The sequence below is a fragment of the Spea bombifrons genome, chromosome 6 (assembly GCF_027358695.1).
Source record: "Spea bombifrons isolate aSpeBom1 chromosome 6, aSpeBom1.2.pri, whole genome shotgun sequence".
Taxonomy (NCBI): domain Eukaryota; kingdom Metazoa; phylum Chordata; class Amphibia; order Anura; family Pelobatidae; genus Spea; species Spea bombifrons.
The window spans coordinates 9,168,442-9,398,427 of NC_071092.1; the positions used below are offsets into that span (position 1 = coordinate 9,168,442).

General features: G+C 43.6%; 7 protein-coding genes across 7 annotated transcripts; 1 reads left to right on the forward strand and 6 right to left on the reverse strand.

Annotated features, from left to right (window-relative positions):
• Positions 1-5,477: 5,477 nt before the first annotated feature.
• EDEM1 (ER degradation enhancing alpha-mannosidase like protein 1) lies at positions 5,478-14,072 on the reverse strand. Its single transcript, XM_053469798.1, has 12 exons — positions 13,729-14,072; positions 10,554-10,626; positions 9,340-9,443; positions 8,959-9,130; positions 8,628-8,811; positions 8,365-8,539; positions 7,962-8,082; positions 7,664-7,834; positions 7,381-7,454; positions 7,201-7,297; positions 6,842-7,036; positions 5,478-6,737 (listed from the first exon to the last, which is right to left on the reverse strand). The coding sequence occupies exons 1-12, from the start codon at positions 14,055-14,057 to the stop codon at positions 6,648-6,650; spliced, it is 1,785 nt and encodes a 594-aa protein (XP_053325773.1). The 5' UTR covers positions 14,058-14,072; the 3' UTR covers positions 5,478-6,647.
• A 3,573-nt stretch (positions 14,073-17,645) lies between these two features.
• ARL8B (ADP ribosylation factor like GTPase 8B) lies at positions 17,646-23,180 on the reverse strand. The gene is made up of 7 exons (XM_053468989.1): positions 22,910-23,180; positions 20,813-20,893; positions 20,163-20,236; positions 18,944-19,037; positions 18,591-18,658; positions 18,238-18,308; positions 17,646-18,156 (listed from the first exon to the last, which is right to left on the reverse strand). The coding sequence occupies exons 1-7, from the start codon at positions 23,030-23,032 to the stop codon at positions 18,107-18,109; spliced, it is 561 nt and encodes a 186-aa protein (XP_053324964.1). The 5' UTR covers positions 23,033-23,180; the 3' UTR covers positions 17,646-18,106.
• A 13,666-nt stretch (positions 23,181-36,846) lies between these two features.
• Positions 36,847-41,440, reverse strand: BHLHE40 (basic helix-loop-helix family member e40). The gene is made up of 5 exons (XM_053469603.1): positions 41,133-41,440; positions 40,851-40,920; positions 39,842-39,949; positions 38,769-38,880; positions 36,847-38,203 (listed from the first exon to the last, which is right to left on the reverse strand). The coding sequence occupies exons 1-5, from the start codon at positions 41,195-41,197 to the stop codon at positions 37,467-37,469; spliced, it is 1,092 nt and encodes a 363-aa protein (XP_053325578.1). The 5' UTR covers positions 41,198-41,440; the 3' UTR covers positions 36,847-37,466.
• A 3,000-nt stretch (positions 41,441-44,440) lies between these two features.
• ITPR1 (inositol 1,4,5-trisphosphate receptor type 1) lies at positions 44,441-101,937 on the reverse strand. The gene is made up of 58 exons (XM_053468844.1): positions 101,752-101,937; positions 80,110-80,140; positions 79,687-79,789; positions 79,430-79,500; positions 75,324-75,439; positions 74,765-74,851; positions 73,828-73,986; positions 73,033-73,131; positions 72,825-72,908; positions 72,206-72,352; positions 71,561-71,656; positions 70,315-70,469; positions 70,060-70,159; positions 69,758-69,918; positions 69,540-69,681; positions 69,236-69,394; positions 68,574-68,746; positions 68,342-68,461; positions 68,056-68,250; positions 67,718-67,969; positions 67,462-67,603; positions 67,138-67,288; positions 66,813-67,003; positions 66,611-66,737; positions 66,428-66,486; positions 66,088-66,249; positions 65,837-66,001; positions 65,443-65,508; positions 65,226-65,363; positions 64,937-65,062; positions 64,599-64,799; positions 64,154-64,405; positions 63,899-64,024; positions 63,678-63,806; positions 63,000-63,120; positions 62,569-62,756; positions 61,638-61,786; positions 61,442-61,553; positions 55,667-55,790; positions 55,393-55,580; positions 53,899-54,082; positions 53,413-53,666; positions 52,973-53,173; positions 52,381-52,491; positions 51,347-51,442; positions 51,113-51,235; positions 50,394-50,501; positions 50,066-50,258; positions 49,735-49,857; positions 49,457-49,632; positions 49,063-49,227; positions 48,757-48,952; positions 48,601-48,678; positions 48,337-48,491; positions 48,017-48,182; positions 47,491-47,651; positions 45,571-45,732; positions 44,441-45,322 (listed from the first exon to the last, which is right to left on the reverse strand). The coding sequence occupies exons 3-58, from the start codon at positions 79,776-79,778 to the stop codon at positions 45,236-45,238; spliced, it is 8,064 nt and encodes a 2,687-aa protein (XP_053324819.1). The 5' UTR covers positions 79,779-79,789; positions 80,110-80,140; positions 101,752-101,937; the 3' UTR covers positions 44,441-45,235.
• Positions 101,938-105,254: 3,317 nt separating this feature from the next.
• Positions 105,255-118,023, forward strand: SUMF1 (sulfatase modifying factor 1). The gene is made up of 9 exons (XM_053469812.1): positions 105,255-105,478; positions 106,223-106,396; positions 106,855-106,929; positions 110,441-110,523; positions 111,194-111,316; positions 113,550-113,664; positions 114,266-114,379; positions 114,952-115,011; positions 117,507-118,023. Exons 1-9 carry the CDS (start codon positions 105,257-105,259, stop codon positions 117,603-117,605), a joined length of 1,065 nt encoding a protein of 354 aa, XP_053325787.1. The 5' UTR covers positions 105,255-105,256; the 3' UTR covers positions 117,606-118,023.
• On the reverse strand, positions 117,579-121,758 carry LOC128500484 (histone-lysine N-methyltransferase SETMAR). The gene is made up of 3 exons (XM_053469644.1): positions 121,675-121,758; positions 118,982-119,392; positions 117,579-117,686 (listed from the first exon to the last, which is right to left on the reverse strand). Exons 1-3 carry the CDS (start codon positions 121,756-121,758, stop codon positions 117,678-117,680), a joined length of 504 nt encoding a protein of 167 aa, XP_053325619.1. The 3' UTR covers positions 117,579-117,677.
• An 85,473-nt stretch (positions 121,759-207,231) lies between these two features.
• On the reverse strand, positions 207,232-216,292 carry LRRN1 (leucine rich repeat neuronal 1). The gene is made up of 2 exons (XM_053469676.1): positions 216,266-216,292; positions 207,232-209,988 (listed from the first exon to the last, which is right to left on the reverse strand). Exon 2 carries the CDS (start codon positions 209,868-209,870, stop codon positions 207,714-207,716), a length of 2,157 nt encoding a protein of 718 aa, XP_053325651.1. The 5' UTR covers positions 209,871-209,988; positions 216,266-216,292; the 3' UTR covers positions 207,232-207,713.
• Between the last annotated feature and the right edge of the window lie 13,694 nt (positions 216,293-229,986).

Below are 229,986 nucleotides of genomic sequence, written 5' to 3' on the forward strand. Positions count from 1 at the left end.
CTGTTATATTTATCTATATTTATTTAGGGCCTCTTGCTCTAACATTATCTATCTTTGGGATTTTTACTAAACTTTTGCATTCAGATTTGTATAAATTGCAAGTTTACCAAATTTTTTAAATTCTGTAATTCATACGAAGCCCCAAAAAGAGTCCAGACCCCCAGAATTTTCATTTGACATTCATGGATCCACATTCACTCATACTCTCTCACACACTCTAAATGTTTCCCTACCTTCTCTGCTGACCGCTTCTGCCGACCACTTCTACTTCTGCATCCCAGCAGTTCACCTGAGAACAATGTGGAGGTGCTTACAGTGACGTCCTCTCCCCCGATTGGAGAATCGTAGCTCCACCATTTTGGAGGAAGTTGCCGGGTTATGGCGAAGATGCAGATGGAGAAAGAAGGTTAAGGATTGAAGAGAGAAGAGAAGGTAGAAGATGAAGAAGAAGATGCAGAAGAATATATGGAAGAAGATAAAGCAGAGAAGGTAGGGAAACCTTTAGAGAGCATGAGAGTAAACGAGAATGGAAGTGTCAGAGAGTGAATGAGAGTGAATGTGGGCACCAACAAATTTCGTTAATGAATTAAAAATTCCTCCAAATTTTCAGGCAAACCGAATGAGCAAGGGAAAAAATGTTGCCTGAAAATGAATGGGCCAAAAAGAAACCAAACAATTTGTCCAAATCGTTTCTGGCCGACATTTGCTCATGTCCTAAATTCACTTAAGGCATTTGCCATTTGACTTCAATGCTATTAAGATGTGCGGATCCCAATACTGGTCCCTGAGGTACCCCAGTCCTTCCTCTGATCATTCAAACCATTTACACCACTAATTTCCCAACTACTGATGTAAGACTTACTGGACTGTAGTTGGCTGAATCTTCCCTGCTATCCGTCTTGTGGAATGATACGACAATTGTCAACTTCTAGTCTTCTGGAGCTGCTCTTGTAAATAGTGACCGGTTAACTAAGTCTCCTACCGGTTTTGCCAGGACACTCCGGAGCTCTTTTAATAACATTCCCAGTTATCTGCATTATTCATATTAGAGGTATTGTTCATGAAGAATCTTTCAGGCCATTCCAGTGATAGAGATTTAGCCTCGTCAATTTCTTTGTTACACCGCCATTAATTCATCTATGGAGCCGGTCCATCCCACCTCATAGGGGCAGGTGACAGGGTAGTGACCTATTAGCCAGACATGATCTTATTTCAGCATGTGCCTCCCACTCTGTATGAATCATTGTGTCCCCGTTTCTCACGATTAAGGCACATGATTATAGTTCTTTTACAGGCTGTGTAAGCAGCAACTGTGAAACCAAAAAGAAAATCTTTCTAATGAGACTCACAAATCCAGATAACCCACAGATTTAACGCTACAGTGTTGGCTTTAAACGTGTAACATTAACAAGCTTTATATATTCTTAGAACTTTTAATGCATGTGTTTAATTATTCAGCTGGGTCCCCAGGCTCTGCGACTCATTTTGAGGTTTTCATCTACAGATTCTGATCCCATGAAAGCTTCCTAACAAACGCTCTAATATCAGCACTAATGACCCGTGCTCAATTAAAGGAGCCGCCTGTTTAGCAGGAAGAGAAGTCTCTGCTGTCTCTGTGTTGTTATTAAAAACATATACCAATATGGGAAAGGGAGACTCGTTGGCCTGCCTTTACAAACAGTATTGACTTGATGTCACCGCGAACACTGTACAGATGATGAAGTCTCATTATACCGCAGGAGAGGAGCCTTGACGTTGTTAGATCGTAGCTCACACCTGCCTCTTAGATCATCATGGCTTCAAATCCCTTCCTTCCTACCTCTTGCGTTCTTAATCTCCTGCATCGACTCCTTACATCCTTCTCCGGTTTCTTTTTTTTTAACTCAACACTTGACTATTCTTCTCCGTTTCCTCCTACATTTTACTTGTCTTTATGTCCTTTCCTTATGTTTTATGCACAATGCTAAATCTAAGCACTACTTTTATGTGTAGGGTGAGCTTCAGGAAATAATTTCCACCATAACTGGATCCATAGGGTGGCTCTTATGTGGATGTCCTATTCTGCAAGAAGGGCTGAGCTGGCCTCTCAATTCATGGTTAATGTGGAGTGAATTCTTATTATCTCACAGATTTATCTATGTATTATGCAGTCAGTTTAAAAGGTCGCTGTTATGAACCTCCGTAATGCACTCCTGTTGAGTTGAAATGTACTGATTGCAATTATGATGCCCTCTTTCTAAAGTAGTTACGTCAATTAAAATTTCAGTTTTGTCACGCCCTGCCCAACTTATTTCGTATCCAGCAGGACAGAATGTATCCTTCAGGAGAATAACACAAGGCATAATAAGACCTTTGACGATGATGTTCCTGTGCTTGGATACCCTGAACTATTCTTTGTCTTGATCCTTTCTGTGGGACCTCCTGCTTATTGCTGTTTGTAACTTTTTTTTCCTTTTTTATTATTTAATATTTTCATTATTAAGGGTCTGGAATGTTGGGAAGTGCGGAAACACCTTTGGTGGGGAACGATTCCTTCTATGTCATGCTGGCTTCCATCAGCCAATACTCTACTGCCCTCTAATGTCAACTCAAGGCAAAATCTTCAGGTTATACGGCTTGATTTTGTTAGTATTGTGAACCGGGGGATCTTGGCACACAAAAACCACCGAGCCATTTCCAGCAATGTCCATAGCCATACTACCACCAATGAAGATACAAACATATGTATGTGTAGAACGCGATCGAATAGGGATCATGGGCTGGTTAGAGAGATCAGCATGGTCTGAGCTTTTCCAACACAGACCTCAATCACAGCTCCCTCGTTGCCTCCTCGTGGGGCATCAGGATATGATGCCATATCTCAGCATTCTGCCTGAATGTGATGCAAGTTACAAAAAGATAAATCCATAGTCATGGCCACCAATAACAGTGTCTAGATTTGGGCATATTTTTTCAGATACTTTTTCCCTATTACTCATACATGGTGAATGCCAAAAAAATACAATATTGGAGGACCAGCAATAACGTCACCCCTTATTACCAGCAGAACCTTTAACTTCATACATGGGGCATCTGACATCAGCTGGAGCGGAGCCTGGAGGTCAGTCTGCACGAAGGGCTTTATGAACCACTGAACAACAATCAACTTAACTTAATTACAGGAGCGATATAATGGGGAGGAATAATCATGCCAATCATGAGAGTTAAGAGGCCCCTTTGGCCACAGATTAAGATCACTGCTCCCATGGAATACATACTGATGGGGGATTTGAATACTTCTATATGGCTTCTTTTCATTTTTAGTACTCGTTTCAAGTTTTTTTTTCAATGAATACAACTGGAAAATGCAAGCTTTGGGAAACATGAGAGATTTTGTTTTTAACTCAAGTAATGATGTAATATAGCAGGTTACGACAGTTTAGCCTATGGTATTAATACCGTATTAAAAGAAGATATTTTTTTTATATCAAAATATCACAAAGTCGATAAAAGACACAAAACAGCCAAGTAAGGTGAAGAATCCATACCGATGTCAAATATATTTCTTCACAGGAAGGGCTGCGAGGGAATTCACTAAGAAATCAGGACGTACTGGCATATTCTGCCATTACTGCCTTATAATTTTTGGGTTGCCTTTCAGTAAAAGCAGGTAGATAGGGTTAAATTTATCCTGACGCTGCTGATCCAGGGAACTATTTCATCACATAGCTGCAGTTAATGCCATGTCTGATCCCCATAAAAGTTCATGACTTAATATATGAAAATACCGGCTTTTGGTTTCCAAAAAAAAAAGGCTTTTCTCTAAACGAGTCCCCGGCTCTGAATGCCGCGCATAAACACAGTAGAACCTGACGCTTTTATGTTCCTTACTAATACAGTTCTGTTCTTCCACAGATATCTCTATCAGAAAAAGCATATTTTCACTGCGCTTTGCACATTTCTGCCGAACATGCTTTTTAGTTTTGCGTTTTTGTCGTATAAATTACCTGACATTTTCATTAACATAATAGTCCGTGGATAGGGCTGGCCATCGGCCCAACTCAATGTCGTGTTAAACCGGCTATTGAATACGTATTAATAATGGCTTTTTTTTTGGAGGAACATGTGTAAGCCACACCACATTTACAGTGATTCGCTTTCCGAAATTATAGTGTTTTGCCCTAAATAAGCCTATGTAATGTGATTGTGACACTTATGTCTATGCGTGTTATATCTATCTATCGGTATATAATAAATACACTATAGATAGATCGATGTAATTCTGCTTGTGCAAATGTTTTCTCTCGATTCTCCCCAGGCAGGGACAGATAGGGATAGTTACTGTAATGAGGTCATTGATCTCTTTTCTCTTTCTTTTTGTTCACTTGCTAATTTATAGGATTAATTATTTCTTTAGTATCTCACTTCCTTAAACAACATGAAAATTTAAAGCACCACTAACCAAAGTGAGTTACGGCCGCTGCCAATAGAACAGAATAACTCCCAGGAGATACTCGATTCATTCAGAGCCCACAAAAGGAGAATACCGAGATTCGGAGGTATACAGGACTATGCCTATCGCAAACACATGAATAAAAATAGCACCACTCAATATAATCAATATTTGCTATATAGGCTGCTTTACAATCGATTGCAGCAGAATGAGGTTTTCATGGACGGGTTCATGAACGATTCTGGCCGGCTCTACTGTTAAAGCCACAGTATTGTAATCATTTAATAAATATGCTGCCCGTTCCTCTAGGGACACTCAGAATCTGGACATTTAGGAAATGCTGCCCTATTTTAATAGGGAGATACAAAAAAAAACATGGTGGACTGGTGTGCCCAGATTGGGATGCACTGGGATAGACTACGAACATCTACTCTCCCTATACCACTCATCACCATCACTCCAGCAGTGGACGCATATACACTACCATTCAAAGGTTTGGGGTCACTTACAAACTTCTAGTTTTTGAAAGAAAAGCAAATTGTGCCCATTAAAATAACATGAAAAGGATCAGAAATCCAGCAAAGATAACGATGTAAATGACTATTTTTGCCAGAAACATTTGGTTTTTAATAGAATATCTTTATAGGCGTACAGAGGTCCTTTATCACTCCCATCACTCCCGTGTTCCAATGGCCCTTTATCACTCCTATCACTCCTGGGTTCCAATGGCCCTTTATCACTCCCATCACTCCCGTGTTCCAATGGCCCTTTATCACTCCCATCACTCCTGTGTTCCAATGGCCCTTTATCACTCCCATCACTCCTGTGTTCCAATGGCACGTTGTTTGCTAATTCAAATTTAAAAGGTTAACTGAAAACGAAAACCTTTTGTTACAACTAGAAATGTCCTTGTTTTCCATGAAAACAGCTAAGTGACCCCAAACCATTAAGCAGTTGTGTACAGACTGTAAGCTTTACCTTCCATAGTCACCCCTTTACCATGGCTGTTACATATAGCTATTACAAGTGTAAAAAAGAGTCAACATTTTTATTTTTGCCTGTTTATTTTTAATATAAGACTTGGATTTTGTAATGAAAAAAATAAAAATATTAGTTCTTCAGCATATTTATAAAAAAAAAAAAAAGAATCCCTGAATACTTTTTTTGTAATGATTAGACAATTAGGTCAGTGTGGGAAGGCACACAGTCTGTGAGGTCGGGCAGGTGCTGCGGAGAGACCTCCAAATATAGCTTCCAAACCTTAAAAACCCATCGCTGTCCCGGAAACACAGAATACAACATAAAAAAAGGGGCACATTTTGTGCAAACTCCGCCTACAGTTCAGGATTTTTTTTGTTCTTTAAAACATGATTTAAAAAAAAAAATCTGAAATTTAGACACATTGTCAGGATTTTTTTTTGTTCTTTAAAACGTAAAAAGATGCGATTACAGATTTTGTCTTTATAAAAAAAATAAAAACATAAAAAAAATCCACAAATCTGAAATTTAGACACATTGTCACCAGCCTAAACTGCATGGAAAAAATGTCTATTAAAATTAAAAAAGGTATTTTTTTAAGGCACTGACCCCACGTGTAGGAGGGGAGACTATAGAGACTTAAAGATCGTATTTTTGTATTAGAAATGGTTGTATGGCCTATGCACCTGTAAGCAATAGTAGGTTTTGATAATATAGGGGGAAAAACATGGCTTATGCACATTTAAAGGTTTTGGCAAGTTATTTTTGTTCTCTGGAGAAGACTAAATCCCAAGGGTGGAAAAAAACCAAGATCGGTCTGCAGCAATAAAGGAAAACACATGATACGGCAGTGATGGGGATTTTAAAATCCACTCTCGAGTAATATGTTGCGAGGATTAATGAGCACAGAAGTGTCCGGCATTTTCCTTTCTACTTCTGCACTGGACCTGAAGAAAGCAAACCTTAAAGGAAGGCGCAGCAGCCTTTGGAAGACACGTGGTGTGTACGTTTGCACAGTCCCTGAGGGTTTCATTTATTTACACAGCAAGTTCCAAAATCTGATGCCATCGTGTGCAAGAGAGGGAGCAGCTGTTCCTCAGTAAACAGAGGAGAATTCTCCCATCTAGGCAGGTTGTATATGGCCTCAGACGAAGGTGCAGTTTCGTAACGCGGGAAGGGCCAGAGTTCCATCGGATTCTGGGGTACGCATGCTGGGACGGCTCCCAGCTCGCTGAGGTCATAGGAGTCCCACCATCTTATCTATCTGACGCATGTAGACGCTCTTCAAGGGGAGAGAAAACCTTCGCTCTTCAGGGACTCTGTGACACTAAACACGTAAGGGAGTGAGGTACAAAGTATTAGAGTAAATCAACCGCTTTTGTCTGGACAATTTCCCCCATTCCACCCCCTTGGAACCCGGTCTGCACTCACATTGGTGCTGGAGTTTGCTGTGCGAAGCTTGGTCTGAGATAGTTTTTCCAAACTTTTCTCTCCTTTCCCTTCTTCATAAAAGAAGTCATGCCAGGGTGTCTTTCTGAAACGAGGGTCCAGAGGAACCAAATGGCCCTCGGTTGTGAAGAGATACTTGTTTCCAGTTCTGTGCACAGGGTTATCCTCATCAAACAGCTTCATGGAGAGACAAATTGCACAGAATGTAACACAGGGGTAAGAAGGACGAAATTTCCGTAGGTTAAAGACAATCGTTAGGGAAGAGCCGACAGTTAAAGACAAAAGTGTATGCAGAAGAATCATCTTAGATATAGTGACAAACAAATCTTGTCATAACTTACCAAATAAAGATATTTACATGTCTCACTCAAGAAGAAGCTCTCCATTCTATCTTCATGGGACTTCTCAACTACATGGTGTAAAGTAGCATATCCACACCTGAGGTGAGAGGACAATGTTAAAAACCAACAGAGGTAGAGCAGGAACATTACAGGGAAACCTTTCTTTCACCCACTACTTACTTTGCTTTTGCATGTTTCTCCAGGCTCAGGAGGATGTCCATCCCAACATGGAGGTAGAATGGGTTTTTGGTGGCCTACAGAATATCAGAAGATTGCTTAGAAGAGCACTGGGGCAACAATAGAGACAGGGAACCAAAGAGGGAAAGAAAATGAGGGTAGCGACAGCCAGGCAAACCGGTGGGGATCATGAACAAACCTTGACAGGGGAGATGTAAAACCAGACACATAAAAAGATCAGTAGAGGGACACTGTCACATTACAGAAAAGAATAGACAAATCTAACCTGGTACAAGAGGTACGTGGACTCCACCAACTCTGGTCTGAGGGGATAAAACGAGACATCAGGAGCTTGTAGCTGCCAGTTGTATCTTTCAGGAAGCGCTCCATATCTTTTCCAGATTGCATAGTAAAAAGCATGAAGGCAGATAGCATCCTCTATGTCCCCTTTCAATACCTGAGAGAGAGAAGAAGATCATGAAAATGGCAACTTTTCTTTCACATTGGAAATCAGATGATTTGTAATTAAACTAAACATGGCTTCCTGCCACTCAAATTAAAGTGAGAAAACTCAAGCGATGTACCTGAAGCCCAGGAAAGAAAGCTTGCAGAGAGTCAATCCACGTATTCATCAGTTGCCCGTTTAACATGTTCACATTGACATACAGAGGTGGATCCCCCTCGCCCTCGTTACATGATTCTCGTCTGAGAACATACATAATCAGCATGTTAAGCAAACAAACATTAGAAGATCTGACATTTTATTTATTCCTCTGAAGGTTTAATCATATAGATAGTTTTACGTTTTAACACCAACAATCTACCAGGCACATGACAAGCATATCCTGAACGATTATGAGGGTTACACTCAGCAATCATATGCATTAAAGTTCCTATGAGGGCATGAATGTACCGTTAAATTAAGTATAGGTGAAACGGCACATCCAAGCCAGTACTCCTTCTCCAATCCCAACATTTTCTACATACCCTCGTCTGAGGTGGCTCTGGATACTTTTGTAGGCTTCGTTAAACATGCCTAGGTCTTCTTCCTCCCCAAACAAAATGTAGGACTTGAGAAGGTATTCAAAGAAGGAGTCCAGCCCAGCTCCTAATCCACTCTGCTTCCCAACCCAATGCCCAGTCTGTATGTTTACGACATTACCTATAACCAGAGAGAAAAAGTAAGAAACTGCGTACTATAGAACTAGCAAAACAGAAGACAAGACCACCCATGTGGGAAGAGGTCTCACCCAGCAGCCCCGTATCGTTGCTCCTTAAACTCCACAGGGCTCGGACTGCGCGGCGGGCAACCCATTCAAACGTAGAATCCCCCAAAAGCCTGCTTAGAATGCCGAATTCTACCAGCAGTGAACCAGCACCGGCAGTGCAGGTCTCGTTGAGGCTATCTGGTGGGACTCCTTTCTGCAGGTTGACCTGGAATCATGGAGAAGGTAAGGAGACAGAAGACAATGCCGACCTGCAATGTCCATAAATCAGGCCAATCAAGACGACCATGACACCAGAGACTAAACATCGTATTGTGAAGACATGCAGTGGATTCTCCTACCATGAGTCACTTACCCTTGGATAGGGCATGCCTGTCCCGGTATTCTCAAAGGCAGGAAGAAGCCTAACAGCGAGGTCATGCGCCATGTGCAAAAGTTCATCGTTATAATCACTTATTGTCATGTTGCCGAAGGGCTGACTGGAGTCGGTTAGGATGATGTGAGCAGACAGCAGACTACCGAGGATCCTGAGGTAAAGAGTAAAGTTAAGATTGTATACAGGAAACCTATTACTAGGAATGCTTTGCCACCTTCACCCACAGACCTCAGCTTCCGTTAGGTGAAGCAGTCGCTGCTTTTTGGAACAAATACCTCAAACATATTTACACGGCACACGCTATAACTACACTAACGGCTACGAGCTGTGAAGGTGTCAGTCCCCTACTGGGCTTCATACCTGATGGTTGCTTCAAACACCTGAACCGTGGAATCTTTGTCAAAAGAGACCGTGTCTATCACCAAGCGTACGGCTTTCTGGAACTCCGTGGCGTTCCCCATGACCTGCAGAGAAAGGATTATTCACATACACAAAATAGATCTTACCAATAACATAACGAATCTGCACCCTGCGCGTCCCACTTTAATACGCTGCTACATACCTACCGATCTACTAACAGAATAACCTGAAGCAGATCTCATACGTCTCCTTATCAACCGTATAGTTAATGAGGAATGCTGCACTCCAAGCTAATAGGAGTGAAGGGGCTGATTTGAGTGGTGGTAACAAGCAAAAGAGATTAAGGAACAGATAAGGAGAGGAGGAAAAACAGCTTTGGCTTTCCTGATCTCACTAGCCCGTATCGCTGTATTTATTATTAAATGGTTCTTGTCTTCAGTAGGGAAGAGTTGCAGATCTATCTGACGGGGAGACAGGTGTCGATTCTCCACGCAGGCGGACGTTATGGTTGAAACCAACCTCAGGAAGTGGCTACAGCTGTGATACCGACGGCAAAGGATAGAAACCGCGGCGTGAACCAGTCTGAGCTCAACACCGAGGATTATCACAGCGGCCTGATCCATATGCACCGCTGTATACAAAGCAAGACGTCGCTCTCCTCTTGGGCTCACCAAGGGTTAAGCTTGCTTGTTTGTTTGTTTACAAAACACTATGTTCAAGTCAAACTGTTTAGAGTGTGACATCATCATTAAAGATAACGTGTAATAAGAAGCCCCCTTTTGGCTTTAAGAGGACCCTGGAAGGTAACCTGGTATTGGGACCGGCTTATGTGTTCATATATTAATTCTCAGTAAAAACTCAACATATATGAACATCTAACATTAGGAATGTGCTAATAATCTGTATTTTAACGTGTTCTGGTAACACGGGTATAGAGATGGGTTCTTCACAGAGCCTACAGATTGAGGACACATACAGGGCGAGGGTCCAGATCCGATATGGACGTTAGAATGAATCTGTGCGTCTGTCTCAGATCCTACGGAAAACGAGTTCCTTCAACTCACTAGAGGGTCCTCCAAGTGCTCGGAATGGTTCACAGAGGTCATCAAGGGCCGTAGTGCCTTATTGCTACCGTGTTAGGGGCCTTGGAGTAGCGATTCATGGGCTCAAGCCTCTATAGGGTTAATGTTATAGGTATATAGCAGGTAACTCACCGCTAACGTATCCAGAGCATCAATCAGGGTAAGAGAATAGTTTCCAAGGACATCATTGATGTTAAGATTTGAACTGAAACAACACAGTCGAGAGGTGTTAACATACCCCGCATACAGAGCCTGACCCAAGCGGACTCAGTCAGACCGGATACGGATCGATTACATTATAGACATCAGGCTCTCCTCATTTATAACGAGAGGAGAAAGGTGGAACATTGGATGCAACTGCTGACAGAGGCATCATTTGGTAATGCAGCCCCCCCTCCAGTATAAGACCCCCTGTATTTGCTCGCTTGCAGCCACTGATATCACAGAACCAAAAGACCGTTTCAAATTATCCCGGGATCACGAGGAGAAGAGAACGACCACAACTTAACCGGCTGAAGAACACGGACTTCCATATACGCTATTTGATTGTCTTTATGTACCAAGACATATCTTTATTATTAATCAATAATAAATAAATAATATTTAAGTGTTATCTTTATATTTCCAGGGGCCGTTCCCTTAATGTATAGGGGTTTCTTATGGAGTGTCATATAGAATCTCTTACTCCGGGGAGAGGTTTATTGCTTGGGAAGCCACGCAGGTGTTTGTGGTTTAAACCAATCATGACACTATATAACGCATCGGGGGTTATAAAGAAAGAGTATTTCTGGGGCTTTGTTTGAAATACAGTCATATCGCCATAGCAACTAGCAACATATCGCACGTTACACTCATCACTCCATGTTCCAAACTTTGCACCAGTATGACTTTGTATACGTTACTAGCAAGGGTCACAGGGCTGAACAAATCACCCCCAACATTACCAAAGAATTGCTTTATAAGGTGTTTTTAAATGGAGACAATAATTCGCATACAAGACAATCCCTTTATTTTGCTTTCTTACTTTACTGAGAGGGTGGTAGATAGGTGGAACGGCCTTTAAGCGGAAGTGGTAGAGGCTAATAAAGCAAGCTAACTTAAGCACGCATGAGCTAGGCATGTGGGACGAGACCAACGACTTGACGGGCCAAACGGGTCTTATCTGCGGGGATGCCGGTACGATCCGCTCCCAATTTACATAATTCCAATATAAACAGAACGGCCGAGGAAGGCCACTCCAGTCGCACGCGCAGCCGGTGTTATTTCTACAAACAATGGATTAACTCTTTACACAATTATTACCAAAACAAAGATGTTTTGGAGGTTTTTTTGGGCTCAATTATCTTCAGCAAAATATATAACATTTTCCAGGTCACAGACGGCTTTGATTCATTGGCTGACGATCATGAATTCATTTTATGCATATTTTTTACAATGATGATTTTTATGATTATTGTAACTTATGAATTTCAGCAAATTACATAATATCAGCATCATTTGAATGATTTCACTTTTTATGGACTATTCCTACCAATGAATTTGCCTTAAATTAAACCTCAGTAAACAAATAGATTTTCAGTTCCTAAAAATAAAGTATTTTTAGTAAAGAAGACGATGCGCATACAGACTGATATTTAGAACATAAACATCACGCATATAGAAATCACGAAAAATTTATACTTTTTTTTTTCCTTTTTCCATGTTGGGATCTCACTTTACCATTTTTTTTTTTCAAAATATATTCCTATTTATAATTTCTTTTATGATCTGTATATGAGAAAATATATATATATATATATATATATATATATATATATATATTTTATTTTTTATTTTTTATTTTAAACTCTTTATATGGCAATCCAGGAGACAACTACTAAACTACCCTACTAATTAACTCCTACATGTGATAGAAACTTCTTACCTTTGGCCGTGGCTTACAAAATTAACTCTTTATATTCCAATATATAATAGGGTCCAATAGGTTAGAAGGTTAGTTGCCATTGTATGCGACGGACAGTCTATAGACACACTATGCGCATCCAAAACACACAACGCAGACAATAGGCACAAAACACACATTACATGACAAACAGAGCCAAACAGTGCGTGATAAATCACACCCAGCCGGGACAAATAAACCAGGATTGTTTCACAAGCCAATTACTCTAATCCTGCGTTTGAAGGTAGGTTATTCTCTTAAGGACGGAAGAGTTTTAGCAGTTTTGCTAGAACTTATACTTTACTGAGGTGTAGTGGGTAAGTGGAACGGCCTCCCGGCAGAAGTGGTAGGTATTTATACATGGATGGGACAGGCATATGGTTATACTGAATCTAAGACAAGGCGGTTCTAACTACTATAAGGGTCAGGGAGATGGTTATCTATTAAAGATACAGCATTCCGGCAACATTGTTACACTCCTGTGTTGACAAAACAAGGCGAGCAGCCGGCTAACGGGTGTTTGTGTAAAAGTATCCAAGAAGACGGCCGTCTGTTATCGTTTTACGTAACTAACTTTCAAGGTGAAGCTGGATGATTGGCTACAAGCCGCACACAACGGACACAAACACTACAGTCTTTATCTTTTACACATAAATCACACGCAAAGGGATTTATTTTATTTTTTTTTGATAATGTCGTAATCTGTTATTTTAAGGTCTCGGTCGCCGTCTACGAGCTACAGGAGACTTCAAGACATTTTAAAGGGAAAATACATTGTTTTAAAGAGTCGAGTATGGTGTCTGCTCCACGTTCCAGCCCTCTGAATACATTTTTAGATTATAAATATATACACACACACACAGATACAATGCTGATCAGTATCTTACTTAGGAGACTGCACCCTAACACACAATTTGATGTCAGATAAGACCCAATCAGTCCATTTTCCTGATTGTAAAGACTCAAAACTTTATCAGTCCTTGATCTTGTTTTAGATTCAGGAGCCATTTGCCTATCCCATGCATGTTTTAATTCCCTGTACTGGCCTCTACTACTTCTGCTGGGAGGCTGTTCCACTTATCTACCACCCTCTCAGTAACGTAAAACTTCCTTGCATCACATCTAAGCCTCTGACCCTCTAGTTTTGGATTATGACCTCTTGTTCTTGCATTTCTCCTCCTTTGGAACGAGCTCCCCTCCTGTCCGGGTCACTTGGTCACCCAGTCCCACATACAGCGCCAGTTTACTAAAATGACCATCATCCTCAAGACCATGATGAGGCTGCGTGATGGGAATTGTAGTTAACAGCAGCTAGAGAGGACGATATGCAGTATAAAAGTAGGTTATCCCAAACAAGGTACTAACGGGTTTCCGGTGTCCGGGCCGCGTCCTCGGCACCAGATGGGGTTGAGCTCGTCCTCGGGGAAAGCGTATTTCATGTAGTTATCATAGCCGAACGAGAACATGTTCCGGGCCATCTCCCGCATCTCCATGCGGAGTCCGGTGGGGAAGGAGCTGTACCGGCGTCCATAGTCATCTCCGGGGCCCACAAAGAAGCGTCCGTACGTAGCTTTGCACACGGCGGAGACCCCCTGTGCCGCTGCCCGCACCGTATCGGGTGGGATCAGGCCCCGCAGAGCATGCAGCCCAAGACGGAGCAAAAGCAGCCCAAGCAGCACCGAGCACCACCGCATCCCGGGGTAAACACTTCCTGGTATGGCCGCGCCCACCAACTTCCATAGGCGCTTACTCTGCTCTGACACCACCCATCAACGCAGTGCCAACTGATTGGATGGAGGCTGGACCCACGGACTGAGCTCAACCAATAGCTACCCAGCACGTCCCGCACGCCCACAGAACAGCTGAAAGTGTCCATAGAGACGCTTCCGGGTCCTGAGCGCTAAGATGTGTCAGATGCGTACCAGCTGCTTTAGGACTACCACTCCTATCACGATCTGACCTCCTTTCAATGTTTCTGCCCATAGATACAATCTGCCATATATTATTCTTACAGAAGGAACATTTAGGTAATTAACCTTTAAACGTCTGTTTCTGAGTCAGATACTCTAAATCTCATCCCTTTCTGCCTGGTGGCCCCTGGTCCCCGGGGGGGGGGGGCATGCCATGGAGAGTACAGGTGAAGGGCATGGGTAATCTGGGACAGGCCATTATTGAGTTGGCTAGTGCAGGTCCTGTGTGATTGGCCCCCAGGTCCTTTGGCTTAAAGGGGTCCATATGATGCTGGCGCAATCATTCATACACAAAATCGTAACCGCGATCATACCTGTATACCAAACCTGTCAGAAGAGAAAGTGGTTAAGGCGACACCATTATGATCCGACTGGACCTTGTCAAAATGGGGAGCCACCAAAATTCTAGGTCAGTTGCACACAGTTCTAGCTGTTGGTACTATCCTAGCAGAATCAGGACAGTTGGTAATGAACTGGTTGCCCATGCATTCCTCCATATTAGATAGCCTTTAACAAACACACTGACACAGGCATATTCTTTGAACCGGTTTATTTTAATTGTTTCATCTACAACTCACCACGGTGCAGAGTTCTGGCTGGAAATGAATTCAACATCATCTTTGCCATAAATAAAATACATTAAGCTTTGATTTAGAAACAAATTCTGTACAATTAAAATAGCCTATAAAACCCTCAGCTTCAGCGCACTCTAAGGAGGGGGGTGTCAGAGACCAGACCAAAAGAAATTCAAGTATATTTACAAAAAACATGGACATTTACATGCACTTACTGAAGTGTCAGGATAGCTGGGGGGGGACGCGGGACTATGAAGTCTTCACACACACAATCTCCCTTATACCACTAAGGAGACCAGTCAATGCGTTACCCAACATGTCTAGAATGCAACACACAACTGGTGCTAAGAACGTAAGGCACCATGAGAGGTATGGGGGAATTAAAGCAGATGTTACATGGGTCTAAAACAGGTTCATGTTTGAACATTACAACTCTCATGATCCACAGCATACACCAAGTGCATTTACAGGCTCAGGATCATGGGGATTTTGTTCGATGGCTGATTGAAGAGCTGGCTGTTGACTATCCTGTTGATTAAAAGCTCAATTATGTGCATATGACCGACATAGATAAGAATCGCCAATAAGCGTCAAGAGGTTTGATACTGAACAATCACATGAGCGTAACTACAGGCATCACAGAAGTTGATGGCCACTTTCAGACTGAGACCTTAATCAGCCCTTGGTGTGATCTTAGATTCCGGATAGCTCTATGCCCACCCCATACATATTTAATAAATCAGTATAATAAAACTGAATTAAATGTATTAAATGTTTCTATCACATTTCATCTCTCTCTTCTTTCCTCCAAGCCATACATACAGAGGTTATTCATTCCTGATCATTTTTATCCTGTAAGCCACAGTAGAAAACATAAATCTATTTGTTCAAGGCTGCTGCATGCTCCGGGGTCTTTAGGAATATATTTTTGCACCGTTATTATGTTCATGTGAGAATCCAGTATGTCACCAAAAATGATATGTTATATATATGTATATCTACATATATACAGATCGGTACATAGCAGTAAGTGCGTATACTGAAGACATAAAAGCAACAAACATTTTTGGGGAAGTGATAATAGATCCGGGTCGTACCGTTCATTTCTTTTATTTAAGTCCCAAGTCCTTCTCCTGAAATTAAAGCTTTTTACGTAACAGGCACCATAGTAGCCAATGCATACTGTCATAGCGTCATTTTTGGAAGAAGGCTTGTAACAAACCGGTTGATGAGTTGATTCTGCTTAGTGGAGGAAAAAATAAACTGGTTTTGGGGAGAGAGGAACAAATTCTCACAATTTAGTTCAAATTCTGTACAATTTAGGCACAAGCGAACGTAGAGGGGGAAAAACTACTTGTAAATAGCAGCAGTGAATGGTTAGCTATACAGAGGCTCTGTGTGATCACCAAAACAGCTAAAGTATCACAAAAACTATGACTATGCTGGAGGGAAGAGGTGCTCAAAAGGCTTTTGTACGGTGCTTGTTCTAGCGGCAAGAAAGGAAGACAGCTCCGTGTAGGTGCTACGACGTCATGTAAAGCTAAACATACCGGGCAGAAGAAATCCTACAGTACACTCGCATTCTCCTAGCGTTAATCGCTCTGCGTACTAAAAGGGTTGTATATTGTCATATGTGCCACACACTGCTCTGCACACAGTACCGACAGTAGCAACATCCGACAGTGTACCGTATATATATATTTATATATATATATGAATTTAAAAAAATTGAAGGCATCTCAGTGGAGGAAAGGCCACCCTGAGCAGTAACACCGGTGCCCGACCTCTGCAGTGGCAGAATTACAAAGCTAGGTTTCAAAATATACTTCCAACACATATACATATATATATATATATACATATATATATATATATATATATATATATACCTATCATGCAAACAGCTGGCTACATTCAGTGTGTGCCCCTTCACATTATGCCAGCTCCGACAGATCCACCTCTCACTTACCCAACGACCATCGACAACATGATCGCAGAAAGCAATAATCAGTGACCCTAATATTTCCACGTACTTTTAGAAGCGCATTACACTTAGAGTTAGTAGTTTAGGTTTCAGTAGTAAAAGTCTAACCTGTATACCACACTCATGCGGTTGTCTTATGAGAAGACGACTTTGGGAGCCACCAAAACAACACTAAAGAATGTTCATTCTTCTATACCGGTTGTCTTCCACCCCAAGGGATGTATACATTTAAAGTAAAAGGACTGCGTCTGTCATGATGCTGGGACTGTCCAAATCATGATCCTGGTAGTATATCCAGAATCCCAAGAAACAAGGGACACAGGATCCTTGGATGTAAAGGAGTCGCAGCGTAGGTTAATTCCAAAGTGAAGAATAAAATGATGGGTACAAAGCATCCGACTCCATAAACTAGTCTGTCAATCATATTATATATTGTCTGCCTTGCATCAGACCTAAAAATCTTAACGGGGCTTCAATTTATTTGCTTAAATTCTCTAGCACTAACAACCAGCACTGCTATAAGGCTGTCGTAAATATATATTCACTATCTGCTCAGTGAAGCTGATCTTAGGTTATGACCTCCTATTCCAGCACCCCTCATACGCTGTTCTTCCTGTCATATTTCTAAATATACACCAGTTATTCACGTAAATCATTTTCTCATTGTCCTCGAGGTCTACAGCCTACCTGAACTACATATGAGAATCAAGACCATACTTCATTCTACGTTATCCTCAAAAAGCACAAAAACAATCAACGTGAATGAAGCTTGACGGAAATGGTTATTTCAATATGAAGAGGGTAGGAAGTGGACAGACATGCCCTGGTGTGAACAGCAAGAAGGATGATGCCACTTGTTGGAATGAAAGGCATAGTATTGATTCTTCCCATGGACGAATAAAAACATTTGGGGGGTTACCTTACAAGTGGACAATTAAGGGTCAGTCCCTTCCTATGACGGACAGCAGAAAGGGAACAGGTCTTTTCCTTGAGATCAAGAGGCAGAAGGGAAAATAGTCTCTTATTAGATGGCCACAGACAGCTAGGTGGAAGAGCCACAGACGATAAACCTTAAAGTCTGGAACCAAGCACATCCTCGATGGGCATTAAGGAGAGCTTTCAGGGATGCGCGTTTTAGGGGTGGGGCGAGTCTCTGGGTGCAGAGCAGTTACGCTTGTCCAAGAACGCAGAGCAGCAAAGACACAAAGTCGATTTTAGCTGCGACGTGACTTGGAATGCTGGATGAGCCACTGCAGAGTGATATCTGAAAGGAAAAAATATTAAAATGTGACTGCACATAAAGTCACCGGCACAGCACTCGCACATAAACTTCTCTGCCTCTCACCTATGTTATCCTTTTCTTTACACGAAATGGAATAGCAGCAGATTTCCCTGTCCTGTATCGATGAAAGGTTCCTAGGCAGGGTGAAAAGGCACATATTAATATTTGTTATGATCTTAAGCAGCCCACATCTGGAACAGATCCGGGAAAGATACTGAAAAATAGAGATTATACATATTAATGGGAAAATTAACCTTATGTAGCACAGTGGCACACTGTATGAAAACCTGGCACACAAAGAGATAGCAACATGCACTGTACTATTACAGAATCATTAACAGTGGGATCTGGGACATTATGAAGCTACCACTATATTTATAACCCCCCAGTCACACCCTCCCCCAACCATCAAATACATTTTTTCAATCAGCTGCTTCTCATCCAGAGCGCTGGCAAGATCTCTCTTATTCCCAAGCACCAAGACCTGAAAATAAACACAAATATTTATTTCAAACACATGCCTTATTGGATAGGTTAGCAGTGTTTCTACCTAACGTTATATACATCATAATATAGGATGTAGCTATTATAGTCCCTTCTATAATGGTCTGCTTTATTATATTTGATATCAATTTTACTAGCGCAGTTCTCTGCCATTTAAATTCCATTTATCGTCTCTGGATGACGGGGGCACTTTTGTCTGTTGTCCTTGTAGCCCATTTCTTTTCATTTACAAAACGGTGTGGATCTGGAGGGGGTAATAACTCACCGGAATACCCTGTAACTGGGGTTTGTCCAGGAGATTATGCAGTTCATTCCGAGACGCTTCAATCTTCTCTCTGTCTGCAGCGTCAATCATGTACCTGCCAAGGGAAACCAATGTCGGTATAAGTGAATCCGAACCAATAAGCGAACACAGCATGCTAATGTGAACCATCAATGAATGAGGTAACAGGGTTTACTCTGTGATGAATGAATGAATGAATGAATACCACATCAGCTACTTTCAGGCATCAGTAATGTCATCTCAGAGCATCCTAGATGAATCTACCTATAGAACAAGCAAGCCAAAGCTTAAAAAAATACATCTCAAAATTGGTGATGGTGAAATTGACTAATTTGAAACAAGTAATGTATTATATTTTGCTAGATCTAAAGGAAAAAAAATTGGAATGTATGAGCCTCAATACCAAGGAGTTTTTTTACTGATTTTTTTTGTGATATTTGGGTTCCATATTAAAGGTTTTCATTGCGTGGAGTAAAAAATAAATGCTTTATGCCACAGGTTAAAGAATAATATTGTGCAAGTCTTTTCATGGCATATAAGGAAAACACAGTCTCCAATGGAATTTTTTAACCGAGGACATAACATGAGCTTTTAAGAGCTTTAAAGGAATGAAAAGAAGGTTCTTGACAGGTTTACATAAAGAGTTCAAGAGACACAACGAGTTTGCAAAAGAGCCTGATACACCAGCCAACGCCAGAAAAGCAAAAAGTACAAATATTGGACGGACGGTAAAAACTCTACGAGCAGATTTCAGATTTAATAAAAGTAAAACTGAATTTCTATGCGCATTGGGTCGGTAAAACTGGAAAATATAACGCTCATAGAACACACTTGATTAAAAGGGTTTTAGGGGTTAAGCACTAGAATATAACATGCATTCTTAATGTATTGTAGATGCAGTTTTTTTTCTCCCCCTATTTAACTTAGAATAAAATATCCTCCCCTGCTCGCAAGTTTATTTAAGCTCTAAAAATATGTTTGATGCCCAATACAGCCATCATACACTTAGATCAGGGGTGTCCAACCTGCAGCCCTCCAGCTGCTGCAGGACTACATCTCCCATAATGCTCTTTCAGCTAAGGGGTTGGCTGAGGAGTATGGGAGATGTAGTCCTGCAGCAGTTGGAGGGCCGCAGGTTGTACACCCCTGACTTAGATTTTCCCTTGACTTATCCCGAAGGACAGAACAAATGATAACTTACACTATTGCATTGACCCCACGACAATAACGCTCCCACATGCTGCGGAAACGCGGCTGGCCGCCAATATCCCATATCTGAAAAAAAAAGAAAGCGCCGGTTATATTAAATAAACGGCTGTGTTTATCCATGTACAAGAACAGCAGTATAAATAAATATAAGTATAACGCAGTATAAGATCATAGAAACCTGGAGTAAAGACCTACATAGCGTTAAATCGCGCTGTGCATGTATAGGCAAAGAACCGAGTAGAGCTGACCAGGCAGCTGCACACACCCAGAGCTGGAAGCCATGCAGAGTATCTTACAGCCATTAAATCCGAGTGCTACAGCAGTGGTAGTCAACAGGTGGTGCTTCATGACATCCATTAGTATAAGAATAATAATAAAAAAAAGTCTGACTGGCAAAGGATTGTGGGAGCTGTAGTTCCACAGCAGCTAGACGCTTGTTACCCCTGTTATTGTGCACAATGGACAGATTAAGACAAGTACTTTTGAAGGAGTAAAGGATTGCTTTGTGATATAAAGATGCTGCGAATGGGTCATGTTAAAATAATATATTTACAGAAGAAGAGTACACAGTGTGAACACGCTGGAACCAATCAATGCCATTTCCAGTGTATGCAGTACAGAGCTGATAGAAATCCGGCTGACCTTTATTGTAACGTTGCCTTTGGTGACTTTGCGCATGTTGAATCCTACGGTGGGAATCATATCCTCGCTGAATTGACCTGACTGAGGAGAAAAGACAAACCATGAGACGTAAGAATCAGCATAATCACAAATTACATCATAGCCCTGTTTACTACAGTCACCTACTCAAGAAATGAATCGCGATGCTTACAACAAATGCGATTAAATATGAGCTTTGATGTCGTTTTTAAGTGAAGAAGCGCATTACTCATCATGAGGTCATTCAGACTAAATAACTAATTCCTTCAGAGGCGGAGGTCACTGCAATGTTCTCCTGGGTGGTTTGGAAACGTTGAATGAGCAGAATAAGGCAGGAACTTTTGATGAGGTCGGGGAAGATCTCCTTATAGTTAAGTTTTGAAGAGATCACTGAACGATGTGTTTCTTCCATGTCAGCTCCAGTTATTCTTCACTTTCTGGCTCGGAGGCAAACGTTTAGAGGCTCCACCAATGTGCAGGTAGACAACGCAACTAGATTTTTGAATGTAATTTTCAGGAATGATTGGGTGTGGTGGCGTCCTTAAGATGTCAGAGACTCTTTTATTGCCAATAATCTGGTGCATTAATGAGAAGGGCAGAGTCACACTGTCTTAAGGTGATACTCGGAGTGTTATTTACTGATACGCCAGGTTAATCAGAGAAACCCAGCATACATTGCATGGCCAGCAAGGATTGATGCGGACATTCCTCCCACCACGTATCAGGGTCTATTCACTAAGAGGAGAGCTGCCTGGAGAGTTTTCAGGAGAGTTCCTTGACTTTACCATACATTAAAAAGGCTAGCAAGATTCAGCTTCTGCAAGAGCTAGGCTGGCCCTGTATAATGCATAATTAAATCAACAAGATGTCTTCAAGAAGTCTACTCACACACTGAATTATATCAAAGAAAATAAGCGAGCACAGGGGCAGTTCAGCCCTTCTTACTGGAGAGACCTGCTGGCGTTGGCCCTTCATGACGACTAGTGAATTGAGAATTAAAAAATCAACTCTGTCTTTCCCGAATAAACCTCACTGAGGGTACAAGTCCAAGAATCACAGCTGATATAGAAATCTCCGCCAAACTGAACCTGCTATCTGCACGAGGGGACAGCTTTGTTTAGAAGATGAAAAAGATGCATCGTGCAAAGAAATTTCCAGCCAACCATATAACCATATAACTATATAACTATATAGAAGCACAAACTGTGGTGTCTTTTGCACGCTTGCTTATTTTCTTTGATGGTATTCCTGAATTAAAATGACCAATAAACTCTGACAGCATTCATAACGGTACTCATGTGTTGTATGACGTAATTGAACTTCTGAAAGAATAAGGCAAAGGTATAACGTTTTACACGTTTTTGCACACATATACACACACACATACTTATCTCTCTATTACTTGCATGTGGTCCCTTGTGTATGTGCTTACACGTTGCAGACATGTTTCATACAGATACATGCATGAGCTGCGCTCTGCATTACATCTGTACATACACAAGGGACCACGTGAAAGATGAACTAAGGGAGACGACAGGTAACATATAGAAACGTGAAAAGATCTTCACCTAAATGTAGGCTGCGTTACTGGCCAGGAGAAGACACAACACGTTTGAATTGTTTAAAACCTGTTTATCCGGCGCTGGGATTTATCAGAGTCGTTACTAAGTATCAAGGTGATTAAGATATTATGGTGTTAATGTAAAAGAAAAAGGAAACAACAGTCGCAGCTTTCAAATACTTCTGCTAAACATTTTAACACCATGTGCTGGAAATGCTATACATAAGAGCAACATACATATATATATCTATTGTGCCATGAACTATAGTGAGCGATCGCAAATAAATTAAGCTAGCTTTACATTATCTTCATGTGCATTGAGCGATGACCATCTCCAATTTAAAGGGTGGGACTCACTAACTCCCATCATACACAGGCAGAGGTGGTCCGCCCCGGCATGATGGGAGTTATGGTACAAGGCAGCTGTAAAGACACGTTCCCATTCCCTGAGGCTGCCAGCTATGATATTTCAGCTTCCAGTCCTCCCACCCGACCCCGGTAGCCAGACCCTCTCTCACCGCTATGACATTGACAAACGTGGTCTTGCCCGAGTGCTGCAGCCCGACCAGGGTGAGCTCCATCTCCTCCTTCCAGAAGAGAGAGCGGAACCAGTCCAGGAGTCGAGACAGGAGGGACAGCATCGCGGAGGCTTGGCAGGGGCACCTGGGGTGAGGAGACTGGGCGGCGGCAGGGAGTCCGGAGATGGGAGATTGTGAGGAGTGTCTAGGAAGTGACCAGCGGAATCAGGGGCATCAGTGCTGTCACACACCGGAACTGTCAGCTGGAGGCTTCACGATCCGGAAGCGGAAGTGTCTCTACTCACAGAGCACGCGAGTGCTCCCCCTGCTGGCGGGAAGCAGTACATATAGACTGATTGTACGGAGTGAGGCTTTTGGAGCTGAGCGCCGGCCTCTGATACATATAACGAGAGATTTATTGTCCGAACTAATTTGTAACCTTTTACTGGCCTAAAGCTCGAAGAGCAACATAACCCATCAAGGCCACAGAAGTCTGTTGTTTATATAAAGAAGGCCTTTTAGAGCTCTTCTGTACACAATACCTTTGAATCCATGTGTGTCCGAAAGATGAAGTTAGGCTCCTCGTTAGGCTCCTTGCAATGTTTCAAGAGAGCCTTTACATCAGACACCAAACATGGGAGGCCATGGGAGGTAAAGGTACCTCTCAGCTATCATACGGATTATAGTGCAGATCATGACAAGAGTGTGCCTTTAAATATATAATAAAAATATACACCGATCAGCTATTACGCTAGGACCACCTGCATGATATTGTGTAGGTCCTGACCCACCGAGGACTTCACTAGACCTCTGACGGTGTGCTGTGGTATCTGCACCAAGACGTTAACAGCAGATCCTGTAAATTGTGAGGTGAGGTCTCCATGGATCGGACTTGTCTGTCCAGCACATGCCACAGATGCTCAACTGGATTGAGATCGAGGGAATTTGGAGGCCAAGTCAACACCATGAACTCGTTGTTGTGTTCCTCAAAGGTTCCAGAACCATGTGGGCTTTGTGGCAGGGCGCATTACCCTGCTGAAAGATGCCAATGCCGTCAGGGAGTACCGTGTCCATGAAAGAGTGTACATGGTCTGCAGCAATGCTTAGGCGATATGTTTAACATCCACATAAATGGCAGGACCCAAGGTTTCCCAGCAGAACATTACCCAAAGTATCACACTGCCTCCGCCAAAGTGCATCCTTGTGCCATGTGTTCTCCAGGTCAACAACAAACCTCACCATCTACGTGATGGAAAAGAAAACGCGATTCATCAGACCAGGCCATCTTCCTTCATTGCTCCACGGTCCAGTTCTTATCCTCACGTGCTCATTTTGGCAGTGAACAGGGGTTAGCCTGGCACCCTGACTGTTCTGCGGCTACACAGCCTCATACGCAACCAACTGCGATTCACTGTGTGTTCCGACACCTTTCTATAAGATCCAGCACTAACTTTTTCAGCAATTTGAGCCTTCGCCCCCCCCCCACGTGCATCAATGAGCCTTGGCCGCCCATGACCCTCTGGCTTGGTTCACTGCTTTTCCTTCCTTGGACCACTTTTGATAGGTACTGACTGCTGTAGACCGGGAACACCGCACAGGAGCTGTAGTTTTGGAGATGCTCTGACCACTGGTCAGTATAGGAGTGAACAGTCTCAATTTGGTAGGTATGTTTGCAGTAGGCGACTTAAGTCCTGCAGGTCAGTTTTCTCTAGCAATGTCACAATTTCATGCAAAAGGGTCATGTGTAGGAAGTAGCATGATGGGGGATGGACGTTAAATCATATTATGCCAAGACTTGTATACTATAATGCACATGGTAGGTGTCTGGATCTGTCATTTTTGTTAGCTGCTCCAATTTTGTCAGGAAAGCTGCCCAACAGAGTGGCCTTTTGGTGGCCGGACTAAATTTCTTTTAAGACTCATAAAGGAAATGGGCACGACTACCTCTTCAATAGTTTTCATTGACACTAGGTGTCAGCAAACTCAAATATTCCCTGAGCTCTCTGTACAAATGCGATGATTCGTGCATTGATTATTTTTTTTTCAGATACTTTTTATTGCTTTTATATTGAATTGACAGCTTTAGTATGCAGGTTCTCGCAGGAAATCAGACTTCCCAATTCCCCTGCCCCTTCTTACCTTTTAACGTGCATTGATTCTTAGAAACAGCTGTTGCTTTTCAAAAGATATTTTCTCGTTTTTCACGAGATACCCCATTTCTTCTTGGATTTTGTATCTGGTGATATATAGCACTTTTTGAGCAGCAAAGTCTAATTTTTTCAAAACACTGATTGTATGAGGGTTCTAAGGAAGCTTCATCTGTTCGCAGATGACCCAAACTTTGTAGCAAGGTTGACACTCCAGTAGGGTTACATTAAAGGTCGACACTCCAGCCACCATATTCACTTTAAATGCTGGCATCTTCTTGCATATCGGAGGAAGATAAATAGAAGTGACCACCTCCATGTCGTAAGTAACACGCATACGTGCACACATATTTACAGACATACTCTCCCACTAACACACACTTATTCATCCTAACACACACACTCACTCAAACATACATGCATACAGCTTTTTTAATAGCCAGTTGTATACTCTGCAAGCAGCCTTGTTTTTACAGCGATGTTTTGTGACCCCATGCATTCCCGCCTCCGACTTCCAGCCATGTTTGAAGAGTTTTGGACCCCTCCCAGAGTCCAAAAACCCACCCCTGGCATAGTAGGACACTACTACAGTAAGAATCCCCATATGTGCTTTGCCCGTCCCCCAGCTAGCTGATTGAAGCAGACAATCGGTCCGTCGGACCACGGAGAGGAGGACAGCTTCAGCTACAGACCTGCACCTTTATTATTCTCTTAATTTGTGAAGAATGCATATTAAAGTACCCCACTGTCCTTTAAAACAGCAAAATGACCTGGGGCCTTTTTGGGACCTACCGTTTATTTTAGCAAAAGTACAAAACACTGCGTTTAGGACACAAAAACCCAAAAGAGAAAATGCGGCCTTGAAGTTCATTTTCTGAAAACTGCATCAGAATAAAGGGGTGAAATGCTATTTTCCTTCGTTTGGATGCCTAAACCCCCCACGCCATTAATATCGCGTGAAGCTACTCACAAAGATTTAGACGTCTCCCTTCCCTAACGCATGGACTTCAGATCGCCTCTAGGCATGTGCATGAGAACACGTCACTGCATGTACCTTTTTACGGGATGTTGACACAAAGAAAATATTTTCCATTTTTTTTCTTCATTCTGAGAAAGCCATTAGTAGACCGAGCCGGCCTTTTCCATTTTTATTTTTATCTCGCCTCAAGTGATCTACGATATCCTCTCGGCCAAGTTTCCCAGAACGACTTCAATGAAACTGGAAATATCTAGCGGTGCTCAGCGGGGATGCCCCCTTTACCCCTCTGCTGTTTGAGATGGGGCAGGAATTCCTACCGCGTGCTGTCAAAGGCCAAACATGTACATAGCATCCCCCTTTATAAATCTCAATACATTTATACAGGCCGACAATATTATCGATGAGCCACCTCTATCTCATTCATTTTATCAACAAGTACACATTCTTACTGGGTTTAAAATCAAACCATTGGGAATGGTTCTTATTGATGCCTATGTGTATATATATATATTTATACTGTATGTATATTGATATATATACATACTGTACACTACCATTTAAATGTCTGGAGTCACTTAGTTGTAACATAATTGCAAAAGGCTTTTCTAACAATCAATTAGCCTTTTAAAATTAAGCTTGGATTAGTGAACACAACGTGCCATTGGAATACGGGAGTGATGGGAGTGATAAAGGGCCATTGGAACACAGGAGTGATGGGAGTGATAAAGGGCCATTGGAACACAGGAGTGATAAAGGGCCGTTGGCACACAGGAGTGATGGGAGTGATAAAGGGCCGTTGGAACACAGGAGTGACGGGAGTGATAAAGGGCCACTGGAACACGGGAGTGATGGGAGTGATAAAGGGCCAGTGGAACACAGGAGTGATGGGAGTGATACAGGGCCATTGGAACACAGGATTGATGGGAGTGGTAAAGGGCCATTGGAACACGGGAGTAATGGGAGTGATAAAGAGCCTCTGTATACCTATGAAGATATTCCATTAAAAATCAGCCGTTTCCTGCTACAATAGTCATTTGCAACATTAATCCAGTCTGCACTGGATTTCTGATCCATTTCATGTAATTTTAATGGACAAAATGTGCTTTTCTTTGAAAAACAAGGACATTTCTTAGTGGCCCCAAGCTTTTGAATAGTAGTGTATATATATAACGAGCACACAAAGGAATCCTGGTGCTAAGTTTTTACAGAGTCCTTATCACTATTGCAGCCAATCAGATGGACCATTCAAATTGTTGCTATAGTGACCCCATCACATTTCAAACTTTGCTCACCTTTTATACATGTCCCTCATTGACTGAAACTGTAATTTAACCTTTTCTATCCAGGAATGGTCCTAACTCCACATTTTACTCAACTGTATACCAATAATTACAGGATATCCTAATTTTTCGTTTGTTAGACAGGTGGCCACCCCAGCGAGAGATGGACAGTATTCTCTGTGCTGTTCTTGTATTGTTTTTCCTGTTAGCAGAAGGCATGTTTGCTGCCCCCCAATCTAATCGGTCGTTTACCATGGAAAAAAAGGCAATATCTATCTAAATGAGAAAGGGAAAAAAATACGGTTGAAACAATAAAAATGCTAAAAAAAAAACCTCTTATCCTCATTTACCTTTAATGAGTTAAAAGAAAAAAAATTACACAAAATAGTGTATATCGGTGTAATAAAGCCTGTGAATAATCTGGAATGTGGCAGTCCCCCTTTAATAACCTTTAAAAATGTTAATGCGATAACTTGTCTGGACTGCTAATTCTCCCTCTTCTTAGTAACAAGGTTGGGAAACCTAATGAATTGGCCACACGTGTACAGCCCGTGTGCATGCGCATATCATGTACAAGCAGCAGAGGGAGCAGAAGTCCCGAGCCCCTCCGTTCTCTGAGACTCTGACCGCTCGCCGGCCCGTGACGCAGATCGCTGTATCTTGTTATCCACCCACAGAGTGAGTCACTGCCCTGAATTCCTATCTCTGCCCCCTTCCCCAGAATAAACAGCCTGCAGACAGCCCTGAGCTGCCAGCCCAGCTCACAGATCACTCCGTCACGTGCAAAGTGTGGCACTGACCTGCTACACACCTCCTCCGAGTGCAGAACGTGGCCATGAAACCCCCAGCTCACCCGTATCGCATCAGCCAATAACACAAAACACGAGCACGGCATTACCTGTGTTTGCCTTCCAGAGCGCTCCTCAACACGCAGCAGATGTGATTCCGACCCCCCCCCCCCATTTATTATAGCAGCGGAAACTGAACTCTAATTTAAGCATTATGAAGAATACTTCTTAAGAGTCACTTTTTTGACAGAGCGCTCTAACTATGCAAATGTGCTTTTTGTATTTCAAGGTGCAGGACCGCTACTCTGGTGTACAGACAGCGCTGGGCTTTTAGCAATTGGATTTATTGGGGCGTCATCTTAAACACAAGTAATAAAAAGCATAATTATGCATAAACGTGATGTAATATTTATGTATTTATATTGTAGTCATAACTATGAAGTGTGTCACAGGCTTCTCCCCGCATTTTCCACGAGGCCCTTAAGACAAATAGGAGCGGCTTTTTTTTATTATTATTTGGTAGCGCTACCTCTCAGGGCTGGACTGGGAATGAAAATTGGCCCTGGCACTTTAAGGCCACCAGTTGGATACATGCGGCCGCATGATACGTTCTTACACCGTCATGTGCCTAACTAGGAACTCTCCGGGGTTTTGCCTGGAGACCCTGGAAGCACTACTTCTTAGTTCTCCAGATTGATAGATCCTCCAGGTCCTGACATGCCCCACTCCCCGCCGTTTTCCCCCTTTAATGGAAGTGTGTCCCACGATATCAGCAGGAATGCCCACCGATGTCAGCAGGTAGTCATGACTTTATCCTGCAAGGGGGGGCTCTGGGTATCAGGAGCCTAAAACTTGACATGTGACTCAGTGGATTGTGGCTTGACATGACAATGAATCATATGAATGATGCCGACAGTACAGGCACATGGATTTTGGGGTCTCCTTCAGTTTCATTGGCCAGTGATGGTATGGTTGGCTGGATTACCCACTATAACGCCACGGTCCGCCACAGCTCAAGGGCCCATTGGTCATGTGCCACATGGAAAATCCAGCACTAGATACAACATTTGTACAAACCCTTATAGACGTTATCAGGCTCATTAACTTATTTATTAGTTATTAATTCTCCCCCTGCTTTTCGCCATGGTGGCTTTAGTTCCCCCTAGAGTGAATGAAACACATACCTCCGGCTGTGGGGTGTAGCTACTTCTGTTAGTTTAATTGCCCTGATTTCACATTGTGTACAAACCCCATTCTTTATCAGGCTGCTTGAGCCGCACCCGATGGGAACTGATAGGAAAGTGAGACGGACCCGTTACCTGCTGTTCAGCCAGGAGTTCACCTAAGTGCACGCGAGATGCATGCGGGGGCGGAAAAGGGGACATCATAAACTAACACGGTAATCACAGCGTGTCACGATTCTGTTACCGTGCTTCTTCCTGTGCTTACCCTTCACGCATGTACTTGATGGGTATTAGTGTTATAAATCACCCATCTGAGCTTGAATATTAAACTCGCCTTCTGATTATTGTTTTTGAAAACCATAGAATTCTTAGGAAACCGGAATTTCAGTTTCAGACCAAAGTGCTAGAATGATATAAGCGAAATGTCACACAGCTGCGTGCAGAAGGCATGCGTCACACGGCCGCACACAAGTCAGACGGAGAGAGAAAATCGATTTTCACAATCTTTGATCACGTAGCTGCAGCGGTCACACAGTTTTTTTTCAGCTGTCTTAAGAAACGTCTTCCCCCGGATTCCGTCTTTCTGGTTTAAGGTTCTAGATATGGCAATATCTCCATAGATCTATCGAAATCTAATTTTCTCACTTGTCCACTCACCATTACACTTTCAATTACCACATGCCTTCTGAGCTTACTCGAGAATATAAAGATTGACTCATGTTACTTATTATGAACCGGGCTGGATTTACTTGTCTTCTGTCCCTTGGGGCAATTTTGTGGTTGACTGAGTGAAAACTTGGTGATCATAGATGAGAAGGGAAGAATTGTGCCCTAACTTCCACAAAAGGTTGGACTGATTGATCTTTGGGGTCAGACTCAAATGTTGTTAAAGAATAATGACGAGAAGTAATTACTTCACTCCATGAGGAACATGAGCCTGAGACCCTGAGTACATAGTACTATATCATAATTATATATAACTGAGCAACCAACCTACATCAACTTATTTTAGCACCAAAGCAAGCATTACTTCTTGGGTCTCAAGGAGACCATGAAAGGTGACTATGGCTACTTGGCCATAGTCATCTTCCATTCTGTCTTTCTACTTGCCAGTTCTTCACACCGCATATAACACCATAACTTCATAACTACTCTATCCAGTGATGGCATTTTGTTTACCCAAGTTCCAGGAACCATTTATTCAACCTTTGCCTTTTGATTTTATCCAGTAGCCACTAATGCTGCTTTCTGAAGCCATTATTTTCCATGCCACCCATCCCATTTCTCAGAAAAATACAAACATCAAAACACAGCACAGTTTGAGAATCATATTCAACATTTGTGTCAATTACAGCATTTCTAAAGAAAAAAAAGATTTATAAAAACATTAGTTATGGAGAAAACCACTTACGTTGTGCTTACAAATAGAAGGTGGCATGATCCATATGCTACAAAAAGCTTTTAATTTGCTGAACGAAGGAGTTCATCCAAAAATGTAAAATCAGATAACAAACTTTAAGGATGTTGGCTGGCAGATCCCTACGTTCACCGAGCTTACCGATTGGGTGCTGGAGTGATGCTGATCGCATATGTCCAGCCGCATGCTCATACCTGGGAACTCTCTGGGTTGTGCCTGGAGACTCTGGGTGAAGCGTCGCTTCTCCACGTCAGTGCGGGACCTCCTACCCATGTCCCAAATGGGGGGCTCTGGGTATGCTCATGCTGCAAAACTATAAAAATGGGGTGTGTGGCTTCATGTATCCAGCCAGTTGGATTACTTCTGCTATTTTGGAGCCACTGGCCTTAAAGTGCCAGGGCTGCCTAGTCATCCCCCATTGGGCCTTGTTCTAAAAAGTAAGTAAAACTCAATATTTTTATCTCTTTTTGACCAGCAGTTTAGAGACATGTAAATGGGAATCTTGAGCAGGGCCATCTTTACCTAATGTATCAGGTTGTCTTAGTTTTGTTGGACCCTTTGAACGTATGGACTAGAAGAAGAGATGCGGACATCACTGGTTCTATATAAGGAAACGGTAATGATAATATATTTAGTAAGACATAAAGAAATTATGCACAACTTCTAAAAGTTCAGAAATTTACTTTCAGAATAATTTTCACTGTAAACCAAATCTAGACCAGATCATAGAAGCCAAAAGTGACATATCTCAGTTTGCATGTCCCCACCCAGACTCTCATTATAGTGGAAACATTTATGTGTTCATGCAAAGACAGGTTTTATAATTACCGAGACAGTCTTCAAAATGTTTGGCGATACTTTATACGGCAGGGGAATGCAGTTCCCATTTACCTCCCGACAACTACCCGCTTGGTTGGCGTATCTTGGATGGTTATGCGATATTGGAATGCGAGTTATTGCAATATTAAAGACTAAGTGTGATGCACCAAGGAGTGGAAGTTTTATAGCTGTGAGGCTGTGTGGGTACAGGGTGTGAATCTGTGACGTGAATTTTGGGGAGCGGGTCTATAATTTGGTGTGCAAGGTGCATTGCAACAGATTGCATTTGGCCATCCATAAGATTGAGGTGTTATGAATGAGTAATTCAGGAGCATGATGCGGGTAAGGTACCAGTATGACAGACGTCGTCTAGTGTTATGTATTTATTAGAATGAGATCGGGATATGATGCAGCAATTATACATGAGTTATTTGCTAAATCAGGAGATCCAGGAATGCTGAGAATTTACAGTTTCTCACAAAAGTGAGTACACCCCTCACATTTTTGTAAATATTTTATAATATCTTTTCATATGACCACACTGAAGAAATGACACTCTGCTTCAATGTAAAGTACTGAGTGTACAGCCTGTATAACCCCTCAAAATAACTCAACACACTGAAATTAATGTCTAAACCTTGGCAACAAAAGTGAGTACACCCCTAAGTGGTGGGGAGCAGGTGTGTTAAATTTGGTGTTATCGCTCTCACACTATCCCATACCAGTCACTGGAAGTTCAACATGGCACCTCATGGCAAAGAGCACTCTGAGGATCTAAAAAAAAGGATTGTTGCTCTGCATAAAGATGGCCGAGGCTAAAAAAAGATTGCCAAGACCCTGAAACTGAGCTGCAGCACGGTGGGCAAGACCATACAGCGGTTTCACAGGACAGGTTCCACTCAGAACAGGCCTCGCCATGGTCGACCAAAGAAGTTGAGTGCACATGCTCAGCGTCATATCCAGAGGTTGTCTTTGGGAAATAGACGTATGAGGTTGAAGGGGTGGGGGGTCAGCCTATCAGTGCTCAGACCATATGCCGCACACTGCATCAAAGATGATGCACAAGAAAGCCAGCAGACAGTTTGCTGAAGACAAGCATACTAAGGGCATGGATTACTGGAACCATGTCCTGTGGTCCGATGAGACCAAGCTAAACTTATTTGGGTTAGATGGTGTCAAGCGTGTGTGGCGGAAACCAGGTAAGTACAAAGACAAGTGTGTCTTGCCTACAGTCAAGCATGGTGGTGGGGGTGTCATGGTCTGGGCTTGCATGAGTGCTGTCGGCATTGGGGAGCTACAGTTCATTGAGGGAACCATGAATGCTAACATGTACTGTGACATACTGAAGCAGAGCATGATCCCCTCCCTTCGGAGACCGCAGGGTAGTATTCCAACATGATAACGACCCCAAACACACCTCCAACGACCACTGCCTTGCTAAAGAAGCTGAGGGTAAAAGTGCACTGGCCAAGCATGTCTCCAGACCTTAACACTATTGAGCATCTGTGGGGCATCCCCAAACGTAAGTTGGGAGAGATCAAGGTCTCTAACATCCACCAGCTCCGTGATGTGGTCATGGAGGAGCGGAAGAGGATGCCAGTGGCAACCTGTAAAGCTCTGATGAACTCCATGCCCAAGAGAGTTAAGGCAGTGATGGAAAATAATGGTAGCCACAGGTTGTTGCCAAGGTTTAGACATTAATGGCTGTGTGTTGAGTTATTTTGAGGGGTTATACAGGCTGTACACTCACTACTTTACATTGTAGCAGAGTGTCATTTCCTCAGTGTTGTGACATGAAAAGATATAATAACATATTTACAAAAATGTGAGGGGTGTACTCACCTTTGTGAGATACTGTATGTGAAGAATTAGGGGTGTGAGGGACCAAGTTGGGGTGAGGGACAGTATTAAGACACATTTAGACCACATTAGAAGACTTGGTAGGATATCTAACTGCACTCGTGTTTGCCTAAAAGGGCTCAGAATCATGAATAATGCGGACTACATCATAACCTATGACATGGCAACTAACAGAATTTAGAAATCAGTGGTGTCCTCCACAGCTGACGTTCAGAACAAGGACAAAAGTTGTAATATTATTACAACTCTTATTATTGAGGGTAATATTAGTAAATTTGGACCTTGCGAGTATCCGTAAACAGGGATAAGAGGGGACATTTTGCCTCTGGATTTATGCCTGGGTAATTGTAATGATGGAAATGTAAAAATCATAGAAAGATAGAATTTGACTGCAGATAAGAACCATTTGGCCCGCTTAGTCTGCCCGTTTGTCCTGATGTAAAGACCTCAATCAGTCGTTGGTCTCGTCAGGATAGTTTTATGGCAGTCCCATACGTGTCTAAATTTCTTCACTTATTGACTGTACTGTATATTACTTAGATTCGGACATTGTCCAATAATAGAACATTTTCTGTGGACACCCAAAGCTCACAGAGATACCACCTCGTTTAGTCCCCTTAGTCACATAGAGACAGCGTTACTAATGTAAGGCATCCTCCTGTCTCTTTAATCGTGATGTTCCAGAATTATACGGCTTGCATCATTAGGGAAAAAAGCGCCTATGGGAGCCTTAACTTGCGCTTGGAGATCATTTCCAAACTCCACGTACTTATGGGAGACTGGATTCCCACACGGTGATGCCTCTCCTCTGCTGATTCATAGCAAAGACAAACCTAATACTGCATTCCCAGGCAGGAAGTGTCTCAGCCAGAAGAAGGGGGAGGGCGGGAGGTCACAGGAACCCTCTCACCCTAACGGGCGAGCTGCCAAAGCTGTGTCCCAACCACAGCAGGTCTGTGCCCATAAAGGGTTGGAACACGCCACGGGGAGCTGCACACACTCACGTTTCATGAATGGGAGGGAAGGGTGAGGGGAGAGGAGAACATGATGTTACAAGAACAAGAACTGGGAGCCGTTTATTGAAAGCGACAGTAAATTCGTACCCAAACACCTGCTTTGTACGTAATACCCCACACGGTACACTGCGGGGGGGGTCGCTGCAGGGTACAGGGGTCACTACGGTATGGAGGTCTTCTCGTTAGTCACGTACACACACAAGCCAGCAGCTTTAAATATTTGTGTTCTCTAGTAAGTTAAGCAAATAACCTTAACAGGTCTGTCATTCTTTGCCCAGGAGGATTAGTCACATACCGGTAAAAACACAGAAGTGTTTTGAGTTTCTATGGCAACATCCTATCAGTGCCTGATTTTTTTTTTTGTCACGTGACGATTAAGTATTTCCAGGACAAAAAAAATGTTAATGAGGCAAATGTGACAGTAAATTGTTTCTAGTATGATTTTTACACACTTCTACACTTGTTTTAATACTGCGTCCTGCCCCCATGTCTAATATTTTGGAGGTCGGATACATACGTTTCTGCTGCTAGAAGGGAGCAGCAACTTACTGGGTATATTCACAAACTATGAGAAGAGGAAGGTAACATGGCTGCTAGCAAGAGGTACACAAAAGGTGGGTTTCCGATATATACATATTGGATATGTGTTCATGTGCAAACATTATTCCATTTGGAGCACAAGGACTTGACGCCATCAAGGTGCCACCATCCTTCTGAGTGCTATTTGAAGCTGTTCCCCTTTTAAAGGATGCGCTGCCGGAGTCCTCCATAGTGTTAATGGGCCAGTTGGGGGGTCTGCCTTTTCACCGGCCCGCAGTGCAGTGGCGCTACAGGGAGCCCTGATTGCCCAATAGGATTGGCTCGCTGTTATGCAGCAAATGGGCTGCCGCTCCCCAAGACCTCGGTCAGAATACCATTTGGAATGGTCAAAGAGGGGCACTTGATTTAGAGGGTGAGGTTAGGAGGGGAGAACATTATAGGGGCTTTGTGACCGAGTAACATACCCGGGAACTCTCTGGCTACCCGGAGCCACCCCTTGCGGGATGCAGGTAGGAAGTCCCGCTGAAGGTGGGCGGTCCCGACGACATCGCGGGACATACGCCATTTTTGGAGGGGTAGTGGGTGGGGTGTGAGGCGTGCCGCAACGCCAATCCTGTGACCCCGAAGTTTCCTGTGGTGACCCAGAGAAGTGGTGCTTCACCTGCAAGTCTCTGTGCATGACCCGGAGAGTTCCCAGGTATGCCTATTAATGACCATTAACGTAACTAAGAGATCTAAAAAAAAAAAAAGCAATAATCTTTACATAACATACGGGACATCAGGGGAAGAAGAAGGGACAAAGAGATTGAGGTCCCAAAGGAAGACCGATTCTCCTAAACAGGGACATTTGGGAGGTATGCTAATATATTGTTAATTCATTGATTTAGTGTTCCTGATCTCATCCACCCTCCTGTTTAAACTGCAATAAAACCTTACGGTACTTAAAGGAGTGGCAGTGAAGGGATAAATCTCAGGTGGAATCCCAACTCCAGGGAGAGACTCGGTGGGGTCAGAATGACCATGGAAACAGATTTCAAAAGGAAGCAAAAAGTAGTGGAATTTAAAGTATTGTACAACTCTGCGGAATATGATGGCGGCATAAAACCCAAAAAACAACAGTAATCAGAAGTTTGTTGAGGCTTCAGGGGAATGGAAGATAAGGGTGAAGCTGAGACGCGCCAAGGAGCATTATGGGAAGAGGAGGAGGTAGGGTGAATCAGTGGAGGGGGCCGGTGGCGTTGGAGCAGAGAGCACAGTGTCAGCAGGCTGCTTTTGAACTGCTGCCAGTCACGTCTCATTCCAGGAAGCAGGGGATACATTTAGCTCCAGGCTGCACATGAAAGCAGCAGTCGGAAGCCTGACTGTGTCAACATGCGCAGGGTGATGGGGAGGTGACACTGTCAAAACAAGTGAAGGGGAACTGATCTGTCTGCTTGACATCAAAGGGCCACAGCTCCTATATCTACCCCCCCCACCCTTACCATGAACCTAACCCCTCCCTTACAGGGGGTTCCTGAGAAAGGGCTCATTGTTTACACACACCTGGAGCTAGTGAGTCACACTATGGAGGAGGTGACCCTGAAAACGAGGGTGGAGGTAGACTAGACTGATAAGCCGCAGGGCTGACGAGAGGCAAAAGCAGAAGAAATCTGTGAAATAACCGGATTCGGCTTTATTACAGCCAACCGCGTGTTCTGAAGAAGGGACCTCCGAGGTCTGCTTATACAATGGACTGCACGCTTGCAAGAGCAGGACCCTCTTCTTCTCCGCGTTAACGTTATTGTCAGTTTTAATGTCATTGCTAAATACGTGCACTTCCCCTATTGTAAATATATTGAATATAACAATACCAAAAAAAACATAAATATAATACAAATCATAAAATGAATTATAGAGAACAACATTCATGAAATAAAGATTTTTGTTTTATTTCTCATAAAAATACAATATTTATAACATTTCAGGGACATACCCTCCTAGTACCCTCAGGGTACACCAACGGACAGGTATGAACAGGTGTATTTAAATAAAGTGCTTTGTCGTGTAGTCTCTGTACCCACTATTAGGGGTGGGCAGAGGATCGGGGCTAGTTTGCGAGGGGGTGTCTTGATGTGTCTGGTTAAGCCCCTCCAGAAGTGTTTCATTCCTTGAGACACTTTGAAACACAGGGTCAAGTTCAAGTCGGTTACCTCCCTTCATAACTGTCTACATAGTTTAGAAGCCTCCGACCCACTCCCAAAAACCGCCGGCCACCTGTTTCAATGCTGAGAATGTTTCTTCACATCTCTAAAGATGAAGGCTCACATTTGCAGCCTGTGGTGTCTGGCAAGATGGGACCAGGGCTGGTACATGGCACGTCTCTTCTCCTGACATCTGGGACCTGGCGAACCAGCGGACTACTGCACATTGTCCATGGTCCGCAGATAGCTGGCGCCCACACCATTTTATTCTCACCAAGGTGGGCTCATTTTTTCTTCTGATGAATAATCTACTGGTAGCGCTGCCTTACCGACATCCCTCCTGGGGATCATTCCTTAGAATCTGTACCTAGTTTGGGCATCTGTTTCAGCGCATGTAGCAATGCAGAAGAGTCCAGCGATGACATGGCAGGAGAGTGAATTTGCTGAGCCCTGTCCTGACTCAGTAAACCGGAGTGCGACAGTGTAGGGTACAGCATGGGCATAGATCCTGGATACCAGCACTTCTCCAGCATGGGGAGATAGGCAGAGGCTGAAGGTGGGATGAGATAAAAGGGCAGGCAGAGAGGATGAGTAGGGTAGGATTCTGTTGATTGTAGGTCATTGCTACAGAAGCGGTCCTCCCCAACGTTGGTGTCCAACCTAGGTCTCTTCTTGGGAACCTCATCTTCCTCTTGTTTGATGATGCGGTCCAAGCTTGGGGAACTGCTCTTTTCTTCCTTCCAGGTACCACTCTGTTCATGCGAAGACTCCACTTTATCTGCTTCCCCTCCATAACCACTATCCGTGTCTGTGTCCGTCCCGCTCTGTTCCCCTGATTGAAGAGGGGCTGCGCGCCGAATGACCGGGACACAGTTGGTAGCTTGTCCCTTGAGGACTGGTTTGTCAGAGAGTTTTGGTGTCCTAGATGGGCTCCGGCTGAGATCGGAAGCCACGCGGTGCAGGTGAGCAACCAGTTCACGTCTCTCGCCACCCTCGAGGAAGCGAAGAGCCTCCTCAGCGCAGAGCTGGAAACCAGAGAGGAACATCTCCTCGCCAGACATTCTGCTTCCATCAGAAGGTGAACCTGAGAAGATGCATGAGAAGAAGCAAAGCCATTAGGATATGAGGAAAGTAATAAATGGGGCTTGGTTCTGAATTCTCCAGAAAAGGTATTGATAAAGAGCCGGCAGGTGACGAAGGGCTGCTGCTGACTCATTTTGCAGACATTTTTAGGTGCAGGGTACACTGACCTACCTCATTCCCCTAATACTAGTATTAGAACACACAACATCACTAATATGCAGCACTTTATAACAAAAATAAGTGTATTTTATAAAATATTTAAATATCAACACTTAAGAACGTATAAGGGTTAAATGAAGAACAGACGGTAAATCTGTTTCAGCATAGGAGAAATGTTCCAACAAGAGGTCATAGTCTAAAATTAGAGGGTGAGAGGCTTAGGTGTAATATAAGAAAGTATTCCTTCACTGAGCTGGGGGTGTATAAGTTGCACAGCCATCCAGGAGAAGTGGTAGGGAAAAGGTTAACCTGGTTATGTTGGGGGAAAGATGGCAGACTACATGCACCTTTTTATATAATCTACAGTCTCAAGATGTTGGCTGATTTAAAAAGGGGAAGTTACTTACCACGTTGGAGGGTAACAATCTGCTTTTGCTGCTGCTCAATCAGACTGGATAAAGACTGGACATGTTTCAGGGTTAGCTCCAATACAACAGCTTTCTCCAGGTGCCCCAAAGTCTGCATGAATAAATTAAGAGGTTAGTGAAGTCTCACAATGCCCCGGCCATCAATTCACGAATTAGTAACCCATACTTCTGGAACAGGGGGGCAATAACCCTAAAATACCACTGTTATTGATATATGGACACTGCTGGAAGGTCCTCCAGTAGATGCTTAGGCTACCCCAGGAAGACACCTTCCCAGTGACACCTTGAGAGGCTTCAACATCTCAGTGCGAGTTCTGGAATAGAACGTCTAATACATGAGTGATATATTCCAGGCATCGGGGGCCACAAACAGACCAGGACTCCGGCAAAGCCTTTGCTTTAATCAGTTCCAACCAGTTTGGTTGAGATGCCGGAGCTCATGTGGGGATATCCAGAAGATCCGGCCTGGTTGTGACCCTCGAGACGCGGCATTTGATACCCCTCAGTATTTTAAGTGCTGAGAAATTCCAGCGGACGGGTGGGACGCAGTGCGTGTTCTCCTTGGCAGTATCATTTGGCGGTCCTGGAATAAGCTTTGGCGGTCCTGGATAAGCTTGGATCTGGAAGGTGTGAAAGCCCATAAGCAGTTCTGAAGCTCGTGCGTTTTCCCCGTGCCTGTAGAATGGGCGTCTTTGTCCTGTGATGATCACATGTTCGGTGTGGTGTCCTGCGCCAGTCACATGGATCTGTGTTGCTTCCCATGGCTGTCACATGCATCTGCCGTAGCTTTTATTTACTTCCATACGCTCGCCTATTACTTATTAACCCGTGAAGCCCTATTCTATGTGCTTAAGAAGTCAGAAGAGATTTCTGAAGCTTTACTGATAATCTCCATTAATTGATAGCATCTTAAAGTGTAAGCTCTGCGGTATAGAACCATTATACAGTATTTAAAGCATACATTTCAATCTCAGATCAGTTTCTATGTCAGGCAGAGCAATCTCATCTACGACCCCGGACCCCCCAGAAAGAGCCATTAAGGTCTGACTCACCGTCAGTTTGAGATGCTCGGGTAATAAGTCCTTGAGCTGAGAAATACATTCATTAATCCTATCGCGGCGCTTCTTCTCAATCAACCGGTGCGGCAATTTATACGTGTCCTGGAGAAAGAACGGGATAAAGCAAGCTTAGACATAGATTTTACACGGCAACATTTCTGTTATTGTGTCTAACCCCCCCCCCCTTGTAACATGTCTTCTACCCGGCAAGTGAAAGGATCTTAACTACATGTGACAGTACATGTGACATATCACACTGCACAAAGTACACACAAACCCGCACATTTACACACAACAAAGTCAGCACACCGTGTAATAATCACCCACACGGATAACAAAAGTGTGCAAATACAATAACACAACATCCACACAGATCCGATACAGAATTTGACTGCAGGTAAGACCCATACAGCCCTTAATCAGTCCGAAGCCATATTCCTATCCCATGCATGTTTAAATTCCCCCATTGCCACATCTGCTGGGAGGCTGTTCCGCTTATCTACTACCCACCTCACAGATCAATAGCTACAGGTAGTGAAAAGATCCTGGCCAACATCCGATATAGTAGAATACATTATATTAGGCTAGTTTATTAGCAGAGTTAGTTACTGCGTGTTTACCGTCCATGACTACGGAATCCAGCAACCGCAGATCAAGACTTGGGCACTCGTTGGAATCATAACCTGACAGCCTGCGTCAATTTGCCTTTTTTTATTTTGTAACCACTTATGACATCTGTTGACCCTTCCGTAAAAAAAAATAATACGACTGTTCCTGTATTAAAGGTTTTCACTCAATAAACCCAATATTGATTTTATTTTAACATTCCGTGGTTTAGGGCAAAAAAATGGTAATTCTGTTATCAGACTTAAATTACTTTATTACGCAAAATCTAACCCCCCCCCCCGGATGTTCCTAATTCATTGCAGATTCCTCCCCAATGGGTTCATTATACAAACTAATTCTTTTTGTTTTTTGGTCAGAGCTGCTCGCTTAGACTCACCTTGCTGTCTTCGCATCTCTTTAGACCTTTTCTCGGTTTGAACACTTGATACATGTGCGAGAAATCCACCCTGCAATATAAAGAGACAACTCAGTACCCACGAGAGTCGCAACGGCTTAAACAACCAAACAAAAACTTTGCAACACAAGATATATTATATATACAATATACAATTTATACAATATAGCATGTATAGCTTTTATATGATACATTGTATAATGATTTGATATATTATTATTCAATTATTGGCGGACCGTCATACGTCCACGGCGGAAAACTTACCCAGACAAGGAAGGGGACCTTTCCAGACAGGCAGGAGGAGGCTGAGCGCTGGGAATTCTCTCCATGTCTGTGAGATACAGCTGTCGGATCCGTCCACGTAAGTCCCAGGTAGTGCAGTGTCTTACACGTCCAGCCCAAGTTCACCAGACAGAGTCTCAGACAGCTAGTGTTCCTCCCAGAGAGACGGCGCAAGCAAGTGAGTGCTACTCCACTGGGCGATGGTGTTATGAGCTGTAGCTTCTGGCTAGATGGGGGGGAGTGGACGCTTGCTCTGGTAGGAGGGAGGTTGGTGGCGTGTCCCTCCCTGTGACAGCAGCACGCCTTGTGCCAAGTGAGCCAGCTGCTGCTTCTGTCATATGAAGCTCACGTGCTGCTCAATGCTGCATCTCGTACAGGGAGGGAGAGGAGCGTGAGCGAAGGGAGGGAACAACGAGACCTGTGTTTGAGGAGCTCTGATCATGCGAGGAGAGTGAGGGAGTGGGGGAAAAGGGTGTAGAGGAGAGGGAGAGCTGGCGGAGTCTTAGGAAGCAAACTTATAGATAGGTAATAAATATATATATAATATATATATATATATATATATATATATATATATATATATACAGACACACGTATATACATATATGTTCTGTGAGCATTACATGCCCCTGTTCTGCATATCATGTATATGAAACAGAAAAAAAATGTCTTAAACAGAAGGGATCCCCGCATTCATCATCGTGTTTTCATCATTTAGTATGAAGGATTATATCCACCCTTTATAAAAAGAAATCATCATCATTGCAAGATTTTATTGGACCGTGTCGGGGGATAAATTCATAGAGGGGTTTATTCACTAAAGCGGGATTTGCCAGGAGTTTCAAGTCGCTCACTTTACTTATGAAGGTTCATCCTCAGTGAGTTGAAGCTCCAGGAATGATACCTGATTGAGCTTCCGCAGGGTCAGCTCGGTCCCTTCCGCCGGATATATTTACCAGGGATTGACCTTTAGAATGCAAATTCAGGGAATCAAAGGCACAACGCTCCTGCAAAACTCGCGATTTAGTGAATAAGCCCCACGCAGTGTTTGGTGACCCATTCACAGAAGGGACAGGGGTAGGTAGAGGTACACTGAATATTAATTCTTTCAACCAGCAGACCAAAACCCCAGAAAACCGAGATGATTTGGTGCAAAGTTGCTCAAGTAAACAATGTGGCTGGGAAACAGCAAACACCCGTCCTCCAGGACTCCGGTCCGATCCCAGCATGCTTAATCCTTTATTCCATCAATGAAACGCTGTGAGTTAAGCCGGATTGTGTATCCGCAGAGAGCCGGTTATATAATGTGAGCTCTCACGAACAAGCACATGCCGAGCCTTGCTTCAAGCAAGAAGCGCTGACGTTTTTAGCGATTAACCAGTTTATTTCACAGCTGTCTGCTTGAAACCGGACGGCTCCTCTGAAACCCTGCGAGACGCGTTCCGCTTGGCATGCGTTCAGCAGTACAGTTTAGCGTAAGCCGTTAGACCTTGGGGGTTTTTTTTACTCATCCCAGCTGCGAGCCTCACGTGCATTTACAGAACCCCCAGGCCGGCCCTGTGTAGCAGAGATCTGCCCAACGTATTTTACTAGGAGACTAGCCCAGATGCTGAAGCTTTTGGGGCAACCAAGCGACCTAGCCCGGTCCATCTCTTTATAAATAATTTATAGCCCATTTTAGTTTTAATACCTTCCATCAGACGTTCTGCAGGAGGTAAACGTTCCAGAACTCGGAGAGCCCTTCTATAGATTATACTTTACATCTGAAGTCTTAAAAGAAGACCCAATGTTCTTATCTTATATCACAAGCTTCCTTGGATCATCTCCTGCGGGGCCAATATATAGCTAGATTTATTGGTTTATATAGCGCCATCATATTCCACAGTGCTACACAATATCCAATTTACAGGCAACTTTACATACACAATATTTCGATTAAATATAAGATATTCTGGTTTAATTCATAGCCAGAGGCTTGCAGGGATCTTACAATATACTAAAATGCCCCCCCCCTTCCATTCAACATTCTGCACTGAAATATTCTCCAGACACATGAAATAAAATCAATCCCACGTCCCTCCGCAGCACCGCAGCGTTCCTTCGCACGGCCCAGACACCTCCACACGGAGATCAGCGATGACGCAACTCACACGCCGGGAGGTTTTTGGTACGAGACGGGACAGAGGAGGCGTTGGGAGGGGAGGAGGGGAATTCCAGGACTTCGAGCATCAAACACCCAACAGAATGACCAAGAATCACAAGTCTGCGCATGGATCTCAACAACTTACATTGTTAAGTAGCCCCCCACAAAAAAATATGAAACACGCATGAATTCTACATCTGTATTCCAGCACAGATGTTTAGAGACACTGCTTGCCATCTATAAAGTGATTCTGATGCAGTCATCACCATAGCGACCAACAAAGTGCCCTGCTGATTGGGCCATTCTGTTGGTTGCTATGGTTATAAGATCACTTTTTCGAAGTTTGATTCAAAATGTAGGTTTGACTCCTGATTCATTGTTTTATCATAATGTCTTGTGATAATTGCTTGTGAAGTCTTGTCCACTAACGAGCTCCATTTACACGTCGCTGCTTTGATGACGAAAGTTACATTTGGAGAAAAGGAACCCTGGAGATGCACTTCAACCGATGATCCCTGAAACCTAAACGTGGCATCGAAGATGTGATATTTCAATGACAATTCAGGCCGGTCGTCCTCGATGATCCTCCTAATTCACTGGTTTAGTTGAATTATAGAAATGGGTTGCTTGTACAGACCCCCCCACACACATTGATACTTAATATTACCAGACTGTATATTCAACAAAACGATGGAAGATGAGCCATTCCGCCCATTTTTCCTGACGTAGGTAGTGTGTATAGTGTTTTCACCGGCATTGTACTTAAAACCGATAATCATTTTGGGACCACGGTGTTGTCAGGTAAGGGTCTTACCCTTATCTAGGGTATAATAGAATTTGATGGCAGATAAAACCCATTTGGCCCATCTAGTCTGCCCAAAGAATTGAACCAGTCCTTGGTCTTGGTTCCAAATAACTGTCTATACCATGCATGTTTAAATCCCCTCACTGTTTTGGCCTAGCTACCACTTCTCCTGAGGGGCAGTGCTATCTACCACCATCTCAGTAAAGTAAAACGTCCTTATAGTAGATCTAAACCTCTGACCCTCTAGTTTCAGAGTATGACCTCAAGATGGCTACAGAATTTGAACAAATACCATGATGATCTATTTCATTCAAGGCCACAAAAAAAAGTCAGGCACAGATCAGACTGCTTCATTTTTATTTTAACCTCAAACTCGCACATTTACAAATTCAAGGAGACCCATCCCTGCACCAGAAAACAGAGTGTGTACAAATAAGAGCCACGGGGATGGGGAGAAATGGCTATAAATAGTGGCTGCCCCCCTCTGAAGAAGCAGGAATCCGTCACAGCTGTGGATCTGCAGGGAATGCTGGATTATCGAGTCCAAAACCCCGCGCCGAGTCTGACTGCTCCTCAAACCCACCCAAATATACAGCATTTCACATAGTAGTTTTCTGGGAAATCGGCGTGGGAAGCACAGACGTTATCACCGCCGGAGCCTGGTGAGGTCATCCTGGGCAAGGAGCCACTTTCGGGGGGACAATCTACATGCTTCGAGGTGGATGCCTTCCAGTAATCCTGCTTGGGGGGCGGACGGAGAAGTCTCAGGAAAACGGGCCGAGGTTGGAAGCTGTTCTGCACAGGGTACCATATAATTATATAGTGATCCGTACACTCAGATGTCATGATTTACAAAAAAAGTTTCATAAATAGAATCCTTTAGATTTGAAATATATAAAACAAACGCCTTCTATCAGTTCAATATATATATTTTTTTAATCCTCGAGTGCAAAGTCTGATTTCTTCTGGCATTCTGACGGCATTTGGCACACGATTCACATTTTGTTGCCATCAGATCCTTGAATGAAGTATAGTGGTGGGACAAGGTGTGGGGGTCCAGGACAAAGTGGGTGTGGGGTGGGGGGGGTGTTAGAGGCTGCCGTCAGATACACAGCCATCACGATGCAAGGCGAGACTCTACGCTGGCTGCTGGGGATTGATGTTAAGATGAGCGGGCTGTCCCAAGAGACCGATCCTCTGTTTCTGTTTCCGCTGTTCTGTCATCTGGAGAGGAACAAAATAACATACGTGACTACCTTTTTTCTTAAGCACACCATTACACCCACGAGCATGCAAATAAGGTGGGGAAGTAGGCATGGAGTCACTCAAGTCAAGGACTTTCTTCTGGAGAGACCATCCCCAGAAGTTTACCTAGCAGTAGATATATATGCAACTACTCAAGCAACTTGGTCTCCCCTACATACATAACTCAGGCCCCCCGGGGGATCCATGCATTTATCGCATCTCCTCACCTGATCTTTCAGCTCACTCAGCTGGCTGGACAGGTTTGTTACGAGACGCATGGTAGACTCCAGCTTTTCTTGCAGATTTCTAAGTTCGTTCTGCTCGCCCTCAGAGTCGCTGCTTACCAAGGACATGGCTCGCATGCGCGGGAACCAGTCTAGATTCCGGTCCTAGGGAAGGAGGTGGGAAGAGTGGAAAAAAAAATTGAATAGCGTCTTATGTATAACATATCTTTATGGGGCTGTGGAATCTGTTGGCGCTATAAAGCATTATCGGCCAAGCATTGCTTATCTTGGACCAGTCTGTCTGACTAAAGCTTCCAGTTCAAAGGTCTGATAACCCTACAACAGAACATCTCATAGCCATGCTGCATCTTCTATTGTTGTGACTCAAGAGGTGTCCAGCGGCCGTTACATTTAACCAGAGCAGTAGATCCACGCAAGATCACAATGTTTAATGTATAGAAAAAAGTAATCCATTAGCTTCATTTGCAGCTATTGTTCTTGCAGATGGAATGCTGAGAATCGCGTGTTATTATCGTTGCTCTACACAATCATACCTTTCAGCTCTTTAGGAAGAACCATTTAGAGTAGGATTCCTGAGCCATGGCTCAACCTTTTCTACCTGAAGGCAACATTACAACACCGTTCTCTGGTATTCGTTACACAAGAGAACGTCAGAAAAACCCAGCATACCGGGACAGCAGACGCTAAAATATTTTGTGCATCACAAAAGGGGGCTACGTTGCCCTGTGTATGCGTGTCTATACGCGTGTTTATGTAAAGTCTGCAGTGATGTCGCTTGATCTTCTGCCATGGAGACGGTAGGAAAAGTCCATGTGTCTGGCCATCTCCGTCTGCTTTCCCTGAGAAACCAAACCCCGCCAGTACTCGTCAGCCGCTCTTTAACCTCCGCAGCGTGTACTTATCATCCGGGGCTCAGTTTTCCTCCGCAACAAGTAAGCAGCTCTCACCCATTATCCACTCCCCCCCACCATAAACACAGAGCCTCCCCTCCCTTCTTCCCACAACTTCCTCCAAGCAGATGTGCTTAAACCACATAACAATTCAATTCTAAGTAAAGTCACTGGAAAAGTCCCTTGGACACAAGCCTCTCACCCAGACACGGGGGAGGAAAGCTCCGGAAACCTGGAGGGGGGGGGCTCGGTGCTATAGCGTTAGTTCCTGGGGTGACGAGGGCAAAAGCTGTTTTTGGAGACTTCCCTAGATCTTACTTCTTTCATAGACCCGCTTCCTCCATGTCAACTTTGGCATTTGAATCTGCAGTTTCAATTTCTCTTTGGCAATAGCGGGGTTAAACGTTCACAGTTCTAGCAAAGTGTGGTAAAAAAAACCCGACGCTTATAGCAGCCACCTATATGACCCCATCTGGCTCCTTTAAACCGCACATTATAAAGCGCAGCATCCAGCCGAGACGGAACTCGGAACACGTAAACGGCACAAAATAAATGCAGTGACCTCAACGCAACGTAAAGAGGTGTTCAGCGCCCCGGCACACCAAGGGTTAACCATTTATTTATAGAGCGCCAGATTCCTTGGGCTATTACAACCAACACATACATCGCATGATGTTCTCTTTACGTAACTGTAGCAGACCTTGATAGTCAGGGTGATATTTTAAGACTGTCTGCCTATACACCCTTTGTGTTAGAGGTCTAGTCCCGCAGCAGTCTTATGTGGTCCATGTTAACACACCCACGGAAGAAACACGCAGCCCGCCTCTCAGACCAAAACCTACCCAAAATTGGCAAAATAAACAACAAGTTTGATTTACACAAAGGATTCTCATGAAAAGCGTATCTAGCAAACATTTTGGATCACTGAACGAAGGTTGGGACCGCGTCGGTCTTGCAAACTATCCAGCTTTTTTTCCAATACAGTTTGTTGAATGTATGAAGAAGTCCCCACCTTTATCATCTCCGCCACGTAACTCTCTGGTCCCGTGTACTCTGTGGAATCTTTCACCTTCACTAGCACTATAAAGAATAGATAATGCCACATGTTGTGTTCCTCCTTAATATGTTCTTCAAATGTCACGGTCTTATTGTCAAACTTGTCCCGTTCCAGCCCTGGATCAGGAAAAAAATGGCATTAATAACTATGTATCTACGAAAAAAAACAAAAAAGTATTCATTACCTGCCATATACATACACAGTCCGAATGACCCTGCCACCCAAATAGCTAATGTAAGAAAACCCATGGAAGGGGGATTATTAGAATGTTTTTGAGCAAATGCACTACAATCCAAGCATGTGATTACAGAAAGTTACCGGAAACCACAACACATCGTCTCCAGTACTCAACTCCAAGCTCCCTCCACAAGAACAAAGTGGTTCAAACAATGGTAACATCCACAAACCACGGAAAAATGGTTTGACACCAGAAGACAAGAGTAGGAAGAAGATTCCTAAATGTAAAGGCAAAACCTCTTACCACAAATAAAGCAAGTCGTCTTTATAACTTCCTCTTTCTTCTGTTTTTCACTTCTCAAGTCGGCAAACGTGTCAATGATCACGCCAAAAATCAAGTTCAGAACGATAATGATCACCATGAAGAAGAACAGCAGATCATAGATCACCCGAGCAGCAAAAAGAGGCTCCTGTTAAAAAGTGACATTGATCATTGATCCCTGGTTTAGCTATTTTAGTGTATCTATCCAGACATGGGAGATTTCCAGTGTGCCCCCCCCCCAATAACAAATAAAAGCACACATGCATCAAATTCTCAATTCTGGAATAAAAACGCTGCATTACCTCTTTGGAAGGTTTCCGGAGAACATCGCCAACACCACCACCACTCCGCAATCCGTGGCTCAGCACGGTCACAATGCACATTAGGAGGGTCTCACAGGTGTGCTCCTTTTCTTCTTCTTCCTCCTGCTCCTCCTCCAGACTTTGGGATAGCTCCTCTACTGGACAAGAGTACTGTTAGATACAAGCCTGGAACTCCTGTTATATAATTACTCTAAAATAACTCACAGGCTCTTTAATCACAGAGCAGACGGTTCATGTATTTACCCTGCGTGCAATTTCGTCCCGAATCCAGCCGGCAGACTTCTGGATACAATAACTCTCCAGTCATGGTGCCTCCAGTTTCTGCAAAGTAGACAAAAGCAGGGTGAACGCGTGAACTGCCAAGTCCAAGCCTTCCCAAAACAGGACATTCGCACTCACCTGGAAAGTTTGTCTCATTGGGCAGCCTATCCACTTCCAGTATAAAGTCATCCTTAAAGAAGAGATACCCAACAATTGAAAAGAGGTAGACCAGGATCAATGCCAACACGGCGGTGAGGATGATCGAGCGTCCATTCCTGGTCACACTCTTGATCACATTGAGAAGCGTCTCCTCTCGGTACACAAGATCAAAGAGCTAAAATGACAAAGTCCCATTAATCATTCAACTTTATCTTCATAAAAGGTTTGTTTCTCAAAGACCATTCACATCAAGTCAGCTGGGACTTAAATCAAGGCGTAACTTACCAACAGGCTGTAAAAGAATTCATGTACAAAGACACCCATCGCACAAATCAGCAGATAGAGCAGGTGATACAGAAACTCCACATCCATGATCATTGCGCCATAACCCCGTGTAAAAGTGCCTCTGTTCCCCACAAAGCTGGTAAGGAATATTATCTTATTGCAGACCTGGTATGGAGAAAGCAAACTCAAACATCAACACCAAGACTTTTACATCAATTCACTTTGAGGCTTCAAAATTCACAGGCTAAAAAAGGTTTGTCACACACAGCGCAGCTGTTTTAGACAAAAGGCAGTAAGGTGACCAACAAGAGACAAACAGTATTGCTGAAATTAAAGGGACTGTTTAGAAATACAGGAGTAAATGGTAGATCATTGAGAAAAGAGGAAAACTCACATTGAAAGCTCCCAACAGGAAAAGCGTGGGCTGCAGGCCAATTGAGAAGATAAGACGTAGGATGGTGGAAGCTATTAATGCACGAATTCCATGTGGCTTAGGTAAGACAATGACTATGGCTAAAGACACAAACATGGCTGTCCAAAGTAGGCCAGAGAGACGGGAGTCCAGGGTCCCTAAAATAAAATGCAATAAAAGGGAAGCCAGGGGTGATGTTTCACATGTCACAGAGCAGTAACTAAATAACACACGCCACTACAGCCAACGTAGACATTTACCTCCTTTGACACCAATGAAAGGGTAGAAGAATGCTACGAGGAGGTTCATTAGCACGGCCAGGTTGAAGGAAATGCTGCTCCAGAAGGTCATGTTGCGTGAGCACCAGTACAGGACATGCTGCGCTGCAGAACATCAGGGAAAGAGAGGTCACAGATGACTACCTTTTGATTGTTAACCCATACACTTAGTGACATTTTTGGACAGGTGGGCGAGACGTGCATTAGTGCCACGTAGGCCATTTTTTATTTTTGCTTTAGACCAAAGTACATAAGTGGTCATTGCCAAATCCGAGTAAAAATCCTCTTAAGAATACACCAGAAGCCTCCTCACCTCTCAGCTTCTTCTGCCAGTTCATTTCATTGAAGAGATCCTCTGAGCGTTGGAAAAAGTCGTGAATCTTGCTGCCCTGTTCATCTCTTTCTGTCGTGTAATAAACGCGTAGCTTTGATTCTTTGGTGAGGAACTCGCAGATACTTGGAACGGGAAACACTATCTGCTCCATGGTGCGGTCCAGACGGACAATCTAGGAGGCAGAGTGGATTCTGTTAGGCTTTCCCTGCAATAAGCTGCCCCGATCCATTCTTACACATTTACAGCGGGGTACATGCACTGACCACAAACAGCCCACAATGCCCACCCATTCAGCACATTCCCTCACCTCTATCTGAGCTGTATGTTTGGCATAGAACTCCAGTGCCTCATCTCCCTCCCCGGTTTGTCCTCCTGGCTTTAACATATGCTGTAGCTCCTTGTTATGCCGCGCAAGCTGTGTACAAGGTTAAAATGCAATGGTTAAGTATGGCGTTTTCGTCTTAAACAGCACAAAAACTTGTAGATCCCACCCAAGCAAGACAGTCCCCACTTTTGTAGTGTATTTGAATATGGTAAGACACGGTGATGTTACACTGGAGCCATGAATGGAAAACGTTGGAAGAATGATGCATCTAGATAGTGAGGACAAAGGGTCGCTTTGCTCTGCCTTGAAACCCTTCATTTATAGACTTGCTTATTCCATAATGAATGTTTGGGCAAGTAATGGACCATAGACACCAAGATAACATATAAAGCAAAGACATTACGGCTCAGTCTGCCAGGAATATGTCAACATTCTCTGTTTGTACTACGGAGTGAAACCACAGCTCTGGGTAGAGTCGTGTTTTGAGTAGCACTATTGTTACACAAACACTGGATCGCAGCCCAGCTTGGGTACAGTTTACTTTTGGGTGCCCAGGCATGCTGCGTGCCACATGCGCTCAGCCCTGGTACACACCCAGAGCCGACGGATTCTAGGACAAATTGTTCATGGGAAGATACTTCACACCGCGTTCGGGAATTATGTAATTAATGACACCTCGTGTCAGTACATATGAAGCCTACCTGATGTGCCAAGATATAAATATTGTGTCCCACATTGCGAGGAGATGCAGCATGATCCTCGGAGCCTTCCTCATCCTCAAACTCGACCTCCCCTTGTAAATAAGCTTTTTTTATCACCTCCACCTAAAAAGGAAAAATTAGCAGGGGAATTAAATGAATGCCGTGGGGAAGGTGCATAACGACTACATAAAACGGAGGGAGAACCATTGTATAGTCTCACCCATGGAAACTCACCAGTTCCTTAGGTCGCATGTTGTAGAGAATACGTTCCGCGTTCTCGCTGTCGTGGCGAGACTCCATGATGGCTAGGAGAAGCTTTGAGGCATTGTTCTGCAACAAGTCCAGCAATTTTACGTACTTTCTACAATTCTCCATGATAAAGTAATAGGTTTACCATTTAATTCGGCATTTATGCCCAATTTTGATACTCCCAACAAAAGATCTGCATTCCAGAGATAATTCTACAATCTTCACACTCAACGCAAAACTTCGGCGATTAGAATTCCTTGAATTACGCATGGTCTTTTAGCCATCAGGCTTACGCACAAGTGGCTGAACCCTCAAATTCAGTTTTAATACATGGCACGGTTTGGCAGGCTATTGGTCATCCATAAACTCTCAACTCTCTAATTTGGTATGCAGGTAACATGCTTAAAAATTATGTCATTCCACTACTATCGTATGTTTATTAAGACATTACGTTCACAAGTACGGGCATTGATCGTTTTACTTAAAGTGCATTCAACTCCGTGTCTGCCAGAATAGGGAAGCAGAGTTAATAAGGTTAGAGTAAATGTTAGGGCTGCTGTGACTGTCAGACGGCAATAAGGCATTAATTCAGTGCCAGGTTTCACCATGGACTAACACAGCTTCACTAATGGGTGTGAACTGGAGAAAGGATGACTCAAGCCAAGGCATATATGTAGTAGCTATATATTTTATGTCTACATTTAGGCTACGGCCATGTGACTAACAGGGCTAACAAGTTAAAATTGTGAAATCTGACCGTGTAGCACCCGGATCAATTTGCAAACATTCTTATATAAGTATCACTTTCCAGTGTTCCACAGCAACCATTAGTTTGTTCAGAAGGCGCTGTGATGAACAAACCCTTCGTGTACCAAACATGTGCTACAGCTTCTCATTGGTCCTAGAACCAGAAGTAGGGCTTACCCCTAAATATGACCTTAAGGTTTTAGCCATTTACCGAAAAGGCCAACAAGGCTATAATGGCTTGGACGTGACGCTAAGGACCGTCACATACCCACCTTTAGTTCTAGCACTAAGTCCATTCTCTTCCGTCCCAGGGGGTTGATGTCATTCAGAATCAAGGCTGTGATTATGTCTATGCCGTTTGACTCATGGGTAGCAATGCAGTTCTGCGGAATAAAATGCACATTCGCCACTTCAGCTGAGAAAGTGAAGACTATGTACATATCGGCGATGCCTTTGCCGTTACCCCAACACAGTTACACTTTATTTCATGTACAACACATCACTACGTTGGCTCTCGGCTCATCGTCTCCGTACCGCCCCTGTATTAACGCGTGTATTTAGTGTATGCCCGTCCCACACGCATGCACATGTCGTGACCCAGCTTTCTATGCACAGAGTGGCTGCTCATCTGCTGGGACACGCCTCAGGGCTTCCAGAGTAGCATCTTATGTAATAAAGCAAATTACTGAGCGTTCCAGGAACTATCCTACACGTGCCGTGTCCCGCTGTCAGCCCCGTTACGCAATAGACTGGAACGGAGTAGAGATTTGCAGGTACAAACAGCCAAGGAAGTCTAACCTACATCCAACCCACATTTACATGTGCTTTTATCTAAACACGCAGCACAGCACGCATCTTGCAGACCTGGTTTTCATGGCAGGGCCCCTGGCAGTATTCAGTCAAGCTCTCCAGAGTTTGGTTGATGAGGGCCACGTTCTTTTCGTTGATGTAGAGCCCCAGAAGGCCAAGGCCACCGGTGGTGCTACCGCAGATGCAGTCCAGAAACTGCAGGGTCTCACACACCAGGTTGTAATTTGTTTTATTGTTTTGACACCGCAGGAAATTCTAGGGGATAAAAAAAATAAATAAAAAAGCTTCAGTGTCTGCAAGATATTTCTTTCATATGAAGAAAAGCTTCACTACCTCCAGCCCTCATCTCCCGGGCACGAAGCTGACAGCTTTAGCTCGGGGTTAAGGTCCCCAATGATGACTTTCATTGCACAGATACTTCTTAGGCTCTTCAAACAACCCAGACCACAACAATAACTCTAGAAGCTACTCTGATGCAAAGTATCAGTAATCACCTGCAGATCTCTGTTGTGGTTTTCACACAGGAGCTGCAGAAATCGCAGTATAGGCTGCATGATTGTGATCACTGCACTCATTTCAAGCTCATCTCGGCTCTTTTCAGAGTTCCCAAGACTTCCATCACCGGACGCAAAGTGGTCATCGGGGTCAGCTTCCCGGCGGAAAGAATTAAAGGCCTTTTTCGTGGCAACAGATGCCTCCAAGAGCTGCTCTTTGGCTTCTTCTGTAATCTGGGTACTGGGCTCACGGCCTGGAAAAGTAAAATTTAACACATGATACAACTCACTTTTTTTTCCCCTCACAATTTTTGTTTGTCAGCGATAAAAGGAACCACAACTCTACATTCAAAGAATGCTGTAGAGCAGGTGACCACAAATGTGTTAACGCACACGGCAAAAATCAAATTCCAGGGACATTGTTAGGCCTCTTAAGCAACATTTAACAGCTAGGGGTGAAACCTTCTTAGATGTAACCAGTCTAACCTCTCTTGCGGTGCGGAGTCTCCCTCTCAGATTGCTCCTCGTCACGTTTCTTGCTCCCGAGGTCGCTTGTGTTTACAGTCACTGTGGCTTTAATCTCCTGTTGGGCCACTTTTATCCGGTCGAAGAAGACCTTGAAGAATTTCTCAGATTTCTTGTCCTCTGTTAGCCGGCAGAAGAAGGAATGCTACAGGAGAAAGCGAGGCAAAACATGGGCATTAGCAACGCGCAAGGGGGTCAACCTAGACTTCACCTATGGCAGCCGTCAGTAATAACCTTTATACAAGCTAGGTATAAGAAGTTAAATATGACCTAAGCATCAGACCCTTTTCATGCCGTGTTTGCAACCGTACCCCAATCAAGGAAAAAGTAATGAATTTCTCAAGCCACGTTTACAAAAACACAAAAGCTTCTATGTCAATATCTATTATTGAACACGTTTCAGACTGAAGATCGTTAAAGCACTCAGTTGACCCATCAAGAGATCCAAAGGGTATCACTTTTTCCTTTAAGGCAAGGTGAACTATCGAGTGCTCCAAATGAAGTCTGTAAAACATATGTTTATGTCAAATATACCATTTTATACTGGTATGAATGTAGGTATACCGTCAATGAGCAACTACCTCTCTCCATTAACAGAGATATCTGCGTGAGGTCAAATTTGAAATATCAAAGATTTCAGGGATTTATGTGCAAAACGGTTAACAGTACACGCTTTCACACACTGGCTCCTTCCTGCTAGTTAAAATCTTGGACAGGTTTATAGCAAATACATCCAGTGAAGATCTGATGCTTTGGATTACAGCAGCAAAAAGCATCTCTAAAGCACATTCATGCTGAATTATATAATACAATCCTTAATACCCGAACGAGTTTCTGGTGACAGACAGACCTCCGTCTTGCGTGGGAACGGTTTATAGCTTAAAGCAGATCTTTGCCATCAGATAAAAAAAGGAAAATATCCTGTATCTAAACAATGTGAAACGGAGGAAAGCGAAAATCTCTAGGGAAATTGTTACTACGGCAACTGCCTCGACTATTGACTGCGCCATTCTGACGCACTAAGATCAGCGTGGCGAGGTGGGGGAATGAGGCCAGCAGCTCATTAAATCTCCTGCCTGCAGCCAGACGATATAAATAGACCTTACATAACCTCTGCCTGCGCAGGCACCGTGTACACTCCAGTCCTCACAAATGAGGCTTTTGTGGGCCCAGCGGTGCCAAGCAACGGGGGTTGTTGCCACCTAAGGACGCAAAGGTTTATCTTATGCTTGGCCGACGCCAGGAGGAAAAAAGAATTTAGGTAGAAACGTTAACTTCTGAAATGCCAAAAACTTCACATCCTATCGCTATCAGAAACGGCGCCGTACACAATACGGTATAAGCAGCGGGATATTTAAACATTTAAAGGCTGCATGAAGACACTTAATTTGTATTGTATACTTATTTGATCCCCCTTAACACAAAATACACACTTGATAACATGCCCAGACTTGCCTGAATAGTAGTGTTGCCCCCTTCCAGCAGCGCAATGGCCAGTAGGATGCTCTCATGAAACACACGGTCGCTTGTGGCATTCATAATCAAATCTATTACTAAATCGGATGCCCCCTCTTTATCAAGGTGGCATTGAACATCAGACAAACTCATCTCCCCTCGACTGAGGATCGCTGAACTGGTGCCACCTACATATTAAGAGGAAAGGAGCTCGTGATTATTGATGGCACATGAAGAAAGTGCAAAAGCAATGAAGGGAAGAGGCTGTACTCACCTCCAGACTTCCCAGAACCTACAGACACAGGACCATTCCCAAAGCTGGTCAAACTCTCTCGCCTCGTCGGCGAACGGATGTTCCCATAGTAACGATTTACCAAAATGATCCTTAATGCTTCCCCCTGTAATAAACGAAAAATGCGAGGAGGTGAACGCACATCAATCGATTTGCTCATAGGAGCAAAGTCATCATGAGTCTATATCCATGAGGAACCTCTTCAGAAGGAACATATCTAGCACAACCAGTGCAAAAACAGGAAGGTCCATGGGTCTCAACCATTGTTGAACTCTATGATATAAAAAGGGAAGGGTACAGGAGACACTGATGAAATCTAGATACTAAGGGGGACAACAGACCTAACAAAATGGAAACACTGAACATGGCGTGTACAGACCTAACATAAATAGGGCAAGCATGTTGAAATACGCCAATGGGATGGTGACACTTTTACATACCCTCCTGACATCTTCCAGCTGCCTCAAAGGCTGGGTCTGGCCAAGCTCCTGTCATTACGCAAAGACCATATTTAAAATCAAACACACCAGTTAGTCTTACAGAAGATGAATAAATAGGGAGCAGTAGGAGGAGGACATCACAATGGCGGCCTCCTGAGGTCTAGCACACGTGTCCATCGGTTCCAATTACAATTCTCCTGAAACAAGCTTGGAACTATGTACAGATATCCCAAAGTTATTGGAAATGAGCACCAAGATCTGCACTTCTTGTCTTTTATAGCCTTTAACACCTTTGATGTGACTTTTATGACCGTGCAGAAGTTAGATTAGAGCTTTAGAAGAATTTTCAAGCAAGTTGAGGTTTTTTTTTTCCCCACAAAACTAGTATTTAGTTTGTTAATACTTCAGCCGAATACGTAGGGCATTTTTTTTAAATCTGTTCGATTATCCAAGCCAACTAGTCCTTAATGGAACAAAAGCTTGTGTGCGTTCGAACACAGGAGGTGGACAGACTACTGTCCAAACTAAGAAGGACTAATGTGAAGGGTGGGAGGAGAGGAATGCTTATTACTTTAAGTAGGGTGAATGCAGCAATATCACACAAACCATACGCAGAATGTAAGAACACAGAGTGGACACTGGGTGGGAAGTGGACCCAGGAAGTGTTTTTCCATCTACAGCTCCTCTAGAGTAGGGAGGGAAAAGGGTTGCAGGGGCTGGGGTCTGTGCACAACAAATTAAGTTACACACCTCTCCCGACCCCTGCGTATCCGGCGTCTGAAGCCAGGTGGAGTAGAGAAGTAAAAAAAAAAAAAAAAAGTTAGTAGCAGGAGAGCAAAGTAAGGGTCACTAGGACAGAAACACGTAGGTGGCACATACAGTACAGGGGAGTTCTGTACGGGACGGTGCAGCACGGAACTGGAGACAGTCAGACTTAGAAAGGGTTAAGTCATGCTGCTTCCCACACAAGATCGGTGATTCAGAAGGATATTCCCTTTAGAGGAAGCTTGGAGACCGACTACGCAACAACTTGATATCCCTAAACTCAGTAGTGGGCGGAACGGCAGGCAAATCACGTTCCATGAAATTCAGACGTATATAGTATGGCTCTATTGAAATACAATGAATAATATAGGTGCAGGGAGCTCTATCCTGTGGAGCGGCAGCACTACATCATCAGATGTCTGGGGCTACTTGAGGGACACAGAATCCCCTCGGCAGATTACGCTAGACAAGAGGCAAGCCCTGGTCTGTTACGAGATGTTGGAGGGGCTCCAGAGACACATACGTCTTGTCGAATGTCTGTTGTAATTGCTCGGCACAGAAAGTCTGAGGAAGAGCCCTGATCAACATGATGCCAAGCTAGATAAGAATGAAGTAAATGTCCATCTCCTCTGCGCTCTTAACAGTGATGGGTGTATTGGCAATTAGCGTGCGGTGAAGGTCAGAGCCGCGCAGCTCCAGTTCCAGGAAAAGGGGGGGGGTATGTAATTTGCCTCCGTGGCTGGCATCACACCAGGCCGGGGGCAGCTAAACTGCTCAATCCCTGATGGCCAATGACCATATTAACACCTAGAGGATATACAGGGCTTTAAATCTATTTAACAATGCAGCATAAGAAGGGTCTGGACAACAACCCATGCGGATGACTGATTTCTATAGTCAAACTTAATAACCCTTTCTGACTTCCAGGCACTAGAAAAACCCAACTAAATATTTCAGAACCAAAAATCAAATGCCCGCCATTCTGATCAGGGAATTTAAAAGGATAGGACATACATGAACGTAAATAAAGCTCCAGATACACCCTCCGAAACATAACAGCCCTAACTCTTGTAGGGTCTTTTTATCTTGTATGTAGCATGTTTATATGATAAGGAACTAGCAACGTGTGCAAGGTAGGTTTTCGTCACTTGAAGCTGAAGAGCGCCATGGATGTGCCTTTGTTCCCGTTCTGCCAGCATGATCTACATAGAGAATTTTGTTTCGTCATTCGGAGCCAGACACTGAAGGCTGGTACTAGTCTGAGCGGATGTTGGAAGCAACGTATATGAAGCTAGGGTACGCTCGCGATTACAGAATATTCCCCGTTTCTGTGGCATTACATGGCTTGCGTAAGGACGCCATTTGCGGCTTACATATTAATACAATTCTGCGATGCAATCAGTGCCTTCTTCTGATCTCCAAAGTCACAAAAACTAGCTTCTCAAACACCAGAAGAGTACTGGCATGAAACATTGGAATTATGCATACATGTTCCTTACAACCATAGCACAATAACAGTATGGTGGTGGGGGGGTCTCATTTAACTTCAAATTTGTTTTATAACATAGGATGGAAGGTATTATCAATGGCAACATTTTACCTATTTTATGGTCTCCGGGAGGATGAATCGTAGTTTAAATGTCATTATGGAGTGGGATATAGCTTTCATGGCACCCTTCCCATCACAGGTCGTACTGCGCTACATGATCTAATGGATTCTGATCGCCCAGGTTATGGTTTTTTTTTGTGCTGGAGAACACTATTATATTAGGGGGACAACAGATTATGTTTTGAATATCTCACTGTTATTAGAGGAAAATAGTCAAATACACATGTTTCAGATAAATGTTCGTATTCGGGCACTTTCCAATTAGACAAAGCAGTGTTTCTGCTACAAATGTATGTACCGAAAGTACCCAAAGACCAAACGCTTCTCTGTGGTCATCCGAAAAGATGGGTTGTGAAGATTTACCCCATCCGAGGGCCCAACTATAATAAGATGCCTCCCACACCACTCTCTTCTCCCGCTCCCCTGTGCCATTTAATATCCCACCGTCAAAATGGGAAAAGGTTCCGTCCTATATTTATTCCCACCTGTCCTGACACTCTAATCCCCGGCAGGTCTAAAAACAGACAGGAGAGATCGAGCCGGCATCATCCAGCGCTCGGGCCGGCCGGATCACGCACACACGTAACGCAGGATTCAGATTCCTCCCGAGAGATGCCGGCCAGGAACGCGTCCTGAAATGTGCCAGCTGACTTCCAGCGTCACCCGATCTCCCCTGCGGCTGCACGCAAGGACCAGATACTTCAGGCGGTGGGAGGACATAGACCGTCTCCCACGCAACGTTACCGATTTATACATGAAAACAAGTTCGGAACGGGACGCAGCACCGGGATACTTTTTAACCCCCTTAAGGACAACGGGCAGTCCCTAAACCCATTGAAAACAATGCATTTTGAGCCCGTACATGTACATGCTTTGTCATTAAGGGGTTAAACAAATGGATGCTGCAGTTTATAAAACAAACAATAATAATAATAATATATAATCCTCCTTCAATAAAGCTTTGCTACAGCGGACACAAAACTTTCCCATATGAAATACACAGTAAATATACATTATATATACATATATATGAGTATATGTCATCTGTTTAAGGAAAAGCCCTAAATATAGATCTATATCGAGGGGAAACAAATAATTGACAGAGGATTGTGACGGGTGCACGGCCCCAAGGGCCATAAACAGGCCACACATTGTGGATATCCCAGCTTGAGCACAAGCACCTCATTTAAAAACTCATTAAAGGACTCATTTTCAGATATGGACACAGATTTCCTGGCCTGTATGTGGCCCTCAAGGACTGGAGGTCTACAGCCATGGATTATAGGAACATAAGAGTATTCTGATCCAAAGTTTTAGAAGTAGAGAAATTGCCTTAGACTGTATTTGTTGAGAGAATACTGCTACAGTTTACCTTGGGGCTTTTGTAAGAGGTCAACAGTGAATCATTTTTTATTTTTTAAATTAAATGCTTTGCTATAAAGCAATAAACAGCAGTCGGTGATAATGTATAATGAAGGGGGCTTCAGGTCATCAGAAAAAGAAACACACATTGGATACATATTGGGACCACGCAGAAGCCGTGTTTCCCGGGGCGCATAAAGGATCCTCTCCCTAAACGCCCTCTCTCTTCACAATTCATTACGAAGGACCAACAACGGCAGGTTTCTCCAGCAGGTGGGTCTCAGAAGGCACTGCATGCTGTATAGTTTAATGGGTGAAGAGGCCGTCAATCTCACTCCGTTAACGCCGCATGGTTATTCTACACTCTGACGGCCACAAGAGGAACCGCGGTTAAAACATTTGAGTAGAGGAACATCTCTAGAAATCAGCAGCTTAAGAGGCCATTGGACACACACTTTACAATATCACCGTCTTGAAAACAGCCTATAGCTTGCATAGTAATGGGGTCTCATACGCCCCTCTTAACACAAAGCGACATACAACAGCAGCTAAAAGCACACAGGACAACAGCACGGAAACCAATGTGTACAACGGCAGATACTGGACAAAACACCCTTCCACGTGAAACACCACACAGTAAGGGTCAAAATAACAAGAACCACACGTAACGAGGGGGGTTGTAATTATAATGTGACAAACAGGTCAAAACCTCTGAGCTTTCCTGAGTATTCAGAGCTACCAGCTGCAAGAGAGCAAAAAGCAGGTATTAAAACACTTATTACACCAGCCTGGGGGTAAACGGCGTCCGTTAGCAGAGACAGAAGATGCAACCCTGTAAGATTCCTGCTACTATCAGGGAAATGCACTATGGAGGGATACACACAGATTTAATAACAGCGGGCTTGGCCACTTGCAAAACTTTTGACTGCAAAGAAGGGGTTGTAGGTTTAGGATTGGCCAAGGGCCTGGTGAAAACATGCGCTGATAGCAAAACTCTTCCTTGGAATTGTGACCAGTTAGATCGGGAAGATACACTGCAGCCTATTCAGAGCTATAGCCATATGTCTTGTACAGCGGGCAATTGCTTTCAAGGGTTCCATGAATAAAGTGGATATGGAGGCAAAAGCTGATCATTGTTGACCTTATTTGCATGCGCCTACCCAGAATCCCTTGTGGTTGTGGCAGCCCCATGAGATTTCTGAGGGAAAAAACAAGCCTTCTAGCTTGCTTGGAGTCTGCAGATGAGTGTTTAGCAATGCTTCTACTACCCCCTTAATTTTAAGCGGAAGGGTTTTCCATCACCTTTACCCACTATAACTTTTGTAATGGTATAACCATATGTAGCAGACAAAATATTACGTGACAATGCTTTGCCACCTAGTGGCAAACTGTGGCACTACAAAGACAAATGGACCTGGAGTACCAAACATTGGACTTGGTTCCCTTGTGATAACTTCTTTAGAGATGCTGGAAACAAAACGCAGAAAGAAGTCCCTGTGTCTGTACAGTTTCTTTTTATTTAACTTAATGGAAGGGACTATGCTTCCTTGGCCAGTGAGTGGAGGAGGGCATGCTACATACCTTCTCTCCAAAACCTCTGTCCTTTGCCATCATCTCTCTCAGAGTCTGCAAAACCTTAATGCAAAGCTTTTCTTCATTCTCCTCCAGAAGTTGCTTAGTGTGTCGTATAAGCCTAAAAGACAGCATCGTACGAAAACAAGACTATTATAAGTGCTGATTTTGTGCTACCTCTCACTAACTGGAACAGCGCACCTACTTGCAAATGAACTGGCCGCTTTCACACTTCCGACGCGCATCAGTGTTCTCTGGAAACAGAAGTTCTGGACGGTGCAAGACATCAACCAGTACAGAGAGCTCTGCCTGAACCAGAGGACGCAGACGATCTTCCAGAGATGACACTATGTCCTGAGGGGTGGGGAGAAAACGGTCAGAGATAAATCTTCCAACATGTACCAGATCTGAGCGTTATTACTGTGTCCTCATACCATACTAAAACATCTCACATTAAACCCATACAGAAGACATGGCATGCTGCATTTATTGCGATATAGTTATCGAATCTAACAGGACAGTGGCTTAACAGGGGTCGCAGCTTGTGTGTGCATGGATGTGTAAGTATGTGTTAGCATGAGTGGTGTGAGAGGGAATGCGAGGGTTATTGAGTAGGCAAAGAAGGCACAGACAAGATGCTTGAGGGCAATTATGGCAGACAAGATGCTTGAGGGCAAAGATTAGTATTTGTTTTATAAAGCGCCAGATTCCGCAGACAGGACAATTAGTAAATAAAATAATATGACATACAGAAACAGGTAAGGAGGGCACTGCTCAAATGAGCTCACAATCTACAGATCTGGGATTGGCACAGATAAGCTGTTTGGGGCCAGTGAAAAGCAGGGGACAAAGGCAGCGCACACAAGCTGTTTAGAGCAAGGGTGGCACTGTGGGACATGTTGCTGGGTGAAGCTGGGGGCCCCGGGGCAATAGGCCTAGTCCAGGATATCACTGCCAAAAGCTGCACCATTCAACTTCTAACCCCCTTGCCATATACTCAAAGTTGCTCATATTGATCAGTGTATGGGGCATACTTAGAAGGTACAAGTAAGTCTGGTATCATGGCATATGAGACCCGAGTAGTTCAGATTGATGGAAGTTGTGTCAGTATGGGAACGACATACTGCGCTCATTACCTGCAGCCTCTCGATGATATTGCGATAGTCTCGAGATGCTGTTAACACACTTGAGTCACGTCGAGCCGCGTTACGGGCAGACATGCGCCAGCTCATCGCAGTTTTCTGTACAATATTGTGGCTTTTCAGGAATAAGTTGTTCACCTGACTGTCCAGATCCACTGGGATGGCGATAGCACGGCTCTTTGCTGCAACAGAAAAGGAGACATTTAAATTAAAACACTCAATCCATCCATTTTGCACACAACGTGCAGTCTCCACCCTCCCAACAGCACCCATCACATCCATTTGCCAACCCGCAACCAACTACATTCATTCACATCCTCCCCATACGCCGCACACAACTGCATGCACAACGCTCACTCACACATGAAAGTTAACCGGTTTCCCAGTTAACATTCATTACCTCTTCCTTGCCCTGCCCTTCTTACCAACATCTGACAGCACCCGGATACAGCTCTCAACTGATGCCTTCTGGACAGGCAGGAGCCAGCTGCAGTGATAGACCCTGAACACTGCTTGTAAGAGCTGCACAAACACCGGCTGCCGAGTCTGCGGAGACAAATCAATATGTCCTTTAAGCCATCAACGCAAGGAAACCAAGTAGAACCAAGAACCAGAGAAACGTGAACCTCTTATCCCCAAACTGCAGACAAGAGCTGGCTGTGTTTTCATTACACCAGGTGGAGTTGTATACTTGGATAAAGAGTGATGAACCCTGCAGGACCCATCACCTCTGCTAACAGGGGGAAGAGTAGAACACAAAAAACCTACACCTTGTGCCCCTAGGCTCACAGTTTTACCTCTTTCAGTCTTTTAAGCATGGATCCCTGTGGCAAGAACAGTTTTGTTAGGATTAGATAAATAAAATTAGTTCAATAAACTGACCATACAGGGTTTTAAAATGATAGGTTTAAGGTGACATCTACGAATTACTAAATTGGTCCAACTAAATGGTCATAAGACCATAATCATGGTAACTGGCTTACTCTAACGGATGCTCCCTTAAGACCCCAATGTAAGAAATGTCCGATTGCAAAAACAAAGCCTTTAATTTGTCTTTTCAGACAACCTTCATGGCATTCATACAATTTGTTCCTTAGACAAACCTGCAGCGTCGTGCTCTGGTCAGAGAATGGAGAACTAAAGAACGTGTTGACGATGCTCATCACAGTCTCTGTAACGTAACGTTCCAGTACCAGATCTGCATGTTTTCGATCACTCGTACTGTTACATACCTGTGGAGGAAAGATTTAAAGTATATGGGGTCCACTAAGCTCACAAGAGATATCTTACTCATTTTCTATCTGACCCACAACCCATTACTAACCCTGCAGATATCCACAAGAAAGTTCTCAAATAATTTCCACATGTGGTTACTGGTGTAAATCTCCTTCATCTCCACCTCGGTGTCCACGTAGCAGTGGTTAAGGAAGTTAATATAGGCAATCTTCACCTGAAAGAACAAGTGTTACATCTAAACAGTATCACACCAAGAGGTAATTGACATGGCGGTCGGAACAATCACCCTTTAAGACTCAGGAATGCCTTCCATTCCCCCTTCAGCACCAGAGCTAGTTCTAACCTCGGGGATGCAGTCCTCGTGTGTAACAACACGGACAATGTCATCCAGCGGGAGCAGAGAGTTGCACTTTATCTCCGTGTAAACATTCTTTCCTTCCGTGCAGACAGCCAGGAGCTCCACCAGGTGAATGTGATACATCAGCGGGCTGTTCTCATCCATCCGCTCCCTCTCCGAGCGCATCATCTGTACCAGAGTCTGGAACGACGCGCGGTCATTGTAGAAAACCAGAACGTCCTCGCCAGAGTTCACCAGCTGTAAAAACCAAAAGCGGTCATTTTAATCAAGAATATTATGAAAACTGATAATATTTAATAATAATAAATACTAAATCAACCCTCAATTATATATAATCCACACTACTAACCAAAAGTTTGTTTTGCAGTCAAAAAGACCATGTTATAAACCATCTAGAGCTGCCCAGCCCTCTGTTTGCGTCTGGTTATACCTCTGCCATCACTATGTCCTGGCACTTTTTGATGAAGCGTGCTTCTGCCTTCACAATGGTTTGCAGAAACTTTATATACTGCACGCTACGACCGTGGGTCTCAATGCAGTGGGCAAAGTGTTGGACCACTCTCTCATTAATCTCGCTGCACAGCTGGAAGTTGTCCATGAAGATATGTTGCATCGTGACAGCCTCCAGGATCTAAAAAAAAAAAAAAAAAAAAGTGTAGCCTGAAATAGAGGTTTGTGAGCCAATGCAGCGTAACAGATTTTTTTTCTTTATTACAGTTTGTCTTTCTTGGGTTCTCAACACATTCACGGCTGTCCTTCAATTCTCACCCCAGGAGTCAGGAACAGGTTGATGTGCTTATGAAGCAATGCTTGGTTTGGCTGGTTTCCTGCACAAAAGTTCTGCAGGAATTCATGCGCGATCCTCATTATCTCCTGCATTCGTGTGTCCTCCATCTTTAAGAAGGAAAGAAAAAGACCATTTCTGGGTAAAAACAGACGTTTCCAGTATATAGTAAAAAGACTATGTAATAGAGAGCAGAAAAGCAGCATCTGCAGCAATTCTAACCCTTTCTAAGCTTACAAGAGCCTAGAGATTTCACCCACCATGCCATCTTACCTTCTCATATGGAATTTGCAACAACTCCAGCACCACACTGTGGGCACTCATGTTCCGAAGTAGTCTTTGCTGTTGCTTACGGTTCCGCCGCCCGGACGTGTTCTCCTGCACACACAGTTTGCTAAGTCGCAGGAGTATCTGCATGGAGATAAAACAGCAGTGTTGTAAAACATCCCTAACATTTGCCAAATATATTGTGAATTGTTGTATGGCTTACCTCTTTTACTACTCGGTAGTTATAGCTGCTTGTGCTCTCTGGCTTCGTTGGCTTCCCAGATCCTTCCTATGATCAGTTAATACGGTTAGAAGTGAAATATTTTTGTAGCTTAACGTCTACATTTCATACAAGCCACCAAGGAACCCCAGATCCCAACGCTGTCAGGGAGCAGCACAGATCACACCCAGCAGAAGGCATCGCAGCCAGACAGGAGAAGTATGATCATGTCTAATGGCTCCAGGAAGGAGGCAGTCCAACCAGAGAGGAATAAGTTGGACCATCTCTACCTGTACTGCTGGTTAAGCAGCTGCCGCGGAGGCCATTGAGGACCCTGCATACTACATGAACAATGAAAAATAAATAGTATTATTTTGTATATGAACATTTAATATACCTCCTTGTGACCGGCAGCGCCTGCTTGCACCTCTGGGGCATCCTCTGGTCCAGATCCCTTGTAGACCCAGAGCTCGGACTTCTCCACAATAGATCTTAACTGGTCCAGATCTTGCTTTATTTGTTTGTAGCTCTCTACGTCCTGGCTGGTGACCAGAAGCTGAACCTGCAGGTGGGATTGTGGGTTAGAGAATTTCCCTCCAAGATATCTTTGCGGAATAGAGGGATCTTTAACTTTTATGAAATGCTCACCTGTTTGAAGGCTTGCAATACTTCCTGCCTTTGGCTGAAGTGTCGGAAGAGCAATTGCAAAGCCCCAGAAACCAGAGGAGGGTAATCGTGCATGGTGAGATGGAGGAGGACACGGAGAAAGGTGCGTCCGCCATCATCATCGAGATCCAGTGGCGTGTTCTCCTCACTGTAAGGAAAACCTTAAGTCAGTAGCAACATCATGTACAGGTTACAAATGAGGAGATACTAAAATATAATGTTGTACTTTGCTTGCAAACAAATATACACCGAGCAAAACCATGATGAAAGCTGTAGGTTCTACTGCATCGTTAACATGCAAATTTTCATAACAGAGCAATACTTTCCTTCCACCGAAGATTCCTTCTGCTTGTTCCTCAATGTGCTCAAAATCCAAAGTCCCTGTAAAACCAAATAAGTTACAATTAAACATTTTACACACCACACCTGGGGTAAAAGGAATACACTGCACTCCATCCTAGTCATGTTAACCACTCATTCCTCACTTTTGCCTCTACCAACTCACCAGGTACCACAGTGGCAGAATCCAAGCCGATTCCATCTCCGGTTTGTGTATTGCTCTCATCAAATTCATTCTTGAAGATACAAAGGAGGCAGGAGATCCGGTAATCCAAACGCACATTCAAAATGAACTGAACAAAAAAAAATTGTGATGAGATGTAGTTCACAGCCTGGTACATCATAGGGTACAAACTACACATGTATACCTGCAGAATCTCTATGATCTTCAGCTTGGTGTCCATCACAAGCACATCCTCCTTCTCGGGCTCTCTGTGGGGCTTGATGACTCCTTCAGGAGCTGCAAGAGGGGTCAGTGGAAGAAATCCCCCTCCGCGCAACACCACTTGAGTCATAAGCTCCCCTACACCATGTATTGATCGCATCACATTACTGCCTCCTGCGCAAGAAAGGAACAGTTGCTAGAGAACTCCAGGATGGACTGGTTAATGAAATTATAGTATAGTGAATGTGTTTTAAAGTAGGACGATTTTAAAACTACTTTTCCGTTGAAAATTGCTCTTTTGCACTGACCCTTCTCGTCTCCTTTGCCCATCTTGCCGGTTGGGAAACTGGTAGTCAGATGTACGCAATCCAGAATAGCCAGCAAGATCTTTGTTAAACGCAAGAGGTCACTGAAGTTGTAGAAACCAAAGTAAATGAGATTTCTAGCCAGGTTCACCACCTAAAGGGGAGTAAGAATGAGACAAAAGGGAGCAAAGACTGCAAGGTGTTCCATAGAGACAGGTTTGTTAAACAGGCTCCATTTTCAACTATTCATCAATTAAGCATACCCAGCAAAAGCTCAAAAACCATTAAATGACAGCTAAGCAGTTTGTTTCTACCATACCACATTACCTCAAATGTCAACTTGTTCTTCTCCTTGTCTGAAAACGGGAACCTCTGACCCACAACGTCTCGCAAATATTCCTCCACAAACTCCATCGTCTGAGCAAACCGTTCTTTAATATCCTCTCTTGATGTCCCACTGCTGTCATAGCTGGAATCGACAATGCAGACCAAGTAAAAACACAGTTGGTACTTTATAGCGGATGGAATACATGTTAAACTTAAGTGATTTTGAAAGTTGAACACTGAGTTTGCTTAAACTTACTCCTCAATAGCAATCTCTGATGGTATTTCTGACCACAACCTGGCATATTTCACCGGTGTTACTTGCTCCTGAGGGTCACGATCCACATGCATATGAAGCATTAGGCGACAGAAGGAGGCACGCAAGTCAAAAGGCAGGTTCTCATCAGACATACAACGCAGGATGAGGTCTACATCCAACTGGCCAGAGACTTCATTAATGGCCAGATACTGTCGGTCCAGGCACATGCGCGCAAAAAGGTTCAGCTGATACCTGCAACAATAGGCATTGTGATTTATTCAGGTTTTATACAGCATAATAGTCACCTAGCTGCATGATCCAGTAAATATCAACCTCACCTGTAGTAGCTCAGCACATCCTGGTCTTCTTTCTGACCTTCTTTAGCATCTTGTGCCAGCTCCCTGATGCTCTTACTTCGTGTTTCTTTATTGCTGTCTCTCCAAAAGAGCCATACCTCTTCCTCATCTTCTCCAGCTTCTAGGGGACTCTCCCCGCTAGTAACGCCTTCAAACTCGAAACGGGACAGGACAAGCCTGGGTGGAGATCAGATTCAGCAGTCAAACACGCGTACGCCTGGCTATGATGCCCATGAGACCCATTCCACTAAACTAAAGAAAGTCTTACTTTGTTTCAATTAGGATGTCTGCGTTAGCCGGATACAACACAGCTTTGCAGATTAACTCCTGTGTTACTGGGATGGATTTATTCATTGACACACAGAGGTCAGACAGATAATCCAGGAACCTGAATAAAAGATCTGAAGTCATTCCATGCTTCCCCTGCATTATAGCACATTCAGGTTTTTGCTCGTTTTAAAAACATTTTAACCACATTTACGTTGTGTCCATTGCCTCACCTTGGTTCCCTGTTTTTCCTCACCAAGCTCACAAAGGTGTCTATCTCTGCTGCCGTGATGTGTTTCTCTAGGAGTTTTCGGTTATTGTGCAACAGAGCTGTAATAGTGTCTTCTGCCAAAACATCATAACCGATCTGCTTCTGCATGAAACCAAACTGCTTTGCGATGTACTCCTGTGAACCAAGAAGGTCAAAGCTTGGATAAGTGGTGGCCAATTCGGTAACATTCATCCTGATATCATGCCTATCTCTGCCGCAGACCACAGGCTCAAACTATGCTAAGAAGCCATTCCAACAGACAAAGGAACTTGGATCTAGCTTTTAAGGTTACAGCAGTCATGTTTACTCATTGTACAGCGCTATGGAATATGATGGTGCGATAATGTAAGCAGAGCCGTTTTCTGACCATAGTTGGAATATATCTAGCGTTAGGGACAACTGTGGATTAAAAGTTCATTGACTAATGGAAGGATGTTCCCCCTGCAAAGATGTATGATATGGACCTGTATAACAAATAAGGTGAGGAGACCTTGAAGTCTTGTTTATATAAACTATGCATTATACAGGGCCACACAAGATCTGCCTGTAGCTGACCCCCATAGTCATCTGAATAAACCCTCAAACATCCATTAGTCAGGTGCTACCATTTGAAGCTCCAATTACCTGGTTTTTGCGATAGTCTTGCTGGGAATGTCTTAGGACACGGTAACACAGTCTACATATATGTCTGAATGGCGCATGTCTCTGGTCTCCAAGTTCCTCTAGTCTAAGCATTGGACCGTCTCCGCAGTCTGTGAATGGAGCTTGCAGCAGCTTGAAGATCTATTAAAAAAAGTCAAAGATGTAGACTTAGGCTTGGCACCAACCTCAAACCAACTACCTATCTCAAAAAAAATTGATAGTCCACAGATAAAGTCCTAAATTGCAGCCATCTACAGGTTGATTTTAAGGGGCGTTTGAAAGCTACCTGTTTGAGTATGTTCTGCTCCCGCATCAGTTTCTGACGCTCCCTGTTGGGTTTGTTCACAAGCACCTCTAGAACATCCTGCCCCGAATTTACCCCAGCAGTCACAAAATACACCAACTCCTCCAGAAGTTTGGTCACAGCTCTGAGAACATAACGACAAGAATCAAAACAGCAGCATAGTATGCGATCTAGAAGCATAGTCATTAATTATTTCTCACCTCCTCTCATTTTGTGTGATTGTGCCTTTTTCTAGTTTGCCTGCAATGGAAGACAGGACTTTACTGGCATCGTTTGCAAAATCCAGATCACGAACTTCAGCTGGGGACACCGGGACGATGGCAAATGCTTCCTTGTCCTCCTTCACAGGGGATGTGCCAATCTATGGAATACAAGGGAATTGAGATATTCAACAGAAGCAGACAACCAACTGGTGAGCTAACTTACAAAAGCTTCTATGAGCTCCCTAAAAGTCAACGGTTCATTACTCTTTAACAACTAGACAGCAGCCTCATGCACTTACCCTCAACATAACCGGTTTCTCTTCATCTTTATCTATGGGGCTGTTCGTGCTGTGGACCCAGGTATTGGTGCAGAGATGCCGGAGCCGAACATACGAGTTTCTGGGACAGGACAGGAGGGTGATATAGGAGGTTAAACATAGGCTTCCTCCCTACAATAAGGAGAAGTGAGAGAGCAAAGGGCAAGAAAGACTTTCCATGCAGAACACTCGGCACACAGATCGTGGAACCGAAAGGTCTACCTAGCAGGCTCTCACCTGGGTACAAGACTGTCTCCTCCACGGAGTGTAGTTGGGTCCAATTCAAAAATAGATGAAATATCATTTCCTTCAGGGACAGATACCAAAGTGCACATCATCTTCTCTGGCACAACACGCATGCGTGCCCGAGCCGGATCCTGCTCTGCATCCATCTGTGAATGAAAAGTACAGAGTCCTGACTGGTACGAAAAGGTCAGAAGTAGCTTCCAGGAGGATATCTACATGAAATCCAACATGCCACATGTCGCTCTCCTGCCAGCTTCAGATAAAATGTTCCTCTCGAGTGAGACATTCAAGCCCTGAACAATTACACTTAGATTATTCTACTGAAGATCTGACAATATGCCGGGCTGCCTCAACCAAAGAAAAAAAAAAAAAAAACACACAGCTGGACCAACAAACCCAGGAACGAAAAAAGCTCCGACAAGGCAATATAAATGCATTTGCTGTGGATCAGTTCTCATTCCATACAGTGATGAAATATAAATAAGTTTAGTATTACATAGTTTGAGCATTTGCAACCTTTAAATGAGTGGCTTTTAAACTCTAATCATGGTGCAGCAGTTTTAGTTGGATTTAATTGGGGATCACACAACACAATGAAGCCGAGTTTATTATGAAATTTCACACTGACTTGAATCCAAGTCTGATCTTTTTGTAACCAAAACGTTCCCAATTTTTTAGATCACCTGCAGTTGGGAAATCATGAGATGGTCAGGCAGCAGGAGAAGCGAGCCAAGACCAAGCAGAGCAAACGCCAGGAAACAATGGAGAAGGCCATGACTGGGGATGGACTAATTAAGCAGGTTAAAGTGCAGATATATGGGATGACGGGAAGCAAGGGTCTGGTTGTTTCAGGGATTCTAGCTGCCCTTCCTATACTTACACAGACCTCAGACTCCAGGCAACCTGCCTCATAGTCAGGATTTACCTGGTGGAAAAGAATTGTAATGTGAGACTGGTCGGCTGCAGGGGAAAAAAAGAAACTAGGTGGGGGGGGCAGACCCAAATCGCCTACAAGAGAAGACAAATCACAAGCAGGCGAACCTTTTTTCACTATAGTACATTTAAAATGCGTTGGGTCAGCTTGCAAATACCAATTAAGGAATATTTCTGGTTTTAGTGTAAGTGGATATGATTTGGCATCATTAGTACAGACAAATACCACTCGGTCTGGATTGTTGCAGCTCCTGGCCTAATTGATGATGGATCTTCTGACCACAGACTTACAGCTGGCACTCACCTCAGCTGCCAGGTAGTGCCCCGTTGCCAAATGCTTGAATCGGAAAAGGCTGTTCCAGTAGCCGGCACCCCCTCTACAAGGGTCATGCTGCACGACCTGGTGGAAAGAGAATGCCCGTTAATGTTTACTTCCCTGCGATAGTGGCAGGTCTCACAAAAGTGATCACGGTGCTCTGTGGCTTTAACCAGGTGATGTTGGATACTAGCATTCTATTTTTCCTTTTATGTGGGAGACATTGTACATCTCAGTGTATAAATAGCTACTTAACACTCATCAAGAAAAGGCAAAATATCCATGTGTGAACGTTTTAGAACACTGCTCTCCAATTTTCACCTTATTTTCATTACTTTACATTAAACATGCATTTTTATATACATATATTGTTTTGAACGAGAACATTTCCAGATTCCTTTATCCTGAAACGGCTAAAAACTGGATTCTCAAAAGAACTCCTAGAACTTCTAGTCCTATACAGTCAAACTTCCATTTATGTTTCTATGTATTCGTATTGTGCCTTTAGACTGCTTCCGAACAGTCCGCTTTCCTCAACATTAAGGGACCTACCGGCTGGAGGGGAATATGATCCGAGTTTTGGTTCATTGTACATTGCATTTGTGACAGATGTTTTTAGCACCCTTAACCCACCTCGACTTCCCATAATGCCTTGGAACTGGTAGCAGAAGTGGCAGACTGGCGGCCGGTGGTCCGGAGGAACACATACTGCTTCTTCCGGTGCTCGTCACATGTCAAGAACTTTTCCTGCTCTGCATGAAAGAGCCGCACAACATCTCCCTGACATGCAGAACAAGTGGGTTATGAACAACAACAATAAAGAGCCTATAAGATTCATGCGCATATCAACGGAATGAAGATTCCTTATTGTCCTCCTCATCGAAGTCTTTACCCCACCAGCCCATGTCTCTTTCTAATCTCACTTCTCCGTCTCATTGAACCTCCAGTTTTATATGCTTGCCTCCATGTAGTCTACCTCTACCCCACTCATCCTCTGTCTTCTCAACGACTCTCCCCATTATGTTCCTCCTCATCTACATCCTTGCCCCCAGCCTGCCTCATCTGCTTACTGTCCTCTTCACCCCTGCCTCCATCTTTATGGCAGTGACCTCCCCTGCAACTACCGCTGCTTTTAACCAAGATTTTCGTTATGCTCTCATCATTCTTCGACAGTAGTAGATGCCTTTCGAAGTGTTACAGCATGCGCATTTTTCCATAGTATATGTCACAAACGGCATGCAGTGGCACTCACTCCTTTCAGAATATCATCCTTGTTGTCACTCCATTTCATGAACAGAACGATCTTCCAACTGGTGTTACAATTGACCGAGTTCACCTAAGACCAAACAGACACTTTGTAACAAATGACTACACTATGATGGCTTGTGAATGAACGGAACATACGGCAGGAGGAAAGCGACAGCACTGCAATACAGGCAGCGTACCCCGCACAGTCTCACCTCATTGCATCCAGGGTTATCAGCCAGTTGGTGGCTGCTGGCATGTAATGGCTGGCCAGCATTTACTGGGTTAAGAACAACTTTATCACCAATCACAACCTGCAACACAAGATACATACTTTTGAAAACAAAAGGAGCATGGGTCATTCTTTGATATACATCTGCCAGGGATTGACCTTAATAATGTACGAGGAATAAGCATGAACCATCAGGACGCACCCAACAGCTAAGCAATCAAATCGCAGCAGTCTGAGGTTTGGACGGTAATATAGTCTTGCTTTATGGATGAGAAAATAAAAATATACAGCTAGAAATTGTTGATGGCAGGAGTTAAATAACTGTACTGGAGCTCAGCATTAAAGGTTGCACATCTCCTTAGGGGCTTCACCTTCGTAAATAATTACCGCAAATTAGCAGCGATTTTAGGCAGAGCCCCAAGCCAGCCGAGAATGCCCTACTAGGCTGCTGATTTGGGTCATGCCGAGCGCGGATTTATGTACATTAGCTTTTATTCCCTCCGGTCTTTGTGGCTACGGGATAACAAGATGCGAGAGGGTCCATCATCCATTTGTCTGTAATGCGACTAAATTACACCCCATTACTTTGAGGCAGTGATGTTGACAAATGCATTTATCTGATGCTATTTGAAGACCACATACAACAAAAGTGGTGATGACCATGAAAAAGGCTTGGCCCCAAAAAGTACCACCACAATGCCATAACACTGGTTTTAATGAAAGAAAAGAGATGTACAGAAACAGTAGCGGGTGATTGAGGTCACATTCACAGACTTACACTGTCACCGATGGAGCGCAGCTTATAGAAAGGCTGGATATAAAACCAGGAGCCTTCATTTCCAGCTTCATCCAATGTCACGCGCATCGCATTTTTCTCCAGGAGGGCCGGGAGTCGCTTGTTCACAGTAAGGTACTTGTTACTTTTCAGATGCAGCATCTGCGGGCAAATTTGTTTTAACAAGGCAGTAACCAGTCCCCATATTCATACACAGAGTGATTCCAATCCCACCCAACTGCATTCTGATCCAATCGTGTAATGGTTGATTACAAAAAGTGTTCCAGCCTTATTCCATTTACCACCATCCCAACAATACCCCAACCCACTGTCCTGTGCTTCTAAATTTAGATATCATGAGAATCATCTTACTGCCTCCCAACACCCAAATTCCATAAAGACACTTCATTACAAAAGATATCTTGATTTTTAGGTGGGTTAAGTGCTTTGTCACATGGTCCCTACCATCAAATTAAAAATCCACAATGAACTAAGGACATAGATATCACGAGGTGGACCAATACAACCGTTTGCAGGCTCATGACAACCAGCCGAATTTAACTTTGTTCCATTTTCCTAGAAATAATCATTCAATAGGCTTCCTGCTTTGAGAAGAAACTGGGCAGGTTGTATTGATGTTACCTTGTTTATCCAGACTCTGGAGGAATAGGTCCTTTAGGGAAAAGGTTGGGGGATCCTACCAGAATGGAATACAATAAGTACCAGCTCCTCTAATTAGTTTCCACAGCGAGCCTGACAGAAGCAACATCAGATGACCTCCTTCCCCATTCCACTACTGATCTCACGATGGCAACTGGACACCAAGCAGCTCTGCACTTTACGTTTGGTGTTTAAAGTGTATAAGTGCGCAGCCACTGTTTGTGCTTTGACAAAGATCACTTCCATTATATACAGAGGCCTCTCCTGATCTGAATGGTACCTGTATAACATTCCCGTACTGAATAACGGTCCCCAAGAGCTTGCGATTTTCAGTTTCATTTTGTTTTTTCTCTAGATCCGCTGCATGCTGTGAAAAGACAAAACAAAAAGTGTCATAAACGATTAGCTGGCAAAGGCAAAAACCTCAACGATCAGTCAAGTAGCGCTGTAAAGTTAATCATGAGCCGTCGCATTTTAGAACTAACTTACACACACACACACATATATTATATATATATATATATATATATATATATATACGTCTTAAAATGGAAAGATCTTGAGGGCACATAGGATTAGCTGTAAATAAGTAAAAATCTGAGAATCTATAAAAGGAGGACTATGCATAAGAACCTAGAGAAATCACGCTGCAGTTGTGAATGGATGCAGTGATCATGATGCGCCACAAGGGGTCCTCAGCTCTAAAAATGTAGCATCGCAAATTGACACAACGTAATCTGAATACTTACCGTATTAAAATTTACTATTTGTTTCTCTTAACAAAGACTAACAAATATAATCCCAGGCAACAGGTCAAGTGACTGATCAAGAGGACTCACGTGCAGTTTGTTGAGAAGAACGGTATCTGTCGTGTTGCTGGCCCCGGGCTTTGCCGCTTTCCAGAACTGCTTTTGGGCAGAATATCTGTTCATGGGGCAAAGTCTAAACAGACAGTCTGTAAAAATAACATAAGGTTTAAAAGCTACATGTGATAACAAAGGAAACTGACAACTGTAATGTTTACCGCTTTTTTTTTTTTTTAAATATATATATTTTGAGCCACATTTACACATTTCAATTGACGTCTCACTCATTGATAACGCTCCTCTAGAGCTGGAGTTTCATGCGCTATCCAGTAAGAGAGCAGCAGCTTCCTACATGGACCGACAGTAAGATTTCAATGGAACTTTTACTGGGCATTGATGGGAAAACAGAAATATTTGCACGAATTGCCCTTTTTTGGCTTTAATAGAGGAAGAAGTAATCTACGGTTTTCAGTCCTTGATTCCATTATAGTTCTTCTTTAAGAGTTAAAAACGTGTAGTATGCAGCAGACACCTATATTAATCCCAAAATGGAAGCACTTCACAAGCCACAGAGCAACGAGCAGCGCAAGAAATCCTGCCCAGGGCAGAGCACATTCGGAAAGCCTGGCAGAGGGATTAGCGGAGGGGCCCCGGAGGATAATACGCAGACAGCTGGCGCGCACGGCGGCTTACGGGCCAGATGAAAAAATAGAAAAATGAAGTGGATTGCGCAGATTAAGACATCTGCACGGAGAATACACAGCAGAAAGATGCACAAGAATGGGGGGGAGGGCAGATCTGCACTGGGGGGGCATAGGGTTTTCATCATAAAACCTTCAGAATGTCATCTAACTTATACAGGTTTCAAATTTAAAGCTGTAATAAAAAGCAAATATGTCTACTTTCATGTATCTAGAGGCACAACCTCGTCAGTTCCACAGGGCAACTAATACCAAGATGTTTTGGAGATGCCCTTAGCGCCCAACAGCCGGCCAAAACCATCCTACCAATACCTGGTTAAATAACTTCCGATTGGTTTGATGGGGGGTTGACTTCTCTTTGTATGCTTGTCGAAAAATCCCCTGTTTCAGGACCGAGTATGAGTAGGTGGGATGTTCTGCTGCCATCACATGCACTGGACACCCTTTAAATTATGCAGACCCCCCATATTGATTTGCCCCATTCCACGTCTGGCCGAAACATACATACTTAGGTGAATTGTGTGTGTGTTTCGTCAGAACCACGTGTGCATGCGTAGCAAGCGGCCCCACTGATTTCAATGGCGGAGAGTTTTAAATATTTTTTTGGCTTGAAAGAAGGCCCGTTGAAGTACACCGAGTACTTTAATAGGGGTGTGAGTGACATTAAACTGTCCCTCTAAATCACACAAAGAAGTTACATTTGTTAGGGACAGCAAGAACTGGCCCTTATTATCACTACTGACAACAGAAAGGAAGGGGTTAACCCTTTCCAAGCCTGGGAATCTGGAGCAATCCTGCCGAGGAAGGCCGTCTGGGAACAGAGCAGCCGGCTCCGGGACAGAGGCAGCTATCTTACCAAATAAGGGCAGCGCGGCTGCACAGGCGAGGGGGGGGGTACGCGGCTGCACAGGCGAGGGGGGGGGGTACGCGGCTGCGGGTGTTTAATAGGAAAGGATGCAGGGTGAAGACCCAGCACAGAGCGAAACTGATTACAGTAACAGAATCCGTGTACACAAGTTACATAGAAGGACACCACACAAGGCGAAGCTGGAAGAGATGCCAGGAACAGGATAATTAGACCTAATGTTTTAAACCAAGACTTGGATGTTCTTAATTAAATAAAAAAAAGCCAAACTGCCTCTCTAAATCATTCTGGGGGGTGTGAGTGACCTGGAAGGGAGAAGAAGAAGAGTCCTAGAGAGCTCCACGCCTTGGAGCGTTGTGGTCTGATGTAGGACTCCATTCCATGCTCGCTGTGGTGCATTTACATCCGACCTGACCACGACCCATCATGAAGGGTCAAGTCCAATGATCTTCTCCTGCTAGAGGGGCTTAGGTGGTCCAGCACAATGCATGCACAAAAAGGTACACTACATACTTTGTGTCATGCGGATGCATTTTGCTTGCCCCATCACCTACCCTAGCTGTTTGAATCACAGGGGATGGAAAGCACCTCCTCAATCAGCGTTGTTCGCGCGCAACATGCTCATCCTTGGCCAGCACCAGCTTGCGAGTGTTTTAAGGGGGTCTAGCGAGACCATCCGAGGGCATGCGCAGGAAGTGCTCTCACTAGACCCCCTAGAACTCTGACTTCAATGGGAACGTTTTACTGTAAGCGATCAGCAGCTAAAACTGGCACCAACTGTGAAGCGGGCTGTGGCCTGAAGCTCTGGACACAGCCTTCATAAGGGGACATTTTTTTGACCCCCGCCCTAAGTCATAGATGCGTATTAATTCACATACCAAGTACTTTAATGTTTGGTGACATAGTTTGGGCCTGCCCCTTTAATATGGGAATTTCACCCATTTAACAATGCATTAGGCAGGGCCCACTCAGCTACTAAATGGTACTCTTTAGACAATGATATCAACAATTGTATCTGGGGGCGGAAAAGGTCAACTCCCAGTGTGGTAAATCCACTCCTGTGTAAATGCCCCAGAGGGCTGTAGGTGATAAGTCCAGAACACAAGTCTATGGCCAGGGTTATTTTCTAAATGCACAAAACTAAGCATGGCGGATTTACAGCCACACTCAACACCTACTACAGATTATATATAAGAGGTAAAGTAATAAGTCTTTAGAGTAAGGTAAAGCTGCAGGAATTTCAAGGGTTAATTGGATGCAGCGCAACTTGGAGCAGCTCAAGCCTTGGGCACGGTGCTGCCGGGAATTAGTAGAATTGAGGTTAATACATCACACCGAGAAAAACCCCAATTCAGCATTCTGCGTGCAGACATCCCCAATATCTACTCCAGCAACGGAGGGGGTGTTAACTCTTCACATGCTATGGCCAATTCAGTTCAGGGACCCACAGACTGCACACAAGCAAAAGTAATCTTGAAACCTTTATCAACAAATCATCACCTTCCATGAGAAGCAGCTACTAGCGACTTGTCTCTGAAATTAACCCCTTCCGTGACACCCTGGAGAGGAAGAGCAGCCACAGCCCCACAGGGAGAAAGTCATTTAATGAGTCTTAAGCAGATGACCCAATACCACAAACCCCCACTTTGCATTTTCTAGACACATTTTCACAATTACTACATTTTGGAGCAACAAAACTAAACCGCTGGTAGGAGATTTACTTCCTTCTCCTGCGCACGACAGTGTAAACCACCTTTAACATGATAAAAATAGAGCGAGCGCGACCCAAACCCTGCAGCCATGTCAAACACCGCCGAATACATCCTTTTGACACATGATGTGTATTCATGTATGTATGGATATATGTGTATTTGGATCCACTGGGAACACCTTTCATTCGATACAGTCACTCACCAAATATTTCCCCTTGAGGGTTAGCGGGTGCCCAAGGCGTTTGTTGTGAGCGTGCACTCAAGTACACTTCGAACAAAAGGTTTAACTGCAGCTTGAGGAGAATCCCAGAAAGGCAATCAGAGGCCCTTCCAGAACACAGAGCAGGTCTGCTTACATTAGAAGGAAATGTCTGCAGGGAAACCCAGACCAGAGGTACTGGCAGGAGCCCAAACGAGACAAGAGGAGGGGGATAGGTGAGGACCTAAACGGGGATGTCACAGGGAAGGAGGACGCACAGGGTTATGGTCTTAAAGGTCCCGCTCTGCACAACGGTGCTTTTTTTCCCTCTGTAGCGATCAGCTTCAAGCAGGTGAACTGACGTTCAGAACTGTTAAGGGCAACAGAGTGAAGCTATAGGAAGAATGAATTTTGAAGGGTGCAAGAACTTTTTGAAGCCATGAGCCCAAGTAGAAGAAAGGGATGTGCAACTGCAGATATCCCTCTGAGCAAGACCTCGCTGATACAGTATACGTGTAAAATAAAATTAATAGCACATAAAATACCTAAAAGTCCCTTTATAGATATCTTAAAAGAAACAATATAAACTCAGATAGCCAAATTCCTCTGCATAACCAATTGTTTTCGTTCCTTTGCCCTCAGCCGAGCGATACGGGACTTACCTCTGAACTTCTTGGGTGGGTTATTAAGGTCCCCTGCCTCGGGCTGCACCACACACCGGTCATCCACCAATCTGCACAAAGTAGAGTTTAGACGATCACATTTATGCGATTAAACTGAAATGCAAGATTCAGTGGTGAAAGTGTTATGTAGAAGACATTCTATCACAGTAGTGTGGGAGAATGGTAGAGCCATAGCTATAATTAGTTTGATAATTAATACTTCAGTAGAAGAAGCAGAAGAATAGCAAAAATCTTACCCCAGTGTGCTGATGAAGCCATTTACCGATCCCTCTGCGTACAGGGATACAATGTCCCCTACATGGAGAAAACTTGACATCTTATCAGACATCTTTGTAGATCCTGCAAGAAAAGAAGTAATCAGTAATGGCACATATACAGACGGTAACAGTGTAACACCTGCCTTAGAACGCAGCGTCTCGCTTAGCGCCATGACACAAAACGAGCAACACCATGACTCATATTTAAAGTCACCCCTCAAACCATGTGTCCCTGAACAAGATACATATCCGCATTCTGTCAATGTAACGGTTTAACAAGTACTGGTAGGCTTTGTACAAAATGTACAAATTAAAGAATTAAACTAAAAAAAAAAAAAACAAAAAAAAAAAAAAACCTTTGCTATTCCATATTTAAACACTATTCCATATTTCAACACTTACTTTGCTTTTTGTGTTAAACTCGGAAAACTCCCTGCAAGTGAAAAAAAAAAAAAAGAAAAATATTCAACATACTTTTTGAGGATTAGAACAGAGGGGTGCCATAGTAGTCATAATTTACACATTAGAATGATCTAAAAATGAAATTACTGTACGGTGTCAGAGGCTCCATCTTAATGTTCTCCTTAAAATATAACCTATGCCATTGGCTTAATTGATCAATGGTCAATGTGTGAAGAGCAATCATGGAAGCATGGTAGAGATATATGTACTCATCGGGGGGGATACTACTTGATGGAGCTCCCATATTAACCGACTGAAGTTGCCGGAGAACACAAATATTTAAAACTTAATTTACAAGTTTCATGAAACCCGGGAGGACTGAGAGATTAAAGGGATTAGCAGCACCCAGTCGCTTATTGCAAACTTCAGAGAAGGAGTTAAAGATTCAGTTTGCCAATTTGTGCTTAATCCAAAATGACAGCCGGATTCTGACAAAGTGCATACACAAAAAGGAGGGGGGGGGGTTGAATCTAGAGAGCTATCCAAAGGGAAAAAATAAATATATGAATTAGGCTATGGGACCGAGCTGGAAATAACTTCTTTTCAGCCAAGCCCTGCAGCACCTTAAAACAAAACATGACCTCCCACGCTAAGCCGTCAGCTCGAACAATATGGGGAGGAAGTGGCAAGAACGTTGGTTGAGAGTCTACCAAGCGTTGTTTTAAAGATCCTTGGAGACGAGACCCTTAGCAGAGCTGTAGGATAAGTTGGAAACATTAAATAAAGAGCTAATTATATTCCATAAAACCATCAGTCAAGAAACTGCACAACACAAGACGCTTCCAAGTTCTACATTTTCTCCTGGACTTGCCAACACACGAGTCTCCTGAGTGCCAAGAAAGAAGCATGCATTCTTTGGACCGGGACCTTAACAGCACCCACGTCAGGGGTTAAGGACAATGCTCCTTATGAAAAGACAAAGCAAAACTGGTCATCAGATACAATTGTGACCCGAATATCAGCTTCCACGCTTCAAAGCGCCATGGGTACGATTGATGCCGATGTCCTCACCAAGAGAATCCCATCGGAAGGGAAGCAGAGCACCGCCGGCGCTGACTAACCAGCGGCAATGAGGCATAAGGACTTTAATGACTGGGAAATGTATCTGCAGCTCGTTACGGAGAGGGCATAATGATGGTTTATTTAAACGGATGTGACACCTCACTGCCAAGCTGATGGGGAAATTGTGAAGCCTTTCCACGGTTTCATTAGTAATCTGGCTGCCATGTAAACTCACTGTCAGGATCTGGAGATTAGACAGGAAAGATGTAATGTAAACATGGGCTTCCATCACAGGGCAAACATAACTGCTCATCATCTATCTACATGCCCCTTCTTCCTTAATAGCGATGGCCTTGCTCAGAGATTTATCGCCGTGGAAATTTGGCCAGGGCATCCTTGCCTGTCTGACACCGCAGGATTAAGAGCGGACTGGCTACTGCCCAACACGGCTCTACATCACTCATCTTATATTGCGTTTTGTCTTTCAGGAGCTGGAAACATTTTTCAGCCCTAGCCAGAACATTAATGAGATATTAAAGGGCGAAATAAAATGTAGCCGGGAAAGGGGGGGGCTCAGAGGGATTTGTACAAATTTTCTATTTTAAAGCCATCATATTGTGACTTTTTAAATAGATATAGTTCAAAGTCATGTGTAAAACGGCATTCAAACACTTGAGCCTGGTGTCAGCCCCAAACATCTGTATAAAAAATTGCTTGCTTTCCTCTACCGGAAACAAATGATGGTGCACATCATCTTGTCTGCATCGTAATATAGATGAAAAAGAAACCCAGTTCTCATATTCCCAAACACCCCGTTTCATCATTATTACAATCTAGTGCCAGCTCCAAGGTCACCTCCACACCACGGTCTAGAATGCAATCTCAAAATCAATGTTTAGGATCGCTTCCTACTCCTCTACTCTCACAAATGTTCATATATTTCTTTGGTGGAAGAAGCAATAAAAGACTGTCAGGGAGCCAGGGAACTAAAGATTAAGCGGAGAAGCCAAGGAGGAAAGGTTCCAGCTCGTGTTGGTGGAATGCAGACGCGTTATTTAAGAGCATTCCGCGCGGCCCTCTCCTTTCTGTCTCCAATCACCGGAGTATCCAGAGCCACCGAGCAGGAAGAAGCGATGAGGACTTCACGCCAGCGTTTACACAGACGATCCCGCGCATGCCGGAGTAAAGTACTGAATGGACGCTTCCAATGATATATTACATTTACTTTTAGTGATAACACCGTGGGCTTTCGCAGAGGTATCCTTTCTGGTGTGGAAAACCACACTAAACGGGCAACTCACCTTACTATGAATATATATATAAAAAAATATATGTGATGCATCACAATAGTGGGTTATTAACCCCTTAATGACAAAGCCTGTACATGCACGGGCTTAAAATGCATTGTTTTCAATGGGTTTAGGGGTTAATAATCCAAATTGTGGATTACGTTGCTTTGTTTATTATCAAAATGTGACATTTGAGAATGTTTGTAACAGTTTTTAACCCTTTATAGCAGCTTGCATGTTTCCACTACTAGATCATCGTTTTATATAGCGCCATCATCTTCTACAGCGTTGCAGATAAACTTAAAAAAAAAAAAAAAAAAAACTGAATTTTGTAGAATAAGGCACTAAAGTGGACAGTTATTTTATAATTTCATATACCAGGAAAAAAGTTCTGCCAGCCTGTTGTACTTAAAATATTTAAAGATGCTGTCCCCAAATTTTCCATTTTTCATAACATATCAGTTTTAATTTCAAGTCACATGACAAGGGTTTCCAGTAAAGATTACGGACAAGGTCATTTTTTTCTTGATTAGATTGATTCTGGAAGGGATGGAATTCTGTATTATAAAAAAAAGTGTTATATTCAATCCAGTAGGTGGAATAGCAACTTTGAAATTAAAATTGGACATTTTTAACACGCTGGGTTGAAGGTAATATTGTGTAACAGCTTGATTACATTTGTGTCTTTTTTATATATAAATAAACACCAGTGTAAGTTAAACGTAAACTATCATTAAAAATATACTTTGTTAATCAAAGTCACTGCCTACATTGTTATATTTAATACATACACAAAAATGCCAGCATCATAATGTTTTCTTGCAAATTGCTGATATTTAGATATTTTATACTTCAAGGGGAAAAAAATCATTCCTGATTAAATAAATGTGGCAAAATATGCCATGATTAATGAATACTTGGACCAGACTGATAAGGAACGTAATAATAAAAAAAATAATTAAAAACTCTTTGTATATATTTAAAACAGACTGAAGACGGATGGTGCGTACGTTCCACTAATTTATTCGATCGCAGTAGAAGACTTGACCACTGATTATTATATCAGGTTATAAACCATTTATAGCAAACTATAATGACTTAGCAGGAGAAACGCCAAATTCATTAACTCACCTTTGCACATTAACCTAGATCTACCTAGAAACCAAATCTTATTAAGTTTGGTGTGCAGGTTACCAGCGCTTATATATCAACAACGTGTTTATCACTAAATCAGAGTTAAAATCCGTAAAAACACCCTCTAAGAATCCAAATAGGATTTTTTTTGCAAACCGGCATGGTTTGAGGAAGAGTTATTTGTGCAATGCTGCAGCTTGGCACCGCGAAGGTCACATTACGTTTCGGGCGAATGTATCCAGATATAATTCTACATTGAGATGAGCAGATGGGACGTTCCGATCGCTGCTTCCAGGTGACAGAGCTGCAGTCTGTCCCTAGGACAATATCCACAATCTGTCGCCATGATAAACGCAAAGATATACGCCTGATAGAGCCGCAGCCATTACAGGCGAGTCCGCGTGACGCTCCATGCTGGAGGCTTGGCCAAACACGTATTAGCTACACTAATACAAGATATGGTCTTCAACTAAAGCATTGTGAAAATGGTCCAAATAAGTCCATGCTTTCTGTATGCTTAAAAAGGCAATGATTTGTTTACTAAATTTAACAGACTTCGTAGCCAACTTAGTGCTAATGACTATACAAAAAATTGTGACCAAAAACATGCAATAGTGCGCCAGTCACGGGCCCCGCCGTAACATCTACAACATTACCTGCTCGCGTTCCCTAATTTAACCCTTGTGTGTTAACTGCTTCCCTTCCCCAGTCCCAAATCTCTCACCCATTTAACCCATCTCCCTCTCCCAGTTTACTGTACTGATTATTTTCGGAACGTTCATCATGAGAGCCCCGTTTTGTATACGTAAAGCCTTTTTACCGCGAAAAAGTAATTGCCGGATCATGAAGTTTCCCTGCAGAGAATATTGTCCTAGTTTTTATTTTTTCTGGAACATATACTTCTGCTCATTGATCTATCGTCCCCACGGCAGGCCAGTCTTATGCAGTGGAAGGATACAATAGACTTTCAAGTGGGATTTCTGCATTTGGGAGCATTAAACAAAAAACCAGAGAACATTCAGATTCTTCCGCATTGAAAGACGTCTTAAAGCGGTCATGGAAGACAATCCTGTAATTCGCCGGTTTTGCACCCCTTTTAGACACCTATATTCACCATCGGTCTCGAACCAAGACTTATCAATAGCCTGGATCTATCCGCTCTCTCACCAGAAAGATTTGAAAGACTCTCCTGCATCGTTTAGTCATCAGCACATAATAAATGTTCTAGAAAACTTTGATCTTAAGCCCTGCCACAAGAGCCAATTACATCCCGACTTCTTGACCAAGACTGCCCTTGGCATATATTAACTTGGTTTACTTAGATGATTCCTCTTTCTGATTTATCAGTTATTGGAAGATTCTGTCCAATTAGACCTGGACTTTTACAGACCTCAGCGAGTTGGCAAGACAGCTGTGGTAACCAACTCACGCTTTTATGAATAACCTCAATCCTACAACTTATTAATAAGTCCACTGCTCCAGTCCCAAACGCAAACAGTAGACGTTATCAAGATACCTTCAAAGATGTATTATCTTTAATGACTACGTTCTGTTTCAAGAACGTCCAACTGGGTAGGAAACTCTAATATCTACTTTACATGCCGTAGGGTAAACATCGATTTTTGCAACATGTCCAGTCCACTCCGTCTCAGACAGAAAGGCTCCTAACGTTAACTCCCTTCGTGGTAGAATTTTCCTCTCCTGTAGATAAAACGGTACAATCCTAATAGAGTCCAAAAAGGAAGAGGCTTCTTGTAAATCTTTGCAAGCTGTGAAACCTCCAGCTTCTGACAAATACATTCACTGAAGGAGGATGAAAGCCATTAACGTATTTACGGCAAGAAGGAGAAACGGCCGTAAGGCACAGAGAATCCCCCCCCCCCCCCCGGGTAAGCAAACAGCTGAAATGCACAATTATTGAAATTGCCCACATCGGACTAGGCTTTTATTAAATTACATGATGCGGAAAGATAAAAGCCGGCATTCTGATTCTCGGCATTATGCAATCCTAGCATGAAAACAACGCTGACTTTTTCCAGTTTGGTTCCCATCAGCCACATCACGTTTCTGACAATGGGTCAGTGCATTGTGGAAGAATATATGGCACACAAGTGCAACACGGATGGAGCGGTATTTCCATGTTAAGGCAATAAAAGCAAAAAGATGAGAAAAGGGACACAAGAATGAATGAGTACGGATTTATATGACGTATCCCAAAGTTGTTAAATGAAATGTCGTAGTTTTGATTATAATTTGCATATACATTCTCTGTCCGTTAAGTCACTGATCTCTCACGCTGTATCGGTTAATATGTTTACAGCAGAATATTCCGATCCAATATTAGAAGACCGAGTGATGGTCTGGGCATTCTGTGGCCCTTAATTACCACATCCACAGGGCACGCTAGAAGAGTACAATATAATGATGTGTGAGTGTGTTACACTGTGTGCGTGCAAGCATGTTACGTGTGTGTGTGTGTGCGCGCGTAAGCATGTTACAACGTGTGTGTGCGTGCGTGTGTGTGTGTGTTAATTCGGAAAATAACCAGCCTCTGTTTATATAGATAGCCTCTCTACTGGGCTATCTAGACACTGGACTGAACTGAACTGGAATGACAGAGTGTCATATCAGGGGGTACAAGGCATATCAGGGGCATATAGGGGGTTATACGGCATATTAGGGGAGCAGAGTAGCATATCTGGGGGGTAAAAGGCATGTCAGAGGGCACTATGGCATATCTGGGAGGTAGCTTGGGCTCACATGTGCATAACTAGGGGGGGCAGGTTGGGAAATAAAACAAGAAATGCATTTTTCTCAAAGTTTTTTTATTCTTCTGTTTGTATTTAACATCAAGTTTGTTCATTAAATTATTTAAAATAAACGAAAAATGTACATTATTTTTTGTATCCTTTTAATCGAAAACAAATAAATCGGCCAACTAATCTATTATGAAAATAATAGTTAGTTGCAGCCCTACCATTACCTTACAAGTCTGACTTAAGACATTGTGCCAGTCATGCACTTTGCATATAACCCTCGCTGCCCGTTTAGTTTCACCCACCTTGATGGCAATAACCAGTTTCCTAACATTTTAAAACACACTGGAGTGAAGCAAGTGAGTTTGTGAGTTTTGTTTTGACGTGGTCGTTCCTTTTTGCATATAAAAAAAAAAACCCTACTGCATGCGTGAGCGATACTACTCAGAACTGCTCGCTAGCCGTCCCTCTGTCTCCCATAGCCGGGCACACGGGTCACAGTCAGGTTTAATCCTAAAGCCAGCCTGTAGGCGTTAAGTTTCCAATGGCTTTTTTTTATGAGCATGTCCCTTTAATCATTGGATACGTTGCATAGCCATGAAGCCGTCCAGCTGGATGACTGAGCAAAGAAACAGAACACTACCTAATTAGCAAGTCATTAGCACATTATTTCTCAGCTGAAACTGGCAGCCACCTAAGGTGGTAATTTTATTGAAACATTAACCTAAATTGTACAGAGGTCAGAACACAATTTGCTTTGCATCCCAGTGCCCGGTGGTAGAAGCAACAGCATTCCCTACTCCAAGAGACTTTTAAAGAGATACAATTCATTAAATGACTACAATAACCCTATGTAACTTTTTTGTAGCAAATAGAAGTTTATGAATTTTTTTCCAGAAAACCTTATGCCATATTTCTTATCCTCAACGGATGGGCTAAGATATGAATATTTTACTACTGCTACAAAGGGACACTTCAGCCATCATTTGCCTTTTAAACATATAACCCTATGGGCCCTTTAGATGTTCGTGTGATCAGTTTTGCAAATGCATGGGGAGGTTCCGTAGAATCCCACAAGTGCATTTGCCCCTTTTCCCCTTACGCCTCAAGCTAAATGCATTGCCGAAAACGAAAATTACTCCCTTCCCACCTTTAAAAAAAATATATATATTTTTATTTTCCACACTGCTTTGTCGTTGACCCTTCCCTTTGGTGTTTTTGCCAGGCTGACCCTCACTTTAGTATTGGATTTATGTAATTGCCCCAGCTAGCTGCCCCCCTTGTATATTGATGCTGCCAGCACATATAATATATTGCCCTGCAGGAAGGGGTCTGCACATCACTTAGCATCCTGTGCCATGCTTACACATCCATTCATTAATTTACCCATTCGCTTATCCATATACTTATTCACAGATATTCATTCCCTCAATCACGCATACTCGTTCATAACACTCCCCCCACCCACTTACCTCAGGGGCCGCTGCTTCCCTCTGCTTTGCTCACACTCTATGCGAACAACTTCTCTTGTCCTGCCCAGGGAAGTAGTAACGGAGCAGGGTCATGTGATGCGACGTAAATTCACGTGGCTCTGCTGGGATCCTGCTTCCCCTGGGCAGAACAAAAGACATTGCACAGGTAAGCAGCAGGGCCCCTGTGGATGCAGTTGCTGCAGGCTTTTGTCCCCCATTAAAGACAGCCCTGGCGGCTGATTATTTTCAGCGGTTTTTTTTCCCCCCTCTGCATTTTGCCTATAATGCCGATCTGTTTCAGCCACCGATATTTTTGTGCATCCCTACTAAATGGTAGGGTGAAGGTCTGTTCAGCCACTGATTGGCTGCTTGAAGTAGTCAGTTAGTGAAAAGACCAGTCAGACGGTGGGTGAGCAGGGCAGCCTCTTCTGTGACTAGTTCAATATGCGTCCTTCAGCTGTGGGGGTCCCAGGGATACTGAACTGCCCCTTTAACACAAGCACAAACAGTACCGAGCCACATAAAACCAACACTTTATCTAAAGCACGGTTTAGCCGACTATAAATACATCCCGCGTTATATTCATTTCTTTGAATTTATTGGATAGGTCATAATTGGGCTAGCAATCCCTTTCACTTGCTTAAATAAATGCCCCCCTCAGCACTCATCTCAATAGAATAGAAACTAACATCTGTTTTCTTTGTTAACCCTTTGTAGTCTTCATAAACCGTATATATTTTCATTATACTAAGCCCGTGATTATTTGTATGTTTTAGATTACTTTTCCCAGAATATTGGAATCTGTGTTCACTTTTCAGGGAAGTAATTCCCGGTTTAATTCTACTGGATTTGTAGGATTACCCAAGTATACTCCGACTTGGTGCGCTCGTGTAAACCGAGAAAATAAATGAAATGATACAAAATGATAGTGTAGACGAAAAACAAAAAATATTAATAGATGAATATGTTCTATGCACTCACAAGTGTACGTGGTGCTTCAAAGCTCTATGGGTCCGTTGGTCCACTCGTGTATGTAAATAGACCGAGAAGACAAAAAAAAAAACATAGGGTGATATCTTAAATGAAGGAACACCGCGAGGTGATGGATGCACTTACTCGTATGATGAGAGTATTCAGCGTGTCGTGATCCAAAAGAGCAGTCTCTTCTCTGTGTTCTTAATCCATATATCCAAGAATAGACATTCAACCCGATGGTTAATCGCAACGTGAATTTATTGAGGGACTAAGCCCTAAAAATAGCTAAAATTGACTACAGGTACATGATTTCAACAAATAAATAAATAAATATTGTCTTAATAGATAAATAAATATTTAAAAAATCTGTCCTCGTAGTTCAATTTATAATAATAAAAGATTAATCAATGAATAGATAAAAAACCAGTCCTCTAAAATCGCCAAAAAGACTGGAAGTACCAAAAAAAGTCCTGTAACTCTACGCGTTTCGCCTGCTGGGCTTCATCAGGAGTAGTGTTCTTTACTTGCATCGTGGTTTCTTTTATTCATGGCCGGCGCCATCTTTAGGTCCCTCCTCCTCCAGTGATGATCCTTCCTCCGTGCGTGATGACGTCAGCCGGATCTCGTCCGTGTCGATCATCCCGTGTATAATCTTTGTAACGCGGAACCTTTTGTTTCGTTCCTGATGTTTCTTTTCGTCCCCGATGTTTCTTTTCGGTGCGGTGCCGATCTCATTCAAACGGAAGAAGAAAAAAATAAATGTATTTGTAAACCACCTAAGGCGACTTTGTGTATATGTCCTGGATGGGTAAGGGACCGGGGTGATGGTATATGCATGTGTTATACGAGGATATGTGTTTTCCATAATAAAATATATATTTTGTATATAATACTAAACTGTATTGATGTTCTTATATATTTTTGTGTGTTTATATTCCTAAGTGAATCCGATATAAAAAGCCTGATATCTGATTAAAGGTATATGTACATATTGATAGAGGGAGCTAAAAAAGGATTGGTATGGGAGGAACATATAATATGTCCAAAATGAAAGTATATTAAACAAATATGTGGTAAGTATTCCCATGGAAACGAAATGAAGAGTAATGTAAAGATATAAACACGAGTGGACCAACGGACCCATAGAGCTTTGAAGCACCACGTACACTTGTGAGTGCATAGAACATATTCATCTATTAATATTTTTTGTTTTTCGTCTACACTATCATTTTGTATCATTTCATTTATTTTCTCGGTTTACACGAGCGCACCAAGTCGGAGTATACTTGTGAAATTACCACACTTGGAGGGTGTGTTACAAGGTCGCAGCTGTGTAACCAGTCTAAGAAGGGTAGTATCCACCTTTTTTTCAATTATTTTTACTTCTTAGTTCACACCTTTACATATACGTTTTAAGACTGGTTTTTCACAATCTTTTCACTTCTATAAACGTCTTTTTCTCCAATTGAAATCCAGCTTAACGTATATTCTTAGTGAATAACGAAAACTTTATCACACATACAATATGGCATACAAGTCCGACTCCCTCTTTACCTGGCGAGATGAAAGGACTAAGAGATTAGATAATATTTTCACACAGGAATTCACCAGTAAGGACACAGGTTTATTTATACAGTTAGAAAGACAGATGGAAAAAGAAATTAAGAGGTGGTGGGAAATAACCTTTATTGAACAGTATATCAAAACTAAAACTATACCAAGAGGTTTAAGGATTCAAAAAACCCCAGCCTTTGGTTCAGATGACCATACGTTTATGAAAAAATGGCACGACACATTAGATGAATGCTCTTATAAACTCATGGGACTAATAGTAGCACAACAAAAAGACCAACTCAAAAAGATAGAGAGGGATATACAAAATACGGAACAAGAGATAAACTCCCAAATAGACACCCAGACAATTTCTGTCCAAAAACATAATATGGAGAAAAAAAATTAATAAAATTGAAGAAGAGTTAATTATCAACAAAAAGAGAAAATTTTTTAGAGACAAGGAAGAAATGCAGAGGGGAATTCATCAAATCAAACCCAGTTCGGGCCCATATAGAAATAACTACAGGAACAATGGGGGGAAATCCAATTACAACTATCACTACAGACCCCCTACACAGAGACACATTAGGAATACATATAAGGATGATCGAGAGGTTAGTCCTGCCCGTAAACCCCACCCCCAATTAGGGAATTATGGGGACAGAACAACAGACCAAGAGCAGGAAGCTTTTTTAGACAGGGGGCTATCCCGAAAAGGAGGTACCAAAAGAAAGGAAACCCCCCCACGCAGGGAAGTAATGGAATTGAGAACACGGTCCATTCCATTGGACCAGAGTCCATGGAAAAGAAGAAGATTCCAAAGAGAGCTAGAGGTCAGAGAGGTGGAGGAACGAAGACAAAACAAATAGAAACACTAGAACCAGATGAAGAAGGAATAGTGAACATATCAGGAACCACATTACAGCAGGATGAAATTAAACTACTTAAAAAAGGCCTTAAATTTGCCCCAGCAATAGGATCCAACCAATTTGAATTGTTCATGGACACACAAAAATACCTTAGGAAATTAACAGTTAAAAGATTTTTTTGTAAAAAAGCTACAGAGGATACTAAAAAAGACCTCACTGAGGGGCGTTATGTACATACACATCTCAAACCAAAGTCCAAGTTCTATCCACATTATGAAAAAAGTGAACACCTAGAGGTTTTCACAGATTTAGTTCTTAAAGATATGGAAAAGTTAGAAACCAAACGTAAATCATTCAACTTGAATAAGAAGGAACAACAAGCATTACGAGCATTAAAAGAAAAACATAATCTAGTCATCAAACAAGCAGACAAGGGAGGGGCTACAGTCATTATGGATCACACTTACTATATTCAAGAAGCCAATAGGATATTGGGAGACACTGACACATACAAGAAATTGAGTAAAGATCCCACAAAAGATTTCAGTATTACTCTATATAATATATTAAAAAAAGGATTGGACGAAGGGATCCTAACCAATAAAGAGTTCAACTATCTAAGACAAGAACACCCAAAAATTCCTATCTTTTATTTCCTCCCTAAAATTCATAAGAACCTGCAAAGTCCCCCAGGTAGGCCCATTATCAGTGGGATAGATTCCTTGACGTGTAATACATCAGAGTATGTTGACTATTTCTTACAAAATTATGTCACACAAATCCCAGCATATTTAAAAGATACCTCCCATCTACTCAATATTTTAAAAGAGATACAATGGACTCAGGGTTGGCTTTGGACAACCATGGATGTATCATCTCTATACACGGTTATTAACCATGAACAAGGAGTTCAGGCCATAGATAGAACCCTCACTAGGGATACAAACATGGATCAGACACAAAAAATATTCATACTAGACTGTATAGATTTCATTTTAAAATATAATTATTTCTGGTTCGAGAAAGAATTCTACCTTCAACTTTGCGGTACAGCAATGGGCACCAGGTTTGCACCTAGCTATGCCAATCTCTTCGTAGCAGAATGGGAAAGAGAATACATATGGAATAACAATCCCTATGGTGCAAACCTGGTGCTGTGGAAGAGATATATTGATGATATTCTCATCATATGGAAAGGGACAAGAGAAGAATTACTCACATTTATACAGTATACCAACAACAACCCATATAATCTAAAATTTACCTCTAACATTCAGGAGGAAAGGATTGAATTTTTGGATGTAGAACTCTTTTTTGAAAACAATACCATCTGTTCCAGAAATTACACGAAACCGACAGATAAGAATGGCTATATAGAATTCACAAGTTGTCATCACCCACTCTGGCTAAATAACATTCCCAAAGGACAATTCATGAGAGTGAGAAGAAATTGCTCAAGAGATGAGGATTTCACACTTAAGGCCACAGAAATTAAAGATAAATTTTTAAAGAAAAATTACCCTATCGAGAGGTTACATAGCAGCCTTCGACAGGTAGAGGGAATAAATAGGGACCTCCTGTTAACTAAGAAAGAAAATACAACAAAAGGTCAGGGAGAAAGGGACTTTTCTTTTTCATTTTTAACGAAATATAACACACAAGCTTATGATATCAAACACATCTTAGAAAAACATTGGCATATTCTCAAAAATGATGAAATTCTAGGCACTATACTCCCTAGTAAACCACAAATCATCTTTAAGAAAGCGAAATCATTAAAGCAAATCCTTGCACCTAGTATTCTCCCTACCAAGGGCTCCATTCAATCCACACAAAGATTCCTTGGCAACAAACCAATGGGTTTCTTTACATGTGGACGATGCAAAATGTGTACCCATCTCCCCAAAAAAACAGATCAATTTATAGGCACAAAGACAGGTCACACATACAATATCAAACATTTCATTAACTGTACATCCAAAAATGTGGTATACTTACTGGAGTGTGGGTGTGGTCTCCAATATATTGGAAGAACCATTAGGCCTCTAAAAGAAAGAGTACTAGAGCACATTGGTAATATAAGAAATAAAAGTACTAAACACAGTGTCCCTAGACACTGCAATATCTGTCCCCAATTTAAATTAGACACTCTTAAAATACTAGGGATAGACCTGGTTCCTCCAAATTGGAGAGGTGGAAATTCCGTTGAAAATCTGTCAAAACGTGAAACGGAATGGATATTCAAACTGAAAACTTTCAAAAAAGGTGGTTTAAATACTGAATTGGATATACTGGCATTCGTTTGAGTACCCACATAAAAATTTTTTTTTTTTTTTTTTTTTTTTTTTTTTTCAACATTCAGACTCACCTTAAATAACCCAACAGGTTAACTCCACGAAGGATAGAACGACACTCACCTCTGCATCCACACAAAAAAATCACTCTACTTCTTAGATATTTTTTTTTTTTTTTTTTTTTTTTTTTTCTCTTTCAGTTATTTTATATCTTTACATTACTCTTCATTTCGTTTCCATGGGAATACTTACCACATATTTGTTTAATATACTTTCATTTTGGACATATTATATGTTCCTCCCATACCAATCCTTTTTTAGCTCCCTCTATCAATATGTACATATACCTTTAATCAGATATCAGGCTTTTTATATCGGATTCACTTAGGAATATAAACACACAAAAATATATAAGAACATCAATACAGTTTAGTATTATATACAAAATATATATTTTATTATGGAAAACACATATCCTCGTATAACACATGCATATACCATCACCCCGGTCCCTTACCCATCCAGGACATATACACAAAGTCGCCTTAGGTGGTTTACAAATACATTTATTTTTTTCTTCTTCCGTTTGAATGAGATCGGCACCGCACCGAAAAGAAACATCGGGGACGAAAAGAAACATCAGGAACGAAACAAAAGGTTCCGCGTTACAAAGATTATACACGGGATGATCGACACGGACGAGATCCGGCTGACGTCATCACGCACGGAGGAAGGATCATCACTGGAGGAGGAGGGACCTAAAGATGGCGCCGGCCATGAATAAAAGAAACCACGATGCAAGTAAAGAACACTACTCCTGATGAAGCCCAGCAGGCGAAACGCGTAGAGTTACAGGACTTTTTTTGGTACTTCCAGTCTTTTTGGCGATTTTAGAGGACTGGTTTTTTATCTATTCATTGATTAATCTTTTATTATTATAAATTGAACTACGAGGACAGATTTTTTAAATATTTATTTATCTATTAAGACAATATTTATTTATTTATTTGTTGAAATCATGTACCTGTAGTCAATTTTAGCTATTTTTAGGGCTTAGTCCCTCAATAAATTCACGTTGCGATTAACCATCGGGTTGAATGTCTATTCTTGGATATATGGATTAAGAACACAGAGAAGAGACTGCTCTTTTGGATCACGACACGCTGAATACTCTCATCATACGAGTAAGTGCATCCATCACCTCGCGGTGTTCCTTCATTTAAGATATCACCCTATGTTTTTTTTTTTTGTCTTCTCGGTCTATTTACATACACGAGTGGACCAACGGACCCATAGAGCTTTGAAGCACCACGTACACTTGTGAGTGCATAGAACATATTCATCTATTAATATTTTTTGTTTTTCGTCTACACTATCATTTTGTATCATTTCATTTATTTTCTCGGTTTACACGAGCGCACCAAGTCGGAGTATACTTGTGAAATTACCACACTTGGAGGGTGTGTTACAAGGTCGCAGCTGTGTAACCAGTCTAAGAAGGGTAGTATCCACCTTTTTTTCAATTATTTTTACTTCTTAGTTCACACCTTTACATATACGTTTTAAGACTGGTTTTTCACAATCTTTTCACTTTTGTAGGATTACCTCCTGGTCTGTGCAACATGATTTTACTGGAAAGAGTCTACCGGATTGCAACTAATTCCAATGAGTTAAAGGAACAGTCGAAAAAAGGCTCGGTGCAAAGGACAAAGGGCATCGGCCACACCATTCCATCATGAAGCCATCTGCTAGGCAAGAATGCACTGGGGTGAGTGAATGTGCACTTCTTAATTCCCAACGGGTGCATCTTGGTCCACGATGGCCCTTTAATCCAGCTTTTTTCCCATTAAATCAGGAAACATAAACTGTGGCGCCAAACAAATTAGATATTTTAACAGACGCTATGATTTGTTTGGAAATTATGTGATCCCAGTGCAGGTAATGGATAGTTACGGGCAGCTAACTAAGCCCCAGGTAAGAGGAATGCACCCCACCTGTCTGTCCCACCTATACTGTGTCATTTATTTTCTGGATTAATCCCTTGACGGTAATGCCCAATGTTTTCCCCAAACTATAGTCTACATCCTGATGTAATACGGTGTATTCTTAACTTTTCCGTAAGCATGATTTAGTATATAATGTACTTTTGGTTTAATGAAGTATGCAGTATTTTGGAGCCAGACCAAAGAAATCCAAGGAATGTTAGATTTCAATAAACTGCTTGTGGCCTGTGTCGAAGGTCACTACCTTATAAATGAACAGTGGCGTGGAGGCTTATTTAGAGTGTATTTATCACCGGCAGAACCGTTTAGCAGTACACCTTGGGAACAGCAGCTGCAAGATTCAGCTTCTGACCCCCGCAAGAAATCAATCACTAATACTTTGATGTCCAAGTCCTTCTCAAACACCTTCAGGAGAGGTCCACGGGAGAGGACTGCATGGGGATGCTGGTCCCGTCAAAAAAATTGCGGGCAGTTTTTCGGGTGTTGCCGACGGTCAGACAGTGTACCTGTGGGTCCCAGTAATCCCAGGAACACAGGGGAGTCACAGGAACAAAAGAAAAGACGCTGTAAGGGAGCAACGCAATGGCAGCCTTGCAGGAGTGTGTGGGAAATCTACAATTCAGGTAAAGGGGGTGGGCGGGAGCGGAACAAACACATGGCGGGATTGGACACATGTGGTGGGAGCAGAACATACACGTTGCGGGAGCGGGCGACAGCGGTCAGAAATTCAACAGGAGCAGGATTAAGAATTAACAGTCCCGCGCAGGGCTTTAGTCCACGGTAACTTCACAAACATGGTGGTGTCTGAGCATAGCGCTGGACCCAGACTTAAGGCACATAAGAAAAATAAAAAAAACATTGAGACATTCTCTTTAGTGGAAATGCCTTTTAGAGATTTCTAGAGATGTACTAATAGAAAGTACACCCAGCTCCTTGTGTCCTGTTCAGGGGAGTTGTGTGTTGGACGCTTATTCTAGGGCTACAGAGCATGTTAGCCTGGATCGTTGCTGTAACTCTTCTAACTTTTATAGCACACCTGCCACCCAATGTGGAGTTCATAGAAGCACGGACAGTGTGATGAAACGCGCAGCAAATTCAACAGTGTTGCCTGCCAGGGATTATCCTTAGCTCATGAAAGAAGTGTGCCATTTCAGAAATCCAGCTCTCGCCATTGAAGAGTTTGGTGACCAAGCTCCACTTGCTTTGGTAATTTTGCCTTCGGTAGCTAGCATGGTATCAGTAAAGAGACTTCTTCACCTGGTGACAATGTGATGACATCACATGCTCCAAAGCTTTCCCATTGGCAGCCGACCTCTGCGATGATCCCGGCAGGGCCCTCCTTTGCCACTGGCAGCCGTGCCAAGCAAGTTGGAGGCGCTACCAAGTGTTTCACTAACGAGAACCGTGCAGGCCAAATAGCTTGAGGTGCGACTTTAAAAAGACCAAATGCAACGGTTCTTTCAAAGGATGATATTCATAACCAGCAGTACAATGATGCTATACTGCGGAGGGTCTTGCTTTGTTCCTCCACATTTTAGCCAGGTCTTTTTTTGATCTACGCCACAATACCTGCAAAAGACTACAAGGCCAACAGCCTGGCAAGGAAACTAGAATAAACCTTTGCTAACCCATAGCCCAGCTTCAGACACACAATAGCCTCTAATCTTTATTGATTCACCTAACCTTGCTATAAATTTGTCACCATCATCTGCGCCGGAGACAAGTAACAGCGCAGGATACATAACTCAAACCCATTTAAAATGACTACTTAACAGGGAGAAATCGCCTTGGGAAAGACTGCAACCCAGGCAGCCAAATGCCATCCAGTAATTGTTAAAAAATGGGTTAAACTGCTAAAATACCAGGAGCTCAGAAGGGGAGCCCATGCCAGCCCATGGTTTTGGCATTATTTTGAGACCACCCAATAAGCCCGACTGCCCCTATAGCCGGCACAAAGTTAAAATAAAGCCACAATATGGAGACGCGGTTATCCAAGCCAACGAAGTGTGAGCAGCGTTCCAGATGGTGCAGCGTGCAGGGGAGGAAGGTGATTGAATAAAAATATACTTTCAACTTGGTTATAATAATGTCTTGTGTTTCTATAAATAGAAGAAGCAGAGGGAGTGCTGAGTGGGGGGACTATGCAGAATCTGTCCTCAAGCGCAGAACATGTGGAAAGGGAGTGGGGGCAGCTAAAGACTAATGCATACAGAGAACAGAAACCTAGTAAAACAAACCCAAAAATTTAGATGGTTAGCATTAGAGGGTCTCAAAGTGCGGTCACATTGGCACCGTTTGGCAGTACAGATGAGCAGAGCGCACACCAGCTCAATTCTGGAGTTGATATTTAGAATGAAGCAGCGGCAATCACCTTGGGGATAAACTTGGTTAAGGATGAAGGCATTCCAGGTGATAATGTTTAACACGATGTGGGAAAAAGCTGCAACATATTTTGGTACCCATACAGTCAGGAGAATCATCATATAAGGTGATTAAACTCCTGGCAGCTCCCCCCCCATGCCAGTCATTATATGCACTTTAACATATACGATCGCAGAATGGCCCCTTTAGAGTTTTGTTGTATAGTACCCTAGAAGTTTTGGGGGGTACACCAAAGTCTCCATTAGCAGAAACTGTTGACTTCTTCATCCATCATGTAGCAAATGGTTCATTTAGGTTATATTTTCTTATACGATGAACAAAACATGGAACCAAGCAGCTTGAGCCTTGGCCTTGCAACTTTAAGGTAGAGAATTCTAACAAGAAGGTCTTTCAATGACAGATACCTTTCTAGTATGATATCATACCTGAGGAGTGATAAAAGCACAAAAGCCTCAAGTGACCAGCCTACAAAACTCCTTGGGTGGCAGAACATCCATAAACTGATGCTACCGTCGGTGACAAAGCTTTTTGAAGTCCATAGCCCACGATGCATTTCGTCAAAAGCCTGTTAACCATCTCCAAGGGGACATTTATGAAATTCTCCACCAAATCTGCTGGTACGGTGCCTTTTTAATTTTAGGGGGAAGAGGGAACCTGGTGTAATATGAAAGAGTTTTGTCTTTTATAGGAGAGCATTTCACATTTGCGGCCAAGTCAATTTCATCTGACCATCACAAGGTGCGAACGATGGACCACAGTGTACCAGCTAACCATTAAAGGCTATCAGGACTAGCCTGAATATAACAGCAGCAATAAAATGTTATCTTAGAATGTGCAGTCAGCAACAATGCTGAAAGGGAATAAAGTGACACTACCATCAGTTCTGGTTGAGCAAGCCCAAGGAAAACAGGAACACTTTTGCATGAAGACAGATAAAAATACACCTCAACAGAAGATCAGTTCTCTTGAGACCAAAACAAAATGTGTGCACGCCTTACCAGGACCAAAAGGGTTTTTAAACAAGTTTCCAATTTATGACAAATGCACTTTGCCTTGTATCGTGTAACTATAACGACACTATTACAACCCAAACAGAGGTCAGATAAGGAAATTCTACCTTTTCGGATTAGAAGTAACGATCCTTCATCACTATGCATGTCTGAGATGCAGATCTAAGGGCAAGGATAGAACTCCAGAAAAAATGTTTAAGGCATCGTGGAGATGTAAGAGGTCATAACCACATGAGTAATATAGAGAAAAAAATGTGATGTCTGCTAGACTGACGGACACTGGCTCCGAGGAGGGTTTTCTTGCCACCGGCTGCCTGGAATAATAAGGATTATACCCCCCCACAGCAACACAAGTGATCCTCCCTGTTCTACTTTGTACTCCGTTTTGGTAGAGATGTTCTGGACAGGCCTGGATGGTACATATTAACCACTTTCTGCTGATCGGGTTTTGGGTCTCTGTAATATTGCGCGATTTTGATGGGCTTGGCCACCTCATATTCCGAAGATGAACTTTGTCAGCCGTCACTTGTGTTGGCACAGTAATCTCACACGCCACATCTCAATTCTGAGCCTCAGATGTAGAATAGTCTAAGGTCCTCCAGAAGAAGAAGAAGTGTAAGAAATAAAGAAATAACATAAAAACATAAAAAGCGGAGTGCCACACATGCACCTTTTTTTTGGTGGCGTTGGGGATGGCATCTGATTAATTCACTAAATTGTGAATTATGGCCTTTTAATGTATTGCTATAGCCTTCAAGAATTAAAACGCGCTTCAGCTTTTCACTTAAAGCATCAGAAGACGATGGGTACAGGACCAGTTGGTTAAGAACGCAAACTTGGAACCTTCTAGAGCAGTGGTTCTCAGCCTTCCTAATGCCGTGACCACTTAATACAGTTCCTCATGTTGTGGTGACCCCTCGCAACTAAAAAATGATGTAATTATACACTGTGAAGTATCTGTTTTCCGATGGTCTTAGGCAACCCGTTAAAGAGGAAACCCTATACAAGAACAAAGCATCATGGATGCCACAGCAGCAACACTATGATGGCAACTGGACACATTAAAGAAAAGGTAGACATAATGGTGGGTACTAGAAGGAGGAAATAAATCCACGGTGGTACCCATTATCCCCGGTACAGCGAATTAGGTCTACCTGGCTTCATGAACAGAAGCTTTTTCAAGCTTTGTGCGGGAAATGCCACATAAGTAAAATGGAAATGACACATAAGTAAGCTGGTCTGTACCCAGATATGATGATTTCATAATGTGGATGTGAAATACATGCCTTAAAATGAATGATCAATTGAGGTATCTGCACCTGCCCAGGCCTGATGACATCATCATAACTGGGAACTTGTGGGTGCCAGCTACCTGGAGCCTACTCTTGCAGGACATGGTCCAGTCAGGGATTTAGTTGTCGACCTGGAGAAGCAACGCTGATATGATCATCATATTTTGCATGACATCACAATAAGTATGGGAGGCTTCACAACACTGATTGTATATCCAGCCAGCTAGATATTTTAGTGGGGTTTTTTTTTCAATACAAAAAAGGGGACATGGCAGGGCTGATGGCGACAATACAGGGGCTGGTGTAATTATATACTGTGAAATATCTGTTTTCCGGTGGTTTTAGGCAACCCCTGTTGAAGAGGAAACCCTATACAAGAACAAAGCATCATGGATGCCACAGCAGCAACACTATGATGGCAACTGGACACATTAAAGAAAAGGGAGACATATATATATATCCTCTAAAATAGAAAATGCACATGTTAACGTTTTATAATCTTTTATTTCTTGTCAATAAAACTACATGGGGAAATCACTAACCAGCAGTAAGTGCTAAAACCAAAAATGATGGAAATCCGCCAACATCATCCGCGCTGGATGTATAAACGGCTGATCTTTTTACTTAATAATCACATAACGCACACACATACATAACATAAAATATACAAAGTGTACACAGAGTCCAGCAGGTGAGCTGTGCAAACATGCATTAGAGGCAGGATTCTTCCTAATCTGTATGAACGGATATAAACAGCTGCATTTTCAACAGCGGCAAAGTGCACTTACAGACAAGCGCTGACATCATAACAAAACACTACATCATCGCTACACGGCCAAGGACACAAATCCTACTAAACGATACATTCTCACAACCAACTCGAGTGCCTACAAAGCCTAGAAAGTCCCTAGAAGCGGAAAAAGCTACAACGCAGCAAAATAAACATCGATTAAATAAATAAACAGCGCCCGGCTATAGCATCTGTTTGTAAATACAGATATACATACATGAGAGATCAACAGGAGGCTGCTCGGGGCTTATACACACACATTAATATTCTATAGACTGGAAGCCGCAAGCTGTCCACCAGGGCCACAGGAGCCCCAATTACACTATCCTGTGGCATAGTGCTGCAGTACAGCATCCATATGTGTGTGTGTGTATATATATATATATATATATATATATATATATATATATATATCGATAGGGAATGAGCAGCCAACATCAATACACACAGAAGATATAGACATAGTGAGATACATATAATTTCAGTAGATATTCCATAATGGTGTATTAATAATAATACATGTACATTGATTTAAGGCTGCATATTGAGATCCACAGGCGTGTAATTAAAAAGCACACAATATTGTATTAATAATCAAAATTGATGGATATAAAAAAAAAATGTCGATTTGCGAAAAGGACCCGGAGTATGCTGGCATATTATAGAGATTTAGTGATGAAGAATGCAGAACGCCTGAGAGCGGATAACGGACCCTATAGAAATATAAAGCGCTACAGATCAGGCATGCACATACATTTACCTGCAAAAACAGCTGTGTTGCTATGGGACACATATGGATGCTCAGTACCTGCTTTACGGTCAGTATTTTACCACATTGTGGCCCCCGAGTGCCCCGGCTGCCGATAAATCCATGCTCTGAGAAGTTAGTCCCTGTAGACGGCCGCTCGTACTACAAAACCCTCTCTACCCACTTTCAACGAGACTCTGTCCCCCGCCTCCCGCCAGAGTCTTCTTATATTACTCGCTATGCCGCTGGGTCTTGTAGTTCCAACCGGAAGAAAGAGTGGCGGCAAGGAGGTGCTGAGAACTGCAAGTCCCAGAATTCGACGCGGCGCTCAGTCGGCACCAGGGCGCTGAGGAGAGACAGTAGAGTCCCGTTAGACGGAGGCTGCATCAACTTTTGGGATGTCTGATTGGGGTAGAAGACGGTGACGCTATTGGAGTAATCTCTGCATCAAGTTTGAAGTACAGACTGAGCAGCAGAGGAATAAGGGAGAAGACATGTCTAAAATAAACATAAGGCTATTATTAGCCGGGGGTCCAACATATTTAATGTATTTCATGTGTAAAGAGTGGTTTTGTGTGGTTGTTACCCAGGCCTGTTGAATATTCTGACACATTATGAAGAAATGATAATTTTCTGTAACTTAAAACACATTGAGATGTTCCTTCAACCCAACACAGGCGGAATTAATTTGCATTCCTGAAGAAGAAGACCTGTGAGGTCTCAGAAACTTACGTCTGTTTTTCAGTTGGACTGATAAAGGTCTTTGACTAAATCGTTCATGGAATTTACATCGAAAAAAGGCTATCCTGGAACAAGAAGCGAAAAGACAGATTTTAGTTGAGGTCTTCTTGGTTTGGCGACCAAGTTCCTTTTAGGCCGTCTCTTGGTTGAAACTGTCCAGATGCAAGTGGATGACGGATAAGCTGAAGAAAATCCCTATCTGTTATAATGTAACATTTAATAAGATACAAGTAAAATAGAAATTGATACATTTGCATAAGTGGCGAGCGTAGGAAGTGACATCATATCCTTGAATGTCCAAGCTTGTGGAATTGGAACAATGTAGAACCGCATCTTCTTCTCTTGCCTTCATCTAGATAAATGTAGTTATGGATATCATGGACCTATGTGTCTCTCCAACCTCAATAGGTAAAAAAAAATCTCTACATTAACCATGTCTTTTTTAATAAGCATGTGGTGCCCACAAGTTGTTACTTCAACCCTCAATTTGAATATAGCTATGTTTAGTTTCTACAAGCTTGTCCTCCCTCTTTTCTAATAAATATGGCTTCCAATAGTGGAGATTTATGGATTTAATCAGTTTTTGGTGCTAAGTCACTCTTCCAGGAGCAAAATACTACCAGGAGGGTACTAGAAGGAGGAAATAAATCCACAGTGGTACCCATTATCCCCGGTACAGCAAATTATGCCACATAAGTAAGCTGGTCTGTACCCAGATATGATGATGTCATAATGTGGATGTGAAATACATGCCTTAAAATGAATGATCAATTGAGGTATCTGCACCTGCCCAGGCCTGATGACATCATCATCATTCCTGGGAACTTTTGCCTGCAAGCTACCTGGAGCCTACTCTTGCGGGACGTGGTCCAGTCAGGACCCGCTCCCACGACCTGAGGGATTTGGTTGTCGACCCGGAGAAGCGACGCTGATATGATCATCATATTTTGCATGACATCACAATAAGTATGGGAGGTTTTACAACACTGATTGTATATCCAACCAGCTAGATGTTTTAGTGTTTTTTTTTCAATACAAAAAAGGGGACATGGCAGGGCTGATGGCGACAATACAGGGGCTGGTGTAGACAACTGAGGGGCTGAAGGAACATGGCATGGGCTGGGAGAAATCACAGTGATTGGTGGGGACATTGTAAGGGGTGGGGATATGGCAGGGGTTGGTGGAGACTTTCTAGGGACTGGGTGACACAGCAGAGGCTGGGGTAACAATGGCAGAGCTGTTAGGGGCAGTACATGTGCTGGTGGGGGCAATAAAGGGGCTAATGAGCATCTGGCAAAGACTGATAGAGAAAACTGAGGGGCTGGTGGGGACATGGCTTACGCTGATACTATTGTGTGATTTCTTCTGTTTAGGGCCTACGTAAGCAGGCACCCTTATAATGGAGGATCTCAGCTGGGTCACATAACGCAATGCTCTGTGACTCTGCATTACAGCTTGCACAGAAAGTAAAAAGAAACTGTCTGCAAGGTAACAGTGTCAGTGAGTGCATCATGTTAACAGTGCGTGGGAGTGAGTTAGCATTTGTTATTAGAGTATGTGTGTGTTAGCGTATGATAGTGTTAATATAAGGTGTCAGTTATGTCAGCTAATGTCGGTGTTTATGTGTAAATGTATTGTTTTATATTAGTATGTGAGTCAATGTGTGTAATAGCTGTTGTTTTAGGTATTAATCCTCAGCTGGGCCCTAGGCAGGATTTGAAGATATGTGTATGTATTAGTGTATGCGTGTTACTGCTAGCATACGTGTGTCTGTTATTATATGGTGTTAGAATGTGTAAGTGTATGGTGTTAGCATCAGTGTGTGTTAGTGTTTGGTGTTAGCATGTGTGTGTGTCAGCTTATGGTGTTGATGTATTTGGGGTTAGCCTAGGGTTAGTGGCACTAGGGGACATGAAGAGGCGGAGCAGGGGACCACTTGATGGATGTAAGCTGCATAGGGTCATGAAGGGTCACAAAGCGTTATATGATATGTACAAGCGTGAAGGATACAACACAGACCAGAAGTGACAGGCACAATTTAACTTCCAGGTAAATTAAGGTTGCTTCCTTTACGTTTAATAATGTACTTAATTTATTATCTTTATTTAATGAACGCAGATTTTTTTACATTTATTTAGCAATGCAATAGTTATGCACTCATTATGAATTCAATATGTTTGATGATGTAAACAAATACATTTGTAGACTTTTTTTTATCCCTAGATAAGGATTCACTATTAGATCCTATCAGAAAGGCGGCGTTTGGTAATTGGATTCAGAACCAGTGGTGGTGGTTGTTGTGCCTGATACAATCAGATCAAAAATGAATTTGTATGGCTTATAGACCTTATTTTGATGCTTGCAAGTTTGTTCTATACTAAACCCACCCTGAGGTGGGTGAATGGGTGGGCAATGGATCATGGTGTGAATGTGTGGATGCTTGGATGGTGTGAATGTGTGGATGCTTGGGGCTATGTCAGTACTAATACACTTATTTATATAGCCCTATCACCAATATGTTCTTCCATTTATCAGTATCCAAGGAATAACCCTAGAGTTGAAGTTATTTTTCCCTACCCTCAGAAAATATTAACTAAATCTAATGTTTTTATGGATAACAAAGAAACTTTATTAACTAATTACATATATATTAGAACACGCACTAATAAATGAGTTACAGTACGTTCGCTTGTACCAAACAGAACCCTGATCTGACAGCTGCCTGGTACCATAGCGTTCTATAGTGTCACATGACCTGTCACCTGACTTGGGAAACATGGCTGCGCCCATTGGGCACCGTTTCCATTCTCTACGGGTCCAATTGCTGTTGCTTTTACTGTTCGGATCGGGTTCCGCGCATGGAGATTGCGGCTGTAACGCAGCTAACAGAGACGGCGGCACCGGATCAAGCAGCCATGATCACGGCGCGGCGTTTAAATACTCCCGGGAGGCGAACGAGGCAGATTCTGTACCCAGAGAGATAAAAGAGAGGAGTGAGGTAACGGGAGTGCAAGCGAGGGGGTAGCAGAGGGCAACTAATTAATAGTGATGGAGAGACACAGCGCAAGGATCAAACTATAGCGGAGAACGGTCGTTATTTGTTTCTGGAAGTGCCCCCCGAATCTAATATAAAGATATACATCTTTTTGCACATACTGTAATCAGGGTCTGTAATTATATATTAATGTGTTAATCTGCTACATAAATGACCTCAAAACGCCAAAATTCACTTCAATCCCTAGTGATGTAAAAAAAATTCCACTTCCACCATTTTTATCGAACACCGTTCATACATGATAGAGGGGAGGTAAGTAATGTGCGAAAATGAGATATTTTACGCATGTCTCAGCACTTTATTTAAAAACTTTAGATTTTTTTTTTCATTGACTATGTAGTTTCTTGGATATAATTGTTCATTGTATGGCTTTGTATATGACTGTGTGGAACTTAAGTCTCAGGTACTCCCCATACCCTACGTTTCTTTCTAATTTAGCTGCACAAGGGTTACCTGTACTGACAAGTCCCAGAGAAGTATAGTATAGAGTACTATGTATAATGTGTGTGTATATATATATATATATATATATATATATATATATATATATATATAAATAATGTATGCTATAGTGTAAGTACTCAGTCTGGATTCTCTGCAGTTATAGGTTCTGATGGAGACAAAATGGATTTCTCTATAATGTGATATTAAGGCGTTCCGGAAGTAATGCCTTTTTTCACGCTGCAGATGGTTCTGCTTCCTCCGGGAATCTTCACCATGGGCACCGATAACCCTGGTATACCCCAGGATGGAGAGGGACCACCCCGCCAGGTACAGCTGGACTCTTTCTATATGGACACGTATGAAGTCAGCAACTTGGAGTTTGATACATTCGTGAGAGCGACGGGACACGTGACGGAGGTGAGCAGGTGGCCGTGACCTGGATTAAGGAAAAATAAGAAGGTGGGATGTATGCTTTAATGTGGATTCATCTTTAGAGGGGGTGTCAGGGCCATAAAACTATCATGTGCCCAAAAATATGGTAATGTTATATTTCCTTTCTTTCTAATGAACACAACTTCACATCACCAACCAAACCATTTCTTGCTCATATATATCTCCCTCTCCCTCTTCTCTCTCCTACATATGCGATGAGAACTGTTTTTTGCACCTCTTCATTTTACTTGGTAAACGTATTCGAACTATCGAGTGCTCGTTCACACTTACAGATTACAGATATAGCATTCTGCCTGGAAGTTCCACGTTAAATATTCAGAGAATCCCGTAATGTCAGAGTTTGAGCCGGCCGGTACATTGTTTATTGTATAGCATCACATAAACCGTTGCTTTACTTTAATGATCCCATTTTATATTTCTAGGCGGAGAAATTTGGAGATTCGTTTGTGTTTGAAGGTTTGATAAGTGAAGATGTGAAGAGTGGCATCGATAAGGCGGTAAGTTAAATTGATCATTTGAATATATTCGGGGTGTACTAAACCTTGATTTAATTTACTTTTATTGTCCGATTTTATCTGAAGTGCTTTATTGGGCGCCTATTACATGGTCATGTCAATCAAACAGTTTGTTTCATTGTCCCGGTCTCTGTGAACTCTGAGCAATGTTCATTATAGAAAGGTGTTTGGTTACTTACTTGGCACCTTTCTCCAGATATGATGAGCTTGTTTGCCAGTTTAGTGCACACTGATGCATGGATTGGCCCAGGTATACAGTTGATTATACCCAGCATAGCAGGACTTTTTAATCTAGCGGCAGGGTCCAGTAACCCAATGGTGCCCTCCCATGCCGCTGGCACGGACCTCCACGAAGCCGATGAGGGTAGCAGCATTTGTGACGGGGGACCCTAGACACAGTATGTGTGATAGTTACACTATATTTTTGGTACAGGTGTCATATTCAGTTGCACATGTTGGGTGTTGCACATGTTGGATGTTGCACATGTTGGATGTTGCACATGTTGGATGTTGCACATGTTGGATGTTGCACATGTTGGATGTTGCACATGTTGGATGTTGCACATGTTGGATGCGTATAAGTTTAATGTTGATTAAGGGTTCTGTCCCAGAATGAACGATGTTGAATCCTAAACCGCATGGCTGTGCAGGGCTTATCTGACTGCTCAATTATGGATGCCTGAGAGGTAAATATCATAATATATAACATGAGCTTCCACCAAAGCCTTGTTTGGGTGGCTGCGAGCTGCCAGGTGCTTGTGGGAGTTTGACAGCTATAACTGCATGTTATTTACATTAAAATCATATTATCCTATGTATTGTCTGCGTTATGGAGCATTACGCCTTGACAGCAGCGGGATGTGATTACGTGTCTTTTTATTTATTTATTTATTTGATAGAAAAGACGAGGTTATTTCCATTTGTAAAGACTACACGTAGGTGCTTTCAGCTTTATATTCAGCAGATCCATCTGCGGTACGGCTGACGGAGGCTGTATGGTTGTCGTCTGTAACGTAACAACTCGGTGGGGTCTTCTGTCTGTACTCACATCAGTAAATATACATTTTAGGCTTCGTTTCTTTTATTAACGCTCCAAAGCTGTCTCGAGCCGTGTATACATTTTCCTGAGAATCTCAAATAGCAACGCAAGCTGTTAGTTCAAACCTATGACACGTTCTTTGCAGTAACCATGGAAACTGTAATAACAAAAGAAATTGGAAAGGGATGTCAATGCCAGGGTTATATGCATATTCAGAGATTCACCATTTAACAATATAACGTAACGGCAAACTGAAGTGGGCCAAGAAACAATTCTGCAACCCAACCGCTGACGTTTTTTAATTTATTTTTAGTTAAAAGAAGATCTGTGTAATAGATTGGTGATATATATATTATGTAGTAGATGCTCGCTATTGATTTTGTTGCATAAGCTATAGTTTAATGTTATACGTCTCATGTTATATATACATATCATGTCTAAATGGGTCCTCATCTGTGCTACCGTTCAAATGTTTGGGGTCACTTAGCTGTTTAAATGTAAAACGAGGATATTTCTAGCTGTTTAACATAATTGCAAAAGGATTTTCTACCGATCAATTTGACGTTTAAACCTAAACTTGGATCAGCGAACACAACGTGCCCTTGGAACACAGGAGTGATGGGAGTGATAATGGACTTCTGTATGCTTGTGAAGATATGACATTAAAAATCAGCCGTTTCCAGCTACAATTTCCAACATTAACCGCGTCTGCGCTGGATTTCTGACCCATCTCATGTTGTTTTAACGGACGGCGTTTGCTTTTCTTTCAAAATCAGGGAAATTTCTCAGTGACCCCAAACCTTTGAGCGGCCCTGTATGTAGGTCACTAGTCCGCTTTAAAAGTCTCACAAAGGGATCGAGAATGTAACCGCTTCCTGCGTTCCCAGAAGAACAGCATCTCAAACATGCACAGAAATAACAACGCTAAGCCACTGGCATGAGAGGAGACGTATTAAAGCTTGCTGCTTTCCCGAAACCCTCCATGTTACGCTCTGTATACCAAATAAACCCATATAATGGCGTTTACAAAATAAACTGCCTTTGAAACATGATAATGTAGGGGGTAACCTTTGACCTATACAGTCTGCTAGCCAATTGGCTGGGAATGTACAAGAGAAAAGATATGCGCACGCACTGGCAATCCTTTCCAATATGTCGCAGAATGCTGCATGCCCCGTCACACATACAGCATTCTGCGATCGAGAAGATGATGCTGTCCTTTCCTGTCATCCACAAAGTTTTTTGGATATCAGTTCCACTTTAAGATAAGTAATATATATTATTGGGAAACTCATCCATCCCAACATTCTGATGTGCGTGATTATTTCATTCTTCATTCTTTCTTTTATTTCATTCTTCATTCTTTCTTTTATTTCATTCTTTCATAAGTTACCGATCCCTTTTTGGTGGCAACTATTTAGTTGTGACAGCATTTGCAAGGGATATAGAGAAATAACTTCAGCACAGGAGATTGATTAGTTGTTCTAGTTTTGCCACTTGTTGGCACCAAATATTTCTAAGATAACGAAGCAAATGTAGAAAAATTACATGCTGTCGCTTTTAACAGAGAGATTGTTCATTTAGTGCCAAGAACTAAATTACAATCTAGCCAACAACAGACCAGTAGACGGCTATACATTGCCGATAATCTGCATTATATGACGCAGAACAAATGTAATATATTTTCGCATCCAATAAACTCTGTATATAACTACGCGGTTTATAAATCTCTGGATTTACAAAGCAATCTGGTTTTATGTCCGCTGGCTGCAGTTTCACTCTTCACAGTCCCGTTAGCTGCACTCGAGCCGTGATCAGAAAAACTTGCATTAACTGCGGCATACACAGGGGGCACATATCTCGCAACTAATTATAATTTGTGCTAATTAGATGGAGAGCTATTATAATCCTAGCGTCCTCCCGAGACAATTTAAAAGGTACTGTACTCCGCGCAATTAACACTTTTGCTGCTGCTGCGTTTTGTGATTTCACCATTTGACCGTGAATTAGTGAGAATTCGCCAAGCAAACAAACTTTTGGGTTTATTCGCTGAATTATTTCTACTTGACAACATTTTTGTCTGTGTCTGATGATTATGGTACTTATTTCTACACTCACTGTGTCCTTTTTGGGGTAAGGACACATTTAGTCTGATGCATTACGTATAGCTCTCAATATCGCTACTATACATTTTATAAAGCCGTGCAATAAGATCTGAGGTCATCAGAAAACGGTAAATCCCTTTGAATTCTCCTTGTGCTTACGATTAGCGGGCGTTTTATTCTTGCTGCCGTTTTAATTCTCCTTGCGATTCTGCTTAGAGGGCATTTTGTTCTTGCTGACAGTTTGTTCTGTACATCCAAGAGAGAATAAAGAATGCATGTGACACATGTCCCCTTCACGTGGAGTGGAGAAGATGTACAGCGATGACGTGACCGCGTGTCTTTCTTTCAGGTTGCTGCTGCGCCCTGGTGGCTTCCCGTGAAAGGTGCCAACTGGAGACACCCTGAAGGTCCCGACTCTGATATCTCAGAAAGGTACAGGATGAATATTTATATAATATATATCAGGTATAGCTGCGATCACATGAACACTTGCTCTGCTCTGCTTCAAATTGACATTTATCTATGGGATAGTCTATAGAGATCACTATAAACACACAATAATTGAGTGAAACATCATCCTATTCATGCTGGGAAATATATTGGGGGTTTTCTTGCCTGCGGTGCAATAACCTTCTGCGGATGAACCTATATGATGTCCATAGAAAACAAAGTTTAGACTTTTTTTGATGACCCTGCCTTATGTTCTGTTTAATGTCCCAATTGCTGGCAAATCACTCCCTGCTGTTTTCAAACGAATACTTTTTATTTGAAAAGTTTGGAAAGACACAAATAGTCCGCTAGGTCTGCATAGTGTAGAAGGTTTGGAACTTAAATTGCAAACTCACTAAATATGTAAGGCTTTGCTTACACCATAATTGCAGATGATAAGCAGTTAATTAGCAATAAAAAACTTTTTCTCAAGTGATGACAGCATTCACAAGACAAACAAAGTTTGATTTCAGATAGTAACGGCAGATACCGGTATTGAATTATTTAAAGATAAATAGAATGTCTACAATTTTGAAGTCACTTTGAAAAATAAGATGTTTGCATACTATTACTGGATGTGGCCATAATCTGCTTTATCCTTGCTTTGGGTCAGGATGGATCATCCGGTTCTCCACGTGTCGTGGAACGATGCAACGGCATTCTGTACCTGGGCAGGAAAGCGCCTTCCTACAGAAGCTGAATGGGAATATGCCTGCCGCGGAGGACTGGAGAACAGGTGAGTTCCCGTGCATGTGATTGCAGCATTCATAACCCGTCCTAAGGATCTGTCTCCAGGGATTAATCAGACGTTAATCTGAAATTGTCCTTCTTTTGATTTAGAGACAATGAGCCGTTGAAACCCTGTCGTTTTAGCCCACAGTCCCCCTGGCTTATTGGAATGCCTTGTTCCCTGAGTTGGCATCCTCGCCATAGTCTTGACCGATGATGTTTAACTGTTTACAAACCAAAGGCCCATCAAGGGTTAAAGGGACCATTTGTTTGCTGTCCTTGAATGCACATTTAGCCCCTGGTAATTCTCTTGGTATCCAGTGCTGCAGCCGGTCGTCGGTAAGTATCATGCGCACTGCTGAGCAGGAGATGGACCTCTTCTGCAAGGCAAACAGATGGGGGTTTCTGCTTGTTTGCATGAAAAGGTAAATTAACTGATAAGCATTAAAGTGCATGAGAGGACTGGAGTGCACCTTTAATGGGTTAATGGTTGTGCCTTAAATCTTGGGTTTCATTTCACGGATGTCGACGACCGTATTGTCCCTGTTATATGCCACACTTTGCCCCCTAATTTAAATCTTTAAAGCTCTAAATTCGGGGTTTATATATTTAGGATCGCTGGCGGTACTACCAGTGCGCAAACAGACCAGTGGAATAGAGCACTTTCAGAAGCGGTCTGTTGGTAATGCAGTCCCCTGGCAGCACAAGCTCATAAAATTAGTTCCTCCCTGTTCGCTCATTCTGTGCTGGAAAATACTGCTTCGCCCTTTTTGCTAATGTGTGTTTTTTCTTAAAAAAATAAATAAAAATGTCTTTAAAATGGCACCAAATTATAAGGGTGCTGCCTTTAATTGGGTACGAGTTGTAATCCGGGAGAATATGGCATATTCTCCTTATTTCTTTATCGAGCCAAATGCTTTGGAACTTGGACTCCTCTGTTTGTCCCAGAATCCAGTACAATGAGATACTGCTTTTATGACTTGCGCCACGCTCAGATTGTCCAGAATTGTGATTTAAAGATTAGACTGCTTAAAATAGAAATCCTTAACTCTCAAAGAAGCCATAAAGAGCCACTTGTTATTTCCATAATAGCAGAAGGCATTTTCTGTGTGATCCCTGAGAGATAAAGGTCCTGCCAAGTTGCCGGCTTAAAGGACAATAAAGAACAACATTAATTTGGAAACATTAAGATTACATCTTAAGATGCATTGTCTTATTTAGTATTGTTAGTTTAATTTTATCTCGGGGGGGATGTCTATTGTTTACTAAGAGACAGTAGAAGGCTGGCTTTCTATTAAGGTCTATGTTGGTAAAGTTATTTGTTCTGCAGCCAAGCTGTTCCCTATTGCCTGATCACATAATAAACTTATTTTATGAGAGCATTGAATAAGTCGGTGTTATAGCCTTTTAATGCACTTACAGCATCCAGAGCACATTGGAGTTTATTCATTAAATACTGAATTATAGACGCGGTATGTCAGCTAGCCACATTAACCATACATTGTGCAGGGCCCACTCTACAGGAGAGACTTTCCTGGGCTGACCATTCTTGGTGCGTTCTTGGACCATTCAAGGTACAGCTCACTGTCCCTGACATCCACACTAAAGAAGAATACATATGAAAGTACTCTGTGAGTAACCCTACCCCCCCCCCTTAAATAAATATACTGAAGTAGAAGCTGCAGCCCTGCAGACCTCTACCCTCAGCTGGGGGGCTGTGGAAGGGGCAAATGCATATAGGGGGATTCTGTAGAGCCCCCATTTATTTGCAAAAGGCACACTATGAATATTATGTTCATGTGATAGCTGGAGTCCCTTTTAATGTATAGTTAATGCAATGAGATTAAAGGTTTCAGTCCAATTCTCAGTTTAGTGAATAAACCCCATTGTATGCCAGCTGTTCTTCTGAACGGTAGTATTGCGGGTAAAGTGCTGGATTCGTTGGAGATGCTACTACCTATAGTAATAGATTCGTCCAGACAAATATATACATTGCATATGATTCCAATACAAACTGAATGAATCTTCTTCTATTGGGTGGGAATTAAAGTGTTCCTTTTAAATACTTACTTCTTTAAAATGCTTATTGACCAAGATATAAACATATGTACAAAATATCACAGTATTTCGATTTGCTCCTAAATTCTCGCCCTGTGTGGCACCAGGAGGGTTAATCTCAATAAATCATGTGTTGTGCTGAATTGTGTCTCTAATGAGCTTCACATCTTGTTATTACGAAGGCTCTTTCCATGGGGGAACAAGTTACAGCCCAGAGGGGAACATTTCGCTAATCTTTGGCAAGGGATTTTTCCAACCAACAATACCGGAGAAGATGGCTTCGTGCAAACATCTCCTGTGAGTACCTGACTTCTTGATGCACGGTATACAAGCAGTAAAATGGCGCTGCTTCTACCGTAGGGGGTGATCCATGGATGTCCTCCAGTGTAGAACGGTAATGGAGCTCCCAGTCTTCTCCTTGTGTGTTCCTCACGATCGTTTTCCCCGTGGCTGGCTTGGCCTTATCACACATAAGCCACATGGGTTGTACTGGCCAGGAATAGACTACGGGGCTGGGGGGCCACAAGTTATTCTGATGATAGCAGTGCGCATGTTCCTGCAGCAGAGCGGGGCCAACGTTACTCCTCCTGAGCTCAGGCTCTGAATCTACCCTTAAACCCAACTACATATGCTTTAGACGGGACTATGATAATGCAGGCCGATTGATCTTCTTACATATGTGTGCTCCACATATATCTGTGTGGAGCCTGTGTATGGCAAAACCATGTGGATCAATGACTGGGGGCTTTCTGTTTATAGCCCCCATGTTCTTCAGCACATTGACCAGAGTCCTGAGGATCATGGGACCTTCCGGGGTCTGTGTGAGCCCCATATTGCGATACCACCTGTAGTGCTTTATCTAGTTCTCCCGTAGATGATATCTGATTCTCCTTCACAGGTAACTGCTTTCCCTCCAAACGGGTACGGACTGTATAACATGGTGGGAAACGCGTGGGAGTGGACGTCGGACTGGTGGGATACAAATCATTCAGCTGCCGCGGCTTATAATCCGGTAAGAGCCCGTTAAGCTTCCGTACGCCTCGTTCTCCTGTCCTCGTGGAGGGGACCTGCCTTGGACTCTTCTCTGGAAGCATGTAACGGGGCCGCGGAGACGCTTTACCATGTAGGAGCCGCAGAAAATCTGCTTCTGACTCACAGATTATTGTTCGGAAGCCTCTCTGCCGCCTCTTTTCCTCACCCTGTGTCATGCCTATTGTATACGTTCGTCTCTACTTACAGATTGCGCGCTATTCACAATGTTCTAGAATAAAATAAAAAATGTAGAAATATTTGAAGAAGCAGTCCTAATAAGACTAGAGGGGCAGAGGTTAAGAAGTCATGGTAGGATGTTTTACTTTACTGACAGGGTGGTAGATAAGTGGAACTGTCTCCTGCCAGAAGTGGTAGAGCCTGATATAGTGAGGGAATTTAAACACTCATGGGAGAGGCTTATGTCTAAGACAAGATGAAATACTAATTAAGGCTTGAGTTGGTTACATCGGTTACATAGGGCAGACTAGATGGGCCGAATGGCTCTTATCTGCCTCTGTTTCGAATCCTAATCGAAGGTGCTTGTCTTTGCAGAAAGGCCCATTGTCAGGAACAGACCGGGTGAAGAAGGGAGGATCGTATATGTGCCACAAGGTAAGTAACCTAAACCAAATAGTTTTCTAAATTTTTACTTATTAACCCTTTGCAGTTCTGTGCTCGTGAGATAAAAGGGTGAATACCTACTAACCCCCGAGATGTAGGAGCACTTTGTTTGTACTGAATGCGTTGCCACTAAGAACGGCTCGCGGGCAACTCTTCGACAAAAGCCAAGTTCTCTGACTCCCCCCAGTACTTGCTGAAAGTACCCTTTCTGGGAGTTTGATGTTCAAGTCGCTGCGAGGCACGTGGGTGAGACCGATCACGAGTATTTCTCAGCACATCTTCCGCTTGGTGCTAACCGTTCCGAGTTTTCAGTGGCAGTTTATAGACCATCTGACGATTCTGCGGATAATTTTAGCTTCCTAATCACTGCTCTCTGCCTGTTTACCGTTTCACCGCGGATCTCAAACAGGCAATTTACAAAAACACTTTGATTTTCTGCTTTTTTCTTCTGAAGCTGCGATTTTGAATGAACACAGGGGGAACCCAATCTGAAGCAAATGTGGCTTTAAATGGACCTGGCACGTGTAATTATCGTTAGCCCAAGAAAATTGAAGATGATATTTTAAGATAATATTTAAAACAAAAAGTTATTTTTTTCGAATGCTATTTGGCAAGGCGAGTTACCCTATTTGACATATATTTATTTAAAAAACAATATTGTTTTGTTCTGTTTGCATTCATATAATAATAATTATATCATAATATTTGTGAAAGCCTCCCTTTGCAAGTGATGGAGAGGATACTGATAAGTCCCATCATTCCCAAGAGAAAAACAAAACCATAAAACTCAATGCACTTGAGCTAGACAAACCGGAAAAGAATAATGGCATCCAAAGTTGAGTTGGCCAAGAAGTTTCCTCTCCTCTGCTGTTCCTCTTATGGATTAAGGACATTCTATAAGAGGTCGGCACACCGCAGCCAGCTCACCTGTATCTCAGCAAAGGTTTTTATGTAATCGCTTTCCCCTTTTTTTTTTCCATGACCTCCTAAAATGCTTGGTGCCTAAGGCCTATGGGTAGCCTGTTTTGGAGAAAAGCCAGCATTGCTTCCTGCTGCGTCTAGCATCCCTCCATGGACGCTCCTGCCATTAGATGGATTTAATGCTTATAATGTCCGCGCAGTCCCTTTAAATGCTTGCAAAGTCCCAGCACAGGATTGGATTGGAGAACATGTTCAGATCCTTGTGGAGAAAACGCTTCTGTCGATTTAAATGGCAGAACTTTCCCACAACTGACTGCCTGCTTGGCAAAAAATGCAGGACTACGGGGTAGAAGAGGGCAACTGCAGCAACTGGGCTGCAGCTTCTAGATCAGGTTTTTCTTTACAGGGGGTCAGAGACAATAAACTGCTCCTTAAGTAACAGTTGGCACATTGTCTCTGATGTCAGGAGCGGGCATAATTTACACATCAATGCAAATGTCCTCATAGAAAATCTTGGTTCATTTATACATTGAAGCAAAGCCGTGGAATAATTTGTATTAGTAAATGCTATAGAGGAAACACCCTGCGCTACTTATTTAAACATCTGTCTTTCATCATTACATACTGGGGTAAAACCCCCAGGATTACAAACGCAAAACCTAAAATAGCTGTCGGATACGTATCATTTATACATCATTCAGGCTTTTACCGCTTTACAAAGTATCAGAAGGTGCATATTTTATCATTGCGTGCAGCTTCGACGGCCAGGTAACTCCTATTAATGTAGAACAGATTACATTTTTTAAGTGTTCGTTACAAAACATCTGATTTCATTTTCTACAGTTTTCCTTTACAAATCTTTGCAGGAATATGAAACGGAGATATAGTGGATGCCGTATAAGCTTCTACAGATTTTTTTAGTATATTTACACAACACCATCAAATAAAGACGTCTCTGCGGAATCTAAGCTTTAAATACAGCTTCAGCCCCTTCATGCATGTAATAAAACAGAGACTTTGTAACGCGGAAATAAAAACCGGGTGACGGCAAAGTAATGTTTATCGGGAAAGTGTAAATTATTGATCCCCGTAGAGTAGATGAATTTCTCATTTCGAGGTATGCATAGTTGGCTTACAGCTGCGGCGCTTTAAACATAAGAATTCATGAATTTATTTTATGTAGGAAAGATGGGGGGACAGAAGGGAAATGATAGAAAAATATTAAAGGAATACTTTTTTGCTACAGAAGGGTGTTACGCTCTAAGACTAGAGGATCAAAAGCTTGTAAGAAAGATTCACTCCACTGAGAATATAGTAGATACATGGGACAGCAGGGTTTAATAATAATAATAATAATAAAAATAGTGCATAGACGAGAGAGAGGAGTTGGGGGACATAATACAAGACCAAGAGACAATTTATTGTTAAACTTTTATAACAGGTAGAACCAAAAAGCAGAGAGTTTATAATACAGTGGTGTGTAATATATATATATATATATATATATATATATATATATAATGTCCTTTTTAATTAAATACATGTTTATTATTTCCTTCTCTTAGTCATACTGCTATAGGTACCGATGTGCCGCACGCAGTCAGAACACAGCTGACAGCTCATCCTCCAATCTGGGCTTCCGATGTGCTGCAGACGCAGAATAGCCCGGTCCGGATGGGCCATCGTACACTATGAGAAGCAGAATGAAATAAGAAGAGCCTCCCGCGTGTATTCCTTTAAACTTTCTGTGAAGAAATTACTGAAGATATTGTGATTTTTTTTTTTTAATGGACTCCTTAAATTCTGTACTGTATAATAATTGCACTCCACGCAGTGACGAAGGAGATTCAGGAAACGTTCGTATAAAAAGCTTTGTGGGGGTGTCTCTAATTGCCTTTTAAAGTATAATAAGCCGTATCTTGATACGATACAGCTGTGCGGATCCGCCACCGGAGGAAGCTGGTTTTTGCGCAGATTTTTATACAAAGAAAACGTCCATCCTATGCCGAGGGAAGAAAACATTAACATTGCTTTTTATGACTTTTTTCTAAGTTAATAATAAAATGATTGTGTTAATTATGATTGGGTTGTCTTTGTGAATTTGTGTGTTTGATTATTCCACATATTTCATGATTTAAGTTTGGCGGGGCTTATGGATTTGAAAAGTATAGAGTGGATTTAGGTATAGGTAAGACCCCCCCTTTAGGATTTTTTCTTTTTTTTAATCTCCATGCTCATTTTTGTGCCTTATGTCATTTTAACCCTTTGAGCATCAAACATGTATGATATACATGGTTGATAAAATAGGCCTAAATGGCCATGCCACACATAGTGGCTTCCTCATCCCCTCTTTTCCCAAAACGACCTTTGGGAAAAAAACAGGGGTTTCTGCAGGCAGCGATTGGATCGCCAGCACTTTCATTTACCTTTATCGGAGGTTTTGAGCTTTGTCTGTCTTTATACACAGATCACTTATACAAATAAATGCACGGCCTCAACAACAAAAGAGAAACTCTGCCAAATTTCCTTGGTAATCCATTATAAAAAGCCCGTGCATGCTGGCATCTGATCTGTTGTTAAACAGGCTTGGCCGTCTGTTAGAAAACTGTCTGATCCCTACTTGTTGGGTTACCGATGCGGCACTTGAGGTCAACAGTGGTTTTATAGGTTCTTCAAGGGGCTAATCGGTTCCTGCTTTGTACAAAGAGTCATCAAACGGAAGGTAGCCCGAGCAGGATGCAGTTCCACACAAACACCTCTTGCAGAAGCTCGGAACAATATTCTCTTTGCCTGGCTTTGGAGTCTCCTCACCAGGGACGGGGTTAAAAGAGATCCCAGAGTAATCGTAACATAGTTCTTCCCCGGCCAGGATACTTCGGCCTGCAAACAGTGCCAGCTTGGGAACCATGGAGTGGGTGCGCACTGGTACCATGAAAAGGTTCGGTTGGCAAGAGTGGTTCAAAAACCGGCCCACGTTCCCTTTACGGGTCGGGTCCACAAACGTCTGAAGCATCCGTCCTCCGTGGAGGTGCTCGCGTACCGCGATAATGTAGTTGTTGTCGCTGGGTTTCTGGGAGTGGATCCTGCGGCTGGCCTCTTCGAAGCCTAGAACCTCCCCTGCGTATTCACATACAAACCGGCCCTTTGGGATGTCCTCCTCCGTGAGCAGTCCCCAGCCTTTCCCGGGAAGCTTAAGCACTTTAAGCCGAAACTGCAGCCCTGTCTGTGTTTCTCTGTTGGGACAGGCCTCCCCACACTGACACATAATGTTACATTCCAGGATAGGCCTCTGGTTGTCTAAAATGGTGCGGTTCGCATAGTTCGCTCCGTGCGGCAGACATGTGCAGGTCTCGGGCATACAGCAGCTGTTATCGCGGCACTCACAGCCACGGATGGTCACTTCTCCCGGATCTTCTTCGGTTCCAGGTCCTGCCAGCAGCTCTGGTGTGTACTGTGAGAAGATACATGTCCGGAGATTAATATAGAGTGCAACCAACATGTATTGTGTAAGCCAAGCTTTGCTCCAGGAGGAGATGAAAGGGTTACAGAAACGCAGTCCAAAATGGGCGATATATTGCAAAATCTGTTATTGGCTGTTGAATGACATATTACATAATCCTAAAAAAAGCTGGAATCTGTTCTTCGCTGCACAGTACAATGGGACTTGTTACATTTTGCCTAAAGGTGTGAATCAGAATTCAATCCTAATATCTCCATATCTGGGAAATGTATAGACGCTCCAGCAAACACTGCGTACAAACCTTAGACTTTATAGTTCTATACACTAAATAAAGTTATATAATGCCACTCAGATATTAACACGTTCATTAGGAAGACTAGTGGAATCTTGTGAGCCAATGCAGCACTTGGGCTCGGCTCACCGGGCTGGATTTGGCTTCTAGACTTCTAGGAGACTTTGGCTGGATCAGCTTCTGCTCACACACTATCTCCCTACTAAGAAGACCTAACTCTGGTCCATGTTGGCTCCCCAAGGTCTAGATCGGATAGATCCCATGGGATCTAACATTTCAGGGTCTATCCACTGTGTTTCCTACAGTTTTGGGTCTAAATTTCTCTTATTTTATGGTAGTTTGGCACAGGGAAAGGTAAGCTGGGTTAACCACATACAATACATGCCAGCAGAGTTAATACGGTGGTATAAATTTTACATAAAAGTCCCAAAGTTAGTTTGAAATCATCACCTTACGTACGAGCGACCAATAAAGGACCTTTAACTGTTGGAGCAGGGAGATCAGTGGTCTTTGCCGGCCAAGTTCCAGCACCAGGATTTTAAAAGTCTGTACGAGCGACTCTATTGGTCGCCAGCAGGGGGCTCATGTGCCATCAACCAATGAAGTGCAGTCAACCAATAGAGTTGCTCAGACGGACATTTAAAATCCCGGCGCCAAAGCTGCGTAGTCTGTACCGCGCTAACCCCGTATTAACCCCTTCTACAAAAAACAGAAAAAAAGGAACACGAAGAATGTACACGAATATTCACCAGAACCGAACACGCGAACGGGTGAATATTCTCAGAATACAAAGATTTCCCCCCCCCCACGAACACGAAGAGTTGGCCGGCGCCCAAGTCTAGTTATTATGGTGGCACAGGACATGACTGCCGCTATTAGGACTGAAGCAACCGAATTGGGAATGTTGACATCTACATAATAGAGTACATTCCGATATTTTATTGTATGTTTGATTTCTGTATGCACCTGATACGGTCACTGGAATGTCACAGTGGAGCTGGGTCCCTGAAGAGGCTTTTGGGTTGTGCGGGGGGGTTGTTCTATCTTTTGGCCACAATACCCGCTTGAAGACTTCAGTGGGTTCTCCTTTTTGGGGAGAATCCAAAAACATCCAGCCCTCGTTTGGCTCAGGCCTTGGAGAGAAGGAGGGGACTTCATATCCCCATTGGGGAGCGCAGTAGAAGAAGATGAAGATTGGGGACCACTGCAGCACCGTTCTTCACTTTCTTCAGAGGACGATTGGCATACCTCAGAAATGCTGAGTTCCGGCTACCCGGCGCCTTCCCTTGCCAGGAGTGGGTGCCCCCCGCCATTTAAAGGGGAAATGGGTGGGTAGAGGGGCATGTCAAGACCCCACACCCTGGAGGATTTGGTTGTTGACCCGAAGAAGCGGCGCTTCACCCGGAGTTCTCCGGGTGAAACCAGGGCCCAAAGAGGGACTGTCCCTCCTAAAGAACGACAGCTAGGAAGTATGAAAGAGTTTTGTCCGGACTGACCATCTTCCAAGGGCAAACATTAAGTGTGTTCCTGACCACAACATACGAAACGCTCATCATACTCAGTTACAGGGATACCCCACTTTAAGGTCATTTACTTAAAGGTCACTCGCAAGTAGGGACATAGATGCAGAAGAACCAACGTCGCAGCATGACGCCGGCACGTCGTTCTACGTTACTACTGCAGTGCAGGACATGCATTGATAAGACATGCATGTCCTTGTGGGGTATACCTGTGGTTTCCAGAGCTCCAAAAATAAACTGAGACTTATGGGTGCTGTAGTTCACACAGAGCCATAAAGATACCTTTAAAGGAAACCTAGTGTCGGCTATAAAACTACATTTCCCATAATGCAAGCGCCCTTAGCACTATACAAGTATGCCTACATTTCACGTGATGCTCTGCATTCATGTAATAAGTGCATGTTCCAGAAATAACATGCGCCTTATCTCCAATTGCGGCAGCAGAGCTGCTCAGGTCTCACCTCAAACGCATCCATTTCCTCCCAGGGTCCGCACACCGGCACCGGCAGAGCCTCCGTCCCACCAGTCACATCGCCCGGCTCCATTACAACTATGTAGGAAGCCGGGAGTGTTTCTGACTGGTCAGATCGCTAATCAATCACCGACGAAGGGGCGGTACTAGGAATAATTACAGTGCGCTGGCGCCCTCTGGTGATAGTAATAAGTAAAACATTCTGTGCCACCCAGATGCACCAGCAGTGATCTAGAGGCTGTTGTCATAAAAATAAATGTAAATGCTTAGTTTACTCAAAAAGGCATTAAATAAATGCATATTACATCACCTGATTAATATAAAAATCACGTAAAGGGCCATAGACTTGGTCCAAATATTACATGACATTTGATTAGAAGCCCATAGAACTGTCACCTTTTCTTAAACAAATATCCATTGTGCATTAAACCCATGGAATTATCATCAGCCAAATTATTACAGGCCAAGGTATAGAGCTAAGGCAATTGGCGATAATTGGCTACGCATGATGGGAGCTATAAGCCACAGATTCAAGCGCTGGCAGGTCATTGGTAGAAATCAGTGAAATCCGGTGAGATGGCTGCTCCCAGCGGTATAAATCCCGCTATACTGTGTATGTATTACTTACCGCAGGTCTGTAAAGTATTACAGTTTTATTTAGTCCATTTCATCATGAATTATAATATTGAGTAAAATATATGTTATATTTGACAAAACGTTTACTTCATTTATTTTTTAAGGATCCTGTAGGAAAAGTAACCTAAAGGCCACACAAGAGGAAGGAATGAGGGCTATAGGGTGGTATGTGGCCACTGATTGTACTGAGAGGGGCCGGGTTTGAGTGAAGCCAATTCCGCTTGACTTGTCATCCATGACCCCAGCAGTTGAGCTCACTGGCCTCCTGTGTGCCGTTAGGAAGGACGGGTTCTCCTGCGACGTGTTGAGCTCCCGTTCTGGGTTAGGAATTAAAATTGGCCCTGGCACTTTAAGGCTTGAGGCTGATAAATGACACACGTGTAGCTTCCTGGATAAACACAGCCATGTGCTACACTTGTGTAGCCACCTGCATCACGCAGGCTGGATAGGACTGGCAATAAAGCTACATGGGCATATCTGGGAACTCTCTGGGTTTCACCCGAAGACTCCTGGTGAAGTGCTGCTTCTCCGGTTCTCTGGGCCATGGTGCTCGATCTCTGGGTGGGAGGAGTGGTATTTAGGCACGCCCACTCCCTGCTCTATTCTCCTCCCACCCCATACACATTTATATTGTTTGGGGCTAGCCCTGCCCATGTACACAGTCTGCTCCGCCCACATTCGTGGCTAACCCCGTCCCTCATGTGGCTAGACCCAAAGAGGGATGGCTCAGGTTAGCTGGAGTTAGTAAGCTCCCAGGTATGTACCGTGCATGTAATTAAAATAGCCATAAATGTGCCCCCAGCACTCATAGGGTTAAGGTGCATCTGTCATTGTAAAGATTTGGCCAACAGTTGGGATTCTAACATAGCAGAGAATGACCGTTCTGACGATCTGAAAATCCACAAATTTTATATAGAATTTAATGGTTAATCTGTGAGATGTTCCCTAAATTAACGAAGGAGTGGTTTCTACAAAGTATTAGAGGGAAATCAGTAAAGAAAATTATTTGAATTTATCATTTTGTGAAAAACATTAATCATACAAAATCCTGACGCTCTCTGCGTGTCTTTTATTAGAAAATGTCATCAGTCTGTACGTTAAACATGCGCGGGAAAATCACACGGCTCCTGAATCCGAGACCAACGACTGATTAAGTAGCAGGAGAAACGGGCGACCAGATGGGGGCCGGATGGGGCCGATCCGCCGGCGGGTTTCTGACAAATGGAATTGAATTAAATGTTTGCTCTTTATAGGGTATATATCATGGGTCATGAAGGGGTTAATGTAAATAAACTACAAACTCATGGAATGGATGCTAAGGCGTTACCATGGAAATCTATGACATCCAAGCATCCTAAAGCTTTGTCTGCTCCAATCAGAGCTGCTTACCGTGACATCAAGCCAGTGATGTCATAATAGCCTCTTTCACAACAAGTGAGGAGCTCAGCGAGAAGCAGATCACTTGTGAAAATGGGACGCTGCGGCTCTATCTCAGAGCTCCTGATCGTCCTGCTTTTAGTTTTGATCCCGTTACAGATCGATGGCGGAGGAAATGACACGGGGTCTTCTGGGGAGGAATCACAGCAGAAATGCGCAGAGAAGTGTTTGCCGGTTATCTGCGTGTTTTTCGTCCTGCTGTATATGTGTCTGAACGTTCTGTTCTGTGTCGTGTACCGCAAGTTCATTGCGGGTAGTAAAAAGTAAGTTCCCCCGTTAATAATATTCTTATAAGTCAAAATCAGGCCCGGTGCGGGGCAGTAAGGGGGGGCGCTGGGCAGTAACGGGGGCTTTTACCAAAAAATAACTTATTTCACCCCCGGTACTTTTTAATATATTGAAGCAGAAGGTGGGGTTTTAGTAACTTTGGTTTTATTTAATATTTTCCAATGTGAGGCGGTCAGTCTGCCGTCCATCTCCCCGCACAGGGGCGGCCGGCGCGTCCCGGTACCCTGATGGTGTATTCGGTGATGACGCTGACAGCAGGAAGTGACCGGGGACTATCGGCCGTTACTCGCTGCTTCGCTTGTTTCTGCCATTAACTTCAAAACGTTCTTTATCTCAGTTGCGGACCCAATGAATGTGAGAGAGGAGAAGCCGGACCAGCGGGGGACATCGCTGCTCCAGACTCCATTACACCGGAGACGGACTCACCGCACTCCGGACTCGGGACCGAGACGGAGGACAGCGGCATAACGGACTCCTCGCCATCAGCCGCGGGGTCTGAAAAGTCCACTTCCGGTGAGTGGGTCACTGAAGAAATCATTGAAATGGAGGACCCCTCAACATCAATGGAGTCGGCTCTTTCTCACCTGGAGGATGGCGCCCCCTAGTGTGCGGCGTGCGAGGCGTCTGCACGTCTGTCACGGAACGTCTCCGAATGTTATTTTATGATACGTTAATAAATTAGTTGTTAGTTGTTGACATGTTTCCTTTCTTGTTTCCGGCCCCCGCGGTCCGCGTCTCTAACACAGTTACCAGAGAGATCCAGAACCCCACATTGAAGAGATTTCAAATTGGGCTTCAAAAAAGGGACAAAACTCCTTCCTACCTCCAAACTTGGTCCTGTATGATTTTCCCGCGCATGTTTAATGTACAGACTGATTATATTTTCTAATAAAAGACACGCAGAGAGCGTCAGGATTTTGTATGATGAATGTTTTTCACAAAATGATAAAATAACATTTTCTTTACTGATTTCCCTCTAATAGATGGACTCGCTGCTCCTATGTGAAACGGCCCGGTATATATATGCTCCATTCACTTATTACACCTGTGGGGGGAGGGGGCTTTCAGTCATATGAAATCCCCCCCCAAAAAAAGCAATATCGGCATATACCTATTTGCAAAGACGACCCCCCCAAATTTGAATATTAAGTGAATGGAACATATATATATATAAAAAAGTTTTATTAGTAAATATTAATTCACATTTTTACAATTTCTTCATATTTAATAAAAACTATGATTGAGATAAATGCACTTTTTGTTTTTATTTCCTTTTATTTGCAGACTGGCCCCCCAGTTATGCAGGTCTGACCTCAGGCTTGCCCCCAAGATATGCCTTATCCCCCCCTTATTTGCCGCTCTGCCCCTCAGGACTTAGCAGACTTGCCCCCCCTGCTCCAGGCGCCTTGGTGTGAGGTGGGGGCAGCCGGTGAAAAATAATGATGCGTTAGTAAAAATGAGATAAATTGTAGCAGAAAAAGTTGTGTGTAAAAGTTGCTATATTTATGTAACATTGCGTCACCCGCTATGTCCTTCTTTATTCGATGTGCTGGAGTCTAAGGAACTCCCATCCATCGTGACCCTCATTAACCCCTTAATGACAAAGCCTGTACATGTACGGGCTCAAAATGCATTGTTTTCAATGGGTTTAGGGACCGCCCATTGTCCTTAAGGGGTTAAATCCCGATTCCAGTTGATATACGCGAGACGTTAAGTAGATCGAGGCCATCGCTTCAATAACTTTTCATACTCTTCTATTTAGGAGTATCCTGGACTATAACGGCCTCTCCCTTATCTGGCCTTTTAATGGTTATATTTGTATTTTCCATACGTTTTCTTAAAACTTTCCTATTTTGAGTATTATTACAGAAAAAGAGGCTTATCCTGATAATTAGAGTTATGTCATTTTAATCGGCCCTTTTCTAAAACTCTTTGAAAGATGTCTGTTTCAAGGATAAAAAATGAGGGAGGGAGGGAGGGAGAGATAGAGAGATGTACCGCATTTGGTCGATTATAAGACGACCCCCCCAACATTTGAATATTAATTTAGGAAAAAAAGGAAAAGCATGAATATAAGACGACAATATAGGAAAAAAGTTTTATTAGTAAATATTAACTCCCAGGAAACAATTTTTTCACATTTACTAAAAACTATGATAGAGAAAAATGATTTTTTTTTCTTTTTATTTCCTATTATTTGCCAACCTGCCCCCCAGTTATGGACATCTGCCCCAGGCTTGCCACTCTGACCCCCAGATATGCCTTACACCCCCCCAGGCTTGCCACTCTGCCCCCCAGAAATGCCTTATATCCCCTTAATGCCACTCTGCATGTGCCTTACACTCCCCCATATGCCACCCCCCATTGCATTGCAGCAACACCAGCTGAGCTTGTTTAACCCCATGATGTGCCAGGCATTTGTCATGAAGGGGTTAAAAGAGACCCCTTGCTGAGTGACCCCGGCGGCCGCCGTCATATTCTTCATTCCGAATGCTTCCATCTCCAGTAATGGGAGTCTCTGCAGGTTTAGTTCCAGCTCTATACCATCTGTTTAAAGCCACATTTCCCCAAATTAACCCCTTTTATACCGGCTCTGTATAGCCGGGTTGGTTCCGGTGACGTATAGTTTGGAGGATGTCGCTTGGATTCTTGTCTGACTTGTTTTCTGCCGCAGAGTCGCTTATAATCTCAATTCAAATGCGCTGCAAGGCGGGGAAGCTGGGATCGGTGGCAGTCCGTGGCAGAGCCAGCATCATCTTACATCTTATAGTAACTTAATGGGGAGGAATAATCAATGTAAAAAATCCAACATACACAGACACATTGATTTACATAAATACATTTATTTTTTATTTGCATAATAAAATGGGACGATTTTTGTGGACTACAACGCACATCAAACACAGTCCTGATGATTGACGGGCAGTGATGTATTTACCCTCGGTGCTGCTCTTGGCTTGACCCAGGGCCGCCGCAGTATATATATATATATATATTACTATAGCCATAAATGTGCTCCAGCACTCATAGGGTTAAGGTGCATCTGTCATTGTAAAGATTTGGCCAACAGTTGGGATTCTAACATAGCAGAGAATGACCGTTCTGACGATCTGAAAATCCACTCATTTTATATAGAATTTAATGGTTAATCTGTGAGATGTTCCCTAAATTAACGAAGGAGGGGTTTCTACAAAGTATTAGAGGGAAATCAGTAAAGAAAATTATTTGAATTTATCATTTTGTGAAAAACATTAATCATACAAAATCCTGACGCTCTCTGCGTGTCTTTTATTAGAAAATGTCATCAGTCTGTACGTTAAACATGCGCGGGAAAATCACACGGCTCCTGAATCCGAGACCAACGACTGATTAAGTAGCAGGAGAAACGGGCGACCAGATGGGGGCCGGATGGGGCCGATCTGCCGGCGGGTTTCTGACAAATGGAATTAAATTAAATGTTTGCTCTTTATAGGGTATATATCACGGGTCATGAAGGGGTTAATGTAAATAAACTACAAACTCATGGAATGGATGCTAAGGCGTTACCATGGAAATCTATGACATCCAAGCATCCTAAAGCTTTGTCTGCTCCAATCAGAGCTGCTTACCGTGACATCAAGCCAGTGATGTCATAATAGCCTCTTTCACAACAAGTGAGGAGCTCAGCGAGAAGCAGATCGCTTGTGAAAATGGGACGCTGCGGCTCTATCTCAGAGCTCCTGATCGTCCTGCTTTTAGTTTTGATCCCGTTACAGATCGATGGCGGAGGAAATGAAACGGGGTCTTCTGGGGAGGAATCACAGCAGAAATGCGCAGAGAAGTGTTTGCCGGTTGTCTGCTTGTTTTTCGTCCTGCTGTATATGTGGCTGAACGTTCTGTTCTGTGTCGTGTACCGCAGGTTCATTGTGGGTAGTAAAAAGTAAGTTCCCCCGTTAATAATATTCTTATAAGTCAAAATCAGGCCCGGTGCGGGGCAGTAAGGGGGGGGCGCGGGGCAGTAACGGGGGCTTTTACCAAAAAATAACTTATTTCACCCCCGGTACTTTTTAATATATTGAAGCAGAAGGTGGGGTTTTAGTAACTTTGGTTTTATTTAATATTTTCCAATGTGAGGCGGTCAGTCTGCCGTCCATCTCCCCGCACAGGGGCGGCCGGCGCGTCCCGGTACCCTGATGGTGTATTCGGTGATGACGCTGACAGCAGGAAGTGACCGGGGACTATCGGCCGTTACTCGCTGCTTCGCTTGTTTCTGCCATTAACTTCCAAACGTTCTTTATCTCAGTTGCGGACCCAATGAATGTGAGAGAGGAGAAGCCGGACCAGCGGGGGACATCGCTGCTCCAGACTCCATTACACCGGAGACGGACTCACCGCACTCCGGACTCGGGACCGAGACGGAGGACAGCGGCATAACGGACTCCTCGCCATCAGCCGCGGGGTCTGAAAAGTCCAGTTCCGGTGAGTGGGTCACTGAAGAAATCATTGAAATGGAGGACCCCTCAACATCAATGGAGTCGGCTCTTTCTCACCTGGAGGATGGCGCCCCCTAGTGTGCGGCGTGCGAGGCGTCTGCACGTCTGTCACGGAACGTCTCCGAATGTTATTTTATGATACGTTAATAAATTAGTTGTTAGTTGTTGACATGTTTCCTTTCTTGTTTCCGGCCCCCGCGGTCCGCGTCTCTAACACAGTTACCAGAGAGACCCAGAACCCCACATTGAAGAGATTTCAAATTGGGCTTCAAAAAAGGGGCAAAACTCCTTCCTACCTCTAAACTTGGTCCTGTATGATTTTCCCGCGCATGTTTAATGTACAGACTGATTATATTTTCTAATAAAAGACACGCAGAGAGCGTCAGGATTTTGTATGATGAATGTTTTTCACAAAATGATAAAATAACATTTTCTTTACTGATTTCCCTCTAATAGATGGACTCGCTGCTCCTATGTGAAGCGGCCCGGTATATATATATGCTCCATTCGCTTATTACACCTGTGGGGAGAGGGGGCTTTCAGTCATATGAAATCCCCCCCCCCAAAAAAGCAATATCGGCATATACCTATTTGCAAAGACGACCCCCCCAAATTTGAATATTAAGTGAATGGAACATATATATATATAAAAAAGTTTTATTAGTAAATATTAATTCACATTTTTACAATTTCTTCATATTTAATAAAAACTATGATTGAGATAAATGCACTTTTTGTTTTTATTTCCTTTTATTTGCAGACTGGCCCCCCAGTTATGCAGGTCTGACCTCAGGCTTGCCCCCAAGATATGCCTTATCCCCCCCTTATTTGCCGCTCTGCCCCTCAGGACTTAGCAGACTTGCCCCCCCTGCTCCAGGCGCCTTGGTGTGAGGTGGGGGCAGCCGGTGAAAAATAATGATGCGTTAGTAAAAATGAGATAAATTGTAGCAGAAAAAGTTGTGTGTAAAAGTTGCTATATTTATGTAACATTGCGTCACCCGCTATGTCCTTCTTTATTCGATGTGCTGGAGTCTAAGGAACTCCCATCCATCGTGACCCTCATTAACCCCTTAATGACGAAGCCTGTACATGTACGGGCTCAAAATGCATTGTTTTCAATGGGTTTAGGGACCGCCCATTGTCCTTAAGGGGTTAAATCCCGATTCCAGTTGATATACGCGAGACGTTAAGTAGATCGAGGCCATCGCTTCAATAACTTTTCATACTCTTCTATTTAGGAGTATCCTGGACTATAACGGCCTCTCCCTTATCTGGCCTTTTAATGGTTATATTTGTATTTTCCATACGTTTTCTTAAAACTTTCCTATTTTGAGTATTATTACAGAAAAAGAGGCTTATCCTGATAATTAGAGTTATGTCATTTTAATCGGCCCTTTTCTAAAACTCTTTGAAAGATGTCTGTTTCAAGGATAAAAAATGAGGGAGGGAGAGAGAGACAGAGAGATGGACCGCATTTGGTCGATTATAAGACAACCCCCCCAACATTTGAATATTAATTTAGGAAAAAAAGGAAAAGCCTGAATATAAGACGACAATATAGGAAAAAAGTTTTATTAGTAAATATTAACTCACAGGAAACGATTTTTTCACATTTACTAAAAACTATGATAGAGAAAAATGATTTTTTTTTCTTTTTATTTCCTATTATTTGCCAACCTGCCCCCCAGTTATGGACATCTGCCCCAGGCTTGCCACTCTGACCCCCAGATATGCCTTACACCCCCCCAGGCTTGCCACTCTGCCCCCCAGAAATGCCTTATATCCCCTTAATGCCACTCTGCATGTGCCTTACACTCCCCCATATGCCACCCCCCATTGCATTGCAGCAACACCAGCTGAGCTTGTTTAACCCCATGATGTGCCAGGCATTTGTCATGAAGGGGTTAAAAGAGACCCCTTGCTGAGTGACCCCGGCGGCCGCCGTCATATTCTTCATTCCGAATGCTTCCATCTCCAGTAATGGGAGTCTCTGCAGTTTTAGCTCCAGCTCTATACCATCTGTTTAAAGCCACATTTCCCCAAATTAACCCCTTTTATACCGGCTCTGTATAGCCGGGTTGGTTCCGGTGACGTATAGTTTGGAGGATGTCGCTTGGATTCTTGTCTGACTTGTTTTCTGCCGCAGAGTCGCTTATAATCTCAACTCAAATGCGCTGCAAGGCGGGGAAGCTGGGATCGGTGGCAGTCCGTGGCAGAGCCAGCATCATCTTACATCTTATAGTAACTTAATGGGGAGGAATAATCAATGTAAAAAATCCAACATACACAGACACATTGATTTACATAAATACATTTATTTTTTATTTGCATAATAAAATGGGACGATTTTTGTGGACTACAACGCACATCAAACACAGTCCTGATGATTCACGGGCAGTGATGTATTTACCCTCGGTGCTGCTCTTGGCTTGACCCAGGGCCGCCGCAGTATATATATTACTATAGCCATAAATGTGCTCCAGCACTCATAGGGTTAAGGTGCATCTGTCATTGTAAAGATTTGGCCAACAGTTGGGATTCTAACATAGCAGAGAATGACCGTTCTGACGATCTGAAAATCCACAAATTTTATATAGAATTTAATGGTTAATCTGTGAGATGTTCCCTAAATTAACGAAGGAGGGGTTTCTACAAAGTATTAGAGGGAAATCAGTAAAGAAAATTATTTGAATTTATCATTTTGTGAAAAACATTAATCATACAAAATCCTGACGCTCTCTGCGTGTCTTTTATTAGAAAATGTCATCAGTCTGTACGTTAAACATGCGCGGGAAAATCACACGGCTCCTGAATCCGAGACCAACGACTGATTAAGTAGCAGGAGAAACGGGCGACCAGATGGGGGCCGGATGGGGCCGATCCGCCGGCGGGTTTCTGACAAATGGAATTGAATTAAATGTTTGCTCTTTATAGGGTATATATCATGGGTCATGAAGGGGTTAATGTAAATAAACTACAAACTCATGGAATGGATGCTAAGGCGTTACCATGGAAATCTATGACATCCAAGCATCCTAAAGCTTTGTCTGCTCCAATCAGAGCTGCTTACCGTGACATCAAGCCAGTGATGTCATAATAGCCTCTTTCACAACAAGTGAGGAGCTCAGCGAGAAGCAGATCGCTTGTGAAAATGGGACGCTGCGGCTCTATCTCAGAGCTCCTGATCGTCCTGCTTTTAGTTTTGATCCCGTTACAGATCGATGGCGGAGGAAATGACACGGGGTCTTCTGGGGAGGAATCACAGCAGAAATGCGCAGAGAAGTGTTTGCCGGTTATCTGCGTGTTTTTCGTCCTGCTGTATATGTGTCTGAACGTTCTGTTCTGTGTCGTGTACCGCAGGTTCATTGCGGGTAGTAAAAAGTAAGTTCCCCCGTTAATAATATTCTTATAAGTCAAAATCAGGCCCGGTGCGGGGCAGTAAGGGGGGGCGCTGGGCAGTAACGGGGGCTTTTACCAAAAAATAACTTATTTCACCCCCGGTACTTTTTAATATATTGAAGCAGAAGGTGGGGTTTTAGTAACTTTGGTTTTATTTAATATTTTCCAATGTGAGGCGGTCAGTCTGCCGTCCATCTCCCCGCACAGGGGGCGGCCGGCGCGTCCCGGTACCCTGATGGTGTATTCGGTGATGACGCTGACAGCAGGAAGTGACCGGGGACTATCGGCCGTTACTCGCTGCTTCGCTTGTTTCTGCCATTAACTTCAAAACGTTCTTTATCTCAGTTGCGGACCCAATGAATGTGAGAGAGGAGAAGCCGGACCAGCGGGGGACATCGCTGCCCCAGACTCCATTACACCGGAGACGGACTCACCGCACTCCGGACTCGGGACCGAGACGGAGGACAGCGGCATAACGGACTCCTCGCCATCAGCCGCGGGGTCTGAAAAGTCCAGTTCCGGTGAGTGGGTCACTGAAGAAATCATTGAAATGGAGGACCCCTCAACATCAATGGAGTCGGCTCTTTCTCACCTGGAGGATGGCGCCCCCTAGTGTGCGGCGTGCGAGGCGTCTGCACGTCTGTCACGGAACGTCTCCGAATGTTATTTTATGATACGTTAATAAATTAGTTGTTAGTTGTTGACATGTTTCCTTTCTTGTTTCCGGCCCCCGCGGTCCGCGTCTCTAACACAGTTACCAGAGAGATCCAGAACCCCACATTGAAGAGATTTCAAATTGGGCTTCAAAAAAGGGGCAAAACTCCTTCCTACCTCCAAACTTGGTCCTGTATGATTTTCCCGCGCATGTTTAATGTACAGACTGATTATATTTTCTAATAAAAGACACGCAGAGAGCGTCAGGATTTTGTATGATGAATGTTTTTCACAAAATGATAAAATAACATTTTCTTTACTGATTTCCCTCTAATAGATGGACTCGCTGCTCCTATGTGAAACGGCCCGGTATATATATGCTCCATTCACTTATTACACCTGTGGGGGGAGGGGGCTTTCAGTCATATGAAATCCCCCCCCAAAAAAAGCAATATCGGCATATACCTATTTGCAAAGACGACCCCCCCAAATTTGAATATTAAGTGAATGGAACATATATATATATAAAAAAGTTTTATTAGTAAATATTAATTCACATTTTTACAATTTCTTCATATTTAATAAAAACTATGATTGAGATAAATGCACTTTTTGTTTTTATTTCCTTTTATTTGCAGACTGGCCCCCCAGTTATGCAGGTCTGACCTCAGGCTTGCCCCCAAGATATGCCTTATCCCCCCCTTATTTGCCGCTCTGCCCCTCAGGACTTAGCAGACTTGCCCCCCCTGCTCCAGGCGCCTTGGTGTGAGGTGGGGGCAGCCGGTGAAAAATAATGATGCGTTAGTAAAAATGAGATAAATTGTAGCAGAAAAAGTTGTGTGTAAAAGTTGCTATATTTATGTAACATTGCGTCACCCGCTATGTCCTTCTTTATTCGATGTGCTGGGGTCTAAGGAACTCCCATCCATCGTGACCCTCATTAACCCCTTAATGACGAAGCATGTACATGTACGGGCTCAAAATGCATTCTTTTCAATGGGTTTAGGGACCGCCCATTGTCCTTAAGGGGTTAAATCCCGATTCCAGTTGATATACGCGAGACGTTAAGTAGATCGAGGCCATCGCTTCAATAACTTTTCATACTCTTCTATTTAGGAGTATCCTGGACTATAACGGCCTCTCCCTTATCTGGCCTTTTAATGGTTATATTTGTATTTTCCATACGTTTTCTTAAAACTTTCCTATTTTGAGTATTATTACAGAAAAAGAGGCTTATCCTGATAATTAGAGTTATGTCATTTTAATCGGCCCTTTTCTAAAACTCTTTGAAAGATGTCTGTTTCAAGGATAAAAAATGAGGGAGGGAGGGAGAGACAGAGAGATAGAGAGATGGACCGCATTTGGTCGATTATAAGACGACCCCCCCAACATTTGAATATTAATTTAGGAAAAAAAGGAAAAGCCTGAATATAAGACGACAATATAGGAAAAAAGTTTTATTAGTAAATATTAACTCACAGGAAACGATTTTTTCACATTTACTAAAAACTATGATAGAGAAAAATGATTTTTTTTCTTTTTATTTCCTATTATTTGCCAACCTGCCCCCCACTTATGCACATCTGCCCCAGGCTTGCCACTCTGCCCCCCAGAAATGCCTTATATCCTCTAAATGCCACTCTGCCCCCAGATATGCCTTACACCCCCCCCATATGCCACCCCCCATTGCATTGCAGCAACACCAGCTGAGCTTGTTTAACCCCATGATGTGCCAGGCATTTGTCATGAAGGGGTTAAAAGAGACCCCTTGCTGAGTGACCCCGGCGGCCGCCGTCATATTCTTCATTCCGAATGCTTCCATCTCCAGTAATGGGAGTCTCTGCAGGTTTAGCTCCAGCTCTATACCATCTGTTTAAAGCCACATTTCCCCAAATTAACCCCTTTTATACCGGCTCTGTATAGCCGGGTTGGTTCCGGTGACGTATAGTTTGGAGGATGTCGCTTGGATTCTTGTCTGACTTGTTTTCTGCCGCAGAGTCGCTTATAATCTCAACTCAAATGCGCTGCAAGGCGGGGAAGCTGGGATCGGTGGCAGTCCGTGGCAGAGCCAGCATCATCTTACATCTTATAGTAACTTAATGGGGAGGAATAATCAATGTAAAAAATCCAACATACACAGACACATTGATTTACATAAATACATTTATTTTTTATTTGCATAATAAAATGGGACGATTTTTGTGGACTACAACGCACATCAAACACAGTCCTGATGATTCACGGGCAGTGATGTATTTACCCTCGGTGCTGCTCTTGGCTTGACCCAGGGCCGCCGCAGTATATATATTACTATAGCCATAAATGTGCTCCAGCACTCATAGGGTTAAGGTGCATCTGTCATTGTAAAGATTTGGCCAACAGTTGGGATTCTAACATAGCAGAGAATGACCGTTCTGACGATCTGAAAATCCACTAATTTTATATAGAATTTAATGGTTAATCTGTGAGATGTTCCCTAAATTAACGAAGGAGGGGTTTCTACAAAGTATTAGAGGGAAATCAGTAAAGAAAATTATTTGAATTTATCATTTTGTGAAAAACATTAATCATACAAAATCCTGACGCTCCCTGCGTGTCTTTTATTAGAAAATGTCATCAGTCTGTACGTTAAACATGCGCGGGAAAATCACACGGCTCCTGAATCCGAGACCAACGACTGATTAAGTAGCAGGAGAAACGGGCGACCAGATGGGGGCCGGATGGGGCCGATCCGCCGGCGGGTTTCTGACAAATGGAATTGAATTAAATGTTTGCTCTTTATAGGGTATATATCATGGGTCATGAAGGGGTTAATGTAAATAAACTACAAACTCATGGAATGGATGCTAAGGCGTTACCATGGAAATCTATGACATCCAAGCATCCTAAAGCTTTGTCTGCTCCAATCAGAGCTGCTTACCGTGACATCAAGCCAGTGATGTCATAATAGCCTCTTTCACAACAAGTGAGGAGCTCAGCGAGAAGCAGATCGCTTGTGAAAATGGGACGCTGCGGCTCTATCTCAGAGCTCCTGATCGTCCTGCTTTTAGTTTTGATCCCGTTACAGATCGATGGCGGAGGAAATGACACGGGGTCTTCTGGGGAGGAATCACAGCAGAAATGCGCAGAGAAGTGTTTGCCGGTTATCTGCGTGTTTTTCGTCCTGCTGTATATGTGTCTGAACGTTCTGTTCTGTGTCGTGTACCGCAGGTTCATTGCGGGTAGTAAAAAGTAAGTTCCCCCGTTAATAATATTCTTATAAGTCAAAATCAGGCCCGGTGCGGGGCAGTAAGGGGGGCGCTGGGCAGTAACGGGGGCTTTTACCAAAAAATAACTTATTTCACCCCCGGTACTTTTTAATATATTGAAGCAGAAGGTGGGGTTTTAGTAACTTTGGTTTTATTTAATATTTTCCAATGTGAGGCGGTCAGTCTGCCGTCCATCTCCCCGCACAGGGGCGGCCGGCGCGTCCCGGTACCCTGATGGTGTATTCGGTGATGACGCTGACAGCAGGAAGTGACCGGGGACTATCGGCCGTTACTCGCTGCTTCGCTTGTTTCTGCCATTAACTTCCAAACGTTCTTTATCTCAGTTGCGGACCCAATGAATGTGAGAGAGGAGAAGCCGGACCAGCGGGGGACATCGCTGCTCCAGACTCCATTACACCGGAGACGGACTCACCGCACTCCGGACTCGGGACCGAGACGGAGGACAGCGGCATAACGGACTCCTCACCATCAGCCGCGGGGTCTGAAAAGTCCAGTTCCGGTGAGTGGGTCACTGAAGAAATCATTGAAATGGAGGACCCCTCAACATCAATGGAGTCGGCTCTTTCTCACCTGGAGGATGGCGCCCCCTAGTGTGCGGCGTGCGAGACGTCTGCACGTCTGTCACGGAACGTCTCCGAATGTTATTTTATGATACGTTAATAAATTAGTTGTTAGTTGTTGACAAGACAAGCCCTGGATAATAAGAGAAAGGGCTGCATGACTGGGCCTATATTTAACTAGAAGCGTGCTGGCCAGGTTTTAAGGGTCATGTAAGGGACATCCTATGGGGTCCCATATCCTCTTAGGGGTGGGGTTTTTTTGGTGGCTATTTAGGGGACCCTTTTTCCCGCCACTGATCAGAAATTCTGTTAATCAGAGTGACAAACCAAAGTATTTAGATTTCTCTGTACCATCCATTTGCTACTTACCTTGCCATGTCTGATCAGGCCATGGAAAACATGCTGGCTGCCATCAGGGCTGCTGCGGTGGCTAATGGTGGCTCTTGGCTGCAAGAAAAATTTGCAGCGTTAGTTCCTGAGATGCCGACCGGTCCTTCTACTTCTGCGGGGGCCCGCAGGAGTAGGCCCCCGTCCAGGCTTAGCCCGGAGGTTTCCAGGAGGCCTGCCAGACGGCCTCGTACTTCTTCTTCTCCTGGGGCTGCCAGGGCTCCGAATCCGGAAGGTTCCCGCAGGAGGTCTTCGGCCGGCCGTAGCAAGAATGCCAGGCGGTCTCCCGCGATCCCCTGCCCGCCTGAACCCACAGCGGCTCCGGATTCAGACGACGATTCGTTGGACGCGGTACCACCTACCCCTCAGCGTCCCTCTGCTTCAGGACTTCTGCCTGCTCCATCCGTTTCTCGTTCCCGGCGTCCAGTGTCCTCCGTGGTGGTTCCGGCTCCCGGCAGTTCTTCTCCCTTCAACATGGCGGCCGCCATGCCTCGGGTCTCACGTGTTCGGCAGAGGTCGTCGCGGGCTGTGACGTCAGCCGTGCGCCGGGGTGAGGACGTCGCGGGCGGCCATTTTGTTGGTGTCTCCCGGGATTTTACAGACGTTTCACGCTCTCGTGGGGCCCCCGGAGCGTTTCCTGTGACTGGTGCGGCTGAGGATCTTCGGGATTCGTCTCCACAGGGGTCTGGTTTGTCTCCGGTTCTGTTTCCTGACGACAGTTCCGCTCCGGATGCCCTTGCTGCTGCAGAACATCTTAGCTCGTCTGGATTGGCTCCCCTGCAACCTGGCAGTTCTGGTGAGCATATTCAGGATCCTGGTCCTATTGCACAACACCCTCTTACACTTAACTCTTTACCTTTGCCTTCCGTGGTTTTGGGTGCTCCTCCTGTTTCGGGCGCTGCGCTTCCTCCTTTGCCTCAGTTGTCCAATTCGCCTTTTTTGGATTTGTTTTCCGGGTTTAGGTCATTTTTGCAGCAATGTGAGGTTAGGGTCAGAGCGGGTACTTCGTGCCCGCAGGCGGTTTGGAGTGGTTATTCTCCACAGTCTGCTGGCGCTGTACCTGCCCCCGTGGGTTCGGCGGCCAGCGCGGTGTCTGTTCCACCTGTGACTTTACCTGCCGCAGATGCGCCGTCAGTGGCAAAAGCTGCAGAGAAAAATTCTGATAAGTCTGAGAAGGTTGGTGATTCGGCGCGTGGGGAGGTTTACGTGTGTTTCGAAGGTCCACTTGGGGCACACTTAAAGCAGGAGGTGAGAGAGCGCATATGGAAGGGCGAGTATATTGAGATATTTTCCCTTCTTCCCCTGGAGAAATTTAATTTGGACAGGGGCTCCAAGGATGACAGTAAAAAGGAGGAGGAGGAGAAGAGGCGCTATCGCCTCATTCCTCGCACGTTTACCAACTGGTTACAAGCTTTTGCTATATTAGCGAGTGTTATTGGCGAGAAGACCCCAGAACATTGTTCGGGTTTATTTTGCTATATGGATAGCATAGGGGAAGCTTATAGAGTATACGGAGGTTTGGCGTGGCTGCGGTACGACGAACAATTCCGGCAGCGTATGGCTGTCCGGCGGAATATTCGTTGGGACCACAAGGATATTGCCTTGTGGCTCCGTGTTACGGCTCCAGTCAGGTCCGCTGGTACCCCCTTTTCAGGGGCTGCCGGGGGTGCTTCGGCAGCCGCATCCCCGGCGGGTAATAAAAAAGGCTGTTGTTGGCAGTTCAACCAAGGCGTGTGTCGCTGGGGCGCTTCTTGCAGATACAAACACGAGTGTTCTGTCTGTGGGGGTTCCCATGCGTCCGTTAAGTGCTTTAAAAAGGCTAAGTCCGCCTCAGCCACAGGTGCTGTTCCAAAAGGGGACAACCCCGGTGAACGCTCACGCGATGCTACCGTGGCTTCAGCGTTATGAGGATGAGGCGGCGGCCGAATTGTCGTGGTTTGGTTTTACGGAAGGTTTCCGTATTCCGTGTCAGGTTCAACGGGGTTCGGTTGATGTTAAAAATTTGCAATCTGCGTTGGCCTTTCCAGTTGTGGTCTCTGAGAAATTACGGAAAGAGGTTGATTTAGGGAGGATAGCGGGTCCGTTTCAGTTTCCCCCGTTCTCTGATTTAATTGTCTCTCCTTTGGGTGTTGTCCCCAAAAAAGAGGAGGGCAAGTTTCGGTTAATTCACCACTTGTCCTATCCGAAAGGTTTTTCAGTTAACGATGGGATTGACAGGGAGTATTGCACGGTTTCCTACACGCCCTTCGATCGGGCTTTGCATTGGGTTCGTTCATATGGCGCTGGTACCTTGATGGCGAAGACCGACGTTGAGGCTGCTTTCCGGCTTCTTCCGGTTCATCCGGATAGTTTTAGGTTGTTGGGTTTTAAGTGGGACGGTCAGTTTTATGTGGACCGTTGTCTCCCCATGGGCTGCTCCATTTCTTGCTCATACTTTGAAACTTTCAGTTGCTTCCTGGAGTGGGTCATCAGGACGGAATCTGGGATTCCCTCCTTGATCCACTATTTGGATGATTTTTTATGCATTGGCCCTCCACACTCTTGGGTTTGTCAGGTTCTTTTACAGACTACGCAGCGTGTCATGGCTTCTTTTGGGGTCCCCTTGGCGCCTGAGAAGACTGAGGGTCCTTCGGAAGTTATCAAATTCCTGGGTATTGAGATCGACTCAAGAGACATGTGCTGCCGTCTCCCTTTAGACAAGGTTGTTGATTTGAGGTCTACGGTGCAGTCGGTTCTTTCGAGAAAGAAGGTCACCCTGAAGGAGTTGCAATCACTCCTTGGTAAGTTGAATTTCGCATGTCGGATCATTCCTATGGGTCGTGTTTTTTCTCGGCGTTTGTCATTAGCAACGGCTGGGGTACGTGCCCCCCACCATTTTATCAGGGTGACTGCTGATCATAGGGATGACCTTAAGGTGTGGGATGTTTTTCTTCGCGATTTTAATGGTCAAACATTGTGGTTGGATAGGGAGGTTTCTAACTCGGATCTGTGTCTGTGGACAGATGCGGCCGGTTCCTCTGGTTATGGTGCGTATTTCCAAGGGCACTGGAGTTTGGGGGCTTGGCCCCAAGGGTGGCATGACGAAGGGTTGACCAGGAATTTGACCTTTTTGGAGCTTTTCCCGATAGTGGTCTCTGTTTACATTTGGGGCGACTTGTTGCGTAACAAAAAGGTGCGTTTTTATTGCGACAATTTGAGTGTGGTTCAAGCCATCAACAATGTGACTGCGTCTTCTCCTCCGGTTGTTCGGTTGTTGCGTAATTTAGTTTTTCTTTGTTTGCGGTTTAATTTATACGTTAGGGCTCACCATCTACCCGGTATTGAAAATGAAATTGCGGATTCTTTGTCTCGGTTTCAGCTGGAGCGCTTCCGGTTGCTGGCCCCCACGGCGGATCCGGAGGGCTTGGAATGCCCAGTGGAGCTTTGGGATTTAGGAGCGGTGGTGCGATGGCCCTGATTCGACGCTCCGTGGCTGATTCCACGTGGACCGCTTATTGTAGGATTTGGGAAGAATGGTCCGCTAAGTTGGCTGCAGCCGGCAACCCGGGGTCGGATGAGGAGAAGTTGGCTGTACTGCTCTGGTTCTTGGGCGACGCTTATTCGTATGGGGTGTCCGTGGCGTGTATTGCTCGTAAGATGGCTGCCTTGGCGTTTTATTTTAAGCTTACGGGGTCCACTGACCTCACGAAATGTTTTCTAGTTCGACAGGCCTTGAAAGGTTACAAAAAGGGCTGCTTTCAGCGTGATACTCGTCGCCCTGTTACGATGGATTTGTTGGAGCGTTTATTTTCTGTTCTCCCTACAGTTTGCTCCTCTGCTTATGAAAGTACGCTTTTCCGGCTTAGTTTTACGCTTGCTTTTTTCGGGGCTTTTCGCATCTCTGAATTAGTTTCCCCAAGCAGACATTGCCCCGGGGGATTGCGCTACTGCGATGTGTTTTTGTCTGCTGACGTCCTTTCCATACGTATTTGTCATTCCAAAACGGACAGATGCGGTAAAGGTTTTATGGTACATTTGGCGCGTTTCGATGGCAGTGCTCTCTGCCCGCTGTTTTGTTTACAGAACTACTTGGCAATTAGGCCTCAAGGCGCTGGGCCGTTGCTGCTCCATGGGGATGGTTCTTGCCTTTCCCGTTTTCAATTTGTTGCTGTGTTTCGGCGCTGCCTGTCTGTTTTGTTTCTTCCTCCTCATGAGTATTGTTCTCATTCTTTTCGCATTGGGGCGGCGACGCAGGCTGCTAGATGGGGCCTGTGTGATTCCGTTATCAAGAGAATCGGGCGTTGGGAATTCGCCCGCTTTAAATCTTATATTCGCCCTCTTTTGATATAAAAAAAAAAAAAAAAAAAAACAATATACAAAAAAAAAAAAAAAAAAAAAGATCAAAATAAGATAAAAAAAAAAAAAAAAAAGCAGCACTACAGAAAAGCAATAGTTTAAAAAAAAAAAAAAAAATTAAATAAATAAATAATACTCAAAAAAAAAAAAAAATAATAATAATAGGAACTATGAAAAGTGAGGTATATATATATCTCTCAGCTGCATGATGTTTTCATGTATGTGCTTTTCTTCGTCGCTTCTTGTCGTGGCGTGGTTTTTGCACTGTGCTTTGGTTTCCTGCCTGTTGCTTTCGATGTTGTTTGACTGTTTAATTTTGTATTTTCTCTTCTTTAGCCTGCAGGAGATGTTTGGTATGGATAGTCGGCCACTCCTACGTTTTTTGGGCCGAGCGTAGAGCGGCGCTTCGCCGTTCGGGTCGTCAATTAGGTTTTCCTTCGCCTGAAGTGGAGGTTCACTGGATGGGAGTGCGGGGCCTTCGCTGGGAAGGGGTCGCCCACGAATTGGAGCGTGCTATCAGGCTTGACAGGCCGCCCCAGATTTTGGTCCTGCACGCGGGCGGCAATGACTTGTGTTATGTGCCGTTGCGGCGCCTCAAGAAAGACATTAAGTGCGACATCGTCCGTTTTCAGGCTTCCATGCCCGGCGTTATTATTTTATGGTCCGAGATCGTTCCTAGGCTGTTTTGGAGGGGTGCGAGGTCGTTGGCTGGCATCAATAGGGCTCGTCTCAACGTTAATAGAGCTATTGCTCGTTTCGTGGTTTTGCAAGGTGGGCTGGTTATTTCCCACCCGGATATTACGACCGACTCCCCGGCGTTTTTCCGGGACGATGGAGTTCACCTGAGTGATTTAGGAGCTGATCTGTGGTGTCTGGAGGTCACTTCGGGAATTGAATGTGCCATTGATTTGTGGAGGAATCTCCGCGTTTAAGTCGGTCAAACGCGTAGATTTTGGCAGTATTTTGAGATAGGTATGCTGAATTTACGATTGGTTGTTATGCCAACATTCATGTTTAACTGGTTTTCTCCACGGGTTCAGTCCCTGGGGGAGCTTTCGAAGGGTAGGGTGTTCCGACCCAACGGTCTCCGTTTGGAATTTGGCGGGATATCCCTACAAGATGTTGTTTGGTTATGGTTTTATACATGTTATTAATGCATAACCTATCTCTTGTTTTATTAATATTTAATATATTTTCTTGAACTTGTCACAGTTAATAAAGCACTGTGGCCTTACACTTTTTCCAACGACCTCATGTCTCTTGTGTTTTTATTTCATGTCGTTTTCGCTGTATGTTAACATATATAGTGCCCGAGTCATGTTTCCTTTCTTGTTTCCGGCCCCCGCGGTCCGCGTCTCTAACACAGTTACCAGAGAGATCCAGAACCCCACATTGAAGAGATTTCAAATTGGGCTTCAAAAAAGGGGCAAAACTCCTTCCTACCTCCAAACTTGGTCCTGTATGATTTTCCCGCGCATGTTTAATGTACAGACTGATTATATTTTCTAATAAAAGACACGCAGAGAGCGTCAGGATTTTGTATGATGAATGTTTTTCGCAAAATGATAAAATAACATTTTCTTTACTGATTTCCCTCTAATAGATGGACTCGCTGCTCCTATGTGAAACGGCCCGGTATATATATGCTCCATTCACTTATTACACCTGTGGGGGGAGGGGGCTTTCAGTCATATGAAATCCCCCCCCAAAAAAGCAATATCGGCATATACCTATTTGCAAAGACGACCCCCCCAAATTTGAATATTAAGTGAATGGAACATATATATATATAAAAAAGTTTTATTAGTAAATATTAATTCACATTTTTACAATTTCTTCATATTTAATAAAAACTATGATTGAGATAAATGCACTTTTTGTTTTTATTTCCTTTTATTTGCAGACTGGCCCCCCAGTTATGCAGGTCTGACCTCAGGCTTGCCCCCAAGATATGCCTTATCCCCCCCTTATTTGCCGCTCTGCCCCTCAGGACTTAGCAGACTTGCCCCCCTGCTCCAGGCGCCTTGGTGTGAGGTGGGGGCAGCCGGTGAAAAATAATGATGCGTTAGTAAAAATGAGATAAATTGTAGCAGAAAAAGTTGTGTGTAAAAGTTGCTATATTTATGTAACATTGCGTCACCCGCTATGTCCTTCTTTATTCGATGTGCTGGAGTCTAAGGAACTCCCATCCATCGTGACCCTCATTAACCCCTTAATGACGAAGCCCGTACATGTACGGGCTCAAAATGCATTCTTTTCAATGGGTTTAGGGACTGCCCATTGTCCTTAAGGGGTTAAATCCCGATTCCAGTTGATATACGCGAGACGTTAAGTAGATCGAGGCCATCGCTTCAATAACTTTTCATACTCTTCTATTTAGGAGTATCCTGGACTATAACGGCCTCTCCCTTATCTGGCCTTTTAATGGTTATATTTGTATTTTCCATACGTTTTCTTAAAACTTTCCTATTTTGAGTATTATTACAGAAAAAGAGGCTTATCCTGATAATTAGAGTTATGTCATTTTAATCGGCCCTTTTCTAAAACTCTTTGAAAGATGTCTGTTTCAAGGATAAAAAATGAGGGAGGGAGGGAGGGAGAGATAGAGAGATGGACCGCATTTGGTCGATTATAAGACGACCCCCCCAACATTTGAATATTAATTTAGGAAAAAAAGGAAAAGCCTGAATATAAGACGACAATATAGGAAAAAAGTTTTATTAGTAAATATTAACTCACAGGAAACGATTTTTTCACATTTACTAAAAACTATGATAGAGAAAAATGATTTTTTTTCTTTTTATTTCCTATTATTTGCCAACCTGCCCCCCACTTATGCACATCTGCCCCAGGCTTGCCACTCTGCCCCCCAGAAATGCCTTATATCCTCTAAATGCCACTCTGCCCCCAGATATGCCTTACACCCCCCCCATATGCCACCCCCCATTGCATTGCAGCAACACCAGCTGAGCTTGTTTAACCCCATGATGTGCCAGGCATTTGTCATGAAGGGGTTAAAAGAGACCCCTTGCTGAGTGACCCCGGCGGCCGCCGTCATATTCTTCATTCCGAATGCTTCCATCTCCAGTAATGGGAGTCTCTGCAGGTTTAGCTCCAGCTCTATACCATCTGTTTAAAGCCACATTTCCCCAAATTAACCCCTTTTATACCGGCTCTGTATAGCCGGGTTGGTTCCGGTGACGTATAGTTTGGAGGATGTCGCTTGGATTCTTGTCTGACTTGTTTTCTGCCGCAGAGTCGCTTATAATCTCAACTCAAATGCGCTGCAAGGCGGGGAAGCTGGGATCGGTGGCAGTCCGTGGCAGAGCCAGCATCATCTTACATCTTATAGTAACTTAATGGGGAGGAATAATCAATGTAAAAAATCCAACATACACAGACACATTGATTTACATAAATACATTTATTTTTTATTTGCATAATAAAATGGGACGATTTTTGTGGACTACAACGCACATCAAACACAGTCCTGATGATTCACGGGCAGTGATGTATTTACCCTCGGTGCTGCTCTTGGCTTGACCCAGGGCCGCCGCAGTATATATATTACTATAGCCATAAATGTGCTCCAGCACTCATAGGGTTAAGGTGCATCTGTCATTGTAAAGATTTGGCCAACAGTTGGGATTCTAACATAGCAGAGAATGACCGTTCTGACGATCTGAAAATCCACTAATTTTATATAGAATTTAATGGTTAATCTGTGAGATGTTCCCTAAATTAACGAAGGAGGGGTTTCTACAAAGTATTAGAGGGAAATCAGTAAAGAAAATTATTTGAATTTATCATTTTGTGAAAAACATTAATCATACAAAATCCTGACGCTCTCTGCGTGTCTTTTATTAGAAAATGTCATCAGTCTGTACGTTAAACATGCGCGGGAAAATCACACGGCTCCTGAATCCGAGACCAACGACTGATTAAGTAGCAGGAGAAACGGGCGACCAGATGGGGGCCGGATGGGGCCGATCCGCCGGCGGGTTTCTGACAAATGGAATTGAATTAAATGTTTGCTCTTTATAGGGTATATATCATGGGTCATGAAGGGGTTAATGTAAATAAACTACAAACTCATGGAATGGATGCTAAGGCGTTACCATGGAAATCTATGACATCCAAGCATCCTAAAGCTTTGTCTGCTCCAATCAGAGCTGCTTACCGTGACATCAAGCCAGTGATGTCATAATAGCCTCTTTCACAACAAGTGAGGAGCTCAGCGAGAAGCAGATCGCTTGTGAAAATGGGACGCTGCGGCTCTATCTCAGAGCTCCTGATCGTCCTGCTTTTAGTTTTGATCCCGTTACAGATCGATGGCGGAGGAAATGACACGGGGTCTTCTGGGGAGGAATCACAGCAGAAATGCGCAGAGAAGTGTTTGCCGGTTATCTGTGTGTTTTTCGTCCTGCTGTATATGTGTCTGAACGTTCTGTTCTGTGTCGTGTACCGCAGGTTCATTGCGGGTAGTAAAAAGTAAGTTCCCCCGTTAATAATATTCTTATAAGTCAAAATCAGGCCCGGTGCGGGGCAGTAAGGGGGGGCGCTGGGCAGTAACGGGGGCTTTTACCAAAAAATAACTTATTTCACCCCCGGTACTTTTTAAAATATTGAAGCAGAAGGTGGGGTTTTAGTAACTTTGGTTTTATTTAATATTTTCCAATGTGAGGCGGTCAGTCTGCCGTCCATCTCCCCGCACAGGTCCCGGTACCCTGATGGTGTATTCGGTGATGACGCTGACAGCAGGAAGTGACCGGGGACTATCGGCCGTTACTCGCTGCTTCGCTTGTTTCTGCCATTAACTTCCAAACGTTCTTTATCTCAGTTGCGGACCCAATGAATGTGAGAGAGGAGAAGCCGGACCAGCGGGGGACATCGCTGCTCCAGACTCCATTACACCGGAGACGGACTCACCGCACTCCGGACTCGGGACCGAGACGGAGGACAGCGGCATAACGGACTCCTCACCATCAGCCGCGGGGTCTGAAAAGTCCAGTTCCGGTGAGTGGGTCACTGAAGAAATCATTGAAATGGAGGACCCCTCAACATCAATGGAGTCGGCTCTTTCTCACCTGGAGGATGGCGCCCCCTAGTGTGCGGCGTGCGAGACGTCTGCACGTCTGTCACGGAACGTCTCCGAATGTTATTTTATGATACGTTAATAAATTAGTTGTTAGTTGTTGACATGTTTCCTTTCTTGTTTCCGGCCCCCCGCGGTCCGCGTCTCTAACACAGTTACCAGAGAGATCCAGAACCCCACATTGAAGAGATTTCAAATTGGGCTTCAAAAAAGGGGCAAAACTCCTTCCTACCTCCAAACTTGGTCCTGTATGATTTTCCCGCGCATGTTTAATGTACAGACTGATTATATTTTCTAATAAAAGACACGCAGAGAGCGTCAGGATTTTGTATGATGAATGTTTTTCACAAAATGATAAAATAACATTTTCTTTACTGATTTCCCTCTAATAGATGGACTCGCTGCTCCTATGTGAAACGGCCCGGTATATATATGCTCCATTCACTTATTACACCTGTGGGGGGAGGGGGCTTTCAGTCATATGAAATCCCCCCCCAAAAAAAGCAATATCGGCATATACCTATTTGCAAAGACGACCCCCCCAAATTTGAATATTAAGTGAATGGAACATATATATATATAAAAAAGTTTTATTAGTAAATATTAATTCACATTTTTACAATTTCTTCATATTTAATAAAAACTATGATTGAGATAAATGCACTTTTTGTTTTTATTTCCTTTTATTTGCAGACTGGCCCCCCAGTTATGCAGGTCTGACCTCAGGCTTGCCCCCAAGATATGCCTTATCCCCCCCTTATTTGCCGCTCTGCCCCTCAGGACTTAGCAGACTTGCCCCCCCTGCTCCAGGCGCCTTGGTGTGAGGTGGGGGCAGCCGGTGAAAAATAATGATGCGTTAGTAAAAATGAGATAAATTGTAGCAGAAAAAGTTGTGTGTAAAAGTTGCTATATTTATGTAACATTGCGTCACCCGCTATGTCCTTCTTTATTCGATGTGCTGGAGTCTAAGGAACTCCCATCCATCGTGACCCTCATTAACCCCTTAATGACGAAGCATGTACATGTACGGGCTCAAAATGCATTCTTTTCAATGGGTTTAGGGACCGCCCATTGTCCTTAAGGGGTTAAATCCCGATTCCAGTTGATATACGCGAGACGTTAAGTAGATCGAGGCCATCGCTTCAATAACTTTTCATACTCTTCTATTTAGGAGTATCCTGGACTATAACGGCCTCTCCCTTATCTGGCCTTTTAATGGTTATATTTGTATTTTCCATACGTTTTCTTAAAACTTTCCTATTTTGAGTATTATTACAGAAAAAGAGGCTTATCCTGATAATTAGAGTTATGTCATTTTAATCGGCCCTTTTCTAAAACTCTTTGAAAGATGTCTGTTTCAAGGATAAAAAATGAGGGAGGGAGGGAGAGACAGAGAGATAGAGAGATGGACCGCATTTGGTCGATTATAAGACGACCCCCCCAACATTTGAATATTAATTTAGGAAAAAAAGGAAAAGCCTGAATATAAGACGACAATATAGGAAAAAAGTTTTATTAGTAAATATTAACTCACAGGAAACGATTTTTTCACATTTACTAAAAACTATGATAGAGAAAAATGATTTTTTTTCTTTTTATTTCCTATTATTTGCCAACCTGCCCCCCACTTATGCACATCTGCCCCAGGCTTGCCACTCTGCCCCCCAGAAATGCCTTATATCCTCTAAATGCCACTCTGCCCCCAGATATGCCTTACACCCCCCCCATATGCCACCCCCCATTGCATTGCAGCAACACCAGCTGAGCTTGTTTAACCCCATGATGTGCCAGGCATTTGTCATGAAGGGGTTAAAAGAGACCCCTTGCTGAGTGACCCCGGCGGCCGCCGTCATATTCTTCATTCCGAATGCTTCCATCTCCAGTAATGGGAGTCTCTGCAGGTTTAGCTCCAGCTCTATACCATCTGTTTAAAGCCACATTTCCCCAAATTAACCCCTTTTATACCGGCTCTGTATAGCCGGGTTGGTTCCGGTGACGTATAGTTTGGAGGATGTCGCTTGGATTCTTGTCTGACTTGTTTTCTGCCGCAGAGTCGCTTATAATCTCAACTCAAATGCGCTGCAAGGCGGGGAAGCTGGGATCGGTGGCAGTCCGTGGCAGAGCCAGCATCATCTTACATCTTATAGTAACTTAATGGGGAGGAATAATCAATGTAAAAAATCCAACATACACAGACACATTGATTTACATAAATACATTTATTTTTTATTTGCATAATAAAATGGGACGATTTTTGTGGACTACAACGCACATCAAACACAGTCCTGATGATTCACGGGCAGTGATGTATTTACCCTCGGTGCTGCTCTTGGCTTGACCCAGGGCCGCCGCAGTATATATATTACTATAGCCATAAATGTGCTCCAGCACTCATAGGGTTAAGGTGCATCTGTCATTGTAAAGATTTGGCCAACAGTTGGGATTCTAACATAGCAGAGAATGACCGTTCTGACGATCTGAAAATCCACTAATTTTATATAGAATTTAATGGTTAATCTGTGAGATGTTCCCTAAATTAACGAAGGAGGGGTTTCTACAAAGTATTAGAGGGAAATCAGTAAAGAAAATTATTTGAATTTATCATTTTGTGAAAAACATTAATCATACAAAATCCTGACGCTCCCTGCGTGTCTTTTATTAGAAAATGTCATCAGTCTGTACGTTAAACATGCGCGGGAAAATCACACGGCTCCTGAATCCGAGACCAACGACTGATTAAGTAGCAGGAGAAACGGGCGACCAGATGGGGGCCGGATGGGGCCGATCCGCCGGCGGGTTTCTGACAAATGGAATTGAATTAAATGTTTGCTCTTTATAGGGTATATATCATGGGTCATGAAGGGGTTAATGTAAATAAACTACAAACTCATGGAATGGATGCTAAGGCGTTACCATGGAAATCTATGACATCCAAGCATCCTAAAGCTTTGTCTGCTCCAATCAGAGCTGCTTACCGTGACATCAAGCCAGTGATGTCATAATAGCCTCTTTCACAACAAGTGAGGAGCTCAGCGAGAAGCAGATCGCTTGTGAAAATGGGACGCTGCGGCTCTATCTCAGAGCTCCTGATCGTCCTGCTTTTAGTTTTGATCCCGTTACAGATCGATGGCGGAGGAAATGACACGGGGTCTTCTGGGGAGGAATCACAGCAGAAATGCGCAGCGAAGTGTTTGCCGGTTATCTGCGTGTTTTTCGTCCTGCTGTATATGTGTCTGAACGTTCTGTTCTGTGTCGTGTACCGCAGGTTCATTGCGGGTAGTAAAAAGTAAGTTCCCCCGTTAATAATATTCTTATAAGTCAAAATCAGGCCCGGTGCGGGGCAGTAAGGGGGGCGCTGGGCAGTAACGGGGGCTTTTACCAAAAAATAACTTATTTCACCCCCGGTACTTTTTAATATATTGAAGCAGAAGGTGGGGTTTTAGTAACTTTGGTTTTATTTAATATTTTCCAATGTGAGGCGGTCAGTCTGCCGTCCATCTCCCCGCACAGGGGCGGCCGGCGCGTCCCGGTACCCTGATGGTGTATTCGGTGATGACGCTGACAGCAGGAAGTGACCGGGGACTATCGGCCGTTACTCGCTGCTTCGCTTGTTTCTGCCATTAACTTCCAAACGTTCTTTATCTCAGTTGCGGACCCAATGAATGTGAGAGAGGAGAAGCCGGACCAGCGGGGGACATCGCTGCTCCAGACTCCATTACACCGGAGACGGACTCACCGCACTCCGGACTCGGGACCGAGACGGAGGACAGCGGCATAACGGACTCCTCACCATCAGCCGCGGGGTCTGAAAAGTCCAGTTCCGGTGAGTGGGTCACTGAAGAAATCATTGAAATGGAGGACCCCTCAACATCAATGGAGTCGGCTCTTTCTCACCTGGAGGATGGCGCCCCCTAGTGTGCGGCGTGCGAGACGTCTGCACGTCTGTCACGGAACGTCTCCGAATGTTATTTTATGATACGTTAATAAATTAGTTGTTATTTGTTGACAAGACAAGCCCTGGATAATAAGAGAAAGGGCTGCATGACTGGGCCTATATTTAACTAGAAGCGTGCTGGCCAGGTTTTAAGGGTCATGTAAGGGACATCCTATGGGGTCCCATATCCTCTTAGGGGTGGGGTTTTTTTGGTGGCTATTTAGGGGACCCTTTTTCCCGCCACTGATCAGAAATTCTGTTAATCAGAGTGACAAACCAAAGTATTTAGATTTCTCTGTACCATCCATTTGCTACTTACCTTGCCATGTCTGATCAGGCCATGGAAAACATGCTGGCTGCCATCAGGGCTGCTGCGGTGGCTAATGGTGGCTCTTGGCTGCAAGAAAAATTTGCAGCGTTAGTTCCTGAGATGCCGACCGGTCCTTCTACTTCTGCGGGGGCCCGCAGGAGTAGGCCCCCGTCCAGGCTTAGCCCGGAGGTTTCCAGGAGGCCTGCCAGACGGCCTCGTACTTCTTCTTCTCCTGGGGCTGCCAGGGCTCCGAATCCGGAAGGTTCCCGCAGGAGGTCTTCGGCCGGCCGTAGCAAGAATGCCAGGCGGTCTCCCGCGATCCCCTGCCCGCCTGAACCCACAGCGGCTCCGGATTCAGACGACGATTCGTTGGACGCGGTACCACCTACCCCTCAGCGTCCCTCTGCTTCAGGACTTCTGCCTGCTCCATCCGTTTCTCGTTCCCGGCGTCCAGTGTCCTCCGTGGTGGTTCCGGCTCCCGGCAGTTCTTCTCCCTTCAACATGGCGGCCGCCATGCCTCGGGTCTCACGTGTTCGGCAGAGGTCGTCGCGGGCTGTGACGTCAGCCGTGCGCCGGGGTGAGGACGTCGCGGGCGGCCATTTTGTTGGTGTCTCCCGGGATTTTACAGACGTTTCACGCTCTCGTGGGGCCCCCGGAGCGTTTCCTGTGACTGGTGCGGCTGAGGATCTTCGGGATTCGTCTCCACAGGGGTCTGGTTTGTCTCCGGTTCTGTTTCCTGACGACAGTTCCGCTCCGGATGCCCTTGCTGCTGCAGAACATCTTGGCTCGTCTGGATTGGCTCCCCTGCAACCTGGCAGTTCTGGTGAGCATATTCAGGATCCTGGTCCTATTGCACAACACCCTCTTACACTTAACTCTTTACCTTTGCCTTCCGTGGTTTTGGGTGCTCCTCCTGTTTCGGGCGCTGCGCTTCCTCCTTTGCCTCAGTTGTCCAATTCGCCTTTTTTGGATTTGTTTTCCGGGTTTAGGTCATTTTTGCAGCAATGTGAGGTTAGGGTCAGAGCGGGTACTTCGTGCCCGCAGGCGGTTTGGAGTGGTTATTCTCCACAGTCTGCTGGCGCTGTACCTGCCCCCGTGGGTTCGGCGGCCAGCGCGGTGTCTGTTCCACCTGTGACTTTACCTGCCGCAGATGCGCCGTCAGTGGCAAAAGCTGCAGAGAAAAATTCTGATAAGTCTGAGAAGGTTGGTGATTCGGCGCGTGGGGAGGTTTACGTGTGTTTCGAAGGTCCACTTGGGGCACACTTAAAGCAGGAGGTGAGAGAGCGCATATGGAAGGGCGAGTATATTGAGATATTTTCCCTTCTTCCCCTGGAGAAATTTAATTTGGACAGGGGCTCCAAGGATGACAGTAAAAAGGAGGAGGAGGAGAAGAGGCGCTATCGCCTCATTCCTCGCACGTTTACCAACTGGTTACAAGCTTTTGCTATATTAGCGAGTGTTATTGGCGAGAAGACCCCAGAACATTGTTCGGGTTTATTTTGCTATATGGATAGCATAGGGGAAGCTTATAGAGTATACGGAGGTTTGGCGTGGCTGCGGTACGACGAACAATTCCGGCAGCGTATGGCTGTCCGGCGGAATATTCGTTGGGACCACAAGGATATTGCCTTGTGGCTCCGTGTTACGGCTCCAGTCAGGTCCGCTGGTACCCCCTTTTCAGGGGCTGCCGGGGGTGCTTCGGCAGCCGCATCCCCGGCGGGTAATAAAAAAGGCTGTTGTTGGCAGTTCAACCAAGGCGTGTGTCGCTGGGGCGCTTCTTGCAGATACAAACACGAGTGTTCTGTCTGTGGGGGTTCCCATGCGTCCGTTAAGTGCTTTAAAAAGGCTAAGTCCGCCTCAGCCACAGGTGCTGTTCCAAAAGGGGACAACCCCGGTGAACGCTCACGCGATGCTACCGTGGCTTCAGCGTTATGAGGATGAGGCGGCGGCCGAATTGTCGTGGTTTGGTTTTACGGAAGGTTTCCGTATTCCGTGTCAGGTTCAACGGGGTTCGGTTGATGTTAAAAATTTGCAATCTGCGTTGGCCTTTCCAGTTGTGGTCTCTGAGAAATTACGGAAAGAGGTTGATTTAGGGAGGATAGCGGGTCCGTTTCAGTTTCCCCCGTTCTCTGATTTAATTGTCTCTCCTTTGGGTGTTGTCCCCAAAAAAGAGGAGGGCAAGTTTCGGTTAATTCACCACTTGTCCTATCCGAAAGGTTTTTCAGTTAACGATGGGATTGACAGGGAGTATTGCACGGTTTCCTACACGCCCTTCGATCGGGCTTTGCATTGGGTTCGTTCATATGGCGCTGGTACCTTGATGGCGAAGACCGACGTTGAGGCTGCTTTCCGGCTTCTTCCGGTTCATCCGGATAGTTTTAGGTTGTTGGGTTTTAAGTGGGACGGTCAGTTTTATGTGGACCGTTGTCTCCCCATGGGCTGCTCCATTTCTTGCTCATACTTTGAAACTTTCAGTTGCTTCCTGGAGTGGGTCATCAGGACGGAATCTGGGATTCCCTCCTTGATCCACTATTTGGATGATTTTTTATGCATTGGCCCTCCACACTCTTGGGTTTGTCAGGTTCTTTTACAGACTACGCAGCGTGTCATGGCTTCTTTTGGGGTCCCCTTGGCGCCTGAGAAGACTGAGGGTCCTTCGGAAGTTATCAAATTCCTGGGTATTGAGATCGACTCAAGAGACATGTGCTGCCGTCTCCCTTTAGACAAGGTTGTTGATTTGAGGTCTACGGTGCAGTCGGTTCTTTCGAGAAAGAAGGTCACCCTGAAGGAGTTGCAATCACTCCTTGGTAAGTTGAATTTCGCATGTCGGATCATTCCTATGGGTCGTGTTTTTTCTCGGCGTTTGTCATTAGCAACGGCTGGGGTACGTGCCCCCCACCATTTTATCAGGGTGACTGCTGATCATAGGGATGACCTTAAGGTGTGGGATGTTTTTCTTCGCGATTTTAATGGTCAAACATTGTGGTTGGATAGGGAGGTTTCTAACTCGGATCTGTGTCTGTGGACAGATGCGGCCGGTTCCTCTGGTTATGGTGCGTATTTCCAAGGGCACTGGAGTTTGGGGGCTTGGCCCCAAGGGTGGCATGACGAAGGGTTGACCAGGAATTTGACCTTTTTGGAGCTTTTCCCGATAGTGGTCTCTGTTTACATTTGGGGCGACTTGTTGCGTAACAAAAAGGTGCGTTTTTATTGCGACAATTTGAGTGTGGTTCAAGCCATCAACAATGTGACTGCGTCTTCTCCTCCGGTTGTTCGGTTGTTGCGTAATTTAGTTTTTCTTTGTTTGCGGTTTAATTTATACGTTAGGGCTCACCATCTACCCGGTATTGAAAATGAAATTGCGGATTCTTTGTCTCGGTTTCAGCTGGAGCGCTTCCGGTTGCTGGCCCCCACGGCGGATCCGGAGGGCTTGGAATGCCCAGTGGAGCTTTGGGATTTAGGAGCGGTGGTGCGATGGCCCTGATTCGACGCTCCGTGGCTGATTCCACGTGGACCGCTTATTGTAGGATTTGGGAAGAATGGTCCGCTAAGTTGGCTGCAGCCGGCAACCCGGGGTCGGATGAGGAGAAGTTGGCTGTACTGCTCTGGTTCTTGGGCGACGCTTATTCGTATGGGGTGTCCGTGGCGTGTATTGCTCGTAAGATGGCTGCCTTGGCGTTTTATTTTAAGCTTACGGGGTCCACTGACCTCACGAAATGTTTTCTAGTTCGACAGGCCTTGAAAGGTTACAAAAAGGGCTGCTTTCAGCGTGATACTCGTCGCCCTGTTACGATGGATTTGTTGGAGCGTTTATTTTCTGTTCTCCCTACAGTTTGCTCCTCTGCTTATGAAAGTACGCTTTTCCGGCTTAGTTTTACGCTTGCTTTTTTCGGGGCTTTTCGCATCTCTGAATTAGTTTCCCCAAGCAGACATTGCCCCGGGGGATTGCGCTACTGCGATGTGTTTTTGTCTGCTGACGTCCTTTCCATACGTATTTGTCATTCCAAAACGGACAGATGCGGTAAAGGTTTTATGGTACATTTGGCGCGTTTCGATGGCAGTGCTCTCTGCCCGCTGTTTTGTTTACAGAACTACTTGGCAATTAGGCCTCAAGGCGCTGGGCCGTTGCTGCTCCATGGGGATGGTTCTTGCCTTTCCCGTTTTCAATTTGTTGCTGTGTTTCGGCGCTGCCTGTCTGTTTTGTTTCTTCCTCCTCATGAGTATTGTTCTCATTCTTTTCGCATTGGGGCGGCGACGCAGGCTGCTAGATGGGGCCTGTGTGATTCCGTTATCAAGAGAATCGGGCGTTGGGAATCCGCCCGCTTTAAATCTTATATTCGCCCTCTTTTGATATAAAAAAAAAAAAAAAAAAAAACAATATACAAAAAAAAAAAAAAAAAAAAGATCAAAATAAGATAAAAAAAAAAAAAAAAAAGCAGCACTACAGAAAAGCAATAGTTTAAAAAAAAAAAAAAAAATTAAATAAATAATACTCAAAAAAAAAAAAAAATAATAATAATAGGAACTATGAAAAGTGAGGTATATATATATCTCTCAGCTGCATGATGTTTTCATGTATGTGCTTTTCTTCGTCGCTTCTTGTCGTGGCGTGGTTTTTGCACTGTGCTTTGGTTTCCTGCCTGTTGCTTTCGATGTTGTTTGACTGTTTAATTTTGTATTTTCTCTTCTTTAGCCTGCAGGAGATGTTTGGTATGGATAGTCGGCCACTCCTACGTTTTTTGGGCCGAGCGTAGAGCGGCGCTTCGCCGTTCGGGTCGTCAATTAGGTTTTCCTTCGCCTGAAGTGGAGGTTCACTGGATGGGAGTGCGGGGCCTTCGCTGGGAAGGGGTCGCCCACGAATTGGAGCGTGCTATCAGGCTTGACAGGCCGCCCCAGATTTTGGTCCTGCACGCGGGCGGCAATGACTTGTGTTATGTGCCGTTGCGGCGCCTCAAGAAAGACATTAAGTGCGACATCGTCCGTTTTCAGGCTTCCATGCCCGGCGTTATTATTTTATGGTCCGAGATCGTTCCTAGGCTGTTTTGGAGGGGTGCGAGGTCGTTGGCTGGCATCAATAGGGCTCGTCTCAACGTTAATAGAGCTATTGCTCGTTTCGTGGTTTTGCAAGGTGGGCTGGTTATTTCCCACCCGGATATTACGACCGACTCCCCGGCGTTTTTCCGGGACGATGGAGTTCACCTGAGTGATTTAGGAGCTGATCTGTGGTGTCTGGAGGTCACTTCGGGAATTGAACGTGCCATTGATTTGTGGAGGAATCTCCGCGTTTAAGTCGGTCAAACGCGTAGATTTTGGCAGTATTTTGAGATAGGTATGCTGAATTTACGATTGGTTGTTATGCCAACATTCATGTTTAACTGGTTTTCTCCACGGGTTCAGTCCCTGGGGGAGCTTTCGAAGGGTAGGGTGTTCCGACCCAACGGTCTCCGTTTTGGAATTTGGCGGGATATCCCTACAAGATGTTGTTTGGTTATGGTTTTATACATGTTATTAATGCATAACCTATCTCTTGTTTTATTAATATTTAATATATTTTCTTGAACTTGTCACAGTTAATAAAGCACTGTGGCCTTACACTTTTTCCAACGACCTCATGTCTCTTGTGTTTTTATTTCATGTCGTTTTCGCTGTATGTTAACATATATAGTGCCCGAGTCATGTTTCCTTTCTTGTTTCCGGCCCCCGCGGTCCGCGTCTCTAACACAGTTACCAGAGAGATCCAGAACCCCACATTGAAGAGATTTCAAATTGGGCTTCAAAAAAGGGGCAAAACTCCTTCCTACCTCCAAACTTGGTCCTGTATGATTTTCCCGCGCATGTTTAATGTACAGACTGATTATATTTTCTAATAAAAGACACGCAGAGAGCGTCAGGATTTTGTATGATGAATGTTTTTCACAAAATGATAAAATAACATTTTCTTTACTGATTTCCCTCTAATAGATGGACTCGCTGCTCCTATGTGAAACGGCCCGGTATATATATGCTCCATTCACTTATTACACCTGTGGGGGGAGGGGGCTTTCAGTCATATGAAATCCCCCCCCCAAAAAAGCAATATCGGCATATACCTATTTGCAAAGACGACCCCCCCAAATTTGAATATTAAGTGAATGGAACATATATATATATAAAAAAGTTTTATTAGTAAATATTAATTCACATTTTTACAATTTCTTCATATTTAATAAAAACTATGATTGAGATAAATGCACTTTTTGTTTTTATTTCCTTTTATTTGCAGACTGGCCCCCCAGTTATGCAGGTCTGACCTCAGGCTTGCCCCCAAGATATGCCTTATCCCCCCCTTATTTGCCGCTCTGCCCCTCAGGACTTAGCAGACTTGCCCCCCTGCTCCAGGCGCCTTGGTGTGAGGTGGGGGCAGCCGGTGAAAAATAATGATGCGTTAGTAAAAATGAGATAAATTGTAGCAGAAAAAGTTGTGTGTAAAAGTTGCTATATTTATGTAACATTGCGTCACCCGCTATGTCCTTCTTTATTCGATGTGCTGGAGTCTAAGGAACTCCCATCCATCGTGACCCTCATTAACCCCTTAATGACGAAGCCCGTACATGTACGGGCTCAAAATGCATTCTTTTCAATGGGTTTAGGGACCGCCCATTGTCCTTAAGGGGTTAAATCCCGATTCCAGTTGATATACGCGAGACGTTAAGTAGATCGAGGCCATCGCTTCAATAACTTTTCATACTCTTCTATTTAGGAGTATCCTGGACTATAACGGCCTCTCCCTTATCTGGCCTTTTAATGGTTATATTTGTATTTTCCATACGTTTTCTTAAAACTTTCCTATTTTGAGTATTATTACAGAAAAAGAGGCTTATCCTGATAATTAGAGTTATGTCATTTTAATCGGCCCTTTTCTAAAACTCTTTGAAAGATGTCTGTTTCAAGGATAAAAAATGAGGGAGGGAGGGAGGGAGAGATAGAGAGATGGACCGCATTTGGTCGATTATAAGACGACCCCCCCAACATTTGAATATTAATTTAGGAAAAAAAGGAAAAGCCTGAATATAAGACGACAATATAGGAAAAAAGTTTTATTAGTAAATATTAACTCACAGGAAACGATTTTTTCACATTTACTAAAAACTATGATAGAGAAAAATGATTTTTTTTCTTTTTATTTCCTATTATTTGCCAACCTGCCCCCCACTTATGCACATCTGCCCCAGGCTTGCCACTCTGCCCCCCAGAAATGCCTTATATCCTCTAAATGCCACTCTGCCCCCAGATATGCCTTACACCCCCCCCATATGCCACCCCCCATTGCATTGCAGCAACACCAGCTGAGCTTGTTTAACCCCATGATGTGCCAGGCATTTGTCATGAAGGGGTTAAAAGAGACCCCTTGCTGAGTGACCCCGGCGGCCGCCGTCATATTCTTCATTCCGAATGCTTCCATCTCCAGTAATGGGAGTCTCTGCAGGTTTAGCTCCAGCTCTATACCATCTGTTTAAAGCCACATTTCCCCAAATTAACCCCTTTTATACCGGCTCTGTATAGCCGGGTTGGTTCCGGTGACGTATAGTTTGGAGGATGTCGCTTGGATTCTTGTCTGACTTGTTTTCTGCCGCAGAGTCGCTTATAATCTCAACTCAAATGCGCTGCAAGGCGGGGAAGCTGGGATCGGTGGCAGTCCGTGGCAGAGCCAGCATCATCTTACATCTTATAGTAACTTAATGGGGAGGAATAATCAATGTAAAAAATCCAACATACACAGACACATTGATTTACATAAATACATTTATTTTTTATTTGCATAATAAAATGGGACGATTTTTGTGGACTACAACGCACATCAAACACAGTCCTGATGATTCACGGGCAGTGATGTATTTACCCTCGGTGCTGCTCTTGGCTTGACCCAGGGCCGCCGCAGTATATATATTACTATAGCCATAAATGTGCTCCAGCACTCATAGGGTTAAGGTGCATCTGTCATTGTAAAGATTTGGCCAACAGTTGGGATTCTAACATAGCAGAGAATGACCGTTCTGACGATCTGAAAATCCACTAATTTTATATAGAATTTAATGGTTAATCTGTGAGATGTTCCCTAAATTAACGAAGGAGGGGTTTCTACAAAGTATTAGAGGGAAATCAGTAAAGAAAATTATTTGAATTTATCATTTTGTGAAAAACATTAATCATACAAAATCCTGACGCTCTCTGCGTGTCTTTTATTAGAAAATGTCATCAGTCTGTACGTTAAACATGCGCGGGAAAATCACACGGCTCCTGAATCCGAGACCAACGACTGATTAAGTAGCAGGAGAAACGGGCGACCAGATGGGGGCCGGATGGGGCCGATCCGCCGGCGGGTTTCTGACAAATGGAATTGAATTAAATGTTTGCTCTTTATAGGGTATATATCATGGGTCATGAAGGGGTTAATGTAAATAAACTACAAACTCATGGAATGGATGCTAAGGCGTTACCATGGAAATCTATGACATCCAAGCATCCTAAAGCTTTGTCTGCTCCAATCAGAGCTGCTTACCGTGACATCAAGCCAGTGATGTCATAATAGCCTCTTTCACAACAAGTGAGGAGCTCAGCGAGAAGCAGATCGCTTGTGAAAATGGGACGCTGCGGCTCTATCTCAGAGCTCCTGATCGTCCTGCTTTTAGTTTTGATCCCGTTACAGATCGATGGCGGAGGAAATGACACGGGGTCTTCTGGGGAGGAATCACAGCAGAAATGCGCAGAGAAGTGTTTGCCGGTTATCTGCGTGTTTTTCGTCCTGCTGTATATGTGTCTGAACGTTCTGTTCTGTGTCGTGTACCGCAGGTTCATTGCGGGTAGTAAAAAGTAAGTTCCCCCGTTAATAATATTCTTATAAGTCAAAATCAGGCCCGGTGCGGGGCAGTAAGGGGGGGCGCTGGGCAGTAACGGGGGCTTTTACCAAAAAATAACTTATTTCACCCCCGGTACTTTTTAATATATTGAAGCAGAAGGTGGGGTTTTAGTAACTTTGGTTTTATTTAATATTTTCCAATGTGAGGCGGTCAGTCTGCCGTCCATCTCCCCGCACAGGGGGCGGCCGGCGCGTCCCGGTACCCTGATGGTGTATTCGGTGATGACGCTGACAGCAGGAAGTGACCGGGGACTATCGGCCGTTACTCGCTGCTTCGCTTGTTTCTGCCATTAACTTCAAAACGTTCTTTATCTCAGTTGCGGACCCAATGAATGTGAGAGAGGAGAAGCCGGACCAGCGGGGGACATCGCTGCCCCAGACTCCATTACACCGGAGACAGACTCACCGCACTCCGGACTCGGGACCGAGACGGAGGACAGCGGCATAACGGACTCCTCGCCATCAGCCGCGGGGTCTGAAAAGTCCAGTTCCGGTGAGTGGGTCACTGAAGAAATCATTGAAATGGAGGACCCCTCAACATCAATGGAGTCGGCTCTTTCTCACCTGGAGGATGGCGCCCCCTAGTGTGCGGCGTGCGAGGCGTCTGCACGTCTGTCACGGAACGTCTCCGAATGTTATTTTATGATACGTTAATAAATTAGTTGTTAGTTGTTGACATGTTTCCTTTCTTGTTTCCGGCCCCCGCGGTCCGCGTCTCTAACACAGTTACCAGAGAGATCCAGAACCCCACATTGAAGAGATTTCAAATTGGGCTTCAAAAAAGGGGCAAAACTCCTTCCTACCTCCAAACTTGGTCCTGTATGATTTTCCCGCGCATGTTTAATGTACAGACTGATTATATTTTCTAATAAAAGACACGCAGAGAGCGTCAGGATTTTGTATGATGAATGTTTTTCACAAAATGATAAAATAACATTTTCTTTACTGATTTCCCTCTAATAGATGGACTCGCTGCTCCTATGTGAAACGGCCCGGTATATATATGCTCCATTCACTTATTACACCTGTGGGGGGAGGGGGCTTTCAGTCATATGAAATCCCCCCCCAAAAAAAGCAATATCGGCATATACCTATTTGCAAAGACGACCCCCCCAAATTTGAATATTAAGTGAATGGAACATATATATATATAAAAAAGTTTTATTAGTAAATATTAATTCACATTTTTACAATTTCTTCATATTTAATAAAAACTATGATTGAGATAAATGCACTTTTTGTTTTTATTTCCTTTTATTTGCAGACTGGCCCCCCAGTTATGCAGGTCTGACCTCAGGCTTGCCCCCAAGATATGCCTTATCCCCCCCTTATTTGCCGCTCTGCCCCTCAGGACTTAGCAGACTTGCCCCCCCTGCTCCAGGCGCCTTGGTGTGAGGTGGGGGCAGCCGGTGAAAAATAATGATGCGTTAGTAAAAATGAGATAAATTGTAGCAGAAAAAGTTGTGTGTAAAAGTTGCTATATTTATGTAACATTGCGTCACCCGCTATGTCCTTCTTTATTCGATGTGCTGGGGTCTAAGGAACTCCCATCCATCGTGACCCTCATTAACCCCTTAATGACGAAGCATGTACATGTACGGGCTCAAAATGCATTCTTTTCAATGGGTTTAGGGACCGCCCATTGTCCTTAAGGGGTTAAATCCCGATTCCAGTTGATATACGCGAGACGTTAAGTAGATCGAGGCCATCGCTTCAATAACTTTTCATACTCTTCTATTTAGGAGTATCCTGGACTATAACGGCCTCTCCCTTATCTGGCCTTTTAATGGTTATATTTGTATTTTCCATACGTTTTCTTAAAACTTTCCTATTTTGAGTATTATTACAGAAAAAGAGGCTTATCCTGATAATTAGAGTTATGTCATTTTAATCGGCCCTTTTCTAAAACTCTTTGAAAGATGTCTGTTTCAAGGATAAAAAATGAGGGAGGGAGGGAGAGACAGAGAGATAGAGAGATGGACCGCATTTGGTCGATTATAAGACGACCCCCCCAACATTTGAATATTAATTTAGGAAAAAAAGGAAAAGCCTGAATATAAGACGACAATATAGGAAAAAAGTTTTATTAGTAAATATTAACTCACAGGAAACGATTTTTTCACATTTACTAAAAACTATGATAGAGAAAAATGATTTTTTTTCTTTTTATTTCCTATTATTTGCCAACCTGCCCCCCACTTATGCACATCTGCCCCAGGCTTGCCACTCTGCCCCCCAGAAATGCCTTATATCCTCTAAATGCCACTCTGCCCCCAGATATGCCTTACACCCCCCCCATATGCCACCCCCCATTGCATTGCAGCAACACCAGCTGAGCTTGTTTAACCCCATGATGTGCCAGGCATTTGTCATGAAGGGGTTAAAAGAGACCCCTTGCTGAGTGACCCCGGCGGCCGCCGTCATATTCTTCATTCCGAATGCTTCCATCTCCAGTAATGGGAGTCTCTGCAGGTTTAGCTCCAGCTCTATACCATCTGTTTAAAGCCACATTTCCCCAAATTAACCCCTTTTATACCGGCTCTGTATAGCCGGGTTGGTTCCGGTGACGTATAGTTTGGAGGATGTCGCTTGGATTCTTGTCTGACTTGTTTTCTGCCGCAGAGTCGCTTATAATCTCAACTCAAATGCGCTGCAAGGCGGGGAAGCTGGGATCGGTGGCAGTCCGTGGCAGAGCCAGCATCATCTTACATCTTATAGTAACTTAATGGGGAGGAATAATCAATGTAAAAAATCCAACATACACAGACACATTGATTTACATAAATACATTTATTTTTTATTTGCATAATAAAATGGGACGATTTTTGTGGACTACAACGCACATCAAACACAGTCCTGATGATTCACGGGCAGTGATGTATTTACCCTCGGTGCTGCTCTTGGCTTGACCCAGGGCCGCCGCAGTATATATATTACTATAGCCATAAATGTGCTCCAGCACTCATAGGGTTAAGGTGCATCTGTCATCGTAAAGATTTGGCCAACAGTTGGGATTCTAACATAGCAGAGAATGACCGTTCTGACGATCTGAAAATCCACTAATTTTATATAGAATTTAATGGTTAATCTGTGAGATGTTCCCTAAATTAACGAAGGAGGGGTTTCTACAAAGTATTAGAGGGAAATCAGTAAAGAAAATTATTTGAATTTATCATTTTGTGAAAAACATTAATCATACAAAATCCTGACGCTCCCTGCGTGTCTTTTATTAGAAAATGTCATCAGTCTGTACGTTAAACATGCGCGGGAAAATCACACGGCTCCTGAATCCGAGACCAACGACTGATTAAGTAGCAGGAGAAACGGGCGACCAGATGGGGGCCGGATGGGGCCGATCCGCCGGCGGGTTTCTGACAAATGGAATTGAATTAAATGTTTGCTCTTTATAGGGTATATATCATGGGTCATGAAGGGGTTAATGTAAATAAACTACAAACTCATGGAATGGATGCTAAGGCGTTACCATGGAAATCTATGACATCCAAGCATCCTAAAGCTTTGTCTGCTCCAATCAGAGCTGCTTACCGTGACATCAAGCCAGTGATGTCATAATAGCCTCTTTCACAACAAGTGAGGAGCTCAGCGAGAAGCAGATCGCTTGTGAAAATGGGACGCTGCGGCTCTATCTCAGAGCTCCTGATCGTCCTGCTTTTAGTTTTGATCCCGTTACAGATCGATGGCGGAGGAAATGACACGGGGTCTTCTGGGGAGGAATCACAGCAGAAATGCGCAGAGAAGTGTTTGCCGGTTATCTGCGTGTTTTTCGTCCTGCTGTATATGTGTCTGAACGTTCTGTTCTGTGTCGTGTACCGCAGGTTCATTGCGGGTAGTAAAAAGTAAGTTCCCCCGTTAATAATATTCTTATAAGTCAAAATCAGGCCCGGTGCGGGGCAGTAAGGGGGGCGCTGGGCAGTAACGGGGGCTTTTACCAAAAAATAACTTATTTCACCCCCGGTACTTTTTAATATATTGAAGCAGAAGGTGGGGTTTTAGTAACTTTGGTTTTATTTAATATTTTCCAATGTGAGGCGGTCAGTCTGCCGTCCATCTCCCCGCACAGGGGCGGCCGGCGCGTCCCGGTACCCTGATGGTGTATTCGGTGATGACGGTGACAGCAGGAAGTGACCGGGGACTATCGGCCGTTACTCGCTGCTTCGCTTGTTTCTGCCATTAACTTCCAAACGTTCTTTATCTCAGTTGCGGACCCAATGAATGTGAGAGAGGAGAAGCCGGACCAGCGGGGGACATCGCTGCTCCAGACTCCATTACACCGGAGACGGACTCACCGCACTCCGGACTCGGGACCGAGACGGAGGACAGCGGCATAACGGACTCCTCACCATCAGCCGCGGGGTCTGAAAAGTCCAGTTCCGGTGAGTGGGTCACTGAAGAAATCATTGAAATGGAGGACCCCTCAACATCAATGGAGTCGGCTCTTTCTCACCTGGAGGATGGCGCCCCCTAGTGTGCGGCGTGCGAGACGTCTGCACGTCTGTCACGGAACGTCTCCGAATGTTATTTTATGATACGTTAATAAATTAGTTGTTAGTTGTTGACAAGACAAGCCCTGGATAATAAGAGAAAGGGCTGCATGACTGGGCCTATATTTAACTAGAAGCGTGCTGGCCAGGTTTTAAGGGTCATGTAAGGGACATCCTATGGGGTCCCATATCCTCTTAGGGGTGGGGTTTTTTTGGTGGCTATTTAGGGGACCCTTTTTCCCGCCACTGATCAGAAATTCTGTTAATCAGAGTGACAAACCAAAGTATTTAGATTTCTCTGTACCATCCATTTGCTACTTACCTTGCCATGTCTGATCAGGCCATGGAAAACATGCTGGCTGCCATCAGGGCTGCTGCGGTGGCTAATGGTGGCTCTTGGCTGCAAGAAAAATTTGCAGCGTTAGTTCCTGAGATGCCGACCGGTCCTTCTACTTCTGCGGGGGCCCGCAGGAGTAGGCCCCCGTCCAGGCTTAGCCCGGAGGTTTCCAGGAGGCCTGCCAGACGGCCTCGTACTTCTTCTTCTCCTGGGGCTGCCAGGGCTCCGAATCCGGAAGGTTCCCGCAGGAGGTCTTCGGCCGGCCGTAGCAAGAATGCCAGGCGGTCTCCCGCGATCCCCTGCCCGCCTGAACCCACAGCGGCTCCGGATTCAGACGACGATTCGTTGGACGCGGTACCACCTACCCCTCAGCGTCCCTCTGCTTCAGGACTTCTGCCTGCTCCATCCGTTTCTCGTTCCCGGCGTCCAGTGTCCTCCGTGGTGGTTCCGGCTCCCGGCAGTTCTTCTCCCTTCAACATGGCGGCCGCCATGCCTCGGGTCTCACGTGTTCGGCAGAGGTCGTCGCGGGCTGTGACGTCAGCCGTGCGCCGGGGTGAGGACGTCGCGGGCGGCCATTTTGTTGGTGTCTCCCGGGATTTTACAGACGTTTCACGCTCTCGTGGGGCCCCCGGAGCGTTTCCTGTGACTGGTGCGGCTGAGGATCTTCGGGATTCGTCTCCACAGGGGTCTGGTTTGTCTCCGGTTCTGTTTCCTGACGACAGTTCCGCTCCGGATGCCCTTGCTGCTGCAGAACATCTTGGCTCGTCTGGATTGGCTCCCCTGCAACCTGGCAGTTCTGGTGAGCATATTCAGGATCCTGGTCCTATTGCACAACACCCTCTTACACTTAACTCTTTACCTTTGCCTTCCGTGGTTTTGGGTGCTCCTCCTGTTTCGGGCGCTGCGCTTCCTCCTTTGCCTCAGTTGTCCAATTCGCCTTTTTTGGATTTGTTTTCCGGGTTTAGGTCATTTTTGCAGCAATGTGAGGTTAGGGTCAGAGCGGGTACTTCGTGCCCGCAGGCGGTTTGGAGTGGTTATTCTCCACAGTCTGCTGGCGCTGTACCTGCCCCCGTGGGTTCGGCGGCCAGCGCGGTGTCTGTTCCACCTGTGACTTTACCTGCCGCAGATGCGCCGTCAGTGGCAAAAGCTGCAGAGAAAAATTCTGATAAGTCTGAGAAGGTTGGTGATTCGGCGCGTGGGGAGGTTTACGTGTGTTTCGAAGGTCCACTTGGGGCACACTTAAAGCAGGAGGTGAGAGAGCGCATATGGAAGGGCGAGTATATTGAGATATTTTCCCTTCTTCCCCTGGAGAAATTTAATTTGGACAGGGGCTCCAAGGATGACAGTAAAAAGGAGGAGGAGGAGAAGAGGCGCTATCGCCTCATTCCTCGCACGTTTACCAACTGGTTACAAGCTTTTGCTATATTAGCGAGTGTTATTGGCGAGAAGACCCCAGAACATTGTTCGGGTTTATTTTGCTATATGGATAGCATAGGGGAAGCTTATAGAGTATACGGAGGTTTGGCGTGGCTGCGGTACGACGAACAATTCCGGCAGCGTATGGCTGTCCGGCGGAATATTCGTTGGGACCACAAGGATATTGCCTTGTGGCTCCGTGTTACGGCTCCAGTCAGGTCCGCTGGTACCCCCTTTTCAGGGGCTGCCGGGGGTGCTTCGGCAGCCGCATCCCCGGCGGGTAATAAAAAAGGCTGTTGTTGGCAGTTCAACCAAGGCGTGTGTCGCTGGGGTGCTTCTTGCAGATACAAACACGAGTGTTCTGTCTGTGGGGGTTCCCATGCGTCCGTTAAGTGCTTTAAAAAGGCTAAGTCCGCCTCAGCCACAGGTGCTGTTCCAAAAGGGGACAACCCCGGTGAACGCTCACGCGATGCTACCGTGGCTTCAGCGTTATGAGGATGAGGCGGCGGCCGAATTGTCGTGGTTTGGTTTTACGGAAGGTTTCCGTATTCCGTGTCAGGTTCAACGGGGTTCGGTTGATGTTAAAAATTTGCAATCTGCGTTGGCCTTTCCAGTTGTGGTCTCTGAGAAATTACGGAAAGAGGTTGATTTAGGGAGGATAGCGGGTCCGTTTCAGTTTCCCCCGTTCTCTGATTTAATTGTCTCTCCTTTGGGTGTTGTCCCCAAAAAAGAGGAGGGCAAGTTTCGGTTAATTCACCACTTGTCCTATCCGAAAGGTTTTTCAGTTAACGATGGGATTGACAGGGAGTATTGCACGGTTTCCTACACGCCCTTCGATCGGGCTTTGCATTGGGTTCGTTCATATGGCGCTGGTACCTTGATGGCGAAGACCGACGTTGAGGCTGCTTTCCGGCTTCTTCCGGTTCATCCGGATAGTTTTAGGTTGTTGGGTTTTAAGTGGGACGGTCAGTTTTATGTGGACCGTTGTCTCCCCATGGGCTGCTCCATTTCTTGCTCATACTTTGAAACTTTCAGTTGCTTCCTGGAGTGGGTCATCAGGACGGAATCTGGGATTCCCTCCTTGATCCACTATTTGGATGATTTTTTATGCATTGGCCCTCCACACTCTTGGGTTTGTCAGGTTCTTTTACAGACTACGCAGCGTGTCATGGCTTCTTTTGGGGTCCCCTTGGCGCCTGAGAAGACTGAGGGTCCTTCGGAAGTTATCAAATTCCTGGGTATTGAGATCGACTCAAGAGACATGTGCTGCCGTCTCCCTTTAGACAAGGTTGTTGATTTGAGGTCTACGGTGCAGTCGGTTCTTTCGAGAAAGAAGGTCACCCTGAAGGAGTTGCAATCACTCCTTGGTAAGTTGAATTTCGCATGTCGGATCATTCCTATGGGTCGTGTTTTTTCTCGGCGTTTGTCATTAGCAACGGCTGGGGTACGTGCCCCCCACCATTTTATCAGGGTGACTGCTGATCATAGGGATGACCTTAAGGTGTGGGATGTTTTTCTTCGCGATTTTAATGGTCAAACATTGTGGTTGGATAGGGAGGTTTCTAACTCGGATCTGTGTCTGTGGACAGATGCGGCCGGTTCCTCTGGTTATGGTGCGTATTTCCAAGGGCACTGGAGTTTGGGGGCTTGGCCCCAAGGGTGGCATGACGAAGGGTTGACCAGGAATTTGACCTTTTTGGAGCTTTTCCCGATAGTGGTCTCTGTTTACATTTGGGGCGACTTGTTGCGTAACAAAAAGGTGCGTTTTTATTGCGACAATTTGAGTGTGGTTCAAGCCATCAACAATGTGACTGCGTCTTCTCCTCCGGTTGTTCGGTTGTTGCGTAATTTAGTTTTTCTTTGTTTGCGGTTTAATTTATACGTTAGGGCTCACCATCTACCCGGTATTGAAAATGAAATTGCGGATTCTTTGTCTCGGTTTCAGCTGGAGCGCTTCCGGTTGCTGGCCCCCACGGCGGATCCGGAGGGCTTGGAATGCCCAGTGGAGCTTTGGGATTTAGGAGCGGTGGTGCGATGGCCCTGATTCGACGCTCCGTGGCTGATTCCACGTGGACCGCTTATTGTAGGATTTGGGAAGAATGGTCCGCTAAGTTGGCTGCAGCCGGCAACCCGGGGTCGGATGAGGAGAAGTTGGCTGTACTGCTCTGGTTCTTGGGCGACGCTTATTCGTATGGGGTGTCCGTGGCGTGTATTGCTCGTAAGATGGCTGCCTTGGCGTTTTATTTTAAGCTTACGGGGTCCACTGACCTCACGAAATGTTTTCTAGTTCGACAGGCCTTGAAAGGTTACAAAAAGGGCTGCTTTCAGCGTGATACTCGTCGCCCTGTTACGATGGATTTGTTGGAGCGTTTATTTTCTGTTCTCCCTACAGTTTGCTCCTCTGCTTATGAAAGTACGCTTTTCCGGCTTAGTTTTACGCTTGCTTTTTTCGGGGCTTTTCGCATCTCTGAATTAGTTTCCCCAAGCAGACATTGCCCCGGGGGATTGCGCTACTGCGATGTGTTTTTGTCTGCTGACGTCCTTTCCATACGTATTTGTCATTCCAAAACGGACAGATGCGGTAAAGGTTTTATGGTACATTTGGCGCGTTTCGATGGCAGTGCTCTCTGCCCGCTGTTTTGTTTACTTGGCAAGGCGCTGGGCCGTTGCTGCTCCATGGGGATGGTTCTTGCCTTTCCCGTTTTCAATTTGTTGCTGTGTTTCGGCGCTGCCTGTCTGTTTTGTTTCTTCCTCCTCATGAGTATTGTTCTCATTCTTTTCGCATTGGGGCGGCGACGCAGGCTGCTAGATGGGGCCTGTGTGATTCCGTTATCAAGAGAATCGGGCGTTGGGAATCCGCCCGCTTTAAATCTTATATTCGCCCTCTTTTGATATAAAAAAAAAAAAAAAAAAAAACAATATACAAAAAAAAAAAAAAAAAAAAGATCAAAATAAGATAAAAAAAAAAAAAAAAGCAGCACTACAGAAAAGCAATAGTTTAAAAAAAAAAAAAAAAAATTAAATAAATAAATAATACTCAAAAAAAAAAAAAAATAATAATAATAGGAACTATGAAAAGTGAGGTATATATATATCTCTCAGCTGCATGATGTTTTCATGTATGTGCTTTTCTTCGTCGCTTCTTGTCGTGGCGTGGTTTTTGCACTGTGCTTTGGTTTCCTGCCTGTTGCTTTCGATGTTGTTTGACTGTTTAATTTTGTATTTTCTCTTCTTTAGCCTGCAGGAGATGTTTGGTATGGATAGTCGGCCACTCCTACGTTTTTTGGGCCGAGCGTAGAGCGGCGCTTCGCCGTTCGGGTCGTCAATTAGGTTTTCCTTCGCCTGAAGTGGAGGTTCACTGGATGGGAGTGCGGGGCCTTCGCTGGGAAGGGGTCGCCCACGAATTGGAGCGTGCTATCAGGCTTGACAGGCCGCCCCAGATTTTGGTCCTGCACGCGGGCGGCAATGACTTGTGTTATGTGCCGTTGCGGCGCCTCAAGAAAGACATTAAGTGCGACATCGTCCGTTTTCAGGCTTCCATGCCCGGCGTTATTATTTTATGGTCCGAGATCGTTCCTAGGCTGTTTTGGAGGGGTGCGAGGTCGTTGGCTGGCATCAATAGGGCTCGTCTCAACGTTAATAGAGCTATTGCTCGTTTCGTGGTTTTGCAAGGTGGGCTGGTTATTTCCCACCCGGATATTACGACCGACTCCCCGGCGTTTTTCCGGGACGATGGAGTTCACCTGAGTGATTTAGGAGCTGATCTGTGGTGTCTGGAGGTCACTTCGGGAATTGAACGTGCCATTGATTTGTGGAGGAATCTCCGCGTTTAAGTCGGTCAAACGCGTAGATTTTGGCAGTATTTTGAGATAGGTATGCTGAATTTACGATTGGTTGTTATGCCAACATTCATGTTTAACTGGTTTTCTCCACGGGTTCAGTCCCTGGGGGAGCTTTCGAAGGGTAGGGTGTTCCGACCCAACGGTCTCCGTTTTGGAATTTGGCGGGATATCCCTACAAGATGTTGTTTGGTTATGGTTTTATACATGTTATTAATGCATAACCTATCTCTTGTTTTATTAATATTTAATATATTTTCTTGAACTTGTCACAGTTAATAAAGCACTGTGGCCTTACACTTTTTCCAACGACCTCATGTCTCTTGTGTTTTTATTTCATGTCGTTTTCGCTGTATGTTAACATATATAGTGCCCGAGTCATGTTTCCTTTCTTGTTTCCGGCCCCCGCGGTCCGCGTCTCTAACACAGTTACCAGAGAGATCCAGAACCCCACATTGAAGAGATTTCAAATTGGGCTTCAAAAAAGGGGCAAAACTCCTTCCTACCTCCAAACTTGGTCCTGTATGATTTTCCCGCGCATGTTTAATGTACAGACTGATTATATTTTCTAATAAAAGACACGCAGAGAGCGTCAGGATTTTGTATGATGAATGTTTTTCACAAAATGATAAAATAACATTTTCTTTACTGATTTCCCTCTAATAGATGGACTCGCTGCTCCTATGTGAAACGGCCCGGTATATATATGCTCCATTCACTTATTACACCTGTGGGGGGAGGGGGCTTTCAGTCATATGAAATCCCCCCCCCAAAAAAGCAATATCGACATATACCTATTTGCAAAGACGACCCCCCCAAATTTGAATATTAAGTGAATGGAACATATATATATATAAAAAAGTTTTATTAGTAAATATTAATTCACATTTTTACAATTTCTTCATATTTAATAAAAACTATGATTGAGATAAATGCACTTTTTGTTTTTATTTCCTTTTATTTGCAGACTGGCCCCCCAGTTATGCAGGTCTGACCTCAGGCTTGCCCCCAAGATATGCCTTATCCCCCCCTTATTTGCCGCTCTGCCCCTCAGGACTTAGCAGACTTGCCCCCCTGCTCCAGGCGCCTTGGTGTGAGGTGGGGGCAGCCGGTGAAAAATAATGATGCGTTAGTAAAAATGAGATAAATTGTAGCAGAAAAAGTTGTGTGTAAAAGTTGCTATATTTATGTAACATTGCGTCACCCGCTATGTCCTTCTTTATTCGATGTGCTGGAGTCTAAGGAACTCCCATCCATCGTGACCCTCATTAACCCCTTAATGACGAAGCCCGTACATGTACGGGCTCAAAATGCATTCTTTTCAATGGGTTTAGGGACCGCCCATTGTCCTTAAGGGGTTAAATCCCGATTCCAGTTGATATACGCGAGACGTTAAGTAGATCGAGGCCATCGCTTCAATAACTTTTCATACTCTTCTATTTAAGAGTATCCTGGACTATAACGGCCTCTCCCTTATCTGGCCTTGTAATGGTTATATTTGTATTTTCCATACGTTTTCTTAAAACTTTCCTATTTTGAGTATTATTACAGAAAAAGAGGCTTATCCTGATAATTAGAGTTATGTCATTTTAATCGGCCCTTTTCTAAAACTCTTTGAAAGATGTCTGTTTCAAGGATAAAAAATGAGGGAGGGAGGGAGGGAGGGAGAGATAGAGAGATGGACCGCATTTGGTCGATTATAAGACGACCCCCCCAACATTTGAATATTAATTTAGGAAAAAAAGGAAAAGCCTGAATATAAGACGACAATATAGGAAAAAAGTTTTATTAGTAAATATTAACTCACAGGAAACGATTTTTTCACATTTACTAAAAACTATGATAGAGAAAAATGATTTTTTTTCTTTTTATTTCCTATTATTTGCCAACCTGCCCCCCACTTATGCACATCTGCCCCAGGCTTGCCACTCTGCCCCCCAGAAATGCCTTATATCCTCTAAATGCCACTCTGCCCCCAGATATGCCTTACACCCCCCCCATATGCCACCCCCCATTGCATTGCAGCAACACCAGCTGAGCTTGTTTAACCCCATGATGTGCCAGGCATTTGTCATGAAGGGGTTAAAAGAGACCCCTTGCTGAGTGACCCCGGCGGCCGCCGTCATATTCTTCATTCCGAATGCTTCCATCTCCAGTAATGGGAGTCTCTGCAGGTTTAGCTCCAGCTCTATACCATCTGTTTAAAGCCACATTTCCCCAAATTAACCCCTTTTATACCGGCTCTGTATAGCCGGGTTGGTTCCGGTGACGTATAGTTTGGAGGATGTCGCTTGGATTCTTGTCTGACTTGTTTTCTGCCGCAGAGTCGCTTATAATCTCAACTCAAATGCGCTGCAAGGCGGGGAAGCTGGGATCGGTGGCAGTCCGTGGCAGAGCCAGCATCATCTTACATCTTATAGTAACTTAATGGGGAGGAATAATCAATGTAAAAAATCCAACATACACAGACACATTGATTTACATAAATACATTTATTTTTTATTTGCATAATAAAATGGGACGATTTTTGTGGACTACAACGCACATCAAACACAGTCCTGATGATTCACGGGCAGTGATGTATTTACCCTCGGTGCTGCTCTTGGCTTGACCCAGGGCCGCCGCAGTATATATATTACTATAGCCATAAATGTGCTCCAGCACTCATAGGGTTAAGGTGCATCTGTCATTGTAAAGATTTGGCCAACAGTTGGGATTCTAACATAGCAGAGAATGACCGTTCTGACGATCTGAAAATCCACTAATTTTATATAGAATTTAATGGTTAATCTGTGAGATGTTCCCTAAATTAACGAAGGAGGGGTTTCTACAAAGTATTAGAGGGAAATCAGTAAAGAAAATTATTTGAATTTATCATTTTGTGAAAAACATTAATCATACAAAATCCTGACGCTCCCTGCGTGTCTTTTATTAGAAAATGTCATCAGTCTGTACGTTAAACATGCGCGGGAAAATCACACGGCTCCTGAATCCGAGACCAACGACTGATTAAGTAGCAGGAGAAACGGGCGACCAGATGGGGGCCGGATGGGGCCGATCCGCCGGCGGGTTTCTGACAAATGGAATTGAATTAAATGTTTGCTCTTTATAGGGTATATATCATGGGTCATGAAGGGGTTAATGTAAATAAACTACAAACTCATGGAATGGATGCTAAGGCGTTACCATGGAAATCTATGACATCCAAGCATCCTAAAGCTTTGTCTGCTCCAATCAGAGCTGCTTACCGTGACATCAAGCCAGTGATGTCATAATAGCCTCTTTCACAACAAGTGAGGAGCTCAGCGAGAAGCAGATCGCTTGTGAAAATGGGACGCTGCGGCTCTATCTCAGAGCTCCTGATCGTCCTGCTTTTAGTTTTGATCCCGTTACAGATCGATGGCGGAGGAAATGACACGGGGTCTTCTGGGGAGGAATCACAGCAGAAATGCGCAGAGAAGTGTTTGCCGGTTATCTGCGTGTTTTTCGTCCTGCTGTATATGTGTCTGAACGTTCTGTTCTGTGTCGTGTACCGCAGGTTCATTGCGGGTAGTAAAAAGTAAGTTCCCCCGTTAATAATATTCTTATAAGTCAAAATCAGGCCCGGTGCGGGGCAGTAAGGGGGGCGCTGGGCAGTAACGGGGGCTTTTACCAAAAAATAACTTATTTCACCCCCGGTACTTTTTAATATATTGAAGCAGAAGGTGGGGTTTTAGTAACTTTGGTTTTATTTAATATTTTCCAATGTGAGGCGGTCAGTCTGCCGTCCATCTCCCCGCACAGGGGCGGCCGGCGCGTCCCGGTACCCTGATGGTGTATTCGGTGATGACGGTGACAGCAGGAAGTGACCGGGGACTATCGGCCGTTACTCGCTGCTTCGCTTGTTTCTGCCATTAACTTCCAAACGTTCTTTATCTCAGTTGCGGACCCAATGAATGTGAGAGAGGAGAAGCCGGACCAGCGGGGGACATCGCTGCTCCAGACTCCATTACACCGGAGACGGACTCACCGCACTCCGGACTCGGGACCGAGACGGAGGACAGCGGCATAACGGACTCCTCACCATCAGCCGCGGGGTCTGAAAAGTCCAGTTCCGGTGAGTGGGTCACTGAAGAAATCATTGAAATGGAGGACCCCTCAACATCAATGGAGTCGGCTCTTTCTCACCTGGAGGATGGCGCCCCCTAGTGTGCGGCGTGCGAGACGTCTGCACGTCTGTCACGGAACGTCTCCGAATGTTATTTTATGATACGTTAATAAATTAGTTGTTAGTTGTTGACAAGACAAGCCCTGGATAATAAGAGAAAGGGCTGCATGACTGGGCCTATATTTAACTAGAAGCGTGCTGGCCAGGTTTTAAGGGTCATGTAAGGGACATCCTATGGGGTCCCATATCCTCTTAGGGGTGGGGTTTTTTTGGTGGCTATTTAGGGGACCCTTTTTCCCGCCACTGATCAGAAATTCTGTTAATCAGAGTGACAAACCAAAGTATTTAGATTTCTCTGTACCATCCATTTGCTACTTACCTTGCCATGTCTGATCAGGCCATGGAAAACATGCTGGCTGCCATCAGGGCTGCTGCGGTGGCTAATGGTGGCTCTTGGCTGCAAGAAAAATTTGCAGCGTTAGTTCCTGAGATGCCGACCGGTCCTTCTACTTCTGCGGGGGCCCGCAGGAGTAGGCCCCCGTCCAGGCTTAGCCCGGAGGTTTCCAGGAGGCCTGCCAGACGGCCTCGTACTTCTTCTTCTCCTGGGGCTGCCAGGGCTCCGAATCCGGAAGGTTCCCGCAGGAGGTCTTCGGCCGGCCGTAGCAAGAATGCCAGGCGGTCTCCCGCGATCCCCTGCCCGCCTGAACCCACAGCGGCTCCGGATTCAGACGACGATTCGTTGGACGCGGTACCACCTACCCCTCAGCGTCCCTCTGCTTCAGGACTTCTGCCTGCTCCATCCGTTTCTCGTTCCCGGCGTCCAGTGTCCTCCGTGGTGGTTCCGGCTCCCGGCAGTTCTTCTCCCTTCAACATGGCGGCCGCCATGCCTCGGGTCTCACGTGTTCGGCAGAGGTCGTCGCGGGCTGTGACGTCAGCCGTGCGCCGGGGTGAGGACGTCGCGGGCGGCCATTTTGTTGGTGTCTCCCGGGATTTTACAGACGTTTCACGCTCTCGTGGGGCCCCCGGAGCGTTTCCTGTGACTGGTGCGGCTGAGGATCTTCGGGATTCGTCTCCACAGGGGTCTGGTTTGTCTCCGGTTCTGTTTCCTGACGACAGTTCCGCTCCGGATGCCCTTGCTGCTGCAGAACATCTTGGCTCGTCTGGATTGGCTCCCCTGCAACCTGGCAGTTCTGGTGAGCATATTCAGGATCCTGGTCCTATTGCACAACACCCTCTTACACTTAACTCTTTACCTTTGCCTTCCGTGGTTTTGGGTGCTCCTCCTGTTTCGGGCGCTGCGCTTCCTCCTTTGCCTCAGTTGTCCAATTCGCCTTTTTTGGATTTGTTTTCCGGGTTTAGGTCATTTTTGCAGCAATGTGAGGTTAGGGTCAGAGCGGGTACTTCGTGCCCGCAGGCGGTTTGGAGTGGTTATTCTCCACAGTCTGCTGGCGCTGTACCTGCCCCCGTGGGTTCGGCGGCCAGCGCGGTGTCTGTTCCACCTGTGACTTTACCTGCCGCAGATGCGCCGTCAGTGGCAAAAGCTGCAGAGAAAAATTCTGATAAGTCTGAGAAGGTTGGTGATTCGGCGCGTGGGGAGGTTTACGTGTGTTTCGAAGGTCCACTTGGGGCACACTTAAAGCAGGAGGTGAGAGAGCGCATATGGAAGGGCGAGTATATTGAGATATTTTCCCTTCTTCCCCTGGAGAAATTTAATTTGGACAGGGGCTCCAAGGATGACAGTAAAAAGGAGGAGGAGGAGAAGAGGCGCTATCGCCTCATTCCTCGCACGTTTACCAACTGGTTACAAGCTTTTGCTATATTAGCGAGTGTTATTGGCGAGAAGACCCCAGAACATTGTTCGGGTTTATTTTGCTATATGGATAGCATAGGGGAAGCTTATAGAGTATACGGAGGTTTGGCGTGGCTGCGGTACGACGAACAATTCCGGCAGCGTATGGCTGTCCGGCGGAATATTCGTTGGGACCACAAGGATATTGCCTTGTGGCTCCGTGTTACGGCTCCAGTCAGGTCCGCTGGTACCCCCTTTTCAGGGGCTGCCGGGGGTGCTTCGGCAGCCGCATCCCCGGCGGGTAATAAAAAAGGCTGTTGTTGGCAGTTCAACCAAGGCGTGTGTCGCTGGGGTGCTTCTTGCAGATACAAACACGAGTGTTCTGTCTGTGGGGGTTCCCATGCGTCCGTTAAGTGCTTTAAAAAGGCTAAGTCCGCCTCAGCCACAGGTGCTGTTCCAAAAGGGGACAACCCCGGTGAACGCTCACGCGATGCTACCGTGGCTTCAGCGTTATGAGGATGAGGCGGCGGCCGAATTGTCGTGGTTTGGTTTTACGGAAGGTTTCCGTATTCCGTGTCAGGTTCAACGGGGTTCGGTTGATGTTAAAAATTTGCAATCTGCGTTGGCCTTTCCAGTTGTGGTCTCTGAGAAATTACGGAAAGAGGTTGATTTAGGGAGGATAGCGGGTCCGTTTCAGTTTCCCCCGTTCTCTGATTTAATTGTCTCTCCTTTGGGTGTTGTCCCCAAAAAAGAGGAGGGCAAGTTTCGGTTAATTCACCACTTGTCCTATCCGAAAGGTTTTTCAGTTAACGATGGGATTGACAGGGAGTATTGCACGGTTTCCTACACGCCCTTCGATCGGGCTTTGCATTGGGTTCGTTCATATGGCGCTGGTACCTTGATGGCGAAGACCGACGTTGAGGCTGCTTTCCGGCTTCTTCCGGTTCATCCGGATAGTTTTAGGTTGTTGGGTTTTAAGTGGGACGGTCAGTTTTATGTGGACCGTTGTCTCCCCATGGGCTGCTCCATTTCTTGCTCATACTTTGAAACTTTCAGTTGCTTCCTGGAGTGGGTCATCAGGACGGAATCTGGGATTCCCTCCTTGATCCACTATTTGGATGATTTTTTATGCATTGGCCCTCCACACTCTTGGGTTTGTCAGGTTCTTTTACAGACTACGCAGCGTGTCATGGCTTCTTTTGGGGTCCCCTTGGCGCCTGAGAAGACTGAGGGTCCTTCGGAAGTTATCAAATTCCTGGGTATTGAGATCGACTCAAGAGACATGTGCTGCCGTCTCCCTTTAGACAAGGTTGTTGATTTGAGGTCTACGGTGCAGTCGGTTCTTTCGAGAAAGAAGGTCACCCTGAAGGAGTTGCAATCACTCCTTGGTAAGTTGAATTTCGCATGTCGGATCATTCCTATGGGTCGTGTTTTTTCTCGGCGTTTGTCATTAGCAACGGCTGGGGTACGTGCCCCCCACCATTTTATCAGGGTGACTGCTGATCATAGGGATGACCTTAAGGTGTGGGATGTTTTTCTTCGCGATTTTAATGGTCAAACATTGTGGTTGGATAGGGAGGTTTCTAACTCGGATCTGTGTCTGTGGACAGATGCGGCCGGTTCCTCTGGTTATGGTGCGTATTTCCAAGGGCACTGGAGTTTGGGGGCTTGGCCCCAAGGGTGGCATGACGAAGGGTTGACCAGGAATTTGACCTTTTTGGAGCTTTTCCCGATAGTGGTCTCTGTTTACATTTGGGGCGACTTGTTGCGTAACAAAAAGGTGCGTTTTTATTGCGACAATTTGAGTGTGGTTCAAGCCATCAACAATGTGACTGCGTCTTCTCCTCCGGTTGTTCGGTTGTTGCGTAATTTAGTTTTTCTTTGTTTGCGGTTTAATTTATACGTTAGGGCTCACCATCTACCCGGTATTGAAAATGAAATTGCGGATTCTTTGTCTCGGTTTCAGCTGGAGCGCTTCCGGTTGCTGGCCCCCACGGCGGATCCGGAGGGCTTGGAATGCCCAGTGGAGCTTTGGGATTTAGGAGCGGTGGTGCGATGGCCCTGATTCGACGCTCCGTGGCTGATTCCACGTGGACCGCTTATTGTAGGATTTGGGAAGAATGGTCCGCTAAGTTGGCTGCAGCCGGCAACCCGGGGTCGGATGAGGAGAAGTTGGCTGTACTGCTCTGGTTCTTGGGCGACGCTTATTCGTATGGGGTGTCCGTGGCGTGTATTGCTCGTAAGATGGCTGCCTTGGCGTTTTATTTTAAGCTTACGGGGTCCACTGACCTCACGAAATGTTTTCTAGTTCGACAGGCCTTGAAAGGTTACAAAAAGGGCTGCTTTCAGCGTGATACTCGTCGCCCTGTTACGATGGATTTGTTGGAGCGTTTATTTTCTGTTCTCCCTACAGTTTGCTCCTCTGCTTATGAAAGTACGCTTTTCCGGCTTAGTTTTACGCTTGCTTTTTTCGGGGCTTTTCGCATCTCTGAATTAGTTTCCCCAAGCAGACATTGCCCCGGGGGATTGCGCTACTGCGATGTGTTTTTGTCTGCTGACGTCCTTTCCATACGTATTTGTCATTCCAAAACGGACAGATGCGGTAAAGGTTTTATGGTACATTTGGCGCGTTTCGATGGCAGTGCTCTCTGCCCGCTGTTTTGTTTACTTGGCAAGGCGCTGGGCCGTTGCTGCTCCATGGGGATGGTTCTTGCCTTTCCCGTTTTCAATTTGTTGCTGTGTTTCGGCGCTGCCTGTCTGTTTTGTTTCTTCCTCCTCATGAGTATTGTTCTCATTCTTTTCGCATTGGGGCGGCGACGCAGGCTGCTAGATGGGGCCTGTGTGATTCCGTTATCAAGAGAATCGGGCGTTGGGAATCCGCCCGCTTTAAATCTTATATTCGCCCTCTTTTGATATAAAAAAAAAAAAAAAAAAAAACAATATACAAAAAAAAAAAAAAAAAAAAGATCAAAATAAGATAAAAAAAAAAAAAAAAAGCAGCACTACAGAAAAGCAATAGTTTAAAAAAAAAAAAAAAAAATTAAATAAATAAATAATACTCAAAAAAAAAAAAAAATAATAATAATAGGAACTATGAAAAGTGAGGTATATATATATCTCTCAGCTGCATGATGTTTTCATGTATGTGCTTTTCTTCGTCGCTTCTTGTCGTGGCGTGGTTTTTGCACTGTGCTTTGGTTTCCTGCCTGTTGCTTTCGATGTTGTTTGACTGTTTAATTTTGTATTTTCTCTTCTTTAGCCTGCAGGAGATGTTTGGTATGGATAGTCGGCCACTCCTACGTTTTTTGGGCCGAGCGTAGAGCGGCGCTTCGCCGTTCGGGTCGTCAATTAGGTTTTCCTTCGCCTGAAGTGGAGGTTCACTGGATGGGAGTGCGGGGCCTTCGCTGGGAAGGGGTCGCCCACGAATTGGAGCGTGCTATCAGGCTTGACAGGCCGCCCCAGATTTTGGTCCTGCACGCGGGCGGCAATGACTTGTGTTATGTGCCGTTGCGGCGCCTCAAGAAAGACATTAAGTGCGACATCGTCCGTTTTCAGGCTTCCATGCCCGGCGTTATTATTTTATGGTCCGAGATCGTTCCTAGGCTGTTTTGGAGGGGTGCGAGGTCGTTGGCTGGCATCAATAGGGCTCGTCTCAACGTTAATAGAGCTATTGCTCGTTTCGTGGTTTTGCAAGGTGGGCTGGTTATTTCCCACCCGGATATTACGACCGACTCCCCGGCGTTTTTCCGGGACGATGGAGTTCACCTGAGTGATTTAGGAGCTGATCTGTGGTGTCTGGAGGTCACTTCGGGAATTGAACGTGCCATTGATTTGTGGAGGAATCTCCGCGTTTAAGTCGGTCAAACGCGTAGATTTTGGCAGTATTTTGAGATAGGTATGCTGAATTTACGATTGGTTGTTATGCCAACATTCATGTTTAACTGGTTTTCTCCACGGGTTCAGTCCCTGGGGGAGCTTTCGAAGGGTAGGGTGTTCCGACCCAACGGTCTCCGTTTTGGAATTTGGCGGGATATCCCTACAAGATGTTGTTTGGTTATGGTTTTATACATGTTATTAATGCATAACCTATCTCTTGTTTTATTAATATTTAATATATTTTCTTGAACTTGTCACAGTTAATAAAGCACTGTGGCCTTACACTTTTTCCAACGACCTCATGTCTCTTGTGTTTTTATTTCATGTCGTTTTCGCTGTATGTTAACATATATAGTGCCCGAGTCATGTTTCCTTTCTTGTTTCCGGCCCCCGCGGTCCGCGTCTCTAACACAGTTACCAGAGAGATCCAGAACCCCACATTGAAGAGATTTCAAATTGGGCTTCAAAAAAGGGGCAAAACTCCTTCCTACCTCCAAACTTGGTCCTGTATGATTTTCCCGCGCATGTTTAATGTACAGACTGATTATATTTTCTAATAAAAGACACGCAGAGAGCGTCAGGATTTTGTATGATGAATGTTTTTCACAAAATGATAAAATAACATTTTCTTTACTGATTTCCCTCTAATAGATGGACTCGCTGCTCCTATGTGAAACGGCCCGGTATATATATGCTCCATTCACTTATTACACCTGTGGGGGGAGGGGGCTTTCAGTCATATGAAATCCCCCCCCCAAAAAAGCAATATCGACATATACCTATTTGCAAAGACGACCCCCCCAAATTTGAATATTAAGTGAATGGAACATATATATATATAAAAAAGTTTTATTAGTAAATATTAATTCACATTTTTACAATTTCTTCATATTTAATAAAAACTATGATTGAGATAAATGCACTTTTTGTTTTTATTTCCTTTTATTTGCAGACTGGCCCCCCAGTTATGCAGGTCTGACCTCAGGCTTGCCCCCAAGATATGCCTTATCCCCCCCTTATTTGCCGCTCTGCCCCTCAGGACTTAGCAGACTTGCCCCCCTGCTCCAGGCGCCTTGGTGTGAGGTGGGGGCAGCCGGTGAAAAATAATGATGCGTTAGTAAAAATGAGATAAATTGTAGCAGAAAAAGTTGTGTGTAAAAGTTGCTATATTTATGTAACATTGCGTCACCCGCTATGTCCTTCTTTATTCGATGTGCTGGAGTCTAAGGAACTCCCATCCATCGTGACCCTCATTAACCCCTTAATGACGAAGCCCGTACATGTACGGGCTCAAAATGCATTCTTTTCAATGGGTTTAGGGACCGCCCATTGTCCTTAAGGGGTTAAATCCCGATTCCAGTTGATATACGCGAGACGTTAAGTAGATCGAGGCCATCGCTTCAATAACTTTTCATACTCTTCTATTTAAGAGTATCCTGGACTATAACGGCCTCTCCCTTATCTGGCCTTGTAATGGTTATATTTGTATTTTCCATACGTTTTCTTAAAACTTTCCTATTTTGAGTATTATTACAGAAAAAGAGGCTTATCCTGATAATTAGAGTTATGTCATTTTAATCGGCCCTTTTCTAAAACTCTTTGAAAGATGTCTGTTTCAAGGATAAAAAATGAGGGAGGGAGGGAGGGAGGGAGGGAGAGATAGAGAGATGGACCGCATTTGGTCGATTATAAGACGACCCCCCCAACATTTGAATATTAATTTAGGAAAAAAAGGAAAAGCCTGAATATAAGACGACAATATAGGAAAAAAGTTTTATTAGTAAATATTAACTCACAGGAAACGATTTTTTCACATTTACTAAAAACTATGATAGAGAAAAATGATTTTTTTTCTTTTTATTTCCTATTATTTGCCAACCTGCCCCCCACTTATGCACATCTGCCCCAGGCTTGCCACTCTGCCCCCCAGAAATGCCTTATATCCTCTAAATGCCACTCTGCCCCCAGATATGCCTTACACCCCCCCCATATGCCACCCCCCATTGCATTGCAGCAACACCAGCTGAGCTTGTTTAACCCCATGATGTGCCAGGCATTTGTCATGAAGGGGTTAAAAGAGACCCCTTGCTGAGTGACCCCGGCGGCCGCCGTCATATTCTTCATTCCGAATGCTTCCATCTCCAGTAATGGGAGTCTCTGCAGGTTTAGCTCCAGCTCTATACCATCTGTTTAAAGCCACATTTCCCCAAATTAACCCCTTTTATACCGGCTCTGTATAGCCGGGTTGGTTCCGGTGACGTATAGTTTGGAGGATGTCGCTTGGATTCTTGTCTGACTTGTTTTCTGCCGCAGAGTCGCTTATAATCTCAACTCAAATGCGCTGCAAGGCGGGGAAGCTGGGATCGGTGGCAGTCCGTGGCAGAGCCAGCATCATCTTACATCTTATAGTAACTTAATGGGGAGGAATAATCAATGTAAAAAATCCAACATACACAGACACATTGATTTACATAAATACATTTATTTTTTATTTGCATAATAAAATGGGACGATTTTTGTGGACTACAACGCACATCAAACACAGTCCTGATGATTCACGGGCAGTGATGTATTTACCCTCGGTGCTGCTCTTGGCTTGACCCAGGGCCGCCGCAGTATATATATTACTATAGCCATAAATGTGCTCCAGCACTCATAGGGTTAAGGTGCATCTGTCATTGTAAAGATTTGGCCAACAGTTGGGATTCTAACATAGCAGAGAATGACCGTTCTGACGATCTGAAAATCCACTAATTTTATATAGAATTTAATGGTTAATCTGTGAGATGTTCCCTAAATTAACGAAGGAGGGGTTTCTACAAAGTATTAGAGGGAAATCAGTAAAGAAAATTATTTGAATTTATCATTTTGTGAAAAACATTAATCATACAAAATCCTGACGCTCTCTGCGTGTCTTTTATTAGAAAATGTCATCAGTCTGTACGTTAAACATGCGCGGGAAAATCACACGGCTCCTGAATCCGAGACCAACGACTGATTAAGTAGCAGGAGCAACGGGCGACCAGATGGGGGCCGGATGGGGCCGATCTGCCGGCGGGTTTCTGACAAATGGAATTGAATTAAATGTTTGCTCTTTATAGGGTATATATCACGGGTCATGAAGGGGTTAATGTAAATAAACTACAAACTCATGGAATGGATGCTAAGGCGTTACCATGGAAATCTATGACATCCAAGCATCCTAAAGCTTTGTCTGCTCCAATCAGAGCTGCTTACCGTGACATCAAGCCAGTGATGTCATAATAGCCTCTTTCACAACAAGTGAGGAGCTCAGCGAGAAGCAGATCACTTGTGAAAATGGGACGCTGCGGCTCTATCTCAGAGCTCCTGATCGTCCTGCTTTTAGTTTTGATCCCGTTACAGATCGATGGCGGAGGAAATGAAACGGGGTCTTCTGGGGAGGAATCACAGCAGAAATGCGCAGAGAAGTGTTTGCCGGTTATCTGCGTGTTTTTCGTCCTGCTGTATATGTGTCTGAACGTTCTGTTCTGTGTCGTGTACCGCAGGTTCATTGCGGGTAGTGAAAAGTAAGTTCCCCCGTTAATAATATTCTTATAAGTCAAAATCAGGCCCGGTGCGGGGCAGTAAGGGGGGGGCGCGGGGCAGTAACGGGGGCTTTTACCAAAAAATAACTTATTTCACCCCCGGTACTTTTTAATATATTGAAGCAGAAGGTGGGGTTTTAGTAACTTTGGTTTTATTTAATATTTTCCAATGTGAGGCGGTCAGTCTGCCGTCCATCTCCCCGCACAGGGGCGGCCGGCGCGTCCCGGTACCCTGATGGTGTATTCGGTGATGACGCTGACAGCAGGAAGTGACCGGGGACTATCGGCCGTTACTCGCTGCTTCGCTTGTTTCTGCCATTAACTTTCAAAACGTTCTTTATCTCAGTTGCGGACCCAATGAATGTGAGAGAGGAGAAGCCGGACCAGCGGGGGACATCGCTGCTCCAGACTCCATTACACCGGAGACGGACTCAGCGCACTCCGGACTCGGGACCGAGACGGAGGACAGCGGCATAACGGACTCCTCGCCATCAGCCGCGGGGTCTGAAAAGTCCAGTTCCGGTGAGTGGGTCACTGAAGAAATCATTGAAATGGAGGACCCCTCAACATCAATGGAGTCGGCTCTTTCTCACCTGGAGGATGGCGCCCCCTAGTGTGCGGCGTGCGAGGCGTCTGCACGTCTGTCACGGAACGTCTCCGAATGTTATTTTATGATACGTTAATAAATTAGTTGTTAGTTGTTGACATGTTTCCTTTCTTGTTTCCGGCCCCCGCGGTCCGCGTCTCTAACACAGTTACCAGAGAGATCCAGAACCCCACATTGAAGAGATTTCAAATTGGGCTTCAAAAAAGGGGCAAAACTCCTTCCTACCTCTAAACTTGGTCCTGTATGATTTTCCCGCGCATGTTTAATGTACAGACTGATTATATTTTCTAATAAAAGACACGCAGAGAGCGTCAGGATTTTGTATGATGAATGTTTTTCACAAAATGATAAAATAACATTTTCTTTACTGATTTCCCTCTAATAGATGGACTCGCTGCTCCTATGTGAAACGGCCCGGTATATATATGCTCCATTCACTTATTACACCTGTGGGGGGAGGGGGCTTTCAGTCATATGAAATCCCCCCCCCAAAAAAGCAATATCGGCATATACCTATTTGCAAAGACGACCCCCCCAAATTTGAATATTAAGTGAATGGAACATATATATATATAAAAAAGTTTTATTAGTAAATATTAATTCACATTTTTACAATTTCTTCATATTTAATAAAAACTATGATTGAGATAAATGCACTTTTTGTTTTTATTTCCTTTTATTTGCAGACTGGCCCCCCAGTTATGCAGGTCTGACCTCAGGCTTGCCCCCAAGATATGCCTTATCCCCCCCTTATTTGCCGCTCTGCCCCTCAGGACTTAGCAGACTTGCCCCCCCTGCTCCAGGCGCCTTGGTGTGAGGTGGGGGCAGCCGGTGAAAAATAATGATGCGTTAGTAAAAATGAGATAAATTGTAGCAGAAAAAGTTGTGTGTAAAAGTTGCTATATTTATGTAACATTGCGTCACCCGCTATGTCCTTCTTTATTCGATGTGCTGGAGTCTAAGGAACTCCCATCCATCGTGACCCTCATTAACCCCTTAATGACAAAGCCTGTACATGTACGGGCTCAAAATGCATTGTTTTCAATGGGTTTAGGGACCGCCCATTGTCCTTAAGGGGTTAAATCCCGATTCCAGTTGATATACGCGAGACGTTAAGTAGATCGAGGCCATCGCTTCAATAACTTTTCATACTCTTCTATTTAGGAGTATCCTGGACTATAACGGCCTCTCCCTTATCTGGCCTTTTAATGGTTATATTTGTATTTTCCATACGTTTTCTTAAAACTTTCCTATTTTGAGTATTATTACAGAAAAAGAGGCTTATCCTGATAATTAGAGTTATGTCATTTTAATCGGCCCTTTTCTAAAACTCTTTGAAAGATGTCTGTTTCAATGATAAAAAATGAGGGAGGGAGAGAGACAGAGAGATGGACCGCATTTGGTCGATTATAAGACGACCCCCCCAACATTTGAATATTAATTTAGGAAAAAAAGGAAAAGCCTGAATATAAGACGACAATATAGGAAAAAAGTTTTATTAGTAAATATTAACTCACAGGAAACGATTTTTTCACATTTACTAAAAACTATGATAGAGAAAAATGATTTTTTTTCTTTTTATTTCCTATTATTTGCCAACCTGCCCCCCAGTTATGCACATCTGCCCAGGCTTGCCACTCTGACCCCCAGATATGCCTTACACCCCCCCAGGCTTGCCACTCTGCCCCCCAGAAATGCCTTATATCCCCTAAATGCCACTCTGCCCCCAGATATGCCTTATACCCCCCCATATGCCACCCCCCATTGCATTGCAGCAACACCAGCTGAGCTTGTTTAACCCCATGATGTGCCAGGCATTTGTCATGAAGGGGTTAAAAGAGACCCCTTGCTGAGTGACCCCGGCGGCCGCCGTCATATTCTTCATTCCGAATGCTTCCATCTCCAGTAATGGGAGTCTCTGCAGGTTTAGTTCCAGCTCTATACCGTGTGTTTAAAGCCACATTTCCCCAAATTAACCCCTTTTATACCGGGTCTGTATAGCCGGGTTGGTTCCGGTGACGTATAGTTTGGAGGATGTCGGTTGGATTCTTGTCTGACTTGTTTTCTGCCGCAGAGTCGCTTATAATCTCAACTCAAATGCGCTGCAAGGCGGGGAAGCTGGGATCGGTGGCAGTCCGTGGCAGAGCCAGCATCATCTTACATCTTATAGTAACTTAATGGGGAGGAATAATCAATGTAAAAAATCCAACATACACAGACACATTGATTTACATAAATACATTTATTTTTTATTTGCATAATAAAATGGGACGATTTTTGTGGACTACAACGCACATCAAACACAGTCCTGATGATTGACGGGCAGTGATGTATTTACCCTCGGTGCTGCTCTTGGCTTGACCCAGGGCAGCTGCAGTATATATATATATATCTTACTATAGCCATAAATGTGCTCCAGCACTCATAGGGTTAAGGTGCATCTGTCATTGTAAAGATTTGGCCAACAGTTGGGATTCTAACATAGCAGAGAATGACCGTTCTGACGATCTGAAAATCCACAAATTTTATATAGAATTTAATGGTTAATCTGTGAGATGTTCCCTAAATTAACGAAGGAGGGGTTTCTACAACGTATTAGAGGGAAATCAGTAAAGAAAATTATTTGAATTTATCATTTTGTGAAAAACATTAATCATACAAAATCCTGACGCTCTCTGCGTGTCTTTTATTAGAAAATATAATCAGTCTGTACGTTAAACATGCGCGGGAAAATCACACGGCTCCTGAATCCGAGACCAACGACTGATTAAGTAGCAGGAGAAACGGGCGACCAGATGGGGGCCGGATGGGGCCGATCCGCCGGCGGGTTTCTGACAAATGGAATTGAATTAAATGTTTGCTCTTTATAGGGTATATATCATGGGTCATGAAGGGGTTAATGTAAATAAACTACAAACTCATGGAATGGATGCTAAGGCGTTACCATGGAAATCTATGACATCCAAGCATCCTAAAGCTTTGTCTGCTCCAATCAGAGCTGCTTACCGTGACATCAAGCCAGTGATGTCATAATAGCCTCTTTCACAACAAGTGAGGAGCTCAGCGAGAAGCAGATCGCTTGTGAAAATGGGACGCTGCGGCTCTATCTCAGAGCTCCTGATCGTCCTGCTTTTAGTTTTGATCCCGTTACAGATCGATGGCGGAGGAAATGACACGGGGTCTTCTGGGGAGGAATCACAGCAGAAATGCGCAGAGAAGTGTTTGCCGGTTATCTGCGTGTTTTTCGTCCTGCTGTATATGTGTCTGAACGTTCTGTTCTGTGTCGTGTACCGCAGGTTCATTGCGGGTAGTAAAAAGTAAGTTCCCCCGTTAATAATATTCTTATAAGTCAAAATCAGGCCCGGTGCGGGGCAGTAAGGGGGGGCGCTGGGCAGTAACGGGGGCTTTTACCAAAAAATAACTTATTTCACCCCCGGTACTTTTTAATATATTGAAGCAGAAGGTGGGGTTTTAGTAACTTTGGTTTTATTTAATATTTTCCAATGTGAGGCGGTCAGTCTGCCGTCCATCTCCCCGCACAGGGGCGGCCGGCGCGTCCCGGTACCCTGATGGTGTATTCGGTGATGACGCTGACAGCAGGAAGTGACCGGGGACTATCGGCCGTTACTCGCTGCTTCGCTTGTTTCTGCCATTAACTTCCAAACGTTCTTTATCTCAGTTGCGGACCCAATGAATGTGAGAGAGGAGAAGCCGGACCAGCGGGGGACATCGCTGCTCCAGACTCCATTACACCGGAGACGGACTCACCGCACTCCGGACTCGGGACCGAGACGGAGGACAGCGGCATAACGGACTCCTCGCCATCAGCCGCGGGGTCTGAAAAGTCCAGTTCCGGTGAGTGGGTCACTGAAGAAATCATTGAAATGGAGGACCCCTCAACATCAATGGAGTCGGCTCTTTCTCACCTGGAGGATGGCGCCCCCTAGTGTGCGGCGTGCGAGACGTCTGCACGTCTGTCACGGAACGTCTCCGAATGTTATTTTATGATACGTTAATAAATTAGTTGTTAGTTGTTGACATGTTTCCTTTCTTGTTTCCGGCCCCCGCGGTCCGCGTCTCTAACACAGTTACCAGAGAGATCCAGAACCCCACATTGAAGAGATTTCAAATTGGGCTTCAAAAAAGGGGCAAAACTCCTTCCTACCTCCAAACTTGGTCCTGTATGATTTTCCCGCGCATGTTTAACGTACAGACTGATTATATTTTCTAATAAAAGACACGCAGAGAGCGTCAGGATTTTGTATGATGAATGTTTTTCACAAAATGATAAAATAACATTTTCTTTACTGATTTCCCTCTAATAGATGGACTCGCTGCTCCTATGTGAAGCGGCCCGGTATATATATATGCTCCTTTCACTTATTACACATGTGGGGGGAGGGGGCTTTCAGTCATATGAAATCCCCCCCCCAAAAAAAGCAATATCGGCATATACCTATTTGCAAAGACGACCCCCCCAAATTTGAATATTAAGTGAATGGAACATATATATATATAAAAAAGTTTTATTAGTAAATATTAATTCACATTTTTACAATTTCTTCATATTTAATAAAAACTATGATTGAGATAAATGCACTTTTTGTTTTTATTTCCTTTTATTTGCAGACTGGCCCCCCAGTTATGCAGGTCTGACCCCAGGCTTGCCCCCAAGATATGCCTTATCCCCCCCCCTTATTTGCCGCTCTGCCCCTCAGGACTCAGCAGACTTGCCCCCCTTGCTCCAGGCGCCTTGGTGTGAGGTGGGGGCAGCCGGTGAAAAATAATGATGCGTTAGTAAAAATGAGATAAATTGTAGCAGAAAAAGTTGTGTGTAAAAGTTGCTATATTTATGTAACATTGCGTCACCCGCTATGTCCTTCTTTATTCGATGTGCTGGAGTCTAAGGAACTCCCATCCATCGTGACCAGTGGCGACTCTAGAAACAATTTATAGGGGGGCACACAAGATACCACCGTGAAACTGGGGGGAATTCATAATTTCCACCATTAAATCAGACCACTGAAAAAACATATATATATATATATATATATAATATATATATGTTTTTTCAGTGGTCTGATTTAATGGTGGAAAGTATGAATGCCCCCCCAGTTTGACTGTGGTATCTTGTGTGCCCCCCTATAAATTGTTTCTAGAGTCGCCACTGCATGTAAGCCTCCATTGCATGTGCCCAGTGTGCCCAATAGCCAGTCCAGGCTATTTGCATTGTTCAGTCCCCGTGTCCAGCTGGTCTCTGTTGAGCTTCTGGAATAACAGGTGCTTCCTGAAGGAGCCCTCACCTGGAGGCTTTGGCAAATATTGTTATTAAAAAGATTGATTAATATTCTTGGTATTTTGGGGAGCGTTGATGATTGTTAGAACTGTTATAGAATGGAGATTTAGAATGGGGAAATATATACTTAACAAATTACTCAACCCCATATACTGCATAGCACTTTATACATGTTTATGTGTTTGTGATGGGGGTTGTGTGCATGTGTGTGTATGTAGATGAGAGAGTGTATGTAATGTGCATGTGTGTAATGCAGCAAATTTGGCACTAGGTTATGCAGGTTATTGTACAAAACGCATTATATTCAGGTAAATATTATATATTAGTATAATGCCTTTTCACAGGATCTACAATATTAATATATATTTAATGACAGTGTCCCTTTAAACTTGGGTGTGAGGACGCAATTTATTTAATGATGACAACTCCTATGTCTGCGGTACACAGAAACGCCCCATTGCTTGTTTTTTTTTCTTTCTGGGTAAAAAATCTCCCCCACAGCAGATTTTCTGCTCATTTCTCCATTTTCTTCATGTAACACGACACTCATAAAGAGATCAGATCAAAGGAAGCAGCTTGGATGCTAATGAATAATAGTCCTTTCCAAGGCAAAGGTGGAAAAGATTGTCCCAAATTCAAGCAAAAATAATGTGTTTCCTAAAAAAGCCACCCTTTGTGAAAATGATGTGATACATGGACTTACGTCTTATAAGAGGTCTAGTAAAACAAAACACAGCCGGGAAAAATACACCTGACCTAGTTCATGCGCAGACACAATGGGTAGAGAAATGGGCTCTCGGAACAGGCTTTGGTGAGGATCTTTACTTAAGAGATGGATCAAGATGTCTACAGCTTCCATGATGAGCAGCTTGGTCTGGTTGTGATCAATGTTTGACCAGGAGATGGCTTTCCAGTTGTAGCCTGCATGTTGTTTCATTACCAATGGATTTCGCTTCTTAGGTTTCCATAGATTACCGGTACATTATAATACTTGGGTGGGACCACCAGCCCACAACCCCTCTGCTACAACCCGTTTGTTACATATAATAAAATAATGGCCATTAACATGGTCCAACTATTGCGCTCATGTTTCTGACGACCACGAGTGACTCTAATGTCTTCTTCTTCTTCTTTAATGGTCCATTGGCCTTCTTTCTAGAAACACAGCCAAGTCGGTGATGGCATTTGTAAGCCTATTCCTTTTGTATCATACCTCTCAGATATCCATTTATTAATATTGTTGTTTTATATCTAAATTATTTGTTGCTCTTAACCGCTCCTAAATCTCAAAATGCATCCTCCCATTGCATCATAGTGTCCAACGAGGAACCAAGTCAGTAGTGTTTATATAAATTCCCTTTTGTATTTTCCTGAATGTGTTAATAACAGTTCTTGGAACACTTACACCTGCAAGTCTAAGTAACATTTGAATGACGGAGGGGTCATTCAAATGTGTGAAGGTACGTTGATGACATCATAGCATGGAAATGGTTTGGTAAAATTCACATGAACCATTGGTCGGCCTATTCACAAAACTGTATTTTTATCCAAATCAGAGAATAATGAGTTGTTTATAGAGGATTTATTTAGTTGATTGGACTCACGCTTACTTTCATCCCTGCCAAATATAATTTACATTGCATTACATGTTATCTATAGAGAAGCAGCAGATTCTGTAGCGCTGTCGGGGGAGGGGAGAGTGAAAATCAACATTTAAAAAATTGGCACTAAATAACACTAAAACACATGAAGACATAATGATACAGAAGGGGAAGAGGGCTCTGTACCTACAAGCTTGCAATCTATTCACAAGAAGCACTTGACCTATATTAAATATTACAGAACCATTTGAAATTTTGACTGTAGGTTAACCAAAAATGAAGGCTAAATGAGGACCTTGTTATAACTATTTCCAGAAATTAGCTTCTACTGCACATTGGTTTTTCATTATACACACTGGCCAGTAGAGGGCAGTAGAACACCAGGATGCAGTTTTTTAAAAAAAAAAAAATCTTTTCCAATATGTGATAGTTAATAATTAACAAGAATAACTCATTTAATGTCTTTATTACTGTAACAATAAAATAATATTACCGCCTTTTTTTGTCTGGCTTATTTTTGGAGCATAAAAACTGGATTTGCTGTCGAGATTAAATGAAGAATATAAATAAAAAAGACAATTCATACATAATTGGCTACTTTATAATGATACGTCCTATTGCCTCTGTTACTTTCTACTTCTGATTGACCCAAAACGTACTTACCGATAAAGGCCCAATTCTATTACCTTACACAAATGCATCGATATTTTACTGTACTGTTTAGGAAAACTGGTATTCCGGGAAATCTTGCTCAGTGGTGTCCTTCTCCAGGCCTCGAAGAAAGCAAATGGGACAGAATTGTTGGATATCTCAGCCAGGCATCCCAGGCAACCTTGGGTTCCAACAGGTCATGACTTCAGCAGGACAGCCCTAGAATAAATAGGCATGTTATCTCTCTGTCCCAACATGAGGGTTCCTGGGGCATTTTCTAAACAGGGCAACTTGACATTGGGAACTTTCTCCCATTTGTGGCTTGTTAGCTCTCCAAGTTCGGGGGCACCGGAAACTATTCTTGCTTGCGGCCCCTTTTGGTCAAAGACTGGCCTTGAACCGAGATTGGACACAGGCATCTCAATTAAAAATGAAGTAAATAACTTAAATTACTGAACCATCAAGTTCTTCACTGCTCTACTCCCTCTTTCAATGTCTTCTTCCCTGATTGTATCTCTTCTCATCTTCCTTTCAACTGTCTTCTCCATACGCCTCTTCTCTTGGCAATGTTATGATAAGACCGCCAAGAGAAGAGGTGTATGGAGAAAACATTATTATCAACTCATTTTATGATTATCTGCATTATAAATATGTAGGATCTGGAAGGAACCGTTGGTTCTCAAAGGTTAGGAAAGCCAAATATATAGTTTGGATCCCAGCCAAAGCTAGATGAAGAGCTATCAGAATATCTTCTTAATTACACAGTTTTATTTGTAAATGCTATAATTCTGCCACCAGTGTATATCGTAATTGTTACAAAATCATGTAAAATGTGGGAATACTCATATATTTTTTATATTTTTAATCTAGATTGGCTAATTGCATCAGTATTATTGTATGTCATCACCTGATTTATCAGTTTAAAACATGAAAGCGGATTAATAAGTGTTTATTCAGTCGGAATTTTCTCGCCTACACCTACAGAAATTTATTGTCGCGGAGTTTATGAAAAACCACAACTCATATTTTTCTATCACGTCTATTTATCTGTGGAGATGCCAGAGATTAGGGAAAGCAATAAGCTTTATACGCCCCGCTGACTTTTCCCTTGCACTGATTATTACGATGTAATTTTAGCCATAAATAAAATAAAAAACAACGTTATTTCGAGGCACAATTGTTCCTAACGTTTACATAATACATATCCTCAGGCATAATGGAGAAGTCAGACTCTGAGTACTCCCAGCATGCGGACCTGCTTTCCATGTCTGAGCCACCCAAAGAGCGTGGCAGGGTTTATTGGACCCATCAGCAAACAGATCCTCTACTTACTGGACATTGGCCATATACATAGGGATGGATTTCCATTGCAGATTATGGTTGTTCTATGGTTGTCACTTTTTCAGGGTATAGAAGAGGCAAAAGGGGAGCGCCAGGCGGTAGGCCACATGCTCCTCCCTATGCCTATTAACATTTTTACCTAGGGTGCTACCCTATGCCCCTGGCCGCCCGGTCTTGGCTGCGGAGCACCAGGACATGGCTTCATATCCTGACGCTCTATGACTTAGAGGTGCAAACTGCCCCATTGAGCAGCTCAGCTCGCTCACCCAACAGGGTTTTTGGCCGGGGGGACTTGCCACCCTAGGCCTAGTCGACCCATGGCAGAATACACCACCGTCTCTGCCCTATCCATGTTTCAGCATGCTTCTCTCCATTCAAATACATTCCAACCTATGCGTACAACATTATATTTAGTGCATTCAGGATGGAAATAGACGAGGGTCAAACTCCAGGCCTTGAGGGTCGCAGACCAGGATTTCAAAAAAATGATTGTTTCGAACACGTGATTTAATCAACTAATTTTGATTGATCTACCAGTGCTCATACTCGGATATCCAGACAATCTGGCCTGGTCCTGGCCCTCAAGGCCTGGTTTTTGACAGCCTGTTCTAGAGGCACCTCATTTTGTCACTGAATGCACAGCAAGTTTCCGGCAGTCCCAATCAAGAGAACATTTTCAGGGACATCAACGGCAGGGACATCAACAGCTCTTAGGTGGATCATATTTATCAATAGAGGTCAATAGACATGTTTTGATTAATGGAAGAGATGCCCTTACTCTTACTATCACAAAATCCTATAAAAGAAGTAGTAGGGGTAGTAATGGTAACTGCATAATTGGTAATGTCATTGTTCCATTATTAATATTAATATCTGTAAATATTTGTGTGAATTTGCACCAAAAACAACAAAATTACCCGTCATGTCGGGAATGGCAATAAGGGCTTATGTAGGTCGTTATGCAGACAATGTGCCAGTCGTGCTCGTGGCGCCATCATCACTTGCGGTGTCTGTAAAGTGACATTGTACACTAATTCCACATCATTTCTAAGCCCAGTCCCGTCCATGTGCTGCATCGGGCTTCCAGCTGAGATCTAAAGAACCTTAGAGTCAGCCGAACATTACCAGCTCGTTTTGGCTTCGGCTTCAAGGGTAATTAAGCAGCTCATTATTTGTTTTCATTTTAATTGCATTCCTAATGTGGCTAATAGTCTGGCATCAATAATTTGCTGCTAAAAATACCGCCTGTAGCTGGGAAGAGGATTCTGCAGGTATAAAGCATACTCTGCACCATAGTCTATGGCAGGTTAGGGTAACCAGCTGACCTGTATCTTCTTCAGTCTCATCACCCTTGGGTTGCCCTGGTTGGGTTGGGACCTCCATCACTTTCAGCCAGCTATAGGTATATCATTGCAGTCCCCATCACTCTCCTTTGTGCTTCAACTGGGGATTCAAACACAAGGCTGGCTAAGGTTTTTTAGACGTGGAAGGGAATAACTACAGTCATTCTATAATTCTATATCAGTATCATCAAGTGATTTAAGATCTTGACCATGGGTATTTACAGATGCAGCCCACAATAAGAAGTAATACAGCTAGGAACATAAGCAAGAATGAGAGATAGAGTATGTTCCAAAGCAGGCATGACTAGCATTTAAACATGCCCACATTAAAGTGAACATCACAGGAACCCCTAAACATTTCTAGAGGTTCCACTTCTCATTGAGGGGGAGGACTATGGCCTATGTGCAATTATTTAATGGGACAATTTATTGTCAAAACGGAACAAAAAGGAGTTCCCTGAGGCAGAAGCTGCAGCCCTGAAGCTGTCCTCCCTCTAAACATATCTCGTCTACAGCATATAAGTGAAGAAGTTAAAACTGACAAAGTTACGTGACCCTGCTTGCAGTGTGTGTGTGCAAGCCTCTGGAATGAAGGCTCTGGGCAAGATAAAGCTGTGATGATGTGAATGTGTATGTGTAAATACGTTTGTGTGTTTGCATGAGTGTGTAGGTTACAGTGTGTGTTTGTAGGAGACTGGGTGTGAACGTGTATTAGTGTGTATGTATAAGCACGTGTTAGTATGAGTGTTAACATGAGTGTATGTGTGTATATGTAAGTGCATGCATTAGTGCGATTGCACAAGTGTGTGTTTTTGTTAACATGAGTGTTTATGTGAGTGATAGAGTGAGTGCATATGTTACAGGGGGTTTAATCCATATGATAGCTGAGTGTCCCTTTTAAATTATTCTCCCTCTTACAAATGCATGTTTAGACTCCTTACAATTTCCACACCGTGAGTTTGCCCCTTTCTCTTCCCTAGTTCTCACCCTTGTCGGAAATATGTTCAGGCAAGGGGGCCGCATCTTCTTTTAAATTTTTTCTTTTACATGTTAAATAATGCAGAATAGAGCACTTACTCGATATACCTTTTATACCTGCTACGTGCATCCCATCTCATCCACATGGGCGTTAATGTTAACGATCTGGAAAGAAAATAAGAGAAAAAAGGAAATCTCTAATATTCAATATACCGGTATAAAGAATATATTGAATAAAGTATATTGAATCTTTGTAACCGGCAATGTTACCCTTAAAATAAAGAAACAATAAAATACAAATCATCCTTTTTATCTTGAAATGCGGCTTCAGTGATGCGTTTTATCCATTTTATGACAACCAACCGTATAAAAATTTTTTGTCGTTCTGCATTGTTCATATGCGAATTTTTATTCTCAGAAAGTATTTTGCGTAGGGTTTTAGACTGAATGATTGCATACATTAGGGAGACGAAGCAAACATCTTTCAGGGTAAAGTAGGGAGAAAAAACAAAATCAAAACAAAAATACAGTACATATATATATATATATATACATATTAAAGCTTTTTGGACAGTTAAGGAAAACGTCATTAAAAATACGTTTGCACAATTATTCCGCAGCATGGTCAGTAAGAGTACAGGTACCGGTAGTGTCCATAATGTGCGTTAAGTTCTTCATAGCACAATGGGTTAACACAATGGGTTAAGCTTACCTTTACCTTACTGTCTGCTCAATCCTTCTCTTATGAGCCCTTTCTACAAACAGCTTCATCTAAATCTGCAGATTACACACACATGGACCAATGACTTCTACAAGGTTTGTCGCTGATTGCGATGGACACTGAGGTCTATGTGAGGACAGTTTCCCTACCCCTGCTCAGGGGTGAATTCCGTGATTTCCCATGGAAACTCATACCTTCCACCATTCAATCCCCTTTCACCTCATTAATTTAATTTTTTGCCCCTTCACTCATCCTGAAGCACCTGGTTGCCCTGATTACATCTCGAGTCCTTGAAGTGACTGATGTTGGCAAATAACAGGGTTTAATAAAACACTCTCACACGCCTTGTCCCTGCTTGTTAATACCCATCAATGTCTCTTTTATCTGGGGATTATTGTCACAAATGCACCATGCAGTGCTCCTGCGACATTAATGCATCCATTCAGTAAATATTTTCCTTAAGTGTCTTCAGTAATTCAGGCACAATAACAGCGGTGGGAGAGAGCAGAGATCGGCGATGTATGTTCTTACATTTCCCCGGCAGCCCGATCATACAGTCTAAAACATTGGCCTGCGCTTGTTTTAGAAAAATATAAGGGAAACATAAGAAACTCTATTCTAGAGTATAAGATCATATGGCCAACGCCAGCCAAATCCCAGCTTGGGTTAGAATTTATGTCCAAAATTCCACCATCTCTTTGATGAGCCTCATGGGTCTGGTGGGACTTGCAAGGATTAGCTGGAGATACCTTAAAGTGATGGTCACATCTCATAAAGGGTTGTCAGGGATATCCATGCAGTGGTCAACGTGACACCAATTAATTCTAAGACCTGTTGGCTGGATGGTGCTGATACCAGCGTTTCATTATCCGGACCTGGTTAGGCAGGTGTACGTTTTTATGCATTTGCATAGTCGTTGGATGTCTATCCCATAGGGATAAGGTCTTGAAGATACCGCCTAATGTTTCTGAAACTCCACACACACTGCAGATAAGAGAGGGGGACATTTTAATTATTTCTTGAAGAATCCCAACTCTTTCCAGAGTTTGAAATTGTTCCTAACATAATCTCTTCGGGGAACTCAGAAATGTTAATGGTCTCTGTAAAGGCTGTTCAGGATACAAGCCTTCATTCACATTCTAATTTAATAAACTGCAGCAAAATCCCACCATTGAGGCCTCGTTTATGTAATTACATAAATTGTCTGGATTAATAAAGCAGAGTCTGATGATTAATGACACGGCGCTGAGGAGGGGGGGGATTCTGCTCTTTGAAACTTTTCTTCATTAACCCCAGCTGTATATCAGAAGTGTCATAAATATTTATACTCCGGGGGAAAAAAAAGATCAGTCTTCTTCAAGTTTGTTCTTGACCAGAACAACAGCCAGAAACCTCTTTCCTCAACCACTTAACAGGCACACATCCCCGGAGATGCCACATGTTTCCTTCAGTTTCTGTAGACTGGTCTGGGCACGTCTCTTTAAAGATGTCTAGAGTTTACTTGGTTCAGTGTGGCAAAAACTACAATGAGATGACCGACAATTGGCCCATAAACAACCTCTGAAACACAAGATAAGGGGCTGATTTCACATTAGTACAATATGATATAGGTGAGTGTCCGCCATCACCGAATGATCACTCACTGCAGAAGTTCTTCAGCCCTGAGATGCCTAGCAAGGAGTGGAGCCACCAAGATAAGCAGATAGGGTCTTAGATGATCCCATCAGTGAGGAGGCTCAGGTGTAGGAGGGTAAAGTTCGGTACTGAGTGTGATGGAAATCTGTATAGGCAACCAGCAGGCTGGAATCATGGATTGAGGATACAGTACGCCAGGGGGGGGGAATGCGGAAGGATAGTCAGACGTAGCCAGATTTAATACACTAAAGGGGTAGTCCTACAAGCTGGAAGTCGGTACACAGTGCAGGTAGTCGATAAGCCAGGTACGGTACACAGGTGTGACAATACAGGAACAGAATCACTAGGCAGAAGATTAGTCAAGCCAAGGGTCAATACCAGCAAAAGCTAATTCCAAACTCCAATACAAAATACAAGCCTCTAGGTAAGTCTATGTGGCTCAGGACCTCCACGCCAGCAGAGAGGCGGCTGTCTGCCGGTAACGGGTCCCGACGACATGAGTGAGCATACATAGCTATATGCTTGCTGTGGTCCAAAGCAGAGCCAAGTGGGGCCCTATGTAATAGTCTAATATGCCTTGTTGTTAATGTGGCAATAAGTTTAATAAATACTAAGTTCTGCTGGTACCTCTTACGAAAAAATTATTGCAGTTTTTCTGAGGTAATACTGCAGTTTTTTGGACACTTTTACTGCAGTATTACTGCACATTTACTGCATTTTTTTTTACTGCAAACCTACAGTTGTAATTCAATGTACTGCAGCTTTATTGCATTTGTACTTCCGTACAAAAATAACTGCAGTAAAACTGCAGTACAATGAAGTACAAATGCAGTAAAACTGCAGTAAATGTGCAGTAATACTGCATTAAAAGTGCGGTATTGCAGTTTTTTCATGTCCAAAAAACTGCAGTATTACTTCAGAAAAACTGCAGTAATTTTTTCGTAAGGGACGTGGCTCAAATGCATCAGGTCAGCTTTGGAACCCCTCCATTTTAGCTGTCTTCTTTCAAAACTTGGACAAGATTAGTGAGGCAAGGCCTCTCATTCCCGTTCTACGCCGGAATATTCAGTTGGAATCAGGCTAAAAAATATTATTTTTCTGTTATCTTCATGTCAAATTTACTGTCGTTTTACTGTCATACTTAAAGCCACCAAATGAAAACAGTAATACAAAGTGTGTCCATTGGATGAGATCTTTGCTTCTTTGTTTTAAAATGTCTCCAAACTCTTCAAGTTTCACCATGCATTAGAATCCAATTTCATTGATGTGTTTCTAAAAAGAAAAGAATAGCCCAGACCAGATTTAGCATGTGATTTATCCCTGACCGCACTTACCCCATTAGCCCTCAGTACCCCCGCCCCCCAATAGGACACCCTGTGCAAGTCTCCTCATTCCCGTTCTTGATCTGTTGAGTGTTCCGTGTCCTCATTAATCTTTTAAAGTGATTTCTGGCTGATTTCCATGGCGGAGCTGAGAAGCTCTCATGGGACCCAGGATATGAAAAGATGGTTTATTTTTACTACACGTAAATCAGGAAATCACACAGAGGAACAATAAATGTGAAATATGAAATATGGGGCACACTTCAGGCACTTATCAGAATTTACAATTCAGACAACATTCTGTGTACCGTGTTGACATATTACATATCTATCATTGCATACAATTGTTGTTTTTTAGCCAATAAAGACTTTCCAGTTTATTTAAAGTGTATTAAAGCCGTGTGACATTATACTCCAAGCCCTGGATGCTATCATTCATCTTGACCTCCCCAATTTACCCATGCACGTGTTTGATGGAATAGGCCTTGTCATTGTAAGTAATACTCAGCCTTTAAACCCGTTGGGCATCTGGTGGCTTAAGGTCACCTTGGACAACAAAGTGCTAATAGAGAATGTTCTCGGCATGATGAAGGGTTTTCAGGCCATTAGAAACTCATTTCTTCAACTCACAGGAAATATTTGACAGTTCTGGAACCTGGAATATAGTATTCCATCAGAAAGGCTCTGTGGCTTTAATGTTCTGCTAGTGTTAGTGAATAAAAGCCTTAATTTCTTTGGACAAATTGGGCTTCTCAGTTTTTACGTAGCTCTTACTGGTGATAATTTGGTCAGGTCCCATTAGCCACTAGCTAGTCTTGGGGAATATAGTCATTTATGGAGTGTTACGTTGACCTTAGGCGAAACAGTTCCTATCCAGTTGGGACATCAGTGTTATGACCACCAGAAAGATGCCAGTCTCCATAGGTAAAGGAGACTGGCATCTTTCTACAGTGCTACAGGCACACACGGGTTTAATCTCTCCCCGTAGTGTTAAACCTCCCCATTAATAATCCAGAACGGCTTCGGAGTTGGAAATAATGAGCGCCGCACCTGCACATTGTTCCTTACGTATGCAGAAACTGTCCATGTGGGATTAATTAAAGTGGGGAAAAAATGCAAATGTTGCAGAAAGGTGCCTTTACTTCACACCTTCACCTGTCTTCACGTAATACAAGCAGTATTCGCTTGGAAACTCTGCTTGCTTCTTAATTTCGATCATAAAGCACTACTTACCTTATACACCTGCTTGTGCACAGGTACCCGGAGCCTTCTCCACTTTGGTATGTCAGGTGTGTCCATACAGATGTGTATGGGGACGTCCTGTATCCAACAGACAGGCGTTGGCTTGTCCACCTCTATTAATGTCAGGGTTCAGGATTTAACCCACTCATTGGCTTCGATATGACACAGACATGCTAGAATGATGAATAGGCTAACATTCTATTGCTTGGTAAAGGAAGGGTCCAAGCAGCTTCTCTGAATGTTTTCTATAGACCTACACGAGACCTACACAAGATCTTCCTAGGGTGTGTTTCTGGAGACCTCCTGTTCTATGCCACAGTATGAAGGAGCGGTGCTGGAGCTATCCACACAAGCCTGCAGGATGAGAGCAAGACGTGATAAAAGATGGTCATATATCTGATATATGTTCCTCTAAACCAGAGAACAAAGACTGTTCTGGAAATCAGCTTTAATAGAAGCAGCCTCCAGGGCAATCCCAGAAAGTTCTCAGGTATACCCACAGAAGCACAATACCGGACTCTGGGATGTCAGAGGGACTATAATAAATACAGAACAGACGTGCAAAGAGAAAAACAAAATATCACTCTACGGAGGTGGTTGGCGTGGGTGTTTATTGAAAAACAAATGGTAGACAATTTCAGCAAAGATACCTAAAAGCCAAAAAAGATTTCCGAACAAAACACCTCGCTCCGGCAAATGAAAAATAATTGAATTTCTGCAGCACAAAAGGTTTTTAATATCCAAGACCAAGGCGCTTTTCATCATTGTTTCACTGTGAGATGTTACCGGACATGCACGGATGGATTTACAACTCATCTTACAACCTGATCTGAAATCTGTCAGTTCAGTTTTACATCAACAGCCAAGACAAGAGAATACACCACTACGTCTTCCCGCAGCAAGGGATGCTTCAGGGGCGCTTGGCTCATAAACAGAGAGTCTTCTTCCTTACTTATTGCTTTGAGCCCACCGGTCTCCAGAGATGGCCGGGGCATTGGCCGAGTGTCATTAGCTTCTGATATTTAGGTTGAAATGTTACCGCTACAAAATAGAAGCCTGGTTTTGCCATCCAGTTAAGGGGAGCAGCTGGAGACCCTACAAATGGAAGAAGGAATGAGTTGGTAAAAGGTCTACAGATGCATTGTGATCGGTGAAAACCACTCGCATTCTTTATTGAACTGAGATAGTGATTGTTTTCATCTTTTCTTTACTTCCACAATTGCTGGATACTTTAAATTGCCATGGAAATGAAGAATGCGTTCGGAACAATTGACGTTTCTTGTTGATTCATGTGAAGCACCACTTTGTCTTCTAAACCCTTTCACTCAACTCCTGGGTTCTTGAATCAAGCTGTTCCCTCTCCACCTGACATAGAATGTGCAATTAGTTTGATAACAAGCTGTTGTTTTATTTATCTCATGCAATATAATTGAACTTCGTGTTCCATGAACAGAAAAAGGTACTCAATTTGTGCACTCAGTTTAAATATTTTACATAGCCTTTCCATTTTTGGCTCCCTTACAACCTTAGTAACGAAGCAAATTCCGGCTTTTCTGCTTAACCAATGTTTGTCTTGGCCAAAACATGATTTATCCACTCTTTTATCCAATCCTCAATTTAGCATTTACTGTCCTTCTACTCCTCACATGCATTATTCTCCTCTATTTAGTTAAATAAATCCAGATTTCACTTGAACGTTGGTGATTGTTGGAGAAAACCCCAACTGGAGACATGGCTGGGTCTACAACAGCTGGCCCAGACCTCGCACAGTCCCGCCTGGTTTAGCTGCTTACTGGCTTAAAATAAGGACTACGTAGGTCTAAAGTCAGCTTCTTGGATCTCCAGATATCTCTCCAAGGTTGCCGTGAGTGCTTTCTGTTAAATCTCAATGTTTCCTGAATGCATATCATATGCATAGATTCGGTATAGCTCTGGTATAGCTCCAGTATAGATTCGGTATAGCTCTGGTATAGCTCCGGTATAGATTCAGTATAGCTCTGGTATAGATTCGGTATAGATGCGGTATAGTTCTGGTATAGATTCGGTATAGCTCTGGTATAGCTCCGGTATAGATTCGGTATAGCTCTGGTATAGCTCCGGTATAAATTCGGTATAGCTCCGGTATAGATTCGGTATAGCTCTGGTATAGCTCCGGTATAGATTCGGTATAGCTCCGGTATAGCTCTGGTATAGCTCCGGTATAGATTCGGTATAGCTCCGGTATAGATTCGGTATAGCTCTGGTATAGCTCTGGTATAGCTCCGGTATAGATTCGGTATAGCTCCGGTATAGCTCTGGTATAGCTCCGGTATAGATTCGGTATAGCTCCGGTATAGATTCGGTATAGCTCTGGTATAGCTCTGGTATAGCTCCGGTATAGATTCGGTATAGCTCCGGTATAGCTCTGGTATAGATTCGGTATAGCTCCGGTATAGATTCGGTATAGCTCCGGTATAGATTCGGTATAGCTCTGGTATAGCTCTGGTATAGCTCCGGTATAGATTCAGTATAGCTCTGGTATAGCTCTGGTATAGATTCGGTATAGCTCTGGTATAGATTCGGTATAGCTCCGGTATAGATTCAGTATAGCTCTGTTATAGCTCCGGTATAGCTCCGGTATAGATTCGGTATAGCTCCGGTATAGATTCAGTATAGCTCTGTTATAGCTCCGGTATAGCTCCGGTATAGATTCGGTATAGCTCCGGTATAGATTCAGTATAGCTCTGGTATAGCTCCGGTATAGATTCGGTATAGATTCTGTATAGCTCTGATATAGTTCTACCACCCTGGCCACAGAGGCATGCTCACACCTTCTCAAAACCACAAAAAAAAAAGATATTTCAAGGTGCAAAAAAAAAGAGGAGAGAAAAGCTCTGCTCACATAAGAAGTTCTATACATATCACTCTTATCACATGACTTCCATATAGCTGATCAGACAAGTGTATATGCTAAATCTATGTTAATATTGCTTAATAGAAGAACTGCAGATATACTATATACACATTATATGATATATATATATATAAAATATATAAAAATATCAAATATGCAAACATGCTTTTTAACATATAACTTTTTAACATATAAATATGTTTTTTTAACATATAAATAACCTCCACCTGATCTACTCATTTTGTTCTTCACCGGTAAGGATTGATGTTATTATCCAGACTGAATTAAGGATACAAGGACGTTTGACACCTCTGGGAATAGAAATAAATTTAGCACATATTTCCCATATGTTTCAGAATGTACTTAATTACGTTTCTCATGGCCCAAGGATATGTCACGTGTTCCAAGGTTTGAGGATGAGGCATCCTTTTATCATCAAGGGAGATCTTGGAAAGGAATTTGGTACAATAAAAGTGTGTATGAATACCCAACCCTCTGATTCATCGGGGGGCAATGAGTGTGCCATATACACACATTGTTTATGGTGCGGTTTTGTAGCTGTATCTTATCGGATCTATGGTAAAACATAGACGCACTGTTCATAATGGTATTCAGTACCATGGACAGCTCATGGATCATGCATGACATGTATGTAAATTACCCTATGCTCCAACCATTGTATTTAAGGATGAAATAGCCATGACAGTCCCCATGATCCCCAGGCTATGCTTCCACCAGTTCCGGAGATCCATAAGTGTATGATTGCTATGTCGCAAGTATAATTAACATGCGCTGCTACAATGTACAATAGACATAGAACTTGACGGCATATACGAACCCTTCAGCCCATTTTGTCCTGCTATAAAAGTGTCAAACCTTTATTGGGTTCTTGGTCATGTCTTATGGTCAGGGTAGCCTTTTGGTTGTCCTATGCATCATTTCGGGACCAGGCCCTTGCGTTTCAATCAACGAAGTGACTTTCATTAAGTTTCGCTGATATAACAAGGCATTTTACATTTAACAACTACAATACGTCCACTGTGTTTAGCGAATAAACCTAGGGTCCTATGAAGCTTCAACTTTCAAATTCTTCAGTGAAGATTCAAATGAAATCTGCTCTGTCAATTCGAAACCTTTTGAGTCAGCAGAAAGAGGACGTCGCGGCTCGAATCAGCGCTGACTAATGCGAATGTGATCCGTGTCATCAGCAGAGCCATGTGCCCATTCCTCCCATGGCCATGGTACATGCGCTTCATAGCCCTTGGAGGCACACAAAACCACCATGGAAAGGTGAAGTTTGAGGCTATCTCGCTGATGCTGCTGCAGCCTGAGACTGAGTCACCGAGTTCCAGCCATGCATTACATGTCCATATTTTGTTCATTTTTCTATCTTTCAATAAAATATGAATTTAATTTAAAAATGCTCACTCTATTTGTAATTATTCCAAAATTCAGGATTTGCCGGACCCCTATTCAGACCCCTTTGTCTGAGCTACCCTCCCTTTCATCAGCTTAAATATTATTATATTTGATATACATGACTTGCGCCCAGCAGATCTCGAACTCTCTCAGCAGTCACCACCGGCTCCGAGACTGTGTCCGGCTCCTGGGCTGAGATTTCTGTAATAAATCTCTAATAAAACGCGTTTGGTGTTTCTGTATTCTCGGACAAAGAGCAGATTTATCAGGTCCCTCGTTCGGCCGTCACATTGATGGATGAAGGCTGCAGGTCTTATCTCTTTATTTAGGGTGTGTGAAAGCTCTTAGGGGAGATAACAGAAACACAAAAGCCAGCAAGCTCTCAATATCCACCGCTGAACAATAGCGTAAACAAAGATAAATGCTGCAGCGGGGGCCATAGATTTTACTCTATTGATCTGCTTCCTCAAAGGATCTTTGTCCATTTTTACAGCCTTGAATTAAAAAATAGCCCTACAAGCTTACAGAGAATGTAGCCAAAACCCACCCATTGTCAGTCACCCACACAGAAGATTCTCCAGTGATATTGCCACTGGGCATGGATGGAAGAACCAAAGACATAATGGGTACCAATCCCCCTCCCAAGAGTTCACCAGATCAATCCAAAAGCAACATCACCGAGATCAACTGCTCCATTAGTATAAGAGAAGCAGGACATTCTTCTACCTCTACATGACGGCATCCTTCGTACCTCCTCAAGCAAGAGGGTTCTTACACCCCTGGCATAGTAAATACTTAGGTTTAGATGTAATGTAAGGAAGATTTTCATTATTGAGAAGGTGGTAGATAGATAGAACAACCTCCCATCACAAGAGGCTAATACAGTGAGGGAATTTAAACATGCATGGGATAGACATAAACCTATCCTGAATCTAAGACGAGACCAAGGACTGATTAAGACCTGAGTCCTTACATCAGAAAAAATGGAAGACTAAATTGGCCAATTGTTGCCTTGGATGCGGATTTATTATCCTGTTAATTTCCCAAATTTAAAACCATATTAAAAATCTGTGACTGATCCCACTTTTCATTCTTCTGCATAGACGAAGTCTCCAAAGCTCATGCTTTCACACCCCTTGTGTCGCCCTGATGACCGCTGTTGGTTCGTAGACCACAATTACTGGTGACAAACGCCGACACATTGAGGATTTTCCGGAGCAGAATCTAGCCTGTGATATAACTATAACTATACCTTTCAGGTAGAACAGCAGTATTTTATACAGTATTTTATCATGACCATGGTTGACACGCGGATTTAAGAGGCAGGGAAGAAAACTTCCCACCATGGAGCTGCAAGAGTTCAATAATGATAGAATAGATCTTGGAACAATAAAAACTGGTTATATTTTGCATTCTTGTAGGAATATACCATCGCCCGTCAAAAACAAGAATAGATCCACAACGGTCCAACCTGCAGATTTATTAAGTTGCCCTTGTTTTAGATCGGGACGTTTATGGGCAGAGGTCCTCAGTGTTAAAATTAGTTTGAGCTACTTATAATTAGTCAATGATTTTGACAGCTACTATGAAAAGAGTAGACTTTAGCAATGAAGAATATATTTTCAGATACACGAACCACCCCATTCTCAGTAGCGCATGGGCGTATTAACCCTTGCATGTTTGTGACAACACACAGTTTTTGGCTATACATGCCGATGTAGGTGCCGGTGAAAGTTAAATAGTTGTGAACCTGTGTTAAAGTGAAAGACTGTGGTTTATTATTGATCATGATGCCATGATGTGGGGTGGCATAGCCACAGGGCAGAGGGGCAGTTAAAAGTTCCACTGGTCAGACACGAGCAGCTGTTATAATTTGAGCAGGAGATCCTGTATACTCTGAAGAGTATGTTTATTAGATAACACAAAGTATTTTGTTTCAGATAAAATTACATTTTTATTGATATATGCCAAGGTAAAATAATGATTTTTTTGAATCACTAGACCTTTAAATTACCGGCATTGGCCAATTAAAAGGCTAGGCTGCACACTATGGGGCAGCTAAACTGCTGGATATCTAATTAGAATTCTCTACTAAAGGTATAATAAAGCCAATTAAGGGATATCTGTATTTCCTCCAAGACTGTTCTTTTTTTCTCTTTGACCCTTAAAAGTTGTGTATGATGCGGCCCTGCATTGAACCATGGTATGTTTTCGCTGTTACATGTCTTTACTGTTACAGTCTTATAGTCACATTTCACTTTATCTGCTGATTGGTAGCCAATTGGCTCCATCCCATTTCAGGCTGATGTTCCACTAGTGTGTGCGTGACCAGACCACATGCGCGGTAGATCTGCCAGTGCTACCTACTGTCTGGCAAACAACGCTTTGCTGATCCTAGTAAGAAATTAAGACTCTCATTCAACGCAGTGTGAAAAAAACCAAGTTTATTCTGATATAGAAAACATTACTTTGTACAGAATAAAGTGACACTATGTTCTATATCAATACTCTGTATTAGAATTCATTTTGAATTGGGTGATACGCTACGTCCTCTAATGTGTACAACATCGGCAGGAAGGACTAAGGTTGTGCTTTAACAAGGTAGGTGACATGCTGAAGGTGGTCTCTGTCCCCAGGATGAAACCTCAACTGAGGAAGTTGACATGCGGTAACAATGAAACGGAGTCAAGGTGATCTCTTCCTGAGGTCTCTATGCACCATGTAATGCTATGCTTGTGTAAGAAAACGTAAAATCCTAAGACCTAACAAGAAATGAGATCTTTACAAGGTGTCTCTTGTCACTCACATGGAATGCTGTGATCAGTGGGGTGATAAAACATTTCTACACGACATCACTCCATAGTGCAGGGTCAATGAAAGGTGTATTGCTAGCACAGCTTGACTACGAAGCTTCATCTTCAGCTACAAAAGACGGTCAGACTTCTGTTCCCCGATCAGTCCAAAAATTCCAGAGAATAAGTTGATACAACAATACAGTCAGTTCACTTGTTTGGCAAAAGACGTATCCTCGCGTTCTGGGGGTCTTTGCTTTGCGGCTTTTTTAAGCCACTGTAACAAGCGTTCACACTTGAGGCTGCCATGTCAGTAAAATCAGCCCTTTGGAAATAACAAAACCCTTTCGGTAACAGAGGAATTACATCTGAAATTAGGAGAAAAAAAATCACTCCAAATAAAGTTGCGATACGCTATACTAAAAAAAAAAAAAATAAAAAAAAAATCATAATATTCCAGTCCGAAATATAACTTCTGCCAAGACAGGAATGGCAGAAATGCATCTTCCTCCCGCAGTATTTACACTGCCCAGCCAAAATATAAGAAACCTGCTGAGGTTTTACTCTTTGCATATCTTTATATCCAAGTTAACAATTTATATTTTTATCTGTCGCTATGGGTCCCCCCCCGTGAATACAACAGTCAACGCTCAGAAATAAAGCTTCCAGAAGAACATCAGAAAATAAGAAAATTGACAAAATTATTTCATGTTTGAAAAAACGATACATCTTACCAAGAGGAATTTGTTAATTATTAATAATTGTAAATATGGTCGACACACGACCTTACGGTAAACTGAAGCTCAATTATGGTGTAACTGAAAAACATTTTCAATTTGGGATGTGAGCAATGTATACTTATTCTAGCCTTGCACAAGGAACTCCGAGATCTAAAGTGGTTTCCCTTATTTTGGCAAGGCCATGTATGTACTTGCATCTAAACTCAATAAACAGAGGAACAGAAGAAAAACAGAGCGCAAAGGTCAGAAAAAATGAGTGTTCGACAAATCTTGTGCTCCATTATATTATCTCCATTCTGTGGGTTACCACATGTAATAGCTTTGTGACGTGTCCACTTGGGAAGCTTTCGACTCTGTTGCCCCTTCTTTATCCTTCTCATTGTCTCCCTCCCACAGACTGATGAGTGGAGGGTAAAGCTCATTCAGTGGGATCGATGATGTTTTCTGCATGTACTTCTTTAGAGAGTGACGATAGTTTTTTCTCTGGAACCTTTTGGCTGCGTAAATGGAAACTGAAGCAAAACTGATGAGGGCAAAGAGGGAGCCCATCACAGCAGCCAGGGCGGCACTGGTCTCCTGGTCACTGACAGTCAGCGAGTATGATGTGCTTTTAGTGGTGACGTTTAGGCAGGCGCGCTGAGCCTGCTGATGTAGGCCAGACACAGTCAGGCACACTTCGTACTCGGTGGCTGGCTGAAGATGTGTCAAGTTGTATTCGTGAACATCAGCTGGGACACGGGCTGTATAAGTAATGTGTGGGTTATCAATTTTCATGGTGGCTGATGACCATTTCAGGTTAGAAGCAAAAACATTGGAGCTAACCTTCCAGGACACCAAAATGGAGCTGGACTCAGCCTGTTGGACATATAGCCTAAGGGCTTGGGTTCCATCCAGCAGGGTTCCGTTTACTCTTAATGTGGCTACCCTTGTGTCTGCCCCTTCGGAATTTTGTGCCACACATGTGTAACGTCCAGAATCCTCAACTTGCACATTGGAAATCTGCAATGTTCCCTCCTCGCTTAGACGATACTTGTCAGAGAGGGTCTCCGTGGTCACCTTATGTCCCAACGGGGTCACCCAATAGATTTCTGGTTCAGGCTCTGCCATTGCCCGGCAATCAAGAGTGACTGTCATTCCTAGGTCTAGGTTGAGATGGCTAGGGAAGGTATCTTGAGAAATCATAGGAAGACACTGTTCTCCTGCAGGGTCCTGGGCCACTGCCTCTTTCACCGGCTGCCCACGATACTCTGGTGGAAGTGCACAAAACATAGAGAGTGGCTCCATGAAACGGATAGTCGTTTGATTGGAACCCATCCAGTGTAGAACACAATCACATCGCAGAGGGTTAGTGTGGACACTTATCTCTCTAAGGTTCGGGAGGGACTCCACCGTCCCATGATAAACAGAGTTCAGTGCATTGTTGTTTAACATCAAGCTCTCCAGTGTAGGCACATTCCGAAAAGCGAATCGATGGATATAGGAGAGCTTTGGGTTATTGGTAGCTTCCAGCTTAGTCAGCTCGGGAAGATTGTCCAGTGCATAGCGATCCAGAGACACCAGCTCGGCCATGTTGTTGATTCCCAGCTCTTTTAAACGAAGCATGTTTTTAAAGTCTCCTTCTTGAATCTTTCGGATTGGGTTTTTATTAAGGTCTAAGAACTTAAGGTTGGGTACTTTCTGAAGAGCTAGCTGAGGAACTCGGCTCAGCTTGTTATCATAGAATGAAAGGCTCTCTAAGTTATCCAAACCAAGCAGGGCATTCCCTGGGATATCACTCAAGTACATCCCAGCCAGAACCAGACTTCGCAAATTTCCCAAAGGTCGGAAATTCATGTCCAAGATGCCAATTACTGGATTTTCTCCAATCATCAGGATCTCCAGGTTAGGGGTAGATTCAAACCAACGGCTGTCAATCATACGGAGCTTGTTCGAGTTGAGGTGCAGTCTCAGTAAATTGTGTAGTCCAGCAAAGGCACTAGGTGAGATGGAGATAAGCTGGTTGTGATTTATGTAGAGCTCCTGTAAGTTGTTCAAGTCTTTTAAGCAATTGTCAGGCATCTCAAACACTTGGTTTTCCTCCAAATGTAAAGTTGTAAGTTGACTTAGATTGGAAAGCCCCACATCCTGAATGGAAGTGAAGTTGTTCTGGGATAGGTCTAATTCTGTAAGATTCACAAGTCTCTGTAATTCTCCATTGGTCCTTGCTATGTTGTTGCTTTGTAGCAAAAGCACCTGGGTATCTGCAGAAAGGTTCTCTGGAATCCGAGTTAAACGAAGGTCATTGCAGTCAACAGTTATGGCTTCTCGGTATGTTGACTGTGGGGTAAACCAGGGACGGATCTCACAAACACATAGCTGAGGACATTCATTCGTTGATGATGAAGTTTCAGTTAATGAGCTAGAGAGGAGTCCAATTACCAGCTGACAAGCAGTCAGGACAAAGATGTTTATCCGAGCCATGTCAAGACTTGTATCCCCCCTAGTTCCCAGATTTCAGAAAGGCAGAAAAAACAAGTCTTCTACCGATTCTTCACGTCTTCTATTTAAATAAATCCAGATAGGCTGAATCTGGCAGCACCTGGAACAGAAAATGGATAAAAAAAAACATGGTTAAAAAAACAAACAATAAAAGGTGTTAATGAACACTATGCCCTCCCTACACCAGTATAATTAAACAAAATCTGTATGTATATGGCGTGTGAGTATATGTGCTATGTAAAAAGTTGTATGTAGATGAGAAGCCAGAGATTAACTATGAGCGTGGTATGCGCTACGACTATTATGTTCCATTTTTGAGTCCACAATGTCTACCAAACAAAACATTTTGTATGTTTTTTTTGCACGTGAAGCCCTGTTTAGGTAATAGTCACACAAACCACTTATTTTAATTATGTCAATCTTTAAACTTGAATATTGCACTAAAAAGAAACACACAACTAAAAAGGATTAGGTCTGCTGGGACTTTCTTGTGTCAGGAACTCAGGATTTACCACTAATAATGCCCCCATGCTGACAGGGCCCAGGGCTATATATACACTCTTAATGGGTATCCTTTTCATACTGATAAAATAGAGACTCTCATCAAGACAGGGACTTATTCAATCGGCCCCTTTACTTATTCATATACAAATTAGGGGACAGCTGTGGTTGTCACATGGAGCCCTGGCCGTGGCATTAGACAGCTGGGGTCAGAGAATGCTTGTTCCTTTATATTAACCTTGTCACCCCAGGGGCTCCACAGCTTGTGTGCCTGTGCCAGGCATTCAGAGCAATAAATAAGTTTGGAGACAATGGCAATCAGACAAATAGGAGAAGGGGCATCTTGGTAGAATGTTGCACGTGTATCCATTTTAAAGGCCAGAGATGGGCGTGCTGTTTACCCTTGAGTTGTCAAGCTGAACAACAACATCTGAAAGATTCCCTGTATACGAGTATCACGAATCACAAGAAATCTGGCAATTACACAAAGAAAGGGCAGAGTTTACTGGTGTGTAAGAAATTCCGCTCTGACCGACGTAAACAAGAAACGAAGAAGAGCAACCAAAGCTTAGGGCTTCCATAATCAACTTCAATCCATCAATTTCTGACCACTTCTGGTCACATTATAATGAACTGTCATCCTTTACAGTAAGGACCTCTGCCCAAAACCTCTCATGTCAACAGAAGTCCCTTTATAGCTCAGCTTTCTACCTGACCCCTAACATCACCTGTTAACACCACACGTTCCTTCTCTGAGATCAAAATGTGGCATATTCTTGTCTGATAGAACATGAAACTTGAAGGTAGATTAGATCGCTTTGGTCTGTCTAGTCTTCCTGTGACCATCCTACAGTGTGGTTATCAGTCAGCCCTTTAATTGCGGATGCATATAAAATACATGCAGGTCATTATTTGTTAACATAACTATGTACTTAACATTTCCTAGAAGCATCCCCATCCAGGAAGACTGTAGAACCTTATTTCACAAGTGAAGCAAATACAGGTTTATTGACTCTTTGGATGTTTATACAATAGACATATCTTGGATTTTATCAGAATCCCCTTTCATCTGATCACATTATAGGATGCTTATCTCTGCCCCATCCTTACAACCTTACACTCCAGGCAGTAACATAGTTCTCTGTGTGGTAGGGCTTATGGTCACCCAAGGCCCTTTAAAGTTGGCACTGATTATATCTACGGCTAGCAACTTATGTAAGTACTTAAAATATACGGGGTGTTTGCTGTCCTATTAAGGGCTAATGTTTGTGTTTATTTACTTGGTGATTTCTCAGCACATTCCTTATTGAGCAGGGTTGCACAACTCCAGTCCTTGGGGACTGTAAATAAGCCAGGATTTCTTTGTACCCCTTTCTGAAAACGAGCAGTTTAATGAATCTTTAATTGAGATGACTGTGCTCAAGCTGGGATATCCAAAAACTGTGACCTGTTTGCAGCCCTCGAGGGCTGGCATCGTGCAACCCTAATCAAGATCCAAAACAGCATACGTACATAGCCTGTGGCGGGAGGACAGCATTATCCGCTGCTCCGCTGCTGATACTGTTTTTCCAATGTATCTCTTGGTGTGTTCTTCACCTGACCTTCAAATACCAGGTGGATCGTCAAAGTCATCTTCTCTAATGAATCATACCAGAAGCTGCAGCATTCCGAGACCCCACCACACAGGGTGAGCAGCACAGGAACCAGAGCTTCCCTGGGGGGGGCTACTGGGCCCTGGATAGACGGCTACTTTAATCTTTTCATTTAGAATTGTCAACGGGGGAAAACCTAAAAATTACAAAAATACTAGCAAAGAGATTTGGTTTTACTGACACTACCGTCAGCTGCCTACCCATTCTTCCTGTGGTACGTGACTCTGGGGATCGCGCTGAACGTCGGGCCCTTTGTAAGTGCCTATATTGACACCACATAAAGTGGCTTTGTCAGCAGAGAAACAATCAAAACAGGCCTATTGATCCCAAATGTATTGTACATGTTTGCATTTTACCGTTTTGCTAAAGTGTTTTTGTAACGCTTTCGTTGGTGGACTTCCCACGAAGCCTGTGATTAACGGCAACCTTTTTGTGGAAAAAAGACTTACTTTAGGATATTGTGTAGCGGCTATTAGTGAATGATCTGCTAGTTTGGAGAGGTAGCAAATTAACCCCATACTGGGTGATGGAGTCAGCTTCAATCTGTGAAAGCGAGGGAAAGAGACAGCTGCAAGCCCTGTGTGAGTTAGAGGTAGCCGGCTGCAGGCTCCCTGCGTGACGGCGGCGGAGGAGGCAGCGTTTGGCACGGTGTGTGAGGGAGCAGTCTGTGAGCACGCTGCAGAATGAATAGATTCTGCTTCGCTCTGCAGAACTCTGAGTCCTGACAAAGGGAGAGGCGAGAACAAGCAGAGAGAGGATAGTTTGCAGAGCAGAATAGTGTCCAGCATGTGCCGTGCATAAAACTATACCTAGTACCGACAATGCGCGTAGCAGTAACACCGTACCGCACTACACATGAACAGTACACTACACACGGACATCACTAGTAATGCACAACACTACAGTGCATGATACATCAAACGACCATGTTTTGTACAAAGCACCTTAATTATGTGGCATCCAGAAAAGTAGAACTGCTCGTAAGTGGACACACACTCTAAAACCTCTAGAGTACACGCGCTAAAAGCATGAACGCTGGACGTACGCTCCCTGCACACACAGTTCTTTTATCCCGCTCTGTTAAGGGAACTTGTTCACACGAGTCTCCCTGTGTTCTAAATTCCTTGGAGTGAACACAGAGAGACATCTGGCAGGGAAGCTTCATTACCATGCAAATCACGGCAAATCAGGGGGCCATGCCTGGTGTCAGCCTGCACCTCAGCTGGCAACACAACCCCCCCCCACTTACTCTTTACAATACCAGAAGCAAGTGGAGGAGGGACCCACACAATGGGAGACATCAGAGAACAGGACAACTAAGACAAAACTACCTACGAAAAGAAAAGAGACACTGAGACCACTAATACAAGGGGGGGGGGGGTGTCCAGACAGCTGTTACTGGATTGCAACTCTCATTACCCTCTGCCAGCAGTCTGATGTAGGTTACTGGGGAGTGGAGGAGGACATTCATATAAATACACCTACACTAGAGCAACAAACATAACAGCTATTGTAATACTCAAGGTCACTATAGTAATACACAGAACAGGTTGTATGGTAACCAGAGTTACTAATGTAATACACAGGAGATTTAGTACTCAGGTCCCTAATACAAGAGATATCTACTGTGTTACTCGCAAAAACTATATAATAAACATAATACCTACTGTAATACCCAACAGTTAGTAACGTTATACAAGAGATACCTACTGTCTTACTTAACATATCCACTATAATTACAGAATAATGCGGAATTCCTACTGTAATACTCAGGGCCATTAATGTGATATACAAATTAACTACAGCGATCCTCAAGGACACTCATATTATACACGATACTTACTGTAATGCTTGAGGTCAGTAATGTTACACTCAGGATAAGTACTGTAATACTCAGAGTCTGTAACGTTACACTCAGGATAAGTACTGTAATACAGAGTCTATAATGTTACACTCAGTTTAAGTACTGTAATACTCAGAGTCTGTAATGTTACACTCAGGATAAGTACTGTAATACTCAGAGTCTGTAATGTTACACTCAGGATAAGTACTGTAATACTCAGAGTCTGTAATGTTACACTCAGGATAAGTACTGTAATACTCAGAGTCTGTAATGTTACACTCAGTTTAAGTACTGTAATACTCAGAGTCTGTAATGTTACACTCAGGATAAGTACTGTAATACTCAAGGTCATTAATGAAATACCAGGATAGGTACTGCAATACTCAAGGCAAGTAATGTAATACAGAGGGGGGCTATGGTAACAGAGTCACTAAGTCAATAAATAAGTTAATAAATACTGTATTACTCTGTCGTTAAAGTAATACACATGGCCGCTACTGTAATACTACGGATCAAATAGGTAATGCGCTGTAATACTGTAATACTACGGATTACTAATCTAACACTTAGTGCAACTACTAACTATTATAGTGAACCCAAGTAGTACCTCCTGTCCCAGTCAATATTGAGACCACAGGATACCTATATAGCGGTTCGGTGTCTCTTTTCCCACTGCCATAGAAACTAATGTAACCAGCCGGGGGCCGCTGGTGTAGAATAAAGAATAACTGAGACACGTTGCCGTACTGCACAGATTTCTTTAATAGTCCCGATCACCAGAATAAAACCCAAGGTCACATATACGGTTGACATTATCACTAACGAAGCGTGCAGGTCTAGCGATATCCTAACGCAGGTCACCGCTCTGCTTGCTGAAAGGTTCTATGATTTTTCCATTTAATAAGTGAGTTCACTAATAAACTGTCACCGGATCACCGCTGCCAAGTCCCCGGAGGTCACCGGAGCGTGGAGTATAAACCACCGAGGTCATTAGCATACGGCATGGATCACATTCGGCTACTGATGCAGTAACAGCAGGTCATGGAAACAGCCCCCTGGCGTCATTAGTTCAGTGGATGACTAACACAGTCACATTTATTCAATCGTTTGCTCAGAGGGATCAGCGCTCGTGTTGGATGCCGATCACCTGCTGATCTCTGAACCCTTAACCTACAGAGCTTATAAAATGCCCAATTCATGGCTACATTGTCCCGAAGCGTCCACCTCTGTCTCCGAGGTCCATAAATGCTTTGATACTTTCCAGGAGACGCAGAACGTTACTTGATTACAGGTTATCTCGAGAAATCCATAACCTCGAGAGGGTTTATGGCCAGAGGTCAGTCCGGGACTTTAACGCATACATCCGGTATACCGTACATTCTATACATCGCCATTTAAAGGTAAAGTACTATCACTTATCCTAAACCCACGGCTGCACGCAATGTGACAGTCTACTTGGGTGTGGACGACAAGGCTATACACTGTGGTTTTCTTAGATATCAACTCCCATTACCCTCAGCCTTTCACAAGATGACATCATGCCTATGCTTGATCTTGTGGCACTTATGGTTTGTAAGAAGTTTCTCATACACTTATATAAATTAGGAGACCGTTTGCCGTGTATTCCTGATGGTGCCCAAATGGTTCAAATGTGCACTTCAGTCTATACTGTACCCCCTTCGTTATATATGCCCTGCCTGCTGCTGTATACAGTGCTCTGTATATACAATCCACATGCAATGTTCAGTACACAGTATACAGGGCTGTATATACACAGCGTTCAGTATACAAGCAGCGTGTACACAAAGCCCCTTAACAAGGACTTTTTAAAGGTATATTTAATGAGCCGTATGTAAAAAGGTATATACAGTACATGATACATAAACCATAAGTGATCCCTATACTGTGAGTTCAGTGTCCAGGAAAGTGACACCTATACACAAAGCACATGGGGTACAGTGCTTAGTACATCGACAGCACATATACAGACAGAATACACACAGTGTTCAGTATAGAAACACCACACGCAGTATATAATACGGACTCTACCTATTGATCAGTATATAGACAGTAAACACACCCTGAGCTCAGTACACACAGTGTGCACACAACGCCCAGTATACAGACAGTATAGAGCACTGTATACACTGCCAAGGTTTCAGCCAGTATCCCAATATATCTGGATACACATGGACTATATAGACAATGCATAGTGTACACAGACTGTATACAGTGCCCGGTATACATGTTGTAGTCATAGAGGTCATCATGTAAGGAGGGGGGAGAGAGGAGAATTTACCCAGCGCTGAGTATACAGACAGTATTATACAGGGATGTATAGAATATATTGCAGACATGGACAGGTAACACGTATCACTTACCTCTGTATATGATGGAGCGGGTCCCCCTACCGCATCCCTGTCACTCTGCCCTACACCCTCACCACCCCCCGCTCTCCTGCACTCCCCTCCGCCTCTACGGTCCGACTGAGGCGAACTCGCTCCTGCCCCTGGGGTAAGTCCAGTGCGAGTCAGCTGATCACCGAGCTGTGATTGGCTGCTGCCGGGAGCTCCATCTGCACCACGAACAATAGATGGGGAGGGGGAGGCAGGAGCATGTGTGACCAGGAGGGGGTGGGGAGGGACCGGGCACCGGGACAGGAGCCATCCGGGCAGCCCCACCGAGGGGGCAGGTGCCCAACCGGCGTGGGAACACCACCCGACATGGAAGTTTACTGCTATAAACACTCAATAAAGAAATATAACCGGATAATAGTACCGTCTATACTATAAACATATAGAGAGGATGAAACAGTCACGTATATGTATGTACCGTCACTCTCTATATATATCTATATCTACTGTATATATATATATACATGCATTATATATATATATATATATATATTTATATTAAATACAAAAACACATTTGTAATAGTGTGGTCGTTTTAGAAAAAAAACAGCTAATTTACTGAAACATATAGAATATATATATATATATATATATATATATATATATATAGTGTATAAGTGACATAACATAATTTCTATATTAAGCGGATTTGCAATGACGTTCCAAGTGCAGAAAAATTCTCAGGCAAAAAATAGGCAAAATCTTGATTGTGGCAATGTATACATTATTATTTATTATTAATTATTATTATTGCCACAATTGTTTTGCGCTTGAAACATCATTGCAAATCCTCTAGACCGTAAGCTCGCCTGTTTTTTTTTTCTGCAAGTCAAATTGTTATGTTATAACTACTTGTTACTACTTAAATATTATGGCGCTAAATAAAACAATAAATAATAATTATGAGAATGTGACTGTCACGCCAAAAAGAGATCTGTAAATGAAAATACAATAAATACAATACAATGAAGAGTATAAAAAGTATGTATAAATATATAATATAATATATGTATAAATATTTGTCATGTTTTGACACCTAAAACCCCCCCAAATAAATTAAAGGCCACTTTACCTGCTACTTGAGGCCACCAATTACAGCTATATTATGATTGAAAAAGGTCCTTTGAGTAATTAGGGTCCCCATCTTCCCTCCCTTCATATTAAATGTATAAGGTTCTAGAATTGAGTGATCATTTGCTGCGTCCACTGGAAGAACCACCAAGATGTATGGATCCCAAGAGAATAACATATGTGGCTTATGGCTTGCCTGCCTATGTAAATCATATAACACAAGAGAATGCCAACCGGAACATCTGCATCTCAAAATCAGACCCTCGCACTGAGGGCAACCGTTCTCCCAAGCCCATTAGCACCGTGAATGACACTGGGCATCACATGTATGTCCCCCGTCTAAAGCCCTTCAATGCTTGCCTGACACCGAATGCCTTTGTGACATCCGGATCAAGGAAAGAGCTCCTCACAGTCCATCCTCCAAAGCCACTCGAGACATGCTTACATCGTAAGCAACGCAAAAGCAATAAGCACAAAAAACAGACCACCTACACATTGTTTATTGCTACATAATCATCATTTTAATTGTTTCATTGGTTAAATTAATTAATTAAATGACAGTGGGATTGTAACCCTAAAGGATAACGGTTTTCTATATTAAGGGGGTGTAAATATTACAATTGCCTGTGGCTACACACCTGTCGAAAAGGCAGACAGGGTTATCCTACCATACATTAGTGATGTCACGGCCGCCTTCCCCTCTTTTCTGTATGGGAATTCCCAGGATCTGCAGTGCAATGTGCATGGGGTTATTGTCTATACAGGGTCAGAGGTCACAGGTTAGAGGTCACAGACCCACTGCACTATTGCAGTCCCCATCTGGCTTGTCCTTTTATAATCTGAAGGACGTGACATGTGAAAATTTGCTTGCATTTGGACTAAGGCAAATGCACACAATATATATATATATATATATATAATCATAAAGTTTTATTATCCCAGCATAGGTACATTTGACTATTTGATGTTTGACAGGTTATTTTTGCATTTAGTTCATCGGTATAGATTTAACATGCCTTTTTTTCGGCTGCTGAATGATCTATTCATTCCAATTAGCCTAATTTAGACCTACGCAGAAGAAAAAAAAATAAGTGATTCCTTTGATACTAAGGGATTACTGGGTAATTACGCTGACTGTTATGACAATTCAGCAGTTTTGTTCTTTTTTACAAAATTAGTCATCAGCAAATAGTATGAAAAGCTGTAGAAATTAGACAGCACAGGAAATACAAACATACATTATTCCAGCAAAAGTAAACATACTGTACTTCTGAGCGTACAATTCGATGGAATCCAATTATCATTACACACAGTTCTGTGATTGATTGTATTGTATTATATTATATAATATTATATATATCTATATATATATATATATATATATATATATATATATCGTATATATCCAAATATAGGTGAAATAGAATCATACATGGAACTGTTCAGGTTGGACCCGGAGTCTCTGGGTGAAGCACTACTTACCAGGTCACTCTTGTCTTTCTCCGGGTTGTGGGCGTGGTGTTTAGCCACGCCCACTCCCTGCCCATTTCCACTCCTGGTGTAGAGATGTGGGTGGAATAGACCAACGTGGGGTCCCTAAAGCATCTCCAGAGACTGCGACTGATACAGCTGTACTGGCTGTATGCCGGCCCAGGGAGAGCTTACTTTCAGGGCACCTATGGACCCCAAACTAGTTCAAGTTTCTTTAAAGAACCATTATTATCATTTTATGGTCTCAAAGTCTTTAACACTCAGCAGTAGAACGCTTAAACACAATGCTGCGTGTGCAATGTGTAGTGCATTGTACATAGACAGTATCCTTATGCCGGGACAGACCCTAAATTTGATGAGACATGACCAGGGCCGTAAGTAGAAACAATATAGAAAGGGCCCTTTCAACCTGGAGTTGTGCGGTCCAGGTCAGATGGGCCCTTTCTACGAGGAGACAGGGACAAGGGGTTGCAGCCAGTGGACAGGTCAGGCCCCCAAAAAGCAGGACTGTCTTGGCAAATTCAGGACTGTTGGCAGGTATGTGACAGGTAAGCACTTTATTTTCCAGTATTATCTTTAACCCTTACACTTCTTTCAATTAATATGTAACCTATCAGACACTGGAGGGCTACAGGGTAACATTGGTCTTGGTACATCTGTCTCGCTGTCTTAGTTTTTGTATCAGAATCCCAGCTGCTTCACTCTGCCCTCTTTCTTTCTCTCACGCCCCAACACGTCTCTGCTTTCCTTTTCACCCAATCCGCATGTTCAATTTTCACTAAAGCCCCTAATTCCTTTTTTCTTTTCTAACCTACAATGCGGTCTTCAGACAAATAACAAATGGCTCCTAACCGTGTGATTCTTGCCCCACTGAAACAATGGCTTTCACTGGTTTCTTTGTCCCTATCTGCTATTGTTCCTGCTGCCAACCTTAAAGACCCGGTAAGTTAGAACATTAGAACTACTAGGCTACCGTGTCTGCCACGTGGCTACGAACAAATTGTGATGAACTTTTTTGGACTTGTGATCTCATACGGAATATATCCCCGGGTGTGTATACAGTAGATTTGGGTCAACTCAATAGCTACAAAAATTCAGTTTTAACACTTAATCTGATTGGCATTTAGTAGTCTGGGAATCGAGGGTAGGCGAAAAAGGGGGCAGGAGAGACAGGGTTAATAGTCCTAATGTGGCTTTTCCAGTTATCTTGAATTACATAGAATGTCCTCCTACTTTTTTTATAATGTATAAATCAGTTTTATTTATTTGTTCACTTCAGAACTATTACTTTTATATAACGCCTAGTGAGATGGAAAGCATTTTTACAAGAACTGGCAGAAATTCCCGCATTATATGATACACTCCAAATCAATACATTGTTTTTTTTTCTTCCAGAACTACTTTCATTAGGTTGTTGGACGTATAACGTGATATATGTGACAATCGTAGCTGCACATAAAACGTGTAGAATATAAAGCTGTGTTCAAACATTTTTCAACACTCTTAAGAAAGCCATAAAAATAACAGTTTCATAGAATATAAATCACAAATCAAACAGGGCTGAATAGATATCACTGGGGTGGCCAAACTTGCTTAACGTATGAGCCACATACAATAAACTTCAAGCCGCAAGACATTGACATATTTTTGTCAAAATTATATATAAAAATTAAGAAACACAGGTATGGGATATTTATTTATATGTACTTTATACAGTTTTTTTTAATAAACTAAATATATGAATAAATAATAACTGTTAATATTTATTAGTTTCAAAAATCACAAAGTACAATCTAATATTTTCAAAGGCTATTTACTAGTAGAGGTGCCTTTGTTTTAAATACATGAGGAATTTTTTATTCCAAATTAGACTAGAATTAGACTTCTGGATTGCGTCGTGGCTCCGCCCCTTCCGCGTAAGTACTCTAAGAATCTGGAATAATGCAGATGGATTTGCGGAGAGAGTTGCAGAAACGCTTCTCTTTCTCCGTGAATCTGTTGGCAATATTCTGGCTTCTTGGAGTACTTCCGCAAAAGGGCGGAGCCACAGAGTGCAGCACTTGGACAACCTCTCCCCCTGTTTCTCCAATAGGGGGAGAGGGTGTGTGCGGAGGCTCCGCCCTTTTGAAGAAGTACTCCGAGAAGACTGGTTAATGGAGCTGTTACTGGGGAAAAGCAGAAAAAAAAGACAGAAGAACAAGAAGGGGCAGGAGAAGAAGCGAAGCCGTGGAAACGGAAACAGGAACACGAAAGCGGACGGTGAAGAATGTAGGGAAACATTGAGGGAGAGTGTGAGAGAGAGTGAGGCTGCATGGTCGCATTCGCAGGAGGTCTGTCTGAGGTCTTAGTGAGCTAGCATGAAAATAGGTTGGTCACATATTTCTGTGAGCCGCGAGCCGCATGTTGAGTGTGAAATGGACGCATACGCATTAGTTGCGGTTCAGCCACTACTGAAAAAGATTTTAACCTCGAAATGCATCAATTTGACCAACCGCTTTTCACCGCTATAGGATGGGTTAGAGGAAGAGTTTTTGGGGGACATCTGGAGTTTTATTCCTACATATACTGTAGCTATGGGCTGGAAATCTATGGACTAGAGATATGTAGACCAGGGCTGGATCTTATTCGTTGGAATACACGTATCACTAGATGTAAATAGATATGTATCAACTTACTTACGTAGAACCAATAATGCCATGATGTACCCAATATATGTATAGTACTGATATTTTGTCTTAATAGTTCTTGGGATGCTACAGTTTATGTAACTTTAAAGACAACTTTAGATCCATGGATGTACACATCAGAAAACCAAAAACCTGAACCCCATGTGGGGAAAAAAATGATCCTACAGAATCAACGCATCCACAGGATCTTTCTTAAGTCTTATAGATGTTTGGCTTTGTAAAACTAGCAGATTGACACAAAGAAAGTGGGAGGCTATGGCAATAAGAAGCTCAATTGAATTGCTGGAACTGGAACTGGTTCTGAAGAACAATCCAGTACAACAAGCTATTTTGTAACTAGCCACCTCTAAAGAAGGAAGGCCAATTTAATGTGAAAACAAAAGGGTTTTAATAAATGTTTTTTATTATATGCAATGCATACACAATGACTAATACAGGGCAACTTTTGCTGCTGCCACAGACACACTGACACATCTTAAAATGTTTTTCTTCCCTGTTGCCCTCCTCAGGAATCAGTGGCTGAAATTTGCCCTACACAGGGTATTCTGTACCTCATAACATTCAAGCCAACAATAGATGGGCATGTCCTTTGCAAATAAATTGAACAATTCTATTCTTGTTTCCCCTAAACAAAGCGCACGGTGGGACGGTGGATCCCAGATCTGGATAGTCCCTAAAAGGGGATATGGGTTTTCACGATTCCAGAACCTGATCTGTAATAACTCCCTTTATAGTTTGTGTTCCCGAGTCTCTAATCTTCAGAGTTGACCTACTTCTGAAAAATTCATTCCCCAGCTAGTCCCCTGTGCCAGAGATCCTGCTGGCTGCAAATGTCACTTGGCATGTGGCTGCCAAGAGATATCCGGAACAAGCTGATGTTTATAGATAACATGAATACTATGCATAGAATAATATAAAGATTTATCTGCTTACCTTGCAACCCCCATAAACCCCTGCAATCTGTCTCCAGCTACATGCATTCACTACAATAATATAATATAACCACAATAACTGAATGTCCAGGATCTTCCCTCTGATAGATCATCCTTACTGACTCCCATTATCACTGTCCGGTTAATCTGATCACTTCTTTTAGTTTCTTCAGCCTCACAAATGGTGCTGCTCAATATCCTCTAACCTACAAGGTTTTGGACAGATTCAGTGTTTCATGTTTTGGATCTGTAGTGCAAGCACATATGCTTACAGTAGTCAGTACAGAATTGGCTAAAGGTTAACGGTTTGATATAAGAAAGATCTGCCCATGACATTACGGGGCTATGCATTAGACACGGGTCCATAATTCACCATTTACATTAGGTATGATGGTACAAAGGGGTTCACTTTGTGGCCCAGGGTTCAATAGGATCTTAATCCGTCTCTGCAGAAAATCCATGCTCCCCTTGTGTCCAAGCTATGGGCTCAGATGGTCAAAACAGGTCACCCATGACTAAGAGTCTATGTTATTTAATGGTAAGTATTCCCTTACGCCATCACACACTTACCTACAGACAAATCACCAACACCAAAGGGTGATATAGTTAATACACATGCTTATCCTTCATCAAACCGACCAAAATGGCGGCTTCTAGCCTATTCCATCCACAGCCTACCTCCAAACCACCAATGTTATCATCTCAAGATTCTCCTAACTCCTATCAGGACCCCCATCAGATACACAACCCACCTCTCCACTCATATCCGCCATATCTCTCCCTTAACCCTTTCCTTCCGATAGCCCCCTTGTCCCTTTTCTCTGCTTAATCTTAAACGCTTTCCAAAGCTTGCCGCGTCCAAATTTTCCACCCTCACTCTGGAAGCAGGACTATATTTTGGAGCCTCAAAAAGATGATAATCTTGTTTACACAAAGCGTGCTTGGTAAAAGGAATTAGCGAAGAACCCATGAGACTTGGTTCTTGAAGCAGAGAGATTCCTCGTAACCAACCGCCAATAAAATGATTATAAATATTGCATCTTTCCTCCCTGCCAAGATTCATTATGCTTTTAAAGCTGGCACAGTCTTTGGGCTGTTATCTCCTGCCTGCCTCAGCCACTCTCTTTGGAATATGTTTTATTTAGAGAGGGACTGATGTTGGCTGGCGGGAGATCAACATCTAAGCTCTGATTTATCAAAATTACAATCTTGCTGGGTAGCGGAGGTGTTAGAACCAAGGCTTGAATGACCTTAACCAGAGGTGAATTTTTTTCATTGCTTTCCGGCAGACATTAATATTAGTAGGGGGGAAGAAAATCAACCAAAATTTCTTGTAAGTTCTATTTTGAGCTCGAACACTAAAGTTATGGGCTGGATTCGATAACGGAGATAAATCTTTTACTAGTAGTAGCAATACTGCAATGGAAAATATTACATTTAGAGAACAGGGATATATTGTCCCAGAAATTGAGAAATTCACTGTTTTATCTCATCTTTTCTCATCGCAATCTCAACGGGTATTGCGATTCAATTATTGATGGATTTATCTCCAGCATTGCATGTAATGTAGTGATTTGGGACATAGCGGTCTACGGCAGCTGCCTGACCTCTTAAAAAACATATATACATATATTAATATGAATAAATATTGCTCAACACCCTTGTGATCACTGGTTCTCCCCTGTATATTGTTTCAGAAACAATCATATTATTACTAGACTTGTGCATTCGTATTTGGGAGAACATAAAAATGAACACGAAGGCCCCGGCCGAGTTTTAGTCGCATTTCATTGGTTGATGGCAGAGGAGGCCCATGCCAGTGACCAATAGAGTTGCTCGTACGGACCTTTAAAATCTTGGCGCCAAAGCTGCTGCGCAGTGCGTACCACGTTAACCCGAACACGAACACGATTGTACACGAATCTTCCCCCGAAACTGAACACAGGAACAGGCGAGTTGGTTCTCCTTCAGTCAGGGAGGGGATCCTTTGTCTATAAGGGAAAGACTGTCAATACAAGCAGGATCGTTTCCCTTTGTTGGCGGCAGTCAGCAAGTCAACCCTTTTGTTACAGGGAACCAGGGGGTCTCCCTTCTGTTGGTTTAGTGAAGGAGAACTCTATTAAGTGAGGCGACGGAGACTACAGTTTCAGAGGGGGGAAAGAACCCATCTGTTGTGAGAGGTGGGATAGTTCTAATGTTAGGAGAATAGAGAAGGTCTCCTCTGTGGAAATAGAGGTGGGGGAGAAACTCCCAGTGTTACCGGGGTTGAGAGAGTCCCATTATTGGAGGGGAGAGAGCAGGTGCTGGGAGCTGAATCCTTTTTTAATGTGTGTGTTATTCACAGACACTGGGAGAGCTGGGACCAACCTCAGCCCAACCCTCATGGCATATTCATGAGGATGTGAAGGGTGGCATGTCGACGCCAGCTGTACATGGGAAGGCATCACAAGAGGCTTTACATCTGAATAAACCTTGACATGTTAAGAGATACGGAGGAAATACGCAATTCTTGATTCCCTATAAAGGAAAAAACCCCCACAAAGATTACAACAGAAAAAGAAGCATTAGACTTTATGTTTTCTATATACCCATCTGTGGCAGAGTGATTGAGGGGTTAACACAATCCAAACACGCCAAACAGGGGTTAAGGATCCACATGGGTTAAGGATTAAATGCATGGGAAGAAATCAACCCTGCAAATTGTAATTACTAAGCACTTGCTAATTTATCCCGTTGCTTCTGTGCTTCAGCTGGTGATATCACTAATTGACGGCTCCCGAGACGCACCTTATGTATTATTAAATTGCGAATCCCGTAATACGTTGAGTTGGCGCAGGTACACTTTGAGTGCCAGAGGGTTACGCTGTTCCTCCCGAAGGCACAGGCAGAGCTTCAGCTGTTAGTGTCGCCGTTACTATAGTTGATCTTTTTGTCCTACGTCAATAAATATGGCCCCCACCGTGTTTTATAGTGCCAACTGAATGATTGCGGATCTAATTTCAAACAATCCGGACTCAGATCATGTGTCCCAAGCAGCAGGAATGGATTATATCAGCCGTCTAGAACCGAGGCAATGAATACTTAATGTTTCCTTTATGTCTCCATGCGGAAAGCAACAATTTGAAGTGATTGTTATTAGACACAACATTAACAAAACAGAACGCGCTAATTGTTGTTCTCCGTAATGAAGGGAGAATTGAAATGAGAGTACTGTTTTTGTTTTCTTGGTTGGGAACTCAACACTTCTTTCTGCCGCCGATGGGTTCTTCTTACTCTCCTGGGGGCACCATATGGCAATTACATTAACTCTCGGACATAATTTGTGTCCTTACATGGGTCGAACGTGATATACGAGAGCTCGGTCTGTTGTTTTGTTAATCATAAATAGCCCACAAGTGGCTTAAATCACAGCCCTCAATCTCTAGCTGAATCATCGTCTCATTTGTCTCAGTTGTATCCTGCATTTTCCAGTTCGTCACACTAAACAAACCAGAATAATGGTGCTTATAGATTAAACTATATAAGTATTAGATACCCATCTTATGAGCCTACCCTTGCGGGGCGAGACCAGGACTACCAGCTGCTGCCCCGCAGGACACCCCCCATTTAAGAAGGAAATGGAGGGGAGTGGGGCATGTCAGGACTCCACTCCCATGACCCGGAGGATTCGGATGTCGACCTGGGGAACCGGAGAAGCAGCTCTTCTTCCTGGAACCTGGAGAGTTCCCATGGATGCTTATTTATATACCATGGATCAGCCTTCCTAACGTCCCAGATCTCCATAGATATTCCATCCCGATATAGTTAATTCATTTATTATTGTTAAAGGAACATTCCTGTGTCAAAGGCAGCCTCCTCAGCAATGAATGCGCATGTACTTACTTTTAGGAGAAGCTGCAGCTTCACACCTGCTCCTTGGTCTAATGCTCTACACACTTGATCAGTGATAGGAAAGCTCTCCCGCTGCACACGGGCACCATGGAAGGAGGGCAGCATGAAAATGTAAAGGGACCACCCAGCTATCATATGCATTAGAGATTTGTGACTCTCTGCTTTTCTGAGACAAGATAGTTTGTTATGTTTTATTCTTTCAATACAACAGCCCAGGGATACTATACGCGAGACCAACTGTTTAGGTGATGATGCTTTTTTTTTGGCGACAGAGCTCACATGGATCTCTCCGTGCCCCGCACAGATTTGGAGTTGGTATGGAATGTCGCCGCAGCGTGATCTGCTCTGAAAGCTGGGTATTGCTAGGGATTAGAAGAGGGAGCGGATTTAGTATTTACTGTGATTGGATCCTGCGGAGATAGGAAAAGAAACAAACCATCAGCTTCTGTCACAAGGATTACACGAGTTGTTTGCTAAACAGTCTTAACTCATCACCATTATCCTAGATCGCCATGACGGTGATACCCTGACTTCCAAACCCCAAGCCATGAGACTATAAACAAAAAAACGCAACAAAACAGCTGTTTAGGGATGGGTGAAAGCTGCAACCAGTAACGTGTTCCATGTCATGTGCTAAATGTTTCTTTTAAAGCAAAATTGTTAAATATGGAGCTTCACAGTCACGTGAGCATGGGAGACACTCCTTCGGATGCAGCTGGTCATAGCTTTTTTGTTTGATTTTTGATATTTGTAGCTTGTTTTATTAGTGTTTCAGAATTCTGGGTGAGCCTATCTAGGAACTTTTCAATGCTGATCTCCCAGAGGTCTTCCCCTTTGTGGGTAGAGTAAAGGAGGGCCTTAGATGAGGAGGCATGGCCATTCTTAAGCGGTGGAGAGCTTGCCCACAATATCAGTAGAAGGTGGTGGGATTGGGCAGAACCTGTGTGTGGAGTATTGGAAGAACCCAACGCTATTCCTCTTCTGGAGGCCCAGTAATCAGATCTCATTTCACAGGAATGTATATAAGGTGTGTGTGCCTTATTGTCATAAGCTCCAGGTGAATTCAAGAAAGCTATGGATGTGCATAAAGCTATTCTGAAGAATAAGTGATTCATAAAGGGCAAACGAGACGGCACAATTGCAGGGAAGGACCAGCAACAATCAGCCCGTGGGTGGAGGCAATCCCAGCCAGGATACCCAGTAATAAAACAACCTAAAGCACATTTGTAAGCAACATTCCCAATTTATACTAACCAGTCTCGTCCATACGAGTGTAACAAGAGAATACCTAAAAACACAGAAAGGATTCAGTCAATGAGTAACCAAGTCAAGCTGTGAGGCCCAGTGGCTTAATGGACAAGGCATCAGCCTCTGGAGCTGGGGATGGTTGACTCAAGTCCCACCTGGTGCAGTGTACTTAAACTTTTGGAAGAACCTGCATTGTTCATTAGATAACACCAGTCTTACACACGAAAGCAAACCTTTTCAAGACCTTCATTACTAAGATACAATGTATTTATTTTACTGAGAGGGTGATAGATGCAGCCCCTGAAGTATTAAAGGCTAATGTAGTGATAGAAATAAAGTTACCCTGAATCTAAGACAAGACCAAGGACTGATTAAGATCTCAGTCGAACATCAGAACAATGGGTAGACTAGATGAGCTGAATGGTTCTGATCTGCCAAATTCTGTTTCTATGTTTCTAAAGTCTTTTTACTCAGAACCCCTGGTGGCTCTATGTGGAATTACAAGCAAAACACACAGTAAAGCTTCATTCACTGCCCAAAATCATTAAATCAGGCGGCAATTGACCTCCTACCCCCCTTGCCAGGCCTCTCGGGGACAATAGTTTTGTTTCTATGTATCCATGTAATCTTTCCTTTTGATGGAAACTGTACAGTGGATACCGAAAGCCATACAAATCAGTGCCCTGTGTAACAAAATGAATCGCTTCACTAGTTTTTAACCCTTTATCCACCCTCAACCTAGAAACTTCAACAGTCATGCTCCCTTTCGAAATGTTCTTGTTTTACCAAATGTCACTATACTCCCCATTCATTACTCGGTATATAATGACATTAACTATTAAGGTAGCATGGGGCATAAGAAGTGCTTTCATCGACCCCTGTGCCTCTTTAACAGCAGACAAGATTAGCACTTCTGCTTAATTATTCTTCACACAGGGGTTGTTTCCCCCCCAACAGGTTCTTAGTTAATTGCAAAAAATGTATGTAATTATGTAACGTTCCTCTCTGATGGGCATCCAAAGCATTCCATTAACATGGCTCAAAAAGCCTGTATTTTTTTTTCTCCCCGGAGATGAAAAAGCTGTCAACTTCTCTCAAGTAATCATCTCCAACACTGCCAAGTCGTGGGTCAGCGGAGACAAGGAGAGGATTTTGTGCAGATCGTTGAAATAAATTCAAGAGGAGATTTTACCGATCAAGCCACTAAGCGTACCGCACAATGACTACACTCACATCTGCTTGATGTACAGAACGTACGTTCCGTGGGGATTCTTTATTTCGCGGTCCTAAAGTACCGATTCAAAATGCTTCAAGATGACACAGAACTGGAATGACCGCCAGTGTTATCCTAAAATGTATAAAATAGCCGGCACGCCACAAAACCAGGTTGATGGCTTGACAAACGTCCATGAGGAGCGTAACCTCGCCTGCTTAATCTTGGAATAAATGGCCATTTCCGTTGAAGTTGAGTTGTGCTGTGTCCTTTTTCAGGATACACCAGAGTTATCCATATGGAGATGTGTGCCGTCATGGAATATACATTTCAGGTATCGCTGATTAGGAGATGGTCTCTGGGATCTAATTCCCCTCATCCCCCATTCTGATGCCCAGAATGGTTGACGGGTATGAGTGTAGCACAGTGTTCCACAGCCCTAAACATCACAATAATGTGTAAGAAAGCAGCAAGAAATAGGTTTATAGATTAAAATGTCTAATTAAAATACATTATTTTACTTTAAATGCCTTAGTTGTATATAAATAGACCATAAAGACGCACAAAAAAGCTTTGGAAAGCTTTACCTCATCTTGCAGCAGCCCAGTACATAGCACGAGGCTATGACATCATATCTTGGTATCTAGTACAGTGTAGAAGGTATCGGTGGACAGATATCCGCTCCCTCTTGGGTAATACCTACAAGTGGCCTGCCAAGTACTCTGCCATGATATCTAAATACAAGTTCATGTGCTTTCCTAATGAACGCTAAGAAACAGAAGTGTGACCATACAGTAGAGAATATTAACAGCGGATTAAAAGTTGCTGCTCCATCAATTACAGGTCTGCTACAAATTGATTAACAAGAATGACTATTACCCTAGAAAAAATTGAATCTAATGCTTAAAAAAGTTACATATCTGTATGTGTACAGAGCCGTAATTGAGGATTTTGACACCCAAGGTATGGTCATCCCCCCCCCCCAAACACACCACTTCCGGAAGATGAGGCAAGACCAGTAAGGTCTGCATTGCCCACCATGTTGGTACCTCATTCATTAATGGTGTCCAAGGTGTGTCAAAGGCATCATAACTTGCTCAGCTCCACTTATGGCTGGAGAGGACTTGTTAAAACGGCGGCACTTGTGTTGACACT

Bases quoted from the DNA above. Each gene is read 5' to 3' on its own strand.
- BHLHE40 (XM_053469603.1), bottom strand. From the start codon at position 41,197: ATGGAGAGAATTCCCAGCGCTCAGCCTCCTCCTGCCTGTCTGGAAAGG. The intron at 39,950-40,850 runs GTGAGTCTAAGC...TTCTTTCTCCAG, and splicing joins AGAGATGCGAAGACAGCAAG to GACACGTATAAATTGCCGCA. The intron at 38,204-38,768 runs GTAAGTAACTTC...GCATCTTCTCAG, and splicing joins GATTGTTACCCTCCAACGTG to GTTCACCTTCTGATGGAAGC.
- EDEM1 (XM_053469798.1), bottom strand. From the start codon at position 14,057: ATGCGGTGGTGCTCGGTGCTGCTTGGGCTGCTTTTGCTCCGTCTTGGG. The intron at 9,131-9,339 runs GTATGAAGCCCA...TCTTTACCTCAG, and splicing joins GTGTTTGAAGCAACCATCAG to GATCCTCGGTAGTCTGCTGT. The intron at 6,738-6,841 runs GTGAGTGCAGAC...TTACGTGTTTAG, and splicing joins CAGCAAACTCCAGCACCAAT to TGTCACAGAGTCCCTGAAGA.
- ARL8B (XM_053468989.1), bottom strand. From the start codon at position 23,032: ATGCTGTCCCTCCTGTCTCGACTCCTGGACTGGTTCCGCTCTCTCTTC. The intron at 20,894-22,909 runs GTGAGAGAGGGT...TTTTCTCCTCAG, and splicing joins CGTTTGTCAATGTCATAGCG to TCAGGTCAATTCAGCGAGGA. The intron at 19,038-20,162 runs GTAAGTTATCAT...TTCCCTTGGCAG, and splicing joins CGTGGGGTCAATGCAATAGT to GTACATGATTGACGCTGCAG.
- LOC128500484 (XM_053469644.1), bottom strand. From the start codon at position 121,758: ATGGAGCCGGGCGATGTGACTGGTGGGACGGAGGCTCTGCCGGTGCCG. The intron at 119,393-121,674 runs GTGAGACCTGAG...ATCTTCTCACAG, and splicing joins AGGAAATGGATGCGTTTGAG to TACACACCAGAGCTGCTGGC.
- SUMF1 (XM_053469812.1), top strand. From the start codon at position 105,257: ATGGCTGCGCCCATTGGGCACCGTTTCCATTCTCTACGGGTCCAATTG. The intron at 106,930-110,440 runs GTAAGTTAAATT...TCTTTCTTTCAG, and splicing joins AGAGTGGCATCGATAAGGCG to GTTGCTGCTGCGCCCTGGTG. The intron at 111,317-113,549 runs GTGAGTTCCCGT...GTTATTACGAAG, and splicing joins CGCGGAGGACTGGAGAACAG to GCTCTTTCCATGGGGGAACA.
- LRRN1 (XM_053469676.1), bottom strand. From the start codon at position 209,870: ATGGCTCGGATAAACATCTTTGTCCTGACTGCTTGTCAGCTGGTAATT.
- ITPR1 (XM_053468844.1), bottom strand. From the start codon at position 79,778: ATGTCTGATAAGATGTCAAGTTTTCTCCATGTAGGGGACATTGTATCC. The intron at 61,554-61,637 runs GTAGGTGCGCTG...GCTGTCTTTTAG, and splicing joins AGCGGCCAGTTCATTTGCAA to GCTTATACGACACACTAAGC. The intron at 55,791-61,441 runs GTATGTAGCATG...CGTTTATTACAG, and splicing joins ACAGAGGTTTTGGAGAGAAG to GGGGAAGCATTAAGGATCAT.